The 260,544-nt window shown below is 62.8% G+C and overlaps 22 protein-coding genes and 5 long non-coding RNA genes across 41 annotated transcripts in view; 13 read left to right on the forward strand and 14 right to left on the reverse strand.

The window, feature by feature from the left end:
- Positions 1 to 2,822: 2,822 nt before the first annotated feature.
- On the forward strand, positions 2,823 to 21,163 carry LOC112993086 (uncharacterized). The gene is made up of 3 exons (XR_003261646.2): positions 2,823 to 3,170; positions 6,677 to 6,744; positions 10,571 to 21,163. It is a non-coding gene; the product is annotated as an uncharacterized LOC112993086 (long non-coding RNA).
- Positions 21,164 to 43,200: 22,037 nt separating this feature from the next.
- Positions 43,201 to 48,421, reverse strand: LOC112993082 (uncharacterized). The gene is made up of 2 exons (XR_010386372.1): positions 47,995 to 48,421; positions 43,201 to 47,454 (listed from the first exon to the last, which is right to left on the reverse strand). It is a non-coding gene; the product is annotated as an uncharacterized LOC112993082 (long non-coding RNA).
- Positions 48,422 to 52,560: 4,139 nt separating this feature from the next.
- Positions 52,561 to 55,824, reverse strand: LOC112993088 (uncharacterized). The gene is made up of 2 exons (XR_003261648.2): positions 55,761 to 55,824; positions 52,561 to 52,871 (listed from the first exon to the last, which is right to left on the reverse strand). It is a non-coding gene; the product is annotated as an uncharacterized LOC112993088 (long non-coding RNA).
- A 305-nt stretch (positions 55,825 to 56,129) lies between these two features.
- Positions 56,130 to 63,532, reverse strand: DHX34 (DExH-box helicase 34). The gene is made up of 17 exons (XM_064503134.1): positions 63,366 to 63,532; positions 62,110 to 62,970; positions 61,642 to 61,953; positions 61,229 to 61,489; positions 60,838 to 60,940; positions 60,529 to 60,746; positions 59,972 to 60,146; positions 59,662 to 59,855; positions 59,370 to 59,471; positions 58,934 to 59,170; positions 58,660 to 58,827; positions 58,405 to 58,516; positions 58,016 to 58,122; positions 57,666 to 57,923; positions 57,317 to 57,493; positions 57,090 to 57,213; positions 56,130 to 56,716 (listed from the first exon to the last, which is right to left on the reverse strand). The coding sequence occupies exons 2-17, from the start codon at positions 62,809 to 62,811 to the stop codon at positions 56,583 to 56,585; spliced, it is 3,384 nt and encodes a 1,127-aa protein (XP_064359204.1). The 5' UTR covers positions 62,812 to 62,970; positions 63,366 to 63,532; the 3' UTR covers positions 56,130 to 56,582.
- Positions 63,533 to 64,001: 469 nt separating this feature from the next.
- Positions 64,002 to 66,163, reverse strand: LOC112993083 (C5a anaphylatoxin chemotactic receptor 1-like). Its single transcript, XM_064502962.1, has 2 exons — positions 65,746 to 66,163; positions 64,002 to 65,026 (listed from the first exon to the last, which is right to left on the reverse strand). The coding sequence occupies exon 2, from the start codon at positions 65,016 to 65,018 to the stop codon at positions 64,002 to 64,004; it is 1,017 nt and encodes a 338-aa protein (XP_064359032.1). The 5' UTR covers positions 65,019 to 65,026; positions 65,746 to 66,163.
- A 1,035-nt stretch (positions 66,164 to 67,198) lies between these two features.
- Positions 67,199 to 72,439, reverse strand: LOC112993081 (C5a anaphylatoxin chemotactic receptor 1-like). The gene is made up of 3 exons (XM_064502996.1): positions 71,820 to 72,439; positions 70,878 to 71,367; positions 67,199 to 69,032 (listed from the first exon to the last, which is right to left on the reverse strand). Exon 3 carries the CDS (start codon positions 69,012 to 69,014, stop codon positions 67,962 to 67,964), a length of 1,053 nt encoding a protein of 350 aa, XP_064359066.1. The 5' UTR covers positions 69,015 to 69,032; positions 70,878 to 71,367; positions 71,820 to 72,439; the 3' UTR covers positions 67,199 to 67,961.
- A 494-nt stretch (positions 72,440 to 72,933) lies between these two features.
- On the reverse strand, positions 72,934 to 79,285 carry CCDC9 (coiled-coil domain containing 9). 4 transcript variants are annotated; one of them, XM_064502977.1, is made up of 14 exons: positions 79,179 to 79,285; positions 78,578 to 78,682; positions 77,912 to 78,040; positions 77,505 to 77,765; positions 77,197 to 77,280; positions 76,906 to 77,082; positions 76,456 to 76,643; positions 76,250 to 76,302; positions 76,008 to 76,119; positions 75,840 to 75,912; positions 75,323 to 75,725; positions 74,999 to 75,172; positions 74,780 to 74,853; positions 72,934 to 73,543 (listed from the first exon to the last, which is right to left on the reverse strand). In XM_064502977.1, the coding sequence occupies exons 1-14, from the start codon at positions 79,179 to 79,181 to the stop codon at positions 73,526 to 73,528; spliced, it is 1,854 nt and encodes a 617-aa protein (XP_064359047.1). In that variant the 5' UTR covers positions 79,182 to 79,285; the 3' UTR covers positions 72,934 to 73,525. The 4 variants fall into 4 exon arrangements, with proteins under 4 accessions (XP_064359047.1, XP_064359046.1, XP_064359045.1 ...); XM_064502976.1 differs by having other exon boundaries at positions 75,002 to 75,172; positions 77,894 to 78,040; XM_064502975.1 differs by having other exon boundaries at positions 77,894 to 78,040.
- Positions 79,286 to 84,915: 5,630 nt separating this feature from the next.
- Positions 84,916 to 88,660, forward strand: LOC135325216 (bcl-2-binding component 3-like). 2 transcript variants are annotated; one of them, XM_064503001.1, is made up of 4 exons: positions 84,916 to 85,178; positions 85,978 to 86,269; positions 86,936 to 87,114; positions 87,888 to 88,660. In XM_064503001.1, the coding sequence occupies exons 2-4, from the start codon at positions 85,993 to 85,995 to the stop codon at positions 88,005 to 88,007; spliced, it is 576 nt and encodes a 191-aa protein (XP_064359071.1). In that variant the 5' UTR covers positions 84,916 to 85,178; positions 85,978 to 85,992; the 3' UTR covers positions 88,008 to 88,660. The 2 variants fall into 2 exon arrangements, with proteins under 2 accessions (XP_064359071.1, XP_064359070.1); XM_064503000.1 differs by having other exon boundaries at positions 84,916 to 85,079.
- Positions 88,661 to 89,485: 825 nt separating this feature from the next.
- Positions 89,486 to 104,378, reverse strand: SAE1 (SUMO1 activating enzyme subunit 1). The gene is made up of 9 exons (XM_064502999.1): positions 104,218 to 104,378; positions 101,524 to 101,635; positions 99,754 to 99,927; positions 98,212 to 98,354; positions 97,693 to 97,792; positions 94,741 to 94,846; positions 92,730 to 92,874; positions 90,864 to 90,933; positions 89,486 to 89,742 (listed from the first exon to the last, which is right to left on the reverse strand). The coding sequence occupies exons 1-9, from the start codon at positions 104,316 to 104,318 to the stop codon at positions 89,650 to 89,652; spliced, it is 1,044 nt and encodes a 347-aa protein (XP_064359069.1). The 5' UTR covers positions 104,319 to 104,378; the 3' UTR covers positions 89,486 to 89,649.
- Positions 104,379 to 104,796: 418 nt separating this feature from the next.
- Positions 104,797 to 126,181, forward strand: ZC3H4 (zinc finger CCCH-type containing 4). The gene is made up of 14 exons (XM_064503002.1): positions 104,797 to 105,133; positions 115,430 to 115,649; positions 116,598 to 116,708; positions 117,186 to 117,408; positions 118,294 to 118,439; positions 118,607 to 118,703; positions 118,817 to 118,962; positions 119,362 to 119,475; positions 119,836 to 119,947; positions 120,382 to 120,491; positions 120,958 to 121,316; positions 122,124 to 122,524; positions 122,826 to 123,122; positions 123,856 to 126,181. Exons 1-14 carry the CDS (start codon positions 104,973 to 104,975, stop codon positions 125,328 to 125,330), a joined length of 3,972 nt encoding a protein of 1,323 aa, XP_064359072.1. The 5' UTR covers positions 104,797 to 104,972; the 3' UTR covers positions 125,331 to 126,181.
- A 3,049-nt stretch (positions 126,182 to 129,230) lies between these two features.
- LOC135325227 (cdc42 effector protein 2-like) lies at positions 129,231 to 133,102 on the forward strand. Its single transcript, XM_064503021.1, has 3 exons — positions 129,231 to 129,805; positions 131,035 to 131,064; positions 131,910 to 133,102. Exon 3 carries the CDS (start codon positions 131,988 to 131,990, stop codon positions 132,582 to 132,584), a length of 597 nt encoding a protein of 198 aa, XP_064359091.1. The 5' UTR covers positions 129,231 to 129,805; positions 131,035 to 131,064; positions 131,910 to 131,987; the 3' UTR covers positions 132,585 to 133,102.
- Positions 133,103 to 134,112: 1,010 nt separating this feature from the next.
- PPP1R14A (protein phosphatase 1 regulatory inhibitor subunit 14A) lies at positions 134,113 to 136,735 on the reverse strand. Of its 2 annotated transcripts, none has more exons than XM_064503015.1 (4): positions 136,461 to 136,733; positions 135,417 to 135,497; positions 134,940 to 134,972; positions 134,113 to 134,435 (listed from the first exon to the last, which is right to left on the reverse strand). In XM_064503015.1, the coding sequence occupies exons 1-4, from the start codon at positions 136,665 to 136,667 to the stop codon at positions 134,337 to 134,339; spliced, it is 420 nt and encodes a 139-aa protein (XP_064359085.1). In that variant the 5' UTR covers positions 136,668 to 136,733; the 3' UTR covers positions 134,113 to 134,336. The 2 variants fall into 2 exon arrangements, with proteins under 2 accessions (XP_064359085.1, XP_064359086.1); XM_064503016.1 differs by lacking the exon at positions 134,113 to 134,435 and adding an exon at positions 134,449 to 134,516 and having other exon boundaries at positions 136,461 to 136,735.
- Positions 136,736 to 138,839: 2,104 nt separating this feature from the next.
- On the forward strand, positions 138,840 to 148,711 carry LOC112994713 (putative Kunitz-type serine protease inhibitor). Its single transcript, XM_026119236.2, has 6 exons — positions 138,840 to 139,037; positions 144,099 to 144,269; positions 145,576 to 145,632; positions 146,342 to 146,512; positions 146,902 to 146,955; positions 147,254 to 148,711. Exons 1-6 carry the CDS (start codon positions 138,950 to 138,952, stop codon positions 147,418 to 147,420), a joined length of 708 nt encoding a protein of 235 aa, XP_025975021.1. The 5' UTR covers positions 138,840 to 138,949; the 3' UTR covers positions 147,421 to 148,711.
- On the reverse strand, positions 148,639 to 149,705 carry LOC135325233 (uncharacterized). The gene is made up of 2 exons (XR_010386373.1): positions 149,371 to 149,705; positions 148,639 to 149,128 (listed from the first exon to the last, which is right to left on the reverse strand). It is a non-coding gene; the product is annotated as an uncharacterized LOC135325233 (long non-coding RNA).
- An 810-nt stretch (positions 149,706 to 150,515) lies between these two features.
- Positions 150,516 to 151,676, forward strand: LOC112994711 (uncharacterized). Its single transcript, XR_003262007.2, has 3 exons — positions 150,516 to 150,822; positions 151,322 to 151,375; positions 151,454 to 151,676. It is a non-coding gene; the product is annotated as an uncharacterized LOC112994711 (long non-coding RNA).
- A 288-nt stretch (positions 151,677 to 151,964) lies between these two features.
- On the reverse strand, positions 151,965 to 155,173 carry YIF1B (Yip1 interacting factor homolog B, membrane trafficking protein). 2 transcript variants are annotated; one of them, XM_064503029.1, is made up of 8 exons: positions 155,050 to 155,173; positions 154,483 to 154,724; positions 154,299 to 154,403; positions 154,135 to 154,213; positions 153,529 to 153,586; positions 153,216 to 153,371; positions 153,014 to 153,107; positions 151,965 to 152,911 (listed from the first exon to the last, which is right to left on the reverse strand). In XM_064503029.1, exons 1-8 carry the CDS (start codon positions 155,075 to 155,077, stop codon positions 152,756 to 152,758), a joined length of 918 nt encoding a protein of 305 aa, XP_064359099.1. In that variant the 5' UTR covers positions 155,078 to 155,173; the 3' UTR covers positions 151,965 to 152,755. The 2 variants fall into 2 exon arrangements, with proteins under 2 accessions (XP_064359099.1, XP_064359098.1); XM_064503028.1 differs by having other exon boundaries at positions 155,041 to 155,173.
- A 1,577-nt stretch (positions 155,174 to 156,750) lies between these two features.
- Positions 156,751 to 158,804, forward strand: LOC135325232 (potassium channel subfamily K member 6-like). The gene is made up of 3 exons (XM_064503030.1): positions 156,751 to 156,997; positions 157,927 to 158,322; positions 158,424 to 158,804. The coding sequence occupies exons 1-3, from the start codon at positions 156,811 to 156,813 to the stop codon at positions 158,636 to 158,638; spliced, it is 798 nt and encodes a 265-aa protein (XP_064359100.1). The 5' UTR covers positions 156,751 to 156,810; the 3' UTR covers positions 158,639 to 158,804.
- Positions 158,805 to 158,806: 2 nt separating this feature from the next.
- On the reverse strand, positions 158,807 to 176,744 carry LTBP4 (latent transforming growth factor beta binding protein 4). Its single transcript, XM_064503027.1, has 32 exons — positions 176,256 to 176,744; positions 175,441 to 175,511; positions 174,567 to 174,759; positions 174,149 to 174,324; positions 169,299 to 169,514; positions 168,738 to 168,991; positions 168,411 to 168,513; positions 168,190 to 168,267; positions 167,933 to 168,055; positions 167,414 to 167,578; positions 166,923 to 167,069; positions 166,691 to 166,852; positions 166,335 to 166,466; positions 165,881 to 166,006; positions 165,669 to 165,788; positions 165,464 to 165,589; positions 165,044 to 165,169; positions 164,841 to 164,960; positions 164,653 to 164,778; positions 164,461 to 164,586; positions 164,096 to 164,218; positions 163,850 to 163,981; positions 163,366 to 163,494; positions 162,813 to 162,938; positions 162,363 to 162,725; positions 161,795 to 161,863; positions 161,564 to 161,692; positions 161,174 to 161,323; positions 160,749 to 160,901; positions 159,954 to 160,406; positions 159,730 to 159,879; positions 158,807 to 159,205 (listed from the first exon to the last, which is right to left on the reverse strand). Exons 1-32 carry the CDS (start codon positions 176,372 to 176,374, stop codon positions 159,051 to 159,053), a joined length of 4,941 nt encoding a protein of 1,646 aa, XP_064359097.1. The 5' UTR covers positions 176,375 to 176,744; the 3' UTR covers positions 158,807 to 159,050.
- Positions 176,745 to 182,840: 6,096 nt separating this feature from the next.
- SHKBP1 (SH3KBP1 binding protein 1) lies at positions 182,841 to 189,804 on the reverse strand. Its single transcript, XM_064503131.1, has 17 exons — positions 189,660 to 189,804; positions 188,678 to 188,731; positions 187,535 to 187,580; positions 187,235 to 187,367; positions 187,015 to 187,095; positions 186,680 to 186,850; positions 186,490 to 186,580; positions 186,184 to 186,374; positions 185,856 to 185,971; positions 185,688 to 185,775; positions 185,449 to 185,565; positions 185,184 to 185,354; positions 184,892 to 185,047; positions 184,650 to 184,746; positions 184,234 to 184,412; positions 184,015 to 184,147; positions 182,841 to 183,805 (listed from the first exon to the last, which is right to left on the reverse strand). The coding sequence occupies exons 1-17, from the start codon at positions 189,725 to 189,727 to the stop codon at positions 183,250 to 183,252; spliced, it is 2,448 nt and encodes an 815-aa protein (XP_064359201.1). The 5' UTR covers positions 189,728 to 189,804; the 3' UTR covers positions 182,841 to 183,249.
- Positions 189,805 to 190,563: 759 nt separating this feature from the next.
- SPTBN4 (spectrin beta, non-erythrocytic 4) lies at positions 190,564 to 212,183 on the reverse strand. The gene is made up of 36 exons (XM_064503130.1): positions 212,089 to 212,183; positions 209,288 to 209,448; positions 208,994 to 209,145; positions 208,616 to 208,789; positions 208,445 to 208,536; positions 208,242 to 208,322; positions 207,998 to 208,113; positions 207,426 to 207,538; positions 206,861 to 207,048; positions 206,603 to 206,720; positions 206,284 to 206,442; positions 205,886 to 206,188; positions 205,644 to 205,794; positions 204,640 to 205,510; positions 204,395 to 204,532; positions 203,494 to 204,250; positions 203,047 to 203,249; positions 202,178 to 202,268; positions 200,718 to 200,864; positions 199,147 to 199,410; positions 197,810 to 198,034; positions 197,150 to 197,239; positions 196,782 to 197,060; positions 196,578 to 196,708; positions 196,296 to 196,500; positions 195,368 to 195,745; positions 195,058 to 195,302; positions 194,822 to 194,960; positions 194,665 to 194,749; positions 194,182 to 194,378; positions 193,564 to 194,081; positions 193,254 to 193,329; positions 192,847 to 193,130; positions 191,881 to 192,054; positions 191,766 to 191,808; positions 190,564 to 191,700 (listed from the first exon to the last, which is right to left on the reverse strand). Exons 2-36 carry the CDS (start codon positions 209,433 to 209,435, stop codon positions 191,539 to 191,541), a joined length of 7,497 nt encoding a protein of 2,498 aa, XP_064359200.1. The 5' UTR covers positions 209,436 to 209,448; positions 212,089 to 212,183; the 3' UTR covers positions 190,564 to 191,538.
- A 653-nt stretch (positions 212,184 to 212,836) lies between these two features.
- Positions 212,837 to 216,281, forward strand: BLVRB (biliverdin reductase B). The gene is made up of 5 exons (XM_064502988.1): positions 212,837 to 213,037; positions 214,720 to 214,881; positions 215,589 to 215,678; positions 215,825 to 215,956; positions 216,052 to 216,281. The coding sequence occupies exons 1-5, from the start codon at positions 212,956 to 212,958 to the stop codon at positions 216,213 to 216,215; spliced, it is 630 nt and encodes a 209-aa protein (XP_064359058.1). The 5' UTR covers positions 212,837 to 212,955; the 3' UTR covers positions 216,216 to 216,281.
- A 1,265-nt stretch (positions 216,282 to 217,546) lies between these two features.
- SERTAD1 (SERTA domain containing 1) lies at positions 217,547 to 221,096 on the forward strand. Of its 2 annotated transcripts, none has more exons than XM_064503019.1 (2): positions 217,547 to 217,776; positions 219,505 to 221,096. In XM_064503019.1, the coding sequence occupies exon 2, from the start codon at positions 219,509 to 219,511 to the stop codon at positions 220,238 to 220,240; it is 732 nt and encodes a 243-aa protein (XP_064359089.1). In that variant the 5' UTR covers positions 217,547 to 217,776; positions 219,505 to 219,508; the 3' UTR covers positions 220,241 to 221,096. The 2 variants fall into 2 exon arrangements, with proteins under 2 accessions (XP_064359089.1, XP_064359090.1); XM_064503020.1 differs by lacking the exon at positions 217,547 to 217,776 and adding an exon at positions 218,864 to 218,974.
- Positions 221,097 to 225,174: 4,078 nt separating this feature from the next.
- Positions 225,175 to 232,447, forward strand: PRX (periaxin). Its single transcript, XM_064503003.1, has 7 exons — positions 225,175 to 225,996; positions 226,306 to 226,360; positions 226,947 to 227,023; positions 227,114 to 227,226; positions 227,302 to 227,461; positions 227,693 to 227,886; positions 228,352 to 232,447. The coding sequence occupies exons 4-7, from the start codon at positions 227,206 to 227,208 to the stop codon at positions 231,817 to 231,819; spliced, it is 3,843 nt and encodes a 1,280-aa protein (XP_064359073.1). The 5' UTR covers positions 225,175 to 225,996; positions 226,306 to 226,360; positions 226,947 to 227,023; positions 227,114 to 227,205; the 3' UTR covers positions 231,820 to 232,447.
- A 580-nt stretch (positions 232,448 to 233,027) lies between these two features.
- HIPK4 (homeodomain interacting protein kinase 4) lies at positions 233,028 to 235,253 on the forward strand. Its single transcript, XM_064502963.1, has 2 exons — positions 233,028 to 234,578; positions 235,086 to 235,253. The coding sequence occupies exons 1-2, from the start codon at positions 233,028 to 233,030 to the stop codon at positions 235,251 to 235,253; spliced, it is 1,719 nt and encodes a 572-aa protein (XP_064359033.1).
- A 522-nt stretch (positions 235,254 to 235,775) lies between these two features.
- PLD3 (phospholipase D family member 3) lies at positions 235,776 to 241,021 on the reverse strand. Of its 3 annotated transcripts, none has more exons than XM_064503121.1 (12): positions 240,343 to 241,021; positions 240,135 to 240,207; positions 239,808 to 239,873; positions 239,310 to 239,461; positions 238,934 to 239,117; positions 238,511 to 238,631; positions 238,269 to 238,396; positions 237,792 to 237,992; positions 237,525 to 237,664; positions 236,910 to 237,075; positions 236,636 to 236,735; positions 235,776 to 236,525 (listed from the first exon to the last, which is right to left on the reverse strand). In XM_064503121.1, exons 2-12 carry the CDS (start codon positions 240,159 to 240,161, stop codon positions 236,326 to 236,328), a joined length of 1,485 nt encoding a protein of 494 aa, XP_064359191.1. In that variant the 5' UTR covers positions 240,162 to 240,207; positions 240,343 to 241,021; the 3' UTR covers positions 235,776 to 236,325. The 3 variants fall into 3 exon arrangements, with proteins under 3 accessions (XP_064359191.1, XP_025975842.2, XP_064359192.1); XM_026120057.2 differs by having other exon boundaries at positions 240,333 to 240,924; XM_064503122.1 differs by having other exon boundaries at positions 240,780 to 240,896.
- A 626-nt stretch (positions 241,022 to 241,647) lies between these two features.
- Positions 241,648 to 250,723, forward strand: C34H19orf47 (chromosome 34 C19orf47 homolog). 4 transcript variants are annotated; one of them, XM_026120060.2, is made up of 10 exons: positions 241,648 to 241,798; positions 242,550 to 242,622; positions 243,325 to 243,412; positions 244,043 to 244,157; positions 244,533 to 244,614; positions 244,936 to 245,070; positions 245,484 to 245,630; positions 246,209 to 246,279; positions 247,579 to 247,995; positions 248,590 to 250,723. In XM_026120060.2, exons 2-10 carry the CDS (start codon positions 242,604 to 242,606, stop codon positions 248,605 to 248,607), a joined length of 1,092 nt encoding a protein of 363 aa, XP_025975845.1. In that variant the 5' UTR covers positions 241,648 to 241,798; positions 242,550 to 242,603; the 3' UTR covers positions 248,608 to 250,723. The 4 variants fall into 4 exon arrangements, with proteins under 4 accessions (XP_025975845.1, XP_025975846.1, XP_025975844.1 ...); XM_026120061.2 differs by having other exon boundaries at positions 249,500 to 250,723; XM_026120059.2 differs by having other exon boundaries at positions 247,579 to 250,723.
- A 460-nt stretch (positions 250,724 to 251,183) lies between these two features.
- Positions 251,184 to 260,544, forward strand: part of AKT2 (AKT serine/threonine kinase 2) — a 25,260-nt gene continuing 15,899 nt past the window's right edge. The window contains exons 1-2 of one of the 3 annotated variants that reach the window (XM_064503084.1): positions 251,184 to 251,429; positions 258,001 to 258,217. The gene's annotated coding sequence lies outside the window, so the exon portion shown is untranslated. Of the gene's footprint in view, positions 251,430 to 258,000; positions 258,218 to 259,036 lie in introns of those variants that run through there. The other 2 variants (XM_064503083.1, XM_064503085.1) reach the window with 2 other exon arrangements.

Below are 260,544 nucleotides of genomic sequence, written 5' to 3' on the forward strand. Positions count from 1 at the left end.
GTCTCTGCTTGTACACAACATGGGATGCTTGAGGTTGCCGAGCCTGGTTTGCTGCTGCCGTGGACAAGTCGGTCATGTGATCCTGTTAGTAGTGCCACAGCTTCGCAGACTTTACCGTTTTCTTTTCAAAAACCTCTACAAACACTCGATAATTGTGTGCGGGGGTTGGGGTTTTTTTGTTGGTTTTTTTTTTTTTTTTTTTTTTTTTTTGAGAGGTGCAAGCCTAGATTAATTGTGACCTGTGCAAATAAAAGGGTGATTGAAGAAAAGCTGCAAAAGGAGACAGCTGAAGGCAGCTTGACTCGGGGAGTGCAGAGGCAACAAAATGCATTTTCCTCCCAGTGGTTGTTTGAAGGCAATTGAAGATGCTGCAGGCTGCAGCCCAGAACAGCACAGTGAGGACACTTCATTGTACTGTGAGAACTCAAGAAGCACAGAAGGATTGCTTTATTTTTAAGATCTGTCTTTTCAGCTAAAAAACCCCTAGGAGTTGGGAACTGTGGGATGGATTGGCATGACCTGGGGGTTTTTTGGTGCAATAATTGCATACCTGACTTCAAAACCTCTTCTATCCTATTAGCCAACAAACTGGGCTCGTTAGAGATTGTGTTAGCCAATGGACTTGCTTCATACACATAAATGATGCAAAGCAGTGGTAGATCATGGTGTTGGAATGTAAACCTTAAAAATCTCCTAGGAATGTGACTCTAATTTGGAATAGCCTGTATGTAAGAGGTGGGAACTGTTTGTTCCTAACTTACTTGATCAAGGCCCCTTTCTGGAGACAGATTAGCACAGAAATGGCTCTAATAGTTCTAGACTGCTTTTGTTCTCTCTCCCTCTCCTCCACCTTTAAGGCCCTTGAGCCACTGTGTGGTCACCCTGCCCCTTACCCAGTCTGGGGCGCTGCTGACACTTCTCTTCCGCAAACGCAGGCAGCTTTTGTGGTGAGCACGTCCCGTTCTCTCGCAAGGGCACCGTCCGCCTTTGAGGTGACTGAGCTTTAAATATTGCTGGCCATTCCCAGCTGCAGCAGAGGCAAAATTGAAACATCTGTCTCGTGCTATTTGTTTTCCTTCTGTGGATGAATTGGTCAAATCATTCACGCTGTAGAATAACAAACAATGGAGAGCGGTAATGGCTCTGGCAGTGGTGATCGGCTGAAGTGGGCAGATACATCATGGGACTGCTGCCTGCCAGCACCCTCTCTTGGGAAGATCAATGAGGAGATGGTGAAAAACGTACCTACGTGCTACCCTGTAAAGCAGCATTAGTTTTTCTTCAATGTTTTATTATCTGTTAAAGAAATGGAAGTGGACTCCTGTGCATGCAGGCGTCGGTCCTGACCGCCGGTCAGGCTTCCCCAGCAGAGCAGTATGGTGTCTGCAGTCAACCCCAGCGCGTGGGGCTGGAGTCAGCTGCTGCGAGACGGAGGACGGGAGACGCGACACGTGGCGTGCCTCGATGCAGCTCCCGAGCTGCAGCCCACGTCCTGGCAGTCGTTTGCGGCGCCGTGGGGATGAGAGTCCTGGTGCAGCTCTGTCGCTTCGGAATCCGTCGCCAGTGGCAGCGAACCCTCTCGCTGGCAAACGGGGTTGTATCTTCCCATCCGGTAGCTGTAAGGCTAAAGTCAGCACTGCCTGTGCGCCGGGTAGCTCTTCCCTGGGCTGGATATCGCGTGTTTTCTCGGAACAAACCCTGCGCTTATGAGAGCAGGGGGCTGCCACAGAACGGCACCTGGAAAAACAAGACGGGGCAATGATGGGCCACAGGCCGTTTCCAGCAAGAAGTCTGTGCGTTTCCCTGCAGCCCCGGCGGCCCTGGGGAACGCTGCCTTCGCGTGAGGCACAGCTGATAGCGGGGAGCGCCGTCAGAAGCCCTCCCGGCCCCCAGGCCCGGAGCTGCTGCCACCGCCCTGCGTCCCTGGAGCAGCGGTGTCCAGCGCTGGTGGGACGGCAGCGGCAACCAAGGGCTCTCGGGAGCAGCAGCTCGCCTGTCGCGCTGCCGGGCGGCCCTGGAGCACGCACGAACCCCAGGGCTTTGATTCGTACCGTCAGGAAGCGTGTTAGGAAAGGAGATCCTACCTCTTGGCTTCAGAAGGAGTTTGCCTTGTGCCATGGTGCCGCTCGATAGCCTGGTAGATCTTCAGGCCTGCTTGTGCTGAGAGATGCAAGGAGAGAAAGCGCTGCCCAGAGAGTTTGCTGCTGAGATGAACAGGATGGAAGACAGCAGATGAAGAGGCAGTGCCTTCCTCCCCTCCCTGCGTGCTCTCCTGTTAATTGGTAACTCCTGCAAGAGCTAACGAGTGCGTGGACACTGCTGTCTTCCCCCTCATTCCTGTTTTGACAGGCGGACTCACACAAGGCAGAATTTTCTGGCTCAGTAGGTTTATTTAGCGGTCCTTATAGTATAGGATGGAAAGAGGAGTCCTCTCTGCGCTCCACGTTGTGTTGATGTGGTGCCCGGGTGCTTGACGGAGCTGGAGGACAGAGACTTACCGTCGTGGGTGACACCTGGTGCAGAAGGGTGCTGGAAAGCTGCGTAATACCGAGCCGGAACATGAAAGGCCCCGAAACATCGGATGACATTTGAAATGCTGAGATCAGGGGTTTAAACCTGTTCTCCAAATAATGCTGCTCGCACCACGTGGATCAAAGATGAAGTGTTGAGCGCCTGTTCCCCTGCCTGCGACCAGCAGCTCGCGCTGGGCTTGTCGGGATTTGAACTGTGCCCGAGGTCATCGAAAGGCGGTGCTTGTCCGCTGAAGAGCTCTGACTCTGCGACTTCAAAGGTAAGAGGCAAGCTCAGTTTGCGTTCCTAATTCGGTCAGCTAAACTGGGCTGAATTTGCACGCACGCCTTCATGTTGCCGCTCTCCCAGTGCCTGCAGGATCACTGGAGCTGCGGTGACGTCCTGGGAAGAGCTGCTGCGAATGCTTCGGAGGGTTTTCAGTCCAGTCATGCCAACTTAGTTGAGAAGGGCACTCTCCCCACCACTACCATGTCGGCAGCCAAACTTCTTCTCCTTTCTCCCTTCCATCCTCCTCCTGGGAAGTTTTCTCCTTGTTTTGAGGGCATAGCTGGCACATCCAAATGGCTCGGAGTTACGAAGGTGCCCTCTGCTTTCGCCGAGGGATGGGAGCTGAAGCGCAGGAAGGGGCTCGTGGAAAGGTACTCGGTTTCTCTGTGGGGTTTTCTGGACAAAAGCAGGTTTACTTGCACCGTGCAGCAGCTGTTCTGCTCCAAAGCTTGGATTTAGTGCAAACACACGTGTATTGAGCAGAAGCGTGGAGGGTTGCTGTGCAGCGCGTGGCAGGCTCTGGTGTGCTGCGTAAGTGCCATCCTCCTGCAGCTTCCCCTCCTGCCCGCGCAGTCCCCGGGAGGGTTCAAAACTGCAAACTTAAACTGCTTAAGGCTTAGCAAATTGCCTGTGCTTTCCTCAAAAGATCTCCTTTCTTCCCCCCTCATACTTAAGCCCTGTGATTGAAAAGCCTTTTTCTAGCCCCTACCCAGAACATATAAATAAACTTGGAACGGTGGATCAATCCAGTCGGGGCTGTGCAGCTGGCATGTTATTGTTGCTTTTAATTCTGATTAAACTTTAAAACAAGTGCCATTTGCACTTCACTGGGAATGTACTGTGAGTGGTTGTGGGTGCTCTTTTCCTCTCTACCTTTTCTAGTTTAAATATAGTTTAGTTAAAAGAAGGCAGGAAGTGTGTCATTTTCAGCTGTCTATATTTCTTCCACTTTTTAGTAATTTTCAGGAATTTACTTAAAAATACGGATGACTTAGGACCTTCGTAACTTCTATGGTGAAAGGACTGTTAAAAATACTGTGCTAGGCTGGGAATGAGGGGTTAGTTAAAAAGTCATATTGAAAATATTCTCTGAACGTTTTCCAGAAGTTCTTTGGGAAATCAGAGGGCTCCTTTAGTACCTTGAGGCGATTGCGGTCATTCACAGCAGTTCAGCGGAAGTCCAGGGCTGTGGAGGGCTGTTCGGGGTCGCCAGGCTCCCTCTGCGACGTGGTTTCTGTTGCCTGTATTGCTTTATCGTGACGGTCTCTTTCTCACTTTGCCAGTCGGTGCATCTAGTTTGTATTTTCCAGCGACTGGATCTTGTTCCACTTCTGTCCCCTTGACTACGACATACCTGCTGTCAGAATCTCCTGTCTCTCGGGTATGCATGTGTCCCTCCAGCTCTCCCATCTTCCCGAGAAGTGCGCTAGCAAGCCTGCAATATCTTTTTATTGCTTATTCCTGTGAAACCAGAGTTAATAACCAGAGCAATATGGTGAATGTCTGATTGTGCGCAGGTTTAAAACTGTAATTAAGCCATTCTTCAAGCTGTCCATCAAGCCTTCTCTGAATAAGAAGGGAAATTTTAATAGAATTATCTGTGTAATCTTGTTTCAGACTCTTCTTCCCCTCATGTTCTCCTGCTGTAGTTTTAATTTGATTGCATCTGCTGCATACTTTAAACTTGTGCATCACCCTATTTCAGAAATGCATTCTGAGGATAAAAATAGCCATTAATAGAGGCCAAGATAACAGAGGCAATTAGATCTTATTACGGACGAATTACTGCATAGAATTTTTTTTGTTTCTTTTAAATTAAAGCTGTCTTTAATTTAAAAATTAAGTCTCATCTCAAGCTGAAACATTGTGGAATTAATCTGTTGCCCAAGGGGATTTTGACATTTAACTCGCGATAGATGGTGCCTCTGCGAGACAGGCCGCATCCATGAGCTTCGTGTGCACCGACCGCCCCGCTCGGGCCACAGACTCCAATTTGCCGGGAAGCAGTGGCCTCGGATGCTCCCTCCCCTGCTGCTACGGGCCCTGGCATCACGCGTGGCAGCCGGCGGCACCTGCCCCGACGCGGCGTCCTTCCCGACTCGCAAGCCTGTGAACGGCCACGCGCAGCTCTGCTCTTGGGGTTCAAAGCCCTGTCCAGTGTCCCTGTGGATTTTTTCTAGGTTTTCATAGCAACTTTTTGCAGTTTGCATCTTGTCTTAATTTCCGCTGATGGTGGGCCTTGTGTTTCAGCAAGGAAAAAGCACTTTCTACCTCTTTCCTGCCTTCCTGAAAACCTCTGGAGTGTTTTTTCTAGCAGTCCCTTACTGCTGCAGCAGCTTCCCCCTCGCCCCTTTCCTTTCCTCCTGCAAAAGCCAAATGGGTTTTCCCTGTCACTCGTGTGATGCTGGTTTGCTGTCTGCCCTGGCGAAGCGTCTAGGATGCAGTTCCTGGGAAAGATGCTTGGGAAGTTTGTACAGTCTGAAGTGAAGCTGTTGCGGGGCACATCGAGGCACTTTCTCTGGCCCCGGTGACGGGAGAGAGCAGCACGGATCAGCGTCTCCGCTTGCTCTGCTGCTGAAATCAGAGGGAGCTCAGCTCCGCACAAATTAGCTGTCAGGGCTGGGAGCTGGCATACCGTCCTTCTTGCTGCTGTTGTCTCTGCCGACTGGATGGCATTGTTTCCTGGCCAAAAGGGTTTATCGTCAGCAAAGGCTTCCCTACGCATGGAAGTTAGCTGCAGCCTTCTGAGCCCAATTTTCCTCTCCATAGCTAGGGGCAGGGCCCAGAAGTTCTGGTGCTGGATATACGTGTCGTGTTTTGGTGATGCTGTGCATCTGCATGTGTCTGCATTGTGTTGCCCAGTCCGTGAACGTGACAAAGAGTATATCCGGAATAAGTAAGAGGTTAAAAGCGGGTATGAGCAGATCAGGGACTCAGGAACAGGTTTTCTTGGAGGAGTGAGGGTTTTGTGACTTGGATCTGTGTATAGTTCTCCTAAGCTGGCAGCAGCTCTCCCTGCGCACATGACTTTCCATTTCTGCTCGATGTTACAGTTGTCCTGTTCTCACCAGTTTTAAGTTTTCTGGGTCATTTGGTTTGATAATGCAAAACTTTGACCTGGCTGTAACAAGTTCACAGCAGTTGGGTTGTAATCTGAAAGATTTTTGCAGAACTGAAGCTAATGCTAAGTTTCAAACTGGCCTTTGGAAGCAAAAAGCAAAAGTGCTGTGAATTGCCCCAGGTGTTGCAGATGGGAGAGAAGGTAAAAACCATCTATGTGGGAAAACTTTCTGCATAAAAACACAAACACAAACACAAACACAAACACACAAACAAAATGGCCTGGAGGGTGCAATCAGTAACATGTTGAGAATTATGGCTGGGTAGGTGTTTAAGGGGGATAATCAGAGTCTCTGTAGAGGAGCCGAGTCTGTATAAACTTGGAAGTCGTTTTCCCTTAATGTGACATGCAACGCCTTTGGTTCCAAACCCTGTCCTCCCTGCTCTCCTTTTTGCCTTTTTCATCTAACTTCCTTTAATTTTTTTCTTGGAACACTGCTCTTTAAAAGTTAATCAAAAACGATTTACTGATTCAGTCACTTTTTTCCAGGCAGACCAGTATCATGAATTGCCCGTTTTAGGGAGGTGTTTTTTCCTTTTACTCGCCATATGTCCATCTCTCCTGCATAAACTCTTCTGTTACTGATTTTGGTGCCAAATTAGGATAATTAAGATGATGTTTCTGTATAAAAGGAGTTTTTCTTGTATTGTTGCCCATTCTAGGCTGTGTTTCAGGAGAATCTCTTCTTTATAGTCTGTTTCTTCAGTAGCAATACCAGCAAAGATTTATATCCAGTAATCTTTTATGTTTTTCCAGCTGTTCTGCCGTTTGCGGTGCTGTTCTGTCCTGCACAATGGAGCTGCGTTGTCACGTCCTTAGATCAGGTTTGTGCCTTTGTGTCTGTGGAATGATAAGCCCGGGCTCGGGGAGGCGGTTCACAAGCGTGCTGCTTTCACACTGGCCTTCCGGAGCTCTCAGATAGCCAGGAAATGAGACTTTAACCAAAGAGTATATACACTGTGTGCCACTGTCAGTGGGGCACAGAAGCAAAAGTTATATTCTTCTAATAGTTCGTGCCATTACTATGTCAATAAAGGGTTTTAAAATGTTGGCATTTGTTACCAATAGGCCACAGTTTTCAATATTTTCAACTATGAAATGCAGAGCGTTGAACATGGTTCTGCTTCAGAGAAGTCGGTTGCGGTAGATGCAGTTATGGCTCTGCCTCTGTGGCTTGTGGATGAGAAGCACAGGACAAGGAGCTGGCGTGCTGCAGCCCTCAGTCCTGCTGAGGGCCTTGATTTGCCCCTGCCCTCTTCCTCTGTCTGACTGTAGACTTTTTTTTGTTTTCCCTGGATTTTGGTCTTTTAAAAGCCTGTTGCTGGAGGAGGAGTCTGGAGAAATGTTCTGTGGGTGCTTCTCTGCAGCCGGCAGCCTGCGATGGCTTGGGCTGTCCCTTCCAGACTGACGGTGCCCTGAGCTTCAGCGGAGAGCTGGCAGAAGGACCGGTGGCCAGAAGTTTAGGATACATCTGCAGTGCTAAGAGGAGGAGCGGCTGTGATGTATACCAGCGCCCTGAACTAACCAAAGTGATGGGGACCCTCAGTGTTCGGCGCGGCTGCCACCACGGACAGACGTGTCCCTTGGGTTCGCAAGCCATGCCTTCGAGCGCCGTTCCCTCCTCGCGTCCTGGCAGCCCGGCCCTGCTCTGAGCTGCCGGTCGCCTTGTCGAGTTGCACAGTCGGTGCCAGTTTCCGCTACCCGAGGACCCCGTCTTTGGCCTTGCAGGGTGCCACCGGACCAGGCGTGAACTTGCTGTCCCTGTGCCACTGCTTGGAGACTCTTCTTGGCTCTTGCAGAGAAGCTCATGCTGTTTCCGGGGGGTCTAGTTTTGTATCTGGAAAAACTCAAAGTGTCCCAGGAACAGCTGGCAGAAGGTGAATTGCTTCTGGTAGGCTTTGTAGTAAAATACAACCGTGCTCAGTCTTTTCTCTGATAAGAGTCTTCAGACCTGGACTTCCCTGGGTGTCACCGCTGGGTAGCTTTCTGCAATTTGGGCTGTGCCAAGGAAGGCAGAAGAGAAAGGTTCCTCTGGGCAGTTTTAACATGCATGATTTATCATCTCTTTGAAATGAAAAGCCCAATTAATGGCTACAACGAAGGAAAAATGTCATATATTTCTAGCCCCTGATCCTCTAGAGGTAAAAGCTTCTTATCTGACAAAATATCAGCTGTGTATAAGCTAAATGGGTCATTGAATGTGTTGTAAGGTATTTAAAAGACCATTAAAGAAGAGGGGGTTGGGTAGAGGGGGAGGGAAGAAAAATAGTGTTGGAGGTAGGTGAGAAAAAACGAGAAATGAGTGCATCAGTCAGAGAATCTGCATCTCCCAGTGATGGGATCTGGCATTAGCAGCTGAACATATGTGCTGTGTTGCTTCTTCCAGCCTTTGAAAAGGTTGTCTCTAAAATGCACAGGCTGTCTGCTTGTGGAGAAAACAGCTGGGATGCTGAACCTGGTATCACGGAGGCACAATTCCCTGGAAGGCCAGCTGCCATTTCTCATCCTATGTTTAGGAGTTTTACATTTCTCTCCTCAAAGATAAAATTCTGTCTTTCCCTGGAGTTTTTTTTCCTGTGGGTTTCATAAGTCTCCTTCTTCCAAGAGAAGAAGAAAAACATCCTTTTGACTTCTCTCTAACAGCAGTAACCCACAGGGTGGGTTTTTAAATGATGTTTAACATGCCCACGGCTCACAGTTTAGGTATCTCAGGGAAACACCTGTATTCTGTTTACCTTTACTCCTTTTCGCAATGCATGTGGGTGTGAATCCCTTGTTCCTCGTGCAGACGCTGAGTCCATGCAAAGTGGAATGAGATCTTCCATGATTAGAAGAGCAGTAAAAAACTGATCTTTCTCTGTTGTGAATGAGTACACTGTGTGCATAACAACAGAGGACATTGACCCTATCCGCGTAACGGGGTGTTATGTGTGATTATCAGCTTTTTTGCCAGAAATAATCGATTTCAAGCTTGCAGAAGTGAAATGCAGAAGGAGTTTTAAACCAGCAGAATCGGGACCATAGCTTCTGCATTTCTAAAGCATGCGGTGCAGATTAAGAAAATGCTGTACTAGTGTGCTGGGGCTGCAGGTGTGCATTCCCAGAAGCTGTGTGCATGCTGTTTGGTGGCATAGATGCAGACTGGCATGTGTAGACGCATGCCTGTGCCTCGCTGGCACCCAGCGATTGGGATGGGTGTGCGTATGTTCATGCAGAGGTCAGCAGGCACGTGTCCTGGTGCGTGCCAGTTAGCTGCTGTGTGCATGAGAGGAGGCAGTCCGTGTATCCAAAGAGGCTGAGATGAATTTGTATATTCATGAAAGTACAAACTTTGCTTAATTTGGAGTTGAAACTTAAACTTCCTCTGGTTTGGGGGAGATCTTTGAATATTCTTCAAAAAGTCTCCTGAAACTCTGACTTTGTATCGTAGTGTGAAACTGGATAATTTCATGTGTTCTGTGACTTTTAGGTGAAAGCTTTGCTCTTGAGGCTATGCTGCTGTAAACGCCTGTGTCAGCTGAGTGTTGCCGGTTTGCACCGAGAATCTGAAACATAGGCAACAATAATGCCGCTGCATACTGCTGCGTTAGGCTGGTGCTGTTTGGTCATTGGCATTTATTTCTAATCACGAGTGCCTCTTTAAAAAGTTGATGCTCGGATCTCAGTGGGGGCAATAAGAGCTGAAAAACAGATGAGGAAGTTGAGAGTGCGAAGACCAGAGCCAGTTTTCAGACTCGGTACAAGGCCATACTCGTTAGCATGGGTTTCTTACACCCCATATAGTGTTCTGACAGCAAAGGGCGGGAGGTTGCACAAGTATTCCTGTACATGCTTGTGAACTACCTCAGCTTGTTTTCCTTTTGAATTTGCCAGAGAGAGTAGACTGAGATGTTGAAAAATTAACTGCACCAGCTTTGTGAATAAGTATGCAGAATCCTGTTCTGTAGCAACTAGCATAGGCTTCCTCTGCAAGTTTCTCTTGGGCTTTCAAAACAAGACTTTCAGAATCTTTAGAAATGCGTATATATTTTTATAGGAGAGCTGCTAGAAGAACTGCAAAACATTAAGTTGTTCGTCACTCCCAGGGCTGCTTCAGTCAACTTTCACGTTCCATTACTACGTACTCCGTTAATACGATGTTCTTGAGACATCACTGATATCTGTGAAAAGGTGCTGTCTCTGTGCAAAGGCTACCAAGTTAGAAAGTGAGCCTAACTGGAGTGGTGGGACCAGCTCGTAAAGTGCAGTGCATGTGAGGTACAACAGTGAGACTGCCGGTTCTCATGTGATGTTAGCCTGCTATTAGTCTTTGTGCAGAAATGACATTCCACCAGTGTGTGCTATCCATGCAAGAGGACACAGCCTGGCTCTCCTTATGCGTGAATGTAAAATGCTGCCTTTTCTGGTCTGCTGTACTGAACGCCAAAAGAGCAGATCCAGGAAACGTCAGAGCCACCTGCTTTTATCTGTTCATATTAGCAGATGGCAAAGTCAGAAGGGATCGTTATGGTTATCTAGTTCTACCTCCTGCAAACACGGGCTATAAAACTTGACCCAGCATTTCCTGTGGTGCTAGGGATTATGTAGTGGTTTTCTTTGATGACTTTTTATTAAAAATTTGCTTCTAAACTGTTTTCTTTCTTCTTGCAGAGCTAATTTTTTGCCCTGAGTAAGAGGACACCAATCTGTCATTCATCTGTTTCCAAGGCTTTGGCTAAACCATGAACTGCTTCAAAAGCGCCTGAAGAGTTTAGAAAGTCTGAAGTCTTCCCTTCAAGAACGAGTATCTCTTTTCAGAGTCACAGGATCTGATATTTGGAGGTGCTAGACAGGCTGCGAGACCAGAGTGGCAGGTGTCATTCATCCCTGAAGACTGACCTCCCCATTCCCTCATCTCTGAAAACGGGGCTTCCAAAAGTATCACTTCTCCAACGCAGGTCTCACCTGCAGCTCACACAGGCTCAATGGTTGCCCATCACCCGGACTGTGTCTACAGAGTAGATCTTTAAACATGTGAAAGATAGTTTGGTGCTTAACTCCCAGACTGACTCTTACTTGTCGTTTGTCTTTTCCCTTTAAATGTTTGGTTCAGTCTGCTGTTGCTCCAGAAAGGATCTGATGGATTCTTAGGAGAAGTGAAAGAGAGTGAGTAGAACGGATTAATTAGCTGTCAGAACTAGTTAACTGCCAGAAATAATGGAAAATACCGGCTTCCTCCAAACATCTAAATCTTTCTGTAAGATTCCCTTTAGTTAAGCATGTATTATTGCACTCATGAGTGCGGGAGTAAGTGGATGCAAATTCTCTGCCCAGGAGGTTAAACGGGATGATCCAGTAGTTGCTGCCAGCCTGACGAGCTAGTTGTCAGTCAGTTGCAAGGTTTTATGCTAGTGCCTGTCACCATAGCAGCCGGAGCACCCTGCGTACAAAATCAATAGTAATCGCAAAATCCCTGGTGGACTTGACACCTTGACACAGGTTTAGGAGCCTTGCGCTAGGCAAAAGCGTCTCTCCCGGGGTTCACTCTGAGTAACAGGTGTTTGTATTGCTGTTGCTCTTCTGCTTCAGTTACATGTGTTTTTTTCATCAGGCTTCCCATGCTGTCTTCAGAATCTGACTCTCCTTGTTTGCTGCACAGCTTATACTGTGACACTGAGGTTATTTGGTGGGTAATTGTGGCCGAATCCTCCACACGCAGATGCTCTTAACTGTGCAGTAAATATGGTTCGTGGCTCAGAGCTGATTGAAAGTCTTCAGCTCCTGCTGCCTTTGTACTGCTGCTGAGGTTTAGCGTTTACCTTTGACATCTAAAATTTACTCTTCCATCACCCTCGTTTACCTGCAGAGAGAGCACACCATGTGTGACAAGACTGGGCAGATGGTGACAGGTCAGAAGGCTTGCAGGTCGAAGCACTCGTCTTTGAACGTCTGTGCTGGCCCAAGACAGCTCAGTGAAGTACACCTTCCTTTGTAAAAACAACGTCCCCTCCTCAGAGGCGACGTTGCTTCCCTTTAGCCCAAGACGCTGATTCTTCTCTGCATCATCTCTGGCTATTTCTTGTCTGGAGAGAAGCACTCACTTGCAAAGATGTTTTGCAAGTGAGATGTGATGCTTTTTCAGTTAATGTGGATTTTATGTCACCTCGTGTGGTTGTAGAGAAGCAGGCTCAAGAAGCCATGACCTCATGTGGTGTCAGGGGATCAAATTGGTGCCGAAGCCCTGTCCTGGTGTTAGGGCACCTGGGTTCTGTTCCCAGCCGTGTCTCCAGGAGGAGGCTGAGGAGGCATTGCCACGTGGTTGCCCGTCCTTACGCTGCTCAAAGGCAGTGACTTGCTGTGACTGCAGGAGGCAGGGAGGTGGCGGGATGGGTGAACCTTCGCTCTGCCCTGGTCCAGCTGTTCTTAATGTCTTTCGGGTGTGATGTGCCCTTTTTCCAGGAGCGTTTATCTCTCAGATATATGCACTGTTCAGTTCAAAGCTGACAGGTAGAATTTACACTTCTAATACAGTTACACTGTAGATGCTATACATGCTTTTGTAGAAAAATCTGGTTGCCAAAGAAAAAACATTCTTTGCAGGACAGCAGTTAGCAATTAGAATAGTGAGTCTTGCAGTGTTTCTTGAGTACTTTTTTTTTACCAACTGTGTTGTTTGGCTATTGTGGCTTTTGTGGATAGAGCTACGTTGGTGATAGATCAAGAACTGGAGTGTTTTTACCTTATTTTAATAATGAAAACTTCCTGTGACCTTACCAGGTATTTTGTTAGCTTTTATGCCCGTCCTTTGTCTTTGATTAGCTGATTTACCAAATTTGATGCTTTCTTGTTTGCTCCCTGGAATTAAGTAGAGGGAGGGTTGCTTTCTTTAAAGTTATGTTTTTGGTCAGCGTTAACAAGGCTAGATGGAACGCCTCTTGCACAAAGCACTGCATTTTTTTTTTTGGAAACGTGCATTTGTCTGCTCCTTTACTTTTTGTCAAGTTGTTATTGTCAGCCCTGTTTCCACCTACTCTGATGTCTGATGCCAGTTTCTGCCTCGGGCTGCTCTTCGTCTAGCAGCCACACAGAGGGTCTGCTGCCCAGACAGCTGCTCCCCTGCTTATATCAGTGCTTCCATTTCCCCCTCTTCTCTACCCTCCAGCTCGTTTCTGGAGAGGACTGGCTCAGCAGAGGGGGACTCTGAGAACAGGGTTTGGCATCCCTTGCCCAGCATGGTGTGCTGTGGTTACCCCGTGCTGTCAAACATGCACGTTCTCCTTTTCAGCAGGGTTGAGCATTTGCTTTGCAACGTCTGCACGTGGAAGAAAGCAGGACAGCTATGTGGACAAGTAGTGCAAGTGGTTCATGAGGCGTGGAGGAAGAGGGAATCACCCTTGGGCTTCCACAGGAACTGTGCTTTAAATCAGTGCTTCTGAAAAAGCCCTGGAGCAGAGGAGCACGGTATTTACGGGCTCCTCTGGAGCATACTTCGCTGGGGTGTTCACAGGCTCATCTCACAGGAGCAACACCTTTTCGGGGCCTTCCCCATAAGTCCTGTTGACGTTCTGCCAAAGGGGCCAGCTCGGGACTCGCCGCTGTGTCGTGGCGGATCCTGACGATGTTTCTCCTCGTTTGGCAGCGGCAGCACGGGGCCCTTATGGCCCGTGCCACAGACAGGCTGTCTGGGCACAGCATGTTTGTAACAAGCTGTGGGTGCTCAGGGCTTTTCTTTCCCCGAATAGTTTTTCCTGAATAGTTGCATTTTTGGACACTGCTCAGAACTAGAAAAATTCCTTAAATTCATCCCCACTCTTAATCCAAATTAATTCGTGTGTGTAGACAAGTCCTCAGGCTACAGTCTTCTCCCTCCTTTTGCTCTCGCAGCTTCGTAGCATCTGGGCAGAGTTAATGAAACTGGACATCCCTGGTTTTTAAAAGCTCTGTTCTCAGGATTATGCTCTTCTATTGTCAAGTTAATAAAATGTTCCAGTTTTGATGTCCTTCCCTTGCTAAATTGTTTATGGGCGACTGTAAAAGCCTGCTCCCCCCCCCCTCCCCCCAGTCTCTTCATTTGCTTCCCTCCCCATTTCGTCTCCTCTTGTGAGATGACAGATGCACAGTGTCAAAGCCACAGAGCTGTTTAAAAAGATAATGGGTTTGGCAGAAAGGGGCAGAGCTGTAGCTTTTTAGCATGTAATTTTATGGACACAAGTGTGATAAAGAGAGCTGCAGTAATTTTTATGCTTGGGTTAAGTTCATGATTGAGCGGCCCTTATCAGAGTGGAGACATCTTGGCCCTTCAGTAAAGTTTAAAGGCTGTGACTTTTGGAAGGAAGAAATGGGGCTTTGGGGCCAAATTGAGATTCTTTAGAAAGGTGTGGTAGCAGGACTGGTACATTTACCCTGCTTTAATCCAGCAGGCTTGGATGACTGCAGCAGTCACAGGAGCTGCACATCGAGCTTAATAGGGTCTTAGAGACCCAAATGCAGCCATAGCTTGGCCTGTACCCAGAAATACTTGACACCTGCAAGAGCCACCAGCAGAGAGCATGAAACCCTGATACTGCTGGAACCACTGAGGTTTCCTGCTGAGCTCAGCATCACCAAGACTTCTAGGCTGGAGCCGCTGACAAAGCCAGATGCAGAGAAGAGGAGATGCATTAAAGGGATAGCTGCTCCCTCCACCCACCCCAGACACTTTCCTGGGGACTTCCAGGCATAGCTCGCGAGCAGTAAATTGTTCAGTGAACTCAAACTGCTCTCCATACGCCTGCAGCTGAAAACAGCCCGAACTGCCGCAGCAGCACAACCAGCCGCTCCAGAGTGGGATCCCAAGGGAGCAGGAATAGCTGCTAGAGCGGTAAAAAGGTAGAACCACCTTTATTGATTTGATTGCCCTTGAAAGGAGGACCCCCCCACACACACCCTCTTCCTTTTATTTAAAGGAAAGTGCTTGACGCTCTGCTTTCTGCTCTCTGGGGTAAAAGGGCTGGAATGTAGGAATCCTACATTTTAATGATCTTTTTCCCTTTATATTTGGCATTTGGAGGGTAACTTTTACTACAGAAGAAATTTAGAGGCTGCTCATGCAGTGTAGGCTGACAAATTCCCAGGTGATGTGTGACAGCTTCCAAGGAGCTTGCACAGTCTCCTCAGTGCTTCAGACAATGTTGATATTTCTAGAAGAGCCAGGGAATGATTTTTCTTTCATCTTCTCTAATTTTAAAACCTTTTTTGCTCTTAAAGAAAAAAGGGGCAGAAGACAATAAGCATCGTGCTTGTATGAGGACATATGCAACCTAGAGGAAACCAAGCCATCATCAGAGATGCACAGAGGCAGTACAAGGTAAAAGAGACCTGGCCCTGCAGAGGGGGGGACCTGGTGAACGCAGCAGGCTTGGGGTCCTCTGAGGTGTTTGCTCACCTGGAAGAACCTCGCTGTCCAAACTTGGGCTGTTTCTTTTCTGTGCGTTGTTTATTCCTCCACAGCTGCTTCCATTGTTCTAAATGCAGAAGTTACAATTTTTAGGAGAAGCATGTAGCAACCCCCTCTCACATCCAGCGCTCGGTAAAACTGGAAAGGAAAGGAGTTAAATTGCTCATTGGTCTTTAATGTGAAGCAGATTTCCAGTTTGTCTTCTGAAGATGTGAAATAAACAGGGTTAGATAAGCTGCAGAGGACATGGACAAGAGGCCGCAAATGACCATGTGGCAGAGGTAGCAGTGTCATATTTCACATAAGCAAGAGCTGCAGTTTAAGAAATCGGGGGGGGGGGGGTTGTTTGTTTCTTTGTTTGTGTCTTTCAAGATAAAAACAAACTGGCTGAGTGAATTATTGGCCTTCAGGGCGGGGAACGAAATATCGAATTGCGTTTTTGAAGCAGTGTTCAGCAGCAGCTTTGCTCTGCGCTCTCCTGGGCTGGAGTGAACGGAGGCATTCAGCTGCACTCTTGCTCTTGCCCGTGCAGTTCCGTGCAGGGGCTTGCTTTCCCGTTCCTGCACAGCACACACAAACCTGCACTGCTAGAGGCCCTACAGCAGCTGCAGGATGAGCCTGGGGCACTTCAAAATCATGTTGAGAAGCATTTGCCCCAGAGTAACCAACAGCTCCACAGTTGAGGGGACGAGGTGGCCACAAACCAAGTGATAGCTGCCGCTGAAATGCCTGTGTCTCGGGCCCACCAAAGCAAAGGGCAGAGGACTTGACTCCCAATTCCTAGGCACAAAACACTTCACTGGCTGGGATGTTGAGCACTTCTGGTAACAGATCCTGTCCTAAACAGGTGGTAACACTGGGGATAGTTTCCTGCAGCCTTTCAACATGAAGAGTTTTGCAGAATTGCAATTTGGGATTGCCGGCACTCGACACCACAGTTTGCAGAAATGACCAGGTGTATTGCTGCTTCTATGATACAAAATGAGCCTTTTTGATCTTCAAAAGAAAAAATAAAATCATGAAGGCCAAGACACCTGAAGAATCCAGGAATGCTCTGCTGTTCTGCACCACTCCCTTCCTGCTCTCTGAATTGAGACAGCAGTAACGACAGCTTCAGCAGCTGCAAGGGTCACCTTACGGTGTCTGTTTATACTGATGCGGACAAGCTTGGGCTGCCTGCTGTGCTCATGCTGGCTTGCAGGGAGAGGAGGCAGCCGTTCAATAGCAATCCATCAGTCACTGATGGGTGTCTGAGTGTGGAGGAGGTGGAGGAATCCACAATGAGAGCAAGGCAGGGGAAGTGCCCTAGAATTGGATTTCTGTAGCCGCGCGAGCCCTGCCTGAGCCCAGGGTGGAGCAGCAGTGGTGGCGAGATGAAAATTCTCAAATTCTGTGAGCAATCACAAATCAGCCATTCTCTGGGGTAGCATGACTAGCGGAGTGGTCTCTCTTAAGAGACCGCTGCAAGAGCTAGATGGTGAAATTCTGGCTCCAGGGTTTTGTTCCTCCATTTGAGGAGCAGCATGGCCCAGTGGTTGGAGCTGAGGCTGGTAGGTTTTGTAGGCAGCTTTTCGGAAGAGGAGGAGCACAGTGTCATTTGTGATGCTTGCGCTCTCTTCTCAGCTTTGTCACTGACATTTCACATTGCTGTTAAATCACATTTCAGAGTCTCATCATGAGACACCTGCAAGCTGTCTCGTCAGGGGCACAATCCCGGATTAGCATTTGAAAAGCTCCTTGGGAAGACTGGGCTAGAGATGGGCCAAGTGTTTGCTTTCTGTGGCTGGCCATGTGCAGCGGGGGGCTGCCGGGGTGCCGCAGCCCTCGAGAAGTGGCTGTGCGAGACTTCGTGAGCCCCAGGGCTGGGGTGCTGAAGGCAGGCGGGGGCAAAGCCCATCGCTTTGCTCCTTCACCTGCTGTTTGCGTAGGTAAAACCTGAGTGTTTTCAAAGCTCTTCTAATCAGCCGCGTAGGCTTGGGCTGCCCAGGACAAGACTCTTCATGTTTCTCAGAGGTGGAGGTTTTGTTGCAGCCTTGCTTGAAAGATCCAGTGGGCGATGGGGCCCCGGGGCCCTGGGGCTGCGGGCGGGCGGGCGAGGATCGCCTCACCCTGGCGAGCCGGAGCAGCAGTGGCTGTGTGTGTCCCGGTGTGGATGTGCTCTCGCTTGTTTAGTAAGCCGTTTGCTCTGACAGGCACTGAATGCTTTATTAATACAGTGTCATGTTTTTGAGGGGCAAGATCTTAGTTCAGCTGCAGCATGAACGTTCGAGTCCAGCTGTGGCTTGCTTTTTATCTGGCACATACTCAGTAATCCCTCCTGCTTCTTTGCAGAAGAGGGCCTCTGAGAACAAGAAGGGACTCATTCTCCATTTTCATGCATTTTAAATCCCCAAACAAACCTATTCCCAGTAAGGACAAGGACTCTGCTAATAGGTAATTAACCCAAAATACTTGCATCAAAGATATCTTGCATAATCTTGGAATAATTTGATGAAACTCAATCTATTCTGAGCGTGAGCATCCACCCCATTTTTGTTTGCTTGTAGTGTCTGCTTATGTGCTGCATTTGCTATTGCTTTTGTACCTTCCTCCCTCTCCAAGGCATCAACAAATGCATGAGGCCATATGTGCTTTTTTTTAAAAAGGAAACTGATTTTCTTGTCTGCACTTGGACATGTTGCCTTGGCTTTCACACTCACAGGAACTAGACTGATTTCAGAGATCAGATCAATATAATGTTAGATCCGTACAAGCTTTTGCATAGGGCTGAATTTGGAAGCTTTGGGGATTGGTTTGCAAAGTGACTGTTGTGCTAAATCATTCTGTGTATGCACGCGCACACAGTTTGTCATTCTGCGTGTGTGTTGCCTAGATCAAATCTTGTGGTTGCTTTACCAAGCGGACAGGGAGATGGGATGCGAAGGTATTTATGGCAGTATTATCCGGGTGCCTCTTGGATTGTAGGCAAAGAAAAATTGGAGCTGAGCACAAGTAAGTTGGAGGCAAAAAGTGAGGATCTAAAGCCTGGAAAAATATCCCTAGTGTTAGTGGATTCGGGGCGACTGTGCGGTCAGTTGGGTGGCTGTTCTTAGCTCAGAACGAGGTCCTGATGTACTCATTACATGTGCTCTGCATCTCTGGCTCTCCTCCTGCTTTCTTCCTTGTCAGAGGGGCTGGATTTCCTCTTCACAGGCTGCTTGGATCTAATGTATAAACCGCCTCTGTGCTTGCAGAAGGAGGAGCCTCTACCCCAGGGCGCATGTTGGCACATCGTCTTCTGTCTGCCCTAGGGTTGCCGGAGCCTCTCCTCCCTGCCCCCTCCAAGCAGATCCCGGCCTCCGGGGCCGCTCCGTGTCTGGATGCGGCTGTGCATCTTTCCAGGGGGGTGCTCAGCCCCTCTGCACTACTGCAGTGTATAAATGCTGAGAGCATTTGGCCTACATTGGCTTCTAATTGTCTTTTGTGTCTTTGGAAAGTAGACAGAAACCTAATGGAGGATTTTTCTTGGTGCAAGCCTTGAGTTTCGTTTGTGTCCTGCAAATATGGTTGTTTTAAAAAGGTAACCCTTCACAATCCTTTAATGGGTTCAGACCGGAGAAACCGCTAGCAGGCTGTGATGAATGCAGCTTGTTTGGTTTGCCTGTTGGTAAATGAAAAGGGGAAGGGCTGTCTCACACTGCAGGGAGAAGATTGCCTGGGCTTATCAGCGGAGATAATAGATTTGTACAAAGAACTTGGCAGCCTCGCTTCTGGCCTCGGCACAAGAATCCAGCAGTGACTCAGCCCTTCTAGCAGCGAGCTCCGAGGTCGCTTGCCGTCGCTCTGCTCCGAGCGCCGCGTCTTGCTTGCCTCGCAGAGCCTGCGCCTAGGAGAGGTGATCTCACAGCAATGGAGAAAATCCCCCTTTATTACCTGCCTCGGTGGGTCTCTGTCACGCTCCTACTTGGCTGCTGAAGAGGCATCTGCAGAACGAGTCTGAAGGAGACCTCAGCCTGGCTCATGTGTCTAATTGATGCCGCTGTGAAATTACAGCCCTGCGCGTTGTGAAAAATGCAGCGTGCCGCTGTGAAAGCGTACAGGGTGTTGTCAGTCTGGGCCCCAGCTTTGCCACAGCAAAGGAGGGAACGTAATTACCGGGCTGTAGCAGGGTCACGGTTGTGGCTGTGGGCTTGGACGGCTGCTGGCCTTGAACAGTGTCTTCAAACACCTGAGAGGCACGATGCAAAGAAAACAGTCAGGGCCCTGGGGAGCTTGGCAGATACTAGCCCTGGACCTGGGAGCTGGGCTCAGTAGGAAGAGAGAGGAAAAAATCTTATTAGAATTATTTCCAAGTCTGTTCTGATCAACTTTAAAATGTGTGAAGGGAGAGAAGCTGCTGCTGCCTGCCGTGCAGAAGCGGGACTGGCACTGCGCAAGCACACGCACTTCCCACGTGCTCTGCAGGGCTCGTGCGTGTCCCCGCTGCATAGCCAGGCTGCAAGCGGAGGGGACAGACAGGTCCGGTCCGCGTCCCTGCCTCCTGTCCCCGGTGCTTCCTTTCAGCTGTCGCTGGGTCTGGGGAAGGCAGCACTGGGGCTGAGGGCAGCCTGGGCCTGCCCCAACGCCGTGCTGGCTGCGAAGCGGCTTCCCTGGGTCAGGCCTCGCCATGCCACGGCCTGGGCAGAAGCGGGGAAAGGGGGACTTTGCGGCGCACGCTGCCGGAGGCGAAGGATGGTCGTGGTGCTGGGGGTGCTTTCCATCTCCCGGGTGCTGCCAGGCCACAGCTGTGCCGGCTTTTGTGCGATAGCAGCGGGCAGACAAATACCTTGGCACAGTTGATGGCTTACCTGGTTCTGGTGGAAATAGATGCTTTGGGGAGGTTGGTACCGGCTGTGGGTGACTCTCCTGCTCTTACTACTCCCAAGGTCAAATGAGGAGACAGCGGGACAAATTCCCGCTACCTCGTGGCCATCGCTGGGTGTTGCACTGCAGTGTGTCTGGCTGCGGTCTGGGCACCCGGGTGTCACCTCCGTGCTCCCTGGTGTTGGAGGGGGGCGTGGGGTGCTTGGGAGCAGCAGGGCCGCAAGGCTGTGGCTCTTCTGATCACTGAAGATGAGGATCTGCCAAATGAAAGGTCGAGGTAGAGCTCAGAAAACGAAGAGTTTTCTGCTGATTCTGTGGCTTGGTGTGAGGTGAAGCCCAACGGAGAGATGCTTCCTTGCACCCTGCGCGGTCATTTTTACCAGAGCTGGCAATGAACGGCACTCAGTTCAGCTTTACATACATTTTTCTGAGTAGGCAGCACAGAGGAATGAAGCTGAGACTATTCCTAGTCTTCCCTAAAATTCTGGAGTTGAGTTCACTGGTACAAAGTGGTTGCAGAGTAGTACTAAATCAAAATGAGCGTGTTTGGTGTTTGGTTTGCCGTGTACTAGATCACAGTATAAGCCACGCAGCAGAAGAGAGCTTCATCCACCTTTTACAGTACGTGGTGAAATGCGTCTCTTATTTCAGCGATGCTCAGCAGTTGCTTGACAGCCACATGCAAGAAGGAAGAATCTGCTGTAGTTGAGTGACATTTTGAGGAAATTTATATTGAGGGGGAAGTGAGAGTTCAAAGTGAATCAGAAATGAAATGGAAGTTTAAAGCTGTTGACACTGACATGCTTTGGCTAAGAAATGACTGCATTTAGGTTGCACCTATAAACCCTTCAGCAATTCGGTCAAGGAATTTGCAAACCAGCCCAGAGCTCTTGCTCTTTCTTGTCTCATTAAAAGAGAGTTGCATGATTGCTTTTTCCTTCTATGCCTCGCTCTGTGTAATAAACCTGTTCTCTGACTACTTAAAAGCCTGCGTGATTCTGTTGTCTTGGAGTCAGAATGACACTTTTAGCTCGGCATAGCCCTTTCAATTAAGTCAGCAGAGAAGAACTGAACAACAAGATAAACACAACTCTTTGTTTGATCAAGCTAGGCTCCTGCCTGCAACATAGCAGGCCAGTTCTGCTTGCGTGAGAGCAGAAGTAGCGGGCCGGGGCTGTTTGGCACGGGAGCTTGGCATCTCCTCCGTGCAGGAATGGGTGGCTGCTGTGTTGGTGGGGAGGGGAGCACAGTGTCTATTCTGCGGGCTGCGACCCCCCTCACATGGGCGTTTTCCAGGGTGTTCAGTCCAGCCTCTCTTCTCCGCAGGTCTGCCAGCAGAAGAGCTGATCTGGGCCAAATTCAGACTTTGGAGCCTTTTTTTCTCCCATCTCCTCTAAAGCCACCCTGGGTCGCATGGTGGTGAAAGCGGGGCTGACCCTGCACATCCTTTGCTTTCCTCCAGCACCGGTACCCAGCCACGCCGGGATGCTACTGCCCCGCGGGCTTCTCTTTCAGGAAGCAAATTACAGCGTATTTGTGCTATGGGCGTCACAGCATGGCGTGGAAAATCTCCCCTGGGCCCCTGAGGGATCGTAGCTGCTTTTCTTTTGCGGAGCTGATCATTTGTTCTTCGTCATTCTTTGTGGCCCCTTCTGCAGGTGACATTTATGTACTTGCACACATAATTACATCCACAGGTGAAAGTAGAAAAAATACCGAGCAGCTCCCGAAGCGGTAATGCTGTCTGAAGAGCGAAGGCTTCTGCGTGTGGAGGGTGGTGGCCTCACGGCGTTGTTGGGAGGTGGCGAAACTCTCGGAAGGAGGGATTTTTTCCTCCTGGCATTTTTGTACGCAGGGCAGGGCACTGCGGCTTGTTTTAATACGCTGCTGCAGCTATTACTTTATTAAAGCAGCTACTGACACATCGAGGAAGATTTGATCACAGTGAATTAAGGGAAGCATAGGCCTGTCTTCTAAGGCAGCAGAAATAAAATTTCTATTAATTTTGGTGTGAGAGAGGTTTTGCAAGAGCTGTGCCAAGTCCAATTATTCACCATCTCGAGCACTCAGCGCTTCGGCATATCAGTTATAAACATGTCAGCTCGCAGCGGGCAGGGGAGCTGTTGCATGTAAGGTGCTGTTTTGGAAGCCAGGTTGCCTCAGTTCTCGGGGCCTGGCTCTATCATTACAAGTCACTTAGGACTGGCCTTTTTCCCTGAGAGCTCAGCACCCCTGACTCTCATGCCAGCAGACGCGGTCTGTGTTTTTCTCCATGCTTATTCAGAGATGGGCACAGGCTGCGTCATTAACGGTTCTCTCTTGTGGTTGTTGCAGTATATTACTTCTCCTCCTGTGTCGTCTCCCCTGCTGTTGTCCAGTTTAAGCTTGGTTTGACCTTTTTGGCCCCAACACTTTAATCGGAGGTGGAGGGTGCCTGGACGTGGCTGCAGGGGGACGTGGCTCTGCTCTTGGCCCTGCTGCTTGCAGGTAGGGCGCATGGCGGGCAGCAGTACCAGGACCGCCGCTGTTCTGGCCTCCTCTGCACACATCATCTGGATGAAAAACAGATGTTCAAGAGGCCTTGCTCCTCTCCCCTCATTCATAAAAACTTGGGCCAGATCGGGCATGTTCAGCATTCGGTGTGAACCACAGAGGCCACCGTGATCCACCATTGATCTCTGGCCCAAAGGCACCTGTTAAAGATAAATTTCCCTACTGCTGTCAGCACAGTGTGCTCTGGCACAGCCCCGGGGTCTGTCCGGCCTCCCTTCGCATCCGCATGAGTTTCAGCCATCAGGGTCACCGTGGCAAAGGTGCTTTGCCCAGCACCAGCTCTGCAGAGGGCGGTTGCCCATGGAAGAGAGGGAGGACGAGCAGAGCTGGAAGAAGGAAGGTGGCCTCAGCAGGAGGGCAGGTCCCCGCCAGCGTCCTTCAGTTAGGGCCGTGCCTCCCCCAAGCCCGGGGAAGGGTTGCTGCTTTTCTTGGGGTTGTTGAATGAGCGCAGAAGGCAATGGCTCTGGGAAGCCAAACGGAGGATGGGTTGTATCTGTTAAACTGTCTTGCTGTTACGGGCTGTTCAAATGCCTGTATTGACAAATAGTCTTAAAACAGAAAATCTGCTGTTCTCGTCAGAATACAGGTCAGCCTAATTTCTGCAGTTTCGAAGATTCCCTCTCCCTCCTCCAGTAACACGTGCTCAGCACAGCGTGTCTTTTTTCCTTAAATTTTAACCTGATGTGATTCATTAGTCAAACAAACAAACAGTTTGAGGAACAATAACAGCAATCATGTAATCTCAAGGTTTGTATTTTTCGTTCCTAGCAATATTAAGAGATGTAAAAGTATATGACATGCAAAGAGAATGCTGACTATTAGATGACTTATTTAGTCAGCTCAAAGCGAAAGCAAATTAAACGGATCATCTAATCGGAGTGAATCTCCTGTACAGCACTCGCTTTTGTTCGAGCTCAGAGCTTTCTTTAACCCCTTCGGTGTCGTGGCTGACGACGAGCTGCCCCAGCTCTGGGGGCTGTCGCGAGGCTGCTGCTGCTCCTCGATGACAGTTACTGCCGGGGAGGCGGGTGCCGGCCTGGGAGGCTTCCAGGTGTGGTGGCACCCGCGCGAGGGAGGAGCTGGCTCGAGCATCCTCCCGGTGTCGGTGGCACGCGGGGGCCTCGGGATGCCCTGGGCCAGCAGGGGAGCGCAGCAGGGTCCTGCGGCCCCCGTGCCTCTCGCTCACTTTCGGGCATGTCCCGGGTCATGGCTGCTGCAGCTGGGCTGCGGCCACAGCTGGGTTTCCTCCTCGGCGCCAAGGGCTGCGTCTGTCCCCGGCCCCTGTGCGACAGGCCGCGGTCGGGCCTTGGGCACGGAGGTGGGTTCGGCTTCGCCGAGCTCCTGTAGCAGGAACGAATGGGGAGAAGCTTCCTCAGGACTTTGGGAGAAACTCAAATCTGTGGTCTGCAGGGGATGGCATTAATGACAGGGTAATTATGAGGATAAGCATGCGACGTAGCTGCAGATGATAGCTTTATTTGAAGCTGTCTTAGAGAAGCATTCTGCCCACATAACTTGCCGTATTCTGATGCACTTAGAGCAATAAAATATCTGGAGCGTTTCTGTTCCCTTGTGGGTTGTGTTTTCAAAATTGAGACAATACTAATATTTAAGGAAATAAATCTTGTATGTGGCAGAATTTTAATAAAATTTACTTGGACTTGAATTTGAATAGTGCAAAACGAGTTCTTTCATGGTACAGATACTCTCAGGGAGGGGAAACTGTAAATGTTATTCAGAAAAGCTTCATGCAGCAGTAGTAGAAATTGAGTTAGGTTACTCAGATGCTGGAGGGATCTCACTGGAAAAAAAGATGTGGTGGTTAATAAGAACAAGATCATGTTTTTTCCAGGTGGGGAAGCAGGTGTCTGCAATTGTTAGGTCTTGGCCTTTCCTGGGGTCCAGGTGTCCTCAGCAAGTCCACAGCGAGTGGGATGTTTGTGCTTCGAAGGCGCTGTCCCTGCAGCGGCGGCTGACGCCGGAGTCCCGTTGCACGGCGCAGAGGCGAGCGCGCAAGGCCGGTCCGCGGCAGAGGAGAGGCGGCTGCCAAGAAGAGCAGCGCCCTGCCCTGGAGATGTCCTGACCCAATTTGCGGGTAGAGCGTGTGCTCCCTTCTGTTCCTACAGATACTTTCACTCATGTAAATGCTGAGATGCAGCGGCATTCCCATGCTGCTCTGGCAGCGGGGAGTTCTGCGAGACGACTGCGTCCTTCCCCGACCCGCTCTGCTGCCCTCCAGACCTGCGATGTTTCTGCACACTCTGCTTGCGTGGAAACTTGTTAATCCTACCAGTGCAGCTCTGGTCACGTAGATGTGCAAGCAGCAATCTTGAGAGCCCTAATCTGATTGAGTTTGGTTGTGGGAGCAGGGTAAGTGCGGCTCTCGGAAATGTGAACTGGTCATGAATCAGCCTGGAGTATGTGCTTGTTTGGTCACCTAATAAAGGGAAATGCACTGGATAAGGGTAATTGATGATCTCTGGAAGAGGTGCTGTGTATCACAGCTCACTATTTCACAGGCCTGTGCTGCACAACTTGCATGTCTCAACTTTGGCAGGCCGTATTTCCTCTTCCGCATGGTCTGGTGTGGAAGGTGGTTAATGATGCCCTGTCTCCTTCTGCTAAACACAGCAATTCACCAGGTGTGAGGCAGCGCCGGGAGCTACAGCCCACATGTGGGGCTTGCGGTGCCCTTGGAATTTTTTCAGGCTGGAACTATGGGACACTCAGGTTTTGACTGCATCTGAGCAGGAAGGCTATTGGCGTACTTTTTCCACACAAGGTGAATTGCATTCATAAGCCTTCATCTTAAAAACCAATGGAGAATATGCAGTTGCTTCTGCATTGCCCTCCAGGCCTGAGCCCCTCACAAGCCTCCTGATGAGTCTTCTGCAAGGCCATGAGCAAATTAACGGTTGTCTCTTCTGTATATCCAAAGGTTTGCTTGGAAAAGGCCCTAAGGAATGATGTCTCACTTGCACCATCAGTACCTCTTACAGCTTACTCACATATTTTTATTCTTTGCTTGATTTCTGTTATGCAAACTTGGAAACTTTTCTCCCCTTCACTAGAGCCTAGAGACACCAGTGTTCATTTCTGCAGATTTGCAGTTAATTTTGCATGTTGGAGCAATGAAAAATGTATCTCTGTTCTTGGCAGCTTTGAGCCCAGACTTGTCTCCTCCTTTTACCTTTTTCCTTTCGTGATTATTATTCCGAGCAGCAGACTCTACAAAACTCTCGGTAGGGGAACATGCAGGGGGACGGTGGCACTGCGTGCAGCCGGCAGTGGTGACCATCAGGACAGTCTCGCCTCAGGGGTCGGGCTGGGCCGCGGGCTGGGTCCAGCTGGCCTGCTTGGGCTGTGGAGGGGAGGCGAAGCTGAAGAAGAGACCAGGACTTGGTCAGAGCAGTCCAAGGCTACGCATCTCAAAAGGAAGAAAAATGAGTCAAATGTCCTTGAATCCACGAGGCAACGTTTGCTGCCGTTAACCCGCTGGGCTGCCGCTGTGTGCAGTGAGAACGTTGCCTCCCTCCTGTGCCCAGAGGTGTCCAGAGCTGAATCGCATGTGCCTGTTCCCCCTCATCGCCGTCAAAGGATGTCGCTGCAGGTGCCACCAAGATCAGACCTCGCTGGGGCAAGCACGGTGTGTCGGCGCTGCCTGGCCGTGGGCACAGCTGGGCTCCGCGCTCTGGCTGGGGATGCTCAGAGCTCGCGACTGGTTCTTGGGTGAGGGTTACAGAGCAGGCTGAAACACAAGTCCTGTTTTAAGAGGCAGTGCAGTGGCTTGTCATCTCAGAGAAAAAAAATCTTGTAATTGAAATGTGCCATTTCAGAATTGAAATGTGCCATTCTCTGCTCAGAGAGGGGCAGGCACAGTTCCTCCTGTCTTGCTTCCTAAGCATTCAAGAGACGCTGTGCAGCCCAAATGCAGATCAAATAGCTCAAGCCTGTCAATCACATACGGCTGACAACAACAGACTGCAGAATAAATACCCAAGACATAAACCATCTCTCAGACCTGGCAATCAATAATAGTGGCACATTTCTGAGTCAGGCCGAGGCAGGCAATGTCACCAGGAGTTTGGGAGCAGTGCAGAGCAGGTCACATCTCTGCTCACAGAGCAGCTCCTGGTTGTGCTGGGTGCTGCGCACTGGCTGCAAGCAATGGGACGTGCACTGGAACGCTTGCAATTGTGAATGACCAGGGCCAAGAGAGGGAGAAATGATTTGTTCCACAAGTCTATCAGCAAAAAAGAACCCTGCACTCAGGCTGCCCAGAATTACTTTGCATCCTGCTGGACTCCCTTTCACTAGTCAAAGGTGGCCGAAAAAGCCCTTTATATCTGGCGAGAGCCAAATCAGAGTGCAGGAAGAGGGGTGTTGTGCAAAGGGCAGGTGGAGCAGCCCCTGGCTGGAACCACTGCGAAGACAATGGAGGGGAAACGGTGGCGGGGGAAGAGCAGAAACAGGAGCAGGGGTGACAGCAAATGCTATGGGCAAGGTAAGTTTGTTGTGGTGTGCAGCTGAGGCAGTGGTATCTGCGCAGCCCCAAAAACACATTTCATGCTCGAGAGCACCCTTGCCTAGACTGCAGTACTTTGGGTTACCCAACTGCAAAATTTCCTTCTGCTGCTGCTGAGTCTTGGGGTAAGGGGAGGAAAGTGTTGGCAAATTTCTGCTATTAGTATCTCTTCCAAACTTGTGCACTTTCCTGCTCTGATTCTTGAGGGTACAGCCAGGCTTAGCACATATCAAATCAGTATTAGCATCCCCGCGTGCTGTGCCGTGCCTGGGTTCAGGTGGGATCTGAGCTGCTCCTCTGCCAAGTCTCTGCTCTTGCCTCCGTTGGAGCACTCAGCGCCTTTGCAGGCGAAGCCCAGAGCTGTGTATTATGGCAGTTCAAGCAAAGTTCATGTGATAAGTGGGCTCCTTTCAGATAATGCATTAAGCAGATGGATTATAGGAAGGAGGGGAAACGAATAACTAAAAGCAGCTGGCACATCCACCAGCTGAAGTGTCAATTTGGTGTCGCTCCATCACCTAAAGAAATGCAGCACAGGCAGTAAATTAGTTTTCATAGCAGAACTTGGAGCAATCTCATTTTAGAGGGGGCCGGATGAGTTGCACGCACCTTCTTACCATCTCTGTGACATCCCCAGCCAGGAAAGCAGCAGCAAACTGCAGCTGGAAAAGTGCTGCCTGTGGGAAGCGCTGCTGCTGCTGCGTTCCTCCATGGAGGAGGCAAAGGGCTGGGCAGGGGCAGATTGGCACAGGCTGGTTTTCCTGGAGCTGCTCCCTGAAGAGCGGCTGCTGCGGAGCTGTGTCCCCCGCCGTGAAGGGGAGACGAGCGCGGGGCCAAGCATGCAGGGCAGGGCGGTCTGTCTGCTTCCCTTCCGTGCCGGCGGATGTGACATGGCTGTGAGCTGATGCCTGCCTGAGCGTGCTGCGCCTGGACGTGGTCATGCCGCAGTGGCATCCCCTAACAGTGCAGATGCAAAGCCCCCTCCTCGGGTGGCTGCTCAGCCCCATGACTCTCGTCTCACGGCTGGTCTTCGGCGAGCTCGGCCTTGCCCAGACGTGTTTCTCCAGGCCATGCGAGCGAGCGAGGTGGACTCAGGCCGGGGCACTCTGCATCCCGCAGTCATAGCGGTGCCGTTACCAGCTCTGCCGTGCGGGAGGCCGAGCTGGGCTGGAGGGCACGACTGGCAGGACAGGCCTTAATTCCAGAGGATGCTTCTCGCCTGAGAAAGTTTGCAGCCTAAACTGGCAAAAACTTTCACGTGTAATGGAGCCAAGCTGCCTGACGAGGCACTGCCACCTCGGCAGCCCGGCTGCTCAGCTCTGCCGGTCCTGCTGCTTCCCAAGGAGCCTTGCACACAGTGTTTTTGCCCTGTTTGGTCCCAGACTGTAGCCTGACTGGAGGAGTAACTTAAAACCAGCTTGTTTGTTCTTCCACGATCAAAATGAAAAATGTATGCAATGTTAGACTAGCTTTATTATTCATTAGCAGCATTAATTATTCAGTGGCACCCCTTGACTAGTCTCTGGTTGAAGATACTTGCAGCAGGAAGAGCTTTTCAAGACAAGTCAGCACAGTGTGATCTATTCCACAAGCAAGATGAGAAGGTGTTCAGGAGGGGACGCTGCGCGCCAAGGCAGCTCATGCAGAGTAGACCGACCTCGCGATTGTGGCCTGGGGCTCCTGGGAGCCGTGTTCGATTCCTGACTCTCCACAGGTCTCCAGGGACCTCCCGGAGTCCCTTGTGCCTCTGCTCCCCGCGACGGAGGAGGCAGCCGAGAGGCGTTCTGGGCTGCAGGGGGGCGAGCGAGCGGGGTCCTGGCCCCTGCCCCTCTTCCCAGGCTGCTTGCCGTGCTCTGGGTCTCGGGCCCGGCTCTCCGCCTTGCTTTGGGCGCTGGGAAAGCGGCAGCGGGGTGGGAGGCGCTCGGGCTCCTCTGCCCCCCTTTGCCGAGCCCCCTCCCAGCAGTCCTCTGCCCTGGGCGGCGGCGATCGGCCCCGAGGGCTGCAGGGAGCCCTCCCGAGCAGCGCTGGCCCTGCTCACCGTCCCTTTGCGGTGCCCTTGAGCCGTGCCAGGCGGGAAGCAAGGCGCGGAGAGCTCTGGACAACAAGTCTCTTTCCCCGGCTGTTGTTTGAGGCCGGGGCTGCAGCGAGGCCGCTGCTGTGGTTCCGGTGGCTGTGACCGCCGCTGAGCATGGGGGGCAGGCTGGGGGGGGCTCTGCGGGCGCAGGGACTGCACGGGGCCGGGAGGGCTGGTGCTCCAGCAGCTCTCCCCGGGCAGGTCTGCGGTGCCTGGGCGGATGCTGAGGACAGCAGAGGCTGAGGACAGCTGGCCGACAGCACGAGGCAGCATCCTCTTGCCTGTAGCCGTGGCTCGGGCTGCTTCAGCGCCAGGCGTTTCCGTACTTGCATCTACTTCACTTTTTTTTTAAATTCCCCTTTTCTCTTTAGCAGATGAGCTCCCCAGGGCTCTGCCCCTTGCTACAAGCCGAGCCTCGCTCCTGTTCCTGCTTTACTTCCGTGGAGCTTCATAAGGTGTTGAAACTGGCTCGTTGCCATCTGCCCTAAGTGGACACCACCACATCAGAAGTCTCTGTCCCTGCCTGTCCCCCGTCGCTGCAGCCGGAAGGGTGGCAGGTGCCTCCCCGAGCACAGCAGCGCTGGGGCCCCTCGCTCCCGCTCCCGCTCCCACTCCCGCTCGCCGTCCCTTCGCAGTACCCAGGAATGACCCTGCCCCTCGGGGCACCCACGGAGCCCTCACAGCTGGATGCAGCCGTCATCGCTTTGCTGTCAGGGGAAGGAGCTGCCAACCAGGGAGCTGTGGCCAAGTGCAGCGATGTTTATCTTCTACCTGGACGATAATCAGAACTCAACAGAAGGAAGCTCAGGCTCGTGAGGCTTAATGATCGTTCAGCGCAGAACTTGGAAGTAATTCTCCAGAGGAAGCATGAGCGATGGAAAGCTGGCACAATGCATACAATAAAGAGGAAGACAAATCCTGCCCTTATACCTTGCTGCAACAGAGCAGAGTCCTGCTCTACAAGGAAAATCCTTTAAAATTAATTTCAGGGGCGGGTGAGCAATGAATGCGATGCCGGCGACTGACTGGGTTTGTAGAACACAAGGAAGCTGTTCTCTGTTCTAGCAGTGCTTTGCAGTCTGTAAGACAAGAGGACAGTTGCTGGGAAGTAAGGTGGGGGTTACGGAGCCCGAGAGTCTTCTGTTCTTGGGAATAACATGGTGCGCTGAGCTCTGTCTGCGCAGGTGCAAGCCTGGTAAATAACAACTTGGTTAGGTCAATGCTGTTCCAATAATTTATATCCTTGGCTTGTTAGGAAGTTTGGGGCCACTATCTGAGGCCAGTACTTAAAGCTGTTCTTCTGCTATGGCAAAGGAATATTTCTGTAAAGAAAGGGGCAGACAGAAATCTGAGATGGGGTGTTTGCAGCATGGAAATCAAGCTACTCGTTTTACATGAGGGATCTTGGCTGCATTTGAGGAATTTGCCGGGGTGATTCTTCGAGGCATCTTGGTTCTTTTTTACGTGCAAACGTGCGGGAGGAGATTTTGCTTATCACTAGAGCACTTGTTAGTGCAGAACAACGGTCCTGTGCATGAAGCTCCTGTAGTGCAGCCCATAGCTGAGGTGCACGCAGCTTTAAGCAGGTGGTTGAGCTGCACAGAACCGAAATTTACCATTATTTACTGTTATTTGCCAATGTTTACCAACATTTACCAATGTTCACCGATATTTACCAATATTTACTGGTATTTAGTTAGAGCATCCTTCCTGCTCTCCCCCGCCCCGAGTTGTTGGCCTGGTCTCCCGTCCTTGCTCGCCCGGGGCGCTGCCCGTGGGGTGTCCCAGGACGATGTTGCACACTCCTGGTCTAGGCAGCCTCAGGACAAATCCCCGAGGGAATAAACAAGTTCCCCCTCGCCCAGGCAGCTTGGATCCCGTGCACGGTATGAACACCTGCGCGCGGCAGCCTGCACGGCGGGACGGACATTGCGCGGACCTGGAGAGCCATTCCTACCTCGCGTCCCCCAGGCTCTGCAAACAGCGGCGGCGACGGGCTGCAGGGCAAAGCAGTCGGCCACCACGGCGCGGCTGGGCTGGATCCCGGCTGTGCCTTGGCTTTTCACAGTGGATGCGCTTCCCAGTCTCCAGGAGCTCTCGAGAGCTGGAAGCGTTGTCCGGCGCGACCCTCCACGCACGCTGGCAGCCTCCAGAAGTCCAGGTTCGTTGCAATGAAATTTCTAATGTTCTTCCAATTATTTCTCCAAAACCCATTGCTTTAACTGATTCCCCCGGTGCCTTGACAAAATCACCCTTGTTAAGATGCAGCTGCCTCTCCAGGGGCTTTGCCCTGTTGCTGTGGTGTTGTGCTGATGTGTTTCAAACGCTGCGTGCGAGCGAGCGAGCGTCGCTGCTGGGCTGCAGCGTCGGGTGCCCCCAGGGAGAGAGGAGTTACCGGCTGTGAAGTCCAGCTTGCAGGCAGCATGATGGAGGAGGCGGGGAGCTTGTGCTTGTCCAGCAGGGCCTTGCCAGCAGCTCGGGCAACCGGTCTCTGCTCTGGGGCTTCTCCCCTCTCCTTGAAGAGGAGCAGCCTTTCTCAAGGTCAGTCAGAGACCCGGCTTCCCGGGATTGCTTTGCACAGTGCGAGCTCCCTGGGAGGGTTTTCTGAGGCTGGGCTCGCAAGTGCTGCTGCTGTGCAAATATTAAATAAGCAACTAGAAGGAGCTGAGCTTAGATGAACTGGCTGAAGGGAGGTTTCCCAGCCAAATCATCTGGAATAGGAGCAGTGTCTCTCCTCCTTTTGCATGAGCAGCCCTGGAAATTATCCAAGGACTTCCAGAGACTTCCCTTAAAATGTCCCTCTGATTTTGATTGTCTCTGATTTCTCCCCACCCTTTCCGGGGCACCCATCGCGTTGTGCTGATCTACTCCGGTCAGGGCAGTCGAGCGCAGGACCCCAAGGGCTCGCGCGTGCAGCGGAGGCAGGGCTGCAGCGTGCCACGGTGCAGCACGCTGCTCTCCAGCCACCGCTCCCCTCACCAGCCCGGCCGGAGGAATTAATGCATTGCCGGTTTGTGGAGCCCACTCGGTGACAGCAGGAAGGACGGCTTTTTCCCTTTTCCTTCTCTTGTTCAGTGCAGCTCAGCGCTGAGCTGAGCCGGGAGAGCCGATGGCAGGGGAGGTGGGGAGGGCTCGTGCAGCGCCCGGGGCCCCTCCACCCTGCGGAGCAAAGCGCTGCGTGTTGTGGCATTTTGCAGCTGGGTGTTTGGGTAGGTGCGTGTGTCCATGTGCCTGGCTCTTCTTCCACGCGTCTCTGTTCCAGTAGCTAAGAAAGACCAGCAGAGGGAGGGGCTGGGCCAGGCCGAGCCGGCGGGTGGGTTGCGTCCTGGGGACCCGTCTGGGGGGACCTTTCCGCGGCGGGAAGGGAGGACGCCCCGGGAGCGCCCTGCAGTCGCAGCGCTGGGCACGCACAGTGCTTGCCAGCGCTCCGTCCCGCCAGCCCCGATCCCCCCCGGTGCCCGCCAGCCGGGCTGCGGGCCCGCGCATCTGTACCCGGGTTGGCCCCGTGCCTGCTGTGCAAGGGAGGAAACCAAGCCCGGCCGACTGAGCCGCTCTCCTGCCCAAGTTCTTTATGGTGCAATTACCACACAGCAGCAGTACGTTGTACCAGTATAAATTGCAAGAGCCTGTCAATGCTGGGCACAAGCGCATTCCCTTCTTTAAAAGAATAAAAAGCAGGTTCGTAGTGGATAATTCACACATGTAATCCACTGCCGTCTTGCGGTTCTCACCGACACAGCCTTAGAGCTGTTCCCTTTCCTCTAATGCTGCCTTTTCCTGTCCCAGTGGTTTTATGGAAGCATCTTTCACCTGCAGTCACTGAATGCATAAGCAAGGGCAGGATGTTTCCTTCAAGATGCTTTTTTGGTTTGAAAGGGGGCGAGAGGAGGCTGAAGCTCTAGTTCTGGTAGAAAAATCCTGTTTGATGCCCAAGGTGATTGTCCCAAATATTTTGCAGTCTCCAGTGTGTGCCTGTGCCCACTGCTGCTCAGCTTTTCAGGGTGCATCCATGGTTTGCCTAAAAAGCTGCCAGATACCAGTCCCCTTTACAGATATTCCCGGTCACTGTCCTAGTCTCTGGCTTCAGAAGCACCAAGAGTTCATGGCGCACGAGGCTGCGGCCGGCAGCGGTGGCAGAGCTGTGTCCAGGGTCTCACACGGCGAGCGGGCGTGGGAGCCCCGCGCCACGGCGGTTCAGCGCCGAGCCTCCGGCGGCAGCGGCCAGGGCTGCCCCAGCTTCAGGGCTGCCCCTCGTCGTGCTCCCGATCCCTGCCGCCGCCCCGAGCGTTCGCTAAAGGTGCAGCGAGAAGAGGGGGATCGGGACGGCGCAGGCGGAGGCTGCAGGAGCTGCGCTCGCCCGCATGTGCTGGGAAATTGCTGTTTGAAAAAGTAAAAGTCACTTTTATTTTCTTTCAAGGCATTTTCAGCAGAAACATTCAGCAGCCTGCCCTTCAAACTGTCTGTATCTTTTCACGTTTTTTTGAGGCAGACTTAATGGAGCAGAGGATGCAAAACAATATTAACGGAGCATGATGCATGTTCAGTGCAGGTATAATGTGATGTGTGCAGAGCTAAATTGAATATTCCTTCCAAACAACAAACCTACTCACCAGGACTGCGGCAGAGAGGCGGGGGAGGGGGGAAAATGTGCACATATATATTTATATTTTTTATATATATATATATATTTTATATATATTTATTTTATATATATATATATATATATATATCTAATGAATAGGCTATTTAAATAAATTCCCTGCTGACCTGCAAATCCGTAGCCTCTCTGCAACCATTTCAACCGCTCTGTTACAATTTGCCATGGGATGGATTGTCTGCCACCATGCAGTGCTGGCCAATCCGTCCTCCTCTCACTCCTCCTAGGAAGCCGCAGACTTTCTGGTTTTGCATTGAAGTTCCATCTTAGAAGAGATCTGTTGAGAAATAAGAAATAAATTTAGAGCTTTGAGGGGTCATTTGTGTTTTCTAGGTGTTGAAGATATTAAACATTGGCACAAACTCCTAGAGGACATTGCAGTTTCCCTGTCTCACGTGCTTTTTCAGGAGAGATGTGCTTTTGCTAAATATGAGTTGGTGCTTTTACTACAGGAATAAACTGGATGTCGTTTTCCAGCCCGTGCAATACAGGAGCTTGGAACTGGGCTGGGGGAACAGAGGCTTCTGCTCCTATGAACGGACCCCACCAGCTTCTCCTGCGCTGGGGACAGGACTGTGGCTGTCGGTCCCGCGATGCGCTGCTCGTGCAAGGCCAGCCAAGCCTTGCAGCTCGGGGAGATTCACCCTTCTTCGAGGCTGCTCTGTCACACCAGCTCCATGCAAGTCCTCATTTGCATCGCACCTGCATGGTCCCCAAGGAAAACCCGTTGCAGGCAGGATCTGCAGTGTCTCCCCAGCACGTGTGGGGGATGGCGAGGCTGTTGCGCTTGCTCACCCTGCTTCCCCGTGTGGTTCATTGTCACAGATGGTGCGGAGCCAAAGAATAAATCCATTCAAAAGGGGATGAGATCAATTTGCAACAGATAGGTCCAGTGGCGGCTGTTAAACAAGATGTTCTGGCTGCAGCTTCTGACCTGGAAAGCCCGAAGCGTCCGGTTGCCAGAGGTGGGAAGTTACGTTCAGGAAGGAATCGCTTCCTCTGGCTGTTCCCTGGTCTCATACCCTTCGCCAAGCACATGCTGTCACCAGGGACAGACCCGGCCAGGTGAGCAGTCGCTCTGAGCCTCTGCGCTTACTGGGTTGAGTGATTTATGCACGTGTGGCTGTGCAATGAAGTACGGCTGTGCTGCACAGCCTTTGGAAAGAGCCTGTGCACTACAAAGATGCCTGCTAGCGTTCTGCCACGACAAGAAGCAGAAGGAAGACTTCCTCAGAAGGGAACGTGCACAGATCCATCACGAACGTCCCTCCCTGCCCGCTCCTGCTCCCAGGCTCACTTCTCTGAATATTCTTGTTTAACATACGTGGAGAGCAGTACAGGCATTTAATAAACCAAACTCCACCGAAATAAAGCCCCTCTTCACACCGATTCCTCCTCCTCCTCCTGGAATCAGCAACTGAGAGAATAAACTCTGCAGGAGACAGATGTTAGTCACTTTGCTCAGAAGCGCAGGCAGGGCAGCAGTAAACGGTAAGAAATTGCGCAGAACGCGGTAGCCAAGAGCACCGAGCGTTCCTCCTGCCCTTGGCACAAGCCTTCCACTGAACTCTCTTTGGGCAGGAAATTAAAAAATCCCAGCGAGTCACCTGCTTGTCCCATTACCAGGCACAGAAGGAATCCTTACTGAAAGCCACCGCAAGCTCTACTGATACAACCACCATGCAGCTGAATGGTGGTTTTAGTGCTTGGACAAGGAAGGTGGGCAATTACACCAGCATGAAATCCTCTCGCACATCCAGAGAGAAGAATTAACGGAGCAGCAGATTTGGGTCCAAGCCCAGCAAGAAGGGAGTGTTAACTGCAGAGGAGGAAGCTGCTGCAAGAGAGCTGGTTGCAACGCCTCTCAGCATTTGGCAGGAGGTACACTTTCCTGGCAGGTCTTTCTCTCTGTCCCAAGTTTATTTCTGACTTGAACATTATTTAATAGGTTGGAGAAGGCTTTTTAACCCTCCAGCTGCTGGTTCATCTGCCCCTTTGCTTGGCTATGAGTTTTAGTGCTCATTACATTACTTGGCAAGATCAGTTGTTGCAGCTGCATTATTTTACCTGGACAGAATCTGCAGTATTTAGCAAAAACAGCAGGTGCCAGTCTAGTTAAATGCTTCATCATATAATGTGAGTAATAATAATAATAATAGAAAAATCTCTTATGTGATGTAATTATGCAGAGAAAGGAGATTGTTTCTTCTGGGGATAATTGTCTTGAATCCCCTGCGTGGCCGCAGTTTTCACATCCTCAGGCGTGGCGTGTGATCCGCGGCAGGAGCGCTGGGCAGGCTGGGCTGTGCCGCCGGTGGTCTTGCTGCAGCTTGGCCGGGGCGTTTGCTGCTTTGGCACCAGTGTCGTGCATACTTGGGGACTGTAATTTAGAGGGAAGGGTGTAAATTAGCTTGGTAGAGAGTAGTGCTGTTGCCTTATCCTGATCTTCAGTTGTGCTCGTGCCGAATAAGCAGTGAAATTCTGTGGTCAAACTCAAGCCCGTTACTGGGGGGATTGGAAGGATGTGGCAGAACTTCCCAGATCCAGCTGCGGGGGCCAAAACCGCCATCTCCTGGGATCTTCCCCTGCGTCGTGGGACGCTGAGGGCACTGACGCGCCTCTCGCTTTAACTGCGCGAGATCAGTGGAGCTGTGCGCTCTCGCAGCGGCCCGCACGGGCCTCCAACGCGCGGGGCGCTCGGGAGAGCTGCCAGGTCGAGCGGGGTCTTTGAGCAAGGCCAGCGGGGCCTTTGGGGAGGAGCCGGCGTCGCGACGGGCTGCCCAACCGCCTGGCGGGGGGGGAGGCTGCTCTCCGCAGGCCATGGAGCGACGCGAGACGCCTGGTACCCGGCTTGCACAACTTCCAAAGACACAAACCGGAAAAGCCTCAGGGAGCGTTGTTAGCCAATAATTTACTTTAATTAAGTAGAATTTATTTTATTAATGTCAGTTAAACGTGTTTGAGTACTGTGCGTTGGCTGGGTGCCTTTGTGCAGCCGGCCCAGGCTCTGTACGTGCCGTGGCTTTGGTCGGATGTTTGTCAAGAGCTTCGGGCAGCGCCGATGTGACGTCGCGAGGACAGGCCGCTACGTTATAGCCCGCCCATAAATAGGTGGGTATTAATTGAGAGTTGCTGTCCAATTCCCCCTACTTTTATGATATGATGAGGCGTTAAATGGACAGGATGATACGAAATCACCCTGTTGAGGCGAATGACTTCACTTCCACTTTGGGCCGTGGCTCAGAAGCGACCGCTGGCTCCGGCCGGGGGCCGGGGCCGGGCCGGGCTGGGCAGCTCCCCTTGGCCCTTGCTCAGCAGCTCCCGCCGCCTCGCCCCGCTCACCCGCCGAGGGGCCCGCGCCCCCCTCCCTGCCCACGGGAGTGATTCTTTCCGTGCACTGAGATCTGCTGCAGCAGCAAAGGAGGCACTGAAACGCTGGCTTCGGTTCGCCTATCCCCGGTCGCCCGTCTGCCAGGGTCTGTCTTGCTGTGTGATGTTTCACTCTTTCACGCCAGACTGGGCCCCGTCTCCTCCTCCCGAGCGCAGGGCGGCCGAGGAGACCAGGGCTGGCGTGGAAATACGGAGGGAAGGGGATGCGAGGACTCCTGGGCCCTGTTTCCGTGGCGCAGGGCTTGGTGCCACCTCGGTGGCGGCGATGTTGAGGGCTGCAGCGGTTCCTCAGTGCTCGGACAGTGGCCTCGGGCATCCACCGCCTCCCCCTCCCTGCACCCTATCCATTTCAGGCTTTTCTAGCATCAAATTTGCAGCCCTGTGCTTTTGCCCTTACTTCAATATAGCCCAGTGTCAAGAAGGTTTCTGGGCTGTTGCTTTCGGGATGGATTTGGTACTGATTGTTTCCTCAAACTCACTTCTGCCCCAGCTGCTCTTGCATGCAAGCCGGGTTCACACTCACTTGCACCGCGTGGGAGCAGAATACTTGCCTCCGTTTTCTCAGGGAGATGTTCTGTGTTATTCTCCTATTAAATGCCTCATTGATCATTCTTTCTGTGTTACTCTGCTCAGCAGAGCTCATCACAGATGAGACAAATGCATCTTTTGGTTGATAGGGACTAGGCAGATAAAAACACGGTCACAAAATACATATAAAGCCAAAGCTCGCACAAACAGAACTGGTCGTTAACAAGCTACTTAGAACGAGGCAAATCAGGGATTACTGTATTAAATACAACAAGCAGAGTTGCTGAGCTGGAAAAGGGATTTTTAGCTCCTATAGATATGTCAAATCTCTTGCATTGTGTGTGACATTTATTTGGCTTCTGCCTCCTGTCCTCCCCAATGGCACCTGCACCTTATCCTTTGCAATGCAGCTCCGCAGCCTGGTCCCAGTGATGTCTCCGCACTGGCTGGGGGGTCCTGGCCTGCCCGGCCCCTGCCCATCACGTGAGCTGAGCTGCCCTCCTCTCATCCCAGCAACCCACTGCAGGAACCCAAAGTCCAGCCGGGAAAGATGAGAACTACTTCTGCTGCAGGAAACGTGCCAGAGGTAGGAACAGTGATGACAAATCACTTTCCCAGCCATTCATGCTAAAAATTGCCCTCCTGACTGCAGCACATTAGCAGAAATGCCCTGGTTAACGGGTCAGAGCATGGCTTCTGAGCCAGCTGGGAAGGAAGCGCAGAAGTGGATCCGAGAGGCTTGCGGATACAGCAAAGGCTTTGTGCAGCACCTGCAGCACGTGCATCAGCGAGGACAGTCAGTGCGCTCTTCTGGATGCACGTTAGCATTTCCAAGCTGTGAGGTCGGGGGGCTGTTACGGTCTGCCTTTCTGAGCACCATCACTCGCCAGCAATCTCACCCCACACAGGAGGCTGCTTTCCATTGCAGCCAACAGCTCACTTAAATCCCACACTTTGCAATGGGGCTAAATCAGAAGGAGAAGGAGGATGCCCAGGTTAGATTTACAAAATGATGAATTTACAGCTCCATCCAGCTGCCCCCAAACTGTTTCTCTTTTCCACTGTGACTTTTTCTAACTTTCATCCACCGGATTGCATCTGGCCTCATTTTGCCATGCTCAGGAGCTATTTCCCAGCCAGAGAGACATTCAAGAAGCTCAGAAGTTTCCTCTTGACCTCATCTTTCACAGTCAAATAATTTATATCCCTCTGTCCCTTGTAAAGTATTTATATCCCAGCCAAACCCATGACAGGTAGTCAGCAGGAAAATCAGAAGCAATAATTACTTAAGTCGAAGGCCTCTAAGTGACCAAATTCAGGTCCTGAGCCACAGATCAGCCACTGGTGACCTGTGAATGCTGATGGAGTTAAGAGAGAAGTTTAAGAAACAGTTGACCCCAGCTGGAATTGCAGCTGTAGCAAAGTAAGCAAGTAAGAAAAATCCTGTTCCAGCATCGCTGCAGTCTAATGTGCGAACCGTGATGTCGGGTTAGCTGGAGGATCCAGAGGCTTTGGTGACCTATTCCCAACAGCGTTTTCCTTAAGCTACCAGTGGAAGTGGCTTTGTATCAAGACACCAGGCTGTGAACAGGAATGGCTGCAAGAGACCCACATTCGCTTCTGCAGCTCTGCTGTTGCATGGCAATGTGCGGTGCAACAAGCGCTCTGGGTCTCCCTGGCTGCATTCCCGAGAACTGTCCCACACGATTCCACACGCTGCCTGCTCTGTCTCAGATTCTGCAAAGGCTCGGCCTCAGGAGTCAATCATAGCTAAATCCCTGGCAGTATTTTAAAAAAAAAGACTATCCCTGATTCCAGTTCGTTACTGGAATGAAAAAGGCATCATTGCCAGAGCTTAGCTGGAAGTGTTTTCTGTCTTCAGATCGATATATCACTGGAGGCTGACGCACGCTGTATCCAGAGAAGAAATTTCCACTTCTGTCTTCTCTGGCGTGGTGCAGCCACCCATCGTCTGCCGTTCCTCGGCATAAATCTCGGATTTCTGCTGAGCCGCTATTTCTACCCACTGCTGGGTCACTGGTATAATTGCAACCAGGCCGAGATTCCCCAACACGCATAACCTAAACGTCAGCCTGGCCGGAGAGAATTTCTGTTTAGTTTCCCTCGGCGTGAATCTTGCTGCCAGCTCTGAATCCATTAATAATTTTAATGCTGGATTCGGAGGGATGGAGGGAGAGCAGAGAAGATGGATTCCTGCTGATAAATCAGTGCTCAGGAGCAAAGGGCTCTCCAGAAACATTCCTCTGCAGACCAGGAGAGAAGCAAGATGTAATAGCGTTTGCTCACTTAGAGCTGAACAGCACACTGGAGAGCATCACTGCGTGGGGAAAAGCTGCTGTACCCTTATACCTGCTGTTAACTTATTTTTAATACCTACAGACCACAAGTTCCCATCCCCACTTGACCTTTCAAACAACTGTATTTAATTGCTCCTAAACAACATGAAATTGGTTTCAATTAGAGGCTAATGTGATTACCTAGGCCTCCATAAAAATAACAAAATTGCAAAGAACAAATGAAGTAATTCACCAGGGCTGAAGAAGGTAGTTGTGCCTTGATAATTGCCTGGTGTTAGCAATGCAGGGAGAAAAAACCCTCTCAGCTCCCCGTTGCTGGGAGGAAACACTCATTTGCTGAGCCTGGGCTGTGGGAAAATCTCCTCTGTGTGTTAATTACTGTGGAAAGTGCGAGTGGCGGCTGAACCTTGTGCGTCTCGGACTGGGTGCGTGCGGGCGCGCAGTCGCTCTGCTCCGGCCGAGAGCACGGCCCTGCGGCGCGGCCGGTCCTGGCAATCCCAAGGCCGGTGTGGGCAGGGCAGGGATGAGCCCAGCCACCCCGGTGCCCAGGGGCCTCTCCACGTCCCCCGTGTGCTAATGCCCGAGCGGGGCTCTGGCTGTGCCTTGCCTGGCGCTAGCAAATCTGCTGGTAATTGCAGTGCGCCGGGGAGGGGATAATCCTGCCGGAGCAGATGCTCAGCATCTCTGTGTTGCTGTGGGGAGGAGAGGGAAGGAAAAGGATTAGCCGTTTTAATGCGTTTAATCTTCGGGGATGTCGTCTCCCCTGCATCCTTCCCCACCAGCATTCAGCCCTGGGGCGCGCTGGCCTCAAGGGCAGCGCTGGTTTCAGCTCTGCCGCTCGCTCGGAAATTCAGACTAGAAAGGAAACGTACAGTTAATTAGCTGGGAGGGTAATTAGCCATTGGAACATACTGCCGAGGGATGTGGTAAATTCCTCATCGTGGGGAGTCTTTTACCATCAAGTTCTGGTGTATAAAAAAAGGAAAAACAGTTTCACGTAGAAAATTTGTGATGATGGAGTTCTCCCACCTGAGGTTGGAGCTGGGGCTGCACATGGGTTTGGGGCGAAGGGCCAGAAGTGTCCTTCAAAGGGGCTTCGCGACCAGGAAGGGGATGTCGCAGCCGGTAGCAGGAGGAGACCTGCGCGCCCCGTTGAACCTGCCGGGGAACTGGGCTCAGCAGAGCGCAGTTACCCACAAGGGGAAAAAATGTGAAGAATTAAAACAGAAGAAAAGGAGGAAAGGCGCTTTTGTGCTCCAGAGTCGAGGGTATTGGCATGATTCCCATGGCGTGGAATTTCAGTGCAGGTTTCATCAGCGTTATTAGCATTAAGTGTTATAAAGTCTGTGGGTGCCACACTGTGAAATTAGCATTTCAGTGGAATCAAATCACTGCCGTCCCCCAGCCCAGCTGCAAGGAGCAGAAACACTCATTTAACAATGTCATTTCAGCAGAGGTGAGCTAGCTCCATACACGGGCATAACTCTCGGAATTGGAAATTTATAGGCACACCATGCGTGACCTATTTAGCTCCCAGCGATATATTTTACAAATGCAGTGGCAGGGAGTGGGCGGGGGGGCCTCCCTCCTCGCCCAGGGTGCTGCGCTGAGATCTTCGGCACCGCTCACGTAGGTCTGCATGGGGGGGGGGGGGGGAAACCAAGGTGTGGTATTAACACCCGCACACCTTCGCGTTGCTCGTGGCTCGCTCCCGGCAGGCTCCGCGTGCGGCGGTTCCCAGCCTGGCTTTGGGCTGGCAGATCCTCTGGAGAAGTAGGGCACGCGCCCCTTCGCCCAGGCTGCGGCTGCTCCGCGGGCACTGGAGCCCCGGCCGCGGTTAACTGCCCTCCCTCGTGCGCTGGAGCTGCCGTTTCACTGTTAAGGGCAGGCTCAGGTACCGCTTGCTGGTTTTGAAAACTCTGGCGGAGCCTCAGTAACGAAAGGAGACACGCCAAAGAGCTGCTTGGAGGTGCAGATGTTACCTGTTCCCAGCCCTCACTGGGAAGTAAAGCTGCTGCTGTGCGGGCCCCTGTGTCAAGGTGTGGGGAAGCCTTGCTTTGCAGAGGCCCTGAGGTGCCCGGTATCTCGGATGCACTTAGGAGCTTTGTCCTGGTTATAGCTGAAATGTGGCTGCTGGGTTCAGGTGGGCTCTTTGCAGTCAGCGCATCGTCCTCGTTCCAGGTGGAAGTAGCAGAAGGGTGAGCTGTTTCCCCCCCCCCCCCCCCAGCCTCAGCAGGGCTCTGCTTGCCAGCTGGCATGGGCACAGCCTTCCCCTCCGCAAAGGTCCCTCCTCCGGGGGAGGAGGTGACAGCCAGGCCAGGATGAGTCAGACGGATGAGCAGCTCCTGCTTCTCCAGCCACCCTTTTGGTCTAAGCAGACCCGTTTTTCCCTGGCAGGGCTCCTGTGCCGGTGACATCCAAAACCTGTTGGGCTTGGAGGTGGGGGGGGGGGGTAGGAAGTTAAGAGCATCTCCTTGAGGGAGGAGATGCTGATAAATGAAGGAGAGGGAAGGTCTCGCCAGAGTGAACATATGAAGCGATGGATCTGTTTGGACATTTGTCACACTTGACCTGCCACTAGGCAGAGAGGAGGGAATTTGTATGTGAGCTGTGTGGGAACCCAGCTGGCAGCATTCATACCGAGTTGAGGAAGGACGACTCCAACCTCCTTGACGTTGCATTAAATAACATGCAGAGCAGCAGCAGCAGCGGTGCCGTTAAGTCTGCAAGGGCTGAACAGAAAGCTCCTTCCCAGCTGTCATCTGGTTCTTCTTGCACACGTCATCTTTCTGGGCATAGCATTTTTCAAATTAGGGTGTCCAGAGCATCAGTCCTCCCCAAACTGTATTTCAGGCTCATCTGTAAAACAAGCCTGTTTTCTGGGCGCTCTGAGAACTCACGAATTCATTATCGCTGCCCACAAGTACTGTAGGTTGGCCCACAACAAAACTGGGGCGAGCACATAAAAATCACAAAGCAAAAATTTCAGGTTCTCTTTATTTACCTTCCAGTGTGGGAAATTTTAATTGTCAGATTTTCAGCTTTTCTTCTCTAAACATGAAGATTAGTCTCTTACTATTGTTCTGTTTTTTCCTCAAAAGATGAAAGACAGGATTCCCCCAAACCATGTGGTTGTAGGAGCCGAAGGCGAGGATAATAGAAGTTGGCAACTGCATGTGTTGACATTCATCAGCTTAAATCTCTCCTGTTTGTGAGGCGCTGGAAAAACTGATCTCAGCCCCGGTGGAAGCAGTGCTCGGCTTCAGGCATGGCTTTCCGCCTGCAATGGGATAGCGCTAAAAGCGGGGCACGAGGCGGAAGCTCCGCCAGCGCAGCTTGGGGACGTCGGGGACGTGCCGTAACCCCTTGCAGCAGGGCTCGCGCAGTGGCGAAGGAGCTCAGTAGCGCACTGCAAACCTCCCTACATACGGAGCAGTTCATTGCACGTGCACGTGGCCTTGCTGCGCCGCACAGCGTGCAGGCATGGCCCGGACTGCGCGGGTCTCGCCCTCCGCTGCGCCCCTTCCTGGGCGCAGGGCAGAGCCTGCAGCCAGCCGGTGCCTCGCAGAGCGGCACCGCGGGTCTGTGGCTCTGCGGCGCCCAGCGCAGCCGCGCCAGGGTCGCGGCCGGACGCTGAGGTCACGGCCAACAAGGTCAAAATAAAGAGCGATGGGCTGTGGATGCTTTGTCCCTCGACATTGATCCCTGCAGCCCAGGGCTCCTGCTCTGTTTGATGACTCCAGTGCTTGCACTGATCCTCTGTTAAAGAATTCCTGCCCTCGTTTCCTCCCTCTTGCACAGAGCAAGGCTCTTCCCAGTGCTGGGGTAATGAACGCTCCCTTCCCGGCAATGGGCTGCTGCCGGTTCAAGGAGGAGCTGCCTCATGTGGCAACCCCAGCGCCTGGGAATGTCTCTCCTGCTCCCGCCCGGCTCACAGCCATCCCATCGGGGTGCCGTCGCTGCACAGAGCCATTTGCTTCGCCCAGGGGTGCTTCAGTCTGGGAGCAACATTGCATCGATTGGAGAGGGAGCTGGTGCGTTCAGCTCATTGTTTTAATCATTGCCAGCCATAAGATCTTTCTCTTTTGTGTACGGAAATCAATATTTTTGCTGCTCTCCCTCCCCCATGCTGGCATTAGCTTTTTCTGTCTAAACAATTGGACTTTGTTGACTCGGTATCTTCACGCTTTGTCATCTCCTCCTGAGCGGGGCTGGCGCAGCCTGTGCAGCTTTCCCGGGAACCTGCCGGTGATGCTAGAGAGGAGCTGAACGTTTTGCCCAGTGATTTCTGTCATGGCAAAGCTTGGGATGGTTCTCTGCTCCGTGTGAGAGGCTTTTCTCGCCTTTGGCTAGGTGATCTGCTCCTCGGTACCACGGCATGCCTGCCGGGTGCTTAGAGAGGAATGGGGAGACTTCAGGCGCGCACCCCCTTTGCTTTGTTGTTTAAATCTTTCAGGCCGCTGCTCCAATTTGGTCCCGCAAGACCCCCGGGAGGTCAGCACGAGCCGGGGTGGCTCAGCTGGCACCGGAGCGCTGCTGGGCTTCGGTCTGCCACTGACGGGCGACTTGGTTCGGAGGATGCAGCCGTGCTTTGGTCCGAGTGCTCTGCCCCACCAGCGTGCCAGGTCCCGGGGACGGGAGCCCTGCGTGCAGCTCCTGGCACCAAAAGCGCCGCGCCAGCAGGAGCCCAAAGGCCTTGCATCGTGCCGAAGGAGAGCGAGAGCGGTTCCGCCAGCCAATTTCAGGGCGGAAGCCTCTCTGCCCTGCTCCATCACCACTCTGGCCCCAGGGACTCTCCTCCCTGTCTGTCCTCACGAGCCTGCGGAGCGGCTGTAGGAGTGGAGTGTCAGCGGCGAGAGGGCGAAGGCAGAGCAAGGCAGGAGCTGAAGAAGTCCAGCTGAGGACCAGAGTTCGGAGTAGGGACAGTGGCGTTAGCCTGCAAAGCTCCCTTTGCTGGCGACAGGAATTTGGGGGCAAAGACCGTGCTGCCAAGGGTCAGCGAGGCCTGAGCAGCCTGGCGTCGATGCAGCTCTCAGTTTCATGCCTCCAGGAGCTCAGAACCGAGAGCTGCTGGGGACCTTCTTGCTGCTGAGGCACAACGCCCAGTTCTTGGTGCACATCCCTCGTGGAGCCTCCCCCAAGCACAGGGGTATTTTATCCTCCAAGGACAAGAATTACAAATGACAAACTCACAGAATTTGAATGTCACACCCGGTTGCACATCCCTTAATGGAGGAAGCAGGGAGTGAAAAAATAAAGGGCAGTGATTTAATATCGAATTGTTCTTTTTTCCTTTTTCTCTCTTTTTTCCCTTTTTCTTCCCCGCATTAAAGGGCTGACATTAGCCGCACCCTAAGTAAGTCGAGACTTCTAAAAAGCACTGGAGTTAAAAATGGCTTCATAATTTCCAGGTCATTTGTACTGCATTTCCTTTCCTGATCATTTATTCTACTTCGCTTGCTTAAAATATAATTCATTAAAAAGAAGGGATTCCAGGGTAATTTAATTTAGCAGAGGTCTAATGGAGAGCAAAAATATGTTTTCTCCCCACTGAAGTTCACCTGAGCCTGGCAGGGTTGGCAGAAGGGTTGCTCAAGGCCCTGGGTTCGAGTTTGTGCGTCGGCTTCTGTCTACATTAAAAATGTAAAAATGCAGAGCCGCTCCCCTGCTTCTGTGGGAAAGAGCAGGCACACAGGAGCCGCCGCGTGCTCAGCACAGCTGCGTGTTGCGTCAGTAGTGATTTCTTCTTCCTCAGAGTCTTGTCTCTCCGTTGGACAGATAACCATTCCCTTCTCTTTAGCACCTTGTATTTCAGGACCATCTCGGCGTTTGCTGACAGAGCAATCGATGAGCAGTTAGCTCACTGCTTCCATCTGGAGATTTAATTCCAGGTACCTGTGGATAGAAGGCATGCAATTAACAACTTCTCACGACTCATCCAAGGATGCAGCTTGCACATGAAGCCGTGCTGTCAGTTCACGCAGTGCCACAGGGCCAGGGAGAAATGGAGAATGACGTGACCGATTGCAAATGCAAGGCAGAGGGGGGCCATCAGAACGAAGCAAAACATTGCACCAAGCTCAGCCTTATTATTCATGGCAGACGCTGGAGCTGCCAAATGCAGGAAATTATTCAGCTCCGCTGGCTCTGCGCCTTGTTGACAGCATCTTCTGATTTTATCGTGAGGATGCTTCTGGACAGAGGCACGTCGTCTCCACCTCTTAGGCCCAGACAGCAGCACTGGCCGCTGCAGCTGGCAGGGCTCGGTGCTAATGTGCCTGTTGTGCCTAGAGCCGACGCTTTAGAGCCCGGCTTAGGGAGCGCGCAGGAGGTTGGAGCTGCCCCGGGGGGAGAAGAGCAGAGCTGGGAGAGCTCAGGGCTGGAGATGTGGCCTGGGACTCAGGGGTCTGGTGGAGCGATGAAGGGGAGGGGACCTGTGTCTGGCAGAGGGTCGGTGTCTATTTGAAGAACAGCGTTTCCCCTCCCGCTCGCCCGGTTTTTGCCCCAGCCTCTGCACAGACTCCCAGCGCCGTTCACAACGCGCTGCCTAGAGATGCGCTCGCGCCCCAGCCGCTGGCGAGGCAGAGCAAACGCAGCCCCCCGCCGTGGGTTTTCCGCCGGCGGTCTCCTGTGTCAGAGACTGAGTTCGGTCCCAGACGTGCGGGGGTTTGAAAGTGCTTTCTGTGCTGGAAATGCCAGAGCAGCGTGACAGGACTGGTGTAAAGAGGACCCCGTCCTTTCCTTGCAGGTCTTAGAGCCGCAGGGGGACGGTGAGGTGGCTTTGCAGATACGCAGAGGTGTTTTCCCTCGTCCGGAGGAGCCGCTCGGAGAAGCACGCAGAAGTGATCGTCTGAAGACTGAGAACGCGAGCGGTGAGGGCGAGTGCCACGGGAGGCTGGCGTCGTCCCCTCGGTAGCGAAGGAGAGAGGACCGCGGGGGCGGAAGGAGGCCAGAGGTCCTCGGCAAGGGAGGCAGCAGCAGGTGACCTGGCAGAGGGGCGGGCAGAGGGCTGTGCAGGGGAAGGGGGTGACCCGTCCGAGCAGCGGTGACCCCCGGGAGAGGGGAGGCGAGCGGAGGTGCTCCCCTCCCGCGCCTGCCCTGGTGGCACGGAAGACGCTGCGGTCCCTTTACCGCGCTCACCGCCCAAAGCAAGGAGGGAGGCGGCAGGCGGCTCGCTGTCCCTCTTCTACGGCGCGGGGACCCAAAGCGGCTTCCGCTGAACTGGATATGGGCTGAGACAGGAGGAACGAATCGAAGAATAAAATATAATGAGTAATGCAGCAGTCAGGAGTGAAAAGTAAATAGAAACAGCCTTAAAATCTAAAGGGGATCAGATGGAGAGAGAGATTTGGAAGCAGAGGAGCTGGAGCTCTCTGGGGGGGATGAGGGGAAGGTTTGGGAAAATAAATGTTTGCTGGCTGCTGAGGAAGAGAAACAAGACTAATTCAGCATCACATAATTGCGAACAGTTGGTAGCGGAGCACAGCACACGCTGCCAGCTCAAATGCAGAGTTACAGCGAACTAAATGGAAGCAGGGCCCTGAGGGCCCGGGGTGCACCGGCTCTTTAGGTGGGGAGATTTTCCCACCCTGGACCCGTACCCTGCAACCCATCACTCGCACCACCCGGGCACGGCAACAGCAACTTGTTGTCTGTGGCACTGGCCCAAATTCTGTGCTGCAGCACGTTTTCTATCCAAACGGGAATGTTCCTAATGAAAACATAGTGCTTTGTCTGCTGAAACAATATCTTAGCAATGTCAAATCTCCCACCTGCTCTGCTGAAATGGCGGCGTAACGTTTGGAAGCTCTTAGCAGTTGGAGCAGGGAAGCGTTAAGCGGGCGCAGCCGTTGCTGGAGGGTTTGAAGCAGAAATGGCGAAGTCCAGGCGCTAGCTGCCGCGGAAGGACTGAGCCCAGGCTGCCGCGAGCACCAGGGCTGCCGCGGGACGCAGGGCGAGTTCCCCGTCCCCGTGCGAGACGCTGCCCATTCCGGCGCGGGGACGTCCCCGCATGGCCCCACGGCTTCCTGGGGCTTCGGGCCCCAAGCACGGGGCAGGAGCGGGTCCGGTGGGTGGTTGCTGTCTGGGCCGCTGCCAAGCCTGGTTTTCTGCTGCGGAGGCAGCCGGCGGCTGGGCAAGGCTGCGAGGGACCAGGGGGGTCCCGGGGTCTCCGGTCAGGGCAGTGGCGGCTTCCTCCTCCCCCTCCCCCGGCTGCTGGGCATCGCGATTTCATGTCATCAGCAAGTCACCTTTTTTTTTTTTTTCCAGGAAAAAAGGTAATAAGAGTTATTGATTAATTAAAAAGTTAACCCAACATTTTTATTGCGTAAGATTTGAATTTGTGGTTTTCATTAGCAGAGCTCCAGCTGAATTAATCCTACTTCTTTATGGTCACAGCAGCCTTATTTAATTTTCTGTTATGTAAACTACTTTGCTCAAAGCTTATTTTAATAGCAATAAGGCAGTTCACTTTGAGATTGCATAAAAAGCAACAGCAGTATTGTACTTTCAGGAGCTTGGTCAGCAGGCAGAGACAGGGAGAGCTGGTTTATGCTCCCCAATGCTTGTCCATCTAGCCAATATATCATGGTCTCTAGCTAATATTTTACCATATTGTTTGCTGTATTCTGTGTGAAACAAAAATAATTGCAGAAATCTCTTAGATCACCACTCGGTTATCTTTAATTAGAAGCTGAGACAAAGATGCAGCATTTAAAAGCAGTGGTACAATTGGCAGCTATGTGGTGCTTTTTTTTTTTTTTTTTTTTTTTTTTTTTTTTTTGTAATGTCATTCTCTTTTTTCTCATCTCCAGACAGGAAAGTCTCTGTTTCACACCCAGATGAGGAATAAAGAAAAGTCCCTGTTCAGACTCCAGGAAGGGGGTGAGCTAAATGAGAACAGCAGAGAATTTTGAGAGATCCTTGGCAAACAAGTGTTTGCTAATTACACGCATTTCCAGGCCAGATTCCTGGGGCCGTCGGAGCTGTCCAGGCCTCAGAGGCACCAGCTCCTCCTTGCTCGGTACCGGGGCGCATTGCTGCTGGATCGCAGCCTGAGACCTCAGGGCCCCGTGCAAATAAACCTGCCCACGTGCGAGGACAGCCGAAGGCTTTGCTGCCTGGGATGTGCTCCAGACCCTCCGCGCTGGATGAGTAATACTGGCCGCCTGTTCACTTGTGCTCTCATGGGGATCGCTGCAGACTTTGCAGATCACAGATAATGTGATGCTTTAAATGAACTTGCCGTTCTGCTTGGGTCTCGGTCCTGCAGCCAGGCGATGGCTGGGAAGGGGCACAAGCATCGGAGTCCCAGACTGTCACTGGCCCCAGCAGACCAGGCAGCCAGCCCCATAAGCCATTTTTCACCAGTCTTCTCTTCCTGCGTTAAAAAATAATAATAATAACCCCTCCACACACGTTGCATGTTCCAGCAAAGGCGTTTGGGCTGGAGGAGGGCAGCCCCGTGCAGATGCTGAAACAGATGCTTTATGCACTGTTTATCATTTTGGTTTTTTAAGCAGCTTTCCCCTGGCAGTGGTTGCTGCCCTCTAAGCAAGCAGCCAAGCAACCTGCATGCGCCAGCAGTCACCTTTGGAAGGGAGATGATCCTGCAGGGAAGCCAGGGAGGCGGCGTGGTCACGGGGAGCAGAACTGAGGACGGGAAAGCGTCATGCAGGTGAACACCACGGTCATGTTTCTACGCTAGGCCGAAGCAGTACGTTAAGCTCTTTCCATCAGTATCTCCACGGGTTCTGCAGAGGCAGCGTGTGCCGCGTTTGCAGGGCTCGCGCTGGCAGCACGGATGCTCCCGCCGCCTCTCCAGGCGCAGATCGGCGGCTGCAGCCAACCGCGCGCCTGCCGGGGCCGAGTGGTCCCCGCCGCCCCCGGAGCAGCTGGGGCGTGGGGCCGCGGCACCCCGCGGCCGGGCCGGACGTGGCCACCGAGCCGAGAGCAGCCGAGCGCTGAGCCCGGAGGGCCGGGCGCTCAGGCCGGAGGGGAGGGAGGAGCGGCTCGTGGTCCGCTGCGTGCCAAGCACAACCGAACGGTACGAGGTGAGCAAATTAAGCTTCGTGGACAGGCAGGGTGTGAGTGGGAACGGAGGCTTTTCCGATGTCTCTACCAGACAGGAGGGAAAGCAGAGTAACTGCAGCAGGGGCAGCGCCTCGCTGCAGCCCAGCTCACTTGGAACACCGCCTTTTGTGCCAAGCAGCAAATTAAATGGTCATTTGGAAGAAAACTGCTATTGATCAAAAGCGCTGAAAAACAGAAGAGGCTGCGACACCGTCTGACCCTGGGGTATGCTCTGGGCATGAGCTGCCGGATGCTGGGCTGCTTCCCGCAAATACCGAGCTGCTCATTCTGGGGCAGCTTTCTGGGGGGGAGGAGGTGCGAAGGGCGGTGTGCCGCCGGCGACGTGGGGCCGCAGCCAGCCAGGAGCAGCGGAGCAGCCTCCCACGGAGCTGCCCCGGCTGGGGCCAAGTGCGGAAAACGGCACCCTGACAGCTCCCTGCCCGCTGGCCGCACGTCTCCGAGGGGAGATGCTGGGATGCAGTGGCGGGCCGCGGCCACCGAGCCTGCGGGGGTTTCTGAGGCAGCTGCTGATCTCCTTATGGCTGACAACAGAGGCAGCCGAAGGATCCCGGGAGAGGCCGGGGCCCCGGAGGCGCATGCTGGGGGTGCGAGGGCCGGGGTGCGCTGGCTTCCTCGAGGCTCAGGGTTCTCCGGCCCCGGCATCCTCCGGCTGCGCTGCTGACTCCCGCTGCTGCCCAACCAGCGGAGAAACTCAACTCTTCCAGTTAAAGGCGTCTGAAGTGTTTTCCTCCCAACATCAAATGCTTTGGGCAGCTGTTCGCTGAAGTGATGGCGTCAGCGGTGGCAGCAAATCAGCCAAACGTGGGTAATTACCCTGGATACCAACCCGGATAATGGTTATTTCTCCCAGCAGCAAGCATGGGGCAAGCGGGCACGTGCTGACCTGGGGCTCTCAGCAGCTGGAATGGGCAGCTCTCCCTGCCCGGAAAATCCTCCACGCTTTCCTCCAGATGCCTTTAGCTTCGTGGCCGGACAGCGGGGCCGCGGGAGGCTTAGCCGGGCCCTTCTCCCGCCTGGGCGACACGGAGCTGCAGCTGCTCCGAACACTGCCGCTTTGGCACGAGAGCCTGAATCGCGGCCTCGCAGCACGGCTAACACCGGCTCGCCGAGCAGAGCTGTTTCCCTTCCGAGGCCATTCTTGCTTCCACGAAAAGCTGAAGGCATCGCGGTGCGTATGAGCCGTTACTAGCTGCGTGCGGAGGGCTGCTGAGCGTGCCGCGTCCTTCCCGGCGGCTTGCGGCACCGCAGCGAGGGGCTCCCGCACGCCGGGGCTGGAGCTGCTGCCGGGGCCCCTGTGGCGCCCGGGCGGCCTTGAAATCCAGGACTCGGGGTCCCCATGCTGCGCTGCCGCCAGTCGCCGTGGTTTGTGAAACCCCCCCCTCCCCCCTGCAATGCACTGAATCCACCATCCAGCAAATCAGCTGCTTAATTAATTTCTGCAATGCTGAGCCACCACCAGGCGGGAATTACCTGAGCCCAAGCAGTAATTAACTGCAGATAAAACCAATCAAGAAGGGTTAGATGAACAGGAAGTAGCAAGGGTACAAGCTGGGGGGAGGATCAATTTAGAGGGGGAATGGGAGCAGAGAGGGCTGAGCTGCCTCCCTGGGTAGGGGGGCTCAGCCCAGGGCCCCCACCATGCCAGGCCCTTTGCTGTTTTGGCAGTGAAACAGGATGGGGGGGATTTGGGACGGTTTGCTTTCCCCCCATCTCTATTTATCGCCAGAAAAGTGGATCAAACCCTCGTGGTTCTCAGTTCTGCACAGTGAACTTTGCAATGAGCAAAACTGGAATCATGGTAAACTTTGCTGTGGGAACAGTTCATTACCCCAAAACTTGCACGTGGCTGCTTAAACCACAGCAGTGATTTTTTTTTTTTTTTTTTTTACCTGGCCCTGTGCTAGAATTTATGAAAAAGAAAGGGGGGGGGGGGGTAAAGGAAAAGTCAGAAAGGCCAGATCCTGCATGGGCTGAACCAGAGCAGCTCCACCACAGGCACCGCTACCAGGACCCACCTCACAGAAAGTTTATTTTAACAACCAGCGCAACTCTAGAAGAAGGCAGCTCAGAAACAGGGAATTATCTTGACAAACCAATGAAACAACTTAATAGCACATAATACATGTGCATATCGCCATCGCTGGCGAGTGACACAAGCAAACATTAATTGTGAAATGCTCATCAGTGGGTGAAATGTGAACCATCACAGCATTTAGTGGCAAATAAAATGTAACATGTCAAAGAGCTAAAAATGATGTCAAATTGCTTTAATTAATAGACGATTCCCACCCAGACGCTATGCTAATAACCCACTTGAATCTAATACAATGTGCTAGCTGATAATTAATGCTTTTAAGCAGAGTTTAGACATCTGACAAGTTGCAGTTGCATTTGCAGTCACAGTGTTGGGCTCGGCAGAGCGCGGGGGCACAAACCCCTCCGTCCGCGCCAGTCCCCAGGTGCCTTCAGCTGCAAAAAACATCGGGTTCAGCCGCCAAGGTGGCTCTTCTGCAGATTGGTTGAAAAGCTGTCTCTCATCCCATGCCTTTCCGCTAACCTAGAGGAAAACCAAATCGTGGTGGCCGTTTGCAGGCTCCCGGCATCCGCAGCAGCGTCTGCGAGCGAAGGGATCGTTATGGGGAGGGAGAGGAAAACGTGCAGTAGGCGTTGGAATGAAGCCAGCAACTCAGAAGTCGATGTTTTCCATTAGCTTTACGTTGCCACCCACCTGCGGCACTCCAGCACCCGCTGCGCCCTCCGTGCTGAGCCCTGCTTGGGAGAAAGCTGGGAAAAATCCGCTCCCGCCCTGAACGCAGGAACCTGCGGAGCCTCCCGGGGCGTCAGCCGGGATGGTGGCACCAAACGAGCATCGGGGTCAGCTGCCACCCCCAGCCCTGCGCCAGCCCCCGTCTGCACCGGGAGCCCCTGGACGGGCTGGATCCTGCCCTGGGAGCCCCTGGATGGGCCGGATCCTGCACCGGGAGCCCCTGGATGGGCCGGATCCTGCACCGGGAGCCCCTGGATGGCCTGGATCCTGCACCGGGAGCCACTGGACAGGCCGGATCCTGCACCGGGAGCCACTGGACAGGCCGGATCCTGCACCGGGAGCCCCTGGATGGGCTGGATCCTGCACTGGGAGCCCCTGGACAGGCCAGATCCTGCACCGGGAGCCCCTGGACGGGCCGGATCCTGCACCGGGAGCCCCTGGACAGGCCAGATCCTGCACCGGGAGCCCCTGGACGGGCCGGATCCTGCACCGGGAGCCCCTGGATGGGCCGGATCCTGCACCGGGAGCCCCTGGATGGGCTGGATCCTGCCCTGGGAGCCCCTGGATGGGCTGGATCCTGCCCTGGGAGCCCCTGGATGGGCTGGATCCCGCCCTGGGAGCCCCTGGATGGGCTGGATCCCGCCCTGGGAGCCCCTGGACGGGCCGGATCCTGCACTGGGAGCCCCTGGACGGGCCGGATCCTGCACCGGGAGCCCCTGGATGGGCCAGATCCTGCACCGGGAGCCCCTGGCAGCTGCAGCAACGGCTTTGCCCAGCCAAGCTCCCTCCCTAATGATCAATAATTCTCGGGGCTCCTTCGCATCTCAAAGCTGCCACCGACGGCTGTTGATGTTAGTCTAACAGCCAGGCAGAGCCCCGGGCCTGGTTCCTCCTCGGAGAAAAAGGCCCAGAGAGGAATTCGCTGGCCTGGGCACACGAGGACATCCGGGGACGCCCGGCGGACGTGGGGAGCTGCCATCCCGGGCACATTCAGCATCTCCTGCGCGGCGACAGCAGCTCCCCGCGGGATGCGGTGCCCGGTGCAGAGGTGCCCAGCACAGAGGTGCCCAGCACAGAGGTGCGGGGCCGGGCTCGCGGGGGGCCTCGTGCGCCTGCACCCACCTCCCGCCCCGCTTGGTTGTCACAGATGTTCAGAAAAAATTACAATCACGTTTTCAGAGTGTTAAAATTCAGGATTTAAAGTCACTTTCCATAAATCTCATTGACGAGGGCATATGGGCACCGGTTTACTCTAAGGTAACATTCATGCATATTTAATTAGGCTGCAGTAAATAATTCACTGCAATTGATTTTTTATTAATAAACTGTTGTGAGCCAGATTATCACGCCAGGGTTCAGAAACAGCTACATGACTGCACACTTTGGGGGGGGGAGGGGGGGGGAAGCTGTGCAACACCCGCATTTTAAAAGCTTTCATCTCTTTTTGCTCCATTTTGTTATAACATGTCATGTCATCCCTTTCAGAAAGGCAATTTTCATAAATCACTTATCACCTGTTATTAATATCGCATTTCCAGGTGTTTCCTGCATCCTGACATTTTCACAGGAGCTGGCGAAGCCCTGAGAAACACCACCTGCCCCAGCAGCCCTAATGCGGGCCCTTCAGATGCATTCGCCCAGGAACGCAGCAAGGAAACACAGGCTTTAAGAGGTGGGGAAAAAAAAAAAACCAAAAAAACCTTGACTAAATAGCACCTAAACACCAGCTTTCACCAGTGAACGATTCAGGTTTATGACATACAGCTGTCATAACTTTTTCAATTACAAGGCAAGTGATGATTGCGGGGAAAGGTGTCTCCATTCATTTTCTCCAACGAGCATGTTTCCCCTCTAATCGCTTTTCTTCAATTAGCAGATTGGGGAAATGGAAGAGAGAAGCGAGTGAGGGAGAAGGGGTTGATGGCCGCCTGCATGGCCGGAGCTGGCCGAGTGCAGAAACCCAACTCCTGCCAGCTCTGCGTCCGCTGGGCGCTCGGCCCCTCCTCGCCCCGGTGCCCGCCGTGGGCCAGGGCTGTGCCTGACGGACACCCAGGGCGTCAGAAAGCAGCTCGCCCCCTGACCACACGGTTACACCAGTAAGCGCAGAGCAAGCGGCAGGAACTATCAGTAATTAAAACTGCTCCTCTCCTATTAGTAGATTAGCAGCGTGGTGCTCACAAACGGCACTGGAGAAGAAAAGTTCCATCAAAGCACTAACTGCAGGAATTATTAATTAATTAGCATTTCTCTGAGCACCTCTAAGTCCTAATCTCCCAGCGTGTTGACCAGTTAATCCCCCAGATCGGTCACTGCGCCCATTACTGCTGCCAGCAGGACGCCCAGCTCCACGCTGGACCCCCCCTCGACCAGCTCTCCCCTGTTTTCCCATGCGGCGCTTGGCCACCCCAGCTCGGGCAGCCCCCAGGCACACTAACGGGCATAATTAGCACCAAGCACAGCCGGGCACCCCGCAGCGTGGGCATCCCGCAGCGTGGGCACCCCGCAGCGTGGGCACCCCGCAGGGGGTAGCTCTCCAGGCGGGGCCCCAACAGACCCTCTCCCACCCCAGCTGCGCTCTCCCTCCAGCACCCTGGTCCCTCCAGGCCTTGCGAGCTACTGTTGGAACAAAAATTCCCACGATTAACCCGTTTGTTCCGGGGGCCTGGCTCTGCGACTCACCCTGGCATGCTTCACTGCTAAGCGAGGAATTAGTAATTTGCAGGCTGCTTTCCGGCACCTCCTCGGAGATGAGGCAGGGATGGTGCTGCCTGCCAAGGCCTGACACGCTGAAAGCCCGGTATACGAGTGCCACACACCGGCCGTGCCGCGCTGTGCAGCATCGCAGGCAGATGATGTCCCCGAGACCCCTCCCGCCTCCCTGGGGTCCAGGCCCCGCTCCTCCTGCAGCCCCCAGCCCGGGCCAGGACGGCTCCTCAGCTCCGGCCACCTCCGCGGGCTGCAGTCCCCAGAAGGGCACCGGGCAGGCTGGCCCCTGGCACGGGAGTGAGTCCACCCCAGCATCCTGCCACACACACGCCAACACAGCACTGAGCTTCACCAAAAAGATATTTATTTTCACCTTTTAAGAAAAAAGGAATAAAACCAGGATCGCCCCCCCAAGAAGGATTACTGTCAACTCCGCCAACGAGGTGCAGGAGCCTCTAGACTGGTCCTGAAATACCACGTCCCGTTGGGGACCCAACCAGACACTGACAAACTCGCAGCAGAGTTAGCACTGCTGTGATGGGGCAGGGGGTCTTCAAGTGCGCCCCGGCCCACCCGCGCTCCGGCAGTAGGATCGCCAGCCAGGCACCCTGTGGGGCTGGTCTCCGCTCCATCCCAGAGATGGGGGGACTGAGGCATCCCGGGGCCCAGCTCCCACACTGTCTACACCAGCAGAGCCCACCGTCTTCCTCGCAGGGCTGGGGGCAGGGAGCCAGGCACGCACTCGCCGCGAGGCCCCGCTCCCCAGGAGCGCAGCCCCCTGCACAGAGCCCTGCGTCACTGGTGCTGCTTCTTGTGCCGGAGGATCTCTGTGGGGGTGAACACGAAGTCCTGCTGGCAAACGTTGCAGTGGTACAGTCTGTGCAGGGCTGTAGTTTTGGATGAGCTTTCAGCCGCTTCTTCCAGAGGGGCTGCAGGAGAAAACAGCATCACGCACAGAGCGGGCAGAGCCCCGGCCCTGCTGCAGGAGATACGTGGCACTCTCTGGCCCAGCAGCATGCTCTGGGGCAATCTGAACAAAACGAAGCGCATGCAAGACCTTTCTGCTTCCCAAATTGCCCCCAAATGCTCATTTCATGCCCTTCAGTGACACCTCAAGGGTCCCAAAGGCACGGGGCATGGCTGGAAACTGGCACAAGCTCAGCGGGGCTCACAACTGCCCTGTCCTTTGCCACCCATGGAGCGGAGATGGGGCTGCCCAGGCTCACCCAGAGACCGTGAGGGAAAGCCAGGCCAGTTCTCCCACCTCATCCCCTGCCACAGCCACAGCAGCTGGGGACTCACCCTCCGGGGGCCTGCACGTGCTCTCATGGCACATTCGCTCCAGGGGGGTGAAGGGCATGTGGAGGTCGCAGTGCGGGCAAGTCCAGAAGCTCCGCAGGCAGTCATTGTAGAGGTCTGTGTCGGTCTGTGGGAGAGGAGGGCAGGGCAGTGGGCCGCACAGCCTCAGGAGCTGCATAGCCCTGGGGACCGCCAGCCACAGATGCGGGGTGGGAGAGGGCTGCACTCACAGCCAGGCAGTTGTAGGTTAGGTAGTCCGTGACCTTGTGGCCGCCTTTCACCTCATCAGGCTTCATCTCGGTGCCCTGGAAGAGCCCCGGGAGCCGGGGGGCAGCAGCCACAGTCTGGGGCCCAATGTAGAGGGCCTGTTTCTCCAGCCCGGTCAGCTGGCGCAGGGTATACAGCACCTGCGGGAGAGCGTGGTGACTTGGAGGGATCAGGTCAGCTCCCTCAGTCTCCTTTCTCAGCCTTAAACTCAACAGCAATGCACTGAGATGGCAACGTCAAACCATCCCGGGCACGCTGTCCTCACGGCTCGCGTGCTCCTGGACCTAGCCGCCCCCGTCCCAGCTCTGTCACCTCTATCTGCAGGAACTCCAGCAGCCCCCGCGTCAGCACGGACACGTCCCGGGAGCTCAGCTGGCACCCTGGCTCCCTGCCCCGGCCTTCCAGCTGCTGGTTTAGGAGCTTTTCCCAGGCGGCACGAAGCTGCAGGGCTGCAGAGAGCAGCCGCAGGGCAGCCTCCGTGTCAGGGATGGTGAGCTCTAGCCAGCCGTCTGCCACCAGCCGCGCACAGTCTGCGCTCGTGTCCAGGGAGCGGGAGAAGAGCAGGAGAGCCTGGAGGAGCAAGCCACAGTCAGTCTGCGGAGGCAAAGGCGGAGGGAGAGCACAGGGAGAGAGCGGAGGCCAGTGAGGTGCCAAGCACCCACCTGTAGGGCTGGCACCCGTACGCAGTTCACCAGGTAAGGCTTGTTGGTCTCCAGCAGTGAGACAAAGGCAAGGAGCTGGTGGTGCCGGCTCAGCCCATCCTTGGCGTCTGCAAAGCAGTAAGAGACACCTTAGCTGGGCCCGGCACCGTTCCCCATCCCCAAAGACCTGGGTCTGCCTGGACAGCCCAAATCTCACAGCCTGAGGTGCTTTCATCCAGCAGTTGGCATAGAGAAAGCAGCACTGGCCCAGAAGCCAGGACGGAGCAGAGCCAGGGCTCGGGGCCTGGGGTTCGCTGCTTGCACACATGGCACACCTTACTCTGGGCCTGTCCAACAGCCACCCCCAGGGACGTGGTCTCCAGAGGGGACAGCAGCTTTTGTTCTCCCACCTTGAGTCCCCCCACGCTCCAAACCCTCCTTGGCCTGCAGCAGCTCCGGGCTTGTAGCGAAGACACAGGTTGGGTGAAGCACAACGCCCTGCTTGTTCTTGGTGTGGAAAATCTGCAGCAAGAGCAGAATCGGCATCAGAGGAGAGTGAGCAGCCCCTGCAGAGAGCACAGCCCACAAGACCCGATGATGTCTCCTACACTGTTTCCCCAGGGAGTGCAGAGCACGGTGGACGGGGACAGGGTGAGGACACCCACCTGATCAGAGTCCTTGCGGCTGCTGTTGAGCTGGTCGGGCACAGCCAGCTGGGGGTAAAGTCCCCTGCACAGCACCAGTTTGAGCAGAGCAAGCTGCGAGGACGACAGGACGGAGCTAGATGCAGCCTGGAGCTCATCCACATTGTGGCGAAGCTTGAACTTGACATCCTGCAGAGACAGAAAAGATCGCACATGCTTGGAATCCAGCTGTCTGGGCACCAACTGCCTCCCATGGGAGCGTGAGGCCAGCGACGGAGCAGGCACCACGGGTCACCTGAATATCGATGCTGCACTCCCCAAGCTTACGGGCACCACCTTCCTCCTCCTCGCTGGAGGAGCCGGCCGCTCCGACATGTAGCCGCAGCACCTTGCGTTTCCGACCTTCTGCCTCTGCGTGGCTCCGCCACAGCCGGTGCAGCTCCCGGCGCTCCCGGTGCCGGCTTTGTCGGCTGTAGCTGTCGCTGGGCTGGCTAGACGCTACCTCCAGCAGCTGGTGGTCTCGGAGCAGCTCCTGAGGGGAGGAAGGCAGTGCCAGTGAGGGTAGAAGGTTGCTGAGCCCCTGCGGTCTAGAGGTGGGCAGGTTTGGGACACGCAGTGCTCCTTGCATGCTTGGAGCAAATTCAGCTCGCCTCCACCCCAGCCCTTCTGTGAAGCATCCTCCTATCCCTCCCCAGACCGGACACGAACCCCCAGGCCTGGTCCCGCCCCACCTGAAACTGGCGCCGCAGGTTGGCAGCCTCATAAAGCCGATGCTCCTCCAGGCCTCGCCGCCGGCACCATTTCCGGGAACGGCCGCTCCGCTCGGATTTCACCTGCTCAGGATAGCACAGCTCAAGCCCTGGCAGGGACAAGCTGTCCCTCCTGCCGCTCCCTGCCCCCCACTTCAACCCCCCACCCTCACTCTGGCAAACTCCTCCACGGACTCAAACACACCCACCCCAAAGCAGAGGGATTTTCCCCCCAACCTGTCTCTTGCCTCCCCCCAGGCAGGTGGAGTCTTACCTGGACCCACTCGTTGAAGGCATTCAGCAGCGTCAGGGGGTCGCCGTGGGGGCTCTCAAGGGGCCGCCGGGCTGTGGCACAGTCGGGGTTGGCGTGGGCAGGACGCAAGAACAGGGACTGCACGCTCAGAGTGGCTGCCACGGTCAGCGTGGGCTCGGTCAGGCCAAAGAGCGCTCCCAGGACCAGCATCTTGCCTGCGCAGCGAGGGCAGGGGAGGCGGTGAGGGCAGGGGACCACCCGCTCCGCACACCCCTCTGCCATGCCCTCTGTGGCACCGCCACATCTGCTCCGGAGACCCAGGATCACTCACCAACCACCACGTCCACTGGCAGCTGTGCCAGCAGGTTCCCAATGGGCGTCAGGTCTTCAGCCTCATCCAGGGCTCCCTGGTCCCTCAGATACCGCACGGCAGTCTCCAAGCTGGACAACGGAGGGGGCTCCAGGAAGGGGAAAGTCCGGGGGTCACCCAGCCCCATGCTCTTTAGCTGGGAGAGAACCGTATTTAGCCTGACACCCCTTGCTCTCACTGGTCTGTCCAGCACAAATGGAAACAGAGCCCAGCGGCTTGTGCCACACTGATCTGAGCCCTGATCTCGGGGCCAGAGGCTTTGCAAGGACTCAACCAGGGGCTAATGCAAAGCAGAGACATGAGTTCACCTCATCTCCCTTCCCAGGGGGGCACAGAGAGCACAGGGGTCTGGGCTGCAGCCGCAAGGGCCGCATCATGCCCTGACACTCGAGTTGTAGCCTCGTTTCACACTTGGCTGCTCAGGCTTATCTCAGAGACAAGGTCTCCTAGAGCCTCTCCGCAGATCCTCACTCACCAGGCATAAGAAACCCAGCCAGGACAGAGGCAACTGCCCTTACCTGGAGCACTAGGGCATCAAGCGCTACCCGTTGAATCTCTGGCACAGGGTAGGGGGAAAAGGCATCATAGTCAGACTCAGCATAGAGTCGGTAGCAGACACCAGGGCCTGTCCTGCCGGCACGCCCCTTCCGCTGCTCAGCACTAGCTCGGCTGATCCAGAACTCCTGCAGTCGCTGCAGCTTGCCCTGAGGGTCATAGCTCATCTCCTTCACCTTCCCTGGAGGGGCAGGAGGGAGGCAGAAACTCAGGGCAGGGCACAAGGAACCACGCGACTTCCCATCCAGCAGAGAGGGGCACCGGGGCCTCACCAGAATCCAGCACGAAGCGCACGCCATCGATCGTCACCGAGGTCTCTGCGATGTTGGTAGAGAGGATGCACTTCCGGACACCCGGAGGGGGCACATCGAACACCTACGGAAGTGGAAAGAGCAGTCCTATATTGGTACCTCAGCATGTCTGCCCCCACGAGCCCACGCTGGGCCCCAGGTCTGCAAGGGCCAGAGCAGAGCTGTCTTTCACAGCAGTGGCTGCCTACAGAGGAGCATAAAGGAGGGGGTAAATACAGGCTGCCATTCGCTGCCTGTACCCGCTCCCAGCACCTGCAGTCAGGGTGCTGCCAGGACCGGGCCCAGGATTTTTGCCCTGTGATGCCAGACTAGCAGCATCCACTCAAACTCAGGGGCAGAGGCCTGTACCCACCTTGTCCTGCTCCATGACAGAGAGGGTACTGTGCAGGGGCAGCACAATCCAGCGCTGGGTGTGCGTGGCGTATGTCTGAGCCGCCTCCAGCACCGCTCCGATCTCAGCCACCCCGCTCAGGAACACCAGCAGGTCCCCACGCTCCTCCGGTGGGTACTTGTGGTCGATAGCTTGCAGCACCCGCAGGTACGGGCGGGGATCCAGGCGCTCTGATTTCCCGCTCGTTGCTGCCTCCTCCTTGGGGATGGGTTGGTAGATGACCTGCAGGAGCAGACACAGGGCACTGCGCTGAGCAGAGCTGAGAGGGAGCGCTGCCCTGAGGAGTTCAGGAACCTAGGGCTCTCTCCCGCCCCATGACTGGAGGTGCAACCCAGCCAGCACAGCACAGCTCCTCTCCTCCCCTCAGCTCTCACCGTGATGGGGAAGATCCTTCCCGGCACTTGCAGCACAGGGGCGCCACCGAAGTACCCTGAGAAGAGGCGGATGTTGATGGTAGCAGACATGAGCACCAGCTTAAGGTCTGGCCGAGTGGGGAGCAGTCGCCTCAGGACCCCCAGGAGGAAGTCGCTATGCAGGTGCCGCTCGTGAACCTCGTCTGCGATCAGTACGTGGTACCCCGGCAGCGTCGGCTCCCGCTGTACTTGCCGCAACAGCAGCCCTTCTGTCAGGAACACAATCTTCGTGGCAGGCGAGCGGGTGCTCTCAAAGCGGATCTGGTAGCCCACCTAGAGCAGGAAGAGGAGGAGCACGATGAGAAGACGACAGCAGTTGGCAATGGCTTTTGCCACTCTGCCAGTCACCATCACCCCCCTCAGCCAAGCACGGTGACCTGCCCGTGTGCAGGGCCCCAGCTACACTGCCCTCCCCCAGCTAGAGCTCACCTGGTCCCCATACTGGTGCAGGCTCTCGAAGCCCACGCGCTTGGCCAGCGAGATGCAGGCGATGCGGCGTGGCTGGGTACAGGCCACGTGGCTGTACCCAGCCGCCAGCAAGAACTGGGGCACCTGCGTGGATTTTCCGCATCCCGTGTCACCAGCCACCACCACCACTTGGTTCTGGGCCACCGCCCGCAGGAGCCGGTCCCGGTACTGCGCAATGGGCAGCGCCGCCCGCTCCCGGTGCAGCTTGGCCAGCTTGGCGAAGCTCTGCTTCTGGGTGAAGTCCAGGTAGTGCAGCAAGGCCATGCGAAATTCAGAGAGCTGCTCCCGGGGCGGGCCAGGGTCTGGCCGCCGGCCCCGCACCAGCCCCTCCATGTCAGCACTCAGCACCGACAGGTTGATGCGGTAGCGAGCGTCGTACTCTCGGGGCAGGTCGAGGAGCCGGGAGGCGGCGGGCGGCTCTGTCGGGCCACGGCTCGTGGCTGGCTCGCGCTCGTGCTCGCTCCTCCGGCTCTGGAAGCGCCGGAGCCGCTCGAAGAAGGCCCAGAAGTTGTGGCTGTCCTCAGAGCCTGCCCGGATGTAATCCTGCTCGCGGAAATACAGCTCCTCCAGCCGGCGCCGTGTCGTGGGGCAGTCCCAGTCCCACCGGGCCGGCGAGGGCTCCCGCCCTGGTCTGCTGGGCCTGCTCTCCTTCTCCGACGGCATCTCCCGGCCTCCGTGCGGCAGCCGGGGAGCTGCCAGCCCCTCGGACGGGCAGAAAGGAGCTGGGCGTCACGGAGCCGGTGTCCCGGCGCACATCTGGGCAGGGCTGAGCTGGAGCAGCCCCCGGCCCGAGCTGGGGGCCTGCGCCCGGCTCAGTGGGTCCTGAGGGCGGGGGGGCGGGGGGGTCAGGGAGCAGGGCATCCCACCGTGTCCTGGGCCATCCCTCCGCGCCGGAGACACCCCCACCCCACCGCGGCCTCAGGAGCCTTCTCCTGGCCCCAGCTGGGACCCTCGGGACCCCCGGGAAGGCCCTGCACCCCAGGGACCCCCCGCGCCCCGTCCCCAACCCCCGGGACCCCCCGCTCCCCGGGGCCCCCCACGCCCTGGGAACCCCCCCGCACCGCATCCCCGCTCCCCAGGGCCCATCGGCCCCCGGCCCGGCCCCCACCAGGGCCGGCGCACCTCGGGCCCTGCGCGCCGCGGCCTCGGCCTCGGCCACGCCGGGGCCCCACCGCTGTCCTCGCTGCGGCCCCGGGGCCGCCCCGGCCCGAACTCACCGTCCGGCGCGGCCCGGCGCGGCCCCGCTCCCGCGCACAGGCCGCGGCGCCAGGAAGCGCCGCCCGCCACCGCCAAGGGCCGCCCGGGAGCCGCCGCCGCCGCGCGGGGCCGCCACCTCCCCGGGCCCGGGCCCAGCACCGCCCCCGGGCCCAGCACCGCCCCCGGGCCTAGCACCGCCCCGGGCCTTGCCCCGGCCCCCCAGCCCCGCCCGGAACAGCAGGGACAGGGGGGCCGGGCCGTGTCCCCCGGCCCTGCCAGGGACGGCCGAGCCCCGCTGAGCCCCACCGTGTCCAAGTGTCCCCCACCGTGCCCCACGGAGGATGGCCGTGTCCCATCATGCCCCGCCATCCCCACTGTGCCCTGCCATGTCCCGCCAGCCCCACTGTGCCCCGCCGTGCCCCAGTGGGGACAGCTGCGTCCCACTGTGCCCTGTCGTCCCCGCTGTCCCTACGCCCTGCGGGGGACAGCCATATCCCACCGTGCCCCACCAGGGACAGCCGAGTCCCACCATCCCCGCTGTGCCCCTGCCCCAGGGATGGCTGCCCCCCGCCATCCCCTCCGCTCCGTTGGCGACAACACGGCAGCTCCCAGCAGAGCTTTATTAGAGCCCGGCGGTGCCACCAGCGCCTGCCCCGCTACAGCCCGGCCTCGGTGGCGGCGGTGCTGGCGGCAGTGGATGCCGGGGGGGAGGCCGGGGGGCCGGGGGCCCGGCACCCCCACGGGGCCCGGCGCAGCCCCGGCCCCACCAGCGCGTAGAGCAGCGGGTCGGCGGCGCTGTTGACGTAGGCCAGGGCCACGGCCAGGGGCTGGGCGGCCTGGGCGCGGGCATAGGCCGCTGTGCCAGGCCGGTGGGCCGCCAGCGCCAGCAGCACCGCGTGGTAGGGCAGCCAGCAGCCCACGAAGCAGCCCGCCATGGCCAGCGCCGCGGCCGTGGGCCGGGGCGGCCAGCGGCCAGCGCCACGCAGCCGGGCCAGCAGCAGCCCGCAGCAGGCCGCCATGGCAGCCGTCGGCAGCAGGAAGCCACAGAGCAAGCGCAGGGCGGCAGCGAGCAGCTCGGCGCGGCGCCCCGCCGCCCCGTAGTCCAGCACGCAGGTCTCCTTGTCGGAGAAGGCGTCGCGGCGCGTCGTCCGGAAGACGAAGGAGGGGATGGTGAGGAGTGCCGCCAGGCCCCAGGCGGCCGCGCAGACCCCCCGCGCCAGCCCCGGCGTCCGGTAGCGCTGGCACCAGCCGGGCCGCGTCACCAGGGCGCAGCGGTGGGCGCTGAGAGCCGTCAGCAGCAGGACGCTGGCGAACATGTTGAGGACGGTGAGGGAGGGCAGCAGCTTGCACGCGAAGCGGCCCAGTGGCCAGTGGTGGTCGCGGGCCAGCGGCAGGGCCAGGAAGGGCAGGGCCAGGCAGCAGAGCAGGTCGGCCAGAGCCAGGTGCAGGAAGCAGAGGACGCTCAGCTGGCGCCGTGGCTCGCTGGCAGCCGCCCAGATCACGGCAGTGTTGCCCGGTACGCCCAGCAAGAAAGCGAGGACGTACAGCACCAGCGCTGCCCCGTAGCTGGGCGGCAGCGTGGGCGGCATCGCGTGGGCACCCTCGAAGTCAGGGGCTGTGAAGTTGAGGTCGAAGTCGGTGTAGTCGTCGCTGTGCTCCCACGGGACCGTCATCCTCAGCCCTGCAAGACAAGAGCGGGCAAAATCCAGAGGCCTCCTCCGAGCAGGAAGTGCTCCCCCAGGGTGGACGAAGGGGAAAACTGACCCGTGCTGGCCCGGCCGGAGACAGGGTCCCTGGGGGAGCTGGAGGCCTCTGCCCCCTCCACCGCCTCCCCCCTCGCCCACTCCGCGGCTTGTCCTGCCGCGTTTCAGCCCCGGGGACAGAGCCTCTGTGGGGCAGCCGCCTTCAGAGGAGACCCATGCCTACTTCCTTGCTCCGGAGGAAGAGGAAGGCAGGGCTGAGGACGTCCACCCTCTCGGCCTATCAAAACAAATCTGGCCAAGAACTAAAAACAGTCAAGAGCAGCAACGCTTGACTCGGAGCAAAGAGAAAGGGAGCACTGCGAATTTCAGATTCAGAATGCCCAGATCTGGCAGCATTGCGGACGAACGCAGGCTGGAGAGGCCCGGGCTCTCCGTCGGGCCCGCGAGGCCGGCCAAGGCGCCATGATGCCGTTGGTGCCGGCTCGCCCTCTGCCCCTCCGCGGCGCCCCGCATCCCGCGTGGCAGCAGCGCCGGCCGCCCGTCCTGCCGCGAGGCATCGCTTCATCCCAAACACGGGGCTTGGCAAGCGCCTCTGCTGACCCCCACGAGGGTCCCGTCGGCCCCTTTCCACAGCCTGACGGGAGGACAGCCGCTCTGCTCTCCGGATCACCACCCGCTTCCCCCGCTTCGGCACCACCTCCAGACTCGCCGAGGGTCCACGCTGTCCCGCTGTCCAGGTCGCTGATGAAGATTTTGAGCAACGTCACCCGAGACGGGGCTCCCCAGCTCTCCTCTCCAGCCCTTCCTGAGGGTGGGCTGGACGTTTTGCTTTTCCGTAGGTGGTAGGAAGCGAGAGGGTCCCTCCAGCCCCGCCAAGGCCCACGGCGCTCAGCAAGAAGACAGTCTGCCACAGGGCACGTGTCCTCCTCTCCCTGCTGATTTTGATTTCCTCCTACCCTGGCGCGGGGAGGGGTTGTGCGGAGGGAGGTTGGCCCCCCCGCCGGCTGCTGTGCAGCCGCAGCATAACCTGTAGCCCTCCAAATGGCCAGGCATGAGCCGGAGCTCGTGAAACCTCTGCTCTTTCCCCACTCCAGGAGCTTGACCACAGGCCAGCTTTTGCCAGCCACTGCAACCGCTTTCCGGGACTGGGGGAAACTGTGGTGTTTACTGTGCCACGAGCAAACTAAAATCCACTACGACAGCAAAAAAAAACCTCCCTGTTTTGTCCTAGCCCTGGAGACCAGCTTCAAAATAAGCAGCTGAAAAGGAGAAGCAAGGGAGCAAGCCTTGCTCAAGGCTCTATATCACTGCACAGGTGCAGATCTCAGGGGCTGTCCCGCCCATGCTGGACTCCCATCCAATCCCCACAGTGCCAGGATCAGTCTGGTCTCAGGACCTGGCTTGTGGCAGAACCAGACAGGCCTGTTGTGCCAGGAAGGCTCTTCACCCAGCCAGCAGGCAGAGCGATCAAGGCAGGGTTCTGCTTCATGTGCTGCGCTGACCATAACCCAGAGGAAACCCTCATTTCTGGATATTGCTAAACTTCTGCTTGCAACATGCCCACAGTGATGAACTCGTGTGCTGGAAGTCGTGGCACAACCACTCCTTCCCCAGCCCTTACCGGGCTCGTGCACATCGGCGGCCGGGTCAGAAAGCCACGTGTGCGCAAGAACTGCTCTGGCGGTTCTCCGAGCAGGAGCCATCCAGGGCAGGGAGTGCCTCTCATTTACCCCTGGAAACTTCTAGCATGGTTTGCTTTTTTTTAAGGTGCTGAATGGCAAACTTACCTGTCACCAAGGTCTCTCTTGCAGCAGCCTGAGCTCACGATCCGAGGAAAGCACCGGCAAGGAAGGAGCAAGTTCCCCTGCCTGTTCCCAGGGAGGCTGCTATGCGCAGTGGACAGCTCTGCCAGCGCCGAGAGCCTTTGGCCAAACAGAGCTGTTTTCACAGATTGGGCAGGCACAGCCCCGTGCGCTGTGTCTCTCCCCACCCACACGCAACACACACATCCACACACTGAGTCACGCCTGGCCGTTTCACCCTGCAGCATCAGGCCAAAGAAATGAGACCCTTGACGAACGGGAGGTCTGCGTTAGCCACCCTACCAGCCGAGCAGGGCTGCAGTGGGAACGGGGCGCACACAGGCCACAGCAGGTTCAATATTTATTTGCAAAGTCGGACACATCCACGGTAACAAAGCACAGCTGAGCTAGGTGGAGCAACCGGGGCGAACAGCAGCAGGCCCCTTCCGATGGGATGGGCAGGGGATGGACCAAGCCCCCGTGTACTGGGGAGGACCTAAGCCTGCGGGAAGGCTGACTCCCGAGGCCCGGGAGTGCTGGAGGGCTCAAGGCAAGTTCAGCGCACGGAGTTCATCTCTGACCTCCCTGACCATAGGCCCTGGCCTGCCTGCAGGGCTGCGGGTCGGCAGGGTTTACCAGGCAGCACAGCCCTTACGGGGCTGAGAGGGGACCGGCCCAGAGCGCGGGGACCTGGAGACAGGGGACAGGGTCAAAGTTTGGCCTGTAGGAGAAATGGGAGAAGGGGATATTGCAGGAGCCTGCCGGAAAAAAATCTGCTCTAAGGAGTCTTTTTACTGCTGGGTGGGTTGCAGCCACAGAGAAAGCCACGAAGGGGCCCCTAGGCAGAGAGGAGCTGGGTATTTGGATGCACAAATTTGACAGCATGGGAGCTGCTTCAACCCTCCAGTTTCCCCAACCCACAAGCAAAGTAGCCAGGGCCCAGCAGGGAAGGAGGGCAAAAGATGCACCTCCTTTCCGCAGTGGCCACCCAGACCCCCAGGAGAGGGCTACCTCCCCCAACGAAATGGGTTCAGGAGGGCAGGTGGCAACGCTCCCCCGGAGCCGTCCCCAGCTGGTACCCTGGAGACATCTCAGCAGGAGTCATGCCGAGTCACACGTCGGTGCTGATGTTCTGGTCGTCCAGGGTAGACTTGGTCTTCATCCTGCTGTCCCCCGTGGTGCTGGGGGGGTCCTCGCTCAGCACGCTGCGCAGCACAGCTCTCCAGGAGCGCTGGAACTTGTCCTTGAAGTCCTGGCCCATGATGACGTAGATGATGGGGTTGAGGCAGCTGTTGATGTATGCTATGCCAGCGACAATGGGGTCAGCTTCCAAGGCACCCTTGAACAAGCTCGTGTGGGGAAGGGTGGAGGCCAGGATCAGCCCCACAATGTGGTAAGGCAGCCAACACACAAAAAAGCTGACAATCACTACGAGGATGAGCTTGATGGCTTTCTGAGAGCGGGCAAAGCGCTTGCTGTGGACACGGGCCAGCAGCAGGCTGTAGCAAGCCGTGATCACCACAAAGGGCACCAAGAAACCACAGAGGAAACGGAAGACAGCTGTGAAGAGCTCAGTGAGGCGCTGGTGATGCCCAACGGACGCATAGTCCAGCACGCAGGTCTCCTTGTCGGAGAAGACGTCAGAGCGCGTCGTCCGGAAGACGAAGGAGGGGACGGTGAGGAGTGCCGCCAGGCCCCAGGCGGCCGCGCAGACCCCCCGCGCCAGCCCCCGTGTCCGGTGGTTCTGGCACCACACGGGCCGCGTCACCAGGGCGCAGCGGTCCCCGCTGATGGCCGTCAGCAGCAGGACGCTGGCGAACATGTTGAGGATGGTGAGGGAGGGCAGCAGCTTGCAGGCAAAGTGGCCCAGTGGCCAGTGGTGGTCGCGGGCCAGGGGCAGGGCCAGGAAGGGCAGGGCCAGGCAGCAGAGCAGGTCGGCCACAGAGAGGTTGAGGAACCAGACACCATTCACTGTGCGCCTCATCTCAAAGCCAGTCACCCAGATGACGGCCCCGTTGCCCAGCACACCCAGGAGGAAGATGAGGGCGTACAGCACCAGAATTGCCCGGTAGCTGTGAGGGATTTCATATTCATAGAGCTCATCTATAGAATAGTCATCAAGGCCAGAATAATTGGAGGTATAATTGTACATTGAGAATTCCATTCTCCAATAGCTCCCGACCTGGAAACCAAATTCAGAGATCATCATCTTGTTCTCCATCCAAATGGACCTTTCCACCCTGAGCAGCACATCCACAACACCCTCAGCATGGAAACTGGACACACCAAGTACCCTGGGACAGCGGGTAGCAGCGTCGCGACAGCCTCAGGGCTGGGCAGGGCCAAGCTGCTGTCCTAACCGGAACAGGCACAGGCATTAAACAAGAAACTCTCTTCTTCAGAATTAAGCTGTGACAGAGAATAATCTACACTGGCCCCTGTGATGTTCTGCCACAGACTCTCGCTGGGGCCAGGACCTCCACAACAAGAGTGTGTGGCGTAAGAGCCCTGAAGCACTGGGGTTTCTGTCCTCCTGCAGCTCTCGCTCCTTCCTGGGAAACGGGGTTGAAAAAACACTTGTTCTTGTGCTATTATTCCCCTCCCCGATCACCAAGGAAATACGAACTTCCCCAGCTTTCTCTGTTTGTTCTTCATTGCATTTTGCAAGAACTCAGGTGGCGAAATGCTGGGGCGCTGCAGCTCTGCTGGGGCAGCTTTCCTGGGGGCTGCTGCGTCCTGCTGAGCATGCTGGCGCTGGGGATTTGCTCCCATTCTGATTCCCAGCCCTGAGCACGGGCAGGCTGACCCCACGCTGTTTGTAAGGGGAGCAGGGAACTGGATCGCAGTGAGGAAGGTGCAGTCTGCACCACCCAGCCCTGGGCCTCTACTGCTGCCTCCTGTGAGGTGGAGATGGGTTGAAACCACTCGAGCATCCCTCCCTCAGGAGAGGGAATGGGAAGGATTAACACTTTTCTGTGGAGGCAGAAGACACTTCGCGCTGTGACCACAGAGCTCTCTGCTTCAAAAGGAAGTAAAAAAGCTCTGCAAACACACAAGATTTCCCTTGCACTGGGAGTCACAAGTGCAAAGGGCTAGAGAGGGAGAGGATGAGTGTGCCACCTCCCTGGGGACCCAGAGCCAAGCTGCGACACACCAAAAGGAGAGGGCAGGAAGGAGCTGGAGCCAGTTTTGCCCAGAGACAGAGGAGGAACTTCTCACTGCCAGAAACATCACCCTAAGCGTCCACAGCGCAGTGGAAAACAGAACCTGAAGCAGCAGAAGAGGCCGGCATGGGGAAGGTCTAGAATTATCCTGTTACTTACTGAGTGATGCCTGTGCACCCACGGCAAGGAAGAGGGGCAGGGACCGGCCCTAGGCTTGAAGTGCCTCCAAGTATCAGTCCGCAGTTAAAGAGGGGCTACAGCAACCTCACTTAATGCTCTTGCCTCAGACTGCAGCAAAAGACACCGCTACAGTAGAAGGCACTGAGGACGCCTCTGTCCACACAGGCTCAAGCCACATTCTTGCAAGGATTTCCTGTTGATTGCATCCAGTTGCAACAGCCTGGTCATCAGAGGAAGCAGGCATGCCACTCTGCGCAGTCCTAGACACTGCGCACACCAAATCGTGGGGATTGCTGTGACAGCCCTTTCTCCCGTCTGGAAAAGAAGTGGCACGAGAGGGTAGATCCCAACTGGCCAAGGCTGAGCATAGGAGCTGGATGCAAGGGGAAAAGGGGGCTGTTAAAGCTGGAGTCTCTCACAGTCAGGTGGACAGACCTCACCTAAGGTCAGAACTCATCTAGCGGTGACCAGGGCCATCCCCACAGCACACAAGAACACATCCAAGCAGATGCTAAAGAAATCTCTGCTCCACCTATGAAGATATCTCTGAAAATTGAAGGGAGAACATCTCACACAGGGAAAAAACAAAAAACAAAAAAAAAAAACATGGGACAATCCAACCCAACCAAGCAGTGAAGAGAGTCCTGCCAGGAACCCATGCAGCTGATTTAGCAGATGCTCACCTGGTACAGAGAGTCCTCGCAGGCTGTGTCTGCCCTGCCAACAGTCCTAGAGTGCGAGGAAGGACGGGCTGAGCCAGCGCTGGGGTTTTATACAGCAGTGAACAGGAAGCAGCACTTGCATCTCGAGAAGGATTAGCAATGTCATCAGCTAAGAGAAGCTGAGCTGTCCACATAAAGGAAGGATATTGTTCGCAGAACAGGGCATCTGCAGGGGAACCAAGATGATCTGGGCTCAGTCCTGTGCTGCTTGGTTCCCACATCATAGACCTGCTGTCCTTCACCTGCGCCATTGTCGGGCTTTTATGTGTGCAAAGCAGGCATGAAACATGGTGGAGTGGAACAGCCATGCTGTGCTGGGGCGAGCAGCTGTGGGGGGTCATCCTGGCTAGCAGAAAGCTGCATCTCCAGCTGCAATGCGGAGGATCTTGGTACGCAAACACCTTCATTGCAGAGCTGGCAACAAGGAGCCCACAAAAGTGAAGGGTCAGGGCTAGAAAACAAGGAGAAGACGTGAGCCCCAGACCTGCACCTTGCATGAGTAGCAATGGGCTTATTCCAGCTTAGAGGTAATTCCCCACTGCCACAGCTGGGACCAGGAAGGCTCCAGGCACGAGCCTCTCCGGAGAAGACGCAGGGGCCGACTGGAGCACCCCAGGGCTTTGCATGGCACAGCTCAACCCACACCTATCCTATCCCCCACTGACCCTTTCCCCACCACCGACACCATGCCCTGGGGGACATCAAGGCCGCTAGACCTGGGTCAGCCCTGTTGGGCTGCTCTCCGCTTCGGGCCCTGCAGGGCAGCGGGAGCCGAGGTCTCTGAGCACCCTCTGCTGTTGGCGAGTGTCACACCGGAGCTCCAGCGCAGGGAGCCGACCACCCTCTCCAGCACAAACCCACAGCAACACCAGGCCGGGGGGCTGGCAAGAGCGAGTGCAGTACCTGGGGCTGGGATGACCGGGAAAAGGCTGTAGCGCTCCAGTCTTCCTTGGCTCCTTGGTCCGGGGCGAATCCCAGCACATGGAAATGCCGTTAGCATCCGAGGAGGAGGGCTGGGGAGGTTTCCCTCCGAGTCAGGTACATTTGGAGAAGAGGACGTCTCCCAGCACATCTTAGCTCAGAGCCTCCCTTGGCTGCTGCTTTGCCTCGGGTCTAGGCACGTTCTCCTGTCGCGCCTGGGACCTGCGGACTGCTCGGCTGCCCCGACCCCGCTGCGTCCCCACAGGGGCAGGATGTGACCAGCCCTCGCCTGCAGCACTTCAGCGAGAACGCCCTGCTGCCAGCAAGGCTCCCAGCCAGGCAGGGCTGCATCTTACCCAGGCATTCCTGCCCTCCTCCTTTCACCCCCAAACCTCCTCCAGAGCCCACCAGCCACTGCCAGGAGCAGCCCCCGAACAGGACAGGTTCCTCCCAACCCCCCTCACAGCCTCCTCGTAGGCTGGGAACTGCAGCCCGGAGGCAGCACCTGGCTCCCCACAGGGTTCCTCCATCCCCAGCCCCGTCCTCGCAGAGGCTGCAGCCCTGCCGGCTGCCCCGGAGAGCCCGGCTCCACGGCCCCGGGCCCTCAGCCTGCGCCAGCCGCGGAGCCATTGCAGAGCTGCAGGGCCAGGGAGGCAGCAGGGCCCTGCTCGGTGCCGTTCCCGGTGCTGCGGGGCGCCCAGACCAGCCCGTAGTAGACGACGAGGAGCAGCGCAGCCAGCGAGACGCACAGGAAATAGGCACAGACGGTGGCGACGCGCAGCCAGCGGGGGGGCGGCCGCCCACCGCCCAGCAGCAGCTTCCCCGCGCCCCGCAGACGCTCCCCGGCGTAGCTCGGCAGCACCAGCGCGCCAGGGCTGGGCCCTTCCTGCGGCTTCATGGCTCCAGCGCCGGGGCGCCTAGGCCTGTGCCGCCCCCCCGCCAGGCTCGGCCTCCCGCGCCGCCCCTGCAGCACCGCCCCTTGCTGTCACCAGGACCCCCCCCCCAGCCTGGGGCACGGGGAGAGGGGTCTCCCCCCGTTCAGCTGTGTGCTCCGGGAGAAGGGATCCCCCCAGCAGCAAGGGGACAGAGAGAGAGAGACGTTTTGGAGGTTTATTTTATAAAGACCCCGTTGTCGCTGATGCGGGATGAGATGGCCCCCACGGGACCAGCCCCCTGCAGCACCAAGGGTATGGGAAGGGGCAAAGGCCTCCTCCATGCCCTCCAGGGCTCTTACCCAGGGCTGAAGCAGCACCACCTGGGGCCTCTGTGGCAGGGAGGGGGCAGCTGTGGGGGGGGGGGGGAAGGGGAGGGGAGGTCGGGGCCGAAGCCCGGGAGCCTCTGCACACCCTCAGCTCACGCCCTGGCACAGACCCTCCCTGCACACACGGCCACCTCCGCACTACGTTACTACTACCAGCGTTCACTTTCGCAGGGCAGACACGGGTGCTGCTGCATGCGTCCCCCCCGTGCTGGGCTTGGCACACCTCCCCTTAGGTGCAGAACAGATCCAGGGACAGACACACACCCCCCCCACAGGCAAAGGAAGTCCAACCCCACCACAGCGCAGGTGGGTTATTCCCAAAATATGTTTCCCGCCAGCAGTGGAGGAGCTGCCCCGGCTCAGTCTCTAGAAAGCTGTAGGAGTCACAGCGGGAGCAACCCAGGTAACAGAGGGCCGCTCCAGCACGTCAGGGCGCTTTGCCATCCTGTCAAAGGAGAGAGAGAAGGCACGGTGAAGTCGGCTCCCAGGACACGCTCGCCCGGGGACTGCGCGTGCAAAGCTGGGCACCTGCGGCTAGCAGGATGGAAGCAACCCCGAGCATGCAGCCAGCTGTGCTCTGCCCACGCAATCAAAACCAGTGGCAGAGGCACCTGCAGCAGAGAAGCCCAGGAGAGGCCAGACCCTGCTCAGGGCTGTTCCCCACCCTCCTTCCAGACCCGCAGGAAACACCAGCATCAGGCAGAAGAGGTGCGCTTGGCAGCAGGCATAAACATAAGGGAACATACTTGTCCAGAAACAGCGTCCAGTTCCTCCCACTGCCCTTTCCCCAGCTGGCCCGTGGCACCCCCACAATGCCCAAGACGGAGGCAGCACAGCCCCCGTGCTGGTGCCCCACACTCAGCTCTGCTCCCTGCAGCAGGACTCTGTGCTCAGGGCCTGATCCTGCCCCAGGCTCTGGCAGGAAGCAGCAGGGCAGCCAGCAGGACAGGCCAACACGGGGTGAAGCCACGAGACAGGGCTGCGTCACAGTCCCAAGGCAGGGACAGCCCGGGCAGCGTTCACCCCCTTGTCCCCAGCTGCTGTCCTCCTCTCAGAACTGCCCCAGGTGGGAACGGTGGGCTATCTGGGGCCCACAGCATGCCATCTCCCACCCTTGGCTACAAGCTACAGGGAGAGACCAGTCCCTGGGCTGTTTTGGGAGGGAAGAGTTTAATACAGGACAGACAGACTTACAGACATTGCTAAGTGCCTCAGACTGCCCGGATCCCCCTGCCCACAGGGGCCACAGTTTCCCCACCAAAGCAGGCTCCCGGCTAGCACAGCAGAGCCAGCACTCACAACCCAAGTCCCCAACAGCCCCTGACATCTGGGGATGGCCTGGCTGAGAGCACAGGAAGCTCCTGGGATTTGAGAGCCAGGTTCTGACCCCGCTGCTGGGACTGCAGAGGGGACGGGAAGAGCTCAGAGCCCCAGCAAACTCCATGCAGCCTGTTCCCATTGCACAGAGATCCCGGGAGCAAGCACTGCAGCTCCAGGGTGATCGCAGGCCTGCGTGAGCGCAGGAGGCAGGCGAGTCAGTCTGCAGTGTGAGCATCAGAGCCGGCAAGCACCACCCAGAAGTGGGAAGGACAGACAGACAAGAGAGCACGAAGCCCAGAGGGTGCAGGAGTCAGTCCCATTAGTGGCCAGCTGGAGAGGGCGAGTTCTTACGGAAACGCACCCGCTCAAAGTCTGTGATTTCCACCGTGCCAGGAGCAGCCTCTGCATCTTGCTCATGGGGCAAAGCCTGGGGTCCTGGGGAGAGAGCAGAGAGGGGACTGAACCCCTGGGGAGGCAGCAGGCTCACAGGAGCCCTGCCTGGGCACTGGACCCCACAATCAGGCCAGCACCCAAAGCGGGGAGGCTCTCCCATCCCTGCAGAACCTTCCTCTACCCTCACCACCTTGTGTCTCATCCTCTGGGGCAGTTGGGGGGCTCCTGGCCACCTCTTCCAGCTTCTCTGAATCTCCCAAGGCCTCCTGCTCTGTGGCTGACCTTGCTTCCTCCTGCTGCAGGAGCTCTGCAGGGTTCTGCACCCCCCGGGGCGCCTCGGCCAGCTCCACGGAGCTCGGTGCTGAGGGAGAGACCAGGACTGGGCATGAGGGGGGCCCCGCTCAGCCCCTTCCCCTGTGCTGTCAACCCAGGGCCGAGCCCAGGTCAGGGCCGTGTGCCCCCAACCTGCAGAAGAGGGGGACCCCTCCTATCTCATCCCCCCCCCCCTTACCTGCAGTCTCTCCGGATGCCCCTCTCAACTGGGCTGGGGGGGCAGAGGGGCCTGGCGAGGGGCTGTCCCCCAGGCTGCTGCGGGGAGAGGCCAGGTCCATCTCCTCGCCCCAGTCCGAGACAGGCTGGTGGCCCTCCACGGGGGAGAAGGGGCTCAGGGACTTGCTTGCCCCCTCGCCAGGGCCGGGCACCACAGGGGGCATGCGCAGCCTGGGAGCCACGGCCTGCCCAGCCTTCAGGGGACGCTGGGCTTTGGGGGATGCGCTGGGGGGTGCTTCATCCTCGCCCGATGACCCAGGGCTGTCTTCCTCCTCCTCACTGACATCCTCCCACTGGTCCTCATCTTCCTCAGGGTTCAGGGAAGGCTGAGGCTCTGGGAAGGCTGCACTTGCCAGTTCATCCACCTGCCGACAGAGAAAGGACCATTTGAGGCAGAAAAAGGTGATGCGCCAAGGCCAGGGACCGCTGGACACAGCCTGTTGCTGGACCCCCATGGGCTCTGCTCCAGAGCATTTTACCTTCTGCCCCAGGCCTTCAACTCTTGCTGCTGCTGCCAGCGGCTCCTTCTCCTCCCAGCGGTTGTCATGCATACTGGAGAGGAGGAAGAGCATCAGTGCAAAAGCTTCACGGCAGCCCCCACCTGCCAAGCGCCCCAGCTCGCCAGAGAGCACCCCAGGCACCCCAACCTGTAAGACTTGGCCCCCGTTCCCTGGCTCCGTCCCTTTCTTCTCCGCTCTGTGCGATGCGGGGACAGGAACTCCCCGAAGGTAGGCGGCTTGGGCGGGCGCTTGTTCTCATCTGCAACAGGAGGGGAGACTTGCTGGAACACCGCTCGAGGCCTCGGGCCAGACTGGCGCCTTGCCCCGCTCAGCTGCCCAACACACGCCCTTGTCCTGCCCTGTGTCCCCCCAGGAAGCTACAAACTCACCCTGTCTGCTGCCCCCTTCCAGGCCTCGTGCTGCCACAGAGCCCTCCTTGAACCTAAGACAGACAGGGACAAGTGAGACAGAGAACACTACGTCTCCCAAGGGGTCTGAGCTCAGCCCAAACCAGCCTCTTCCCCCAGCTCAGCCCACAGGAGCCACCCCCCAGTCCAGCCCCCTGCAATGGGGGCAGTCCCCCTTCTCCACATACATCGTGTCTGTTTTCTCGGCATCCCACTCCCGGCGCCACTGGCCCGTGGGTTTGCGGTGACGCGCCAGGCGCTCCTGGTCTATCTGCTCCCGCTCCTTCTTCCAGCGCACATACTCCGCTCGCTCGCGGCCCGTCATGGACAGCGTCATGTCCAGCGTCCCCCCGGGCTTCGGGCCAGACCGGCGTCCCTGGGGGGAGACACAGGTCAACATGACAGGAGCCAGAAACCCCCACGAGGCCAAACCCTGCCCCAGCACCTCCAACCACGTCTGATACCCGCCCCAGGACCACCAATGCCTATAGGGAGGAGGAAGCAGACGCTTGAGGGACCCATAAACTTCCCTAGCTTCCCCCAAAGTTGCAGCTCTTCACAGCTCAAGACTCCTCTCTTTTCCACCACAAAAGCCCCATCCAGGGCAGCACCCCATCCTCTCCCTGCGAGGTACGTACAGGGCCCTGCCAGGCCTTCTCGCGCTCCATGCCCGTCTTGACCTTGTCGAAGTCTGCCCCTCCCCAGTTGCGGATGTGCCGCCTGCTCCCCTCCTTGCGGTCAGCGTCCTGGAAGGGGCCGCTGCGCCGCGGGTCATCCAGGAAGTTGCGCACTGGGTTCTTCTCATGCAGCCCGTCCTGAGCGAGGGGCAGAAGGGGACACCGTCACCTCGCATCCCCGAAGCCAGGAGAGCAGCATCTCCCCACGCACACCATCAGCCTCCTGCCCTGGCAGCGCCCGCCCTGGCTCACCCGCTGGTTTCGTTCGTACTCCGCGATCTTCTCCATCTCCTCGTTCATCTTCTCAATGTTCTGGCGCCTCCGCTCTTCCCACTCCTGGTGAGGGTGGGATGATGGGAGCACAGCCAGGAAAAACCAGTTCCTCCCAGGACACACAACACCCCGCACCACTCCCTGCCCAGGACTCACACATGGAGCTTTTAGCAGGGAAGACACCCTGCACCATCAGGGTATCTTCTTGTGCAGGTTCCCTCGCGACCCACGGTGAACCGCAGCTTCCCTCGTGACCCCACATGCACCACGCCAGCTCCAACACCCACCTTGGACTTCCTGTCGGGGCCAGCATCTCCCGCCGTTGCCAGACCGGCCGCCCCCTGGCCCCGTGACCGGCGGCCACGTCCGCCGCGCTCTCCCAGGGACGTGCCGTCCCCTCCAGTCCCTTCCCAGACAGGGTCACTGGGAGGCTCCACCCGCGGGGACCGGCTGGAGGGACGCAGGCCTGCACGCCCCGAGCCACGCGGAGCGCCGCTGCGGCCGGACTTGGCGCCAGGAGACTTCCTGTCGCTGACCACACGCCTCTCCTGGGGGAGAGAAGGGCAAGGCGCTGGGCTCAGCGACAGCTGCCCGCTGACGCCCGCCCTTCTCCCGACTCCCCCAGCCCACCCTGCCCCACGGACCATCTCTCCCAGCCCCGATCCCCCCCACTCACCCCAGGGGAGAGCATGACCTGGACAGTGATGGAGAGATCCTTGTCCACCCATTTCCGCTCAGGCTCGCCCTCGGTAGGCCGCACCCGGCGCAGAGCCGTCACCGCGATGCCCTCCTGCTCCGCTTTCTTCCGGTCCTCCTCGATCTCCTGCAGAGAGGACACAGGCATAAGCGGGGCCCCAGCTGGGACAGACCCCCATCTCCTCCAGGGACCCTCTTGGGCCTGCCCAGGCCTCCTCCACCACCTTGCCCCTCCCCACGCATTTGGGCAACGAGCAGAGTCCTGAGTTCACAGAGCACCACCTTCCCCCACAAGGAGGGGGGTCCCGGGCCCTGCAGGGAGTCTCTGCCCTGCAAATCTCTCAACAGGACGGATAATACCAGACACGGCCTTCTCAGCCCATCAGTTCCTGGGTCGTCGCCTTCCCCAGGGTTTAGGGGAGGCAAGGGACAGGAACCACCCCCTGCCAGGCCACCACCCTGCAAACCCAGTTACGTAAGAGGCCCAGTGCTAAGCCATAGCAAGGGATTAGGGGCTGTAAGTGCCTTAACGTGCTCTGCCTCCACGTAAGCAGGACACCAGAGGGGCACACGCAGCCCTGGCGTGGGATGGCGGAGGAGCACACGCTGCAGGCATGGGGCCCAGGCTGGTACCTGCCGGGTGCTCGGCCCCGACCCCCCGCACCTGGTAGCGCTTGATGAGGGCCTCGTTCTTCTTGCGCAGCGCCTCGATGCGCTTGTCTAGCTCCGCATCCTTCTCCTCCTTCGACTTCAGATCCAGTGTGGCCGACTGCAGGGAGGGCAGCAGGCTGAGCGAGGGCCCCCGGACCCAGACCCACAGCAAGGCTGGGACCCCCAACCCAGCCCCAGGACAGATACAGATGCGGACAGCCTCCCAGTGCTCCTCCCCCCAGGCCGGGACACCCCACCCCGGCCTGGGCCTCCCCCACAGCCAGACCTGCGCAGCGCAGCCCCCAGCCAGGCCTTAGGGCCCGAAACTGCCCCACAAGACCCCCCTGGCCAGGTCTGGACCCCAAACCCGGCCCCACACAGAGACCCCTAAACCCGGCCCTGGGAGCCCGGCCCGGCCCGGCCCAGAACGGGACGCCCAAGCCCGCCCCACAGGAACCCCCTGGCCGGGCCCGGCCCCCAAGCGCGGCCCGGGGGCCCCCAGGCTGGGCCCGGCCCCCGCCCGAGACCCCCAAGCACCGCCTTGACCCCGGCTCCGGCGCCGGACCGAGACACCCCCCCCCCACCCAAGCCGGCCCGGCCGCCCCCGCGCTCACCATCCCCGGGCCGGGCCGGGCTCGCGGCGGGGACCCAGGCGACCCGCCCCGCCCACTGCCGCGCGCGAGCGACTTCCGCTTCCGGCCCGCGCAGGGAGGGGACCTTAAAGGAGCCGCAGCCGCGGTGAGCGGCCCGGGGGTGGCGCGGCGCCTGGCGGCGCGGAGGAGCCACTGCAGGCGGCGCCGCTCCGGCAGGGCGGGACGGACGCGCGCGCCGCTGTGTCCCCCCCCATGTCCCCTATATGTCCCCCTCTATGTCCCTCTATACATCCCTCTGTATGTCACTCTATTCACTCTATATGTCCCTCTTTATGTCTGTGCACACGTCCCCCATATGTCTGCACATAAATCCCTCTATACGTCCTTCTATGTGTCCCTCTATACATCCATGCATATGTCCCCATATGTGTCCCCCATATGTCCCTCCATAATCCTCTATACATCTGCCCTTACATCCCTCTGTCTGTTCATCCGTACGTCCTTCTACGTGTCCCTGCCTCCTTCCATCCCTCTACATGTCTGTCCGTCCCTCTATATGTCTGTCCATCCATCTTTCCATCCATCTCTCCAGCTGTACGTCTGGCAGTCCACCCGTCTGCTCATCCATCCCTCTCCATCCGTCTCTCCATCCCTTTCCATCCTCCTTGTGCCTCTCCATCCTCATCCTCTGTCCCTCTGCCCACCTGTCTTTCCGTCCATCCCTCCCAGCCATCCCTCCCTCTGTCCGTCTCTCCTTCCTCCCTCCGTCCTTACATCCGACCCACCCCTGTGTTCCTGCACCCCTCCCTCGACTTTCCCAGCCTGTCCCCCCACCTCTCCATCCCTCCGTCTGCCTGCCTGTCCCTCCATCCCTCCCGCCATCCCTCCGTCTGTCCTTCCCTCCCTCTATCCCTCCATCACCCCGCCTGTCTGTCCCTCTGTCCCCCTCCCCACCGCCCTCGGCCCCGCCACGCTTGCGGCTGCTGCCGCTCCGGCCCTCTGTGCCCACGCTGCAGCGTGCGAGCACACCACACACGCGTGCTCCCGCACACGCATGTCGGCACCCGCCCGTCTGTGTTCACACGGGCGCAGCAGCTCGCACACGCGTGCCCTCGCACTCGCGGCCCGCGCTCACCTGTGCACGTGGGTGCTGCCGCCCGTGGGCGCAGCCGCGCTTTGCGTGTGCACCCCGGCTCACGCGCACGCACAGAGCATGCGCCTGCAAACACACGTGTGCACACCCCTGCAAGCACGCATGGGCATGCCGACCCTGTGCCGCGCGTCCCTGTGCCCCTGCTTCCCCCATCCCTGCATCCCGTGTCCCCGTGTCCCTGTGTCCCTGCGTCCCCATGTCCCTGGGCCCCTGCACCCCCGGGCCCCCATGTCCCCATCCCCCAGGGCCCCCACATCCCCGTGTCCCCACATGCCCATGTCCCCATATCCCTGTGCTCCAGTGCCACTGTGTCCCTGCGTCCCCATGTCCCTGTGTCCCTGTTTCCCAGGACCCTTGGGCCCCCTCTCCCCACATCTGCATGTTCCCATGTCCCTCCATCCCCGTGTCCCTGTGACCCCGTGTCCCTGGGTCCCCAGTGTCCCGCTGTCCCTGCCGCCCCATGTCCCCGTATCCCCAGGACCCCATGTCCCTGTGTCCCTGGGCCCCTGCACCCCCCTGCCCCATGTCCTGCTGTCCCCGCGTCCTCACGTCCCCGCGTCCCCACGCCATGGCCAGCGGTCCCCAGGGCCGGGCGGGGGGCGAGCGGGGGGCGAGCGGGGGCTGCCGGCGGTTCCCTGCCCGGCTGCTCCGCTGTTTCCATGGCAGCTCCTGGTCTGGCCGCGACGGCGGGCGGCGATTGGCTGCGCCCGCGCAGGGATGCAGGATGCAGGATGCAGGATGCGGCGGCAGCGGCAGCGGCGGCAGCATCCCGCGCTTTTGGGCACGGGAAGGGGGCGGCGGGCAGGAGCCCCCCAGCCTAGGCAGGGTGTAACCCAGGGGGGAAGTGGTGCGCAGCAGGCTGTACCCCAGGAGGGGTTGTGCGTGGCAGGGTGTACCCCAGGAGGGGTTGTGCATGGCTGGGTGTACCCCAGGAGGGGTTGCGCATGGCCGGGTGTACCCCGGGAGGGGTTGTGTGTGGCAGGGTGTACCCCGGGAGGGGTTGTGTGTGGCCGGGTGTACCCCGGGAGGGGTTGTGCGTGGCCAGGTGTACCCCGGGAGGGGTTGTGTGTGGCCGGGTGTACCCCAGGAGGGGTTGTGCCTGGCCGGGTGTACCCCAGGAGGGGTTGTGCCCAGGCCAGGGTGCACCCGGGCACAGCCGCGCTGCAGCCATGGGGCCCAGCTGGCACAGCCGTGGCTACACCCAACGCCAGCCCCGAACCGGCCCCGAACCAGCTGAAACAGCCCCAAAGCGGCGGTGGCGGCGGCGGCGGCAGCGCCGGGGCGAGTGGGGACCCCCGGCCTCCGTGGGGCCGCGCGGGCTCCTGGGTCCCGGCATGGCGGGGCACCGCCGCTGCAGCCCAGCAAGGGAGCGGCATATAGTTCTGCCTATAGGGGTACCTGTGCTTATACCTGCACCTATACTGGCACCCTTACCTACACCTAGAGCAGTACCTATAGTTATACCTGTACCTATGCTGGTACCTGTAGCAGTACCTATTCCTAGAGCGGGACATATAGCTGTACCTATAGCAGCGTGTATAGTGGTACCTGTAACAATATAGGTAGCAGCTCCTATGCATCTAGTGGTACCTATAACTAGAGTTGTACACATAGCAATACCTTTAGCAGTACCTATACCTATAGCTGTAGCTATAAGTATAATGGCACCTGTACTTATACCTACAGCAGTACCTATACCTCCACCTATAGCAGTACCTATAGCAGCACCTATAGCTCTACCCATAGTGGCATCTATAGCAGTACCTATAGTGGTATCCATAGTGGCACCTATAGCTGTACCCATAACTCTACCTGTAGTGGCACCTATAGTGGTACCTGTAATGGTACCTATAGCTCTACCTATAACAGCACTTATAGCAGCACCTATAGCTCTACCCATAGCGGCACCTATAGTGGAACCTATAACAGTATCCGTAACAGTACCTACAGCGGTACCTATAGCTCTACCCATCGTGGCACTTATAGCAGCACCGATAGCAGCACCTATATATGTACCTATAACGGCACCTATAGCGGCATCCCCATGTGTACCCATAGCTGTATCTATAGCGGCACCTATAGCGGCACCTCTACGCGTACCTACAGCGGTACCTATAGCTCTACCCGCAGCCGAGGCGGGGGCGGCGCTGGTCGCGCGCGCTCCGCTGGATACAGCGCTGCCGCTTGGCGCCGATTGGCTGCGGCCGGCGCGGCCCCAGCCAATGGGAGAGCGGCGGCGGCGGCGGCGACGGCGGCCGGGGGTAGCCGGGGGCGGGGCCGGGGGTGACCGCGGGGGCACCGGGCCCGGGGGTCAGGGGTCAGGGGTCAGGGCGGGGGGTGATGCGGGGTCGCGAACGGGGTGCGGGAGGGGGCAGATGCGGCAGAAACGGGGCCGGGGGGGGGGCAAGGGGGCGGTGGGCAGAAATGGGGCGATGGGGCAGGGAGGGCCCGGACGCCTGGGTCCCCGGGGCCAGGCCAGGCAGGAGCCCCGGGAGGAGCTGCCCCGGCCCCCCCGGCCCCCCCGCCGGGGGCGGCAGGGCTGACGCAGCGGGGTTTTCCGGGGCGATGATCTCAGGGGTGACCTCATCGCGGGCTTTGGGGCTGCGGAGGTGGTGAGGTGGTGGCGGGTTTGGGGGTGACGTCACAGCCCCGCATGCGCTGCCGTCCCGTCCCCCCAACGCCGCGCCGAGGGCGCCCGCCGTGCCGGTGCGGATGCGCCGCTGGGGGCTGCCGCAGCACCCTGAGGCCTGGCACAGCTCATCACACGGGGGCGATGCCCTGCACACCTGGGGGAGGCATGGCCGTCCCCATCCACCCCAGCCCTGCACGCAGCGGGGAGCTGCTGAATGGACCCTGCTGTCACTGGCCAAACTCACCACGACCCCCTGCACTGCCCATGCAGCGAGTTTGCTGGGCCTCAGCCCCCGCAGGGCCCAGGCACCACGGAGCCTGGGCTCGCGAGTGCTGGCTCCCGGCTGGCAGCAGCGGGGGGGGGCACGCGGCCTCCACCCCGGGCAGGAACTTCCCTTCTGGCCCCATGATGGGAAATCCCTGGCCCAGGGCCACAGGACCCCCAGGGCCGTGGGACCCCCAGGGCCGCGGGACCCCCTGGGCGGCACCGGGGCCAACCTGGCCTGGTCCAGGGCTGTGCGCCCGCCGTGGGGCAGCTGGAGCCAGGTCCTGCGTCCCCCAGGGGCTGCGGGGCGGGGGCAGCCAGCCCCGGGAGCTGCCGTGGGTCAGGGCTGGGGAGGCCCCACATTGGGGGCCCCGTTCAGGGAGGCCCCGGGGCACGACGTGGGGAAGGACCTGAGTGTGGGGACCTGGTCTGGGGCAGCCCCATGGTGCAGGGGTGCAAGAGGGACGTGTGCGGGGGACCCAGTTTTGGGGGGAACTGGAGTGCAGGGAGGCCCCGGGGATGGGGATGGGGTTGGGAGAGGGACCCACTCCAGGGACCTGGTTCCGGGACGGACGTGACGGCCCGCGATGGCCCCGGTTGAGGGTCCCGTTGGGGACAGGGCTTCGGGGTGGCCCTGGCTGTGGGTCCCATTTCAGGGCCCGGCTTGGGGTCCCAGTTGTGGGTCCTGGTGGTGGGTCCCGGCCCCGGTGCTGGGTCCCCGCGGTGGGTCCCGGCCCCTGCGGTGGTCCCCGCGGTGGGTCCCGGCCCCGGTGCTGGGTCCCGGCCCCCGCGGTGGGTCCCCGCGGTGGGTCCCGGCCCCGGCGCTGGGCCCGGTCGCGGTGCCGGCCGCGGCCCGGCCCGCCCCGCTGGGCGGCGGCGGCGGCGGCGGCGCCTGGTTGGCCCGGCCGCTGTTACCGGGGCGCGGGCGGCAGCGCCAAAACCTTCCCCTGGAAACGGCGGCCGCGGCCCCGCCCCGCCCGCGCCGCCCGCCGCCGCCTGAGTGGCTGCGCCGCCGCCGCCGGCCCCCGCGGGGCGGGGCCCCCCCGGCCCGGCCCGGCCCGCCCCCCCCGGCGCGGCGCCCGGGGCCCTCGCTGCCCCCCGCCCGGCCCAGACGCTCTGCGGCCCCGGAGCTGCCCGTGCTGCCCCCCGCCTGCGGGCGCCCTGCGACGCGCCCCCCCCTGCAGCACCCCCAGACCCCCACGTGCCCCCGTGCAGCACTCCAGGCACCCTGCACCCCCAGACCCACATGTGCCCCCGTGCAGCACCCCCAGACCCACGTGCCCCCCCGTGCAGCACCCCCAGACCCACATGTGCCCCCGTGCAGCACCCCAGGCACCCTGCACCCCCAGACCCCCACGTGCCCCCCCATGCAACGCGCACCCCCCAGACCCTGCAGCCCCAGACCTGCCTGCACCCCCGATGCACCCTGCCCCCCCCGAGCTCTGTGCACCCCCAATGGACCCCCCAAGGGCCCTGCACCGCAGACCCCCAGGCGCCCCTAGGCAGCATGCCCCCCCATGTGACAGGCCCCCCCAATGCCCCCCATGCAAGCTGCCCCCCGTGCAGCATGCGCCCCCAGTGCAGCACCCCGCACACACCTCAGACCCCATGCACGCTGCCCCCATGCAGCAGGCGCCCCCCCGCCCTGCACCCCCCGATGCACCCGGGACCCCCCCGGGGATCCCCGGCCGCCGCACAAGCCCGAACTTGTCCGGGGCGGGGCGAGGTGGGGCGGTGACGTCACGGGGCGGGGCCCTGCCGAGAGCGGTGCCGCGGCGCGCGCTGCCAGAACCGAGCGCGAGCCGGTGCCGAGCGCAGCGCCCGCCCCGCGCCCGCCCCGGACCCGCCGCCCCGCACGGTTCATGCAGCTGCAGTAAGCACGACCCGACCCGACGGGACGGTGACGGGGCCGGTGGGATGCGTGCCGTGCCGTGCCGTGCCGTGGGACGGCGTGCCCCGTGGGGCAGCGGGGGTGAATGCAACAGAGGGACCCGCGCCGTGGGGCGGGAGGGAGAGTGAGCGGAGGGGTGCGCGCAGTGGGGCAGCAGGAGGGGGGCATGCACCGGGGGCTGCATGCGCGGGGGGAACGGGGTGCTCGATGGGGCAGGAGCAGTGCGTGCACGGGGGGCATCGTGATGTGGGGCAGGACCGCTGCGCGTACAGGAGGGACCGTGCTGTGGAGCAGGAGCGGTGCATGCACAGGGCGGACCGTGCTGTGGGGCAGAAGCCGTGTCTGCACGGGTCGGGCAGTGTTGTGGGGCAGGAGCGGTGCATGCACGGGATCGGATCGTGCTGTGGGGCAGGAGCGGTGCATGCACGGCGGGGGTCGTGCTGTGGGGCAGGAGCGGTGCATGCACGGGATCGGGTCACGCTGTGGGGCGGGAGCGGTGCATGCTCGGGATCGGGTCACGCTGTGGGGCGGGAGCGGTGCGTGCACGGCGGGGATCGTGCTGCGGGGCAGGATGGGTGCATGCAGCAGTGGGGTGCAGCAGCGGGGCGGGAGCGGTGCATGCAGGGGAGGGGGGCACCGTGCTGCGGGGCAGGCCGGGGGGCCGTGCCCGGGCATGCCGGGGGGGGGGGGGGGGGGGGGGGGCCGGGGCCGCCGCTGCCCGCCGCGGTGCCCCGGGGCCGCCCGGTTTGTTTACAAACAGCGCCCGCCGCCAGGGCGCCCCCTGGCGGGCGCGGCGGGGCGCAGCAGGGGACTGCGCCGGGGGGGGTGTCCCCCGGCCCGGCCCCCCCCCCCCCCGACCGGCCCCCGCTTGGCCCCGCAGAGCCCCCCGGGCGCGATGGCCAGACCGCTGCGGGAGGGGAGCCGCGCCGAGCCGCCAGCCGCCCTGCCGGGACACCCTGCCTGCCGGGGGGGGCCGCTGGCGCTGCCGGCCCCCCTCTGCCGGGGCCCCCTCGCCGCCGCGCCCCGGCTGAGCTGCGCCTGCCCCGGGGCCCCCCCCGCCGCCGCCGCCGCCGCCTTCGCCCTCTACCGCTGCGCCCCGGGGCGCCGGGACACCCCTGCCGCCAGAGCCCCTGCCGGAGCTGGAGCCGGAGCCGGAGCTGCCGGAGCCCGTGGTGAGTGAGCCACCCCGGCGGGATGCGCTGGGCCGCACGCAGGCGCGAGGCTCATCCCCGTCCTCGCCCCCGTCCCCGCAACGGGCGCGGAGTCTGGCCGGGACAACGTCCAGCACCGGCCTCGCGCCCCGGCACGGAGGCTCCCGCGCTCCGGCAGCCAGCGCCGTCCCGGCCGCCCCGTGCCGTCGAGCCGCCCTCGTGCTCGCGTAAACGCCGCTGCCGCCGCCGCGGCGGATGCACCACCCGCGCCGCGTGCCGGCAGCCTCCTGCCTCAGCCGGGGCCCCCGCACGCTCGCGGCAGACAGGAAGGCGGCTGGCGGGCAGCGCGCGAGGCTGGCGGGGCGCGCGCCCGCGCCGGCAAGCCGGGGCACGTCCCACCCACCGGCGGCGGCAGCAGCCCCGGTGCCGGGAGCGCGGCGTGGGCCGGATGCCCCCGCCGTCCCCCCCGGCCGCGGCGGCACGGCGGTGGGAATTGTTCTCGGCTTTCCTGTTGACGAGCCCTGGTGCCTGGCTCTGCCGGGCGCCGCATCCTGCCCCGGCCCCGGCGGGCCCCGCGCCAGCGCGGGCAGCGGGGCCGGCCGAGCCCCCGCCGGGGTCCGTGCCCCTGGCCCCCCCGCAGCCGCCGGCGCCCGGGCCGGCTCTGACCTCGCCGCTCCCGCTCCGCAGGGGAGTTTCAGGCCACAGAGGACGACGGGCTGGAGGGGGAGGACCTGCCCGCGGAGCCGACCCGAGAGGCGGCCGTGCCCAACGGCCACGTGCCCGGGGAGCCCCCGAGCCTGGAGCAGGAGCTGGGAGCCCGCCTGCGCAGCCTGGGCGACGCCTTCCAGCGGGCCCACGAGCAGCAGGTGAGCCCGGGCGGGAGGGCGGCCGCGACGCGCCGGCAGGGCAGGGCAGGGGCTCGGCCCCCGCCGTGGGGATGCCGGGGCGGGGGGGCTCCAAGGGAGACCCACGGGTCTGCCCCTCTTCCTCCCTCTCCTTCCTCCACACCCCGGCAAGTCCTGGTTTCTGCCCCCAGCCGCCTCCCCGCTGCTGGCCAGGGCGGGAGCCCGGGAGTCCCGGCTCTGCCCGCAGCCGCCCTCGCGCGCCCTGGCCTCGGCCGCGGGGCCCGGCATCCCGTGACCCCCGCGCTCTCCGCGCCACCCCCAGGCGCGCGGCCGGGCGGCGGCGGCGGCTCCCTCCCCCTGCGGAGCAGCCGGCTTGTTTGCATGGGGCCGCGGAGCCCCGGGCGGGCGGGCGCGAGCCAGCCAGCCGCTGACTCACAGCCTATAAATAGCGCCGCGTATATAAGGCTGGGCGCGAGCGCGAGCGCTCGGTGCGAGGGCGGGCGGCGGGGAGCTGGGGTGGGAGCAGCCCTGCGCCTTCCAGCGCCCCGCAGCCGGGGCCCCCCCGCCTCCGAAAATTGCAGCGCCGCCTCGCCGGCCCCGGCGCCCCTGGCACGCGCCTGCCGCCAGCTGCGGGCAGGGCCAGCGCGCGGGCAGGCGGCAGCAGCCCCGGCGGAGCCCGCCGCCAGCCTCGGCGGCCGGAACGCCCGGGTTCCCCTCCCCGCGCCGGGGAGGAGCGGAGCCGGTCTCCTCTCCGCGGTGCCGCAGCGCTGACCCGTCCCGCTCTGTCCCGGCAGCACCAGGAGCACCGGCGCCGCGGTGCCTTCTGGGGTCACGTCTACCACTTCGTGTCGCAGCTGCTGGGGGCCCTCTACAACCTGCAGGGAGACGCGCTGCCCGCGCAGGAGCCCAACTAAGCTGCGCGCCGAGCTGCTGCGGGACACGTGCCTGCCGGGGTCAACCCGCCCTGTGCAGACCGGAGCAAAAATGTAGCGCAGCCAGAGGCCCCTCGGCGACCCAAAACTGCCTGGTGCTGTAACTCCTGCAGGGCCTCGTTTTTGCTGCATCCCCCCTCCCCGTGCTGGGCACTTTCTATTTATTTATTTATTGTTCTGCTGCAGAGGGCGGGTTGGGAGCCCTAGGCAGGGGACGCGCGAGGCAGCCGCGAGCAGGCACAGGCTGTGGTGCCGGGGGCCGCAGCTGGTACCACGTGCCGGGGGCTGCGAGCGCTATTCCTGCGACTGCAGTTGCTGCTGCCCGGCTCTGCCCCGCGTGGCTCTGCCTGGGATTCCCCTTCCCCGGCCTGCCCAGCCCTGGGGGGGGGGCGTGGGGTACTGCCGCCGCTGCTCCTGGACACAGCAGCAGCGCGGGGGGGGCTGTAGCACTTTGTACATACTGTATGTTGGATCTGTACATAGATGGGGAGGTGTGGGGAACTGTACATTATATATACTGGGCAGCACTGTGTACATAGGGGAAGGAGGGGAAACTGTACATTTGGGAACACACCTGCTGTACATGATCAGTTACTTTTTTTGTACGTTTCTTTTCAATAAAATGAATTTAAGCAGATGGTAGTCCTCTGTTGCCCCTGGGGGTGGGTGGAAGATGCTCGGGCTGCCACGGCAGCGGTATCAAGAACCGAAAGCCCCGGGGCTCTCCGCCGCAGCGCTGAGGATACTCGCAGCACCAAACGCGCAGGGACACGGCCACAGCAGAGCTTCACTTCCCCCTGCGATACGGGGCAGGGTGTTCTGCTCCCAGGGAAGCAGTTTCTCCCTACCCCAGTCCCTGGCAGAGGGGGGCAGCCCCAGTACGGTCCTCTCCCTGGAGGAAGCCAAGTCTTGAATTTGGCTATTCTCCTCGGGCCTGGAGTCAAACTTGGGCTCGAGGCTGGGCCCCTCCCTGCTAAGTGGTACTTAGCAGAACTATTTTAACACTAATTACTTCCCAAAGCTATAGATAGGAGCAGTAGGCTGGTGCCCTCTGCATCTCCCCACGTGTCCCTGGGGCTTCCCCAGTGGGTGCTCTCGTGGTACCCACGGCCAGGAACGTGCTGCCAGGTGAGCTGTGCTGCCCAGGAGACCAGTTAGGGCCCCAGTCCTGCAAACGGGGAACTGCGGTCCCCAAGGACTCCTTGCCCTTGCCAGTCCAGGCCTTGGGTTGGCTCAGCCTCGGCTGGATAAACCAGGCTGGGCTCAGACTTTTTCCTACCCGTGTGCAAATGGCACCCAGCTCAGAGAGCAATGGGTCACCTCTAGCCCCAGAGCCTGGAATAAACCACCTTGGAAATAAGATTTTATTAAACAACTCCAAAACCATACAGAACAAGTCAGATGACCGCCATGCCCCTCTCCCCCCAGATTTGGCCTAAGGAAACTGTTAGCGCAGCTCTGGGAGGGAGTCACTGTCCTGTCCCCTTCAGAGCTCTCCCTGCAGCAGGATGCACACTGCCTGGTTCGGGGATAAAACCAGCAGCGAAGACTGGGAAGTGCTTGAGCCTGATGCTGACCTGGACTGTGGGGCTCCCAGGGCACCAGATCAGGGGCAGCCCTGGGCTCACTTGGGGCCCAGGCACTCGACAATCCCATTCCCTTTGATGCCGTCGAAGAAGAAGAAGTTGTTGTGGGGTGGGTCCCGCTGGGACAGGGCCTGTGGGAAGAAGAAGAGTTGGTTACTAGAGCAATCGGACCTGTCCATGAAAAGAAACCTGGTCCAGCACCGCAGCCAGGCCTGCAAGTCCCTCACACTTCATCTGCCAGGTGACACAGAAGCCCAAACCCCCCCAAGCACTGCTGCGTGCCAATGCAAGACAAGGGCCACAAGTTATTTCAGAGAAACCTCAGCCACAAAGGGAACTGGGGGGCCTGGCTGGGAGGTGGCACCTCCTCACACAGCAAGCACGGCCTGCAGTTCAAAGCAGGTGCCCCAGGGGCCACCAGCATCGTGACAAGCCATGCTGGGGGCTTTCTGCTCACGGAAAGCCCAGGGTACACCAGGGTCTGGGAGCCAGGTCTGTGCCAGTTGAGGGAGGGAAGCGCCGTTCCCTGCCAGGAGAAGGGTGCGGCTACGCTGGAGAGACATTTAAGAGCCTGCCAGCCAATTAAGGTTTTTATCAGCCTGGAGCAGAGGGCCTGGGATTCTGGAGACAGAGCCCAGCTCCCCTCTGCAGTGCTCCCCACCCTCCCCGGCAGGCACATCCCCAAACCCGTGTCACCGCAAAACAGGCACCTGCTGCTGCACGGGGCAAGCAGGATCCCTGGCCCCCGGCAGCGATACAGGAAGCCAAGCCTGCGCTCTCAGCACTCCTCAAGCCACTTCAGAGCGTGGCAGCTGAGGATGCTGGGCAGAAGGAAGCGGTGCAAGGTGAGGGCAAAGGACATTGTGCTTCCAACAAAGCGGTGCCAGACAGGGATTCCAGACACACCCAGCAACGGGAATCCACGGGGCTGCGTGAGCCTCGCCATCAGAAATGGGACCCTGGCCCACGGCTGTGCCAGCGGTGGGGAGAGAGTCAAGACCAGGACCGCGGAGCCTCCACCCGGCCCCTCCGCTGGCAAGGCTGCGAGGCAGGCGCTTCCCAGAGAACGGGCCCGTGGGGAGCAACGGAGCAGAAGGAAGAGCGCGTGCTGACCTGAGCCTTCCCCAAGTGCTGTGGCTGGCTGGCCCCACCACCCCACTGCAGCCCAGGAAGGACCTGGGAGAGCGCAGACCCCCCACCTCGCACAGCCTCTTCCACCCTGACAGGCGTCGCCTCCCCAGAAAGCTGCTACCTTGACAACCTCCTGCCCCAGGACTCCTCCGACCACCGCACACACAGGAGACATTTCAGAGAAGCAATAGCTGGAAGGAATAAAGGCAGAGTCAACAACCAGAGTCTGGATGCCAAGGCTGTTCCAACTTCCCAGATAGGAGGAAACACCAGCCACAGGTGTGACTTCTAGCTCCTTGCAAAGCAGGACAAGCACCAAGAGAAGCTTCTTGGTCTAACTGAGCAGGTCCCAGAGACTGAGGTTTCTCAGCAAGAAGGCCAGAATGCAAGGGGGGCCCCAGGACTCAGATTTCTGCCCCAAGTCCAGCCCCTGGGACCGATGCTACAACCATCACTCTTCTACAGGGTCAGGCAGAGACTGGGACCCTCGGGCAGAGGCTGGCAGAGCAGGTGCACCTTGCTGCAAGATGCTAGCGAGAAGACAGAGTCCGAGACTCTGGGGATGATGGGGACAGAGAGGGGCCGGGAAGCCAGCTGGACCGAGCCGGGCACCCTGCCGAGCTGGACTCGGGGAGGGACGCACCGAGGCTGCTTCCGCCCCGAGCTCTCATTAGACACACATGCATCCCATCCCAGCCCCCTGCATGCTTCATGCGACCCTGCTAAAAATAGCGCCCTTGAAATGTCTGCCGTGTGCCCAGGGCGCATTCTCGCCATTCCTGATGGCACGCAGCGGCCCGTGGGGTTGACATGCAACTCCCAGACGTAGGGCAGCCGGGCGGCGTGTGGCAACATGCAGGCGGGGACCGGGAGTTCCCAGCCACGGTGAATGCGTGTGGGCGAGAGGGACCCTCCCAGGCCCTGCACCAAGGGGCACAGAGTCACCAGAGCCTGCAAACACCCCTGTGCTGACACCACTTCCCAGTGTCACAACGAGGACACGGGGCTCCCTGCCCCAGGGCTGCCGCGACAGCCACGAGAGGGGCAGCTAGGACAGGGCCTTCCCTACTCCAGGGCACCCGCATCGTGGTCCCACGACCCCATGGAGCTGTCTGTGATTGGGCCCAGCCCATATGTAGCTGCTCAGGGTCCCGCAGTCAGTCTGGCATCTGGCCCTCGTTCAAGACAGTCTGACAGGAGTAGCAGGGACAGCGTCACGCACTGTCTGCTTTTGGCCCACAGGACGGCACCAAGGCCTTGGGAAAGGAGGTGGACCTCCTCCAGCAAGCCATTAATCCCTGCTGGGGTGTGACGCCCTGGCCTGTACAGTGAGGTGGAACCGGCAGCACGCAAGATGACCCAGAGCAAAGGCAAGGACGTACAGCCCTCACACGCAGGCAGCGCAGCCAGACAGCTCAGGTCGCCGGCGATGCTGAACCTTGGTGCTCAGCAGGATTCGCAGTGAGCGGGGGAGGATCAGGGCACGGTGCCAGGCCAGGGTCTCGAGAGAGGAGCATCCTGCACACCCGCCTGGGAGAGGAGCCGTGCCTCCCACACAGTGGGAGAGCGCTGAAGTCTGCCTCACAAGGAGGATGAGCTTGCTCTCCCTTCTGACGCCCCGAGGGCCCCCGCCAGGAGAAGCTGCACCATCAGGACTTTCCTTTGGGGACATCAGTCCGGTGAGGCCCGGGCATGAGAAAGCCCAGCTCCTTTTGAGGGCCACATCCTTAAGAGTAGACTGCCATCCTCCCACGGGATGCCTAGTGCTCTCTTCTGAAAGGTCTGTGGTGAACCAGGTACCAGACAAGGAACTGAAAACTGCCTGAGCTCCTACACCATTGAGAACAGCTCCTGGCAAGCCACTCGGAAGGAACGATCCCAACCACCCTCAGAGTTAGCGGCTGGTGATGTGCCAGGGACACGATCACTTGCCACCAGCCACACTAGGCCGGGCTGTCCTCATCCCACACTGCTACGCTCAACATACCTGATGAAATCATCTGGCAGAAGGTCCATGCTGACGCCCAGCGAGTCCAGCACGTCACTGCGGATCTGCAGCAGCAGCTTGGAGTCCTCGGCGTAGCTTTGGGGCAAAGGATCTCGGCCTTTATCTGTCCGGAATTTCAGCAGCACTGGGAGAGGAAGACAGTGTCACAGCTCTGACCCACATGAGCACAGTTAGTCACCCTAAGGAAAAGCACCCATCCCAATTTCTCTGATTGGGTTTCCAGCCAGTAATTCTACTGGACTGCTGTCACCATCCCAAGCCCTGCTCCCCTTGGGGGACAGGATTCCCTGGGGAACAAAGTCTCCAGTCATGGTCATGCCAAGCAATTCCTCGCACCACAGCAATCCAGGGCGGCTCAGATCAGGTCAGACGGGGAATGCTGCTGACACGCTGGCCTGCCTGCTAACTGTGATAACAGCCTCACCCCGCAGACAGGAAAAGCCCTGGGTTTGCACATTTCTGTGGAGCAGCAGGTAATGAGGCTGAAGAGACAGGTTAGGTCCCAAGATACATCTTCCAAGCCCCAGCAGATCTAGGGGGAGAGTGGTGTTTATCTGGGCCCTGTGCCCGCTGCTGGCTCCACACATCCGGGTGAGGAGTGGGGAGGCTGGCGCTCTGCAGATGCCTGCCTGACCACATCTGAGGGGATGCGAGGGGGCTGCTGGGAGAGCTGCCAAGAAGCCCCGTGCGCTTGCCATGAGCTAGGGAAAAGCAAACAGGAGCAGCAACTTCATGTCTTTCTTTTAGGAGCATCAGCACTTCTCAGTTGGCTGCAGGTCAAAAGCAGAGGACACCTCCTACACAGAGCCAGCACCTTGGGAGAGCAGCAGGGACCATGGAGATGGCTGAAAGCCCAGTTAAAGGGACTTTGACTAAAAAATAAGTCAGACAGCTGATTAGCTTCCACAGCCGAGCCGGAGGGCAGCTTCGGAGCCCGCTGCCCCATTCTGGGCTGTCACGCCGAAACAGCTGTCCAAGCCACAGAACGGCACGCCAGCTTTCCCCAAAGGGTCAGAACAGTCGCACATTCACTTGCCCGTGCTCTGAGCTGGAAGCTACCTTAATGCAGCGTTCTGCCCACCTAACAGAGAAAACTCATGTAGCCAGCATGAGTCCGTGAAGTGCACTCCAAACCTTCCCCACGTGGGGAGGAGACAGGCTCTGAAACACTCGGGATAGCTCACTGAGGCCTGACTTTCCACAGACATCTTGGCAGGAGACACCCACAACCCAAACAGAGCCTAGCAAGCTAGCAGAGGGGCCAAGAGCTTGTGGCAAGAAAGGGAGATGAGTCTGAGCCCTGAAGGGCACAGCCCTGGTTCCCCCCAACACAGCGCTCTTGTTAACCCATCCCTCCTTTTCCCCTCATGTGAGGGACTCGCCATGTCCCCTGCGCTCAGGGGAAAGCAGGGCTACGACTAACCTGGGAGCCAGCAAACCTCACCGGAAACCCTGCTTCACCGAGGCTGCAGCCTGTTCAAGCCCTGCCACCGGAGCAGAGCGTGCTGGAGGGAGAGGGCAGCAAGTAAACCGCATGATGGGGCCGAGCTGTGCCCTCGGGGCTGGTGGGGCACTTCCGTTCCAGGGAGAAGGCTGTTTCCAGTCGCCCAGGTATTTTTAGCTCACTGCAGTTATGGTAAACTCGCAATAACCTCAAAGCCAACAAATCAAAGCTAGCTCTTGCCACAGGAAGCATCTCGTGCTCACTCGCTGAACGGAGCTTGGCACTTCCCAGGCAGATTTTAGCACTGATGGGGGGTGTCCACCTGGTCTTGCAACTAGCTGACATCAGACAAAGATGACAGCATGAAAAGGTCCCGATCCTGGCAGAGAGAGGCAGTCCTGCCAAATGCACAGATCTGCGTAGAATCCACAGCTTTGCAAGGGGGAACAGAACTCTGCATCCCAGGATAGGGAAAGGAGACACAGGGAAGAGAGGAGCCTCCTCAAGGAGCAGGAACCACACACTAGTGAGCAGGTCACTGCTTACCTTGGAGCAGGAAGTAATCCGGAGTGGTGCGTTTCAGCGCTGCCTTTGCCTTCTCACTGTTCCAGTCCACGGCCAGGGCCTCCTTAAGCTGGCAGAAAACCACCCGCTGCAAGGGGAGAGTGAGTGCATCTGTGGGGGGGGCTAACAGAGAGGAGCCCTCTCAACCTCTGCCAAAAGCCCAGAGAAAAGCCCTGGGCAGCTTTCCAGTCAGTGTGTCCTCCCCTGTCAAGGCAACCCTGCGCAGTGGGGCCAGACTGGACCCAAATTGCTCAGGCTACTCCTATTTCCACAGCCCTCATAAATCTCACAAGAATGTGTCTCTTCTGGCACAGCCTGCTCTGCCCAGGGGTCCCCTCCAGCACCCACCAGCTGCTATTCTTCGGCTTGCTCCTACAGGCCTGCTTTTGCTTCCCCGCTCCTGCCCCGCGACTCCCCGTCCGCCCAGTGCAGGACCTGTCCCACGCGTCAGTGCCTAGGCCGGCAGCCCCCTCTCCCCAGCACTGGTGGATTCAGCGCTGCAGACCCCACGGGATGTGCCGTCGGGCGCAGGGGGCTGCTGCTGCACCGGGCCAGGAAACCATGTGGTGGGGCTGTTGAGTGGCAGAACCGGTTTCGGTGCTCCATTCGGTGGTGCCACAGCCCAGGCTTGACAGCACAAGGGTCTCTTTGAGATGAGGTCAGTAAATTAAATGCTGGTGAGCAGCAATGCAAGGGCTGAGAACAAAGGCTGCATTCTTCTCCCCTTTGTCAGCACTAGGGCATGACATGCTGCTGCTTGTTTGTGTTGGCCTGTCAGTGTCTGGCCAGTGGGGCAGGCCAGCTCTCGCGTGCGTCCCCTGTTCAACTCAGCAACTGGACAGCAGGCCTGCCGAGCAAGGCTATGCCTCATGCCCCGTATGGAGATGAGCACAGGAGTCAGGTCACGAGCTGCTCTGCAGCAGCGAGAGCACATGCCTCCCCATGGAAAGATAATCAGCTTTTTCATGTAGCTTCTGCCAGAGGGCAGGAGGGAGACAGAAGGAGACCAAGACTACCCAACTCTTCGTGCATTTGCACAGCACACTGTCCTCCGCATCCATCCATCCATCACACAAAGCCCTAGAACCACATCTCTGCAAAGCTCCTGGGTTGCAGCCCAACAGGAGAACGTTTCAGTGACTCATTCTCCTATTTAAAACATTTTAAGGTAATGATAACCAGTCCTCAGAGTCTTAACCAGCCTTTAGCTTAGCGCATGATGGAGTTTACAAAGCATTCTATGTTGGCCTAACTCCAGCATCTTTAGAAGCACCAGTTGCAATCCTCAGAGGCACTAAACAAAGAAGGGAGAACCTAAACTATGGTTTGAAACTCTCACTGACACAAACTCTGTCCTGCTTGGAGGGCCCGCTCTTGGAAGTCACTGATCAGACCACGAACAGACCAGAGAAAGGCTTAGCAGAGCCCACTCTGCAACCCAGAGCCCAGGCCTCTTCTTTGCACGCAGCATTAACCCCAGTTGTTGTGTTCCACCTCACTGCTCCCATCACGTCGACCTACACACATCCCTAACTCAATCAGCAGGAATCTGTGGACCTTGTCTCCCAGCAGGGATCTATCAGATCGTCCTCATATTCCAAATGCCAGACTACCACAGCACACCACAGGCTCAAAGGCACTCAGGAGGTGCAGGAAGTGGCAATGCTCCACGAGACTTTCAGTTCCATACTCCACAGAGCTTGTTCAAGGCACTGGCATCTCAGAAACTATCTGCAGGAATTTGCTCTATCTTAAACCTGAGCCCGTAATGCTCGGAATTGCAACCCCAATTGTGGGAGGGTGACAGCTGGCTTGAACGGCATCTGGGGAATATTCCCATACCTTCCAATCCAGTCCAGCGTGGGGGGAAGCTGCACTGAACACCCTGTAACTGACGGGGCAAGAGAAAGGGACACAAAAGGCCATTAATCTGCTGGCTCAGCTTGCATTCTCCTCATAGCCAGATAAAGTAGAGGGGATTTCCACTCCGGGGCCAGCGAGCACTTACTGCTCTGTTAAACTTCCAGCTGCGAGACCAAAACAATGCCCAGGCCGGAGGCATTTGAATGTGAAAGGCTTTGCTTTGGAGCAGATTCCCCTGAAGACATGGAAACCCTTCACACCCAGGCCACAAGTCACACTTACAAGGGAGCTCAGCTATCACTTGACAGCAGCAACAATGCAGCTTTTATGGCCTCTCCATTTGGGTGCAAAGACCTTGCTGACACACAAAAGCTGGAGCCTCTAGTTAAGGCTATTTCGACTCCCCTTCCCCCACAAAGGCAGTTACACCAGTATAAAGGTGCTTTATACCAGTACAGCCACAACCCTAGAGGAAAGAAAACAGCCCTTACTGAGGTGAGAGCACTCAAACCAACAGTGGTGCCATCAGCGTCCATAAGTGTCCACATTCAACGTAGCTCCAGAGTCCCGAGATGCTGCTGAGTAAGCTGAACCTCACACGCACACACAATAACTATATTTGCATGAAAATATCACAGTAGCTAAAACCACCCCCCCAAACTCCAAGATGATCCTAAAAGATGAGCACCAGGCCTCCACAAAGCGCCATGAATTTATCACCTGCCAGCAAGGACTAAACAGCAATGCTGAGTAAAGATCCCACTCACGACATACTTGAAACTCACCTGGAATATTTGAAAAGCCTCCAGCTCTCCGTCCTATCCATCATGAAGAGGCTGAAAATAGCCTATTCTGCAGCTGAACTACCAGAATAACCCTTCTGTTCTCCCCAGGCCAAACCTGCATGCCCCAAAGTCTTCTTTCCACTTCCTAAACCATCTCCTTGCTTTTGCCTCAGGGGACACAAGATACAGGCATGTGACACACCACTCTAGCATACGGCTATCTGCAGGCATAAAGCTTCCCTGTGCGTTGGGCCTCACAGCTCTCTACAGGGACTCTTCCACGTACCTTTTTCACCATGGTTGTCTCTGACGAATCAAGCTTGGCTTTCTTGGTGTCCGGCCCATCTTCCACTCCTGGGCTGACTTTGGTGACCTTGGTTTTCTCTCTGCAGAAAGGGGAGGAAAAATTTATCAGAGCTGCTCTCTGGCAGGGAGGAGGCCAAGATCTGTACTCTTTCTGCTGCTCGGTTGCAAAGGGCAGAGTTAGCAGATGCTTAGTGTCTTTCAGTGCAGTCTGCAAGATTTAATGCCTGCAGAGCCCAGAAGCAGGCAGCTTCCTCAATGGGGCAAAGGCTACTGCAGGCAAAACACAAGCCCAGCAGAGAAGTTTTGTGCAAACAGACTGGCTCACAGCAGGAATGGTGTGACAACCCAGACACCCGTAGCTCCGGACACACCTTTTCCGGTGCACGGCACTGGCTATGCCACGCACACCGATGCCCATCACAGACCTCCTATGACCCTTCTGCAGACCCGGTTCTCCTCTTACCACCTGCCCAGTCTAGGCCCCGAAACCTGGACTCACTCCACAAACTCGTGCTCCCCCAGGTTGGCAAACATATAGCCATGGTAACCGAAGACATCGCCAGTGAAGAACTTGATGCTATTCTTGTGGCAAATCTGGTCAATCTTCACCATAACATCCCGGGAGCAGCACGTTAGGCAGACCTGCAGGCACAGAGTCATTCTTCTTAGCAGAAGTTGAATGTTTACCAACCTGCACCCCCTCCCTCCTTAGGTGAGCCCCTGTGGGGTTATTATTCCATGCTGGGGTGTGAAATCTTCCCTCCCTTCCTGGACAGTTGGGAAGGTTTCAGGTAGAATTGTCATTTCTTTCACAGTGGGACACTGAACAGTGCTCAGAGCAATTATCAATTTTCCTTCCTGTCACACTAAATTCTGATGAAAACGCTCGGTAATTCCAAGAGCCTCCTCTCCAGGGATAATTAGGAGGTTAGGGTAGCAGAATCAAGTTTCTGGACAAAACAGGATGGTTCCTGCAGGCAAGAATTTGGCAACAAAGCTGAATGCAGACATTTTCCATTTAACTGAAATTCAGGGCTTGTCCCATCTAGAAACTGAGCAGGGTACACACCCTCGAACAGCTTCCTATAGGGGCCCACTATTACAAAATAGTCAGAGCTTTATGTCCCACTTAACAGCCACGTTTGCTGTAAGCACAATCCCTTACATTCCCCCCCCACCCCCCCATCTCCCAGTGTCAGGGCTGACACCCTGCAGTCAATCAGAGAAGACAGGAACAGGCAGTTGATTCACATGAGCTGCGAGACCTGGATATGCTCCTCGCTCTCCTAAGACAGTCCGCTTTCTTCCTTTCAGAGCGGCTGCCTGATTTTCACAATCCAACATGAGCACAGAGAGCAGAATTGGGAAAACATGCACACTGCAGTTACCAGAACTACTATCACATCACACCCAGAAAGCTGTCAGCAGGCAGCCACTGTCTGATGCAACCTACAGAGACCAGAAGGGGAACAGATGCCATTTATGAACAGTCAGCCAGACCAACCTGTAACTGCAGCATCACAACTCGTGCTGAGAGCAGCTGAACATGCACACACTAAGCAAGCCACTCTGCAGCAGCTCAACTACGTAAGGCTCAAGAATACACAGCCCAATATTTTGCTCTCAAAACTCTGAGCCAATATGACCACTCTTGTCTGGAACAAAAAGAGCAATTAGCAAGGTATTGTCCCAAGGTATTATCTGACTGCTCTGGAATTCTTTTTTCTATTCCCTCACCATTTAGTCTCTCTTCTCCCAACAACGTTGTACCAGTTCAAAGCTTTTTTCCAAGTCCAACACATCAACACAAACTACCACGAAGAAACATTTTCACAGATGTAAATGTGCCTTGGTGACTCAGCGTGCAACTGAATTGTAGCCAGTTTTAAACTGACACAGGTGCATCTATACCAGCATTTGTACCACTTCAGTCAAATCAGTTCAAGACAACTTAAGTCCAACCAATGCAACTTAACTGTAGGTAAGTCAACAAATACTAAGTCCCTCTTCCTCCAGTCTTTCTCTCCCCCATGGCACTTACTGCATCGAACTGGGTGAAGAACTCTTCTGGCTTGTTCTCTACGCTCTCAGGGTCAGCCTTCACATCCACCATGGGATTGAGATTCTGCGCCCGTTCCAAAGATGCTTCGGCTCTATTGCGGCCCGAGGAACCCACAGGGATCAGGAACTGAGCTCTAGTGTCCTCTTGAGAAACCTGAAATAGGAGAAAATGAAGAGAGATGAGTCTTCCCTGTGCTGTTAACTGTTCCCAGAATCACCCAGGGCAGCAACACCAACAGGAGAGTTACAGCAGATACATCGTAAATGGGAACTCACACATCTGAAAGGGGACAGCTAACTGGTGCTGTCCTCACAGCGAGAGTATTAAAAGGCTCAGAGAAAAGTTGAGAGTCTCATTAGGAGGAAGGATCCAGGGACAGGACCACTGCCTTCTCCAGGCAGGAAGGGCAGGTTTGAGGTGTTTCAGATAGTATCTACTGGAATGGTACTATTGCAGAGCGACTGCTTGGGTCCCTTTTTCCATGTTCTCCCTTCGTAACCCTTCAATTGCACTAAGTACTCATCTCTGCTTCAAGAACAACAGAGATCTCCATGTCCCCTTTTCAGAGGAAGAGGCAGGACAGGCAGCAGGCAGCACCCCCACATTTTTGCACTCCTTTGCTCCTTTGCTCCCGGGCCGATTTTCAGAGCTTGCAGATCACTTCGCCCGCTCCCGAGCTCGGAGCTCCCTCTTGCGCCCACGGAGACGCCAAGCTACCGGAGCGGGCGCCGCGGCTGCAGCAGTGCCGCACTGCGACCTCGCGGCTGCGCGTGCAGGAGAAACGGAGACTCCCGCGCGACCCTCCGGCTCTGCCTGGCCCTGGAGCAGCCAGCGCTGCCACAAGCTCGCGCCAGAAACGCTGTGCACACAGAATCCCTCAAAGAGTCATCCCTCAAACCCTGCTGCAGGCTCCCTGAGCACCTTACATGTCCCTGCCTGTGCCTCTTCCAAATGCATAAGAAGGTTTCGTATGCTGTGCGGCACCTACGAATTTCAGCCGTGCCTAGGCCTCCCGTCTCCTGTGACAGCAGTGCGAGCTGGGCACAAGGCTCCAGACCAGGAGTGGAAATCTGCTGCACGACTGACGCAGACAGACTAAACGCTCAACCACAGACTGCTTGGAGGCCCGGCTTTCACGCAACTTGAGGCAAGAGCGGAGCCCTAGCTGCTTTCCACACACTGTTACACTCTGTTAAACACCTGCAAAGCCCTAGATAAACACAGAAAGGGGCTGTTCAGACCAAGATAGAGGGGAGAGGCCCGGGTGGGGACCTGCTAGAGAAAGGCCACGCACCCCAGAAATAAGCATGAGACTTTGAGAGCAGGCTTCTCAGATCAGGGTACACAGCCACATGCGTGCAGGCAAGGACATCCAAAAGATAGCAGGGGAGGAACTGGGGAGGCTGCGGTTCAGCCCGCAGCTTGACAGAGGGCAGATGAGGGCAGTCTGCTTATGTCTCTCTCAAATTTAGCTCCACGGCTGTCACAAGGAGACACACCAACTGAAAGTGTACGGGTATGGGATTTCTCTCAACAGACACTACATGCCTCCCCCAAAAAGACACACACACCCCCCACAACAAAACACCTACTCCAGAAAGCAGACAGTGAGTCCTCAAACACAGACACCCCACCCGCTCCACAGAGCTACCAGGCCCCAGCAGACTTTGGGAGCTCTGCTAACCGTCCCCTCACCCCGCGCCAACCAGCACTGCAGCCGCAAGGAAGAGAGAAGCTGGAAGCTCCCACCTGCTGATGGTCCAGCATGGTCAGGCCTTTGACACCTGCCAGGATGAGATTCTTTGCCACTTCTGCTCCAAGGCCTTTCATCCCCACCAGCAACACCCGGGAAGCTCGTAACCTGCAGTGGAAACACTTGGTCAGTGTTAACGGCTTCGCTGGAGCACCATGTTCCCAGGGGAAGGGGAATCAAGCACAGCACTCAGACAGAACACAGCAAGGCAATACATATGTATCGGTGACCAAAGAGGAAAGCCGTGCTAGCAAAGTAGCATCCCCACCACCGGAGATGGCACTACAGCCTCTGAAATCACTATCACCTCCCAGATGGGAAAATGTAACTAAGGAGGCAGATGTGAATGCTGGGCATTCACAGAAGCCTTGGATAGTGCGGAAAGTCGAGCCACAGACAGATATTCACTTGGCCTAGGCAGAACAGGAGAAGCCCAGGACCATTACAGGAGAGCCAAACAGGTCTGGTAGGACCTGAAAGTTTCACAGCAGCATCAGGGAAAAGAGCAGAGGCAAATTTAACCATGATACCTGATACGGAAGAAAAGGAAGAGAGACAGGAGCTATTGGGAGTCAGTAATTTAGATAATTCACAGAAAAGAGACCATTTGCAGTGAAAGAGAGAGCAAAATCAGTATTTACTGGTAAAGCCTTGTACCTCTTTTCAGGGAACAAGGGGTGGACTCACAGGTTCACTGCAACACCACAGTCTGAGGTTCCTAACACCAAATCCTAACAGTCCACCTCAGGCCTGGACCTCAACCTCACTCACTGAAGGTGCACTGGGTTACACAGCAACTGATTTGGATATATATATAATTAATGGAATAATATAATTAATGGAAATTATTTCTTTGCAAATATTTATTATGAGACCAAGTTATGTATGTAATTTCTAAGTTTTCAGAATACCTGAATGCTGTGCTTCCCTTGCTTTTTAAAATCAATTTAAATATTTTTTTCTTATAATTCTTTTGATTGACTAGGCTGTATTGTTTTTCTAACAAAATCAAGTTTATTCAGACTACCTTAATAAGTAATCATCCAGACCGTTAAACAGAGTGGCTCTATCATGTAGGTCAGTTAAGTCAGGAGGTCACTGATGGGCACTTTTTGGCCTTACGGTCTATTTCCATGCTTGTTTTCACTCTGCATCTAGCAGCACCATTACATTTGTGCCCATATTTCTGGTTTACTCCATCTTCTCCCAAACACACACTATTGCTACTTTCAAGGTAACATCTAAGAAATTTAAAGCTGGCAGAAACCTGGGAAGGCTGCAGAAAAGGACTGCAAAGATAACATGAAAGCTGAAGCGGCCTTACAGAGAAGATACAGGCTGAACAAGAGGCTCTTTAGCAGAGAAAGAGCCAGAAACCAGCAGGTGGAAGCAGATGCTTGGCAATCCCAGCTGGGAATGAACGAGAAGACTTTTACAATAGACGCTAAGTAGTGGAACAGACTCTTGCAGATATGGTCATTATTTTCGTTATCTTCAACCCAAGGAGCCAAAATTTTCACCAAATGTGCATTATCGCCGGGCTCAAGTTTGGGTAAGATTTTCCAGCCTGAACCGTGCAGGAGGTCAGAGAGTGCAACCCTGAGGATCTAGGGACACACCAAGGCGTACAGCTTACAGCTCTCACCTGCCTGCTGCACAGTGACTGCATGGGGCTGGAGAACCAAGCAGCCTCCCAGGCAGCTGCTAGCCAGGGCTCCCGCGCCTCTGTCAGCACCGCCCCAGCTGCGGGATGTGCGCACAGGCAGGGCAACTGTCCCAGGGTTTCCAGAGAGGACGTTTAAAACTTCTCACGGGGTATAGGCAGCAGCACAAAGACCGACATCTCATGCCGGACCACCGCAGGGTTTCTCCTGCCCCTCTGCCGCCATCTCCCTGAGCACCTCTTCCCGCTTCTCCACCCTATACCCCACCCTACCACCCCCTGCAATGCCAGCCACTGCCCCCCAGCCCAGCCACTTCCTTCCTGGGGTCCTCATTTCTTGGGTACCCCAAGCCTCAGCTCCCATCTTCTGCTGTCCCAACCCCATCTTCTCCTTCTTCAGCTCTCCAGAGCCCCGAGACCTCCAGAGACCTTACAGACCTCCACAGGCCCCTATAGACTTCGTGTGCCTACATACCCACCACCAGCTACACAGACCTTTCTCAAGCCCCTATAAGCCTCCTGCAGATCCCCCACAGTAGCTGCGGCCGCTGCATAAGCCCCTACAGGCCCCTCACATTCCATAGGGCCCCCCCAAACCTATACAGGGCCTCCCTAAGCCCATACAGGCCCCTACCAAACACTGTAAGGACCGCTTAACCCATACAGGCCCCCCCAAGCCACTAGAGGGCCCCCCCAAAACACCGTAGAGCCCCTCACAAACCCATACAGGGCCCCCCTAAACACTGTAGAGTCCCCAGATCCCTACAGAGCCCCGACAAACTGATGCAGCCCCCCCCCAATTTCCCAGGGGGCCTCCCAAAATGCCGCAGGGCCCTCAGGCACATAGAGGGCCTCCAAAACGCTGTAGGCCCCCCAGACCGTTCAGAGCCCCCCCCAAACCACCACAGCCCCCCCCCAAGAGCCGTCGCCCCCCCAACACCTCCCAACCCAGCCCACACGGGCCCTGTGCAGGGCCCGCCCCCCGCAGCCCCCCCGTCAGGCCCCTTCAGCCCCCCGCCCCGCTGACCGCTTCTGGGCCTCGAGCCCCCAGAGCCGGATCTGCCGGTCATACTGCGCCGCCTCCTCCTCGCTGATGCCGCCGGGGCCGCCCTCCTCCTTCTCCACCATCCCGCCGCCGCCTCACGGCCGCCGCGCCGCGACGGCGCCCCCTGGCGACCCGCGCGGGCGCCGCGCGGCGCCCCTCACCGCGGCGCGACGGGGGGAGAGGCCGCCCCCGCGCCGAGCGGCCCCCGCCGCCCCGCCCCCCCGCGCCCCGCCGGAGGGCCGCCCCGGGGGCTTCTCCCGCCGCAGCGACCTCCGAGAGCGAGGGCGGCCGTCGCGCTCAGCCCCGACACCGCCTCTTGCGCACTCTCTCGCGCAGCTACCCCCCCCTCCCACCGCGGCGTACTTGGTTTTGCCCCACCTCTTCGGCACTTTCCGACGCCGCTCGGAAAGTTCCGTCTCCTCCCGCTCCCCCTCGGCGCCTCGGCTCGGCCCCTTCCGCCATCCTTCGGCAACCTCCGGCTGCTTCCGCGTCAGGCCGTGCGTGCCCCAGCGAGGGGGGAGAGGGGCAGGGCGTTCGGCGGCGCTCGGGCCTTTCCGGCGGCGCTCGGGCCTTTCCGGCGGCCGTGTGGGGCGCTGCCTCGGCGCGGCTGCGTGCCGGCGGGCGCCATTTTGTGTGCCTTCCCGTGGAGTGCGGGGCAGGCGGAAAGCCGGGCCGTGCCGACCCCCGCTCTGTACAGTGACTGTGCCCCGTGTGCTCCCCCCTCTCCCCCCCCGCCCATGGCCGTGGAGAGCCCGAGTGTCCCCCCCGCCGCCGCCGCCTCCCCCCCCAGCCCGCACTCCACCCCCCCATCTCCGTCCTGCCACCACCACGACAGCGGCAGCTGCAGCCTCCCCCGGCCGCCGCCGCCGCTCCAACTCCACCACGGCCCGGACGAAAGGTCCAGTAACCGCCTCTCCCGAGAGCCTCTCTGTCTGTCTGTGTCTGTCTGTCCGGCTCGCCGGACCAGGTTTGGGGGGGGCGGGCAGGGACGGGCCGCGGGCGACCGGGAGGAGGTGGGGGGCCAGCCGGGGCGGGGGGGGTCCTCGGGGCCCGAGAGCCGCCGGCCCGGGCGGGGGGACAGGGCCTGAGGTGAGCGGGGGAGCCAGGGCTTAGAGGGGTGCAGGCCCGAGGCGGGCAGGGGGGTAGGCCCGGCTGGGGGGCGCAGGGCTGGGGGCGAGAGTGTCCAGGAGCGCTCGGGGGGTCCCCAGGGCCCGGGCCGGGCGGGCTGCGAGGAGGAGGAGGAGAGGGGCGAGAGCGAGGGCTGGGGACAGGCAGCGAGTTGGGGGGGGGGCGCACAGCCTGGGAACAGCCGGGGCACTTGGGGGGGGTGGCAGGGCCGGGGAACAGCCGGGGGTCTGGGCGGGGGGGGGAAGGGCCTGGGAACAGCGAAGGGGCCGGGGGGGAGAGGAGCTGGGAAGAGCCAGGGGGCTTGGGGGGGGGGTGGCGGGTCTGGGAAGAGCCAGGAGGGCGGGGGGAGGGGGCCGGGGCTGGGAAGAGCCAGGGGAAGGGGTCCACGGAGGGGCCCGGCGGGGGCGCAGGGCCAGGGGGGCCGAGCAGGGCCGGGGGGGGCCGAGCAGGGCCAGGGAGGGCAGCGCAGGGCCGGGGGGCCGAGCAGGGCCGGGGGGGCCCAGGCAGCACAGGCCGGGAGCAGGGAGCAGGCTGGGGACAGCAGGCCCCGCCGGGGGGCTGTGGGCCAGGGCAGGGGCCGGTGCGGGGAGCCTGGGCTCGGGCGTAGGGGAGTCTGCAAGGGGCTGGGGAGAGAGGTCCCCGCTTGCCGGGCAGGGCCAGGGCAAGGCTTTCTGGGGTCCTTAATGAGGTCTTTAGTGACGTTATTCTCCTGGGCAGCGCTGGCCTCATTAATGTCCCCTTTGTCTTCAGCTGCTTCTTAAAATTTCCTGGCTACGCTGGGGCGTTAGGGAGTGCGGCCTGGGCAGAAGGGCGTTGGGGTTGTGATGTGGAGCTTCCTAGGCACTGGCATGGTATGGGATGTGTTGAGTAGTGATACCCTTGTTTGCCCTCCCTCGTCCCCTTTATATAGAAAGACTCACTTCCACAGCTGGAATCTCAAGTGGTCCCATTATGTCAAGGTATTGAAAAGTTTAAAATCCCCCAGGAAACCCCCTTTCCTCTTTACCTCAGAGATGTATGTAAAGCACCTTCTCCTTCCTCCCAAAACATAACTTCAGCTCTTTCCTTTATTAGACTTTATTAGCACTTTTTATTGGAACCCTATAGCCAGAAAGTATTGTGTAGTGCACAAAAATAAACAGCTTAATCATGTATATTTGTCTGAAAAAAAAGAGAGATTTGCTCCCTTCCCACTCCCCTGGAGGGCAGGTGTGCAGTACAGAGAGCTGCTTTTATACATTAGCATGCCTTTGTCTCTAAGGAGTTTTGTTTTTTCTATGATGCAGGGTTGGGTTGGTAAGTATTCTCTTTTATTGAATAATTAAATTATACCTTTTCCTTTCTTCCCCCCCCCCCCCCACCAAAAAAAGTCCTGAGATCATCCTTAGGATACCTTTCGTGTAAGGAATGAGTTAATACAATGTGTGTACAAACCAAGCAGAATTCTACCCCTTTGTAATGACTTGACTAATAGAGTTGTGCACCCTGCCAGTGTGAGTGTTTAAAAAAAAAGTCACAAAAGCACACAATTTACTCCAAAATATGTCTGTTGTGACGTTTCCTGGTGAAGTAGCACTGAGATACCTCAGTAAAAGTCATACCACTCTGACCCTTGGTGCCATCTAGACATAGACTGTGGATCCATTACTTTGTCTGCAAACTCCATCCTCATTCCATTACGTTGACAGTAAACAGGCTACCCCTGGGTGCAGGTCTGCCCATAAAACAGAAAAGTTGTTAAAAAGTTTTGTTAACAAACTCAGAAGTGTGTAAAAAAAAAAAAAAAAAAAAGGTGGCAAAGAAAGCACTGTTTCCCAAATGTCATCACACATTTTTCCCCCATCCCCATGTACAGTCTCATGTTTGATAATTAGAAAAGTTTAAGCAGGACAAATAGCAACGTACAGTGTAAGCACCCAGTTTGTAAGAATCTCTCTAGCGGCCTAGATTTTCTTCTTTCTTTTCGTTATTCCTTTGTTAATCAGGTATGTTATGAAAAGTTCTTACAAGTTTGTTCCTCACGATACTTTACATGATTCAAAATATAAGTAAGAACACCATGCACAGTGGTTGGTATTTTCTCCCCTCACCAGATTATTTTTGACTCTTAGGTTATTCTTTCATGTAGAGCAAAAACATACACTTTTGCCCTGGAGTATTTCATCCAGTTTACATTTTCACGGGTGGAAGAAGCAATGTTAGTTTCCTGTAAGCACACAGATACGGTTGTGTGAATTTGTGCTGTTTTGTTTCCTTCTTGTTTTTAATGTAGTCACTAAAAAAAAAGTGTATACATCTGCTTAAAGCTTTGATTGTGAAATAATGCAAGCACTCGTTATAGACAATTAGTAGAGGACTTTTTGTTACAAATTTTATTGTATTTCAGAGAGGGGTTTTCATGCTGCAGTAAACAAAATAATATCCAATGATATATTTTATGCCCTTTTGTTACTATTTTAAGTGTTTATAGTGAGACCTTTCTCTCTTATGATCCACCTTCTACAGCTTGACTTTGCCATGAAGTCATAAAGCTTGAAAATTTTTTTCCTTTGATCAAAGGTCCACCATCAGAGCTTGAAAATATTAGTGACCTGGCCAAAATGTTTTTAGCTCTGGTAGTTCAGAAAGAGTGGGACCTCACAGCATGGATTTTTCCCTAATGTATTCAGTTAGTAACTCTTCTGCTAAACCTCTAAATTGTTTTACTAAATGTACATACATGTTATGCTTTATACTTCCATTCTTGATCCCAACAAAATCCCGAATGGTTTTTGACTGTCAGCTGCTGACTAATGTCATAAGCAATTTTTATCCATGTCAAGATGAGTTGGAAAGGACAGATGAAATAGAAAAAAAGTAGGCTGTTGGAAAATTGTAGGTTAATTTTCTGCTTTTTGAGGGAATGTAGTATAACTGTATGAAAGAACCAGAAACTGCTCTAATGTCAGAAGTGCTAAGGGATTATACGACCAAGTTTAGAGGAATGGCTGAGCGATTTTGTAAAGCGAATATACATTTTTTTATATAGTTAAATATTAGCAGTAGGAGTCAAATCTGTAAATTTGGTTGGGGTTTCTTTTTCTAGTGTCTCACTTCTCTTGGCCCATTTTTAGTTGGGCAGAACCATTTTTAGTGCTCCAGATTTGCTAGAGATTACCTTTTTAATCCTGCAAAAATATAAGCATGTATATAACATTAGTACTGTGATCAGTTCCATGGAGATGGGAACAACTTTTGGTAGTAAAGTTAAGCACATGCCAAACGTTTTTCAGGAACAGTTTCTAAATGTGTAGTTGTTCAGCTGCTGTCGGAAGATCCAGAGACTTCAGTGCAGGGATTCTCACCTGTGCTGGGCCAGGTATTGCCACTGCCTTGCTCCCCGGTAGCCAGGCTTTGTCGTGCTGGTTAAAGAATGGCTAAAGCAAACCCCAGACTGAGTGTCTTTTTCAGTACCTTTGACATATCCCATTGCAGTGACGCCAGCCTTGCGATGGCAGTGAAAAGGACATCACAACTCAGCCTTACGATTTCACTGAAGGATCCAATAGTAGGAATGGGAAGGAGCCTAACAAAAATGACATTAATAATTAGCAGTTGAGTCAAGCACATTCCCAAATAAATCTTGAGTTGTGATTAAATAAGTGCTTGAAAGTTTCCCTTAGTATAAATGTCTCTCAAAAACACAGGCTTTAGGGGCATAAAAGTAGAATTTGCCTAGATTGCAGACTAGGAGTGTCCACGCCAGAAGTGATTTCAGGTTTAAGTGGCCTAGAAGGATGTCTCTCAAAGCTTCCTTTCTAGTGAATTGACAGAACATATTTGTTATACATGTCCCATAATGAAAAAACACTGAGTAGAAGATAGCTTTAAAAAAGGCTGATAAATTGTAATGACTTCTGCCCCCATCAGAACAGTTTGCATGTGACACAGCATGCCTCTTTCTGGAGGCCTTGCTGCCTTCAAGGTGATCATTCTTTTATTTCTTGGTTGATGTGTTTTCCCTGATTTCTGCTTGAAATAAAATTTGAGATGGGCACACTCATGGAGCAAAGAAGAGGTTCAGCTTAGTTCCAGTTCCTTTGGGATTATTCTGGAATGTGTCAGTGTTTCGGTGAAAGAAGAGAGAGATCTCTGGACAATTTTTCTGTAAGGGAGGCTTATGGACTGTGCACATGTGCTGCTTCGGTAGAACATGTTCTGGCTTAGCAATAGGAAGTTAGTGGGGGAGTAAAGTTCTGGTATCTGCAAATGCTAAACCATTTTTGAAGCATTAAATGTGTGATTAATAACCTTTAGCTAGAAGTGTAGGTTACTTTGAAAATCCTAGCCGTGTGTGTTCCAATGAGGAGGGCCTCTGAAAGCATTAAAATCAGGGAATAAGTTAAGACGATATATCTGTGTGAAAGAGCCACGCTCCCCCCTAAAGCAACACCATATCCCTGTCTTTTTGTACGTGCTACAAAACTGGGAAGGGATCCGTTTTTAAACCTTGTTCTGAAATAGGTTATAGCATAATTGGAGAGTTGCTCTCAACTGGAGTGATCTATTCTCACAAAAAAACTCCATTCCCCACTCCAGTGAACTGCTCATTCAGTTGGTTTCTTGTTAATTTTTAGCTTTCACCTGGTTTTACTAATCTTAGATTTTAATTTGTCATGTGATCTTCTTTTCTCCCCCATGGGGTGTGCTGGCAAATATATCAGATCATTCATAGAAAAAAGCAACTTCTTTATAAGCTCTCTTGTTTGTTCTCTGCTTGAGGCAGATGATGTTTATCCTAAAGATATGAACATGGGTTGTACAGCCTAGTTCATGTCAAGTGTTTTGCTGAAAATCATGTATGATTAGAAGTTAACGTTTGATTATCATGAGATTAGATCTTGCAGATTTTCAGTCCAGTGACTTCCTGAACATTTGCATTTATAGTTTATTTTCAAAGCCTTCCCACTCCATTGCTCCGAAAAGAAGCATTTGCACCACATATTTTGCATTCCTTTAAGTCAAGGGAGCTACCGTGCAGCCCTTTCCCTGTGTACATTAACCCTCAGTTTTGTCATCTGTGGATCCACTCCGCCAAAATAGATCACACCGTACAGAAGATTTCATGGCTAGCTGCACCTGTTGTGCAAGTAGCTGTTGTACAAAGGAAGGTTTTTTGTGGCAGACCGGCAAGTCAGATATTAGTCACCGTCCCAACTCTGCTCCCCAGTGACAAGCACTGTGCACAATTTTTTATAGTGGTATTGTATAGAAGTTGCTCTTAGGTACGTGTCTGTAGCGCACAAGTATATAGAGCAGTTGAGGTCATACAAAGCTCTTTCTTTTCCTCATAATGATAAAACCACTTGTATTCGTCTGAGGTTGGGAGCTTAAGGTCTGTTATTTTTGATCCAGTTTACTTTAGGTACAATAAGAAAGGAACAACATCTTTATCAGGATTAATAGAGTATATCGTTATAACTGTCAGTTACATCCATAGTACAGAATTCATCTGAGAACATATAGTTCTCATTTGTTGCTTTTGTGTGCTTATTTCCAAATTTAAGAGTATTAGCTATATAAAGTGACATTGGTTCTTTTAAACAATAGCAGAAATGCTGCAATTTATTACAACATGTTGATCTCTACCCTTTTCCCTGTAGTTTGGAAAAATGTGCACGCTGTCAGACTCTCCTGCAGTACAGTGACTGGAAAAGGCTTTTCTTCCGGCAGGCGCTGTGCGATGGTGATTTCGGGTGCTGTGGACGACAGCTCGTGGCGTCAGGTCTGCTGCGGGCGGCAGTAGCTGGTGGCGCTGCGTCATGTCATTGCTGTGGCCGTGACGCCACAGCCGTCGCCCCGTAGCCGAAGCTGGTTCTTGTGCTAAGCCGTGGACGTGTGCGGTGCTGGAGACCACCCTAAATATAGAAAGTGGGCAGGAACAATAGGAAAGTACGGGATGAGCCCAGGCTTAGCTGAGGATTTTCCCACAGTCACTGTTCTTTGCAAAAGCGCTCGTTACTTATCCACCGCAGCCTCTCTGCTGTGTTACCGCAGTGACTGTAAGTGTGAGCTGTCCTCGGAAAATGACGAGACCTCGTCACTTTGTAGTTACTTCTGGGCTTTATTCACGTGTTAGAAATCATTCTGTCATTTTCAGATGTTCTTTAGTCATCAGTTTCTGTATTTCGAATTACCTTATTTTCTGTTTTGTTTTGTTTAGAAACAAAAGCCAAACTCAGTAGTTAAATAATACCTGCTGTGGTACCTACTGCCTAAAGTTTGCAAAGCACTTTCCAGGCATTGAGTGAGTCAAGCATTACAGTCTCTCTCTGAGGTTCGTATAATCATTTCTGCCCCAAATCTACTGAGATCCAGCAGGGCTGGAGTTAAACTACAGGAGATTGTATTGCCCCTCCTAAGATACAGCTTGATATCTAAGGATTTGTGTAAAAAATGATTTCTCAGACTCTTGGTTTTATTCCTTAGATGACCTGTGTATTGGTTAAATAACTAGAATTCATCTGTTAAAAATCTCAACAATCCTTTTTATAGTTTGGCTTCATCCCATATCTTGGTGTTTTTCAGGTAATACAGCAGCCACAAATTTTTACGCTGTGTTTCGGTAGCCTTGTTCACTTCTGTAACCACAGTGAATTTAACACTATTTTGAACCAAGAATAGGTTATGACACAGCTCCAGGGTCATAGTTTCCTATAAACTTTACATCAGATCATGGTAAAAGTGTGTGTGCATACTATCAGAAATGATGTGTAGTTCTCACTATGGGGAATTGCGATTAAGGTGTTAGCAGCGTGGTATTGACAGGAGCATTTGTTCCTCTTTGAAGTCAGTGGGGAAGGTAGGAAGTTAAGAGCAACCTTGCCATACCCAGTTGGCAGGGACTTCTGGGAGAGAGTAAATGATGCTGATTTGAACAGAGCAATGCCAAAGGGAATATCCGTTTTTCCAAAGAGAATATTGTGCATTCCAAGACATATGTTGTGAATGAAACTACCAGGCCACAGCAGGCTTTTATAATATCAGCTCATCAGCAGCTCGGCGTCGCAGTGTCAGTGCTACAGGTAGCAGCCTGGCCTCCCTGCTTGTTCTTTCCCCCCCAGTTTGGCCTGGTAGAAGCTTTCTCGTACTGGTCCCGTACCTCACGGGGTGAAACTGCGCTAAGCACCCTAAACCGTATCCCCGGCTGTTTGAGATCAGGACAGCGCCTTCGGCTTGTACCTGAGCTGTGCTGATTTACCCTAGCTGAAGATCGCCCCCCTCCAGGTCTATAACTTCACTTTTTCACGTATCTTCAGGCAGTGCACTGTGTTGAGTTTTCCTGTTATTTGTATACAGAATATCGAGTCCCGGGAAATCCAGTCCCTTTGGCTATTTCTTAAAGCGCATTTTTCCTACATCGTTCTCCTGTCTGAGTACACATTGCTCAAGTAGGTTTTTTTTGTTACTTCTTTGAAGAGTGATGTAAAAAGTTTAAACATTTCCTTTGCTTTGAGACTGCCATTTTAAATGAGCTTCAAAACCATGCACTTTCTGTTCCAGGACTGATTTGTCACGTCCTGGGAGCCTGTCCAGGGACCAGGTGTAAGGTTCAGCAGTGTTTTGGTTCGCTGTGGCTGCAGTGAACCCTTGACTAATAGGTTGTTGGAAAAGGGGTCTAAAAACCTGGTGGTATTTCTAGTTTAAGATATATTTATTTTGAAGTGGCCGACGTACTTGTTTTACGGACAAAGGAGAGAGGCTTTGAAAGGACATAATGCAGGCGTTTAAATTCCTTTTCATAAGCTTTTTGTGCAGGGTTTTTTTTACTGCCACTCAGCTTTGTGTGGAGTGTGAGTTGCTCAAACCTTTTTCCAAGTACTCTTAGCTTACTGAGTATGAATGCGAGAAGGATGCTGAGCTCCTCTGAGGGCTAGCCAGAAGCCATTTCTACTGATACTTGCTTTTAAAAATTTTGTATACACCCTGGAATTATGTTTCAGGTTTAAGCAGTTAATGAGCAACACTTCACTGAGCTTGATTTGGAGTTAGTCTGTTATTAAAATGTTGCAATTGCAAATCAAAACAAGCAAGGGACTTTGAATCAGGATAAGGATGGATGTCCGGAGCAGAGTGCAAGGCCAGGTGTTTGCTCTCCAGGATGCCGGAGATGATGAAACAGGGCTTCCTGGTGATTTTTAAAGCTCACTTTGGTAGGTTCTTGTATGTATGTGTGTGCATTTGGGGTAATCGTTCAGTTTTTTCTTTCTTACGTAACCTGAGGTTATCAACAGGTCTGCTTATTTATGTAATACAGCTATTTCTAGGGCCATCAGGCGTTCTCGAGAGGCTCCTCTGTGTTGTTTGTAAAATCCTTTTCAGTCTCCGGACCTCCCTGAGAGCTACCAAGTGACTGAAGCTCCTTCTCACAGCGTAGCTGGTTTCTCCATGGACAGGCGGTGTGCTGCTGTCGTCGCTGCGCCCAACGTAGTGCTAAAAAGGGAACTTTACAGTGTCCAAGTCAGTCTGCCTTAATGTCTTGCCATAGCCGAAAAAATCACAGGAACGCGTGTCAAAGATCATTGTCCTGTATGTTCTGCCTTCCTAAATTGTTGTTTGTGAAAGGCAGTGACATATATAAACGTGTGTGTGTGTGTATTTTTGATTATAGTTTAGCTTAAATGAGAAGGGAGGAGGAGACCCCGGGAGACGTTGGAGACTGACAGTTCTTTAGCCTAAGTTCTGTGTCCTGTAGAGCACCGAACACAATTTGGTTGCTATGTGACACAGGGAGGAAAGATCCCTGCAAAGAGCAAACACGCTGTGTCAACAAGCTAGTGCTGTGTGTGATCTATGGGTGTTTACCGCGCCAGGAGCAGCTCTTCGCGGCGGCCCTGCATCCCCTACAGCCTGCAGCCAACCCGAACTGGCGCTAGCGGCGGGCTCGGCCTTGGGAAGCGCCCCGGGAGCTTCGGTTTTGGTGCAGAGTGCTGCTGTGGCACATGAGAAAAATACTGATCTTAAGATTATAGCATGCGTGTTGGTCTCTCAGCTCAGATGAATTTCCATCTGCTCTTCTGTCTCCACTTTTGTTTTGAACAAATCATACAACAACAAATTTGAGCAATCCACTCAGGACTTGTTGGGAGAGATGGAGAGGGATAGCCCTACAGGAAATCTGCAAGGATGCAGGGAGATGACTGGATCCTTACTGTAGTACAAATTTAATCTACTATGAGGTTGTAAAAAGTTTTTATTAACCCAAATCTGGGTAATTTTTAATTGAATTTAATTGAATGTGGCTGGGGAATCCTCCGAGGAAATTGCAAATTTGTTTTATCACCTCCACTAACCACAATTATATGTGAATGCTAGCATGAAGTAGAGAACATGAAAGAAACTGGGCACAAGTTTCTAGATTTGGCTCATCATCATCATTTGGCATGTGATACTGCAAAACAAATTACTTTTTCTTAAAACAGTCTTAATTTCAAATGCAATCTCAAACTTATTTCCTCTTAAACAAAACTACAGGTAATTTTAAAAGAAAGGAAGCATTTAAAACATTTCTGTCAGTACTAGTGCTGTATTAAATACTTAAAAGAACTAGTGTTTCTTGATTGGCTGTATTTCATGCAGAAATTGAGATGGACACAGGGAAATGGATTTTCAGCAGTAATTTACTGGAGTTCTTGTCTTCTGGAGGAATGATTGTTTTATTAAGATACTAATTTCAGTTGTTCGAGTGAATTAATGATAATTTTATCCTAAAGTTGAGTGCTGTAATTTTTGGATTCATTGTGTTGTTTGTGAGAGACACTTTGCTCTTTTTAACTCTGGATTCAACGACAGCTTTGGTAGAAAAGCAGAGGTACTTCTCTACTTTTTGTGACTCCAGACCGAGAGACAGCTTGAATAGATTCAGTGGCCCAGATGAATAGAGTCAGTTTTTGCAGTCAGATATTCAGAACCGAGGTACTCAGAATTTGTGTCCTCTTGGAAGCAGAGCCAAACGCCTGGCTGGCTGGTGAGCGTAGTAAGCAGTTTTTGGACAAGGGAAATGTAAATTTGCCTGTCTGCTTTATAGGGAGGATGGAGAACTGGAAGAAGGGGAGCTGGAGGACGATGGAGGAGAAGAGGCCCAGAATGCCTCTGAATCTCACGAGAGGGGTCGGAAGGAGAAAGGCGAAAAGCATCATAGTGATTCAGATGATGAGAAGGCCCATCGACGGATGAAGCGCAAACGTAGAAAAGAGAGAGAGAAAGAGAAAAGGAGAGCCAAAAAGAAAAGGAAATCCAAACACAAGGTGAGCCATTTGGTGCTTCTGCCTCCCAGGTCCTCTCATCCAGGCCGGGGATCCTAACGCAGGTCTTCCAGGATACCTCACAGCATGCTTCCTCTGCCATCAGGTGTCTTCAGGGAATTCACTGTCTGACGTTACTATGGGCAGTCTGAGGCTCTTCCCCTAACACTAATAGTAAGGTGTGAGTGCTTGCAGGCTTTCTGCAGGCTTCTTGAGGTTCAGCTCCCTAACGCCTTCCGCCCCTCAGGACCGGTGAGCATAGCGCTGGGGCACTGAGGTTTGTAGGTAGCATAAAAATATTACCGTACTCTCCTCTCTGAGTATATGCTCACCTTCTGGAGAACATACTAGTTGAAATACTGCAGATTCAGCCATCTGCATGAGATCTTTACCTCCTTAATATAGTTCATAAAATTACTATGTTCCATATACAAGCCAACATGAGCATGCAATGTAAAAGAGACAGAGCAGCAGAGGATGAGTGTAAACCAAGAGCAGAAACAGGGGATGACATGCCTTCTCTGAATGCGGAGTGGGAAGAAAACAGTTTTTTTGATTCGGGAAATTACTTTGTGAGCATATTTACCTCAAAAGAGATTACAGACTACCAGATTTGCAAAATCAAGGGTGTTTATTACTAAAGTCCTAAGAATTTCTGGATTACAAAAGGTATATCATACTTGCATTCTTTAGAGACTGATTAAATAGTCTGATAACAGGCTTCCCGTTTCTATGGATTTTACAGTGGAACATGTAGTACCCTGGAGCCTTTTGTATTATAAATGTTAAATTTGGAGAACACCGTGAAGATTTTTCTTAAACAAAATTTGAGTTACCTAAAAAAATCGAGACTTACTTGTGTCGTATATAAAAGCCAGAGGCCTGGCAACAGTGTTAGAGTTATATCTAGCCTGTAATAAAATTGCACAGCATGTTTTCCTTGCCTTGCAGCGCCATGCCTCTTCCAGTGAAGACTTCTCTGATTACAGTGAGGACTCAGACTTCAGCCCTAATGAAAAGGGACACAGAAAATATAGGGAATACAGCCCTCCCTACCCTTCTGTAAGTACCTGCCAGCATACAGGGAAGGGGAAGCTGCTCTCTGACGCTGGGTCAGAAGCGTTGCAAGCTTTGAACACAGGTGCCTGTCTAGCTCCATCTAGGGGCCAGAGGCCACTCTCCTGGTCTGGCTTTGGCTCTAGTCATTTATCCCTTTCACTTTTCACCTACTGGTTACTGGGTTCTTTATGATTCTCCAAAATTAAATCATGATATTAGGCTCCTTATTATTTGCTGGTCAAAATTAAATAGCCCCTTCCAAATGAAGAGACAGGGGAAAGCGGAAGGAAATGACCCAGTAAAATAAACGAGCAAACAAAAACTTGCAGGGTTCTACAGGTCTGGGGATAAGGCCTTCAGTTCAGCAGTTCACTGGCTGGTCAAGAGAGATGGGGCATATTCCAGGGACCTGCTGTTCTTCAGATACATTCAGCTGGAATGGTTGTTCCTTCATTACTAATCTATCTGCCTTTTCTGAAGTCCCACCAGCAGTACCCATCCTCTCACAGTGCTCCCTTGCAAAAGAAGAGCTACTCTAAAATGGAGAGCAAGAATTATGGCATGTATGAGGACTATGAGAATGAGGAGTATGGTCAATATGAGGGGGAAGAGGATGAAGACATGGGGAAAGAAGATTATGATGACTTTGCGAAAGAGCTAAACCAATACCGGAGAGCAAAGGAGGGTTCTCACAGGGGGCGAGGTATGGCTCATTTTGCAGGTGCGCTTTCTTCACTGTCTCTCTTACAGGCTTTACTTGCAGGGTATTTTTTTGTTAGCTTAGTGAAGGCCCTGCTCATGCAGTTAAGGTTCATGCAGGTTAACTGCCATGCCTGCATGAAGCCCTGACTGTGGAGCATCAGCTGCAATCGTCAGGGCCTAAATCAATCGTTGGTGTTATTTTGTGACAGAGGGGAGTACATTTTCATGTTTTCCACTGCAAGGGGAAAGTTCAGATCCCTCTGGCTAATTTATGTTTTAAATTAACAGTATTCCTCCTAATGTAGATAGTTTTAAAAACACGTAAATTGTTAAAAATGAATAAAGTAAAGCAAAACCTTTATCTGAAAGGAAAATGGAGTTGACTTTGTAAAGTCAAATATCATCACATCTGGAATACACAGAATTACATCTGATTTGTTAAGAGTCTCACATAACTGTGCAGCAGCTGACCTGTGGTCACAGTATCGTTTTTTTAAAAAAGGTTATCTTTTGGCCTCTTAAGAATCCATTGTTTTAGGATATTAGAAACTGATTCACATAACATCAAGTACCTCCAGGAACTGGTAATCCTGTACTGAAATGTTAGTTACTGTTTTTCTTCCTAGTTTGGCACATTGTTGTGTTTCTTTAATGTATTTGAGGGATACATAGTTCTGACCCAGTCTCCCAGTAAGGACGATGTCACAAGCAATAGCTTAGATAGTCATTGCTGTAAAGAGATCTGACTGACCACAGAATATGGGAGAAACTAGGGCCTTATTCTGAGATATGGTACTTGCTCTGAATAGAGCTCATTGTGATCACTTTGGTTAATGTACACCGCAGTCCAACAGCACAAAGCTGACCTAATCTGTGTCCTCTCCAGGTGGACGTGGCCGAGGGAGAGGGTACCGAGGGCGAGGTGGCAGAGGCGGAATGAGAGGAGGTCGCGGCATGGGCCGAGGGGGCCGTGGGAGAGGCAGAGGCGACCATCCAGAGGAAGAAGAGGAAATGTATGATGAAGAGATGGAAGTAAGTACAGTTACTGAACTGCTGTTGACTTTCCAACCTGCTCTCAGAGAACCATTAAGGTGGAGGCAAGAGAATATTCTCTTTCATGGTTAGGAAGTTTGTGTTTGAGGGGGAATGGGCTGTGCTTCATCCTACTCACTAAATGCACTAATCCTTCTGGATTGCAGTACTGCGACAATGAGGAGCCCATGGGTGATGAAGAGTATGACGACTACTCAAAAGAGTTGAACCAGTACCGCAGGAGTAAGGAGAGTCGAGGGCGAGGTGAGCGGGATAGCGAGCTGTGCTGGACAGCCAGCCCAGGTCCCTGCCTTGTGTTCTCTCACAGCTCATGTTTTACCTAAGGGGCAAATCACAAACGTTGGCATATATTTCAGGTATGAATCGAGGGCGTGGTCGTGGTCCCAGAGGAAGAGGAAACAAAGGAATGGGCAGGGGACGAGGAAGAGGTGGAAACAGAAGTGGAATGGGGAAAGGTGGTGGAATGAATGAGGATGACGATTACTACGAAGAGGACATGGGAGTAAGCAGCTCTTGCTTGTTTTCTAATAGCTTGCTGTAGTGCTGCATGAGCCCCTTTCCCCCGTTCCCCTCTGCAACTCCAGTCAGGCTTCTAAGAAAGCCTTCACAGGAACAAAAAACCCCACATCTTCCCCAGGATACGTGACAGTTGTCCCATCTGAACAGGCTGAATATTTTGGATTCTGGTCAGCTGACTGGGAAGCCATTCACCTAGTTGTGTTCCAGAGCCTGCTAGGCTGAGAACATTAGTCTTTGTCTCACTTTTTCGTACAAGCCCTCAGTGTGCTCCCTCTCTCTCAGAAATGGATGCACAGGAAGTACTTATTTTTGTCCAAAGCTGTTAGATCTGCTTCTGTGTATTTTGCATTCTTTGTCAACTAACATATTGTGATTCCAATAGGATGGAGGAGGTGGCGGAAATTACAGGCGGAATGACCATGATAAACCCCACCAGCAGTCAGATAAGAAAGGGAAAGTGATCTGCAAATACTTTGTGGAAGGCAGGTGTACCTGGGTAAGGGAATAATTAAAATTAATCTGAGCTTTCCTGTTACATATTTATGCAAATATCTCTGTACATATGCAGGACTGTCCTTGTCCTAAAGTGCAGTATTCGTGAGAGGTGGGCACCATGTGGGTGGGAGGAGAGATGCAGTGAGTGCAAGGAAACCTACACGTATACATGGCAGTCCGAAAGTCGTTTGCTTTCTTCCTGTTTCCATTGAATGGACAGGCACAGTATTATGTGGTCCAGGTTTAAATGATTTCAGAGAAGAATTCATATCTATGAGGAGTATTTTATAAAAGTGCCTGTCCCCCTTAGTATGTGCTTTGCTGGGCCGTGCTAACACAGTGTTTTGTTATTTCTGAACAGGGTGAGCACTGCAATTTCAGTCATGACATTGAACTACCAAAGAAACGGGAACTGTGCAAGTTCTACATCACTGGCTACTGTGCCAGGGCTGAAAACTGCCCTTACATGCATGATATCCTTTTTTATCATTTCATCATGCCAGGTTTAAATCAGTCTTGTTTACTCTGTGTTGTAGTAGATGCATATAGTGGGTCAGAGGAGAAAAAATGGCCAAAAGAGTGTGTTCCCGCGGCAAACTGCCTTCAGCCTAAACACCTGCACAGCATTCATTCCTGGGTAGCATGTCCTCCGCTTACTGGCTGGGGGTGCCTGAAGCTACAGCCAGGGCTGCAGAAGGCCCTCTCACTTCCTTTTCAGTCTCAGCTTTCCTGTTTAAGGTACAAGGTTTGTAGCTGTTGCAGATACAGAAAAACATGTCAGACTATGCCTGCAGTATGGAGTGGTCAGAAGTTAACAATGTGTAGTTGAAAAAAATCAGCCTCTCTGGCCGTTGAAGGAAATTGGAGTAATTGCCCGTTGGTATTTATTCTCCTTAACACCTGATACGTGACTTTCCTTGTAAGCTGTTCCACACCACTGGCAACTGTATCAATGGGGATGACTGCATGTTTTCCCATGAGCCGCTCACAGATGAAACGCGGGAGCTTCTGGACAAGGTACAGAGAAGTGTTAATGCAGGTTCATTGACTCTCTTGTCTTCACTGTCTTTGCTGCCTGTTCAGGAGTCGCCAGTGGAGGGGAAGAGCGTATTAACACATAGCGGTGATTGCAATTAAATGCTGAAAAGCCTTTCCATATTAGTCCTTAATTCAAGGGATAGTAAAAATATACAGTGAAAACAGTCCTGGACTTGCAGAGAATTGCCCTACACACAACCTGATAAAAGTCTCTTGGTAGCTTTTCTTATATTTCTGGTATGGAAGCAGTTGTCTAGGTCCTGCAAACAGAAAGAAAGGGAGGGCGTGCAAAAGGCTTGCTGTATGAAGGCTTGCTGTATGTGGGCTGTGCTCAGCCGAGCAGCTCTGTCTTGGTCACAGAGAGGGGATCCTGTGCTGTGTTTTCTGGAGTGCGGTGTTCTGCAGGCAGCTCTGTGGATCTGCTCTCACTCCCTTATCTTCTCAGATGCTGGCAGATGATGCAGAAGCAGGTGCAGAGGATGAGAAAGAAGTTGAAGAGCTAAAGAAGCAGGGCATTAATCCACTCCCCAAACCCCCACCTGGGGTGGGCTTGCTGCCCACACCCCCTCGCCCTCCTGGACCACCAGCTCCAACTTCTCCAAATGGCAGGCCTATCCCTGGAGGCCCACCACCGCCTCCGCCACCACCACTTCCACCGCCAGGGCCGCAGATGCCGCCGCCAATGCATGAGCCTCTCTCACCGCAGCAGCTGCAGCAGCAGCAGGACATGTACAAGAAGATCCCCTCTCTGTTTGAGATCGTAGTACGACCTACAGGGCAGCTGGCAGAGAAGCTGGGTGTGAGGTAAGTGTCATGATCCAGTCAGACCAGTTGCAGGTGCCTGGCAGAATAATGTTGGGCAACTGGGAGAGAGACAGGGATTGGAGGTGTTTGTGGGGGGTTTCATTTTGCTTTCCTTCATAGCAGGTAGTCATTTGTCATTGCCTTCGCTCTGTGAGAAAGACAGAGACACTCTAGAGATGTAAACTATTCCTCACTGTTTCTCTCCGAAAGGAGCAAGCTATCCTAAGCCATGGCTTAGTTTGTATTTTAATGTCAGGAATATATTGGAGGCCCTTATTTAGAGCTGTGGGAATAGTAGCACAGATCCCAAGCAGCACCTCATGATAGGGTGTAGACAAAGAGACTGGGAACCCAAAGGTCTGTTTCCTGCCTGCTGACCCCTTACTGGAGATTTGTCATGGTCAGAATAGCATGAATTTCCCCCTTGTCTTTCCTGAAGTACAGCCTGGAAAGGGCTGACTCAGTCTCCGTTTGAGGTCATCCCATCTTCCTGTCCTGGTACAGGAGGAGCTCTGCCCTAGCACCATGATGCAGCCAGTGAAGGTGGGCACTGCAGGAGCTGGACTTGTTGCAGCTGTTTTGTGCCAGTGTTTAGAAGGATGGTGCAGAATCTGGCTGTCCTGAAACATTAGGGAACTAGCTGTGAGGCCGAGAACTGAAGAACACAGACAGCGGGTGGAAAGGAGGTTTTCTTCCATGTTGGGTCCAGTGCAGGTGCTGCTGTTCTGAGCCCTAGGAGTACAGAATCCATTCCTCTAGAAACAGAGCATGCATGTTGAAGTTGCATTTCTCTCTGTTCTCTTTCAGGCATCCAGGTCCACCTCCTCCCAGGTTCCCTGGGCCAGGAGGACCCCCTGGGCCAATGCCTGGACCCATGCACCCGGACATGCACCCCGACATGCACCCGGACATGCACCCTGACATGCACCCCGACATGCACCCAGATATGCACCCCGACATGCATCCAGACATGCACCCTGATATGCACCCAGACATGCATCCGGACATGCACCCGGACATGCCAATGGGCCCTGGGATGAATCCTGGGCCTCCGATGGGTCCTGGTCCCCCAATGATGCCTTATGGTCCAGATGATTCCCCACATTCTGGAATGATGCCACCTGTCCCACCTGCACAAGGCTTTTACGATAATTTCTACCCACCACAAGAGGGTCTGGACATGGATCATGGCATGATGGGAGACCCAGGTAACTACCGAGGATCTGTCTCAAACCGCTCTCATGTGCCTTTCTAGACATGCCATATCAGGGAGAGGCTGTTTGAACTCAGTTTGCTTTCTGAATGCCTGGGTGCAGCAGCAGGTCGAAAAGGGCTGAAAGGGGGATAGAGGAGGATGGAGTTATATGTTCTTCCGTGCTGGTGGCTTGGGGCACGTGGTTGCTGATTGCAGGGACAGGTTTTGCACTGAAAAATGACAGTCTGTGATAGACTAGTTTCATTTTGAAGTCTTTTTCTGTTGCATTTACAAAGTTTGGTTGTTTTTCACAGCTGTACGAGATGCGCTTTTAACGTACGATGATCTTTCCATGGCAGAAGATTATGGTGGTTATGAGGATATGGAAGGGCCTCCAGGAGAGCATATGTTCCCTGACCCCTCCTTAGATCATGATGCCTTGTGTGAAGGAGGGCCATCTGGATTACGGAAACCATCAGGCAACATCCCTGACTTCATGCCATCTGCACAAAGAGCGCTTTACTTGAGAATCCAGCAGAAACAGCAGGAGGAGGAAGAGAGGGCTCGGAGACTAGCTGAGAGCAATAAGCAGGAACGAGAAAATGAGGAAGGCAAGTATCAAAATGCAATGTCTTTTATTTAGAGTAGTGTACGTGGGGAAGATATCTTGGATCTGCTTTAACTTCTACCCAGTCTGAGCCTCTCCTCACCTGCTCTAAGGCTTTTGCCGTTCAGGACCCATCAGCAGCATTCAAAGCCGTCTCTATGGCTCAGGCCAGTGCTGGCTTTGGTGCTTTTACAAGTGACAGAACTTAAACCATACATGTGGTGTAGAGACTGTGATCTCAGCAAAAGAAGTGGCCAACTGAGAGGGAGGTAGAGGGAAGCATCTTACTGGGTGTCAGAGAAACTGTTTAAGGAACAAAAGGCACTGAATGCTTATAAAAAAATCCCCAGAATCAAAAGAACGTGTAGCTGATACAAACGAAGAGAAGCAGGTCGGCTGAAGAAATGGGAACAGTTGGCCAGAAGGTCCATGAGATAGGTTTGCTGGCTTAATTGTGGTGAAATTTGAGTCTGTTTCAAAGAGGAAGAAGAGGAAGAGAGGGATGCTTACAGCCCTCTGTTGATTTTGAGTACAAAAACTAGACCAGGGAGGCTGAGGCTATTACGCACAGAGCTGGAAACACAGAGACAATTCAGAATTTCAGCAGCATGAGTTGAGAGTGCTGTGAGGGACACGGGACACATTTTGGGTTCTTCTCATAGGCCTAATGGATTGCACCAGGAGGTGCTTTACTTACATGTCTCTTATGAGCTGCTTTCTCTTCTCCCTCCTCCCAGGTGACACTGGTAATTGGTATTCCAGTGATGAAGATGATGGTGGAAGTAGTGTCACCTCCATACTGAAAACCCTAAGGCAGCAAAGCTCCAGCAGACCTCATGCCCAACCCTCCCATGGAGAAATTGGGCTGTCGTCAGGTGTGAGTGACCCTCGCCTGCAGAAGGCCCAGGCAGGAGGGGGTGGTCGTCCTGCCGATCCTCGTCTGCGGGATCCCAGGCTTTCACGAAATGCAGATGTTTCTGGCCCATCCATCTCCGGGGATTCAGGACCCACTGACCCAAGACTTGCACGACACATTCCCTCCTCCACCCCAAAGCCGGAAGCTCCTCATTCCAGCACTGCTGGCGGTCAAAAGGCTGCCTTGGTTCCTGATGAGGAGGAAGGGGAAAGGGCACTAAGGGACAAACCAGTCAATATCCCCTTAGATGCACTGCCAGGCCATGCTCTAAGGGATCCCCGGTCCCAGTTGCAGCAGTTCAGCCACATAAAAAAAGACGTAGTCCTAAATAAGCCGAACTTTGCCCGAATGGTCCTGTGGAGCCCAGAGGATCTGATTCCACTGCCAATCCCAAAGCAAGAATTCGTTCCTGTCCCAGCTGCTCTCCAGTCCATGCCTGCCCTTGATCCACGTCTTAACAGGCCCCAAACGACTGGTCTTTCAGATCCCAGGCAGAGGGGGGGAGCCGCGCAGGGGGAGTCTGGGTCTGGCAGCAGTCTCCCCGACTTTGAGCTGTTGTCAAGAATATTAAAAACTGTGAATGCGGCTGGCAGCCCATCTTCCAGCCAGAGTGACAAGCCAAGCGACCCTCGGATGCGGAAAGCACCGGCTGACCCCAGGTTACAGAAGTCCTCAGAAACAGGGGCGTCTAGAGCCCCCAAACCTGCGGAGTCAGCTCAGCCTGCAGCTGCCTCTGCCGGCAGCGGTGAGGCTGCCCCAGCCATCGCTCCCTACGACCCCAGGCTGCTCACAGCTGGTGGGCTGAGCAAAGGCAGCGGCCAAAGCAGCGTGCTTAGTGCCATCAGCCTGTATGACCCCCGGACTCCAAGCGCAGGCAGCAAGGCCGCAGAGTCTCCCAGCGAAGGCAGCACGTCCTCGAAAGGCTCAGACTCCAGCAAAAGCACCAGCAAGGCCAAGGAACCTCTCTTTGTGCGGCGGTCCGCGCTGGATCAGCCCGAGTCTGAGAAGGCGAGCACTGAATCTGCCACAGACAGATACAATAGCTATAACAGGCCTCGTCCCAAAGCCGCTGCCGCTTCCTCCTCTGCCCCTGCCCAGGAGACGGCTCCCCAGCCGGGGGTGCACAACCTCCCCGTGCCCTCTGTCTACGGCATGGTTAAGCAGACCACGAAGTCTGGGTCGGGCAGTCCCTTTGCGGGGAACAGCCCTGCTCAGGACAGTGAGCAGCAAGATGCCGGCTCTCTGAAAGATGTCTTTAAGGGCTTTGACCCGACAGCCTCGCCGTTCTGCCAGTAGTATTAAAGGACTGACCTTGCGTCCATGCATTGAATAGCAGCGCACAGTGTTGGTAATTTTTTTTTTTAATTCCATTAGCGCTCACTTTAGCCATATAACATGTATATAAATCTTTCTGGTTCTGGTCAGTGCTGTAACTATATAGAGAGTTTCCAAGATGCGTTTTAAAAGAAAAATCAAAGTCTCCTTGTGCAGTAATAACCAGCATTTTGTTTCAGACCCAATAGTTTGTTTTAGAGCTTTCTTTTGAAAAGTGATTGAAATCATCCTGGGAAAATAATGAAATACCTGAAATCTCCTTGGGAAGTTGTAGCTGTCCTGTCACACCAGCCACCTTGTCCTCTTCTTGTACAGTAGGTTGTGTTTAAAACCTGACTTCTCCCCCTCCAAAATTGCTATATGATATACTCAGGAGAAGGGTAACGACAGACTGGATGGCAGAGAAATGTGGTTCATATTTGTTGCTTTAACAGATTAAAGCTGTGAGCCATTCGGATCAGTAGAAGATGTGTTAATTTCTAAAACAGAATGAACTAAAGTATTTGTATCATAGTCTTTTTTAAAATTCTACTGTGGTGAGCAGAATAACCATGGAAAAAGAACCATGTGAGATTGCTTTTGTAATTGCGGGGAGGGGGTGTTTTTGTTTTGCTTTTTTATTTTGAGTAAATATTTTTATGCCATTTCCTGGAGGTTGTATGGTTACATGACAACTCAACTGAGCCTGGAATAGGGCTTAAAATCCCAAGAGCTTCCACGGATGGTCATGGAATATTTACATCCCAAAAAGTTATGCAGTCTACCAAAAAAAACTTTGTATTATTGAAATTAAATTATTAATCTCAATCAGATTTCACTTGTATGTATTTTGCCTATGGAGGGCTTTTCCACCAACGCAGTAGGGCTTTCGGTGCATTTCCCCCAGAGAAATTGTTGCTCTTCCTGTCTTTGCCGAAGGTCGGTGAGCAAACCCTGCACGCGAGATGTCCGTGCAGGTCCTGCACAGCCAGATCGGAAAGGGAGATTAACTCTATTCTTGGGTAGAAAATCAGTGTTAGGTTCTGCATGTCCCCTGTGATTCATTCTCTGCATAAACAGACACTTGCACATGGAAGATAAACTGCATTTACAGTGTTTTCAGGAAAGAAACAGCTAAAAGTGAAGTAGCGCTAGCAGATAGGTGGCTGGGATTTTCAAAATGGGAACCGAGTATTAGAGAAACCACGGTTGTAGAAATGGTATTTGAAAGGAGGAAGATCTGGGGACAGGTTCTTTCTGTGGCAGCGGGGTCATTGCCAAGTCATCACAGTATTTGGGGTAAAAGGTTACTACAGCTTAGCAGACTCCTGTGTCCTCCTGCGTATCTCTAGGTGCTTTGCTGGACCTTGGAGAAGCCGCGTCTGCTTACAGACCAAAACCGTGGTCCTCAGGGTTCCCGCTCTTTGAAAAGCCCAGTGTACCGAAGTACCAGAAAAGGCAAAACATCCTGTTCTTTTGGATGATAAAATAGCACTTCTCTCAGTCCCTTCCCATCCTCGAAGCGTCCCTGACATCCAGATCTGTGCTTCCTCCTGGTTTCTGCCCGTAACCGCGCACGAACGCTGGGCGCCCGCTCGCAAGCGCTGGGCTGCCGAGCCTGTGGGAAACACGTTCTCTGGTGTTTGAGCCCAAAGACGTTTTACACAGTCTTTACGGCACAAGCTACACCAAGGGAAGCTGAAATACTTTGCACCCTTGTAGCAATTCATCAAAATGAACAGGCCCTTCCAGTATACGCAGCCAGCGTGCAGTATTGTCAGCTTCTGCGAAATTAATGGACTAAGAAGAAACACAGCTTTGACAGAAGTTGAGCTCTGTTTTTCCAAGCGTTTCCCCGTCCGGCGTGTGCTCATCGAGGTAAATCCCGGTGGCAGCGAAGAGGCACCACGAGATGGGAGCGGTGTTTCCCGCAGCCGGCTCCGGTGCGGGGTCGCTGGCCCAGCCGGGCGCTCCGGCACCGCTCTCTGCCTCTCCGGATCGGCCTCTTCCCTTGCGCTCCTGGTTTCCCTGCGGAGCCTCGCTCCTCTTTCTCCACCTCGTCTGCCGCAGCAGCTTGTCCTCGGGCCACCGTCCTGTGTTGTGAATAGCGTAAAGGCAGGAGAAGCTTTCTCAGTTTGCCATCTACCATTATTCAATCTGCTTTAGGATGAATTGTCTGCCTAGGGAATAACTTTTGTAATAAAGACCGGTCAGTTTTGCTGTAAGCGTTACACTTTGTTTGGAAAAGGTCTTAAGATACTTGGTGTTGCTTGGTTTTGATGAATGTAATCATAGCATCAGGAATGCCAAAATTGGGTGTTAAAATCTGGAAGTCCAGACTCTGGAGTTCTGTTGCGTTTGCCTTGCCATGCAAGCGCTGTTAATTAACTTGCCCTGTTTCCTGTCAGCACTACTCATTCTGCGTCTTGCTGCACCCTGCTTTAATTGGAAGCAGAAGTTTGTATCAAACGAGTTTAAAACCGGTGTCCGAGCCCTCCTGGAGCCCAGCGGGCGCCACCAGGCCGGGCCGGCCTCGGGGATCCGCGTGCGCCCCTCAGGGATTTCGTCTCTGGAAATCTCAGCTCATGTCTCTCCCGGACACGGTTTAACGACTGGCGCGGCAGCTGGTGGGGGAGCTGGCGACCGCTGACATCCCGGTGCTTTCGCTTGGTTCAGTCTCCGCGTTTTGACAGCGGGAGTCATTGCTCTGGAGTCCGGTGGGTATAAATGTAACAAAAAAGGGGAGGAGAGAAATAAATCACCTGTGACGTTTTCTGCCATGTGAGATTGCTTTTATTGAGGAGCTGTAAATTCAGTGGCATTTGTACAATAACCTGAACTTTTTGTAAAATAATTTTTTTTAGAAAAGACTATTGAACCCTGTAGGAATAAGTGACAGCACTCCACTGACTGTAGCCACCGTGAAATAAAATCACCAGTCTTTAATCCATTAATATTTTTCCATCTGCCAGAGCTTTAAAAAAAAAGAATAATGCTCTAACTGAGATTGTAATAAATTGTAAATACTATTTCAGAGTTGAGGTTGTTGATGCAAATATGTATATACTGTATTGGTATTTTTACAATGACTGTTCCGTTGCATGGCTTTGTGTTTTTCCTTTCCCCATCTTTTTTTGTATCACACGTTTGTCTTCCAAAAATGCCATCTATATTTCTGCTGTGAGCGCTTTAATCTTCTATAATTGTATTACTGCCATTAAAGGATGCAATTATTTTAAAAGTCGCTGGTCTGTTCGGCTTGGGTATGAATGTAGTGGTTGTTTCCCGCCTGTTAGAGAATTGCGGTGACTGAAAGTAGCTATAATGTTTTGTTTTCCCATGTTGTTAGCCAAGGACGGGAACACTGTCTTCCCCCCCCCCCCCCCAGATGTTGCCCCTTGGGCAGATGTTGCCGCCGCCACTGGCCTGGGAGCAGCCGCGTGCTCTGCCGCGACCCGGCCCCAGTCGCGGCCCCAGTCGCAGCCCCAGCTGCGCGGCGGCGTGGGGCCACCGGCCCGCGGACCCCGAGCGCTCCGCACCCTGCGGCTGCGGCGCCCCGGGTGGGAGCGGGTCCGGAGCGGGGGCCGCGGTGCTGGGCCGCCTCCTCCCCGCCTGGATGCCCCGGAGCCGCCGAGGGGCTGGTGTGTGCCAGGACCAGGGTCTTCGCTGACGATCTCATCAGACTAATCGACCCGCTGTAGGAGCTACTGCAGCCCCTCCCGCCCCCCCGCCCCGGAGAGGGGGAGGTGCTATATAAAGCTGCTCATCCTCTTAGGGGGAAAATGGGTCAGGAACGTAAGGAAGCTCAGGGCCGGGGGCGGATTAGAGCCCCAGCACGCAGCAGCCGCGCGCGGCAGCGCTGCTCTTGCGGGGCATCGGGGACGCCGGCGCCGGGAATGCCGGGGGCCGGGACAGGGCTGGGAGCCCTGGGAGCTCGGGGAGGGGGATTGGGCTCCTGGGAGGAGACGGGGGGATTCGGTGGAGCTGCGGTTTCGTTTCCCGACACGTTTCCGCTCGCACGAACTGGCGGAGCTGGGAAACGCGGGAGCCCCGTCTCCCGGCAGCGCGGCCGGGCTGGGGAAGGAGAACCCCCGCCGCACGCCGAACCCCGCGCGGCCCCGCGCCCGCAGACACGCGGGCAGGGACACGTGTGCGCGCAGCCGTGCCCGGGGGTCTGCACGCACGTGTCCGCGTCTCCCGAAACCCTTGGCCGGGGCACCCCCGCGCCGCAGGTGCCGCGGGTCCGGGGGGGCTCCCTCGGGGACGCCGCGGAGCTCTGCGGCCCCCCCCGCACCCCGCGGCCGTCCCGGCGCCGCCCCGCGAGGGGAGCGCGGGCCGGGGCAGCCCGGCACTGGCGTAGCTGGGCTGCGGGTCCACGTCACGCAGTGCCGAGCCCTCCCCTCGCCCGGCCGCGCAGCCCCGCGCCGCCGAGCCCGGCACCCCGCTCCGCATCGCAGGCAAGTACCGGCCCCCGCCCGCCCCACGGGCCCTGCGCGCCCCACGGCGGCCCTGCACGTGGGACCACCGGCAGCCTGCCAGCAGCCCCTGCGGGGCACATGCGTGTGCCGTGGGCATCCGGCCCCGGTGCTGCGTGTGGGGTGTGCAGGGTGCACGCGTGGGAGCATATGTGCGTGTGGGGTGTGCAGGGTGCCCGCGTGGGAGCATGCTCCTGCATGTGGGGTGTGCAGGGTGCACGTGTGGGAGCATGTGTGCGTGTGGGGTGCGCAGGGTGCCCGCGTGGGAGCATGCTCCTGCATGTGGGGTGTGCAGGGTGCACGCATGTGTGCATGTGGGGTGTGCAGGGTGCACGTGTGGGAGCATGTGTGCGTGTGGGGTGTGCAGGGTGCCCGTGTGGGAGCATGTTCCTGCATGTGGGGTGTGCAGGGTGCACGTGTGGGAGCATGTGTGCATGTGGGGTGCGCAGGGTGCACGCGTGGGAGCGTGGGGGGGGGTGCGCAGGGTGCACACATGGGAGTGGTGTGTGTGCGGAGTTCACAGGGCGCACGTGGGGGTGTGCGGGGTGCACCCATAGCGACGTGTTCCTGTGTGGGGGGTGTGCAGGGCACACGCGTGGCAGTGGGTGCTGCACCCGTTGCACTGGAGTAGAGGCGGCTCGGGGGGGGGGTCCTCTGCCGGGGGCCTCCAGCATCCCGCCCCGCTGTGGGTGGCTGCAGGCTCCCAGGGGTGAGGCCCCCGCCGGGCGCCCCATCCCGGCAGCCGTCGCCTGCAGCCTCCCCTCTGCCCCGGCCACCTGCCCTGGGGCCCAATTGGCTTAGGTGGGGGCAGGCGACGCGCTGCCCGCAGGCACCTGGCCTGGCTATTCCTGGACGGGAACACGGGGCGGAAGCCGGAGCTTCGCCCTCAGGCTGCTGGCACTGGCTGTTGCATAACGCCCCGGGGCTGCGCGCCGGGTGCCGACAGAGCAGCCCCGAGGCGGCCGGCGAGCACCAGCCGAGGTGCCTTTGGGTGCTGGTGGGTGCCTTTGGGTGCTGGTGGGTGCCCAGTCCTGGGGGCTCCCCGGAGACGGGGTCGGTGGGATGGGCAGAGCCGGGGCCCTGGGGCCAGGACCAGCCAGATCTGTGTCCAGCCCCAGCAGGGAGAGCCTGAACATTGCTCCCGTCCCCTCTGGCTCCGCCGGGGCCGGGTACTTCCTCTCGCTAATCTGCTCCACTCCTTCCATTCCCAGCAGGAAACCGAGGCCGTGGGGCCATTTATGGTAAGAAAAAAAGATAATTAGGAATGGAGTGAGTGCCAGCAGGATGGGAGGGCGCGGGGTCGCGTCCCTGGCGGGGTGCGTGCACAAACACAAATGTGCACGGACACGGGTGTGCACATGCGCCTTCGGGCACAGCCACGTGTGTGTGTGCGCGTGGGGGGGTTTGAGCACTGCCCCGGCCGTGGGCAATGCGGGTGCAGCCGGCGTGGCCGGGACCGAGGGCTGGGACCCCTGACCAGGAAGCACAGGGATCCGGGGTGCAGGGGGTGTCGCATGCTGGGGGTCTCGCGTGCGGGAATCTGGCTGCACGGGGTATCGCGTGCAGGGGGTCTGGGGTGCACGGGGGTCTTGTGGGCATGCAGTCTGGTGTGTGGGGGTGCTCGTGTGCAGGGGACCTGGGGTGCATGAAGTCTCATGTGCAGGAGATAGGGCTCGCCTAGTGTCTTGCATGCAAGGGATCTTGTGTGCATGGGATCCACCATGCCTGAGGTTTCGTGGGGGGGGGGATCTGGGGTGCATGGGTCCTGTGTGCATGGGATCTGGCTGCATGGGGTCTTGCATGTGGGAGATCCAGGTTGCCTTGGGTACCACGTGCAGGACCTGGGGTGCACGGGGTCTCGTGTGCATGGGATCTGGGGTGCACGGGGTCTCGTGTGGGGGGATCTGGCTTGCCTAGGGTCTTGTGTGCGGGATTTGGAGTGCACAGGGTCTTGCGTGCATGGACTCTAGCTTGCACAAGGTCTTGCGTGTGGGATCTGGGGTGCATGGGGTCCCGTGCGTGGGATCTGGGGCTCGCAGGGTCTGGCGCGCGCGCCCTGCCCCACGTGCTACTGCTCCCCTCGCAGGGCCTCGCCACGGCCATGCCGCCCAGGCGCCGGGAGCTGCCGGGGCCGGACGCGGGGCCCCGCCGACGCTGACCCGCCATGCCAGCCAAGCCGCCCGCCTGCCCGGAGACCTCGCCGCCGCGCCGGGGCCGCCGGCCGCGCCGTCGCGCCGCGCTCTCGGGCGAGATGATCAGCCCGCCGCTGGGCGACTTCCGGCACAGCGCGCACATCGGGCCGGCCGGCGCCGGGGACATGTTCGGGGAGCTCTCCTTCCTGCAGGGCCGCTACGACCTGCTGCCCGGGCCGGGCGGCTGGCAGGCGGCTGCGGGGGCCGCGGGGCGCTGCCCGCCGCTGCTGAGGAGCACCGTGTCGCTGCCCGTCTTCGGGGCGGCCCCGGCCCCGGCGCCCCCCAAGCCGCCCCGGCTGCACCTGGAGGAGCCGGCGGGCGGGCTGCGGGGCGCCGGGGCGGCGAGCGGCACACGGGGGCTCTGCCTGGCCGGGCTGCCCTGCTCCGTCTCCTTCCCCGGGCCCCCGGCCCAGGGCCCCGGCTCCCCAGAGCGGCCCCCGGCCCCCAGCAGCCCCCTGCCCCGCTCCGAGTCCCTGCTGGGCTTCGACCTGGACCTGGGGCCCTCCATCCTCGACGACGTGCTGCGCATCATGGATGGCTACAAGCTGCCCGCTGCCGAGGCCCTATAGCCTGGCCGTAGGGAGCGCGCGGCACGTGCGGCTCCAGCCGGGGGACCTCGGGGACCGTCCGGGGCGGCCCCCTGCTACGGCCGGTGGAGGTTGGGGTGTGCGTGTGTGCCCTGCGTGTGTGCGTGCCCCTCCATGCCCATGCATGCACCCGCGCACATGCATTCATGCACAAACCTGTGCACGCACCCACGCACGTGTGCATTCATGCGCGTACATGTGTGTGCACCCACTGACACACGCGTGCACCCAGGCAGGGGCGCGACCACGCTGCCCGGCTGTGGCTCTTGCCACACAGCCCTGGCCGCCCCAGGGATTTCCTCTGCCTGGTGGGGACCTGGGACCCTTTGCCGTCCGGGCATTTGGGCTCTTCTAAGGGAAGCGGGCCGAGCCCCTGGGCACGCCGCTGCTCCCGGCCTCGCGCCGAACCCCCTTGCCCTGTGAGCACCTCCCCACGGGGCACAGGGGTGGCTTGGCCTCATCCTGCCTCCGGCAGCAGCAATAAATCCGTTTCACAGCCAGCGCCCGCCTGTGGCGTCGGAGCCCCCGGGGGTGCAGGCAGCGAGCAGGGCTGTGGGGGTCCCTCGGCTGGGGGGGGGGGCTCCCCATGCAGACACCTCCCAGTGCCCTCCCGTGGGGCGTGGGGTCCCTGCTCGGGCTCAGCCCCGTCCCTGGGGCGGCTGCGCAGTGCCGTGAGCCCCCCCGCGTCGCCTGCCGTGCCGTGGGAACGCGGGCGGGGGGGGGCATTTCCTGTCCAGATGTTCCTGACATCTGGATTCCTCTATAAACAGGCACCGGGGGGGGGGCAGGCCGGGCAGTGGCTGTCCATCAAGGGCTGAGACCGGGGCAACTCAGGGCCGCGGTGGCTGGCCCGGCCGCGCACACAAGGCTGTGCAGCGCCCGGCGCGGGCTGGCACCGCCGCACAAAGGCGATGGGACGGGGAGGTGGTGCCATGGGGACGGGCGCGGCGGAGCTCCCGGCTGAACCCCCCCCCCCCCCGCCCTTCCCCGGGTCAGCTGCCCTCGCCGGGGGGTGCCGGATGGCGCCGGGCTTGAGGGGACACGAGGCGAGAAGCCATCAGGCTCGGGGGGGGGGGGGGCGGGAGTGGGGTGCAATGCCCCAGTGCAAGGGGGGGGGGAATGTGGGGAGCAACGCCCTGGTGCACGATGCCGTCGGGGCGCGATGCCCTGGTGCGAGGGGGGCCGGAGGGGCTGGGGCTGGGGCTGGCACGGCTGGCTCATCCCGCGGCTGCTGGAGGGAAAGGCTGGCACGGAGGGAAAGGCCGGAGCGAAGTCGGCGGTCGCTGCCGGGGCCGCGGCGGCTCTTGCCTAAATAAGGAGCCGGCGCTGGCGGCAGTGGGGGCCTGGCCTGGCCCTGGCGCCCCGAGCCCGGTCTGCGCACGTGGCCGGGGCTGCGGCTGCACTGGCGCCGGGAGGGCGCGCGAGGCCGCCCGGTCCCACAGCCCCGGCGCAGTGGGGGGACCCTGCAGAGCCGCCCCCCCCACCTCGGCCCCCAGACGCAGCCCAGCCGGGGGGTGCAGCAAGGCTTTATTACAGCGCCGGGCGCCCGGCAGGGGCAGCAGCTCGCGGAGATTTACAAGGGGCCGGGGGGGGCCCGGCGGGTTTAAATACTGTACAGCGGGCCAGGCCGGGGCTCGGCTGCCCAGCCCGGCCGGATGGGGCTGCGGGCGGCCCCAGGGAGGGCCCAGCGCGGCCGCTCCGGGTCCGGCGGCAGCCGGGCCCCCTCGGGCCAGGTCAGGGCTGCGGCGGGAGGGGGTCCTCAGGGCTGGGCCGCTGCAGGACCTGCTGCTTCTGCAGCCCCTTGAGCTGGTCGAGCAGCTCCCGCACGAAGTCCTGCGCAGGGGGAACGAGGGGCTCAGCACTGCGCCGGGTCCCGCCACACACGATCCCTCCCTACGCCCATCGCCGGGGCGTCTGGGCAGGGGGACGAGGGGCTCAGCACCATGCCAGACCCCGCTCGCCCCCTCCCCACGTGTGATCCCCCCCACACCCATTACCACGGCATCTGCGTGGGGGGAATGAGGGGCTCAGCGCTGTGCCGGGCCCCGCCGTCCCCCCTACACACGATCCCCCCATCCCACGCCCATCACCGCGGCGTCGGGGCGGGCCCCGCGGTGCCACAGCCCCCAGCGCGGCCGCGATAAGCACGGGGGCCGGGGAGGCGGCGGCCCCCCCCGCGCCCCGGAGGAAGCGGAGGCGAATGCTTTTGCCTTTTAAAGGCCGGCTGGCAGCGGCCGGGGCCTGGGAGCGGCGCCGCGGCGGCCGCCGGCGGGGCCCCCCCGCCCGGGCCGTCCCCCCCCCCGGAACCCCCCCCGGCCGCGCCGCGGTTTCTCTCACCTCCGTGTCGTTGTCGCACGACCTCAGGATGCCCTGGGGGGAGAGGGGAGGCGACGGGAGCTGAGCCAGCCCCGGGGGAGCCCCACATCCCGGGGGGGGGGTCCGTTTCCAGGCGGTCCCCGTGTCCTGGGGTGTCCCCCTCGGGGGGGGGTCCCCGTGCCCCAGCGAGTCCCCATCCCCGGGGGGGGGAGGCCTCACCCCGAGGGGTCCCCGTGCCCCTGGGGGATCCATTACCAGGGTCCCCACACACTGGGGGGTCCCCAATGCCCACTGCCTGGGGGGAGCCTCACCCCAGGGGCTCCCAGTGCCCTGGGGGTGCCCACACCCGGGGGAACCCCACACTCGGGGGGGTCCCTGCATCCGGGGGGTCCCAGCACCCCAGGAGGGTCCCCACGCCTGGGGCGTTCCCGCACTCCAGGGGGTCCCATGCCGCTGGGGGGGTCCCCGTGCCCCGGGGGTCCCCGTCCCGCCGCCCACCTGCAGCTTCTGGGCTCTCTCCTCGTCCGTGTCCAGCTCCAGGAGCTCGTCGATGTTCACCTCGTCCGGCATCTCCGCCTCCTGCGGGGGGGCGGCGGGGCTGGGTCCCCCCGAGGTGCCCCCACGTCCCCCGGGCTCCCGCCGTGTCCCCAACCCCTCTGCGCGCCCCGAGTCCCCTCCCGGCCCCCGAAGTGTCCCCCGACCCCTCCAAGAGCCCGACGCGTCCCCGTCCCCGACGTGTCCCCTGTGTGTCGCGGGTCCCCCCGTGCTCCCGCCGGGTCCCCGACCGCTCCGCGCGCCCGGAGCATCCCCGCGCTCCCGCGGGGCCCGCAGACATCTGCCGCGGCCCATCTGCCGGGGCCGGGGCCGGGGTCGCGCGGGCGGCGGGGCCGCGGCGGGGCCTCCGGGGCGACCCCACGCTCCCCCTCGGGCTCCGCCCGCCGGCCCCCCCCCCCGGGCCGCGCTCTCCCCCCGGGACCCCCCCGGGGCCGCTCCCCGCTCGCTCCTTTCATGGAGAGGTTTCGGCCACAGCGAATTTCCCATTTTCGCTGGCTCCAGGCGCTGCCTGCGGCGGGGACGGGGCGGCCCGGGGACCCCCGCGACGCGGCCCCGAGACGGATCCCCCCGCGCCGCCCCCCCCCCCGGCTGGGCCAGCGCCTGCACCGGGGGTCCCCGCGCCTCCCGGCCCCGGAGCGCTGGATCCGGCCCCGGCGGCCCCGGCGGGGGGAGGGCTGGATGGGACCGCCCCCCTCTCCCCGGCACCGGGACGTCCCCGGGGACGCCTGGGCCCCTCTGCCGCGGGGCTGCGGCCGGTGCCCGGGGGGGGGGGGGGTCTCCAGCCGGTGCCGGCGCCCCAGGCGCTCTCCAGCCGGTGCCGGTGCCGGTGCCGGTGCCCCGGGGATGCTCCGCAGCGGGCCGCGGCCCCGGGCCGCGCTGTCCCGCCGGGGTCGGTGCCGGTGCCGGTGCCGGTGCGGGCGCGGTGCAGCCGGGGCACGGCCGCGCGCCCCCTCCCTCCGCCGGCTCCGGCGGCGGGTCCGCACCTACCCGCCCGCGGTAGAGCTCCTCGAGGCGCCCGTCGATCCACTGCTCGGTGTCGAGGCGCCGCTGCAGCTCCCGCCGGTTGTACTTGACGGTGACCCGCGCCTGGCGCCGCTGGAGCCCGGGGCTGCGCGCGGGCTGCGGCCGCCGGGGCCCCGGGGAGCGCCCGGGCGACCCCCGCCCCAGCCGCCGCCCCACGCGGTTCGCCGCCATCGCTAGGGCCGCGCCGCCGCGGGCGCCGCCGCCTATAGCGGGGGGGCGGGGCCAGGCGGGGCGGGGCCGTGAGGGGGCGGGGCCAGGCGAGACCAGGCTGTACAGGACTACACCGGGGGTGGGGCCAGGCGGGGCGGGGCCGTGAGGGGGCGGGGCCAGGCGAGACCAGGCTGTACAGGACTACACCGGGGGTGGGGCCAGGCGGGGCGGGGCCGTGAGGGGGCGGGGCCAGGCGAGACCAGGCTGTACAGGACTACACCGGGGGTGGGGCCAGGCGGGGCGGGGCCGTGAGGGGGCGGGGCCAGGCGAGACCAGACTGTACAGGACTACACCGGGGGCGGGGCCAGGCGGGGCGGGGCCGTGAGGGGGCGGGGCCAGGCGAGACCAGGCTGTACAGGACTACACCGGGGGTGGGGCCAGGCGGGGCAGGCTATACCAGGACTGCACTGGGGGCGGGGCTAATGGGGGTGGGGCCACACCAGGGGGTGGGGCCATGCTGGGTGAGGCAGGTCTCGCTATGCTGGGACTAAACTGGGGGGTGGGGCCAGGAGGGGCGGGGCCGTGAGGGGGCGGGGCCAGGCGAGACCAGGCTGTACAGGACTACACCGGGGGTGGGGCCAGGCGGGGCGGGGCCGTGAGGGGGCGGGGCCAGGCGAGACCAGGCTGTACAGGACTACACCGGGGGTGGGGCCAGGCGGGGCGGGGCCGTGAGGGGGCGGGGCCAGGCGAGACCAGGCTGTACAGGACTACACCGGGGGTGGGGCCAGGCGGGGCGGGGCCGTGAGGGGGCGGGGCCAGGCGAGACCAGGCTGTACAGGACTACACCGGGGGTGGGGCCAGGCGGGGCAGGCTATACCAGGACTGCACTGGGGGCGGGGCTAATGGGGGTGGGGCCACACCAGGGGGTGGGGCCATGCTGGGTGAGGCAGGTCTCGCTATGCTGGGACTAAACTGGGGGGTGGGGCCAGGAGGGGCGGGGCCGTGAGGGGGCGGGGCCAGGCGAGACCAGGCTGTACAGGACTACACCGGGGGTGGGGCCAGGCGGGGCGGGGCCGTGAGGGGGCGGGGCCAGGCGAGACCAGACTGTACAGGACTACACCGGGGGTGGGGCCAGGTGGGGCGGGGCCGTGAGGGGGCGGGGCCAGGCGAGACCAGGCTGTACAGGACTACACCGGGGGTGGGGCCAGGCGGGGCGGGGCCGTGAGGGGGCGGGGCCAGGCGAGACCAGGCTGTACAGGACTACACTGGGGGTGGGGCTAGGAGGGGCGGGGCCGTGCCAGGGGCGGGGCCTCACTGTCCTGGGACGATATTGGGGTGGGGCTGTGCTGGGGTGGAGCCTCGCAGGGCTGTAGCGAATCTGGGAGGGGCTACACCAGGGTGGGACCACGTTCTATGGGGGGGGCGGTACAAGGGTGGGGCCTATTGGGCGGGGCTCCACCAGTTATACCAGGAACAGACATGCTGGGAGGTGGGGCTATACTGGGGCATGCTGGGGCAGGGCCATGTTATACTGGGGTGGGGTGGGGCACACCGGGAAGGGTGGGGCAAGGTGGGGCGTGGCCTCGCTATGCCGGGACCAGCCCAGGGAGGGGTGTGGGGGGATCACTGTCTCCTGGCCTTACACCCTATAGGTCCCTGCCCCCTATGGTGCCCTATAGTGCCTAAGTCCCCTATAGCACTCTATAGTGCCTCACTCCCTCTGTCCCCTATAGCATCCTGCAGTGCCCTATAGCACCCCAAAGCTCCCTGTTCTTAATGGACACCTATAGCGCCCTATAGCACCCCATAGCTCTCCATCCCCTAAGGCCACCTACAGCACCCCAGAGCATCCCGTGGCTCCCCACCTTTAATGGCCGCCTATAGTGCTCTTCAGTGCCCCACAGCCCCCCACGGCCCCTATACCTCCCCACAGCGCCCCACAGCGCCCCACAGCGCCCTATAGAGCCCTACGGCTCCCTATAGCACCTTCTGGCTCTCTGGCGCCCTCTGGCGGCCCCGTCCCCGAAGGGGCGTGGCCTCGTGCACTGCATCGTCACATACAAACGAAGGGGCGGGGCGCCGTCGGCACTTGGGGCGGGGGCGGGGCGCTCCGATTGGCCGGGGGCGGTCACAGGGCGGGGCTCCCCCCCGTGGGGCAGGGCCGGGGGGCGTGGCCCACCTGCGTGACGCGAGGCGGGGCGGCGCGGGGATTGGCGGCGGGCAGGGCGCACCTGTGTGACGCGGAGGGCGGGGCGCACCTGTGTGACGCGACGCGGCGCGGCGCAGGGAGGTGGCGGGCGGCCATGGCTCCTCGGCGGCTCCTCCCGCTGCTGCTGGCGGTAGCTGCGGCCGCCGCGCTCGGCCCCGAGCCGGGGGTGCTCCGCGTGCCCGGTAACGGCTGGCGGCCGCGGCGCCGGGGGGTCTGGGAAGCGCTTGGGGGAGTCTGAAGCGTCTGGCGCTGGGTCTTCGTGGGGCGATTGCCGGGGGGGGGGGTCTGTGGGGACCATGGCTTTGGGGGGGCCCTGGGCCCCTCTTGGGGGGGTCTGAGGAGCTCTAAGGCCCCCTTGGGGAGGTCTAGGGGGCCCTGGGCCCCTCTTGGAGGGGGCCGGGGAGCTCTCAGGCCCCCTTGGGGGGCTCTGAGGGGTTCCAGCCTGTGTCTCCACTTGGGGCGATGGCCTTGGGAGGGGATCTGTTGGGGCCATGGCTTTAAGGGGGTGCTGAGGAGTCTCAGCCTGGGGCTCTGTGGGGTGATGGTGGTGGGGGTTTTATGGGGGCTGTGGACCCAGGGGGACATGCAGGTGTTTGGGGAGCTCCGTGTGATCAGGCTTGTGTGATAGGTGAGGAGGGCTTGGGGCTGCTGAGAGGGGAAGGGGACGGGGGTCAGGGCACACAGAGGGTGGTTTTGGTGGCTGGGGGGTATGGGGCTCTCGTGACAGTGTGCCTGGCTGGGTTGGGGGTCCTGCGGGGGGGATTTTGTGGAGGTGGGTGCGAGGCAGGGCGGAGACAGCTGGCGGGGGCAAGCTGGTGCTCAGCAGTGGAGAGAGCCGTGGTGCTGCACTGAGTGGGGGGCTTCCAGGCCCAGGGAGGGCCTGGGGCAGTGGGAGCCTCTGGCTGGGTTTCTGCCTTGCTTCCTGCTGACCAAAAATGGGAGGCCCAGCAGCACATGTGAGAGCGTGTCTGCATCTGCGGCCGGGGAGCACTCTTCTTCCTCTCTGGGAAGAGTTTCTGTTCTTTCTTTGTTGCTTTTAAACTTGCCTAGTTTGTTCCCCATTTGGGAAAGAGGGGTAGGAAAAGCTGCTTTTGAGTCATGCTGGTGTCTTTGATAAAGCTGACGGGGTAGAAGGTGGGGGTTGACACCCAGAGGCCGCAGCACAGTTGCTCTGTGAGGCTGCAGGCTTCCTCAGACCAGCGAGGCAGCCAGGGCAGCCTCACGCGGGGCCGTTTGACTGAGAGTCTGGCAGGGTGTGAGCGGGGGCACGGGACCGGGACGGATCAGGTCTGAGCCACCTGCGCAGCCCCGATGCACTCGTTCGTTCTGTTGGGTGGCTTTGGAGAGGCAGGAGGTCCAGAGCGACACTGCGCGCGTGAGTCATGGTGTCTGCTGAAGTCTGCATCTCGGACATTCCCTTCTCCAGCACGCCTGTCCCCGAGCACGAGCCCTCGGCGCGGCAACCTTTCCCCCTCACGGCTGTGCAAATACTTTGTGCCATGCTCTCCAGGGTGTCTTGTAATGGAGGGGGATTACTGATTGCAAGTGCTACCTCTGCCGCGGGGCAGGCAGAGGATTGTTTCACCTGTCCTGCTCCCGCGAGCATGCGAGGGGGCAGCCTGGGCCTCGGGGCGTCTTCCTTCCTCCCAGCGACGCTGCTCTGATCCGGCTTCCTGGCGAGGGCGCAGCACCTGCTGGTTCGGCAGATATTAAGTGCCAGTTTCCCTAGGAAGGGGCTCAGCTCAGGCTCTCGGCCTGGCCTGGTGTCTTGGCTTGTGAATCTATTCTTGTCTGATGGAAAAAGAGTAAATTTATCTGAGAGATTTGGTGCATAAAGTGTAAGGTTGCTAGTGATTTTTCTGGCAGCTGCAGTTAAAATAGGGGCTAGGCTCTGCAGGCTTGGAGGTGTGAGCTGGTGGCTGCGGTGGTGATAGGGCTGTTGCGTAGCTGCATGAGGCCGTGGGTGATATTCGTGTGGAAAAGGACTCCAGTGCCCTGGGACGTGGAGCAGCTCTCGGCTCAGCTCCACAGTGTTCACATGTGGAGAATTTGCTCCTGAGCACTTCAGGCACAATTAGTGGTGGCTGTTTTGTCAAGCTCAGAGGTCACCTTGACCTCTCAGGACCTGGTCTGGGAATGCCCATGCTCCTCCGCGCCCGCGTTTCTGGACTTTGATTTGGGGTAATTCATTGCCACGGTTTCGGTATGCTCGGCCTCGCTTGCTCATCGAACCCTGTGCAACGCGCTGCCGTCCTGCCACGGGGGCATGCTGCGTCCTCCCTGCAGGCAGCTGATAGCACGCTCGGTCCCGCCTTATCAGCAGTGCAGCGTGGCCCCGGGGGTGGTGGGGGCCTCCGGAAAGGAGCAGAAATACAGAGTGTACTGGGGGGGGACGAGGGACAGGGGTGATCTGTGCCACCCTCCAGCGAGGGCCTTGCCTTGGGGGAACGGGCTGGAGACACTGCCGAGGGCAGGCGCCCGCTGCTCTGCCTGTGGCAGAGTCTGGCCCGGGATTAACCCTATTCCCAGCTCCCTGTCCCATGGGAGAAACCAGCCCGGAGAGCAGCTGGGGCCTTGAGGGACGGGCGCTCGGTTGGTCAGTGCCCTCGGATCTCTCTCTGCAGTAGTAAACAGGAAGCAACTTGCACTTTTAAACTGGGCTGGGTTTGTTAGAGGCTCCTGGGTCCTCGGAGCTCGTCCCTGTCTGGAGCAGGGGACGTTCCCCAAGCCCAGGGGCTCCCAGGGCGCTCGCTCAGCAGTGCCTGCGGGGCGGCTGTGCTGCGGCCCCGAGCAGCCCCTGCGCTCTCCCTCTATAAGCTCACCGTCTGGGATTGCAGAGGAGAACGTGCTGCAAACTGGATCCAAGACAAACAAAAGTGTGAAACTCGCCCCATTGCTTCCGCGTGGTGTTGTGCCAGTTTGCCAAGGCGGGCTGTGAGTCAGAACCCCTTCTCAGACAGCAATTACTCACCTGCCAGCACCTCCCTGCTCTGACCTGCCAGTTCCCCTCTCCCAGGCCGCTGGAGCCTGACAATAGATGTTTGAAGACGAGGAACTGGAGGATGCGGGCCCCAGCCCTGTAACTTGAGCCCCTTGCAATAAGGAATTGTCCTGTTCTGCTTGTGTCTAGTGGGGGAAGGAGGCCTGCGATGAGGCTCGCAGCAGCTCCATAACGCCTGTGCTTCCAGGCCCCACGCGGTGACAGCAGTGGGTTGTCAGTGACCCCACGAGCCCCGCTCGCCGGAGGGTCTGGGGGGGGATCCGCAGCCCAGGCAGCCGGCCTGGCCCACGGGGGATTGGCAGCAGGCTGCGCGGCGCCCGGCCGTGCGGAGCCTGTCCGACCTGTTCTGGGCGAGCTGTTTGCCAAGGTGCCTGAGTCACCGGGGAGTGTGTCCTGTGTCCTGCCCCAGCTGGAAAGGCTGGTGCTGGGGATGTGTGCACGCAGGGAGGGCACGTGGGAGCCCCGCTTCCTCCGCGGCCCCGCGGGGGGGACGGCGGGAGGGCCCCGCGGCTCCGCTGCCCTCCTACCATTCATGCTCCACAATAGCTGCGAGCCGGCTGAGCTCATGTTCTCCGACTTCCCCGGGCGCTGCTGGCTGGAGCCGAAGTGTGCTCGCCAGATGTTTGGTCCCGGGGATGCGACGCCGTACGGAGCTTTGTTCTGGCAGGGGAGCCGCTTTCCTCTGCAGCCCCGCTGACTGTTGGGGGACTTGGCCTGCTTCAGTGAAGAAGCTAGGTGGAGATGTTGAGCTTCTCTGCTGTGCTTCTAAAAGAGCAGTTTGCACAGAGGAGGGCAAACAGATTTGGCTTTTCCGCCTCTTTCAAAGCCAGAAACACATCTTTTTTTAATGTGTTGCATCACTTTTAAGTTGGGAAATCGGGTCCCATCCGGATAACGTTCCTGGAGTGCTGCACCTGGAGCATCTGTAACCACGAAACACAGCGGAGGCAGCGGGCCCGGGGCAGCTGGGTCCCACCAGCTCTTTGTGCCGAGCAGGTTGTGGTGGGCACCAAGCAGGCGTGTGGAGGGTTGGTCCTGCTGTTCAGGGGTGGTGGTGGGGAACACAGAGCAGAGAGAGCCCCCAGAACCTCCCCGCGGCTCCCTGTGCAGCTTATGGCTGCTCTAAACCTGGGAAGGAGAAACCTCCCGGCCTGGCCGGGTGTGATCCTGCTGCCCTTCCCCTGCTGTGACCCATTTGCTCTTCCTGCCCTGCAATCCTGCTCGGGGCAGTGCCGCTCCTCGGCCTGCGCCGTCCAGCGCGTGTCCGGGTAACACGGGGCTGCGCGCGGACGTGGGCACTCGGCCCCTTCATCTTCCAGGCATCTGTGAGCTCGTGGAGCTGGCGGACGGGGGAGTTTCGCAACGCCACTCCACGGGGGATTTCAGTAAACAGGCCCGGCTTTGTCTAAGCTGGAAGTTTCTGGCTCTTTGGTTTATTGTTGTCTCGGAGTGCCCTTGGCTTCTGCAGACTTAAGGTGGACTTCCTTTCGCTCTGCCCCTGGAGGAGGGGTGTGTCGGTGCTCGAGTCTTGCTTGACTTTCAGCCGAGTGGCAGTGGCAGAGAAGCGGGGAGCAGGGAGCCACCTGTGTGGCGTCTAACTGGGAGAACTGGTCGTGATCTTGAGCCTTGGCTTGTAGGACTGTGATGGCTCTCTGGGTTCCTGTGCTGCAGTGAAAGGGGGGTTCTGCCTGCGTGGGCACCCGTACGATACTTGGGGCTCATGGCCCAGTCCCTACGCTAGTCTGGGCCTTTGAGTTAGTCTGGATGCCATCTGGGAGCACAGTCGGCTTTCTCGTTCTGCCTTTAGCCTTTCAGAAGGGGTCCTTGAGGAGGCCTGGCTGTGAAGCCATAAATGCCTTCCTGGCAGCCTTCCCCCTTTCCAGTCATGTCCTGGCTCTCCTGAGCTCCAAGCACAGAGTGTTTTCCTGGAGCCTTTAGACAAATCTGTGCTGGCTGGAGCATTGTGTCCAGAGCGAGAACCAGGAAGGTCTGGGGTGTGCGTGCGTTCCCTCCAGAAACGGAGCAGGGGAAGTACTCTATAAATAACCGTTCCTCGGGTGTCACAAAGCTCTTCATGGGGTCCCTGCAAGTGCGTGCAGGGATGCTGAGCTGTCTGTGGCTGGTGCAGAAACTCCAGCTGGTCGTCTAGCATCGTGCTTCCCCCGGCTCGTGTCAAGGGGGGTTGGCGTCGATTCAGTAGTGTTGCGGTTGGTCACTGACAGCCTTTTTCTCCTCTCCTCAGAGCACTGCCTGCTGCCCAAGGTGGTTGGGAGATGCCGGGCTTCCATGCCACGGTGGTGGTTTAACGCCACCAGCGGCTTGTGTCAAAGCTTCGTCTTTGGTGGCTGCAACGCCAACCTCAACAACTTCTTGACGGAGCAACAGTGCCAGGCGAGCTGCGCCCGGAGCGGGGGTGAGGCTGCAGGCCGGGCGCTGTGTGGGCTGGGGCTGGGGGAACGCGCTGCCTTTGCAAGCTGAGGTGGTCCGTGGGGCGTGTGAAGAGCCCAGGGAGTTCGCGTGCTGCGTGGCGGCCAAGCTGCTATCGCCACAGGGCTGGAGCACGTAATGGTAGCCGCAGTCGGGCCCCAGGGGGAGGGGAGTTGCCTTTGCTGCGTGCCTGGGTGCCCAGGTTTGGGGTTAGAACAGCCTGTTTTGGTCAGAGCTGAAAGGTGGTCCCGCTTGTGCCATCCTCCTCGAGCTTTGCCAGCCTCCCTTCAGGTTGGGCTGGGTAGGAAATTCAGGAGAGAGCAAAGAGCAGCGGGAGCAGACACAGGATGCAATCTCCAGCTTGCCAGTAAGAGGCTCAAGGCCGCAGTGTAAAGTGTGGATTGACTTTGCATCAAGCAGCGCCTTTACCTTTGGCTTCGTGTCCCTTTGGTCAGGTTCTCCTCAGCTTCCTGCAAGCTTTTGACGTGACCAATGTGATGGGAATGATACGGGGGTTCTGCTCTCATGTTGCCCCCAAAAAGCCCGGTGTCAGGACCCCCAGGTCTTCCAGTAACTGCTGCAGAGCAGCCAGAGGTCATCCCAGTGCGGGGTTTGCCTGTCTTGCACCAGTCCGACGTGTGCGTGTGGCTTCCAGGAGAGAGAGACTCCAATAAGATCCGGCAGCCCAGCAGAGAAGTGGCGGGCCAGGATGCAGACAGTGTGTGGGCTGGCTGGGACTGTCCCCAGGGAGTGACCCCGAGTGCTTTGCCCCTGTAGCTGTGGGCCATCGGGAAGAGCGCAGGGTGCTGCTGTTCCTGCCTGGCTCTCCTGGGGGAGGAGCAGCCCGGTGACCTTCCAGGGAACCAGGAAATCCTCGCAGCGGGAGCCCGAGGTGTGCCGCAAACCTGCTCAGCTGCTCGCTGCCGTCTGCTGCTCCGTAGCGGGGCCTGCGTTCCCTGCTTGGGTTCGGGACCGGGCCCTGGGGTGCGGGCCGTGGACGTGTCCTCCCCTGCCAGCAGCTGCTCCGTCCTGCTGGGGGGAGAGCCCGTAGTCTCAGTCTCTCTGCTCTCCGCTTCAGGGCCCTCACAGCTCTCCCGGCTGCAGCACTGTGCTGCTGCGACTCCCGCCTGCGCTGCCCAGAGAAGTCCCTGCACGCCCCGTGCAGAAGTGATCCTCAGCTGAACTGTCCTCTGCTGGGAATCGGCTCGGGATGGTTTCCGAATGAGTCTGGCTCTGTGTGTTTGACCCACAACAGTCTTGTCTGACCTGCAGTTTCTGTTTGTTTCCCTCAGTTGCGAACAAGCCTGGACATCCTGCTGAGGAAGCCAACGACTCCTTCAGCTATGAAGGTTAGGTCTCGCAGTGTTCTTCTGAGGCCTTCAATAGACATCCCTCTTTCCCTGGACTGGGCCGTGAGGCCAGATGCGGGCTGTGGGAGTGCTGCAAAGCAGATGCCAAGTTCCTTTCATCCCCCACCTTGTACGCTGTGACTAACAGAGGCTGGACACAGCCACCATGGGGTGTAGTCACGGTGCTTCTGAAAGGGAAGTGCTTGTGTTACGGAGTGACCCAGCTGCTGGCTGAGAGATGTCCCCTTGGGGAAAGAGGGGATACGAGAGATGGTGACGTCCCCTTGGGGAAAGAGGGGATACGAGAGACGCGTTTGAGTGAGGTGGGAGTTTTTCTGTGGGTAAACACATGCTCTGTGGTGTTCCGCCTTTGCAAAGCTGTAGAGCCTTCCTCGCTTCTGCTGTGGTGCTCGGAGAAGGTTCAGCCCCTCCCCTGTCATGCTGAGGGGCAAAGGCAGAAGTGGGCCCTGTGTAATGCCCTCTTGCCAGGATGTCTTCAGCTTGCGGCTGTGCAGCTCAGCCATTCAGCTTGTGCCTTGGCCAAGCTGGTTAATCTTTGTGGCTGTAAGTCCCGAGTCTCCTGGTGTTCAGAGGGGTGTTGGGAAATGCCCCGTTGCTCTGGGAGGAGCAGAACTGCCCTGTGGTGGGTCTGTGCCCACTGCGAGTGTATGAATTGTCTGTCTCCCTCCTCCTACCCGTCTCTCCGCAGAGTTCTGCATGGTCCCCCAGGTGACCGGCCCGTGCCGTGCCTCGTTCTCCCGGTGGTACTACAGCCCAGCCAACCGCACCTGCAAGCAGTTCATCTATGGGGGCTGCCAGGGCAACAAGAACAACTACCAGAAGGAAGAGCAGTGCATGCGTCGCTGCAGCCCGGAGCCAGGTGAGACGCAGAGATCCCTCCTCGGGCTGGCTGGTCTCCAGCGGGCTGGATGGGACCTGGGCAGCGGGATGTGCATCCCTTGGGCTGTTCTGGCTCTCATCATTCGCCCTAGTCTCTTTCTCAAGCAGAGCCTTGAGCAAGTCTGTTAATAACACATAAATCGGGGCTTTTTGAAGATATCCCCAGCAGCACAAACCCAGCTGCGCTTGGATGCCCAGTTGGAAACAAGGGCATGCTCAAAGCCCGTTTTCTCATTGCTCATGTGCCTGTGCTGGGTCTGCCATGCTTACGGGGGGAGAAGACGGGTCTGAACTAGGACGGGAGGGGCACAGAAGCCTCTCCCATGCCTGCCTGTAATGGTCATCTCACTCCTGTTCCCTTCCTTTCAGGAAAAACTGGCAGCACTGGTCCAGATTTCCATTCTCACCTCCTCTCCACCAAAAGTGAGTGTCATCCAGCCCCCAGCAGTTACCCTGCGCCCCTCATCCTGGCACCCCAGGGCTCCCCAGGCCTGCAAGCAACCCGTTGGCCAGTGTTGGGCCAGGGAACATGGTCCAGGGAGAGGAGCTGGGGCAAGGCCCTGGGGTGGAGAGCGCTGTTGGCCACAGGTTGCTGCCTGCAGCCACGTGCCTGTTTCAGGCTGTGGGGACGAGCGTTGCCTCTCCTGTGCTCTCCTGGGCCCCGCAAGGCCTCCTCTGGGGCATTCCGGGCTCTGTAACCTCGCCTTGCTTTCCCCTCCAGATGTGGCTCTCGCGGTGCTGCTGGCCGTCCTGGCAGCCGTCCTGCTGGGCTACATGATCGATGTCTCTGTCAAGATGTGCAGGAAGAGCCCGGAGCTGACAGCAGGCACAGCCTGGAGCCGCCTGGATGACAAGGAATACCTGATGAGCAATGCTTACACGCTCTGAAGGCTGCTCGCTCCACAGCCCCCTACGGCTTGGGCCCCGAGCTCACGCTGAGCTGGGCCTGGGCATGTATATAATAGAGAATGGCCCCTGTGTCTGTCTCCAGAGAGGGTGAATTCGACCCTCGCACGCTGGGCTGCTAGCTGTAAACCTCCTGGGCTGGGTAGAGCCGTTTCTGAGGTGCATTTCAGGCACCTGGGCTCTGACTTCACTCTTTTTTTCTTCTTCTTTTTCTTTTTTTTTGAGGGGGCATTTTTTTTTTAATCATTTTGTAACTAAATGATTGTTGTAAATCAATAGTGGAAGTCATGGGCACCTTGGATGGTGCCAGCAACCCCCTCCTGCCCCAGCACTCCAGGCTCTGCCTCAGCCCCTACACCCAAGTGCCTGCTCGAGGGGTCCCCCGTGGTGTCCCCTGCACCCGCTGTGCAGTGCAGCGGGCTGGGCGCTGGTTCAGTCTGGCTTCCCTGACGTGTGGGTTTACCTGCTGCCCAAGCTTGCCAGCACCCAAAGGTGGCGGAGACCCTGCAGCTCCCAGCATGTGGGTGTGCAGAAGCCCCTGTGCCCGGGCTGGGGGTGTCGTGGTGTCCGATGCGGGCATGCCCACGGCTAGAAACACCAGCATGGCTCTGCAGAGGCCTGCGAGCGCAGGAACCAGCTGGACCTGGTCTCCCCTCTGTCACAGCAGCTCCTGCCCGGTTCCCAGCCATCCCTGTGGCCTTACACGTGTTCAGACCCATCTCTGAGCGCTGCTCAGGGCTGCAGCTGGCCTCGCAGGTGCCTGGGGGGCAGATGGGCCGTGGCGTTCCCCACCCTGGGGCGGCCGTGGAGCAGCTGCAAAGCTGGCTCGGCTCGGCGGGTCTGCAGGGCCCTGGCCCCTGGAAAAGGCTGTGACTTGCCCTCCTCTCCCACCCGTCAGGTTTCCTCCAGCTGCTCCGAGCTGGGCACAAGCCCTGGGCAGCCCCCCAGCTGCTTCGCTGGGGTGGGGATGGGTACCCCTTTCCGGCTCAGCCGTGGGGCTGCCCCTGCTCCCACCGCTGCATCCTGCCCCCCCCGAGCCTGGCGCAGCCCCCAGGGACTTGCGCTGGCCCCACTCTCCCCGCACGACGCCCCAGGCTGAGCCTCTGGGGCCTGCAGCAGTCCCTCCTCTGCTTTCTCTCAGGGGTGCTTCATCTGGGGTATTTGTGACTATTATTGATGTGTCTAATCTGTCTGGTCTAGTTTTTAATTTTTTTTTTTTTTTTTTTTTACACATTAGAGGAATTTCTCTGAATAAAGGGAGATGTGAACCACCTTCCTCAGCAGGTTTGGCTTCCTTGGGCTGCCAGGAGCTGCGTGGCCGGGGGAACCCAAATGTAACCCCCAGCCCTGGGGGAGCGAGAGGCACCAGTGCATGCACGTGAAGCGCTCTATTTGCTCAGGTTCTCCCCTGCCCTGCTGCTGCCTGGATCAGGCCCTTAGTCCCAACGCTCAGGTCTCCAGGCTCCCGCGGGCGTCCTCGCGCTGGGCTCGGGGTGGCAGAGGCTGCCCCGCTCGTCCTGGGCTGCGCTGGGGCAGCCGGGCACCATGGGCTCGCAGCTGCCCCGGGACCCTTGGGGCCTCGCTGCCTCCGGCTGCCGGTCCTCGGTCTGTCGGGGGGAGGCCGCGCCGGGCGGCAACGGCTCAGCTGGCGAAGACGTAGAGCGCGTGTCCAGGATCGGCGAGGAGCACCCTGGACCGGGAGGAGAGCGGCTGTGAGCAGCGCCCGGCCACGTCGTCGTGGGGGCCGTGATTAGCACGGGGCTGGGCGTCATCCCAGAGCCGCTGTCCCTGCCGTGGCAGCCGGGACCTGCTGGCTCAGTGAGAGGGGGGTGAGGGACCCTCCCTGCCCCGGGTGCTCCCGAGTGCTGGTTTTGGGGGGATGAGTGGGTCCCTGCCCCCCCGCCTCATCTCCCCCCCCCCCCCAAACCTCACCGCTCGCCCCAGTGGTAAAATGCCTGGTCCTGGTAGAAGTTGCACAGGAAGAGCCACACGCTGATGGTCTCCATCCAGAAGATGACAAAGAGGAACCAGACGGAGGAGAGGAGGAAGAGCTCACAGGCCATCTTGGGGGGGGGGGGGGGGGGGGGGGCCTGCAAGGTGTGTGTGGGGGTCAGGACCAGGGCAGGGCTGCTTTGGGGCTGTATCAGGCCTCTTTTGTGTGTGTGGGGGGGTCCCTCTGGGCTGGCTCCAGCCCCATGTAAGTGGGGTCAGCACTGCCCCCCATCACACTGTCCCCCAATACTCCCCACTGCACTGCCCCCATAATGCATGCCCCCCCCAACACCCCTCCCATTGCACACCCCCCCCCCCCAACAACACCCCCCCCATTTCACTACACCCAATACATTGCACTGCTCCCATGCACTGCCCCCCCCCAAGCACTGGCCCCCATTACACCCCCTCCTTTGAGCTGCCTCCAGTACAGGCCCACCCCAAAATTCACCAGTGCGCTGGCCCAGTACATGACCACCTCCCATGTCACTGCCCCCAATGCCCCCCCATTACACTGCCCCCACTTAACTCCCCCATTGAAGTGTCTCCGTGCGCTGCCCCCCCCAATACATGCCCTCCCCCCAGTGCTCCCCATTGCATTGCCCCCAATATACCTTTCCACTCAGTGCAAGTCCCCTCCCAAAACATGACCCGCCCCATCATTGCCCTCTAGTATTTCGCATTGCACCCACATGCACCCCCCCCCCGCTTACACCTACCCACTCCTTACAGTGCCCCCGCCATTGCAGTGCCCCCCCCCAAACGTGCCCCCCCAGCAATATTCCCATGCACCGTCCCTCATAACCACCAAGTGCCCTGCACCCCATTGCATTGCCCCCATGCACTGCCCCCCCCAATAACCCCCCCCATACTGACACCCCCCCCCCCCGACACCATCTCACCGCTCCGCTGCACCGCGACCGCCCTTCCCCGCCGGGCCCCAGCGCCGCCCGGCCGCCTGGGCCCGCTTTTCTTTTTCCTTTTTCTTTTTTTTCTTTCTTTTTTTTGGGGGAGGGGGCGGGCTAAGCCTGGGCTCTGCGCGGGGCCCGGCCGGGAGAAGGGGCGGGGCGGGGCTGGTCCTGGGTGCCCCGGCAGGGTAGCGGGGGGCGGGGCGAGGAGCCCGGACGCCTGGGTCCTTTGCACGCCGCGGCGAGAGCTGCGGGGGTGTGTGTGTGTGTGGGGGGGGTTCCAGGGCTGCCGGAGCGGGGTGCCCGGCCGAGACCCTCCCCGCCCCGGCGCCACCCGGCCCGGCGCCACCCGGCGCCGCCCAGGGCAAGGTCCCCCGTCCGCGGCCATAAATACAGCGAGCGGCTGGGATCCGGGATCCCTGGAGCATCTGCAGCCATGGACGGGGCCAAGCACCACCACGGGGACCACGGCAAGAAGCACAAGGTAAGGGGCGGGGGGGGGGGATCCCCCACGGCCCAGGGACCCGACAGTCCTCCCCCCCCCCCCACCAATTCCCTGGATCCTACAGGCTGGGGACCCCCCCCCATGCCCCCCCCCGGGACACAATGGCTCAAGGACTCCAATACTCCGGGATGCCCATAGCACCAGGGAACCCCACGACCAGGGACTCCCGTGGGGCCCCCACCCAGGGCCCCGAGGTCCAGTGAGTGACCCAACAACACCAGGATCCCCACGGCCCCCTGGGCCCCACAGCCCTGGGACCCCACGGCCCAGGGATCCGATGTCTCCAGGGGGATCCTGTGGCCTGGGCGGGGGCTTGGTGGCACTGTCTACCCCATGGCACTGGGACCCCCCAGCCCTGGACCCTCCCCCAGCCCTGGGGACCCTGCCAGCAGCCCGTAGCTTTGGCCCCAGGGCCCCCACAGCCCCGGGCACTGGGCACCCCACAGCTCTCACCCCCAGGACCCCACTCTCTCCCCAGGACGGACACTCCTCCGACTCCAGCTCCAGCTCCAGCTCCAGCGATGGGGAGAAGGTAAGCGCAGACCCCCTCTGCCATCGGGGCACAGCCCGTCCCCCCATCCACCCATCCTCCCTTCTGCTCTCCCTGCAGCACCACGGTCCGGGCCACGAGCACAAGAAGAAGGAGAAACTGCACAAGAAACCCAAGGACAAGAAAAAGGAAAAGAAAGGCCACTGAGCGGGGCCAGGGCCCAGCAGCACTGCTGGGTGCAACGGGGCAGCGACGGGGCAGGGGCTGCCCCGAGGCAGGGCCCAGCATCCACCCGTGGCAGCACCACCCCGTTCTACCTGCTAATAAAGAGCTCCAACCCTGACTCCGCCCGTTGCGTGTGCCATGGGAGGACCGAGACCCTGACCCGAGTCCACAGGCCCGGGGGAACGCCCCAGGCAGCGCCTGACTCACGGGCAGGGCCCGCGCGTGGGGGGAGATGCCCCACAGGGCAGCAGAGAGCACGGAGCAGGGTCAGACCCTGGGAGCCGCAGGCGCACGAGGATGCAGGTGAGCTGGGGGCGGCCACAGCAGGAAAAGCCCCGTCTGGTCTTGGGCCCTGAGGGGGGCCGATGCGACCCCCACGGTGGACTGAGCAGAGCCACACGCCCGGCACCGTCTCCACTTTATTGACTGGTTGTTGCTATAGGCGAGGGGGGCCGCGTGCCAGGACCGCGGCTCTCCGGCTGGGGGACCACAGCACCTCACGGCCCCTCAGCCAAGGTAACACGGAGCAAAGAACCACACAGCACCCGGGGATCACCCAGCACCGGCCTGGGTACAGGAGAGACGGGGCGGGGGGGCCTCAGCACCTCCCCGAAGCCTGCAGGGTTCAGGGCACAGCAGATTTGATGCAGCATCAGAAGGAAACAACCCCAACCCTGTCTCCAGGCGCCTGGTCCTGGGCTGCGGTGCCTGGTGAACCCCTGCCCCAGCCGATAGCTACGTGCCTCCACCTGGGGCACTCGCCTGCTCTCCGGGGCTCTTCACGGAGCGTCTGCGAGATACACCACAAAAACAGGTGCTGCCCAGCTTGGGAGCCCCATCCCTGCCCGCAGCCCAGCCCCGCTCCCCCGGAGCTGCTGCAGTCACTCCTGCCGCTCCAGCTTCCAGAGACGAGTCGCTCATTTGTTTCCATGCTCCAAGGGGGCTCCCGCCCCCTCAGCCCCCATGCTAGGGGGGTGCCGATTCCTCCCTCCCACCCCCTGGTGCACTAACCCCACAGTATCTCGTTACCAGAGGGCCCCACTGCAGTGCCAGAGCCAGGCGGCACGCGGCCCTCCTGCAGCCCCCCCATGCAGAGACACTGCACAGCCGACACACACCGAGGTCCCCAGGCAGCGTCTATTTAAGCAGGGGGGTGGGAGCGCTCCCCGGGCGGGCGGCGGGGCTGGGGACACCCCATCACCTGATGAGGTGGTAGGTGAGCCAGTACATGAAGAGCGGCTGCACAGCAGCGATGGCCATGGTGAGGTACATGCGCAGCTGGTTCTTGGCCCCCCGCACCAGCACCCCCTCCGCAGCCGCCTCCGACAGGATCTTCAGCCGCAGCGTCTTGATCTGGGGGGAGCAGAGAGAGAGGTGTCGGGCCCTGCTAGCAGAAGTGAGGCCCGAAACCCCCAGTGCAGGACAGCTACCCCGCGCTGCCTGCCTGTCCCTTACCATAAAGACAAAGATGCTAATACAGCACCAGCCCAACACCACGTAGTAGCCGGTCTTCCCAAAGAGCAGCCCGGACACGAGGCCCACAATCATCCTGCCAACAGCAAAAAACAGTAAGCGGGAGCAGGGCCGCGTGCCAGGCGCGCAGGAGCAGCCAGCTTGGCCGCAACCGCCGGGCTCCCCGTCGCTGCTGGGCACTCACCCCACGTATTTGTAGCCAGAGAAGGCGATGAGGTCGATGGTGGTGAGGTCGGTGTTCACTGTGACCAGGTAGAGGCTCAGCAGGATTGCCAGCACCTCCACGATCAGCCAGGCCAGGGCGGAGCTGGCCTGCAAGCCCAGGCTGTCAGGGGAGAACCTGGCGGCACAGAAGGGAGAGACCTGTTCCCTGCGCCTCTAGCCAGGCGAGGCCCGCGAACCTCGAGAGGTCCCTGCCGCCACCAGCGCCAAAGTGGCCCCTCTGCGCAAATCAGCCCTCGACGGAGGAGCTGCTGGCTGTCATGCACTGTCCTCACCTGTTCTGCGTGCCCAGCGCCAACCCGGCCACCAGAACGTACGTGATGAAGGCCATGACTGGGAAGGCAAGAGATAGGAACGAGAGCCGTCAGTGCACGTGGCCCGGAGACCCTGCGCCTCCCCCACCGCGGAGCTGCCAGCACTGAGCCTGCCACACTCATCACGCCGACGCTGGAGGGCACCGAAGGGCTGGGGCTGAGCTAAACTTGGCCCTTTAAAGGTCTCAGCTGTAACGTAAACAACGTGGAACAGGCAGACTGTGCTCACGTTGGCGCTGTGGGAAGTGCTGGGCTGGCTACGCTTGCTCTGGAGAGGTAAGGACAATATACAGGGGACGCAAAGGGAGAGCACGGCCATCTCCTTCTCTCTCCTCCCTTTGCCGCAGGCAGCATCTCCAGGTCCCTGGGTAGCATCTGTGTTCAGGACAGAGGCCGGCTCCCACCGAAGCCGAGCACCCACCGTCCCACCAGACTTGGGGTGGCCCCAGCACCCCCAAACAGTGCCGAGCTTTGACACACGCAGCCTCGCACTGAGGCGGAGGTGGGCTGGGCAGGAGCTGCCGGCCTGCACGGAGCAGTGGGGCCACCCCACAGGGAAGGACGTACCTGGGATGTAGAGATCTGGCGCGTTGACGTCAAACCGGGGGGCCACGGGGGCATCCTGCTGGTACCGCACCTGCCAGTCCTGTGGGGACAGCACCGTTAGGGTGTCGGGGCCAGCCGGCCACTGCCACACAGGCACCAGCCCGGCCCGGCCACCCCCCTCTCACCTGGTGCATGAAGGGAAAGACGAGGAGCCCCAGCTTCCTGCCCACGTAAACGGTGTCCACGGCGAAGTAGTATTTCAGCCGCCCCACGGGGACGAGGCGGTCGATCTGTGGGGAGGGAGAAGCCGTGAGGGACCCGTCACCAGCACGGGACCCCTCCCGGCGTCCCCCTCCCGGTGCCACTCACGTTGCGATCCACGATGTCGCGGCCCTGGCTGGCCAGGCTGGTGCCGTAGGCCACAGCCAGGCTGGACACCGGCTCACCCAGGAAGGAGGCCGGCGGCAGGTACCGGGAGGCGGCGGGGGGCGGCACCCCGTAGCCCCGGCCCGGGGGGGCCCCGCCGCCGCCAGCCGCGCTGGTGTCGTCGAAGAGGGGGTGCGGGTCGGCCATGCGCGGCGGGGCGGCAACCGGCACCCGGCGCTTGGGGGCTGCGGGGAGAGCGAGCGTGAGGCCCGCGGGACCGGCACCGCGCAACAGGTCGCCCCCAGCCCAAGTCCCTCGCGGGCCCGCGGGCCCGGCCCCGCCCCCAGCCCCAGTACCGGCCCGCTCACACCGGTCCCCCCATCTCCCGGGCCCGGTACCCCCGGCCCCAGGCTCAAGGCCAGGCCTCCGCCCCAGCCCCAGCCCCGGTCCCGGTCCAAAACCCGGCTCCGACCCCCCGGCCCGGCCCAGTCCCCCCGGTCCGGTCCCGGTCCCCACCCCGGCCGCCCCTAGCCCCTATCTCGGCCCCGTCCTCGTCCCCACCGCGCTCACGGTGCCGCGATGCCCCGTCAGACTCCATCCCGCCGCCGCCGCCGCCGCCGCCGCCGCTGCTGCGCTTCCGCTGCCCTGGCGGCCCCGCCCCATCGCGGGCCTCACGTGCCGCCGCCCCGCCGCGCCGATTGGCCGCCGGCCGCCGCACCCCAGCGCGCCGCGCCGGAAGTCGTTGGCTCGGGGGGCCCTCCCCCTCCTCGCGCACAGCTCCGCCGCCGTCGCCTGGCGCGGTCAGGTGACCGGAAGCGTTCGCGTCACGTGTGAGCGGCGAAGCCAGGCTGGCTTGCCCGTCCCCAAGATGGCGGCGCCTGCCCGGTTGGCGGGGCCCGCCTCGACGGCCCCCGTGTCCCGGCGCCCGCAGGGGAGGGGGGCGGCAGAGCGGGGCCGGGTGTCCCCGGGACCGCCGGCGTTTCGGGCGGCTCGGAGCAGCGCTGAGCGGGCGGGAGGCCCGGCGGGGCCGGCGCGGCTCAGCCCTCTCCCGGCGCCTGCGATGATGATCCGTGGGACAAGCCCGCGGCGGCGGCGGTCGGGGCGCGCGGAGCCCCCGTCGGCGACGCCCCCCGCCGTTATCTCTTCGCGGGCGGTTTCCGACGGAAAGGGGCCGCTGGGGCGCGGCCTGGCGCCCGCCGCAGCGCCGTGGGGCTCCGTCCACCCCGTCCGACCGCGGGGCGGCAGGAAGGAAGCGGCGCCCTGTGACGGGGCCGGCACTGTGGGGCCTTGCGGCGTGTGACCGGTCCTGTGACAGGCGCGGGCTGCGGGCGGCAGCGGGGTGTGCGGGGGGGACAGGGCTGTCACACGGCACCACCGCGTGTCTGCACCCGGCCAGGCCAGGCCTGGCCCCCCCAAGCCGGCCCCACGGCGACGGGGGTCTGGCAGGACTGTCGTCCACCGTGCCTTGCTCCAGTGCCCGTCACCCTGCTGCGTCCTGCACCCCATCACCCGGTGCCGTCACCCCAGCCGTGTCCTGGTGCCCGTCACCCTGCTGTGTCCTGCACCCCATCACCTGGTGCCGTCACCCCAGCCGTGTCCTGGTGCCTGTCACCTGCATGTATCCTGCACCCCATCACCCGGTGCCGCCACCCCAGCCGTGTCCTGCACCCATTCACCCGGTGCCCATCACCCTAGCCATGTCCTGGTGCCTGTCACCTGGCTGTGTCCTGCACCCCGTCACCACTGCCTGTCACCTGGCTGTGCCCCACACCATCACCTGGTGCCCGTCACCCTGCTGTGTCCTGCACCCTGTCACCCAGTGCTGTCACCCCAGCCGTGTCCTGGTGCCTGTCACCCCGGCTGTATCCTGCACCCTGTCACCCGCTGTCCGTCACCCCGGCTGTATCCTGCACCCTGTCACTCAGTGTCTCTCACCCCGGCTGTATCCTGCAGCCCGTCACCCGCTGTCTGTCACCCCGGCTGTATCCTGCAGCCTGTCACTCAGTGTCTCTCACCCCGGCTGTATCCTGCACCCCGTCACCCGCTGTCCGTCACCCCGGCTGTATCCTGCACCCTGTCACTCAGTGTCTCTCACCCCGGCTGTATCCCGCACCCCGTCACCCACTGTCCGTCACCCCGGCTGTATCCTGCAGCCCGTCACCCGCTGTCCGTCACCCCGCCCTGTCCCACACCCGGTGCCCCCGTCGCCGGGGGGGCGGGGAGGGGCGGGCGGCCCTGCCGGGACGCCTGGGTCTCGGCGGCGCGGGCAGGGCGCAGCGCCGCCCCGGGCCGGAGGCGGCGGTGAGGGGCGGCGCGGGCCGGGCCGGGGCCATGGGGCGCGGCGCGGCGCTGGCGCTGCTGGCGGCCGCCTACGCGGGGCTGCTGCTGCTGGGCGCCGTGGGGCTGCGGGCGCTGGAGCGGCCCCGCCGCCCCTCCGGACCCTCGGCGCCGCCGAACGCCTCCGACTGGGACCTGGCCTCCGCCTTCCTCTTCGCCACCACCCTGCTCACCACCGTGGGTAAGGCCGGGCCCCCATGTGCACCGGGACCCCCATGTGCACCGGGACCCCCGTGCAAACCGGGACCCCCGTGCAAACCGGGGCCACCTTGTGCACCGGGACCCCACGTGCACCGGGACCCCTCGTGCAATCCAGGAGCCCCAGTGAGAACTGCGACCCCCCCCATGCAAACTGGGGCCGCTGTGTGCACTGGGACCCCACGTGCACCGGGACCCCTCGTGCAATCCAGGAGCCCCAGTGAGAACTGCGACCCCCCCCGTGCAAACTGGGGCCGCTGTGTGCACCAGGACCCCTGTGAGAACTGGGCTCCCCGTGCAAACTGGGACCCCTGTGCAAACTGGGACCCCCCCCCCAATACAAACCAGGAGCCCCATGTGCACCAGGACCCCCGTGCAACCCGGGACCCCTGTGCAAACCGGGACCCCCGTGCAAACAGGGTCCCCGTGGCCCCCGGCCCACTGTGCACCCCGGGACCGGCTGCACACCCCGGGGAGCCACTGCGTGCACCGGGGAGTCCAGGACCCTCCGCGCGCCCTGGGAACCACTGGGCACCCCCGGGAAGGTCCCTGTTCCCCAGGACCCCCCCCCGTGCACCCAGGGACCCCCGAGGAGGGCAAGGCCTTGCGGGGGGGCAGCTGCGAGCCAGGCGGGCGGGTGTTTAGCGAGGGCCCCTCTGAGCACGCAGACTCCTCTCGCCCCGAGGGGCTGCCCGGCTGCTGGCTTCCTCCCGCAGGAAATCCTCCGCGCGGGGCTGCCCGCGGCAGCGGGGCCGGGCGACGGCGGGGCCCTGCCGGGGGGCTCGCTCGGAGCCGCCGCCACAGCCCGCTGCTCCCGCCGGCCCGCAGCCGCTCGGGGCCGTGGGGCTGGAGCGGGGGCCGCGGCCGCCCCCGGCGCGCTGCCCGCCCTGGCCACCCCCTCGTCTCCCGCAGGCTACGGCTACGCGGCCCCGCGCACGGACGGCGGCAAGGTCTTCTGCGCGGTCTACGCGGCGCTGGGCGTCCCCGTCACCATGCTGGTGCTGACGGCGGCGGCGCGGCGGCTCATGGGCCCCGTCACCGAGCGGCCCCTGCGGTACCTGCAGGCGCGGGGCGGCTTCTCGCGCCGCGGGGCCGCCCGGGCCCACCTGGCCCTGCTGCTGGCGGCGGTGCTGGCGCTGTTCCTGCTGCTGCCGGCCGCCGCCTTCCGCGCCCTCGAGGGCTCCTGGAGCTACCTGGACGCCCTCTACTTCTGCACCATCTCCCTGTCCACCATCGGCCTGGGCGACCTCGTGCCGGGCGAGCGGCCCGGCCAGCGGCTGCGGGAGCTCTACAAGGTCGCCGTCGCCGGTGAGCGGCGTGGGAAGGTGTGGGGGGGCCCGGACGCCTGGGCCCGCGGTGCAGGGTGCTGGCGCGGGGGTCCTGACGCGCTCTCCTCCCGCTGCCCGCAGCCTACCTGCTCCTGGGGCTGACGGCCGTGCTGCTGCTGGCGCAGACCTTCCAGCGCGTGGCCGAGCTGCACGGCCTCCCCGCTGCGCTCCTGCCGCCGGCCGAGCCCCCCGAGGAGGCCGAGCGGCTCCTGAGCGGCGAGGCGCCCGTGCTGGAGCCCCGGGCCGAGGAGCCGCCCGCCGCCGCCCGCCGCGGCTACACCGCCATCAACCGATAGCACCGCGGACGCCGCGGGCTCCCGTCCTCCCTGCCCGCCGCGACGGGGCGGGGGGGCAGCGCAGACGCCGGCGGGGGCCGAAACCCGCGTTCCGCCGCGGGCTGGCCGCCGGGCAGCTCGTCCGGGGCGCGGGAGGGGGCACGTGGCAATAAACACCGGGCCGCAGCGTCGTTTTATAGAAAACCTTTATTCTGTGAAAGCGGGGCGGTCGGGGGCTTGGGGCGGCGGGGGGGCCCCCAGCCCCGGGGTGCTCTCCGCGGCCCCGCGGGGGGCGGGACAGGCCCCCTCCCTGGCCGGCAAGCGGAGAGCCGGGGGTCCCGGCGCCCCCCGCGGCGTCTGTACATCCAAGCCCCGCTCCTATATACACACAATAAATACAGGCCCCGGGGGGGGGGGGGGGGGCGCGGGGCCCTCAGGCGCGGGGGCGCGCGGGCACGCAGCGGAGCGGCGGCTGCGCCAGGACGTAGCCGCGGGGGCAGAGGCAGCGGAAGGAGCCCTCGGTGTTGAGGCAGCGCCCGTTGAGACACAGCGTGGGGGAGCCGGCGGCCTCGGCGCACTCGTTGACGTCTGCGGGGCAGAGCGAGGGTCGCGGCGGCGCGGGGACGGGGAGGGGGCCTGGCGCGCACGGTGCACGGTGCATGGCCCGGGGTGCACGGCGCATGGCCCGGGGTGCCCGGTGCCCCGCACGGGCGCGGGGGCTGCAGGCTTGCAGCAGGGCGTGTGGGGAGCTGCACGCAAGGGGATTTGCAAGGGAGGTGCCGCCACGGGGACGGGGACGCCCAGGACGGGGATGCCATGGTGACAGTACGGAGCGGGCAGTGGGCGTGCAGGGGTGGCCAGGCCAGTGGCGCAGGGGACTGGAGCGTGGGGACGGGGGGGGCTGGTGTGCACAGGGCGGCGTGCCCAGGACCGTGAGCACGGGAGGGGGCCGGCGTGCAAGGGGAGGGGGCTGTGCGCAGGGACCGCGGGGCTGCGTGTGCAGGGGATGAGCGCGCAGGGCTGTGCACACGGGAGGGGACCCGTGTGCAGGGGAGGGGACCCGTGCGCCCAGGCAGCGCGCCGAGGCCGCGTGCCCGCGCCGGGGCTCTCACCGACGCAGGCCAGCCGGGCCGTGTCCAGCCGGTAGCCCTGGTCGCAGTCGCAGGTGTAGCCCTCGGGCACGCGAACGCAGCGCCCGTTCTCGCAGCCGCTGAGCACCCCGCACTCCTCCGCCTGCAGCCCCTCGAACTGCTCGTAGCGGTCTGCAAAGGCGAGTTGAGCGGAGGGACGTCGCCGCCGCCGCCGCCCCCGCGTCCCCGCGTCCCCCGGCACTCACCGTCCTCGCTGGCCCGGCCGGGGCGCTCGGGGAAGGTGCCGGCGTCGTGGGGCTGGTAGGGCCAGGGGGGGCCCGGCTGGGGGTCCTCGGGCTCGTAGTGGGGGCCGGTGGGGGGGCTGCGCGGGCGGTAGGAGCGGGGGGCGCCGGGGCGGCGGTAGGGCCCGCGGGGCTCCTCGAAGTCCTCGAAGTCGGTGGCCTCGTAGCGGGGGGGGGTGTAGAGGGGGCCCCCCCGGGGGTCGTAGCCCCCCGCGGCCCCCAGCCCGTAGGGGTCGTAGTCGGGGCGCAGCCCCGGGGGGGGCGCGCGCGGCGCCGTGCCCGCGAAGAGCTCGGGGCCGTAGGGCAGCCCGTAGGGCGGCGCGAACTCGGGGCCGTACTCGTAGGACGAGCCCAGCCCCGGGCGCACGGGGCCGTAGCTGGGGGGGCGCAGCACGTTGCAGAGGAACTCGAAGTCGTCTGTGGGGAGGGGGGAGAGGTTCCGGCTGGGGACCCCAGGCCACCCGGCTGGGGGGATGAAGGGGGTCCCCCACTGCCAGGGGCCCTGTGTTGCCCGGGGGGCCGGGAGTGCAAAGGGTCCCCATGGCCCAGGGGCTGCCAAGGGGTCCCCAGGTCATGCAGGGGGCTGCAGGGATGCAGGGTTCCCGCTGCCCAGGGGCTGTGGGAATGCAAAGGGTCCCCCATTGCCGAGGGTCCACGGGGATGCCGGGGGTCCCTGCAATGCTCGGGGTCCGTGGGGATGCAAAGCGTCCCCCTTGCCCAGGGGATGCGGGGGTCCCCGCGCTGCCCGGGGGGCCGCACCTGAGTCGCGGGCCGGGCAGAGGGCGCAGTCCATGCCCCAGGCCTCGCCGTAGAGGCAGCAGCACTCGGTGTAGGTGACCTGCCGGTCGAGCCGGGGCCGCCCGCACACCAGGTCGGGACCCACCTCCTGCCAGCACACGGCCTGGTTGGCGTCTGCGGGGAGAGAGGCACCGTCGGGCGCCGGCGGGGGCTGCTGCCGCGGGTTGGCCCCGCGCTGCACCGCACCGTGCCGTGCCATGCTGCACCGTGCTGTGCTGCACCGTGCTGTGCCGTGCTGCACCGCACCGCGCCGTGCTGCACCGTGTTGTGCTGCACCATGCTGTGCCATGCTGCACCGCACCGCGCCGTGCCGTGCTGCACCGTGCCGTGCTGCATCATGCCGCACCGCACCGCACCGTGCACGCCACGGGGGCCCGGACCCTCACCCAGTGCCTGGCTGTCGTTGCTGACGCAGCGCCGCTGGGAGCCGTCCAGCACCAGGGGGGGGTCGCAGGAGCAGTAGTAGGAGCCGATGGTGTTGGTGCAGCTGCCCCCAACGCAGGGCTCGGCCTCCTCGTCCAGGCACTCGTCGTTATCTGCGCCGGCAGCCGCGGGGTCAGGGGCAGGTGCGGGGGGGGGGTCAGAGTCAGGGGGTCAAGGGCAGGGACTAGGGGTCAAGGGCACAGGCTCAAGGGCACAGGCTGGGGCAAGGGATTAGGGTCAGGGGCATGGGCTGGGGGTCAAGGGCACGGACAGGGGCAGGGGTTCAGGTCAGGGGCAGGGGGTTGGGGGGCAGGGGCAGGGGCAGGGTGGGGGTCGGGGTGCAGACGGCTCACCGATGCACTGCAGATGCTCCTGCTCGTAGTAGTAGCCGCTGGGGCAGTAGCAGCTGAAGCTGGCGGCGGCGTTGACGCACATCCCTCCCTTGCAGAGCTGTGGCCCGAAGAGCGCGCACTCGTCCACGTCTGCGGGCGCACGGGGCGGTCAGGGGGCCCCGGCGATCGGGGGGGTCCGGTGGTCGGGGGGCCCCGACGTCCTGCCTCCCCCCCGCCGCAGGCAGCACTCACCTGCGGGCGAGCCCTGGGGACCGGAGGAGGTTTGTCCCGTCCCGTGGGGGCAGATGGTGCGGTATTCCCCTGGGCGGAGAGACGGGTCAGCGCTGCCAAGGCTCCGTGCATGCCGGGACCTCCCCGGCAGCTGGCCGGCACGATACCAGCCGTGCCCAGTGCTGCGTGCGTCGTCCCCTGCCCATGCACCCGTCCGTGCGCCTCGTCCCCTGTGCACCTTGTCCTGGCCCCCTGCACCCCATCCCCTGCCTACGCATCGCATCCCCTTGTCCCAGCCCCGTGCACCTCATCCCCAGCCCATGCACCTTGTCCCGGCCCTGTGCACCCCATGCCCTGCTCGTGCACCCCGTTCCAGGCCTGCACACCCCACCCCCTGCTCCTGTACCCCCTCGCAGCCCCGCACACCCCATACCCTCCCCAGGCACCCCATCCCAGCCCCCCGCACCCGGTCCCCGGCACCGGCCCCTGCACCCTGTCCTCTGCCTGTGCATCTCGACGAGCAAGCCGGGCAGGCGGGAGCAGGTCCACGCCGAGGGATGGGACCCGCGGGGCAGCCGTGGGGCTGTACCTGTGCCGGGGGCCGGGCAGGGCTGCGCGGGGCACTGGTGGCCCCAGCTCCAGCCCACGCTGCAGCAGCACTGCTGCTGGGTGACGTTGGGGGCCAGCACCCCGCACGCCTTGCTGAAGCAGGTGGCGGCACCGGCCCGGGGCCGCGCTGGGGGCCGGGGTGCCACGGTGGCGGGCAGTGCCACGACCACGCCGGGGCCGGCACCGAGAGCCGGGCGGCCGGCGCCGGGCGGCCGGGTGCAGCGTCCCGTCATGGGGTCGAACTCGTCCCGGCTGTCGGGGCAGAGGCAGAGGAAGGAGCCCTCGACGTTCTCGCAGAGCTCGGCCCCGCAGACGCCCACCAGCGTCTCGCACTCGTTCACATCTGGGGGGGCGGCGGGACATGGGGTGTCGGGGCGCAGCTGGCTCCTGGCCCCGAGCCCCCGACCCCCCCGGCCCCCCGTCGCCCTACCCTGGCAGTGGCGGCCGTCGCGGGCGGTCTCGTAGCCCTGGTCGCAAACGCACTGGAAGGAGCCAGGCAGGTTGTGGCAGACGGCGTGGTCCCCGCACAGCGTCCCGTTGGCACACTCGTCCACGTCTGCAAGGCCCGCGGCACCGCTGGCTTCGGCTCCCAGGGGCGCCCGCCCACGACCCCGGCACGGCCCCCCATGCCCCACGGCATCCCTGCCCCTCTGCACCCCCATGCCATGGTGCATCCCCTAGCACGGACCAGCTGTGCCCCACAGCGTGGTCCTCCCTGCCCCTCTGAGCATCCCGGCATGGTGCATCTGCCTCCCCTAGCATGGCCCTGCTGTGCCCCATGGCATGGTCCCCCTTCTCCTCTGCATCCCACAGTCCCTCTGCACCCCGGCATGGTGCACCTGCATCCCCTAGCACGGACCTACTGCACCCCATAGCATGGTCCCTCTGCGCCCCACGGCATCTTCCCCCTGCCCCTCTGCATCCTGCGGCCCCCTGTGCCCCCTGGCACGTCCCCCGGCTCTGTCCCGGTGCCTGGCACCCACCAACGCAGTCCCCGCCGGCGCCGGCCTGGTATCCCGGCTGGCAGTCGGCGACGCAGCGGTAGGAGCCGGGGATGTTCTCGCAGCGCTGGGCCCCGCAGGCAGCCCCGTACTCCTGGCACTCGTCCACGTCTGCGGGAGAGAGGAGACACCCTGGGCACGGCTGGGGCACGGGCAGGCTGGGGAGACCCGGGACCCACAGCCCCCGAGCAGCCCCGTCCCGGTCCTGATCCCCATCCTGGTCCCCATGCCTATCCCGGTCCCCATGCCCCTCTGGATCCCGGCCCCAGTCCCTATGCTCATCCTGCTCCCCATCCTGGTCCCCATCCCGGTCCCTAAGCCCTTCTCGGTCCCTATCCTGGTCACCAGCCCATCCCAGTTCCCACACCCCTCCAGGTCCCCGTTCCAGTCCCTGTACCTGTCCCTGTACCTGTCCCGGTCCTGGTCCCCATCCCTGTCCCAGTCCTGGTCCCCGCCCTGCACTCACCGACGCAGTCCCCGCCGGCGCCGGCCTGGTATCCCGGCTGGCAGTCGGCGACGCAGCGGTAGGAGCCGGGGATGTTCTCGCAGCGCTGGGCCCCGCACAGCACGGTCCCGTACTCCTGGCACTCGTCCACGTCTGCGGGACACAGCACCCTCGCAGGGAGCCCGGCCGAGCCCCGGGCAGCCCCGGGCATGGGGCACCCGCCCCTCCCCAGCCCCACCGCAGGGCAGGGCAGCCCCAGCCCCTCACCCTGGCACAGGGCCTTGTCGGCGTCGGTGCGGAAACCCGCCGGGCAGTAGCAGTCAAAGGAGCCGTCGGTGTTGGCACAGCGGCCCCCCTCGCAGACGCCCCCGCGCTGGCACTCGTCCACGTCTGCAAGAGATGGGGGGGGGGGGGGATGAAAGGGGCCCCATGTCTGTACCTGCTGGTGGCCCTGTCTGCCTCCATCCTCATCCTCATCCCTCATCCCTTATCCACATCCCCATCCCTCATCCACATCCTTCATCCTCATCCCCCCCCCCCAGCACCCACCAGCCTGCAGACAGCCCTGGCCCCAGCCCTGGCAGCACCGTGGCCTTGGGCCCGGACGCCTGGGCCCCAGAGGGGGGACGCACCGGTGCAGGCAGTGCCATCGGCAGTGGTGCCGTAGCCCTGGGCGCAGAGGCAGGTGTAGGAGCCCTCGGTGTTGAGGCACTCGCCGTGGGGGAAGCAGAAGTCGCCCTCCAGGCACTCGTTGACGTCTGCGGGCGCAGGGGGCCGTCAGGGCGGGCGGCGGCGCGGGGGGTCCCGGGGGCCGCCCCGCTCACCTGCGCAGGGCCCGCCGGCCCCGCCGGCCCGGTACCCGCGCCGGCACTCGCAGCCGAAGGAGCCGTCGGTGTTGCTGCAGCGGCCGTGGGGGCCGCAGGGCGAGCCCGCCGCGCACTCGTCCACGTCTGCGGGCAGAGGGTTAGGAGGGCCGCGGGCGCGGGGCCCGGGGGCCGTGGGGCGACCCTACCTGCGCAGCGCCCGTTGCGGAGCTGGTAGCCCTCGCGGCACGGCCGGCACTGGAAGGAGCCGGGTGTGTTCACGCACTCCTGGCCCGGGCAGGCCAGGTGGTTCTCGCACTCGTCGATGTCTGCGCGGCATGGAGCGGGGTGAGCCGCGGCACGGCCAGCCCGCGGCACGGTCACCGCCCCGCGCGCCCCAGCCCCGGCTCACCCTGGCACTGGGTCTCCTGCGCGTTCACCTGGAAGCCCGCCGGGCAGGAGCAGCTGTAGCTGCCGGGCGAGTTCTCGCAGCGCCCGTAGGCGCAGGGCCGGGGGCTCTGCTGGCACTCGTCCACGTCTGCGGGCAGAGAGCAAACGGCACCGGGGAGAACGGCCTTGTCCCCGGGGCCTTGTGCATGCACAGACACGGGCACGCACAGACACACGTGCATGCACACGCACCAATGCATACGTGACCATGGACACACATGCATGCACACGCACCGGTGCACGTGTGCCCACGGACGTGCACGCACACGCAGCGACACGTGCATGCCCACAGATGCCCGTGCACGCCTGCTCCCCGCCCACGGACACGGGCGCTGCCATCCCGCTGCCCCCGCGGCCGCCCGCGGGCCCCGTCCCCTCTTACCGACGCACTGGGTGCCGTCGGGGCCGGGCTGGTAGCCGCGGGGGCAGGCGCAGCGGTAGCTGCCGGGCGCGTTCTCGCAGCGCCCGGGCGCGCAGGGCCGGGGGCTCTGGGCGCACTCGTCGATGTCTGCGGGCAGAGGGGCTCCGTGACCACCCTGCCCCACTGCCCCACGGCGCGCGCAGCCCCCGGCCCCCTCCCGCGGCACCTGTGCAGCCGGTGCCCGGGGGGCCGAGCTGGTAGCCGGCAGGGCAGACGCAGCGGTAGGAGCCGGGGGTGTTCTCGCAGCGGCCGCCGGCGCAGGGCTGCTGGGTGCATTCGTCCACATCTGCACGGACAAGGGGAGATTCAGCCCCAGAGGTTCCCCCCCGGTCCCAGGCACCCGGGCAGGCCGGGCCCAGCCCCCCCGGCCCCGCTGACCCTGGCAGTCGGTGCCAGCCGCGTCGGCGCGGTACCCGGAGGCGCAGACACAGCGGTAGCTGCCCACCAAGTTCTCGCAGCGGCCGTTGGGGCAGGGACGGGGGCTCCGCCGGCACTCGTCCACGTCTGGGGGCACAGACAGACGAGCGCACGGACAGACAGATGGGTGCACGGACAGATGGACAGACAGGTGCACGGACAGATGGGTGCAAAGGAGAGATGGATGGGTGCACAGACAGATGGGTGCATGGACAAACAGATGGGTGGATGGAGAGATGGTACAAAGGAGATATGGGTACAAAGGAGAGATGGGCAGGTAGAGACAGACAGATGGACAAGGGCCCCGGTCCCTTCTGCCCCAGGGACCTGTGTGCACAGACACGTGCACCCACCAGGAAGGGACCCCGGCCCCTTGCCAGCTCTCCTCCCCCTCCCCAGCCCCGGCAGCCCTCACCGATGCAGTGGGTGCCCTGGGTGCTCAGCCAGAAGCCGGGGTGGCAGAGGCAGGTGTAGCCGCCCTGGCGGGGAACGCAGCGCCCCGGGCCGCAGATCTGGGGGTTTCGCTCACACACGGTGCTGCCGGGCACTGCAAACGGAGGGCGGCGGGGAGGCGCGTGCACGTGCACAACGGCGCACGTGTGCAACAGCGCGGGTGCTCCCTCGCACGTGTGCATCGGTGCATGCACGCAACCTTGCATGGGTGCTCCCTCGCACGTGTGCACCTGCGCGCACATGTGCAACCCCGCACCAGGAGGAGGAAACAACACTCCACGTGCAACCTCGCAGCCCCCCACGCCGTCCTCGCCCTACCTGGGACTGGCACCTCGCGGGGGGCTGGCGTGGGGACGGGCCGAACGGGCCCCGGCGTGGGCCGAGGAACGACGAAGACCTCGGGGATGGGCGGGGGCCGCGTGGGGGGCAGCCGGCCGGGGCGCCGCTCCTCCGGCCCCGGCGGGGGTCCACGCCAGCGGGCTGTGGGCGAGAGGAGCGGGGTGAGGGCAGCCCCGGGGGGCGGGCGGGGGGGTGGCGGGGGGATGCTCACGGGTGGCCGGTGGAGCCGCGGTGGGGCCACGGGGGCGGCCGACGGGGACGCGGGGCAGGTCGTGGCCCAGGTAACGGGTGTTGTACCGCAGGTCAGAGGCCGAGTAGTGGTAGCCGGGTCCCGCCGGGCAGATCTCCTTGAACCCCTCTGCGGGCGGGAGGCAGCGTTGGGGACGGGGACAGGGACGGGGGTGCCCTCCCCAGCCGCTCTGCACAATGTGAGCCCAGGAAAGAGCCCAGGCGGCCCGGCTCCGCTCCCCCCTTGCAACCCGATGCCAGAGCCAGTCCCTTCCCCAATGCTGCAAGAAGCATCCCAGGTCTGCTCCCCCCTTGCAACCAGATGCCAGACCCTGGTCCCCTCCCCAAAACCGCACGGGAGCCCAGGTGTCCTGGCTCCCAAACACCCACCCAAACGGGCACCTGGGCCCCTCAGTCCCTTAAGGGTGGACCCAGGCGTCCGGGCAGTGTTGTGGCCGGGGCGGGGGGTCTCACCGGAGCCGAAGGGGGGGCAGCGCTCGCAGCCGTGCCCCCAGGCCTTGCCCACGCGGCTGCAGCAGCAGATCTGCTTGGTGATGTTGCGCAGGGTGGGCAGGGCACACTGCCCGTCCCGCAGCACGCGGTAGCAGGGGCCCTTGGCCTCCGAGATCACCTGGTGCGCTGGGGGCGGCCGGGGAGACACGGGCACAGGGTGAGCCCCCAGCACCCACCCCGGCCCCCCGGCGCGCCGAGGGGTGCACGGAGCAGCGCCGAGGGGATGCCACCTCGTGCCCATGCCCGTCCCCATCCCCATGTCCATCCCCATCCCCATGTCCATCCCTGTGCCCGTCCCTGTTCCTGTCCCCATGCCCATCCCTGCGCCCACCCCCATGCCCATGCCTGTCCCCATCTCCATGCCTGTCCCTCTGCCTGTGCCCATCCCCATGCTGTCCCCATGCCTGTCCCCATGCCCGTCCCCATGCCCATGCCCATCCCCGTGCCCATCCCGTCCCCGTGCCCGTGCCAGGCGCTCACAGATGCAGCTGCTGCGGGACGAGTCGAGGATGTAGCCCGAGTGGCAGAGGCAGGCGAAGCTCCCCCGCGTGTTGGTGCACAGCCCGTTCTGGCAGAAGCTCCCGTCCCGGCACTCGTCCACGTCTGCGGGCGCGCGCGGGGCCGTCAGGGCGGCCGGACCCCCCAGCAGGACCCCCGGACGCTGGCCCAGCGCTGTGGGCACACGGCGGGGGGGTCCGGCTGGCCCCCGCCCCGCGTCCCCTCCCAGCGCCACTCACCCACGCAGGAGCCGTTGGAGCGCTGGAAGCCCTTGGGGCACGGGGCGTCCTGCTGCCCCAGCGCCGGCAGGTTGGCTGCTGCGGGGAGAGCAGCGGTCAGCGCAGCGGTCAGAGCTGGCGCCTTCCCACGCGCCCCGGCAGCTGCCAGGCCGCCCAGCCCGCTGCCCACCACCCCCGGGTCCCTGCGGCTGCAAACGCCCCCGTCCCCGCGCTGTCCTCACCCGTCTCCACGTCACAGGGCTGGCACTCGTGGACGCCCCAGGCCACGCCGGCCCCGCGGCAGCAGATCTCCTGGGTCCGCAGGCCTGGCAGGGGCAAGCTGCACTGCACGGCAGGGAGACGGCGTCAGTCGGAGCGGGGGAGCTCCGAAACCCCCCCGTCCCGTGCATGGACCGGGGGGGATGCAGGGAGGTTGCACCGAGGGGCAGCTGCAGCGTGCACCTTCGCAGCACCCGCGCACCCTCCTGCTGCATCCCAGCACCCCGCCGCCTCCTCGCACACGCGCTGCTGCGTCCGTGCCCTTGCACGCGGGCTGGCGCACGGGTTACCTCTCCGTCGCGGAGCTGCCGGAAGCAGTATCCGTAGCCGGCGCTCTCGCCGTAGCCGGGCACGTGGGGGCTGCTCTGGGCCAGGACGCTGTAGAGGGCCGAGCGGGGGCCCGGCAGGGTGTTGGGGGCCGGCAGGGCGTTGGGGGCCGCGGCCTCCTCCTCGGCGCCGGGGCCGCGGACCCGTTCCACCTGGTGGATGGTGACCGAGGCCTCGGGCGGGTGCTGCACGTGGATGCTCACCATGGACAGGGCACCTGCGGGAGCGAGGCGGGTGGGGAGCGGGCGCCGGGGGCCCGGAGGTGTCCCCAGACCCCCCTCGGCCCTGCTGGGCCCCCCAGTCCCCTCCAGTGCCCCCACAGCCCCCCAGAGCTCCCCGGTATCCCCTTCCAGCCCTCCAGTAGCCTCATGACCTCCTCCAGCCCCCCAGGACCTCTGTAGCCCCCATAGCCCACCAGTAGCCCTCCCGCAGACCCCCAGCACCCCCATAGCCCCCCAGCACCCCCTTCCAGCCCCCCGGTTCCCCTATAGCCCCCCTTCCAGCCCCCCCGGAGGGGGTCTCACCATCCCGCTCCTCCCGGTGGTTGGCCAGCGGCAGGGTGTACACGGACTTGGTGAGGGGCTGGGGCTCCCCCGGGGGGGGCCCGGGCTGGGGGGGCCCCGCGCGCTGCGTGCGGTTGGCGGGGATGTGGCAGAACTTGCCGGTGAAGTCGGGGGGGCAGAGGCAGGTGTCCCGCTGGGCGCAGACCCCCCCGTTGCGGCACATCAGCGGGCAGAGGACTGCAAGGCAGAGCGGGGCTGGGAGGGCAGCGGGGCCCGGACCCTCCCCGAGATGCGAGACCCCCCCGAGGGCCCGGACCCCCAGCACACGCCTCCGGCCATCGCCAGCATCCAGGCCCCGCTGCATCCCACCCCCCCCACTAACGGGGACGGGGGGGTCTGCTCCCCGCAGCCCCCAGCCCCGCGCGTGGGAACCGGGATGTCCTGGGACCCCCCACGCGGGAGCGGGACAGCCCGTCCGGGTACCCGCGCGTGGGAGCCCCGCGGGACGGGCTGCCCGGGGAGGGCCCGGGGGGGGCTTGCTGCGCCCCCCCCACGGGACACGGCCCCTCGCCCCGCGCCGCCGCCGCCGCAGCAGCAGCTGAGAGCAGCTGGGAAGGGGGCGGACGGCGGCCCAAGGGGGAGGGACGCCGGGACGCCTGGGTCCTCTCCCAGCCGCAGCACCCAGGGGCCCCGCGGCGGAGGGCACGGACCTGCCGCGGGGGCTTGGCAGGGCGGGTGGGGCTGCAAAGCCGCCCGCCCGCCCCCCCGGGCCCGGCCCGACGGGCGGCCCCGGCCGCGGGGAGCGGGGAGCGGGGGCGGCGCGCCCCGGGTGGCCGCGGCTGCCCCGGGCCCGGCGGCCGGAAAGGCTCGTTTCCTGCCGGCGGGGCCGGGACCCCCCCGGGGCCGGGACCCCCCCGGGCGCCGGCGGCGGGGCCGGGCTGGGCTCAGCCGCGGCGCCCCGAGGGGCGAGCCGAGGCGCGAGGGGCCGCGGCGGCCCGGCCGGGCGAGCCCAGGCGTCCGAGCAGGTGGCTCGGCTCCAGCGTCTGCGACGCGCAGCGCGGAGCTTGGGGCCCTTGTTTATTTTCCGAATTCCCGGCGTTCGCCCCCGGAGGAAGCCTGGGCGGGCCCCGCTGCGGAGGTGGGAGCGGAGGGGGTGCGCGCTCCGCCGGGGCGATGAGCTCATGCGGCGGCGTGGGTGGGACGCGGCCCCCCGGGAGCGGCCGGCCGCCGCCCCGCCTTCCCGGTGCCTCCCGTCGAGGGGCGGCTGCTCCCGAGCGCTGCCCCCCCCGGCGCCCCGACGGCTCCCCGCGAGCCCCCGGGGGCCGGAGCGGGGGGAGCCCGGGTGCCCCGGTTCCTCCCCCCGCGGGCCGGGTGCGGAGCGGGTCCCGGCCGCCCGGGTTCCCCTCGGGAGGGAGCCGCAGGCGCAGGTGGGGGCGGTCCCCCCCCACGGACGGGACCTGCCGGGTCCCCAGCGCTGGGCCTGGCCCCGGGGAAAGGGGGGGGGGTCCGGGTGCACCAGCACTTGCAGGTGTTTGGGCCCGGCCCGGGGTGAGCCCCCCCTCCCCGGGGTGCCCGGGGCCCTGGGACGCCCCTCACCGGGGCGCCCGGGCTGGGGGAGCCCTGCAGGGCCCCAGCGGGCGCCTGCGGCTGCCCTGCACCTCGGCGCGGGCGGAGCTGGGCTGGCACCGGGGCAGGTGGGCGGGAGCCGTGCGGCCCCGGTGTCCCCAGAGTCCTGTGCGCCCCGGAGCCCCCCCACGCACCCCCGAGCCCCCCCCCATGCACCCCCGGCATGCCAGAGCTGTGCGTGCGGACCCCTGCGTGCCCCGGAGTCCCGGAGCGTGCCGCAGCCCCCCGTGCAGCCCCCCGTGCAGCCCGGCATGCCGCAGCCCCTCCGTGCGCCCCGGAGTGCCGGAGTGCCCCCCCCCACCCTGGAGTCCCCTCGCACGCTGGAGCTGGGCACCCCGGAGCCCCGCATCCCCCCCGCGCCCTCGGCGAGCTGGTGCCCCCCATGCACCCCGGAGCCCCCCTTGCACCCCCGGTGTGCTGGAACCGGGCACCCCGGAGCACCGCCTCCCCTGTGCACTCCCGGCAGCCGGAGCCCCCCGTGCACCCCGTACCGCCCCCCCCCCGTGTGCCCCGGAGCCCCCCACGCACCCTCGGCGTGCCAGAGCTGGGCACCCCGGAGCCCCGCATCCCCCGGGCACCCCCGGCGAGCTGGAGCGCCCCATGCACCCGGAGTCCCCGGGCCCGTCGGAGCCCCCCGAGCACCCGCGGAGCCCCGCATCCCCCGGGCACCCCCGGCCCGCCGGAGCCCCCCGAGCACCCCCGGCGCGTCGGAGCCGGGCGCCCCGGAGCCCCGCAACCCCCGCGCCCCCCGGTGCACCCCGCGGCCCCCGGTGCACCCCGCCCCGGCACTCACAGAGGCGGAAGCCGGCGCGGCCGGCGCGGTCGCCGCTCTCCAGGGCCGTGGCGTTGCCCCGCTCGCAGTGGTTGGCGCAGCGGCGCCCGGCGCAGCGGAGCTGGCAGACGGCGGGCGTGAAGAGCACGCGGAGCCGCTCGGCGGCGGCGGCGGCGGGGCCGGGGGCGGCGGCGGGGCCGGGGCCGGGGGGGCCCGGCAGCAGCGCCAGGGCGGCGGCGAGCAGCAGCGCGGGGGCCATGCCCGGCGGCTCCGCTCGGCTCCGCGCGCCCCGCGGCTCTGGGACGCGGCTCCGCGCCGCGCCGGGCCCCGCGCCAACAACAACGTGTGGCGGGGCCGCGGCCGCCGCGCCTGGGGCTGGGGCTCCCGCCGCGCCGCGCCGCCCCCGGCCCGGCCCGGAACGGCCCGGAATGGAACGGAGCCCGCCGACACCCGGCCCGGCCCGGCCCGGCCCGGAATGGAACCGTCCCGCCGACACCCGGCCCGGCCCGGAACGGCCCGGAATGGAACCGTCCCGCCGACACCCGGCCCGGCCCGGAATGGAACGGTCCCGCCGACACCCGGCCCGGCCCGGCTCGGAACCGCCCGGCCCGGCCCGGCCCCGCCGACCCCCCCCTCGGGCGGCACCTCCCTGCGGGCACGACCCGAACGGCACCTCGGACAGGGGGGACACGGGGCTCTCAGAGGCGGACACCGGACAGGGACCTCACCCGGGACACGGCCCGGGCGGCACCGCGGACAGGACCTTGCCGGGGACGCGGGGCTCTCGGATGGGGACACCAGACAGGGAGCTCGCTGGGGACACGGGGCTCTCAGACGGGGACACCGGGTGGGGACCCCATCAGAGACATGGCCCGGGCAGGACCTTGCCAGGGACAGGGGACCCCTGGATAGGGACACCAGACAGGGATCTTGCCAGGGCCATGGCCCGGATGGACGACGGGACTCTGGGACAAGTACACCAGACAGGGAGCTGCCGGGGACACGGCCCAGACAGGACTGTGGGACGGGGACACTGGACAGGACCTCGCTGGGGACAAGACCCAGACAGGGGCCCCAGACGGGACCTCGCTGGGGACATAGGACTCTTGGATGAGGACCTCGCCAGACACGCTGCCCTGGAAGGGACCTCGCTGGGGACATAGGACTCTTGGATGAGGACCTCGCCAGACACGCTGCCCTGGAAGGGACCTCGCTGGGGACACGGCCTCGCACAGCGACCCTGGACAGGGACCTCTCCGAGGACATGGGACTCCCAGACAGGGACCTCCCTGGGGATGTGGCCCAAGACTAGGACTCCCGGACAGGGACCTCTCCAGGGACATGGTCCCTAGGCAGGGAACATCACTGGGGACATAGGACTCTTGGACAGGGACTTTGATGGGGACATAGCCCCCAGACAAGGACCTTACTGGGGACATGGCACCCCCAGAAAGGGACCTCACCAGGGACATGTGTCCCCCCAGACAGGAGTCTCACTGGGGACACAGCACCGCAGGACAGGGACCCCCGAACAGGAACCTCACCAGGGACAAAGCCCCCCCCAGACGGGGACCTTGCCCCGGACAAGCCGCAGCACAGACCTCACTGGGGACACGACACCGCCAGTCCTCAGCAGCCCCGACACAGACCACCCTGGGGAGCAGAGTGTCCCCAGACACAGACCTCCCCGGGGCCCCTGGACCTCGCTGGGGACCTGGACCCCAGCAGCCACCGACACGGGCCTCGCTGGGGACACAGCACCCCGGATGGGGACCTTGCTGGGGACACAGGACACCCAGACAGGAGACGGACAGACCGACCGACCGGGCCCCCGGCACCCCCCCGCACCCCGGGGCTGCACGAACAGCCGCTGACGTCACCACCCCGGCAGCCAGGACGCCTGGGCCCGCTCCCAGTGCGGGGAGCACCAGAGGGTGCAGCGGCTGGAGCACGAGAGGGGCCGGGAGCCAGGACGCCGGGGCTCCTCCACGGGGTCCCGCCAAGGGGGCCGGGCCTGGGGGTCTCCCTGCAGAGCCGCAGCCACCTGGCCTGGACCGAGGGGGGGGCCCCAGGCCCCCGCCACAGCAAAGCCCAACGGGCGCCTTCCAGAGAGGCCCCAGAGCCGACAGCCGTGAGGCCACGGTGATGGGCATCAGGCCACCCAGGCTGGGGGGGGCTGCTAGGGACCTCCTTCCTGCCCCCCCCCAGACTGCAGTGGGGAAGGAGGGAGGTTTGGGGGGGGGCAGCCTGCCCGGCCCCCCTTCAGGGCCCCCAGCCCCCCGTGGTCGCCTCCCCCCCAACTAGGGGCTGACGTCAGCTGGAAAATCCTTGTCAGCCTCCACAGAGCGGAGCCGGCTGGGCCCCCCCGGCCGCAGCCCCCCACCCCTGCCCACCCCCCCGGGGTCCCCCCACGCGCAGCCCCCTTCCTGGTGTCCCATCCCCCCCAGGCCGGGGGTGTGCAGACCCCCCTTACCGGGCGTGTGGGGCTGGTGCTGGCGGCGGGGCGGGCGCGCGGTGGGGGTCTGCCCCCGGGGGGGGGCCCGTCCCCGTCCCTGTCCCCCGTGGGTCTCCAGGTGCCTGGCCAGCAGCGAGCTCATCTTGTCGGCGGGGCGCGCACGGCGGCGCAGCACCGACCGCAGCTCCGAGAGCCTGGGGGGGGCCGGGGGTCACCGCGCTGGACCCCCCCCACCCCACAGAGGGCCCAGGCATCTGGGCTCCTGCTCTATCCCTCCGCCCCACTGCAGAGGGCCCAGGCGTCCGGGCTCTCACTCCAGCCCCCGCTTCTCCCAGCCCGGGGAGGGACCCGGCAGGGTGTTAGACAGAGCCCCCCAGCAGCCCCGCACCCGGGGGGGGGCCCCTGCTTTGCCCACCCCCCCATGTGCCCCACTCACGTCAGTGGCTGCCAGCGCAGCGAGGCGGGGGGCCGGGGGGCTGCCGGGGTGGGGGGCGGCCCCGGGGTGGGGGGCTCCCCGCGGCCCCCCGGGGCGGCTCTCTGGCAGCGGGGGCTGGTGGGGCCCGGGCGGCAGCGGCAGCGGGGGGGCGCCTGGCACGGCCCCCCCCCCCGGCACAGCGGGGTGCAGATGGCTGCGGGGGGACGGGTGAGGGGCTGAGACTCCCCGGCCAGCCCCACGCCCCCCTCCATGCCTTAGCAGCGACCCCCATAGGGGACCCCCTGCCCCATAGGAGACCCCCATGGGGAGCTCGTATCCCATAGGGGAACGCCCGTACCCCTAGGAAAGCCCACGCTCCGTAGGGGACCCCATACCCATGGGAAACCCCACAGGGGAACCCTGCACCCCATAGGGGACACTCATCGGGGACCCCACATGCGTAGGGGACCCCCACACCCCACAGGGGACCCCACGTCCCACAGGGGACCCCACACCCCAAGGGGACCCTCGTGAGCAGCTCACGTCCCATAGGGCACCTCCTACACCCCATAGGGACCCCACGGTCCATGGGAAACCCCGCGCCCCATAGGGGACCCCCGTGCCCCAGTGGGGGCCCCCACGCTCCATAGGGGAACGCCTGCACCCATAGGGGACCCCACACCCCATAGGAAGCCGCGCCCCCCCAGGGGACCCCCCCACCGGCCCGTGGGTGGGGAGCTGCTGCCATCTAGAGCCCGTATTGGGAACGGCGGCCCCGGCCCCACAACCCCCCGGTCCCCCGGCTCCCCCCAGCCCCATAGCTCCCCCCGGTCCCCCGGCTCCCCCCAGCCCCATAGATCCCCCCGGCCCCACGGCCCCCGTGCCCCCCCCGTACCTTTGCTGCAGGGGCGGGCGGGGGGGGCCGGGCTCCAGCCGGGGCAGCAGGACTCCCCGCACAGGCTGGGGCTGGGGGGGGGCGGCAGTGAGGGGGGGCCCGGCCACATCCCCCCCCCCGAGAGAGGGGACCCCCGGGGGGGCTGGATCTTGCCGAGGCCGGACGTCTCACTTCGCCAACCGCTCCCTCCCCCAAGTGGGGAAGGGACCCAGGCGTCCGGGCCCCCGGCCCCCCCCGGCCCCCTCCCTCTGGGTCCCCCGCGCTGCAGCCGCCAGGAGGGAAACTGAGGCCGGCGGGGCCCGGGGGACCCGGCGGGGGCGGCGCAGGAAGCGCGGCCCCCCCGGCCCCTCCGCCGCACTTTTTCCAGGAGCCGCTTCAGGCGGCGGCGGCGGCTGCCAGCCCCCCCGGGCCCCCCCGCCCCATCCCCCAGCCGCATGGAAAAGCCATCACGGCCCGCGGCGGCCCGGGCAGCGCGGGGGCCCCGGGCGGGGGCGACGCCCCCCGGCAGGGCCGGCCCGGCCCCCCCGCGCCCCCCCCCGCACCTGTCAGCGCCGGGAGGGGGCACCGCGCCGGGCCGCCCCCGCCCCACCGCCGGGGGGGCTGCCGCGGGGCCGGGACGCCTGGGCCCCCCGCCGCCGGGGGGAGCGTGGGGCGCCCGGACGCCTGGGCCCCCCCCGGGGGTCGGGGAGGGGAGCGGGGAGGGGAGGGGAGGGGGTAAGGGGTCCCGGACGCCTGGGTCCCCCGGAGGTCAGGGAGGGGAGGGGAGGGGAGGGGGGAAGGGGTCCCGGACGCCTGGGCCCCGCGGGCGGACTCACCCCGCGGGCGCGGGCTCTCGCCGCCCCGTCTGCGCCGGGCCCGGGCCGCGCTGCCCCCGCGCCCCCAGCGCCAGGAGGGTCCCCAGGAGGCAGAGGGCGCCCGGCGGGGGGGGCCGCATCGCGCGCCGGGGGGGCTCAGCGCATCCCCGCAGGGGCGCTCGGGGCTCGGGGCGCTCACGGCGGGGAGGGGGGGGCACCGGGGGGACACGGGGCTCGGGGGAGCTCACGGAGGGGGGGGGCTCGGAGGAGGGGTCCGGGGGGTGCACGGGGCTCGGGGGCGGGGGGCTCACCGGAATGGGGAGCTCACGGGGGAGTGGACGGGCTTGGGGGGGGAGGGCGCGGGGCTGGGAGGGGTCACGGCGGGGGTCCGGGGGTGCCCGGGGCTCGGGGGGGGGGTGCTCGGAGCTCCCGGCGGGGGAGCCGGGGGGGCGCCCGGGGCTGCGCGGGGCTCACGGCGGAGGGGTCCGGGGGGCTCGCGGCGGGTCCCGGCCGAGCGCGCTGCTCTCCGGCGGGGCAGGGGCGAGCGGCGGAGCCAGGCCCGGCCCCCAGCCCGCCCCGCCCGCAGCCAACGGCCGGGACCGGGGCGGGGCCCCCGCGCAGGTGCCCGGGACCGGGACCGGGACCGGGACCCCCCCCCCCGGGGCGCCCCTGCCCGCCGCCCCGGCCGGGGGGGGCCCCGCTGCCGCCTGCACCCGGGGCCGCTGCACGTGGAGGGCCCAGGCGTCCGGGCAGGCAGCGGCCACTTGTTGGAGCCCGCCAGCCCCCCCCCCCCCCCCGCCTCCCCGAGAGGAGCCCGGGCGTCCGGGGGCCTCGCCCGCTCCACCCCCGCCGCTCCCACCTGCCGCCGGGGCGGGGGCGTCGGGGGCCGCTCCCCCCGGCCCCGGGCGGACGGACGGGCGGGCGGGCGGGCGGACGGCGGAGCCCCCCCGCAGACACTCACGGGCCGCTCGGGAGATGTTTCACCGTGGATCTTTCACCCCCCGTGGCGTATAAAACCGCACAAGTACAACATGGTCGGTACAAAAGCCCCCCCGCGCCCCCCCCCGCGAGTCTCTGGGCGCCCCGGCCGCGGGGGGGCCGGCGCCGGGCGCCGGGGGCGGCGGCCCCCCCCCCCCTTGTGCTTTGGCGGCGGCGGCCGCGCTAGATGGTGGTGTAGACGTAGACGAAGACGATGACCAGGAGGTTGAGCACGGTGCCCACGATGCCCAGCACGGCCAGGACCCGCTCCTCCCGGTCCGCCCGGCGCTCCCGCCCGGGCGCCTCGCCCGCCGCCCCCGGCACCATCTTCACGTGCAGCTTCTCGACCCGCAGCTTGAGATCCACCTGCTGCGGGCGGCGGCCGGCTCGCGGCTGCGGGGGGGCTCTGCGGCCCGGCCCCCCCCGGGACCGCCCGGGACCCCCGAGCCGGGGCGGCATCCCCCGGGACCCCCCCGGCACCCTCCCGGGACCCCCGAGCCGGGACGGGACCCCCCCGGCACCCCCCCAGCACCCTCCCGGGGCCCCCGAGCCAGGACGGGACCCCCCCGGGGCCCCCGAGCTGGGACGAGACCCGCCCGGGACCCCCGAGCCGGGACGGGACCCCCTGCGGCCCCGGGACCCCCCCGGGATCCCTCCCGGGACCCCCAAGCTCGGACGGGACTCCCGAGCCCAACCGGGACCCCCTGAGCCCCCGGGACCCCCGAGCCCAACCGGGACCTCTGCAGCCCCGGGACCCCCTGAGCTCCCCCGAGCCCGACCGGGACCCGCGAACCCAACGGGGACCCTCGAGCCGGGACGGGACCCCGCACCCCCGGGATACCCGAGCCCGCCAGGGTCCCCCACAGCCCCGGGACACCGCCGAGGCCCCCGAGCCTGAGTGGGACCCCCGAGCCGGGCCGGGCCCCCGTGGGACCCCCCGACCCCGACCGAGACCCCCAGGCCGGGCCGGGCCCCCTGCGCCCCCCTGCAGCCCCGGGCCCCCGAGCCGGGCCGGGCCGGGCCACCCGGGCAGCAGCACCGCAGAACCGCCCCCCCCTTCTGCTGGCGTCACCGGGCCCCTCTGACATCAGCACGACGTAAGCAGGGCTCCCCCCCTCCGGCCTTGCCCTCCCCCTCGCTGCGGACTCACAGCTCCCCCCCCCCATTCGGAGGGCCCAGGCGTCCGGGGCTCCTAGCCCTCCCCCCCCAAGGGACCGCACTGCCAGGCCCCACGGGGTGGGGGGGGGGTCCGGCCAGGCCAGGCCCCGGGGGGGGGGGGCGCGGGGGGGCCCTCCGCGATGAGGCCGGTCCGCACTCACCACACACTGCATCAGGGCCGGGAGGCGAGTCCCATGGGGGCCCGGCGAGTCACGGCTGCGTCCGGGCCGGCCGCGGGCTGCGGGCGGGAGCAGGCGTTGGGGACCCCGGGACCCCGCACGGGCCCTCGCCCCCGCGGCCCGGGCGGGGGGTGCAAGGACACGGCACCAGCGCGTGGGAGCAAAGCAAAGCGGGGACACACGTGCCGCCATGCGTGTGCCGGGCAGCGCCTGGCAGGGGTGCGACGGGGGTGCCGTGGAAGCGTGCGCGTGCACATCGGGGACACGCGTGCGCTGCAAGGTGGTGCCTGCACCATCCCCAAGAGAGGGGCGTGCAGGACGCGTGTGCCCAGCCGTGTACATGCAATCACGTGTGTGCACGCATGTGGACATGCCACCTGTGTGCCTGACGTGGGCAGGTGTGTGAACATGCTATGTGTATGGGCGCTTACATGCAACGTGTGTCTATGCTATGGTTTGTGCATGCATGTGCATGCCGTGTGTCAGCACATCTGTGTTTGCACGCAGTGTGTGCACATGTCATACTGTGTCTGCGTGTGTGTGTGTGGGTGTGTGTGTGTGCAGGCATGCAATACTCTGCATGCAACGTGTATGCATGTATTGCGCCCTGAGTGTGCCCGCTCTGTGCACACCATGTTCGTGCGTGCTCTGTGTGTGCATGCACACCATGTGCACACATGTGACGCTATGTGTGTGTGCTGCGAATGCGCATGTGATGCTGGTGCATGCTGCGCACACGTGTGATGCTGTGTGTACATGCCATGTATACCTGCCATGTGCACACACGTGTGCAAGCCCTGCACGCAGGCTGTGTCTATATGTCATGTGCACGCATGTGTATGCTGCGTGCACACATGATGCTGCGCATGCATGCCGCAAGCATGTGCGATGCTGTGTGCATGCTCTGCGCACACACGTGCGAGGTTGCATGACATGCCGTGTGCACCCACTGTGTGCACAAGTGCGTGCAAGCCCTGCGTGCATGCTGCGTGTGCACGTGCTGTGTGTGCACGTGTGATGCTGTGTGTCTATGCCATGAGCACACGTGTGAGGCAGCATGTGCATGCCGTGCACACCCACCACGTGTACGTGTGCAAGCCCTGCGTGCATGCTACGTGTGCATGTGTGCCGTGTGCATGCCGTGAGCACATGCGTGATGCTGCGCGTGCATGCCATGAGCACACGTGTGCCACTGCACGTGCATGCCGTGGGCACACGTGTGCCGCTGTGTGTGCATGCTGTGGGCACGTGTGCTGCTGCATGTGCATGCCATGAGCACATGTGTGCTGCTGCGTGTGCATGCCATGAGCACACGTGTGATGCTGCGCGTGCATGCCATGAGCACACGTGTGATGCTGCGTGTGCATGCCATGAGCACACGTGTGACGCTGCGCGTGCATGCCAAGAGCACACGGGTGATGCTGTGTGTGCATGCCGTGGGCACACGCGTGCTGCTGTGTGTGCATGCCGTGGGCACACGTGTGCCGCTCCGTATGCATGCCGTGGGCACACGCGTGATGCTGTGCGTGCATGCCATAAGCACACGCGTGACGCTGCGTGTGCATGCCGTGGGCACACGCGTGCTGCTGTGTGTGCATGCCATAAGCACACGCGTGACGCTGCGTGTGCATGCCGTGGGCACACGCGTGCCGCCGCGCGTGCATGCCGCCCGCACCCGCCGTGCGCACCCGCGTGCGCGAGCCCTGCGTGCATGCCGCGTGCCCACGCGTGTGCGTGTGCAGGCCGTGTGCATGCCGCGCGTACCTGCCGTGCGCGGCGGTGCAGCAGCCGCGGCCCGCGCCCCGCGTCCCTGCCCGGCGCCCGGCGCCCCCCGCCCGGCCGCTCCCCGCGCCGCCCCGCCTCGCCCCGCGCCCCCCCGCGCCGCCGGGCCGCCGCGCTCTGGAAGCGCCTAGAAGGAGCGCGGGGCCCCGCCGCGCCGACCCCGCCGCGGCCGCCCCGAGCCCCGCAGCCCGGCGCCGCGGCCCGGCAGAGACCTCTGGGCGCGGGCGCCGCTCGCCTCGCGCGCCGGGATGCTCCGCCGCGGCCGGGCCCCCCCCGCCCCCCCGCCGCCGCCGCAGCGGCCCCGCCGTTGCTACGCGACCGCCTCCGGGAGCAGCGGCCGGCGCCGGCGCAGGTCCGGGGGGGCCCCGCCGCGGGGGCCGGGCCGGGCCGGGGGCGGTGCGGGGCGGGCTGGGGGCTGCGGGGGGGCTCAGCTATGGGGGGAGCGGGGCGGGGGGCAGCTGGGGGGCTGGGATACGGGGCGCGGCGATGCGGGCTCGGCTGGGATACGGGGGGGTCGGGGGGGCTCAGCGATGCGGGGCTCGGCTGGGAGGGGCTGGGCTATGGGGGGCTCATGTATAAGGGCCTGCGACGTGGGGAGGCACGGGGGTGGGCTATGGGGGTGGGCTATGGGGGTCTGGGCTACAGGGGGGCTTAAGGAGGCTGAGCGATGCAGGGCTTCGCTATAGGGGGTCTTGGATATGGGGAGCTGGGCTGGGCGGCTCAGGGGGCTGAGCAATGTGGGGCTCAGCTATGGGGAGACCTGGGCTATGGGGGGCTGGGCTGTGGGCCCTGGGCTTTAGGGGGGGCAGCTAAAAGGGGCCAGGCTATGGGGAGGCATAGGGGTCTTGGCTATAGGGGGGCTCAAGGGGCTGAGTAATGTGGGGCTCAGCTATAGGGGGTCTGTGCTATGGGGGGCTGGAGGGGCTTAGCAATGCGGGGCTCAGCTATGGGGGGGTCTGGGATAGGGGGAGGCACAGGAGCAGGGGCCGTGGGGGTCTGGGTTATAGAGGGGCTCAGCAGGCTAAGCAGTGTGGGGCTCAGTTATGGGGTGCCTGGGCTGTGGGGGGGGTCTGGACTGTGGGGATCTGATGTAGGGGGGACCAGGCTATGGGGGATGTGGGGGGCTGAGCAACGCAGGGCTTGACTATAGAGAGGCTGGGCTATGGGGGGGGGCCGAGCACTGCAGGGCTGGGCTATGGGGCAATATGGGGCCGAGCAATGGGGGGTCAGCAATGGGGTCTGGGCTGTGGGGGGCACAGGAAGGCTGAGCTGTGGGGCTGAGCAGTGGGGCCGAGCAGTGGGGCCATGGGGGGATCAGCAACGGGGAGAGGCGGGATGGGGGCACAGAGGGGGGCTGAGTCACGGGGGGCAGCGATGGGGGGCTGAGATGGGGGGCATGGGGAGGCCTGGGGTGGGGAATGTGGGGGGCTGAGCTGGGGGAGGCTGAGCTATGGGGGGATGGAGATGGGGGGCAGAGGGGTGAGTCATGGGGGGCAAGAGGGAGCGGGGAGGCAGGTGCCCCCCATGCTGCGCTGTCACAGCGGGCTCCGGCGGGGAGCCGTGGGGCAGATCCGGTGCTGGTCCCAGCGGCTCCAGCACGGTGGGGGCCATCGCCACTCGGCCCCCCTTGATTTTACAGGTACCAACAGCCGGGCCCCGGCTGCCACCGACACCGGAGCCGGAAGCAGAGCCCGGAGCCGCCGACCCGCCGGAGCCGCCGCCCCCGCGCTGGGAAGAGGTGTCCGGCTGCCGGCGCCCACCGGCCTTGCGGGGGCCCAGGCGTCCGGCTCCCGGGCCCTCCTCTCAAGGACGTGGCCCGCTGCCGCGTTATCCGGGATTACATAACGGCAGCGCCGGCAGGGAGGGGCCGGATCCGGCTCTGGCTCGGCTCCGTCCACCTCCGCGCCCGTAGGTGCAGGCAGGGGCCGGGGGCAGCTCCCGGGACGGGAGCTCAGACCCAGGGACGCGGCCCCCGGGTGCGGGCAGTGCACAGCGCGGCCGGGCGCGGGGACCCCGGCCACGTGCAGGGGAGCGATGGGCGTCGGGCCAGGCCCCACCGGCCCGTTCCCGCGACGCGCGCGCGAGCACCCGGCAGCCGGCTCCAGGCCTCGCACCGGCGCGTCGCGCTGCCCCACGTGCAGGCGAGGTCCGGAAACGCCGAGCGGGACCCGGCTGGCCGCACGCGGCTGGGTCCCGCTCTCCTCCCTGCGCCGGGGAGGCGGCGACGGATCCCAAACACCCGCCAGGGGAAGGGGGGGCACGAGCCGAGGCTCTGCACCGTCGCAGCGGGTGGGGGCTGCTGCAAGGGGGGATCTCGCACACCCCAGCGCTGCGCGTGAACAGGCAGCAGGGCGCATGCAGCAACCGGGGCGGTGCCGGCACCTGCAGCGCTACCGGACGAACGCTGCCCCTCCGCCCCTGCCCACCTTGGGGGCCGAACGCACCCGGGACCCTCCCTGCTGCTGCCCCACGCGCTGCTGAAACCGGCCGCCAAGAAACACGCGGGGAGGCAGATAGGAAACGGGATGTATACACGAGGAACCCTGAAATTCCCGCGGGCAGCGGTGCCCGGGCCCCAGAGGGACCAGCTTATTGCTAAGTGTGCTTTGGCATAGGGGGGGGCAGAGCCCCTTTGCCCCCCCAGGGCCCTGCAGAGCCCGGAGGGCAGGGGCCTGGACCGGGACGCGGCAGTGATGAGGCCCAGTAACCCCGGAGCGAGGGCTCTGCCCGTTAACAGCTCTCCGCCCCGGAGAAGGGGGAAGAACCGCAGTCCTTGCCTGTCCCCGAGTCCCCAAGTCTGCAGATGGGGAGCACCAAGCCCCGGCAAGGGGGGTGGAGGGCAGGGGACCCTCGCGTCACCCCCCTCCTGCAGCAAGGCCGGCGCGGCCACCAGAGGCGGGAGCCGGGTCCTCCCCTCCTCAGAAGGACGTCTCGTTGAGCCGGGACTTGGGGGTCGCCAGCGGGACGATGGGGAGGCCGTCGCCGGCGGCGGGAGGACTGGCGGGGGGCGGCCCAGGCAGGGCGGGGGGCAGAGTCCTGGCGGCAGGCGTGGGGCTGGCGCCGGGGGGCCGGCGCGGGGGGGCCCCGGGAGGACGCAGAACCTTGCCTTTGCCCCCGGGCCGGGCGGCCTCGAGCTCCCCGGCGTGGCTGAACCTCCTGCTCTCCAGCTGGCCCAGCTCGCTGGAGCGGGCGAGCTCCTGGCATCTCTCCACGAAGCTGCCCCCGCCCCGGGGCCCGGGGAGGCTGCGGGGGTCCCCGTCGGGGCCTGCCGCCCCCGCTGACCGCCGGCAGCAGGGCTCTGGGGCGGAGGGGGGGCCGTCGCCGCAGGGCAGGGAGCTCTGGCTGGCTGAGAGCGCTGGGAACACGGCGAGGGTCTCGCGAAGCTTGGGCGGAGGCAGACTCACGTGGGAAGGGCCCGGCAGCACCCCCCGGCCCAGCTTCTCCCGGGTCCCTTCGCTCCCCTGCGACTGGAGGCTGCAGAGAAGAGAGAGGGAAGCGTGAGAGGGGCACGACGGGTCTCAGACGGTTACGAAGGTGCTGGTGGAAGTGCTGTGCCCCAAAGCAGGGGCAGGACAGGGCCAACCTTGGTGGATCCCAGGGCCGGGAGCAATCGCGGGGCCGGGAGCAGGCGGCTCTTCCCGCCCTGAAAGCCCACCCGCCGCAGGGCCCAGGCTGGTCCGTACCTGGTGATGGAGGCCCGGGGGGTGCTGGAGTGGGCGAAGGAGCCAGCAGGGCTTAGGTCTGGGGTCCGGGTCAAGGCCAGATCGCACTGTTCCAGCTGCTGCAGCAGCTCCTCTTCCGTCAGGCCCCCGGCTTCTGAAAACAGAGCAAGGCACAGTGAGGACACGGCAGGAGGGCAACAGGGGATGGGGTGTGGGGGGGATCCTGGCTGTCCCAGGTACCTGGCGGCTTTCCCAACATCTCCATGGCGGTGGTGAGATCCCACATTTGGATGCTGCCGTTGGCGTGGCCCGTGAAGAGGTAGCGGCGGGGGCGGGAGCCGATGCGGCTCGAGCCTTCGCACTCGTGCACCATGAAGGCCGTGATGGCCGTGCCGTCCACGGAGCGCACCTCGCAGATCCTGCGGGCACAGCTCGGCTCAGCCCGCGCCGCGGCCAGGCGCCAGGAGAGGAGCAGCATCCGGCAATAGTGAAAGCCCGGGCACCCGGGTCCTCCCCCAGGTCTCGGAGGGGTGGAAAGGGGGCAGGTCTGGGCCCGCTTCTCTCTCCAGACTGATGCTCAGGGGAGAAGCCAGCACGGGCTGTAGCGACCTTAGGGGACCCCGAGGCAACTGCCCCTCTGGCCCTGCTCTCCTCACCTCTTGCCTGTGGACGAAAGCCGCACGAAGACCTGGCAAGCATCTGGCACCACTTTCTGGATGAAAACCTGCTGGTCGTCGCGCTCTCCAAAGGGCCCTGCCAGCACAGCTCCCGTCAGCACCCACCCCACGAGCCCAGGGCAGCCGGGTGCAGCAGCCGGGCGCTGCCCCCACCCAGCTGGGGAGTAGGTCCCTTGCGGAGGGGTCGGGGCAGGGACTGGGACCGGGACCGGGACCCCTACCAATGTCGGTGCCAGCGCTGCAGCCCGCGTGGCCGTCGATATCCTCCAGGGAGAGGATTTTGAAGGAGGCCAGCGGGGTAGAGCCGGGCTGCGTGGAGATCATCCCGCGGAACCGGGTCACCGTCCAGGTACGCACGTGGTTGTTATCGGCACAGACTGGAAGGAGGCAGGAGGGGAAAAAGGGGTCAGCAGAGGGGCTGCTCTCTGCTTCATTCTGTCCCCTCACTCGTGACCCACAGCTCCCTGCTGGCTCCCCACGAGCTTCCCATCTCCAAGTTCTCCCAGCACCTACCAGAGATGAGGTGCTTCTCCGATAGCATAATCTTGGTGACGGGGCTCCGGTGCACTGTGAAGGTCTGGAAGAGCTGGGGGCCAGAGCCCACAGTCTCGGGGTGCTGCACAATGACCCGCACAACCCCTGAGCTGGTGCCATAGGCAATCTCGATCCAGTTCCCGCTGTCACCTGCGGAAACAAAGGATGGGGGCTACACTGGCAGCACACAGAGCGGGGACAAGGAGCTCCCTGGGCAGGGCTAGGTGCGATGGGGAACCCTTACTGCTCTTGGGCGTGAGGTAGACGCTGAGGGCCGTCACAGCATCTTCGGAGGGGTCACGGTACAGCTCTGTAACCAGCAGGTCATTGTCCTTCATGCGCAGTGGAAACTTTTGCACGTCTGGGAAAAGAAGGGACTTTGTCACTCTGTGCCGTCTCAGCCAGTCCTTCCTGACGCAGGCGGTTGGGAGCTGGGGCCAGGCAGAGCTCGAGCTGTGCCCGCAGGCCCTCTCTGGCACTCACCCACGTAGTAGATGGAGCCGTTGTTACAACCAAGGAGCAGGAAGGTGCCGGCTGCATCGTAGCTGTTGATGGGGACGACATCCTGAATCTGCAGGAGGGCAGAGAGCAGGGAGCCGAGACATAGCACAGCGCTGGCTCGGACCCTCCCGCGGGGCCTCCCGCGCTCACCTGCCAGTGCTTGGTGACGGCGTTCCAGACGCCGATCTTGCCCGTGTGGCTGGTGGCAATGAGCTGGTTCCCCACAAAGAAGAGGGCCTCCACGGGGACTCCCAGAACGAAGACACCTGGGGGGGAGAAGAGCCGTGAGGTGGCTGGTGGAGGGACAAGGGGACCAGGGAGATGAATCTCGCATCCCAGCTCTCAACTGAGCCTTTAAGGGACAGTAAGCACCTAAATCTGCAGGCTTAGCGGAACGAGAATGAGTCCTGGTTGAGGTGAGGTCTATGAAGGCTGAGAGAACCGAATGGGGCTGTCCAGCAGCCCCTGTGTCGCTCACCGATCTCGCTGCCGTTGCCATCGGCCTGCAGTGCCCAGAGGATGATCTCACTACAGGATGCCACTGCCACCATCTTGTCGTGGTCGCCCAAGGACCCGCCAAGCACCTTGGCGTTCAGGGCCACGCGCTCGATCACCCAGTCCAGCCGCGGGCTGGAGAACACTTGCTGCCAGCCCGACGTTTCCTTCATCCTGGAGCAAGGGGGAAAGCAGGGCTGATGGCTGAACCAGCACCGCGCTGGGGGGACACAGGACCAGGGACAGGCAGGGAGATAAAGGGGGTGAAGAACTTTGGTCCCACGTTTACCTGTAGCAGACGAGGAACTGGGCGTAAGCCACGGCGATCCAGTTGTGGTGCCCACAGACGATCCGGACCATGCCTGGGTCGCTAGCCATGCCTGGTGCAGAGAGATGGACAGGGCATGAGCGCGTGCTGCGGAGCCAGAGAGAACTAGGCATTCTGGCTCCCAGCGCCCTTCCCCGGCGCCCGTCCGTACCTGCGGCCACGGCTCGGTCTTCCAGCAGGCGCCCGAGCAGCCCGGCGTTGCCCAGGTTGGGCGGCATCGTGTTGCTGCGGCGTACAGGGGCTCGGTCGACCGTGCTCTGCAGGCGAGCGGCAATCTGCGGCCCTGCAACGCTGTGGCGGTTGCGCCGCTTGGCCGGGAACACTGCAGGCGGTCACAGGGCGATGCTGAGGCCTCTGGCGATCCCCTTCCCCAGGAAACCCACCGAGAGGGGCCAGCCACCCCCGCCGCTTCCTTGGGGGCTCTCAGCCCCCTCTCCCCACCACGGGGACGTGCTATCCCCCCCTCCACGCGCGGCTCAGCCCTACCTGGGGGCGGCAGGTACCCGTTGAAGAGGACGCTCCCGCAGGACGACCGGTCCAACTCCTCCCGCAGCTGCAGGCGTCGAACTGGGGGCAGGGTAGAGGCAGAGCCGTGAGCTCCTGCCGCCCCAGCCCTCCTCCCCCCCCAGAGCCCCCCACCGCAGGGAGCTGCCCCGGCCCGGACACCCGCCACGCATCAGCGGAGAACCCCACCAAGAGCTCTCACCCAGCGACGTGATGCCGTAAAACTCGGCCTCGTGCAGCAGCAGCGAGATGCTGACGCCCCGGGGGTCGAGCTCCTTGGTCCGCAGGAAGTTGAGAATTGGGGCGAAGACAGTGGGGTCCCGGTCGATGAAGATCTGGGAGGAAGAGAGCAGGTTGCCAAGGGGAAACTCCTGCTGTAACCCGGCAGGCCCCCCCAGGGCACGCCGATCTCCAGGAGCTGGGTGCCGCTGGGCTCCCCCAGCACCCCGCTACATCCCGCCGCGGATTTGACCTGCCAACAGCAGGCAAACGGAGAACTCACCGCTCCCGTCTCATCCTTGAGGGTGGAGATGCGCCCGCTCAGGAGGCTGCGGGTTGAACAGGGGGGACAGGGGGTTTGTGCAGAGCTCAGCCACTCCCCCGCTGAGCTCGGGGCCCCGCGGTGCCCAGTACTGCACGAAAGCTGGGAGAGGCTCACTCGCACCGGGCACCGCACGGCCCCGCAGAGGGACAGTCCCTGCTGCAGTGGCCGCTCTCGTCGGGCACAGAGGGAGGGTTCATCACCTCTCTGCAGCTTGGGCTTCCCTCAACCACCCCCCGGCCCAGAAAACAGCAGTGTGTGCATGTGCTGGCAGGCTCAGCAGACCTCTCGGAGCCTCTAACAGCACCTGCGGGGGACTGGAGACATGCCAGAAAACATATCCTGTCCTTGTGTCTGAGTCTTGGCCCCAGCCCAGGTAGGAGGCTACTCTCCGCTCGCCCCGGGGCGGCTTTACCCAAGCAAAACCCAAAGGCGATGCATCAGACCAGCCACAAGCACTCTGGAAAGCTCAGTCCCTGGAGGAAGAAGGAGCAGGACCTGACTAATCACAGCCATTTACGGCAGCCCCCAGCAGCAGGGGAGCAGGGGGAGCTGGGGGGGAAGCCCCGAGACAGCAGCAGTCACAAACACTTGCTCCGAGCAGGTAACGTTCTTCCGCTTGTGCCATTTGAGCCAGGAGGGTTTGTCTCCCGGCAGCCAGGAACCAACTGAACCCATTTATTGGGATCAGTCCCCACCAGGAGCGATCGGCTAGCACGTGCCAAGCACTGGGACATGAACACGCACGCCCGTGTCCAGGCCATGTTGTGGGGACAATGTGTGACGGGAAAAGCCAAGACTCCTTTGTGCCCTTCTCCTAACGCTAACCCATGGCCGTCCTCAGGCACCTCCATTCCCCCACCACTGGGGCCAGTGCGGGAATATTAACTAGCAAGATGGGGCTAAATATCACCAAAAGAAGCGTCCGGGGAGTTTCTAGCTCCCCTAAAACACTCTGCAGAGGAGATTTCCAAGCCACTGCCCCAGTCCATGCCATGTAGCCGGGCTGTGCGAGCCCAGGCCCTGGGACCACCCTGAGGCTAACGAGCCGGTGCCCTGCGGGGTGTCCGAGCTGACGGGGAGCGGGGGGTCCAGCTGCATCACCTGGAGAAGAACGAGTCCGAGATCCAGGTCAGCGTCTGCCGGGACGTGCTGAACCTGTGGGCAAGGGCGCAGGTCAGAGCGAGCCCAGAAGCTTGGGGGGGGGGGTCCAGAAAGACCCCCGGGGGGGCACTGGAAAGGCTAGAGGGGTCTGGGGAGACCTAAGGAGGCCTGAACGTGTCCTGGGCAGTGGGGGAGACCCAAAGAAGCTGGGATAAGCCAAGGGTGGCCAGGGGGAACTGGAGAGACCCAGGGAGACCTGGACTAGGCCAGGGACACCTAGGGAGACACAGGAGGGACCTGAGGGGGCTGGGGAGACCCAGTAGGGTCCTGCGGGGGGTCAGGGGAGACACGGATCAGGGCAGGGGAGACCTGAGGGGCGACCCAGGAGACCCAGGGAACTCGGGCTGCGCCATGGAAGGCCCCGCACAGGTCTGAGGAGAGCCGGGAAGGCCCTGGGGGCTTGGGGCAGTCTGCGGAGACCCAGGAGTGGTCTGGGAGGGCCTGAGGGGGGTCCAGGCTATCCCGAAGTGGTCTGGGGAGGACTGGGGGGGCCCTGGGGGAATCGGGGGGGCGGCAGGCTTCCCCACGGAGATCGGGGAGGAGGTCTGGGGGGGTCTGGGGGGGTTCTGGGAAGCCCTGGGAGACCCGGCGGGGGCCTGCCGTCTCCCGGAGAGCGGTTGGGGGGCTTAGGAGACCCGGGCGGGGGGTGCGGGAGACCAGAGGGGTCTGGGGAGCCCTGGGAGACCCGGGGAAGGGGTGTCATGGAGGCCTAGGAGGGCCCGGGGGGTCGGAGGGGGGGGAGCATTGGGGAGGGGACCCGGGGGGGGGTCCGGGCTGTCCCGCAGGGGGGCCTGGGGGGGGCCGTGAGAGCCGGGGGGGCCGGAGAGGCCTGGGGGAACCGGGGAAGGGACAAGGGAGGATGCGGGGGGGGAGGCCGGGGGCAGGGGAGGACCGGGAGGGCCCCGGCGCCGCGCGCACGCGCCTCTTGCCGCCCACGTTGAGCTGCACGACCTCCCCGCCGGGCCGCGCCGCCCCGCCCGGCGCCGCCATGGCCGCCCGCCGCCCCACGGCGCCGCTTCCGCCCGCTTCCGCGCCGCGCCACCGCCCCGCCCCGCCATTGGCTCGCCCGAACCGCCCGCCCGCTCCTCCGCGCCGCGACTGGCCTCGCCCCGCCGCGGGACCGCCCCTTCCCCCCGTCCCTCCTCGTCCCCAGCCGCTATTGGCCACGTGGAGCGGGAAGCCCGCCCCCTCCTCATTGCTGCGCGGGCATTGGCTAATCGCGGCCGAGCACGCCCTCTTGTGAGCGTCCTTTGGCGCGCTCACCTCCCTGTTGGGAGGGGCCCGCCTCCCACCCCGTGTCCATCAGGGCCACACCTACACGACCATTGGCTGAACGCCATGCCAGTCAGAGGGGGAGGCTGGGCTTTTCCTTTCCCAACTCTGCCCCTTCTTAAAGGGGCAAGGACATTTGGGGGGGGGAACAGTGCTGGTGGGGTACGAGTCCGGGGGGGGTCCAGGGGTGCACCACGCGCCCCCCATCCCTCAGAGCTACCCAGCGCCCCAGGAGCCCCCCAGCCATGGACCACCCCCAACCCATGGACCCCCCCATGGATCCCTCCATGGGACCCCCAAGTCCATGGCCCCCCTTATGCCCCCCCAGTAGACCTCCCCATGACCCTCCCCAGCCCCATGGCCCCCCCCCAGCACCCCAGGACCCCCCCAGGGCTCCCCAGGACCCCCAGGTTCCCTTCCAGGCCCATATCCCCCCCCCGGGACCCCCAGCCCCCCCAGCCCCCCCACCTCCCCCCGTACGGCTCCGGGGTGGCTGGGTCGGCAGCCGGGACGGGCCCGTCCGCTCCTTTATTGGGGCGCGGGGTGCCGTGGGGTGCAGCGAGGGGGTTTATTACATTTATACAGTCACAGCGCGGCGCTCGCCCGGCGCCAGCCCAGAGGCCCGGGGGGGGGACCCGGGGGGCACGTGCTCGGGGTGTGGGGGGGCGTGAGGCTTTTTTTTTTTTTGGTTATTTTCCTGGTTTTTGTTAAAATCTTTACAAATAGAAACTCTGTCCCCAAAGCGCGGTCTCCGGGGATGCGGGCGGCGAGGCGGGAGGAGGCGGGAGCCGGCCTCAGGCAGCGGGGGCCCACGGGGGGCCGGGGCAGCATGGGGGGGGGTGAGCCGTCGCCATGGGCCGGGGCGCCGGGACATGGGGGCCGAACAGGACCCTGGGGCAAATGACCCCCCCAGTGCCAAAGGGGACCCTGGTGCCAGATGACCCCCCAGTGCCCAAGGGGACCCTGGGGGCAAGCGGGACCCCAGTGCCCAAGGGGACCCCAGTGCCAAATGACCCCCCAGTGCCAAAGGGGACCCTGGTGCCAAAGGGGACCCCTGGGTCAAGCAGGACCCCGGTGCCAAATGACCCCCCCAGTGCCAAGGGGGACCCTGGGGCAAGCGGGACCCCAGTGCCAAGGGGACCCCGGTGCCAAATGACCCCCCCCACCCAGTGCCAAAGGGGACCCCAGTGCCAAATGACCCCCCCGGGACCAAAGGGGACCCCTGTGCCGAGCGGGTCCCTGAGCCGAGGGGACCCCGGTGCTGGGGGTGGGGGTCTCGGGGCGACCACGTCCGCGCTGCAGCGGCTCTATGGCTTGTGCACGGTGATGCCGGGGGGGGGGGCCGAGCCCTGCGGGGGGGGGGTCGGGACGAGGCCGGGGGGGCCGCGGGGAGGAGGCAGCGGCAGCCTGGGGGGGCGGCACCGGCCCCCCCCGCTGCACCGGCCCCCTCCGGAGCCCGGCACAGCCCCGTCCCCCGGGGCTGGGGGCGCACCGTGGCCCCCCCCGCCCCGGCCCGGCGGCCCGCGGGGTCACTTGCGGCGCGCGGAGGTGCTGGCGCGGCGGTCGGCCTCGCGCCGGGGGAGGCCCTCGTCGGTGGAGGAGGTGGTGAGCAGGGCCTGGCTCCAGCGGGCGATGTCGGCGTGCTCCTGCGCGCAGGCGCCCAGCGCGCCCAGCCAGCTCCGCATGTCCTCCTGCGGGGCCGGCACGCGTCACCCCGGCCCCCCCGCTGCCCCCCGGCCCCCCGGCCCCGCCGTACCTCGTCCTTGGCCTGCAGCAGGAACTCGCTGCCGTCGCCGGTCCTGCGGGACGGAGCCCGGCGTCAGCGTCAGCGGCGCCCGTCCCCCCCGCGCCCCCCCCGCGCCCCGGCCCACCTCAGCTTGAAGACGTTCTTCTTCTTCTTGTAGTCGCTGGCCACCTCGCTGGCGGCGTTGAGCAGGCTGAGCAGCGGCTCGCCGCCGTGCGTGCTGCCCGACGCCGGCCCCTTCGCGTCCTTGTAGAAGCCCAGGTCGCCCTTGCTCAGCACGCAGTAGAGGTTCACCCAGGACCTGCCGGGCCACGAGCGGGGCTGCGGCACCCGGCCGGCGCGCCGGTCTCCCAGCCCGGGGCACCCTCTGCGGCGCGGACCCTCCTGCCCCGGGTGCACCCGCTCCCTTGCACGGCTCCCTGAGACCTGGGGCACCCTCTCCCTTGCACAGACCATCCCGAGCTTGGGATCCCTGCGCTGCATGGACCCCCCAAGCCCTGGTGCACTCTCCTGTGCATGCACCCCTCCAAACCCGAGGGATCTCCCTTGCACGGATCCCTGAGATCTGATGCACCCTCTCCCTTGCATGGATCCCCGAGACCCGGTGCGTCCTCTCCCTTGCACAGAGCACCCCGAGCTCGGGTGCACCCAGCACCATATGGACTCCATGGAGCCCTGGTGCACCCTCCCTTGCGTGGACCTCTTCACACCCGATTGCACCCTCTCCCTTGCATGGATCCCCAAGACCTCGTGCACCCTCTCCATCACAGAGACCACCCAAGCCCAAGTGCACCCTCGCCAATGCATGGACCCCCCCCCCTCCAAGCCGGGGTGCACCCTCTCCCTTGCACAGATCCCGAGACCTGGTGCACCCTCTCCCTTGCATGGACACCTCCCAACCCAAATGAACCCCCTCCCTCGCACAGATCCCCCCAGGCGCACTGTCTCCATCACACGGACCCCCCCCAGGCCCTGGTGAACCCACTGCTGCGCGGACCCCCCCACCCCTCGAGCCCAGGTTCCTCCGGAGCGGTTCGGACCCCGCCGGCCCCGGTGCACCGGTGCTGCCCCCCGGCCGCCCGCCCCCGCTCACCTGTTGGACGCCTTCTTGTTGGGCCCGTCGAGCTCGTGCTTGCGGAAGAGGAAGCCCTCGTGCTGCACCGTGTGGGTGGGGGGCGGCGGCGGCGGGGCGCTGCTCTGCGCCGGGGCCGACCGCGACCGCCGCGCCTCCCCCGGCGCCTGGCCGGGCTCCTTGGGCCGCGGGCGCCGCCGCGGCTTGGGCCGGTCGCGGGCGCGGGGCCGGTCGGGACGCGGCATCCTCTCCGGCAGCATGTCGATGCCGTTGGGCAGGCGGCCGGGCGATTCCCGCTCCCGGGGCTGCGGGGACGGTGCCAGGTTGGGATGAGCGCCGGCTCTCCCAGCCGGAACGGGGACGGTGCCGGGACGGCACGGGACGCGTCCCCAGCCACCCGCCTCGGAGGGGCCGCGGAGGGGACTCACCAGGGCCGGCGCCGGGACGGGGCCGGTCGACTCCTTCTCCTGCAGCTGCTCCACGATGTCGGCCAGCGTGGCCTTGCTGCCGGCGGAGACGGGGTGTCAGGGCGAGCCGGCCTGGGGCTGCCCCGGGCTCCGGGATAGGGAGCCGACCTGGCGCCCGTCCTGCAGGGACCCAGCACCCATCCCGGACAGACCCTGCACCCGTCCCGGACAGACCCTGTACCCACCCCGGTCGGACCCAGCACCCATCCCGAATGGAGCCAGCACCCATCCCGGCCGGAGCGGCCCCCCGCGCCAGCTGAGCCAGCCTCACCCGCCCGCCTTGCCGTCGTGGCGCGGTGCCTCCTGCTCGCTGGACTCCTGCCGCTCCAGCCGGCGCTCCCGGCGCTCCCGCCGCCTCTCCAGCAGCCCCTCGCCGCGGCCCGGCCTGGCCTCCCCGGCCTCCGCCGCCACCTCCGCCACCGCCTCCACCTTGGCCGGTGCCAGTGCCGGTGCCGGTGCCGGTGCCGGTGGGGCCGGTGTGGCAGCCGGGGGCTCCGGGGCCGTGCCGCCATCCCCGGGCAGCGCCGGGGCGACGCGGTCCAGCCGGGGCTGCAGCCGCTCGGGCCGCAGCTCGTGGCGCACGTAGGCGACGCGGGGCTCGGGGCGGCCGTCCAGCCGGGCGCGCAGCAGGTCCGGCCGCTCAGCCCTCGGCTCGGGGCGCTCGGGCAGCGCCGGCCGCGGCAGCGGGGCCGCCCGCCAGCCCCCCTCCCCGGAGGGGTCCCCGAAGACCTTGCGGCCCAGCAGCGGCGTCGGCGGCTGCTTGCTCTGCTCCGCCTTCAGCTTCTCAATCTGCGGGAGCCAGGACCGGCGCGCCCGGATGAGCGGGGGATGCCGCAGCCCAGGACGCCTGGGCCCCGCGTGCATCCCGGGATGCCCCGGCGCCCCGTACCGTGGTGAGGCGCCGCAGGGAGCTGAATCGCTCCTCCCAGGCGGCGGCTGCCTTGCGGAAAGCCTCGTGCCGCCGGATGAGCTGCTCCACCTCGTCCACGCTGTTGCCCAGCTCCTGGCTCTTGAGCAGCGGCTCCTGGGCCGTGAGCCAGGCGTCGGCCACCACGGCCTCCTGGGCGAACTGGTGCACCTCCAGCACTGCGGGAGACACGGCGCCGGCGCCCGGGGCGTCAGGGTCCCCCCTCCGTGGGCGCCCCGGGATGGGGATGCAGCCCCCCCTTCCCAGGGATGGTGCTGAACCAGGGTGTCAGGGTCCCCCCATCCGCGGGGATGCCAGGATGGGGATGCATCCCCTGAGAGCATCTCCTCCTGCGGACGGTGCCGGCTGTCCTGAGCCCCCGCGGCGGGGAGGACCCCGGTGTCCTGGCTCCTGGCCCGGCCCTCCTGGACGCGCCATGTCCCCCCCCGGCGCCACCGGACTCACTCTGCTGCAGCCATTCCCAGTGCTTGTCCCACTTCTCCGTCATCTCCTTCTTCTTCGCCACCAGCTTCTCCACGTGGGCTTTGATCTGTGGGCGGGGAGGGAGGCGGGGTGAGCGGGACCCACCCCGGCGCCCCGTCCCCGTCCCCATCCCCGTCACCTCGTCGGCCGCGGGGCTCTTCGAGAGCACCAGGGTCTTGCCCAGCTCCAGGCAGGCGGCGATGCTCTTGCCGCGGGCTTCGATCTCGCTCTTGAGGCCCTGGTGGTAGTTCATGAGCACCTCCACGGAGGAGACGTCCCTGGAGCGGGAGGGAGGCTGTGACGCCGGACGGGGCGGCCGCGCGCCGGGGTCCGGCCACCAGGTCCACCCGGCTCCGCCCGGCTCCGCCCGCCCACCTGGGCTTCTCGCCGGTGCCGATCTGGCAGATGACGCCGTCCATCCAGGAGACGAGGTCGCGCACGGTGCCGGCGAAGCGGATCTTGTCGGCGGCGGTGGCCACGTGGAGGCGGCACTCCTCGCAGGAGGCCAGCAGCTCCTTCCAGGCGCGCAGCACCTCCTGCTCCCGCGCCGCGATGGCCTCGGCGTTCTCCCCGGCGTACACCGTCCGCAGCTGCGCCGCCCCCTCCTGCAGCTGCCGCACCTGGGGGGCCGCCGGCGTCACTGCCGCCCCCGCCGCCCCGCCGCCCCCGCCGCCGCCATCCTCACCTGCGACACCAGCACCTCCACGTCGTGCTCGAAGGCGCCGAGCAGGCGCTGCAAGGTGCCGGCCGAGGTCTTGGCCTCGCGGGCCGCCAGCTCGGGCAGCCGCTGCCGCTTCTCCTCGATCTGCGACAGCACGTCCTTGCAGTCGTTGAAGAACTTGTGCAGCTCGTGGGAGGCCGCCAGCATCTGCGCCCGCGTCTCCATCAGCTCCAGCAGGTCGGCCCAGGCCTCGTTCACGCCGTCCTTCCACTCGGCGATGGTGGCCGCGTCCGCGTGCCCGTAGTCGATCAGCTCGTCCACCATCTGGTTCACGGCCGAGATCCGCTCGTTCCCGATGCTGCCGGTCTCGCTGGCGAACTCCATGAACTTCTCCTGCAGCAGCTGGGGCGGGCGGGGGACGGGGTGAGCACAGCACGGACGGACGGACGGATGGATGGATGGGCCGGCACGGGAGCACCGGGGCAGCACGCAGCCAGTGGGGCCGGGAGCCCCCACGGTGCAGGGCAGGGCAGAGGCAGGTCCCGCAGCACGGTGCAGGGCACGGATGGTGCCCGGAGCACATTGCACGGAGCAGGGACGGTGCCGGAGCCCACGGCACAGGGCACGGGCAGTGCCCGGAGCCCGGGGCACCGTTCCCAGGGCCCACGGCAGGGCAGGGAGCAGGGATGGTACCCAGAGCCCATGGTGCAAGCTGCAGACAGCACCCAAAGCCAGCGGGTGCAGGACAGGGACAGCACCCAAAGCCCACGGCCCACAGCACGGAGCAGGGACCGTGCCCAGAGCCCACGGCGCAGGGTGCAGACAGCACCCAAAGCCAACGGGTGCAGGACATGGACAGCACCCAAAGCCCACGGCCCACAGCACGGAGCAGGGACCGTGCCCAGAGCCCACGGCGCAGGGCGCGGACGGTGCCGCGCGGCCGCCCGCTCACCGTGACGTGCTCGAAGTCCTGCCCCAGCTCCGGGGAGCCGGCCACCACCTCCTTCTCGGCGATCCAGTGCTCCAGCTCGTCCACCTCGCGGCTGAGCTGGTAGAGCCAGTACTGCTGCTCCAGCTTGGCCTTGCGCTCCTCCACCAGGTCCTTCAGAGACACGTACAGCCGGTCAACCTGCGACTGCCGCCTGCTGACCTGTTCGCTGGGCAAGGACACAGCGCCCGGTGAGCGCGGGGGGGCCCCGGCACCGGGCCCGGGGGGCGGGGGGCGGCCGCCCACCTCTCGGGGTGCCCCAGCTCCAGCAGCGCCCGGCACTGCCGGGAGAGCTGGGCGATGGTCTCCTCGTAGTTCTCCACCGTCTGCTCCGCCATCAGGTGCTTCTTGAGGAGGTGCAGGGTGCTCTGCTCGTCCTGGGGGGCGCAGCGGGGTGAGGCGCCGGCAGGGCCCCCGCCGCCCCCGGGGCCGCCCCGGGGCCGCCCCCACCTTGCCCTTCTCCTCGCTCATCAGCAGCAGCTCCTGCTCGCCCAGCCAGGACTCCACCTCGGCCACGTCGAAGTAGTACTGCTCCAGGCGGTACGCGGCGTCCAGCGCCTGCTGCCGCCGCTCCGCCTGCTCCTGCAGCTGGGCCCAGGCGCCCGCCAGCCGCTCGCGCAGCCGCCGCGCCGCCTCCGCCTCGGGGCTCTTGAGGGCGGCCAGGGCGCCCGCCCGCTCCAGCACCTCGTCCACGCGGGGCCGGTGCACCTGCAGCTCCCGGCGCAGGGCCTGGGCGCGGGGGGGGTGAGCCCGGCGCCGGGACGCCCCCCCCCCCCCCCATGGGGCCCAGGCGTCCGGGCGCCCGCCCCGCGGCTCACCTGGTTCTTCTTGATGAACTGCTGCACCGTCTGCAGGTTGCTGCCGTGCTCCTGCAGGGCGGCCAGGGGCAGCCGGTCCTGGACCCAGATCTGGGGGCAGAGTGGGCATCCCGGTGACGCGGGACGGGACGGGATGGGGATGGGATGGGAAGGGACGGGATGGCATGAGATGGGATGGGAATAGATGGGTGGGATGGGGCAGGACGGCATGGGATCAGACGGGACAGGATAGGATGGGATGGGATGGGACAGGACAGGACAAGATGGGATGGCATGGCATGGCATGGCATGGGGCAGCATGGGATGGGATGGCACCTGATGAGACGTGATGGGATGGGACAGGATGGGATGGGAAGGGACGGGATGGGATGGGATGGGAAGGGACGGAATGGCATGGGACAGGATGTCATGAGATGGGATGGGATGGGATGGGTTAGGATGCCATGGGATCAGACAGGATGGGAAGGGATGGTATAGGACGGGATGGAATAGGACAGGACAGGACAAGACAGGATGGCATGGGATGGGATGACATTGGACAGCACGGGATGGGATGGCACCTGATGGGACAGGACGGGACGGGATGGGACGGGATGGGACAGGCCGGGCTGGGCCGGGCCGGGCCGAGGCGGGAGGGCGCGCGGTCCCCTCCCCACGCACCAGCTCGTCCTCCAGGTCGTGGCTGACTTGGTGCACCTCCTTGGAGGCCAGCAGGATCCTCCGCCGCTCCTTGAGCGGCTCGATGAGGCGGACGATGCGGGTGCCCACGGCGCTCTGCTGCTCGTCCACCGCCTCCCTGCCAGCGGCCTCGCGGGGCAGCGCGGCCGCCTGCGCCTGCAGCTCGCCCACCTCCTTGTACCACTCCTCCACCTGCGTCTCCATGCTCTGCGGGCACGGGGGGCTCAGCGCGGGGCCGGGGACGGCGGGACCCCCGGCACAGCCGCGCCACCCCCACCGCCCCCCAGCTCGGTCCCTGCGGAGGCGCCCGGGAGCAGCCGAGCGGCCGCGGGGACGGGGACGGGGACGGGGACAGGGGCTCTGCCGCCGCGGAGGGCAGCGGAACCGCTCGCCAAACCGGAGCGCCGAGAGCGGGAGCACCGGGACCCCCCGCGGCTCCCCGAGCCCCGAGCAGGGTGGGAGGAGCGAGAGGCCGAGGAGAGGAGGAAGGAGGGATGCGAAGGGAGGGGGTTAAACATGAAGGACAAACCCCGGCGGAGCCCGGGGCGCCGCTGCCCCGGGCGATGTGAACCGGACTAGGCGGGGGGGGAGAGTGGGCTGCTCTGATCTGGCGCATGCTGTCAGGGAGGCAAAACGGAGAGGTCGGTGGGGAAGGGGCCGCCAACCCTGCCCTCCTGCGCCCGCGGGGCTGAGACCCTGCACTCTCGTGACACGCGGCCCAGATGCGCCTGGTGCCCCTGGGCTGCCCTGGCGCCTCCCCCGGCCACGCGGGGTGAGGAGAGACCCTGGAGCCCCGGCCGGGAGCAGGCCCGGACCGGCGCTCCGGAGCGCCTGGCTCTCCCCCTGCCCGGTGCCGGCAGCTCCGGTTCGCTCCGCGCAGGCTCCGAGATGACTCAGCACGGAGCCGCGGCTGCAGCGATGCTGAGCCACGGCTGGAAGCGATGCTGAGCCACCGGTGCAGCAACGCCGAACTGCGGCTGCAGCGATGCCGACCCGCAGCTGCAAGCAAAGCTGAACCGTGGGTGCAAGCGATGCCGAACTGCGGCTGCAGCGATGCTGAGCCACGGCTGCAAGCAAAGCCGAACCGTGGGTGCAAGCGATGCCGAACCGCGGGTGCAAGCGATGCCACGGCCGCAAGCAATGCGGAACGGTGCAGCCAGGGCCCCCCAGGGCGGTGCACGTTGCCCCCGCGCCGGGGCCTCGGGGATGCTGCTCCCGGCCCTGCGGCAGCCTCCCTGCCCCACGGCGGAGCAGAGCCCTCAGTGCCCGCGGCCTGCCGAGGTGGGGGGGCCCAGGCGTCCGGCTCCCCCCAGCCCTACCTGCAGCTTCTTCAGCTGGTTGCTGACGCTGGCCAGGTCGGGGCCGGTGCCCACCGCTTGCAGCTGGTCCTCCAGGCGCAGCAGGCGCTTGTCCAGCTCCGCATAGCTCTGCACCAGCTGGTCGGCCTTGTTGGCCTCGAAGAGCTGCCGGGCCCGGGCCTGGGTCGTGCTCTCCAGCTCCAGCCAGCACTGCCGGATCTCGTTCAGCTTCTTCTGCACGGAGCCGGCCAGCTCCGGCTTGTCCTGCATCAGCTGCTGCCCCTCCTGCGGGCAGAGGCGGTGAGGGCCGGGGACGCCGGGGGACGGGGCGGCAGAGGTGCCCGTGCAGCCCCCGCGCGGTGCCCAGACTTGCAAAGGGGCAGCAGGGCCCGTGGGGCAAAGCGGCCGCTGCAGCCGCATCCCCCTGCCCTCGGCTCCTTCCTGGGGCCGGTGCTGGCTCTGAGCCGCCCCAGGGGCATTTGCAGCCTCCCAGGGCCTGTGTGCTGTGCCGGGGCGGAGGGAGGGTTTGGGGGCGCCGCAGGGACACCGCGAGAGCACAAGAGTTAAAACCCGCAAGGGCGGCAAAGTGGCAGCGGCGCAGAGATGCACCAAGGGGCTGCAAGCGGGTGCATGCACCGGCACGGAGGGGCGACGGGGGAGCTCGGACATGCAGCTCCAGGGCCATCGCCGCCCGCGTGTGCTGTCCAGGCCGGGGATACGGGGGGGACGGCATGCACGGTGGGTCGGGAGGTGGGCGCGCGCCTCCCCGGCGAGGGGCCACATTCACTGGGACGCGACGGTCTCGCCAGGGAGCCGGACCCCGCTCTGCATCGCCCCCAGCCCCAGCCCCAGCTCACGAGCATCGTCGGTCCGGCGGCGCTGGCTGCCCCGCACCAGGCCTCCCCGGAGCCGCGGGCTGCCGCGGCCAGCTCCCTCCTGGAGCAGCAGCAGCTATTTTGGGCTCCGCTCACCCATGCGAGAGCAAACGTGCTGCCGGAGCCGCACGCGCGCAGATTGGCTGCGGGCGCCAGAACATGCCTGCTGCATGCGGCCGGCACGCGTGTGCGGGGGGGGGCACATGTGCCACGCGTGACGGGCACCGGCGCCGCGCGCGGGGGCTGGGGCATTTCGGATCGCCGGGGGCGGAGGCTCCCAGCCCACCACCCCGGGGGGCCAAAGCCCGCGCTGGCGCAGCAGGGGCGCGCGGCAGCCGGCCTGCGCCGACGCTGCCCTCCGCGCGCAGATGTCAAAGTCACCCGCAGAAACGCAGGATCCGCCGCAAAACCCGCGGGGCCGCATCCCGCCGGGCCCGGGGGTGCCGGCGCCGGCCGCCCCCGCGCAGCCCCGGTCCCCGCCGCGGCGCCGGCGCCCCCGGACCCCCCAGCCCCGGTCGCCGCCGCGGTGCCCCCGCAGCCCCGGTGCCCGGCGCGGTGCCCGCGCCCCCGACCCCCCCCAGCCCCGGCCCCCGCAGCCCCGGACCCAGCGCCGCGCCCGGCAGCGGGGCCCCGGCGTGCGGGAGCGCGGCCGCCCGGCGAGCAAACGGTTAAGGCGGCGGCCGCCCGGCGCCGCATCCCCCCGCGACCCCCCTTTACCTTCTCGATCTTCTGCAGCCACTCTTTATTCTGCGCCAGCTCGGCCATGAACGCCTGGTGCTTGAGCCAGCGCTGGTGCGGCCGCTGGCCGGGGTCTCGCGACGCGTCCCGCGCCATCAGCACCTTCTCGCCGATCCAGCCATCCAGCTGCGGGGCGCGGAGCGGCGCTCAGCCCCCCGCGCGGGCGGCCGCGGCCCGGCGCCCACCCCCGTGGCCCCGCGGCGGCGGCGGCGCGGCTGCGGCAGCCCCTGCGGCAGCGGCGCCGGGCGGCAGCGCGGAGGCCGGAGCCGGCGCCCGCCGCCTGCGCCGGCGCCGGGGACGCGCAGCCCTTGGCAGCCGCCGGCCGCGGCCGCCCCGGTGCCGCAGCGGGCCGCGCCGGGCCGGGGAAGCGGCGCTGCGGCAGGCGGGGAGGGGACCGGCCCCGCGCGGGGCCCCCCCGGCCGCCCGAGGAGGACGCGGGGGCGCCCCCGGCACCGGCCCTGGGGACGCTCGGCCCCCCCCCCCCCCCCCCCGCGGCTGAGCCCCGAGCGCTGACCCCCCTCCCCGGGCAGACCCTCCCCGGGATGCTCTCCGCACCCCGAAATGGACTGGAGCTGCCGGACCCACGGGGCGGGGGGGCAAACGGCAGCCAGGCTGCTGAAGGGCACCCAAGGAGGATGTGGGGCACCCCAGGCCCGGGGATGCTCTGGGTAGTGCGACCCCCCCCAGGCTGAGCCCCGAGCACTGCCCCCCCAGCCCTGGGCAGACCCTCCCCGGGATGCTCTCCGCACCCCGAAATGGACTGGAGCTGCCGGACCCACGGGGCGGAGGGGCAAACGGCAGCCAGGCTGCTGAAGGGCACCCAAGGAGGATGTGGGGCACCCCCAGGCCCGGGGATGCTCTGGGTAGCGCAACCGCCCCAGGCTGAGCCCCGAGCACTGCCCCCTCCCCCGGGCAGACCCTCCCCGGGATGCTCTCCGCACCCTGAAATGGACTGGAGCTGCTGGGCCCACGGGGGGGCAAACGGCTGCCAAAGGGCACCCAAGGAGGATGTGGGGCACCCCAGGCCCGGGGATGCTCTGGGTAGTGTGACCCCCCCCCAGGCTGAGCCCCGAGCCCTGCTCCCAGGCAGACCCTCCCCGGGATGCTCTCCGCACCCCAAAATGGCCCAGAGGCGCCAGACCCTGGGGGTGCCCCACATGGGGCGATGGAGGGAGGCAAACGGCCCCCCCCAGTCCAGTGGGGCTGTGTCTGCAGCCCAAGCAGCCAAGTGGCTCTGGGGGGCAAATCCCCGGGGCCCACAGGCCTGGCTGGGGACGCAATCCTCCCTGCGCCCGCCACCCACCCTGCACCCGTGCCGCCGAGCCCCACCGGTTCCCCAGGGTGCCAGGTGCCCCGTCCCGCCAGCCCGCAGCGGGGGCAGCCGCCCTCCTCGCTGCAGCCGTCCCGGGGCGGGGGCCGGGGCCGGGGCCGGGCCCTACCTCGTGGCAGTCCTGCAGGAACTGCTGCAGCTCCAGGTGGTCGTTGAGCCGTTGCATCCACTCCTGAGCCAGCTGGTAGTTGTGGTGGCTCCTGCGGGAAGCGGAGAGCCCGGCTCAGCGCCGGCCGTCCCGACGCCGCGCGGCCCCCGACCCCGCCGGGAGCGGGCGCCGCGGGAGCTGCCCGGCCGGCCGGAGCGCGGGAGCACAGCCAAGGCAGGGCACGCCGCTGCCCCAGGGACTTCCCTGCTGCTCTGCAGTGTTTTTGCCGGTGCTCCGCGAGGCTTTGGCCGAGCTAAGGCCAGGAGCGGCTCCAGGACCAGCCCGGCTGCGAGCCAGCGGCTCCCAGGGGACGGGGCGGGAGGACTTGCCCGCGGCTCCAGTGGCGCCTTGGGGGTCTCCAGCTCCCGTTGGCGCCCGGGATCCCCCCGGGAAAAGCCACGGGCAGGATCTCAGGGAAGTGGAAAAGCACCAGGGAATATTTCCCTCCGGCCCCCAAGCCCCGGCTGGACACAGCGGGTTGCAGGAGAGGTTTTGCCCCTGCCCAGGTCAGCGCTGCCATCCCGGCGGCTGTGCAGGGTGCAGATGGCGATCAGAGGGAAACTGAGGCACAGAGCGGTGCCCCCGGATGAGCTGGGCCCGGCACAGCCACGGAGGAGCCACAGCAAATTGCCAAATCCATGCCAAAGCACGTGCTAACGGCGGCGGCCGCTTCCCTTCCAGGGGATCGTGGGGATGGAGGGGAGAAATCGCATGGACTTGCACCAGCGCCAGCGGCCCATCCTCCTCCCGGAGCTGGGGCGGCAGCGGAGCATCCCGGTCGCCGCAGGGACGGATGTGGGGCAGGACGGGGCCCCGGGCCCAGCACCTACTTGGCGCGGAGGGCCTCCATCCTCTCGGCCACCCGGTCGCTGTAGAGGTTGCCCTGCCGCTGCAGGCTCTCGCCCGCTTGCAGCGCCAGCTGGATCTTCTGCAGGTTGAGGTCCATGGTGGTGGTGAAGTCCTTGTGCTTCTTGATGGCGTTGCCCACCGCTTCCACGGTGTCGGGGAGCTCGGCGTGGGCCAGGGTGGACTCCTGGAGGGGGAGGGATGGAGCTCAGGCTGGGAGAGGCTGGGGGGGCTTGGGGGTCCCGGCAGGGGCCCAGAACATGCGCATCCGTCCTCGAATGCCACCCGCACCCGGCGCAATGACCGCGATTCGCGAAGCCCCCAGGAGCCGCGGTCAGGGCAGACGGGATGCTGCCGCCTCGGAGACGCGGGGCCGGAGGGGGGACGCTGGGGCGTGCGCGGCGGCGGGGCCGCGCCGGGGCCGGCATTACCTGGTTGTACAGGCAGGCCTCGCACTGCTTGACGTCCCTGAGGAAGAGGTGGAAGACGTGCGACTGGACCAGCACCTCCCGGCGCGTCTCCCAGGTCTGCAGCAGCTTGTTCCAGCCGGCGTCCAGCTTCTGCAGCCACTGCTGGAGCGAGAGGTAGGGGATCTCCGTCTCCTCCAGCGCCAGCAGGTCGCTGACGGCCTGGATCTTGGCGTAGTCCTCCTCGTAGCCGTTGATCTCCTCCTTGAGGGCCGCGTGCTGGCTCAGCAGCCGCTCGGCGTCGGCCAGGCTGCCGGGCACCTCCTCGGCGGCCGCGGCCGCCTGCGTCTTCACCAGCCAGGTGAGGAAGTTGTCCAGGTCCTGGATGAACTGCTGCAAGCGGCCGGCCACGGTGAGCGAGTCCTCGCAGCCCTGCAGCGCCTGCTTCAGCGCCTCCCACTCCTCGCTGATCTGCTCGAAGGGCAGCAGGATCTCCAGGGCCCGCGCCGGGTGGGCGGCCGCCAGCGCCTCGCCCTCCTGCTGCAGCTCCACCAGCCGCGGCTCCAGCACCACCAGGGCCGCCTCCATGGTGGAGAGGCGCCGCTGCAAGGCCAGCACGCCGCCCAGGTCGCTGCCGCCCGACTGCGTCGCCTCGATGGCTTTCCGCTTCTCCCGCACTTGCGCCTTGATCTCGCCGCACTCCAGCAGGTAGTTCTGGATCTTGAGGACGGCGTCCAGCTGCCCCTTCTTGCACTCCACCAGCTCCACCACCCGGTTCCACCTGCGGACGGACGGGGACGGCGCTGGGACGTGCCGGCATGGCTCCCCGCGCCGGGGACGGGTCCAGCTCGGTCGCAGCCGCCCTCAGCCCCTGGCACCCGTGGGGACGTCCCGCGTGGTTCCCGGTGGCCGGGAGCGGCGGTACCTGCTGTTGAGGTGGTCCTGGCAGGAGCGGACCTCCTCCGCGCTGGGGTGGCCCCCATCCACCAGCTGCTGCACCACTTGGTTCACATCCAGGATCCGGCCCATGACGCTGTTCATCTCCTGGTCCAGGCTCTCGAACCTGGGCACAGCGGGGAGGGCACGTGAGGCGCCGGCGGGGCGGCCGGGGGGTGCCTGAGGTGGAGCGGGACGCAGGCGTCCGTCCCTGTCCCCGTCCCCTCCCCGCACCTGTGCTGCACCACCTCGACGTCGTCCAGCTCCTCCGGCACCTCCATCTTCTCCAGCCACTGCTCCTTCTCGTCGATCCAGACCTCGCAGGCGTGCACCTCGCTGAACATGCGGTAGACGGCCAGGGCGTCCTGCAGCCACTGCTGCCGCAGCACGGCCACCTCGGCCACCTCCCCGTAGAGCTGCTCCACCTCCACGATGCGGATCTGCACGTCGACGCCCTGCCGGTGCTCGGGCGCCAGCAGCGCCAGCTGCTTGCGGAGGGCCAGCACGGCCGCCCGGTGCTTCTCCACCTCCTCCACCACGGCCCGGTGCTTCCGCAGCAGCGCCTGGGTGGAGTAGTCGTCGTGGCCGAAGTCGTCGCTGGACACGATGCGGTAGGTGTCCTGCAGCCAGGCCACCAGGTCGTCCGTCTCGGTGCTGAACTGGAAGAAGTTGAGGGCCTCCTGCAGCCGCTGCTGGTGCAGCCCCGTCACCTCCTCCAGCTTCTTCCACCGCAGCCGCACTTCCCGGATCTTCTCCTGGATCCCGCCGGGGCTGAAGCGCTTCTTGGCCAGGATCTGCTCCCCCCGCTTCATGGTCTGGTGCAGCAGCGCCCGCCGGCTGCCCAGCTCGCCCAGCATCGTCTTGTGCTTGCTGGTCAGCGTCAGCACGCTGCTCAGGTCCCGGCCACACGTCTTGGCGGCCAGGATCTGCTCCTTCTCGCGGATCCACGCCTCGGCCTCCTCCATCTCCTGGAAGAAGGCCCAGAGCTGCCGGGAGTCCTCCAGCTCCTTGCGCCTCTTGCCCGCCAGCTCTCCCAGCTCCTCCAGGCATGTCTGGACGTGGTTCACCCGGTTGCAGATGATCTGGGGGTCGCAGGGCTGGTAGCCTGGGCCGGGGGAACCAGCTCTTAGCGGGGAGGGTCCGCAGTGCCCTGAAGCCCCCTTCGACCCTTCCTGCGCCCCCCGGCCGCGCCAGGGCCCTCGTGGCCAGCTGGCCCCGGCCACGGTGCCCCACGTTACCCTCCAGCTCCGAGAACTTGAGGGCGGCAGCGTTGAGTGCCTGCACCCGCTCGGTCTGGGCGGAGATGTCGGCCTCCAGCAGCCCGTGCTTCTGCAGCAGGTCCTCCACCTCCAGCAGGTGCTTCCCGAAATCCTTGGAGACCAGCAGCACCTGGGGAAGCGGGTGTGGAGGTCGGGTCCGGAGCTGCCTGGCGCTGCCAGGGACCCCCCCGTCGTCCTGGTGGGACCCTGCGTGCCCCTACCTGCATCTCCTCCATCCAGTCGATCATGTAGACCATCTCCTGGAAGATCTTCTGGAGGGCCAGGTTCTGCTCGAGGCGAGCCCGGCGGGCGCCGACCAGCTCGGTCAGCAGCCCCCACTGCCGCAGGATGTTGTCCTTCTGGGCGCTGATGCGCTTGGTGTCGTAGTAGCCCTCGGACTCCATCTCCAGGGCCAGCTCCACCACCACCTGGATGCGCTCCTGGTAGGAGGAGATGTCAGCCTCGATGGCCTCGTGCTTCTTCATGGCGGCCTCCACCGCTGGCAGGTCGTAGCCGAAGTTGTCCTGGGGATGGGGGAGACGGTGGTGTTGGGCAGGAGGGACGGAGGGGGGAGCCCGGGAGTCCTGAACCCCAGGCAGGTCCCCTGCCCCCGGCCCACCTGTGACACCAGGCGCTGGTTCTCGTTCAGCCACGTTTCCCGCATCGCGGCCTTGTGGTCGAAGCGCTGGGCCAGGAGCTCCAGCTTCTCCTGCCGGATGAGCTCGTTGCGCAGGGACACTTCCCGCTCGTGCTCGGCCTTCTCCAGGCAGGTCCAGGCCTGTGGGGTGAGAGCGGGGCTCGGAGAGGGGCCCCCAGCCCCCCTGCCCCACGGGGCCTCCACCCCATCCCGCTGAGGCCCGACCAGCTCGGTTCCCTGCAGCATTCCCAAGGCGGCGAGGGACGCGGCCGCTGGCCCCCGGCCCTGCTCCCCGCGGCACCTTGTTGATGTCGGAGATGCTCTTCCCCTCGCTGGGCACGTAGAGCTTGCGGTTGTTGGCCCGCAGCTTGCTCTGGATGGTGAAGAGCAGCACCTCCAGGTTCCCCTTCTCCTGGAACCTGTGGGACCAGAGCCCCGGTCATCACCGGCCCCGGCCCCGGCCCCGGCCCCCGCGGGTGCCCCCCAACCCGGCCCCGAGCCACCGTTGCCCGGAGGTGCCGGGGCCGCGCCGTGCTCCGCGCCGGCCGTGCCCGCTCACTTGACGGGTTTCTCCAGGGTGCAGAAGGCGGTGAAGGCTTGGAGCTGCTGCTGGACCCCGGCCAGGGAGTTGGCGAACTTCTGGTTGCTGATGATGGTGATGGTGTGCTGGATCCACGCCAGCAGCTCGGCCGCCAGCGCCTCGTAGCGCTCGACGATGGCTTCGATCTCCATGGCCTGGTCCAGCACCTGGGGGGGCGGCGCGGGCACGGCTCGGGGGGCAGCCCCCGCCCCACGGCTCGGGGGGCATCCCACAGCCCCCCAGCAAGCCCCCATGCTGCAGGTGCCCCAGGGTGGGCACCGCTCGGCGCCCTCCCTCGCGCCCCCCCGCCCCACGTCCCCGCTGCACGCGGGGCATCGCTGCCTCGAGGCCGACGGGCGCCAGGAGCCAGCCGAGCCGACAGGCTTGAAATAGCAGCGGTCCGGGGGGATCCGGCTGCGGCGGGAAGGATGGAGCGGGGCAGGGGCTGGGCTCTGCGGGGTGGGCAGGCCCCACCTGCCCCACGGCCCCTCCGGAGGGGCCCACGGCCCCGCGGCGCTGGACGAAGGGCCGGGCGCTCGCCCACCTTTCCGATGCGCTTCCCCTCCACGGCCAGCGCCTTCATCTTGGAGAAGTAGTGGTAGAAGGACACCACGTAGGTGATGATGGACTTCTCATCGGGGTCCTCCATGTTCACGTCTGCCGGGCGGCAACGCTTCAGACCCCGAGCCCCCAGCTCCAGCCGGGCCCCCAAAGCACCCCAAAATCTGCTTTTCCGCCAGCCCCGGGGCCGGCACGGCTGCTCGCGGGAGCATGCACTGCTCGGGGCCAGGACAGCAGCTCCTGGAGAGCGAAAGCCCCTCGCCCCGGAGCGGGGCAGGAGTGGGCTCGAGCCGGCATCAGAAAACCGCAAGGGCGCTTTGAGCTGCAAAACGCACTGCTGGGGGCTCGGGGGCCGGGGGGGAAATTCCCCTCCCGGGGGCCCAGATGTTTCCTGCAGCAAAAGCACCGCGGCGCGATCAGCCCTGGTCAGGGCGAGCGATGGGACCAGGCGGTGGGATGAGTTAAACGGGATCAGGAGAGGGGTGAGCATTGGGGCCCCGGCGTCCGGGCGCACGGAGAGCCCTGGGGCACGGGGACACCCCGCCGCGTCCCTACCCTCGGGGTCCAGCAGCTTGCTGAGCCCCAGCTGCTGCTCGGCCGTGTTGAAGGCTTGCTGCAGGTTGTAGGTGGCGTTGGACTTGGTCAGCTTGTGGAAGTCGATGAGGTCTGGCCTGCAAGTGGGACGCGGCGGCGCCTGACGGGGCCGTCTCCGGCACTGGGCTTGGGGCCATCGGCCCCCCCAGACCGGCGAGGCTGGGGAGGGACCCCTCCGCCCCCATCCCGCCGCCCCGTGCCGGACCTGTGCTTGTGGATGAGCGCGTTGAAGGCCAGCCCGTCCCTCCAGCTGGTGGTGAAGTTTTGGATGTTCACCTCCGGGTACCTGCGGGGAGACGGGGGTCACCGGGGCGGCCGGCTCCCGGGGACGCGGAGCGCCGGGATGGGGCCGACCCTCCCGGCACGTGGGGCGAGCGCCGCCGGCACCGGCACCGGCACCCCGCTCACCCCGCCGTCTTCATCTGGCACCAGAGCAGCAGCGCGTCCTTGGCCGAGCGCGTCTCCCGGTTGTCCTCGGTCTTGATTTTGATCACCTGGATCTGGGGAAAGCGGAGAGGCACTGCCGCACGGCAGTCCCCGCGGCCTGGCCCCGCGCCGCCTCCCCGCCGGCGCCGCTACCTGAAAGCGGAGGATGACGGTCCAGATGAGGCCCAGGGTGAGGCGGTGGTTGCCGTCCACGATGTCGTGGGAGCCCACGTTCTCCAGGTGCACCCGCTGCTCCTTGAGGAACTGCAGCGCCTTGTCCACGTTCTCCAGGGAGTGGATCCGCATCCGGCCCCGCGTCGGCTTGGGCTGCCGGCGACACCGGGAAGCTGCGGCCCCGAGAGCCCTGCGAGCCCCCCTGGCGCACGGGGAGGCAGGAGACCCCGGTGCCCCCTGACCCCGCTCTGCCCGGAGCGTCCCCGCTCCCTCGGGGCTGGTGCCGCGAGCCCGGGGTGGACGCGGGCGGCAGCACCCATCGCTCTCCCGGCGGGGCGCGACGGGACGGCCGCTTACCAGCTGCTCCCCCGAGAGCACCTCCAGGAGCCGGGTGAGCACGTAGCCGTCCCGCAGGTCCGCGTAGAGGTCGGTGATGCGGCAGGACACGCGGGCCAGGTGCGAGTTCACCCACTTGGTGAAGGTTTTCTTCTGCACGGCGTCCCGCTCGTCTGCGGGGCAAGGCAGCGGCTCAGCCCCGGCCCCGGGGCGAGCGGAGGGCCCAGGAGTCCGGGCTCCCGGCCCCCGCCGCGCGCTGCCCCACGACCCTCCCTCCGGGCCGGGGCTGGAGAAGGCAGGCGGAGCCGGACGCACCGGCCAGGGCCTTGATGCGGGAGCACTCGAAGAGCTTGGCGGTGGCGGCACCGTCGTCCCAGCCCCGGGGGTCGGGGCTCTCCCAGGCGCTGTTGTTGTTCTGCTGCTGCACGTCCATGTTGTCCAGCTCGGCCGCCACGGCCGCCATGGGGACACGCGGGCTGAGGGCACAGCAGCCGTCGGCACCGCGCCGCCGGCACCGCGAGCGCACGGCGACGCCGGAGACAAAGCGGCGCAACCCGACCCGCGCCGAGGTGCCTCCGCGCGCCGAGGGGCCTCGCCGGGGGTGCAAGTGCCCGGCTCCAAACACCCTCCCGCACCTCGGCTCCCCCCGGCAGGAGAGAGCCGGGAGTTGTGCGAGTGGGTGTTTGCACGGACCGGGGCAAGGTGCACGTTCGGCCCCAGGCCTTGCGTGCACGAGGGGCTCGCGTCTCACTTGCTCCCGGCTCTGCTCACGACGGCGGCTCAGGCTGTTCTGAACCGCTCCGGCAGGCAAGCGAGGGTCCCCGTGAGCCGGAGCACGTGTGCACACGGGCACGCACACGCGTGTGCAGGGAGGAGCTGGGCGCTCCGGAGCCACTCGCCCGCTTTGCCCGTCCCCAGCGCCCCGTCCGCGGGGCTGCATGGCTCCAGCACGGCTCGGCCACGATGTCCCCCGGGACCGCCGGCCCCACACCAGCAACCCCAGCCCGGCCACGGGGCCACGGGAGCCGTTCGGCTCACGCTGCAAGGCCGGGAGGCAGGATGCCCCTGCCCCGCGGAGCGACGCTCAGAGCAGAGGCCTGCTCCCATCATCAGAGCTGGATCCAGCCTGCTCAACCCAGTCCCCGTGCCGGAGGGGAAATGCACCTTTGCAGCGGGCTGCATCAGTCAAGGAGACGCAGGCTCAGCCCGTGGCCGGCGCAGCGACGGCCCGATGCAGGTGAGCGCTTGCTGGTGCAGGGGACAGCGGGGCTGGGCCCTGCAGCCTTCCTGGCTGTGCGACCCCCTCCAGGACCCGGCAGAAAGGAGGGGGGATGAAACGCCCTCCCGAAGGTCCCCCTTGCCCAACCTGTGCCCACACCAGCAGCCTCGTGCCGTGCTCAAGCGCAGCATCTCGGGGCTGCGACAGCCCCTCTGGCTGCAAGGACGTGCCGGGGCTGTGGGATCTGGGGCAGCATGCACGGCCGCAGGACTGAATTCAGGTTTGCACAACGGTGCATTTGTCACGGCCAAGCCTGCCGAGTTACACGCCCCAGAGACACTCCGACCCCGAGCGCAGCGGAGGGAGGGGAGGAGCTGCCCCACGGACACCCCGTAGGGAGAGAGCCCAGGCGTCCTGGCAGCCGGGCTCAGTGCGGGCCCTCCTGCTGCAGAAACCTTTCCTTCCTGAGCAACAATGCCTCTTCCAGGCCTTAGCAAAGCCTCGACCACGGGAGCGAGAGCCAAAGAGCCCGAAATACCATGGACAGGGCAGGACGGACGGCAGGACGCAGCACCGTGCTGTGCCCTCGCCCAGGGTGTCTGCGTGGGGCATCCCGGGGAATCCCTCTGCCCCCCCGGGCAGGGATGAGCCCCACGGAGAGAGGACCGTGGTCCCCCCGGGCCCCAGGGATTAACCCTTGGGAGGCTGCAGGCATCCATCCCACACGCCGGCAACGCAGGTTCACGGAGGCCCCACCTGCACACGCCAGCTGCACACGTGTGCACCCACTCTCCCGAACACTTGTTTGCTCATCCCCCACCCCAAAAACACCCACGGTGGGGGAGAAGGTGGTGCACGGCGGGATGAGGGACAGGGGGAACCGCAGGTCTCGGCTTGGGGTCCGCAGGACCCCTGGGCTTCGCAGCCATCTCCACCCAGTGCCGCTGGTTCTGCTGCAGCCCCGTGAGCTGGGGGCAGCCCTGAGACTCCCTCCATGTCCTGCCCCAACAGCATCCCTGGTAGCCCCCCGGGGCACCCCCTGAAGCCCCCAGGGCACCCCCTGAAGCCCCCTGGGCACCCCCTGCAGCCTCCTGGGGCTTCCCCTGCAGCCCCCCAGAGCATCCCTTGTGACAACCCCCCCAGAGCATCCCCCAAAGCCCACCATGCATCCCATGCACCCCCCCAGAGACCCCCCAGCAGTCTTCCTTGGGTGTCCCCTGCAATGCCCCAGAGCATCTCCTGCACCCCCATGCAACCCCCCCCGAGCATTCCCTGCAGCCCCCCAAGCACCCCATGCAGGACCTCAAGAGCATCCCATGCAGCCTCCTGCCCCGAGCATCCCCTACAACCCCCCCAGAGCATCCCTGGCAGCCCCATGCAGCCCCCCCCCGAGCATCCCATGTCACCTGCCCTGAGCATCCACAGCAGCCCCCCAAGCATCCTATGCACCCCCCGAGCATCCCCTCCAGCTCCCCAGAGCATCCCGTGCAATAACCCCCCCAGAACATCCCATGCAATCCCCCCCCGAGCATCACATGCAGCCCCCCCCGAGCATCCCCTACAGCTCCCCAGAGCATCCCGTGCAGCCCCCCCCGAGCATCCCCCGCCGCCCCCCGGAGCAGCAGCGTCCGTCCCTCCCGGCGGTCACCTTGAGGGACCCCGCGGCCGCCCGGGGCCTGCTCCCCGCCGCACCGGGGCTGCTGCGGCCGCGCGCTCGGGCCCCCCCGGCCGCAGGGCTCGGCCGGGCGCGGCACCGGGAGGGCGCCGGGAGCGGCCCCCGCCGGCACGTCCGCGCCCGCCGCCCGGGACCCCGGAGCGGGGGGGGCCCGAGGGCGCGGCGGGGGGGCCGGGGCCGCATCCCGGCGGGGGCGGGGCGGGGGCCGGGGCCGGGACTCACCGTGCCGGCGGGCGCGGCGCGCTGCGCTGCGCTGCCGGGGCCGCCGCGGCGCCGCCCGGGCCCGGCTGGCTCTGCGCACCGGAGCGCGCCGCGGCTCGGCCCCGCCGCCGCCCCGGCAGCCAATCCCGCCGCCGCGCCGGGCCCCCTCCCGCCGCCGCGCAGGACGCCGGGGGTCGGCGCTGCCGCCGCCCCGCCGCCGCCGGGGCTGCGCCGGGCCCCCAGCCCCGAGCCGGCCGCCGCCGCGGGCTCCCCAGCGGGGACGCGCCCGGGCGGCAAGGCGGCGGCTCGGCGGCCCCCCCGCTGCAAACCGGGGCTGGGGGCTGCCGCCCCGGGCTCGGCTCGCCCGGAGCGGGGATGCATGGCCGGGGATGCTCGTACCGGCGTGCACGCGCCGGGCTGCCCGCACCGGGAGTGCTCGGGCCGGGATGCAAACCCCGGGGGGGCCCGTGCCTGGGCTGCCAGGACCGGGGTGCATTTACCGGGGGTGCCCGGACCGGGGTGCACGTCCCGGGGGTGCAAATCCCGGGGGTGCCTTTACCAGCCGCGCACGCACCGGGCGTGAAGGCACCGCGCTGCGCGCACCGGGGCCGCGTTTCCCGGCGGCGCAAACCGCGGGCTGCAGCTGCGGGCTGCGCGCACCGCGCTGCCGGCGCTCGGCGGCCCCGGGCTCGGCGGCTCCCCCGCGCGGGGCGCAGCCCGCGGCCCCGGCGCTGCGGGGCCGGGCGCGGAGAGGGGCCGGTCCGCCGGCGCCCGGCCCCGTGGGTGGAGCGAAGCGGAGGCCCCGCTCCGGTGGCAGCGGGGCGGTGGCGCAGCCCGGCCGGCGGGGAGGCAGCGCCCGGGGCCGCTCTGCTCCGCTCCGCTGCCACCATGGCCACCTGCAAGAACATCGCCATCTTCGGTGCCACCGGCATGACCGGGCTGGCCACGCTGGCGCAGGCGCTGGACGCGGGTAAGGGGGCCCGGCGGAGACCCCGGGCCCGGGCTGCGCCCCGATCCCCCTCCCGAAACCTCCCCCCGCCGCCCGCCAAGGCCCCGCTGCAGCTGCTGCAGCGCCGGCGGGTTCGGCGACGGGGGGTCCCGGGCGGGCCCAGCTCTGCCCCCGGCTCCCGCGGGCACGACGGTCCCTGCCTCCGGAGCCGGGCACCGCGGGAGCCCCCGGGGCACGCCGGGGGTCTGCGCCCGTGCCCAGGCCCTGCCGCCCTCCCGCGCGTCGCACGCGCGGCCTCTTGGCCGGGAGCCGCGGGCGGGCGGCAGGTGGGAGCCCGCGATAAGGGCGGCTGCTGCTATCGGGCTGGGCAGGGCCCTTGGCGGGGCCGCGCTCCGCTCTGCCCTCGCCGGCCCCTCCCGGCCGGCCCTGCCGGGGCCCGAGCCGGGGCGGAGGAGCCCCTCGCTCGGTCCCCCAGGCCCTGCACGGGGCGGGTGTGCCGAGTTTCCTGCCTCTGCCGGGCTCAGCCGCTGCCCCTCGCAGCCTGGCGTTACCAGTGCACTTAACCGGGTCCCCGGCTCCGGGTGCCGCAGGTTGGTCCGTGGGAACCGCGAGCCTCTGAGGCCTGGCCTGGAGCCGGGCAAAGCCGAGAGCTCATTTGGGACAGACAGAGCCCGTTGGGCACAGACAGAGCCGGTTGGGGACAGACAGAGGCCATTGGGGACAGACAGACCCCGTCCGGAGCAGGCAGCGCCCCGGACACCTGCCTGGCCAAGGACCGTCCCAGAAAGCCTCGCGGCAGCCCCGCACGGCCCCTTTTCCCAAAGACGACGCTCAGCTCCGTGAAGGAGTTGAGGCCTGGGAAACTCAGCCCAGTCCCGGCGCGGCTGCTGCCCGCGGGACGCCGACCCCGCCGGCACGGCTCTGCCCCGCGTCCGGACCCCAAGTGCTTCCCTGCGGGACGGGGACGGGCTCGGACCCGCTCTCCTCTGCCCCGCGGCGGCCGCGTTTCGGCGTCCCCCCCCGGGACACGTGGACGAGGGCTCGGGGCCCCGTGCCCTGAGCGCAGGTGGAAGCGCCTGGCGAGGCGCCGGCCCGAGGACTCGTGGACCCCGGGCTGCGTGCCAGGACGCCTGGGCCCTCCTCCCCGCCCGGCCCGTGACCGGGCACGTGAGCCGGGGTGAAGCGCTTCCCCTCCGGGCGCCTGGTTTCCCCCGGCGAGGGGGAGGATGGGGAAGTGCCGGTGCGGGGCCCGGTGCTCCGCGGTGCCCGCGGGCTGGATCGGTGCTGAGTCATGCCGGGGAGAGCTGACTCATCATCACGTGGGCCGCGCCGAGGAGCCGGACACAGCCGTGGACAACCGGCCTGGCCCGCCAGACCCTGCCTTGTCCCAGCCTCGTCCCCTCCAGCGGCACGGTTTGGGGGTGCAGGACCCCCCCTTCCCAGCACCCTGCCTTGTCCCAGCCTCGTCCCCTCCAGCGGCACGGTTTGGGGGTGCAGGGCCCCCCCTTCCCAGCACCCTGCCTTGTCCCAGCCTCGTCCCCTCCAGCGGCATGGTTTGGGGTGCAGGACCCCCCCTCCCCAGCACCCTGCCTTGTCCCAGCCTCGTCCCCTCCAGCGGCTCGGTTTGGGGTGCAGGGCCCCCCCCGGGGGAGCCCAGGCGTCCGGGCTGCTGGCCGCTCGCCCACGCGCTCCCTCGTGCGCAGGGTACAACGTGACGGTGCTGGTGCGGGACCCGGCGCGGCTGCCCCCCGAGCACCGCCCGGCCCGCGTGGTGGTGGGCGACGTGCTCAACCCCGCCGACGTGGACAAGGCGGTGCAGGGCCAGGACGCCGTCATCGTCATCCTGGGCACCCGCAACGACCTCAGTAGGGCACCGCGCCTGGGGGCACCCGCCGACCCCGGGGGGCCCCGTGACCCCCTCACCCTGCGGCCCCCTCACCCCGGGGAGCCCCGCATTCCTCTCACCCTGGGGGACCTGTGACCCTGGGGACCCTGTGACCCTGGGGACCCTGCATTCCTGTCACCCTGGGGGACCCTGCACCCTGTGACCCTGTCACCCTGGGGACCCTGCAAACCTGTCTCCCCAGGGGACCCTGCACCTAGTGACCCCATTGCCCTGAGGACCCTGCGCCCCATCACCCAGGGGGACCCCATGACTCTGGGGACCCTGCACCATGTCACCCTGGGGACCCTGCACCCCTGTCCCCCCCAGGGGACCCTACACCCAGTGACCCCATTGCCCTGGGGTACCTTGCACCCTGTCACCTTGGGGAACCCTGCACCCTCTGACCCCATCACCCCATGGGGACCCTGCACACTGTCACCCTGGGGGACCCTGCAAACCTGTGACTCCACTGCCCTGGGGGACCCTGTCACCCTTGGGGACCCCCCACCCTGTGACCCCACCGCCCCATGGGACCCGGCACCTTGCAATCCCACCGCCCCATGGGCCACCCCCCCGTGACCCCCCCACCCCGGGGGGAGCTGAGCACCTCCCGACCCCCCCGCACCGCACCGTCCCCGCTCTGAGCCCCGGCCGGGGCCCCCCGCGCCCCCCGCTCTCCGCTCCCAGGCCCCACCACCATGATGTCCGAGGGCACCAGGAACATCGTGGCGGCCATGAAGGCCCACGGCATCAGGAAGGTGGTCGTGTGCCTGTCGGGTAAGGACGCCGGGAGCGTCCCCAAGCCGGGGCAAGGAGCCCAGGCGTCCGGGCCCCCTGCTCCTCGGCGACGCTCTGGAGACCGGGGCGGTGGGAGCCGGACGCCTGGGTCCTCGCCAGGGCGCTGAGCCCCCCCTCGCCCGCAGCCTTCCTCATGTGGGACCCGCAGAAGGTGCCCCCCAGGCTGCAGCCGGTGACGGAGGACCACATCCGCATGCACCGTATCCTGCAGGAGTCCGGGCTCGACTGCGTCTCCGTGATGCCGCCGCACATCGCCGGTGCGTTGGGGGGGGGGGGGGGGCACCGGGGCAGGGGGGCCGGGCGATGCGGGGGACGCTCGGGGGCTCGAGCCGGCTGCCTTCTCCCGCCGCAGACGACCAGCCGCTGACGGGGGACTACACGGTGATGGTGAACACGTCCGGCGGCTCCCGCGTCATCTCCAAGCACGACCTCGGCCACTTCTTCCTGCAGTGCCTGGCCACCTCCGAGTACGACGGCAAGAACGTCTACCTCTCCCGGCACTACCCCAAGGTCTAGGGCGGCCGCGGGGCCCGCCGCCCCCCGTCCCCGCCGGCGCCAGTAAAGAGTCGCTATTTTTCCCAGCGCGAGCCCGGCCTGACCCTCTGTCGACGCGGCGCCGCGGGAGCGGGTCGGGGCCGCAGCCGTGCCCGGGGCTGGAGGCGGCCCCGCTGCCCCCCCGTAGCCCCCGGCGTTCTCCCTCGTTGCCCCCCGGAGCGGGCGTCCCCGCGGAGCCCCTCGGCCCCGGCGTGTGCCGGGCACCGCGGGCGCGCGCTCCCGCCCGTGAGTCACCGACACGGCGCCGGCCCGGCAGAACGGGTCCGGCCTGTCGGAGCGGTGCGGGAAGATGCCCCGGTGCCGGGGCCAGGGCCGGGGCTGGGGCCGTCCCTCCTCTCCAGCCTCCCGCGGCCGGGCGAGCGGCACCGTGTCCGCCGGCCCCGCGTCGCTGCGTTTCGCACCGCGGCGCTGGGACCCGCCTGCCGCCGACCCTTGGACGCGCCGGGGCGGTTTGCAGCCGCGGCCGCCGGGGCAGAGAGAACCCGGCGCGGCGCCGGGGGGATGAAAGGCGGCAGGCGCACGCGGGAGCCTGGGAGCGGTGCGGGCGTGCACCCGCGGCCGGGCACGCGTCCCGCGGAGGTCACGTCCTTCACCGCCCTGCGCCCGGCCCCGCTCCGGGCCGCCGGCCGGGCTGCGTCCGTGCGCCAGGTGCCGGCACCGGGGCTCCCCGGAAACCAGCTGGGTGCAGGGTGCGAGGCGCGGAGCCGAGCGGGGCCCCGGCGGGCGCAGCGGGAGCGGGGCCCGGGACCCCGCCGGTCAGGGCTCCGACTCGCGGTTTCGCTTCTGAGGGGAAGCGACGCTGTTTCGTTTTCCTCCAAGTCATCTGGGATCTCGGCTTTCCCCCGGCTCCCGCAGGCTGCGGCACTGCCCGCACGGCTGCGCTGCCTCCCGAGGGGCCGGGGACGGGGCGCGGGCCGGGAGGGCTCCCGCGGGGCAGGAAAGGGGCGCGGGGCCGGGTGGGCTCCTGCCGTCCACGAAGAGGCTACGTGGATGCACCGGGGCCACGGGATAGGCCAGGTGCAGCTGCCTCCTGCTGCTGCTTCGCGGCGGGAACGGCCGGCTGCAGGGGCCGGTGCCCGGGCCGGGGGCGGCGGGGCTGAGAGCGGGCCCGGCCCCCGCCCGCCCCGGCCGAGCACCCGCAAACTCATCGCACGCGGGCGCCCGCGCCGCCGCCGCCCCCGGGCCGAGTCGCTCACGTCCGCCCTCCGTATGCAGATGAGGCCCTCGCGCCGCAGCCAATCAGGCGCGAGCCCGGCCGGACCTCCCCCGCCCCGACCGCTTCCGCCCCGCTCTTCTCGTATTCAGATGAGCCTCCCTTCCTCCCCCGCTGATTGGCAGCGCGGCCGCCGGCCCCGCCCCGGCAGCCCTCGGGGCGGGGCCTGCTCCGGGCGGGCAGATGTAGCAATTCTCGGGTGGCCGAGTCGGCTGGCGGAGACGGCGAGGGGAGGGGGCGGGGGATGCCGGCTCCTGATTGGCTGCGCGCCGCGTTCCAGACCCCGCTGATTGGCCCCTGAGGAGCCGGGTATGTAAATGAGGGTCCCCGGGGGTCCCCGCGCGCCGGGCCCGGGGCGCGCGTCGCCCGGGGGGGCCCGGCGGGCGGCGGAGGGTCCGGCCATGGGCGCCCGGCCGCGGTGACTCACCGGGGAAGGGGCGGAGGCTCCGGGCCGCCGCCGCTGCGTGACTCACCCGCCCCCACGGCTGCCTCTGCCCGCGGGACGGGGGGGCACCGGGGGCCGCGCGCCCCGCTGCGGCGGGGCCGGGCTTCCCCGCGCCGTGGGGCGGGAGCGGCGGGGGGCGCCCGGGCTGGCGGGGGGCGCGGGGCGCTGTGCACGCGGGGCGCCCGCCGTTTGCAAGGGGAGGGTCCCCGGTCGGCAGGAGGGGTCCCGCGGTTGCCGGGGGAATCCCCGGTTGCGAACGGGGGGGGGCTTTCCCTGGCGCGTGCGAGGGTCCCCGGTTTGCCCGGGGGGGTCCCGGGCTGCCCGAGAGGGGATCCCCGGTGTGCAGGGGGGTGTCTCCGGTTTGCCCCAGGGGTCCCGGGCTGCAGGGGGGAATCCCCGGGTTGCAGGGCAGGGGTTCCCCCGTTTGCTTGGGGGTTGCTCCCGGTTGGCTGTCGGGATCCCTGGTCTGCACCGGGGGGGGGGGGGAGTCCCCAGGTTGCAGGGCAGGGGTCCCCGGTTGCTCCCGCGCTCCCCAGTCTGCATGGAGGTTGTCCCCAGTTTGCCCTAGGGGTGCCCAGTTCTGGTGAGGGGGAACCCCCAGGCTGCACGCAGGGGGTCCCCGGTCTGCACGGGGGGGGGTTCCCCAGTTTGCAGGACCGTCCCTGTTTCCCGGGGCATTCCCAGTTTGCGGGGGGGGCGCGAGGCAGGGGGTGCCCAGCCGGCCCCAGGGCGAGGGCAGCGGGTGCCGCGCTCCCCCCAGGCACTTGGTGGGGGGGGCAGGAGTGCAGGCACCGTCCTGCGGACGCCCCCCCTGCGCCGGGGGAGCTTTCGGGGGGTGGCAGCGCCCCGGGGGGCTGCAGCAGGGCCCTTGGGGGCTCTCTGGCCGGGGGCAGCCTGGGGGGCGTCCCCATCCCGAAGGGGCGCGGGGCCGGCGGCAGGATGCCTGCGGAGCCGATGCCGCGGTGACGGTCACCCCCGGGGCCGCGGCAGGACCCCGGGGCCGTGGGAGCGCAGCCGCGTCCCCTCGCCGGCCGGCGGCTCCCTCCCGTCCCTGGGCAGCAGGTTCGCGTTTTCCGGGGGGTCCTGGGGCAGGAGGGTGCGGGGGGGGGACGGGGCAGGGGAGGCTGGGGCGTCCCCGTCCAGGGGTCCCCGGGCCTCCACAGAGAGGGGGCACCCCGAGCCCTCCCCGCAGTGGGCCCAGGCGTCCTGGCCCTTTGGGGCTGGCACCCCGGCTTTGCAGAGCCCCAAACGGGGCTCGTTTGGGCCGGGGTGCAGGGGACGTGGGGGGCCCTCCCGGGCCGGGCTCCCGGGGGTGCACGGGGACGGAGCCGGGCCAGGACGCCTGGGCCCGCTCCCCGCTGCAGGCAGCGCTGCCGAAACGGCTCGTAGTGACTAACGCGCTCGGAGGGGGTGGTGTCACCAAGACAACTGCCTTGACGTGCCGCGCAAAGTGCCGTTCCCGCAGCCCCCCCGCCGCAAACACCTCGTCCCGCCGGGGGCCGCCACCCCGGCGATGCCGCCCCGCTGCGGACCCCCCCCGGGGCCCCGGCGTCCGGGCCGGCCACGCTCACCCCCGCCCCTCGCTCCCGCAGACCCATGCTGGCCAAGGGCGTGAAGCGGAAGCACGGCGAGATGGAGGCCGGCGAGGCGGCGGCGGCGCCCGCCGCGGGGGGGTCCCCGGCCCCCGCCGCCCCCTCCGACTCCCTCTTCAACATCTCCATGCTGAAGCTGCACCAGAGCCTGCGGCACGTGGAGCCCAACCTGCGCTACCTCGTGCTGGTGGCCAACACCCTGCGGCGCATCCAGGACCAGATGCCGGCGGAGGCCGAGGCGCCGCCGCCGCCCCCCGGCCGCCCCCCCGCCGCCCCCGAGCCCCCGGCCGGCCCCGGCGCCGCCGGCTGCCCGGACCGCAGGGGCCGCCCGGCGCCCGAGGACGAGCTGCTGCTCTCCAGCTGGGACGCTTCCCTCTGCGCCTCCCTCCCGGGCGCCCCGGAGGGCGCCGAGCCGCCGGGCCCCGCGCGGCCCCAGGACGCGGCGCCGCCGGACGGGGAGCCGGGGGGGCGGCCGGACGCCCCGCGGCCCCCGCACCCCTTCTTCGGCTCCCTGGAGCTGCTGGGCTCCACCGGCTCGCTGCTGGAGGACAGCCTGGAGGACATCTTCGAGGACATCGACACCTCCATGTACGACTGCGACGTCTGGTCCCCCACCAGCCTGGCCGGCTTCAAGGCCTTCTCGGGGGCGGACGAGGAGGGCGAGGACGGGGGCCGGCTGGACATGAACGACTTGGACTACCTGATGGACGTGCTGGTGGGCACCCACGCGCTCTGAGGGCCCCGCTGCCCCCGGCGCCGAGCCGGGCCGCCTTTTAACTTATTCTGGACTCGGCCGGGGACCGCGCGGCGCGGGGGCCGCCGGCCCGGCCAGCGCGCGCCGGGACGATGCACCGTGCGGAGCCGGGCTCGGGTCCTGCCTCCTCCCCCCGGGGGGCCGGGACCCCCGGCTGCAGCCCCGGGATGCTGGGGAGGGGCTGGGGGCTGCTGCACGCGGTGCTGGGCTCCGTGCAGTGCCGGGCTGATCCATGTGGTGCCGGGCTGCTCCGTGCAGTGCTGGGCTGCTGCACGCGGTGCTGGGCTCCATGCAGTGCCAGGCGGCTCCGTGCAGTGCCGGCTGTGCCGTGCAGTGCTGGGCTGCTGCACGCGGTGCTGGGCTGCTCCGTGCGGTGCTGGGCTGCTGCACGTGGTGCTGGGCTGCTCCGTGCAGTGCCAGGCGGCTCCGTGCAGTGCCGGCTGTGCCGTGCAGTGCCAGGCTGCTGCACGTGGTGCTGGGCTCCGTGCAGTGCCGGGCTGCTCCATGCAGTGCCGGGCTGCTGCACGCGGTGCTGGGCTCCGTGCAGTGCCGGGCTGCTCCGTGCAGTGCCGGGCTGCTCCGCGCGGTGCCGGGCTCCTCGTGGGCGCGGGGCTGCAGGAGCTGCCGGTGACACCAGAACCGGGGACGGTTAAAGCAGGCGGGCTCGGGGGGCACCGTTGCCCCTGCCCGGGGCAGTGAGTTCAGGACCTGCAGCTGCCTCGGGGACCCCACAGGGACTCGGTGGGGCTCGGTGCTGGGACGGCATCTCCAGAGCTCCGGGCGTGCTGCTGCGACTGTGCACTGCTTGGAAACGAGGATAATATATACCTGAACCGCGCCGGGCTGCTCCTGTGTCTGTGCGCCGCCGCGGCGTCCCCGCGTCCTGGTCCGCAGCTGCGTCCGGATGCGGGATGCGGGGACATGCGCGGGATGCGGGGACATGCCATCGCACAGCCCGATCCCAGACCCGCAGCGCCGTCCGATCCCTGCGTGGGGGATGCTGCCCCCGGACGCCTGGGCCCCCTGCCCGCGGGGGACGCCACGGCGGGGGACGCGGCTCCGGGGCGCCGCGGGCTCGGCCCCGGCTCGGCGACAGCGGGACGGGAAGTGATTCAGGCCGGCGGCAGCCCGCGGAGCCGAGCCCGGCTTCCTGGCGCTGAGTCAGCCGCCCCGCCGCCGCTCTGCCCGGCCGCCCCACGGCCGCCCCACAGCTGCCCCACGGCCCCTGGGGAGGCTGCGCCATGGGGAGCCGGCCATGGGGCAGAGTCCGGCCCCGGCTCGGCAGCCTGCCAGCACCGGGCTCTGCACCGGCGGCTTTCGCACCGCTCCAGCCGAGCGTGGGAACGGGAAGGGGAAGGCGGAAACCGGCCCCGGAGGCCGCGGCGTCGCCCGGGCCGGGCTGGTTCGCGGGGGGCGGCGAGGGGCGGCCGTGGGCCCCGGGCCCGGTGCCGGCAGCCGCGGCGCGGCCGGGGAGGAAGTGACACAGCCCCGAGGAATGATGGCGCCGCGGCCGCACGGCGCCCGCCCGTGCCCGGAGCCGCCGGAGAGGCTCCCGCGCTGCCGCTCGGGCTCCCCACGGCCTGCGGGACCCCCTGTGCCCAGCCCTGCTTGGGGGGCAGGACCCCCGGGTGTCCACCCCTGCGTGGGGTCATGCAGGACCCCTGGGCACAGCCCCATTTGGGGGTGCAGGACCCCAATGTCTCAGCCCCATTTGGGGCCATGCAGGACCCCCATGTGCTCAGCCCCATTGCGGGGTGCAGGACCCCCATGTGCTCAGCCCCATTTGGGGCCATGCAGGACCCCTGGGTGCCCAGCCCCATTTGGTGGTGCAGGACCCCCATGTCTCAGCCCCATTTGGGGGTGCAGGACCCCCGGGCACAGCCCCATTGGGGGGTGCAGGACCCCCAGGTGCCCAGCAGACCCCATCGGGGCTCCCCAGCGGGGATGGGGACGTGTCCCCGCTGGCCACCCCCGGGGCCTCCCAGGGCTCAGCTGCTGACGGGGATGCAATTAGCAGAGGAGGTGATTAGCAGCAGGTGCAGTGGGGTGGGAGGGGCGGGGGGGGAAGAGGCTGTGGGTGGGTGCTGGGGTCTCGGTGTGGGGTTGGCGGGTGCATTGAGGGCCGGGTGGGAGCTGCTCCGGGCAGGTCGGTGCGCGGCTCAGCCGGGGGCACGGGGGGGTCCCGCGTGCGGCGGAGGCCCGGTGCCAGCTCCCCGCCGGTGCGCGCTCCCGCGGGCTGGGCGCCGGGCCGGCTGCGCCCGCGCCCGCTCCCAAATTCCCTGGCCAGCCCACGCGCCGCCGCGGCGCCCGGGATGAATCGCCGCTTTCTCTGGGGCTCAAGGGCCCTGTGTCCGCGGGGCCGAGCACGAGCCCTCGCGCCCAGACGCCTGCCTCCCAGACGTGTTTTTGTGCTCGCCTTGCGCCTTTCCCCGGTTCCCCCCGTTCGCGGGAATGGCAGAGTAATCACATTTCCAGGCTGCCGGGGACCCAGGCGTCCCGGCCCAAGAGCCCGAGCGGGTGCAACGGGCCCAGGCGTCCGGGCTCCCGCGCTCCCCTCCTTCCCCGGCTGCGCTGGCCCCTGCGTTTCGCGCCGGGCTGGCTGGTCCCGGGGGTCCCGCGAGGGTCCCGGGGCTGCTCCAAGCTCCACAGGGCTCCTGGCACGCCTCGCTCCGGGAGGGGCCCGCGCCCGGCTGTCTCCCGGGCAGGATGTCCTGTGTTTACAGCGCTGCGGCCGCGGCCCTTCCCAGGGCTCGACCTCTCCCTCCGGACCCGGCACCGGGCTACCTGGGCCGGGCCGGGCTTCCCGCGGCCGCGGCACTGAATTAGCTGCTCCGCTCCCGCCTCGCCGGGGCGTCCGGCAGCATCCGGCAGCGTCCGGGCCCGGAGCAGGCAGGAGCGCGAGGCACGCGCGGTCGCTGCAGGGAGGCTCCGGTCTGCAGCCCCGCGGGAAACGTCTGGGGGACAATTCCTGCACCGCTGCAAGGGGCTGGGGCAGCCGGGCTCGGGCTGGGGATGCGACCGAGCCCCGTGCGTGGGGGCACAAATGAGTCCCGTGCACGGGGGTGTGGATGGGCCCCACAGAGAGGGGACACGAGCGAGCCCCGTGCATGCAGACCAAAGCAAGCCCAGTGCCCGGGGCTGCAGTTGAGCCTGGTGCAGGGGGCTGCTGCCTCGCACGGCTGCTGTGCAAGAGCAAAACCCATGCGGCACCACCAGGGCCGTGGCACAGCTCCGCTCTGTGCAGCGCCGTGCGCGCGGGGCCAGGCTCAGCGCTGGAGCGGGCGAGGTGAGGTGACCAGGGCCGCCGGGGCGGTCGGTGGCGGAGCAGGGAGCTCCGCTCCAGTTCCCCCCACCGCAGCCCAGTCCAGCCCAGCTCCCCCTGCCTCACGCGAGTCCTCTGCAGCCCTGTGGGTGCTGGGACGAGGAGGCGGCTCCTGCACCCCACATGTCCCCCGCCGCAGCGCTGGGGGCTCAGTGCCAAGGCTTCGGCACGCAACGATGTGCAGGGATGTTTCCCGACCCCAGCTCGCCATGCACCCCTGCCCGGGACTGCTTCTGATCCCAGCTCGCCGTGCACCCCTGCCCACTCGCCGTGCGCCCTGCCGGGGCTGCTCCCGATCCCGGCTCGCCGGGCACGAGCTGGAGCGCGGCTGGGCCGGGAGACGCCTGCTTTGCAGGCCCGGGGGGGCCGTCTCCAGCCCCGGCTGTTGGCGCTCGGCGGTTTCTCCCTGGCAGCGAGCCGGTGCCGCGGCCCGGCCTCCTCCTGCCCGCCCAGTTCCCGCGTGGCGAGCGGCTCTTGACGGGGCGCCAGGCCGGCCGGCGTGCTGCCAGGCCCGGCCGCGACACCCTCCCGCACGCGGGTCCCGCGCGCGCCCAGCCGGCGCCGTGGCCAATGGCCGGGGAGCGCCTGCCCCCCGCGGCGCGGGGCTAGCGGCCCCCTGCCCGCTCCCCGGCCCCTTTTCCCCCCCAGCCCTCCCCGCCGGGCCGCTGGACTGGGCTGGGGCACGGCGCAGAGCGGAGCGCGGCTCGCACGGAGGTAAGGACCTGGCACGGGGGGGTCCCCGCACGCCGGCCTCCTCCCGCAGCGCGATGGGTTCGGGGCCAGACCCTCGCGAGGACGCGGCGCTGGGGGCAGATGTGCACCCGTGCACTCGGCTGCATTGCAAAGTGCGAAGGCAGGTGCCAGCGGTGCTGGGCTGCACCACGCACCACGCACCACGCATGCAGCAGGGTTGCAGGCTGCAAAGGCCGGTGCTGGGTTGCACCATGCACCCGGCGGGATGGCAAAGTGCGAAGGCAGATGCCCGCACCCGGGGTGGCGGCAGGCCTGGGGCGAGGGTCCGCCGGCCCTGCCCCGGTCCCCGTCTGCTCTGCTGCGTCCAGCCCCTCGCCGAGCAGGACTCTGCTCCGCCGCGTCCTGTGCCTGGCGCTCGGCCCCGTGCCGGGCAGGTTTGGTGCTTCTGCTGCCTCCGCTGCCAGAAATCAAAATCTTGTGCCAGCTCCATAAATAACCTGGGAGCTGGCTTGGGCATAGCTTGGACCAGCGATTTCCAGGGAAATGGAGCCCGGGCTGGGACCCCACGGGGCTGGCACCTCCGCTCGGGTGGGAATGCCCCGGGGTCCGCCAGCGCCGCATCCGTGGCAGAGCTGGGAGCGCTGGGACGATGGGGACAGAGGGGTCCCAGCCGGCTCCATCCCAACCCCCTGCAGCTTGTGGCCCCCTGAGCAGGTGCCCAGGCGCGGCAGGAATCCCCTCGTCCCTCCGTCAGGCCGCAGCAGCCGGCCTCTCCTGTCCTCCGCCCTGGCCCATCACCGTGGCCTCAGGCCGCCTGGCAAAACCGCCCTTGTCCCTGAGTGCCTGGCTGCGGCCTCCCTCCAGGCAGGCTGCAGGCAGCTTTGGGCCATTCCCAGGAAAATTCCGGGTGACGTTTTAATTTTCACTGAAATAGCCAGGCTTTTTGCAAATAATAATAAAAAAAACAGTTGCAGCTTGGGATGAAGTTTTTCCAGTGCGCTGGGAGGAAAAGGATTGATTGGAGGCAAATGGGGAGATTTCCAAGAAAATCGGGACATTCTGTTCTCGTTCCCTCCCGGGGGCCCTGCGGCGACGTGCATCCCCCCGGCGCTGCCGCCGCGGGGTCCAGGGCCGCTCCGTGCGCGCCGGAGAGGGGCTACGACCCCCCGGCCCCGCGCCACCCCCGTCCGGCGGGTTTTGTGCTGAGACTCCGAAATGCTCCGCATTCCCCGGCCCCGGCCCGGCGGGGGGGGCGCGGGGAGCCGGACAAGGTGCTCCTTGTGCCGCCGGCGCGTGGGAGGCGCCGCCGGAGCCGGGCGGGCTCGGAGCGGACCCGGACCCCGTGCCGGGCTGGGGGCGGCCGGCGGGTCCGACCCACGCGGTGGCCGTGGGCCGCGGCTCGGCGCTGGGGAATGGCAGCAATGCCGGCGCGGGGCGTTTCCCCCCCCCCCGGCTCGGGAATGCCAGATATGAGCCGCTGACCTTTACGGCACCGGCCCCGCTCGCCCGGCGTGGGAAGGAAATGCCACCCTGCCCCGGGAGCGAAAGGGCTGGGAGAGCCCGGACGCCTGGGTCCCTCCTAGCAGGGGAGGTTCGAGCGCAGGGGCCAGGACGCCTGGGCCCCCCCCTTGGAGGCGAGGCGGGGAGGGGGAAGCCTCTGCTCTGGGAAAAACACTTCCCCTCCAGCGCTCCGGAGCTGTTCCCGGCAGGAAGGAGCTCGGAGGTTATTTTGGGCCTCGTCGGTTCCTGCCGGAGGGGTTTTGGGGACGTGGGGGCCGAGCTCGGAGGAGGGAAGCGCCCCCCGTCCCGGCCGCGGGAAGGGCTGGGACGGGGTCTCGGGGGGCTTTGCCACCCGCGCAGCCCCCCGACGTCCGCGGCAGCCGTGCCCGGAGCACCCGGCGCTGCGGGTCGGCTCGGGACGCCGGCACGGCAATGAGCCCTCGGCGCCCGGCCGTGCCGCCGCGTCCCGCTGCCGGGGCTGCCCGGGCCGCGCCGGGGGCTCACGTGCTCCCCCCGCTCTCCCCCTGTGCAGCCGCGGGGCAGGGACGCAGCGGAGCCATGGTCTGCTCGCAGGAGGCCGGCGCCCGGTGAGTCCAGGCTGCCCGGCCCGGGGAGCGGTGCAGGGCCAGGGAGGATGGAGGGAGCCGGGGAGGATGGAGGGAGCCGGGTACTGGGGAGGATGGAGGGAGCTGGGTACCGGGGAGGATGGAGGGAGCTGGGGAGGATGGAGGGAGCTGGGGAGGATGGAGGGAGCCGGGTACCGGGGAGGATGGAGGGTGCCAGGGAGGATGGGGGGTCTGTCCCAGGGAGGATGGAGGGAGCCGGGAGGATGGAGGGTGCCGGGTACTGGGGAGGATGGAGGGTGCCGGGGAGGACGGGGTCTGCCCCAGGGAGGATTGAGGGTGCTGGGGAGGACGGGGTCTGCCCCAGGGAGGACGGGGTCTGCCCCAGGGAGGATGCCAGGCACCAGGGAGGACAGGGGTCTGCCCCGGGGAGGATGGGGGTCTGCCTGGGGAGGATGCCCTGCCCCGGGAAGGACGGGGGTCTGCCTGGGGAGGATGCCCTGCGCTCGGGAGGTTTCCGCCCCAGGCAGGCCAGGGTCCGTCCCACCCAGCTGCGCTCTGGGGGTCTCGGGGCACCGCTGACCCCAGCCTCGCGCCCCATCCTCCGCAGGAGACGCAGCTGAAGGTGCCGTCGCGGTCGGCGTCAGCCCGCGGCCGCCTGAGGAAGCCAGCGACGGGGGCAGAGCTGTGAGCCGGGGCCGGGGCGAGGGGGGACGCGGGCCGGTCCCCATCGCCAGGCATGTCTGTCACCTGCCCCGTCGCCTTCTCCCACCGCAGGTGCCGGCGGGGACGCTCCATGCGGAGCTGAAGCGGCCGCAGCCGAGGGAAGGCGCCAGGCGGCCGAGCCGGGACCCGCGACCGGGGGCAGGATGGAGCCCGGCGGGGCCAAGGTGAGGGCTGCGCCGCAGCGTGCTCGGCGCGGGGTTGGGGCCGGGGCCGGTCCCACGGCACGCTCTGCCCCGCAGGAGCACGTCGCCGCACCGGAGCTGGTGGAGATCGTGGTGGAGACGGCGGCCGAGGCCGGGGTGACGGGCATCAGCCTGGCCGGCGGCGGGAAGGAGGGCATCTACGTCTCCGACGTGCAGCGCGACTCCAGCGCCGCCAAGGCCCTGCGCCTCCGCGAAGGTGGGCGCGGGGACGGCGCGGGGGGCGCGGGCGGGAGGCCAGGGGCCCCGACGGCAGCACCAAAAGTCTTTGCAGGCTTCCAAAGTCTGTGCAAGCTCTGCAGGGCCCCAAGGTCTTTGCAAGCTCCTGCTGGCCACTGCCTCCACCAGTGCCTCCCAGTGCACGGGGACCCCAGTCCCGGAGGCTCCCGGCGCCCTCCCGGCACCTCCCCTCACCGCCGCGTCCCCGCAGGCGACCAGCTGCTCAGTGCCAGGGTCTTCTTCGAGAACGTGCGCTACGAGGACGCGGTGCGGCTGCTGCAGTGCGCCGAGGCCTGCAAGGTCTCCTTCTGCCTCAAGCGCACCGTGCCCAGCACCGACGCCGCCGTCCCCCCCGGGGCAGCCAGCTCCGAGGCGAAGGGGCCCAAGGCGAAGGTGGCCCGGCTGGTAGGTGCCGACCCGCTCAGCCCTCGGGGAGGGGGGGCCCTCGGTCTCTGCTGGGTTCATTTCCACCTGAGCTGCTTTCTCGGTGATTCGCCGCAAAGATGCAGCTGGTGCCGTCCCCAGCGGGTCCCGTCCCTGCCCCAGCGGTGCCGGGCGGGGAAGTGGGGGGCTCGCGGGTCCGTCCCGGGCAGGGGCTGAGGGTTGGGGCACTGCCAGGGATGCGGGTGCCGTGAGTGGTGCCGTGGCACCGGGTGGCCTCAGGCTGCCCACGGCCCGCCGGTGCCCGGAGGCTGCACGTGGGGTGGAGGCTGCACGTGGGGTGGAGGCTGCACGTGGGGTGGAGGTGGCACAAGGGGAGGAGGTGCCACAAGGGGAGGAGGTGCCACAAGGGGAGGAGGTGGCACGTGGAGAGGAGGTGGTACAAAGGGAGGAGGTTGCACGGCACATGCATTTCTCCTTCCCACCCAGAACATCAAGAGCCTGACGCCCTTGAAGAAGAAGGCGGCGGCGAAAGCCCCGGCAGCGGCGGCGGCAGTGCCGGGGGTGAAGCCGGACGCGGGGCCCGTGGACGTGGAGTTCTCCCTGCCCAAGCTCTCCAGGCTGGTGAGGGGCTGGAGCACGGCAGCGGCGGCAGCGGGTGCAGCCGCCCCGGCCCCCCCAGGGCCCCCGGAGGCGGTGGCTGCGGCGGTGGCTGAGGCCAAGCGGACGCGGCTGGCCTTCTCCCGGCTGACGGTGAGGGAGGCGGTGGCCGGGAAAGCGGCAGTGCTGGAGGTGGAGGAGCCCCGGGCGAAGCTGGAGGTGGCCCTGCCCCGGGGCGGCATGGAGCCCGCGGCTCCCAAATCGCCCCCGGCTTTGGGCAAGGAGGAGCCCGGCGCCGAGGCGGAGGCCAAGTTCAGGGCTCCCCGCGTGGAGCTGGACGTGCCGCTGCCCAGCCTCGGGGCGCCGGCGGCCCTCCCGGCCGTGGACGTGGCAGTGCCCAAGGTGGACGTGGGGCTGAGCCTGCCCGGCGCGGCACCCCCGGCTGTGCCGGCACCGCCGGAGCCAGGGCTGCGGGCTCCGGCGCTGGAGATCGCGGTGCAGCCGCTGGCCCTGGAGCTGCAGCTCCCCGCGGCGCGGCGCGAGCCGGAGCCGGCGCCGGAGCCGGCCGCCCGGGAGGCTCCCGGCATCACCGCCAAGGTGCCCAAAATCGCCCTGCCCAAGCTGGGGGGCAAAGCCGGGCAGGGGGAGGCGGCCGGCGCCCTCCCGGCGCCCGAGGCGGACACGGCGGCCGGGGAGAGCCCCAAGGCCAGAGGGCCCAGGGTGAAGCTGCCGAGCCTGGGCATCTCCCTGCCGGCGGCACCGGCGCCCGCGGCACGGGCCAAGCTCCCGGCCGTGAAGGTGCCCTCCATCGACATCGCGGTGCCCAGCGCCGCCGTGGAGCTGGCGCCCGCCGAGCCGCTGCCGCCGCCGCCGCCAGCCCCAGAGCCGGGCAAGTTCGCCGTTCCCAAGCTGGACCTCAGCGTGCCGGGGGCGAAGGCGCTGGAGCTGCCCAGGGGCGCCGTGCCGAAGCCGGAGCTGGGCATCGCCGTGGAGCAGCCGCGGCTGGAGGTGAAGCTGCCGGCGGCCAGGGCGGACGGCGGGGGCCCGGAGCCAGAGCCGGCCCCGGCCAGGCTGAGCTTCCCGGTGGTGCCGGTGCCGGCGCTGGACATCGCGGTGCCCGCGGTGGCCGTGGGCCTGGAGCTGCCAGCGGCGCGGGCCGTGGCGGCACAGGAGCCGGCCCCGCCGGCGGCGGCTGAGGGTCCAGCGGGTGCCGAGGGGCCGGGCCTGGGCGCCGTGGTGGCCAGGATCCCCAAGGTGGACATCGCCGTGGGGCGGGCGAAGCCGGAGGCAGCGGCGGCGGAGCCGGACGCGGCGGCCGCGGTGGAGAGGGGCCTGCGGAGACTCAGCCTGGAGCTGGAGGTGCCGGCGGCGGCGGCGCGCGACGCCAAGGCCAAGCCGCCCAAGTTCGCCCTGCCGCGGTTCGGCGCGGCGGGGCCGAAGGCGAGGAGGAGCGCGGAGGGGGAGCCGGCGGCGCCGAGCCCCGAGGGCGGCGCTGGGGCGGCGAAGCTGCGGGTGCCCAAGCTCTCGCTGCCGCGGCTCGGCGGCAAGGACAAGGAGGGCGAGGCCGCGGCGGAGGCCGGCGGCGCCGAGGCCCCGGCCAGGAAGGCCAAATTCAAGATGCCGACGTTCGGGGTGGCCCGGCGGGAAGCGGAGGAGCCCGGCCCGGTGCCGCCGGAGGGGACGGAAGGCACTGCCGGCTGCCTCCCGGCTCCGGAGGGGGGAATTCGGCTGCCGCAGGTGGAGCTGCCGGGGCTGGGGGCCGGGGGCCGGGCGGCGGTGGGGCCGGGGGGTGACGGCGGGGACGCCCGGGTCCCCCGGGTGCCCTCCCTCGGCGTGGCGGTCCCGGCGGTGGAGCTGGACATCGGCCTGCCACGGGCCGGCGCGGCCGAGGACGCCGGCGCCGCCGCCGAGAGCCGCCGGAAAATGCCGCGGGTGGAGCTGAGCCTGGAGGGGCGGCGGGAGCGGAGGGGCTCGGCGGAGCCGGCCGGTGCCCCCGGCAGCCCCCGGCTGCGGCTGCCCTGGCTGGACATCGCCCTGCCCCGGACGCGGCTCTCCGACACGGAGCTGCTGCCGGCGGCGGCGCCCGGCGGCGCCTCCCGGACGCCCTGGCTGGGGCTGCCCGGCTTCCCCAAGGGGAAGGCGCCGGCGCCGGAGCCGGGGTGGGGGGACGCGGCCGGGCGGCGCGGCGGGATGAAGCTGCCGCGCTTCGGCGGGTCGAGCCCCGACGTCCGCGGCGCCGCGGTCCCGGACGCCGCCGGCACCGGCAGCAGGGCACCGTCGCTGCCCGCCGGCTTCGCCGCGGCGCCGGAGCCGCCCGGCCCCGAGGGCCGGTTCTGGCTGAAGGTGCCGGCGCTGGGGCTGGGCAAGGCCGGGGCCGGGGCGGAGGCCGAGACGCGGCCGCTGTGCCCGCCGGCGCCCAGCCGCCCGCCCCGCGTCGCCATCCCCGACGTGGGCTTCTCGGCCGAGGGGCGGCCGGGCCGCGGTGAGGAGCCGGGGCGGGAGGCGGGAGGCTTCGAGGCCGGGCTGAAGATGCCGAAAATCAGGCTGCCGGCGGGGGCCGAGGCGGAGGGGCGGCGGCCGGCGCTGAAGGTGCCCGAGCTGGAGCTGGCGGCCCCCGGGGAGGGCTCCGGCGGCGGCGGGGGGCCGCCCGGGGCCGAGGCCGAGGCCGGGAAGCGGGGCCGGGTGAAGCTGCCGCGCTTCGGCATCGCCCTGCCGCGCGGCGCCCCGGAGGGCGGCGAGGAGGCGAGGGCGAGGATGGCCGGCGTGAGGAAGGCCGTGCTGGAGCTGGTGCGGCCCAAGGGCAGGGGGGCCGAGGGCACCGCGGGGCTGCTCGAGGGCGACGGCGCCGACAGCAAGGGGGGGGCGGCCGAGCCCGGCGCGGGGGCCGAGGTCGACGGGGAGCCGGGGGCGGCGGGGGCGGGCGTGCGGCGGCGGCGGCTGCCCCAGGTGGGCTTCTCGGCGGGCGCCGAGCCCCCCGGGGCGCAGCCCGGCACGGCGGCGCGGGCCGCGGCGCGTCTGCCCCGCCTGGAGCTGGCGGCGCCGGCCCGGCCCGCGGCGCCCGACCCCGAGCTCAGCCGGCGCCTGGTGAAGCCGGAGGAGCCGGAGCCGGAGCCGCCGCGCGCCGGCACCCTGGCCGCCCTCCGCAGCCTCCGGGCGCCGCGGCTCGCCCTGGGCGGTGGGCGGCGGCGGGACGGGGCGGCCGTGGTGGCCTCCGCCGCCCGCACCGAGCTGGCCGGGCTGGAGGGGGCCGGCGCCGCCGAGCCCCCCCCGGCCCCCGCCGGGTTCCGGCTGCCCAAGCTGGCGCTGAGCCCCCCGGCCCGCGCCGCCCCGGCGGACGCCGCCGCCGCCGCCACGTAGAGGGGTGCAGAGACCGCCGCGCTCGGTGCACGCGCCGATACCGGCCTCGGGCTGCCCCGGGCCCGCTTTCCGGCGAGGATAATGTGAATAGAGCATCGAGCTACGCTTACCATGACGGTTTTTACCACTCGTCGTCTGCACCCGCTGCTCGCCGCCGGCTCTGCCGCACGGCGGGTCGGTGCGCGGTGCAAGGGTCGCCTCCGGTTTCCTGCCGCTGCTTTAACCCCTCCGAGTTTCTAGTTCTGTTGTTCTGCAGCCAGCTGTCCATTTTATTTCCCCCCCTTGTTTTCTAAACGCCGGGAGCTGGCAACTAACAGTCCTCGCCGCGCTCCCCCGGCCCCCGTGCCATCGCTCCCGCCGCGATTTTGGAGGAAAACCCTGTCCCAGGTGTGGGGTTTCCTGCACACCCGGAGCTCGTGCTCCCGTTAACCCCACGGACGCGGCTCCTAACAGCTCGCCTTAACTCTCCACGCCGGGGAAGATGCTCAGAGCCGGTTGCTCCCCCCTTTTATTTTCCAGATAAAAGCCATTAATCTGGGTGTCCCCCGCGGCTCGGATGCTGCCTGCGCCTTCGTCCCCAGCCCCTGCCCCGTTCTTGGTCCCGCTGGAATAAACATTAACCTGAGAACAGCCCCGGCCCCGCGTGGTCTGTGGGCTGGGAGCGGGTGGCCGCGGCGGGACGGGGTCCCCGGGGCTTTCTGTGCCCAGCGCTTCATCCCGGTGCGGGGTGAGATTTTGTTCTCCTCCTGCGGGAGCGGGAATGCCGGGCTCTCGCGAGTCCCTCCGGAGCATGAGCTGGGAAAGCTGCTGGCAGGAGCAGGACAAGCGCTGGAGCCGGGCGAGGGGTCGACAGCGGCCCTCGGTCCCGGCCTTCGCCAGCCTCGGCACTGCACGAGGCCCGGAGATGGGGACGTGTGGCGGTGGCCGCACGATCCCGGCTCCCGGCTGCGCCGCACTTGCCCTCGCTCCTCTTCCAGCAGACGCATTTTAATCGGGCGATTTGCACCCGCCTGGAGCGAGCCGGCTGCCCGGGCGCCATGGCCGCGTCCCTGGCGATGCCGGAACCAGCCGCTGTTGGGTCGCCGGCCGGTTCCGGGGTGGCGGCAGTCCCGGTCCCACCGCGCGGGGAGGCAGCAGCCCTTCGCCGGGAGCCAGGGCCGCCTCCGATTTCTGCGCGGGCGGGAGGGAGGGAGCCGCTACCGCCGGCCATGGTCACGCTGGAGTCGGGCACCGACTGCTACGACGTGGTCGACACGCTGGGGAAAGGCACCTTCGGGGAGGTGGCCAAGAGCTGGCGGAGGAGCACGGGGGAGATGGTGGCCATCAAGATCCTGAAGAACGACGGGCACCAGAGCCGGATCATCAAGAACGAGCTGAAGCTGCTGCAGGCGATGGGGGCGGTGGACGCGGAGGAGTCGCACATCGTCCGCTTCCTCGAGTCCTTCCACGACGGCGCCAAGTGCTACCTGGTCTTCGAGCTCCTGGAGCAAAACCTCTTCGACTTCCAGAAGGAGAACAACTTCTCCCCGCTGCCCGTCAGGCACATCCGCACCATCACGGCGCAGGTGCTCAAGGCGCTGGCCAAGCTCAAGGAGCTCTCCATCATCCACGCCGACCTGAAGCCGGAGAACATCATGCTGGTGGACCACGCGCGGTACCCGTTCCGGGTGAAGGTCATCGACTTCGGCTCGGCCAGCATCTTCAGCGAGGTGCGCTACATCAAGGACCCCTACATCCAGTCCCGCTTCTACCGGGCGCCCGAGATCCTGCTGGGGCTGCCCTTCTGCGAGAAGGTGGACGTCTGGTCGCTGGGCTGCGTCATGGCCGAGCTGCACCTGGGCTGGCCGCTCTACCCCGGCGGCAGCGAGTACGACCAGGTGCGCTACATCTGCGAGACGCAGGGGCTGCCGCGGGGCGGGCTGCTGCACGCCGCCCGCAAGGCGCACCGCTTCTTCCGCCGGGCGCCGCGCCCCGACGCCGCCAGCCCCTGGCAGCTGAAGCCCCTGGCCGAGCACCTGGCCGAGACCCGGGAGAAGCCCGTGGAGCGGCGCAAGTACGTCCTCGCCTCGCTGGACCAGATGGAGACGGTGAGCGGCCCCCGGATGATCTGCCCCGACGGCGAGGCCATGGCCGAGCGCTGCGACCTCCGCGGCATGGTGGAGCTCGTCAAGCGCATGCTGACCTGGGACTCGCACGAGCGCATCGCGCCCGGCGCCGCCCTGAAGCACCCCTTCGTCTCCCTGCAGCAGCTCAAGGCGAGCTTCGAGCCCACCCGCTACTACCGGCTCTGCCAGCAGGGCTTGCAAGCGGCCTGCAAGGACGCCGGCGCGGCCGAGGCTTTCCCCGCCGGGGAGGAAGGCGCCGTCCTCCCGCCGCCGCAGGAGGAGCCGGCGCGGCCCGGCACGGCCGGCCGCTGCAGCGTGCAGCGAGCCATCGCCCAGATGGACGACCTCAGCCTGGCCGAGGCGGCGCCGGGCGACGAGAACCGGTGCGGCGCCGGCCAGCCCGCGCCGCCGGCCCCGGCCCCCATCCCCACCCGCTACGGCGGCTGGCACAGGGCCGCCCGGCACCGCCGGCACCCGCGGCGCCCCAAGCCCGACCCCGTCCTGGGCAACCTCATCGTGCTGGGGCCGCGGTCCCCCGGCGGCGGTGGCGGCCGGGAGCGCCAGGGGCAGCGGGGCCTTGCCGGTGGCACGGTGTTCGGCGGCACCGAGGAGCAGAGCCCGCCCGGGAGACCTCCGCCCTCGCCCCACGCCAAGGTACTGGGTGCCCCACGGGGAGGCAGCTTGCACTGACCCCGGGTGCTCCGGGTCCCCTGGGTGCTCCGGGTCCCCCACGTGCTCCAGGTCCCTGGGTGGTCCAAGTCCCCTGGGTGCTGGGGGTCACCCCAGGTGCTCTGCATCCCTGGGTGCTCGGGGTCACTGGTGCTTCGGGTCCTCAGGTGCTCCTGGTCCCTCCCCCAGGTGCTCTGCGTCCCCCAGTGCTCTGCATCCCTGGGTGCTCTGGGTCCCTGGGTGCTCTTGCCCCGGGTGCTCTCAGTCCCTGGGTGCCCAGGTGCTCTGGCTCGCTGGTGCTCAGGGTCACTGACGCTCCCGGTCCGCGGGTGCTCCAGGTCCCCACCAAGACCCAGAGCACGGGCCGTGGCAGCCTCCCCGACGGGCTCCCTGCGGGTCCCCGTTCAGCCGCTTCCCTGGGCCCCCGGGGCCGTGGGGCGTCCCTGAGCCCCAGCTGCGCCGCTCACCGCTCCCTGCTTTTCTCGCCCGCAGAGAGCCCTGGCCGAGTGGTGCGTGCCCGAGCCCCAGCGGCCCGTCGCCGGCGCGTGGCTGGGCCCCGAGGACTGGCTGCGGGAGCGGGGCTCGGAGCGTCCCGCCGGGCTCCACCACGCGCAGGGCCGGCACCTGCGCTACCTGCAGCACGTGGCCGGCCACCGCTGAGCCGCCGCGGGGGCCCCTCCAGCAAGCGCCCGGGAGCCGAGCGATTGGAGCCTGCACCGGCCTCCCTGCTTGAAAGACCTTCCTCTTCCTCACCCGCGCGCACCCCCCGCTGCTCCCTGGCCCCCGAGCTGGGCTCCGGGGTCACCCAGGCGGGCAAACCCGCTCGCGCTGGCGGGGGAGAGCGCGGCGGCGGGCGCACGGACGAGGTGTGCCGGCTGCTCCGGGCGCTGGCCTTTTCCAGTGCCGCCAATAAACGGTTTGCCGATGGCCCAGCATGTCGTGTGCCTCCTCGCCGGGTGGGAGCCGGGACCGTGGGGCGTCCCGCAGCGCCTGGAGGCAGCACTGCGCCCCGCGGGAGGGCTGGGCAGGGTGGGGGGCCCGTGGTCCGTTCCCGGCGCCGGAGAGCAGCTCGGGACGCGTTTAGTCCGGGACCAGGCGCTCTCCGGCGGGACGAGCCCGTGGCACGTGGTCGGTGCGTGCACCCGGCGTGGGGCGGCGCGGCGGACCCGGACGCTGCACCGCTTACGAGACCCACCATTTAATTCTAACTCGTGAACTAAGAGCTACGTATGCAAACGTCCAGAAAATCTGTTCTGTACCCACAAGGAAAGCGCTCCAAATCGGAGAGTGACACGTGGCGCCGTCCTGCACAGAACGGGGCAGCCGGACCCCGTGGAGCTGTGACCGGCACCTCCGCCGCCAGCACCCCGCTGCGAGGCTTTAACCATCGCCCCGGTGGGTCCTCGTGAGTCTGCGCGTCCACACGCGGCTCTCGAATCCCCCCTGCAGAACTAGCGCTCGCTGCACGGATAAAGCACGTCGACCCGTGCTAGCGGCCGGCCCCCAGCTGCGAAACCCCTGCGGTGCGTGTGGATGATTAAAGTTTGTCCCGGAACAGAGGGAACGATGTATTTGATGGAGGGAAAGCAGCTCTCGCCTGCTCGGCGGTGGGAAGGGACACAGTGTCCTGCATCCCCGACGCCGCCGGGACTCGGCGCCTCTGCGGCGCTGGTGGAGACCGAAGACGAGCCGGGGGTCTGGGCCGTGCCCGGCCGCGGGACGGCACCGGCGCCTAGTGGAAGCTGCACATGCGCTGCCACCGCTCCACGTCGCCGATGTCCGCGCTGTACTGGGAGCTCCAGTCCCGCTCGAACACCGCCTGCAGCTGCCCCCGGAGGGTGGCCGTCCCGCCGGCGCCGCCCCCCGTCTCGTTCACAACCAGGGCCGATCCCGCCGTCCGGACAAAGTAGTCCCCCGACCAGTTGGATGTCCCTGCGGAGAGAACCGGGGGGAAGAGCCACCAGCAGCGGGTTTATTTAGGGGGACGCGACGCCGCGCGCCGGGTACCGCGTGCCGGGTGCTGCCCGCCGGTCCGTACTCACCGATGTAGGCCACCTTCTCCGTGACCATGTACTTGTTGTGGTTCACCCGGGCGTAGGGGATCTTGGCCTGGGCCGCGCTTGCCGGCACCACGAAGAGTCTCTGCAGGATGGAACGAGGCCATCAGCCACGAGGATGGGCTCCAACCTGCCCAGGGCGAGCAGAGGGGCCGGGACGGCTCCTGCCCCGCTCGGGGGCTCGGTCCCCGGCTCGGGGGAGCGCGGACGAGGCGGCTGTGCCGTCCCAGCCCCGCGGGCGCCGTGGCGCGGTACCCACCACCTCCATGCTGTAGTGTGTCTTGTTGTCGGCGACGGCGGCCAGGGACTTGAGGAAGGGGAACATCGCGGCCTTGCTGTGCCGCCAGCAGCCCACCAGCAGCCGGACCTGCACCTTGCGCTCGTAGACCGCTTTCCGGAGGTGGTTATCAATCACTGGCCAAAACCTGGGGAGAGAAACCGCCCTGCCTCATCCGCTCGGGATGCTGGAAAGCGGCTGGTTGGAGGGGATCGTGCAGCTGCTAAAACAGCGGTTTTGCCTGTCGGGTTTGGAAGAGCAGGCTGGCCTGGAGCGCGGGGCACAGCAGGGACCAAGCCCGCTCGCAGGGCTGCTGTGGGGCTCGGGAGCACCGACCCGCGGGCGCCGCGCTCCCCCTCGGGGGCTGCAGGCAGAGGGTCGGGCTTGGAGTTAGGGGCGCAGTTAGCATCGGGATTAGGGTCAGGGTCAGAGTTAGCCTCAGGATTAGGGTTAGGCCAGGGTGCAGGTTAGCATTAGGAGCAGGGTTAGCATCGGGATTAGGCTTAGGGTCATGTTCAGAGTTAGGGTCAGAGTTAGCACCAGGATTAGGGTTAGGGTCATGTTCAGAGTTAGGGTCAGAGTTAGCATCGGCCGTACCTCTGGGGGTGCGAGAACTCCATGGTGGGCTGGTAGCTCATCACCGCGATGTGCACAAACTCCTCGGCACCGTCGATGACGCTGAGGAGGGCGCGGAGGTCCTCGGTCCGCCCCGGGGCGCAGAGGGCTGGCGGGGCGCTCTGCGGGACGGCACGGGGGGTTACGCACCCCGCCAGGGCCCCGGCTCCGCGGCTGGTGCCCGAATCCTCCGCAGCACCGGCGCGGGAGGCAGGGAGCCGCGCGGGGAGCCGGTGTGCCGGGGCTCACCGAGAAGTAGACGCCGGCTCCCGTCTCGTTGAGCGTCAGCTCCAGCGGCGTCTCCATGTTGAAGGCGGTGGAGTAGTTGGCCGGCCACGGCACCGGGATGGAGGCGTTGGGAAGACCCAGCGCCCAGTAGGCTTCGAACACCTTGCTCAGGTCCTGGGCCAGGCAGCTGCAGTTGTAGACGGCTATGCCCAGCTCCTTCACCTGCGGCGAGCGGGACGGCGGCTCCGTCACGGCGCCGGACACGGCAGGTTGGCGCGACTGACCCTGTCCCCGCTTTGGGGGCGTTTGTCCCTGCGGCGGGATCTGGCAGCAGCTGTGACGGGGGGTCTGTGCTGCCTCTCCGGGGAAGCGGCCAAGGTGCTCAGGGGAGCAGGGCTGTTTCCCGCTTCCTGGGCGCGTTTCATGGCTGCGGTCCGGCCCCGCAGCACCCTCCCCGAGCCGGGGCCCGGCGCGCTAGATGGGCGCCCTTGCGCTCACCTGGGTCAGGGACCGCCAGTCCATGTTGGCGCTGCCGATGTAGAGGTGGGTGCCGTCGGCGACCCAGAGCTTGGTGTGCAGCACGCCGCTGGTGAGCCGGGGCATGTCGACCGCCCGCACCGCAGCCCCTGCGCGGCCAGAGAACGGAGGAGATCGCCCGTGCTGGCCGCATCCCCCCGGCTTTGGGGTGCCCCCGGCTTTCCCCCCTGTGCCGGTGCCATGACGGCCCCCCTGTTGCTCACCGCTCTGCGCCAGCGCCTGGAGATCGTGCAGGGGCGACTTGGAGGACGGGATGTTGACTGCGACTCTCACGGAGATGCCGCTCTGGGGTAACTTCAGCAGTTCCTCCATGATTTGCTCACCCTGGTCGGAAAGCAAAAGAAAGAGGAAGTGGTTAAAAGCCCCAGGGATGTTCGAAAACAGGGTCTGCCACTCGAGATAGGCACGCACGAAGAGCCAGGGCCGGGTGCCAGCCTTCTGCCTTGCTCACAGGCGTTTGTATGTGATATATCAATATATCAGGGGAGGCTGCGCAGGCTGGGCTGGCGCAGGGCTGGCCGGCGTCATGCAGATCGCTGCGTCGCTGGTGAGAGCTTGGCCGGCCGAGCCCTGCCCTGGGGCCAGCTCCGGCCAAGAGGACGCTGTGAGGCGGCGCCGGTCTGCACCTGGGCGGCGGAGGGCTCCTGCGTGTGCGTGTCCTCGTTGGTCATGGTCCAGTAGAAGGCTGCGATGTCCAGGCTGTGCTCGGTGCTCCCGATGAGGCTCATCCACGTGTCGAACGTAGATGGGTTCACGGGCCCGTTACCGCCGTACGTCATCCCCTCGGGGATGCTCTCGACGAGCACGATCCTAGCAAAGAAAGCACGGACCGCAGCTCAATGCAGCGATAGCTCGGTGCAACGATAGCTGGATGCAACGAGCGGTCGCAGCCCTGTTCCCGAGCCACAGCACACAGCACAGAGCCTCGCCAGGGCTCGTCTCAGCCCCGGGACACCCAGGGTGCCGGGGAAGCGCAGGAGAGCCGGCGCTCGTCTCGCTCACCGGCACGGGTCGCTGCAGGGGCCGCCTGCGCCGCGGGCATCGCCTCTGCCTCCCGGAGGGGCCGAACCAGACCATGCGTTGAAGAGGTGGAGGAAGAGCAGGCAGGAGACGATGGTGACGAGGATGCCAGCCAGCAGCACACAGCGGGAATACTGGACAGAGGGGTGTCGGCGTGCAGAGAAGAAAAAATTGCCTTTATTGGATTTAAACCCACCTCCCACTGGCCGAGAGCCCCCTTGTTCTTGCACTGGGGGATCTGGTGGACGACGGCTCTGTGCTCCCACCCTTTGCAGGGGGAAGCTCTCATGAGAGGCTCCATGTGCCAGGGAGAGTGGCCGGGGAGGAGGACAGCCCTGAACCCGGCTGGCAGCGAATTCAGCCTCGGCTCGGGGCAACTGGTAGTTGCACAACCGCTCCCACAACCGGAGCATGCCTAGGATGAGCGCGGCCGACGCGTGGCACCGCGATTTCCCGGCCCGGTGCCTTGGGGGGATTTACCTTCTGCATGAACTGGCCGGGCTGGTGGGGCGCTGGCGGCTCCTCCGGCTTCTCCAGCGGGTCCAGCTGCGGAGGGGACAGAGCAGGTCGGGGGGCCAAGCTGGCCCAGGGGATCCCGGACCCCATTCCTGGCCGGGCGCCACTGACTGTGGGTTTTGCCTGGTGTTTGCAAATCCCACAAAGAGCCGCCAACAGTCCCTGGCCAAAACTGCCGCCTGTTTCCTCCTGCAACCCCCCAGCAGGGTCTGCCCAGGGCGGGGGGCTGCGGGATGCCCCGGCCCGGCAGGGAACGGGTGCGGAGACGTGGGCTCGACGCACGCGCCGTACCTGCTCATAGGCCACGAACGGCTTCATCGTCACCGGAGACGGGAGCCAAGCGCCGGGCGCTGGCGCAGCACGCCTGGGAGAGAAAGCAAACACGTTTTTTTCCTGCAGCGCCGGCAAGTGACGCGCGTGGGCTCGCGACACCCCGGTGCCGGCACGGCGCCGTATTGATCCCACGCCCGCGGCGTCGCCTGGGCTGACCTTGCACAACCTCACGCTTGCCGGGGAGCGCGAGGCTGGAGGTTTCCACCCCGCGTTCGGCTCTCCTGCCAGGAGCTCGTCCCGTCCGTCCGTCCGTCTGTCCGCGGCTCCCGGACTCTGCCCCGGGACGCTGCCTGGCCGGCGCCGTGCGGGCAACGCGTTGCACAAGCGCCTGACTCACGGGGCTGCCGCGCTCACGTGCCCCTGCCAATTTTGATGACTCCGGGAGTGTGGGGAGGGGAAATTTTCTTGCAACAGCGAGTGCAGCTTGCTGGGGAAACACCCAGACCAGCCTCCCGCTCCCTCCCCGCTCGGGCTCGGGGCGGCCGTGTCGGGCCCGGGCAGCGATACGGCCTCGCGCACGGCTCCCTCCGCGTCCCCAGGAGCGGCGTCGCTCCCGCGGGGGTGGCCGCCCGCTGCGGGGGGGCTGGCGGCTCCGGCGCCTACCGGCCCCGCGGAGCCCTCGCTGGGTCCCCCGGGGCCTCAGGGACCGGGGAGGAGGCTCGGCGGCTGCTTCTCCTCCCGGAGGTGGAGCCTGGTTTCCGGCAGTGCCGCGGTCGGACACAGGGCCGCGGCCGTGGATGCGGGAATGGCCGCGCGGGCGGGATCCTCCGGCTGCTCCGGAGCCGGGGGGACCCCAAAACCCGTCCCGTCCCCGTCCGCTCCCGTGGGCAGCAGGGCCGGGTCCAGGATGAGGGTCAGGGCTGTGTTTTGGGCTGGGTTTGGCGGAGGGCTGGGCTCAGGGTTTGCCTAGGGCCGGGTTAGGGCCGGGGTGACCGCGCTCTGCCGGTCTGGGGCTGCCCCCTTCCCCGCACCAGGGTCTGGGCTGCGTTTAGGGCCAGGGACACGGCTGGGATCAGGGCCGTGTTTTGGGTCAGGACCATGTTTAGGACCATTTTAGGGTCAGGATTATGCTTAAGAACATGTTTAAGGTCAGGACTATGTTTAGGACCATGTTTTTAGGGTCAGGATTATGTTTAGGGCCATGTTTAGGGTCAGGACCATGTTTAGGACCATGTTTTTAGGGTCAGGATCGTGTTTAGGACCAGGGACACATTGAGGGCCGTGTTTCAGGCCAGGGCCCTGTTTCGGGCCCTGTTTTGGACCAGGGACACGCTCAGGCCCTGTCTCAGGCCTGTTTCGGGCTGCGGCCCTGTTTCGGGGCCCCGTTTCCAGGGCGCTCACTCCCCGCCCGGCTCCTGCCCGGGAACCCGGCGACCGCGGAGGGCGGGGGGGGCTATTTCCGGAGCCGCCATCGGGGGCGCGCGCGGTCCGCCAGCGCTCTATGGTTCTCCCTGCCTTTCTACCCCTCCACTGCCGCCTAGAGGGGCCTCTGCGCCGGCGCGAGGCTGGCGGCGGGCTGGGCTGGCCGGCGAGCCACTTCCGGCACTCCGTGGCTAGTCCTTCCGGTTGGGCCTGCCCCGGCGGCTGGAGGAGCGGCGATGGGGCGCGGCGGGAGCCGAGAGGTGACCGGGGGGGGGGGGAGGGTTGTGGGGCAGGAGGAGGGGGCAGTATGGAGAGGGGAGCGGTGTGGGGCAGGAGGAGGTGGCAATAAGGGGAGGGGAGGGTTGTGGGGCAGGAGGAGGTGGCAATAAGGGGAGGGGAGGGTTGTGGGGCAGGAGGAGGGGGCTGTAGGGAGAGGGAAGGGTTGTGGGGCAGGAGGAGGGGGCCGTAGAGGACAAAAGGGGATGTGGGGCAGGGAGGGGGCAGCAGGGCAGGGGAAGGGGAGTGGGACTACGCAGGGAGGAGGCGGCTGCACTGAGCTGGCAGGTTCGGGGCGGGTGTGGAGATGGGGCAGGGAAGGGGCTGGGGGTGAGAGCAGCCCCCGGGGCAGCATGGAGCACTGGGGCCTTCGAGGGAACCTGCGGGATCCAAGGAGCCACGAGCGGAGCTGGGGCGCTGCGCCTCAGTCCCGGGCCTCCAGATGTGTTGTGGGGGCAGGAGGAACAGGGGGCTGCCACAAACCAGGGTCTCCACGAGGCTGCGGTTGTTTCTCTTTAGAGGAGCTGTAGCCCTCCGTGAACAGCAGTGATTGAATGCGGAGGGGGGTAGGAGAGCGGTGACTGACGGTTGTCCGTTCCTGCGTCAGAGGGGTTGTGCTGCGAGGTCCTGAGACTTTCCGATGGGCTATTCTTGCTGCATGAAGCCCAGGACTGGCATTTTGCCGATGTCACTCCTGAAGCGCAGTTGCCTTTATAATGTGTTACTTCATTGCAGGCTTTTTTCGGAAGTGAGACCTAGACCCTTGTGGGTCTTTCTGGATTTTCCATAATGGTGTCAGTTACTATGGGTGAGTCTGAAGGGGAGATATTTTAATCTCTGTGAATGTGGCCCTGCCCCGCCCCTTTTACGTGTGAGTGGAAGTCCTAGTAAAATGATAACTATGGTGTAAAGACACTCAAAGAGCAAATTTTCATCTGTAAGACGATCTTTTTCCCCCTGTGATCATAGCAGCACTTTTGCTCCTGGTGCGCGAGCGATCAGGTTAATCAGCCTTGTTTTAGACATGTGACAGCAGCTGCAAATGTTTGGAATGAGCTTCTGGGAGTGTGTGTGCCAAACCACAAAAAAAGGATAGCAGAGAGATATGATGAGCACAACTGAAACTCCCAGAGCCTGGGAAATCCACAAATAAAGCTGTGACTGCATCGCAGGACCTCTGTGTGCTCAGGGCCTGCTGTGGGTCTCCTGAAAACTGCGCTGGGTCCTACAGAGTTTGTGCTTTGACTTTGAATTTCTTTCTGGTCTCACACGCTGCTAGTGCTACAGTTTGGCCTCACCAGCCACAAATCCGGTGCTGCTCTGGCGGAGGTTTTTCTCCTGCCTGTGTTCCGGGTTGCTGAGAAAGCAGCCCCGCTCGCCTGTGCCTGTGGGCAGGAAGGGCCTGTCCAGGGCGGCCAGCCGTGCCAAACCTTTGCCCGTTCAGAGGGCTTTGCGGCAGGCTGCTGTTGACATCCTCTGATTGTTTTTCTCCGTCTGTTGCATTTTTCAGCTACATCAGAATGGATTCAGTTTTTCAAGGAAGCTGGGATTCCTCCAGGCCCTGCCGTCAACTACGCAGTTACGTTTGTAGATAACAGGTGAGATCTTGAGCAGGCAACACTTTCCCTTTGCTTTGGAATAGTAAATAACGGGATGTTCTCACTGGAGTGAACCGAGGCGCTGCATGTCCCTCTGCAGAGCAGGAGGTTCCTCTGTGGTGGGGAGACGAGCCCTACTTTAAATTGGTCTATAGGGATCCAGGCCCTGATCCTGCAGCCCCATGGAGGTGACAGCTTCTTTTCAGTGACAGCTTCCCGCTGGGAAGCTGCGGGATGCCCTGCCAGTCCCTTGGCAGCATTCACTGATCAGGCAGCGAGGTGACGCAGAGTACTTCTAGCTTATGAGTTCCAGCACTCAAATTCCTGGGCTTTTTGGCTATTATGGATCCCCTGATGAGGGGAGGGAGAGGGTTAACCCAAGCGTCCTGGCCTCTTTCCAGTCTGCTTAGTTAGTTAGGTTAATTATGAATCTGGTCCGAGTTTCCTTTTCATTATCAGCACTGTTTCTTTCTGTAACAGCTACTGCATTCTATCCCAGGTTGGGGATATGATCCTACAGCTTGCTCGAGGCTTAATTAATTTGAGCTCCTATAATGTAGGGAATTAGAGTATGTGCAGGGAATTGTCCCCTGCTGCTGAGCCACTTGCTACATTACTTCTTCTCTGCAGAATCCAGAAGAACATGCTGATGGACCTGAACAAAGAGATCATGAACGAGCTGGGCATTACGATAGTGGGGGACATCATTGCGATCCTCAAACACGCCAAGGTCGTTTACAGACAGGTATGGCGTGCTCTCAGGCAGCGCTGGCCTGGGCATCGCTTGTATTCGTTTGGGCAGCGCCGCTCCCTTCCTGGGAGGAGAAGGGGGTGCAGCTTTGGAGTGTGCTAGAGAGAATAGATTGCTTGTGGGCCAAAAAATAAGTTAAAATTGCCTTTTTGGTGGACAGACTGATGGGATGTTCACTCTAAGTGTGGAGATGGCATCATAGTCTCGTGGTGCGCTGCAGTGGAGAGCCATCCTGATCAGCAGCCACAGTGGCCCTTAACTGAGCCCACCCAACTCACCTTGCTTCTGAGTTTTGCCTGCAGGCTGCCAGCAGCAACGAGGATCCTTGTTTTCTCCTGCTAAAGGGGAAATCTGTGTTGTTTTCTGTAGGAGATGTGCAAGGCAGCTACTGAATCGATATGCCCCAGCCCACCGAGCGTGCAGGCCGAACTGCGCCGGAACGCCAACAGCGGTGAGTGGGGGCTGGCCGGAGGTTGCGGAGGGTTTCTGGGGAGTGAAATCCATTGCCCGATAAATACAAACTAGATGTATTCTTTTACACACGGCTCGGTATAATTGATGGCTGCCTTCCATGGGATCAGGGCGTTGCTCAGGGAAGAGCTGATCCGTTCCATTACGTGACAGATGGATGCTCTCTCCTTGTTGCGCTGACCATAGCCACTGTAGGTTTAAGACGCTGGTAGGAAGAACGAGAGCCCTGCTGTTAATATATCTGTGGGCCTGGTACACGGTACGTCCTGATCTTCCTCAACTCACTGTCCTTGCCCTTCAGCTGCTACCCGTATGATTGCTAACAGCTTGAGCAGAGACTCACCACCTGCTACCCCTGTCCGAAGGCCTGATACCAGCACATCCAAAATCTCTGTCACTGTATCCAACAAACTTGCCGCAAAAAATACAAAAGCAGGTATGGATGGGAATGTTTCCCAGCAGGAATGGTGGGAAACATTTGCCGTGCTGTGTGGGGCAGCTCTTGCTTTTTCCTTTTATTCTGAATTGAAATTTTGCTGTGGGCATTTAATAGCTGCCGCCTTTCAGCTTGGATCTAGCTGCATTGTCACGACCTGATTCCTGTTCCCTTGTTCATGCTCACGAGTAGTTCGAGGCGAAGGGGGGAGCCTCAAGAGCCCCAGTGCTGCAGGGTAGCTGTTGGCATCAGAGCAGTCGGTAGCAGAGTTTTCTCAAGCCCGGGGTAGTGCCCTAGTGCTGCCCCCTCGGCAGTGTAAAGCCCTTTTCGCATGTAATTCTTGGAGCGATGAGAATTGCCACCTCAAAGCTAATAGCAGTTGGTGTCAGCTCTGTCTGTCTTTTGCCTTTGAGGTTTGTGTGACACAGCGGACGAGAGTCCAACGGTCCCGGTTAAGCGCCGCCGAGTCACAGCAGAAATGGAGGGGAAGTACATCATCAACATGCCAAAGGGCACCACTCCTAGGACTAAGAAAATCCTGGAGCAGCAGGCAGCCAAAGGTACCAGCAATGTGTTCATGGTGCGCTGAGCTCTTCAAAAACCAGTTACCCAGTGGGTGTTTCTGATCTTGTTGTCTCTTTTGGAAAGCTATTCCAGAAACTCACAGTTCTGACTGTCACTAGGAAAGACAGGATGAGCAGTACTTCCCTCGCCTCACCTGCTCTCTGTCCCCATGACCTAGCCTAGCATTACAAACTAGGTGCTGAAGCTCGATTGCGTTGGGATATTTGATTCCAGATAGCTGTTGAGTGGAAGTTGTATATTTTGAACATGTATTAAGTCACTATGACCAATAGAAGTTGCAATCATTTCTGTTTAAGGGTTGCTTGTGAAAAAGAGACAAGAAGAGATAGCTGGGTTTGGGTGGGAGGAACAGCTTTACCATCCGTTGGAGACTTATTCAACATTACAGCGGCCATTGTTTGGTTTTGCTGGGTGCCCTGATCACGCCTCTTCAATATGGTCCTGCAAGCCCCTGATATTGGCCGCGTTACCCTGCGTAGCTTTTGTACAGCCTCCTCTAGCTTCCTTTTCTAGGGAAGTCTCAAAGACATGATTGTTTTCTTGAAAACGACAGGTCTCCAGAGGACATCTGTGTTTGATCGTCTGGGAGCTGAGACAAAAGCTGACACGACTACAGGAGGCAAGGTGAGCGAAGTGCTCTTTCTGCCTTCAGCTGCGACTCGGCCGTTGCCAGTGTTTTGGTGGGCAAGTGCACTGCTGTGCTGCTAACCCCGCTGAAGCTGCTAGGACTAGGGTGGAAGGGAGATGTCACTCAGCCTCACGACATAGCACAATGCTTTGTGTCACAGCTGTCTGTATCCCGTGTTTGGGGTGCTGAGTGCTGGATAAGGGCCACGCTGTCATTCATTATAGCTGTGCTGTATTTGCAGAGCTCCCTTATCCCAGTGTCGTGAGATTCGAAGGTGAGGGTCCCCTTCCCTAGACTTGTTCAGGGTTGACAGTCTCATCCTGGCTTCTGAAAGGCTGAAGGTCCTTATCAGCCAGACCCAAAGGACTTGTGATCCAGCAAAAAAACCCTGTGCCTCAGGCTCGCGTGCAGAAAATCAGACTGCCAGTATAGTGGCCTCACTAAATAGACTGGACCTGAGTTGCAGTTGCTGATGTTCAAATTGCTAAATTAGTGGATATAATTATCATCATTCGTTCACTGATTTGACCAGAGGGCACTGAACTGGCTGTTGAATTAGAAGGGCCTGGTGGGGCGGAGAGTGGTGCTAGGTGTAGGTGCTCGGGAAGATCACCCTGGGGTTGCCTTTGTTCTGCCTGTTCGAAGGAAGAGGAATGGAGTCTTGGGGACCGAGAACCTAGTACTTCTCACAGAAAAATTAGCTCAAACCTAGAGAAAACTTAAAATGACGGGGACATGCTGTGGGAAAGCACTGGTGTGGGATGGAGGAAGCTTGAGTTTCACCAGTGGCTCCTGACCCCTGGGTGACTTCAGCAAATCATTTCCCTGTCTGTGCTTCTGTTCTGATCCCTTTAATATAGGATATGATATATTGTTCCCTTTTCTGGAGGCAAAAAGTTCAGCAAGGAAGTTTTGGGGTGTACTTTGCTACAGCTTGCAGAGTCAGCCCCTAAATAAAAGTGTGAGGAAACGTTATTTTAAAAGCCACAGATATTTGTGATATAGGAGTAATCCCTGTTGCATCCCAGGCAGCAGTTTTCCTCAGCAGGTCTCAAAACGCTTTGCAGGTGAGGTTACGTTCCTTATTCCCTTTCCACAGCAGGGGAAGTGGGGAGCGAAGGGAAGTGGAGACAATTCAGACATCCCCAAAATGACAGAGCTGGGAGAAGGACCTTGGGTGTTCGTGTCCTGCTCCCGTGTCTGCCCGCTCCCTTGGCAAACCCCAGTCCTCCGCTCCTGCCCTTCTGTTTGCCCTGTTTCCCAGTGACACTGACGATCCCTTTGTTGCTTCCCAGCCCACAGGGGTGTTCAGCCGACTGGGTGACACGTTGGAGGTGGATGGGGACAAAGCAGTGGAGAGTGACGACGACTGCTCTGTCCTGCAGTACGCCGGTGTCCTGAAGAAGCTCTCCAAGCCCACGCACAAGGAAAGTGCCAAGCCGGTAGTGACCATCAAAGCAAAAGCCACTAGCTCAGAGGCCAAACCAGCTGCCACCGCCATCCGGCGGCTCGGCAACAGGAGTGCCACCAGTGTCCGCCTAGCAGCAAAAGAACGCAAGCTGGAGCCGGCAGCATCCAAAGTCAGCGTCATCCAGAGACTGGGCAAGGCCTCTTTGCCAGCGGAGGCCCAGGACAGCAGCATCACCAGCACGAAGAGTAAAACGGAGCCCGAGTTCAGGGTCACCATAAAGAGGACTTGGGGGAGCGCGAAGGTAAGCAGCACCAGCGAAACCCCTAGCGCTCAGATGGACAATACAGGCACTGTTAGCGTCTTTAAAAGACTGGGAAAGAAGGCAGACTGACACGTGGACAGGGTATTGCAGGCTCCTCTCTCCAGTGGCTAGTGCTTGAACCACTCCGTTTTTTACATGTTGTTACCACTCTACACACATCCAGTGCCCTCCTGATGGATGTCCACTGTTACCCCCGTTTTTTTCCTTTGTAGCAGAGGTCAGGGCTTCTCGTCCCAGTTTTGTTCCGATCCTGGCTAATCCCTTACCATTAAATGCAAAGGAAGAAGAAAACCTTCCTGCGAATTTGGCTGCCTCTGTGTGCGATGAGCTGGGGTTCTCGTGTCTGCCAGATGTTCTCTGCCAGCACCGACCCCTCCCCACCAGGCTAACGGTTCTCTTTGATCCTCTGTGCCGGCAGCGGGTGCGAGGCCAAGTCAGGGGGCAGCATGGCAGCTCGGGCTCTCCGGATGAGCAGAGGGTTGCAAACTCCAGGGCTGTCGGTCTTGTACCCTCACCAGTTCACTGACAGCATTTTTTTTCTATCTTTCTGTTTTTTGTTTTTCTCCTCTGCAGGTTCTTTCCTGTATCTAGGAAGTAGGACCTGGAGGACTCCGTAAAGAGATATTACGGAGTTGGGGCCTGGTGCTGGGACTCTCGATTTTGAGGGTTTCAGAGCAGCCTCTAAAACCAAAATACAAAGGCTTCAGAAAACTGCTCAGGCACTTGTTTGATTGTTCAAAATTCAAGAGTTGTGTTAATCTAAGAGAGACATTAGGTTTCTTCACTGCTGCTGTCCATACTTCCGTGCTCGCATTTCTAGCACCTGCACTGGCTTGATCTCACCTGCCTCTTCCCACTTTGAAACCTAAAATCACCACCCTTGGATTTACAACTGTTACCAAAATTGTTTCCCACAAGTTTGTTGTGTGGAAACAGCTGCAGCAACACTGATCCTCACCTCTGTCTGGGCAGTTCCCAGGTCTACCAGGCATGTACTAAAAACTGCATATCCTGGCTGCCAGGGTTTATGACCAATTCCAGAAATACTGTTTAGTGGATGGAAGAGGAAAGGAGCATTTTGTGTGGTCTTCCGTGAGCCTTTTCTCTAAATGTTTAAAGTAATGCAACACTCTCCAACATTAGCTTTCTGCTGAGAGCAGCGGGAACTGTTGTGTCCTGCAGCGGCCAGGTCTGAGGAAAATGGAGTTTCTTAGAGCAAAAGGCATAACTTCCCTGTAAAGCTCTGCTTGTATTGCACACCGTCGCTGGGAGAACAGGTTGAGGTCCTCCGTGGTGTGACAATACGCACATCGTGTGTGCTGTGCCCGCCTGCTAAACCTTCGCGGCCAGCCACCAGGCAGGGCACCGGCCAGGGGCTCCGAGGGGGCTGCACGCGTCCGGCTGTTCTGGCGTAATCGTTTCTTCATTTAGCTGGAGCTTCTTCCGCTCCTGTTCTGAATGCCCTTTTTTTTTTCCTCTCCAGAAGGCTTGTTTTCCCTAGTCTGTGGGTGTCATCGTGCGAGGGGGACGGGACTGGCAGCGCGGGGAGTGCTGTGCGTGGAGGACGCCCTCGAGAGCCGCAGAGCAGTCGGTGTCTCGGCTGTTGGTGTCCTCTTTGCGAGAGGGACTTTCCTCCGCCCACACGGGGATAATAAAAACAAGAACGAAAGACCACTGAGCTGATGATTTCACAGCGCGGAGGTCTCAGCTAAGGTCTGTGTCTTCAGCGCGCTCCTATTCGGTGACTTGTAAGTGCGGTTAAGCGCCAGGCTTGAACATCGGCCCTGTGCAGCCTGCGGGCTCGGGATATGCCTCTTTTTTTCTCCCTTTTAGATCTCTCTGAGATGCTCAGGTAAAAAGCCTTTCTGCAGAAGGGGCCCCGCACGAGCAGTTCTCGGTCACCTTTGCCAGGTTTCTCCGTGATGAAGACGAGGGTGGCTGCGCTGGGGGCAGACCCTGGGGCGGTCAGCTCTGCCACGGCCGCGTGAGCCTGGGCTGCAGCTGTGCCGTTTCAGGTCTCACTTTTTACTGCAGAAAAAACACTGGTTATGTTCCCGGCTTTTCTTATTTTATCAGCATATTTATTAAGACAAAAAATGAGGTTTAACGTCTCTGAGTGTAAGCCTCTTAAGTAGGTTGCTAATTCTTGTTTGTTTTTGTTTGCTGTGGGTTTATTGCATCACCTTTAGCTTTCTTGATTTTATAACCCGGTTTCATATGACTGCCTGTTTGGGCATTTTTGTTTGAAGTGCGTCGACCTTCTTTGTATAACACCATTGTTAAAGGTACTTAACACGGTTCCTAGGTTTTAATATTTGTTAATTCACGAGTGTTTGAATGTGTGTTGGTTAGAGGAAGAAAAACCTAAGAAAAATGATTTTGTCTAGCGTTTTATCGGCTGTTCCTCAGTGGGTGGGATGAGGGGAAAGGGATCCTGTGAAAGGATGACTTTCCCTCAAATGACAAAATAGGAAGCTTGGTGTGATATATTTTTGAAGGTTTTCTTTGTTTTTGGGGGGGGGGGGGAGCCGAGTGTCTTTAGTTCTCCAGATTCCTAAACTAAAGAATTGTTTTTCTTTAAGAAAGAGAAAGAAATGTGCACACGAGTGGGATTTTGTAACTGGCGGTGGGGAGGCGGCAGAGGCTCGAGTGACGTTCTCGCGGCACGTGGATTCGGAGTGCTTTTGCAATAAAACATAAAAACGCCTTTCTGGGCTCTTCCCTCCCTCTGTCCAGGAATCCCCTGGGAGCTCGTCGCCCCTGGACGGCTGCCGGAGGTAAAGGGACCCGACGGCGGGTCACCGTCGCTCGCGGGCTGCTGCGGGAGCTGAGGCCGCCTCAGCTCGCTGCATGCCAGGACGCCTGGGTCCGTGGTGCGGGAGCCGGGGGGGTCGGGGCCCTCGTGGGGGGCCCTCGGGGCCTCTCCTCTGCCCCCCTCCCTCCTCGGCCAGGCACGACCGGATCTGTGCAATAGACATTATGCAAATGTATGCAAATGAGGCACGGCGGAAGTGGGCGGGGCCTTTGCCGCCCTGGGTGCGGACGTGGGCGACTGGATGGCAGCGGCGCAGGCGCACTGAGGCCACGCGCCGCTCTCCCCGGCGCAGGCGCGCTGGGGCCACGCGCAGCCCTTCCCGGCGCAGGCGCGCTGCCCGCAGCCGCCGGGGGGCGCGTGCGCAGTCAGCGTCGCCGCGCAGCGCGTGCGCAGTGCGGCCTCGGGAGGCGAGTGGGGTCCTTCCCTCTGCGTCCCCCTTGCCCCCCCCGCCCGTCTCCGCTTCCTGCGTGCGTGGGCCCGGAGGGGGCGGGGTTTCCGGGAGCGCGGGCGCCGTCGGGCCTGATAAGGCGGAGCGGGGGGCCCCGCCGGGACCGGGATGAGCAACGGCAGCCGACCGGGTCTGCGGCGTCCATGACAGGTGAGGAGCCGGCACCGCTTCCCCCACTCCCCCCGCCGCGCGCAGTGGAGCCGCCCGCCCCCCGCTGGGCGCCGCGGGGACCGCACCACCCGCGCCCCCCGGGAGGGGTGTGGGGGCGGAGCTCCCCCGCGCTGCGGAGTGGGCCCGCTCGGCTCCTGAGGGGCGCCGCGGGGAGCGGGGCGCGGACCTCCCCCCCCAGCCCGGCCCGGAATGGGCCCGCCCGCCTCTGGCGGGGGGAAGAGGGATGCTGTGGAGAGCGAACCACCCGCCGCGGGGGGGGGCGGAGTCTGCGGACCTGAACTGGGGGAGAGGGGGCGACCGCGGGGGCTCTGCCACGGGGCTGGATTTGGGGGGGGCTTTTAGGCTTGGGGGGCTGTCTGGGGGCTCCGCCATGAGAGCGGTTAGGTTGGAGGGGGTCTCGCAGGCTGGGGGGCTCTGCCATGGCGGTTGGCTTTGGGGGGGGTCTTGCAGGTTGGAGAGGCTGTTTGGGGGCCTTTGGCATGGGGGAGGCGGGATTGGGGGGGCCTTGAAGGCTGGGGGGCTTCACCATGGGGTTGGCGTTGGACGGGGCAATTTTGGGAGACTCAGCCATGGGCTGCAGGCTTGGGGGAGGCTCCTTGCAGACATGTGGGGCTGGGTTGGGGGGCTTGCAGTCTTGGGGGGGCTCTTGTCTTAGAGGCAACTGGTTTGGGGGGGTCTTTGCAGGCTGGGGGGGCTTTGCCGTGAAGGAGATTGGACTGGGGGGCTCTTTGCAGGCTTGGGGGGCTGTTAGGGGACTCTGTCATATGGGGTCAGGTTGGGGGGCTCCTTGCAGGCTTGGGGAGGGGCAGTTGGGGGGCTCTGTCATGGGGGGGGACTAGGTTTGGGGGTTTGTAGCCTGGGGGGGGGTCTCTGCCATGGGGGGGGCCTGGCCTGGGGGGCTGTGCCGGGGCGTCGGGCTCCCTCCCCATCCGGGGAGGAGCGGTACTGTCCGACCCTCCTCTTCCCAGCGCTGGTACCGCTTCCTCTGGCGGGAGGCACCGTCCCGTCCCCGAGGTGCCGAGGGCCCGGGGCCGCTTCCCTCTCTCTAGGCAGCCCCGAAGCAGGAACGTGTGAGGGTTTCGTCTCCATTTAAACGCGGTAACAGCCTCTGCTTGGAGCAGCAGAGCTCCTGGAGCAGGGCCTGGCGGGCGCCTGACCCCCCTCGCCCTGCGACAAAGCCGCCCCTGCCTTTCCTTTCGCACTGCGGGAGGAAGGTGCGCGTGCTGCAGTTACTTCTCCCGTCGCTCCGCGCTTTGCTCCTCGAGGACCGGGCCGGGGCAGCGCCGTTTCTAGGGGAGCGCTGCACTTCTGGTGTGGTCTGGCACCTTGACGCTTTTGGAGAAGTGGCCTTTCTGCTGCTCATAGCTTCTTTGAAAGCGTTTGCTCCTCGCCATTCATCCACAGGACAGGATGTGCGCTGTGGCAGTTAGAGATGCAAATCTTTAAAGCTAGTCTTTGGCTTTGTTTTCAATTGGTATAAAGTGTTGTTAAGCGCTTAAACGCACCCAAACTGCGCAAGTTCTGTATTTTTATCTCTGTGCTCTGGTGTATGCCTGGAAACCACTCTTGTGGCTTCTATCTTGTGATCAGAATCCCTCGATTGCAAATATGGTTTTGTGTCAGTGGAGCAAAGCCATATAATAAACTGTGGCCCTTGCTAAAAATAGCCAAGTATAATGGTCAGGGCTTTGAAAACGCACTTATGTGCTGGCTTGCAAGTGGGTTCGGATGTAGGAGCAGGCATTCGACGGCCTCCGCTCGTTCCGGCTTCTCGTTTCTGCTGGGGGCTGCAGGCACATGCAGTCCCATCAGCGGGGTTGTATCGGGAATCGCAGCTCGTCACGCGCTCGTGGGGATGGCGAGGGTGCTGAAATGGGACTTTCCTGGGGTTTAGGAGATGAGAGGCAGAGTAAACAGTGAAGTTTTGCACTTCAGGCTGTTGGAAATTCCTGAACCATGATTCTTTCACTATCATAATTACCTTAAAATACAAGAAAACAGTGACAGGTTGTTTGTTTGTTTGTTTGCTTGTTTTTTAAATCAACAGTGCTTTTCATATTGTATTAGAGCTGTTGAAGGAGGCCTCTTCTCTTTAGGTGCTGAATATTCTTGGTATAAGCTTCAAATCCGTTTCGGAGGAGCTCATGGCCAGCTTCATACCACAAGCCTTGTCTCTGGGTTCAAGAGCCTCAGCTTGGCCAGATGCAGTAACTGCATAAAAGTATAACCAAGGGTCAGTTGTAAGTAATTGGGGGCCTTTACTTTTAATTTTTTTTTTCTTCTCCTTCATGAGCTTGTCGCATAACCCTGAGTCAAGCATCCTTATTTTCTCATTTTACGAGCAGGTATGAACTCCACCGTGGGGGGGGTGCCCAGCTCCCTGAGACCCTTTTGAAAGTGCACAGTGATTATGGCACTTAATAGCCCATCAGTTGGGGACTGTATGAGAAACTAAAACCTCGGACAAAGAGTTTAACAGGGAAAAATAACTGTAAAATATAAATGAAACAGTTTCTTCTGCACTTGGGACAGGGAATGCATTCAAGGTCGAATCTCTGCATTTCTCAGAGAAACGTGCGCTCCTTGTGCAGTGTGGAGGAAATCGTGGTTGATTTAAGTCCAAAGCACGCCATGAGGCTTTGCCGTAGGAACAGTGCGGGAGCATTCAAAGACCAGGGAATGAGTGGGAAAATAGATGCTTCATGTAAGCTGCGTGGTGTCGGCTGTTGGATCTCTTCGAGGTACCTGCTGCTCTCCGCTGTGTCCCTGCGGTCCTCAACGCGGCGTGCGCGCTGTGCGCTCCGGCTGAGCAAGCGGGTTGTTGGTGCCCATTTGTGCCAGCGTTGCCTTTCCGAAGGGATGCGAACGATGGCACCTGCTCGCGTGGTACCAGCGCTACCTGTGGTCACCTCTCGGTGGGACAGCCGCCCCAGCGCTACCCCGTCCCTCCTGCCCTCGACGTGACCGAGAAATAAGCTTTAGACAAACGTGCAGGGGCTTGCGGTAACTGCAGCAGATCCGAAATAATGGGTTTAGCTGCGCAATCCTCCTTCGAGCACTTCAGTCCTCGTTCTGCCCTTCCCGTTTCAGCGCAGCGCTGCAGCCGCTTCGTGTCTCAGCTGGGGTTTGGTGGAGGGGATGGGGTATTTTTGCTGTAGAGCCGCAGTTTGAGGCGATGGGAGGGTGTGGGACAGAGGTGGCAGCGGTTACGCTGCGCCGTGCTCTGGCCAGGACCGTGACCCACGGCAAATGCTGGAACGCGGGAGCTGTCGACACCGATCAGCCCTCGGTTCGTCAGCTCTAATGTTCGGCCCCGCCACGGTGGAGCAGGTGGCTGGTGGGGGCTCGTCGGCCGCCCAGCTTGGTGCCTCGCCTCTGCTGTTGAACAGGGGGAGGGAGAAGCCCTGATTCTTCCTAGTTTGGGGGCTGCGTCCGTGTCCGGAGTGCACGTGGGGGAGATCAGGTAGGGATCTTCTGCGTCCTCGTGGCAGCTTGTGAAATCTCCAGCTCTGGGATGGCCAGAAAGCTCCGGGTCCCAGCACCCGGCCCTCGAGTCTTCCAGTTGTTGGGAAAATCCCAAATCTGGGCTGTGAATCTGCACATCTGGGAATGTCCAGGTTTGGAGGTAAAGAGCGATACTCAGAGCTTGCTGGAAACAACACGTTTGCCTTGCTCTGATGCTTAATTCAAAGGTTCAGCCTACAGCGGCCTCCGCGTGCCACCGGCTCAGCCTACTCGGGCGCAATGGGAGCGTAGTTATCTGATAGACATCAGCGCTGAAAGAGGCAGGCAGCATTTAAGTTCCTGAAAAGCTGGCTTGGAAACGCACTGGCCCTGTAATGTGGCCAGTAAGAAATGACACATCTTCTGACTTGTCCCGGGCTGGATATTTTGCACATCAGTAATAAAGGTTAGGCAGGCTGCTGCAGTGTGTCACTTCCTGGCCCTGTTTACCTGGGCTAGGTGTTTTTAATCGACTGCTCGGCGATGGTGGTTGGGAATACATTCGGCTGGACTTGATGTGTGTCCTCGATGCAGTGGACAGCACAAAGCGTTAACTGGCACCTGTAGGGCAGCTCTTGTCTGCGTGCCATGAACAACGTAAATGTAATAGCATCCTCGTTTGGGAGGGCAGGATCTTCCCCTTGAAGGTGGGAAGCCAAGGCAGGGACTGGGCTGGGACTTGCGCTGCAAAGCTGGAAGTCCATTCCTGGGTCGTGCAGCCGTCGCCCTCAGTCTCGGGAGCGCGGAGGATGGCAGATTCGAGACTAACGGGAACTCTGGTTCTCCTTGTGTGGTGCTTTATCTCGGCCACACTTCCCCTTTCTAAAATAATACCGTGTGTTTAGCACCAAAGTGTTTGCATAGACGATTGGATTGAGGGCTCTCTGCTGGTAAACAGCGTCCTGCCAGAGCACGTGGTCCCTCTCCTCTGCAGCCAGAAATCCCTGGATGTTTGTGGCATTTAAAATTTGCCTTTTCAGCACCAAACGCACAATGGGCCGTGTTGAAACATGGGGATCGCTGCAGACAGCAGATGTGGTGGCTGCACCTCGTTGCACTCTGTTGTCTCTGCTCGCAGATTCGAGCCCTGCCCCAGCCTTGGCGTTGACCGTTCGCGTCGGCTCCGTCCCGCCGCTGCGGACAGTCCTGCTCTGCGCTTGTGCCTCGGTGGTGGTGCGGTCGTGACTTGGAGTTGGAGACAGGAGATCTCTTTGGCCTCGTTTCTGTGACCGGGCTGTCCTGTGCCGTTCCAGCCACGGTTTGCAGGGGCAGGACGGCGGCAGGTCAGCCCTTGCGTGGAGCTCCGGGGAGGAACCAATGCTCAAACCCCGGTTGCTGCTGTCCAGGCTCCGGACCGCTGTTTTAAATCACTGATGGACGCATTTGTGCCAGGAGGGCCGTGCACTGGGGCAGCCGCGATGTGTGTGCAGGGTCTCCTGCAGAGAGCTGGGAGTAACACCTGTAGAGTTGGTCATACCCAATTTCAGGCTTGCGCTTGAAACCCCTTAGCTTGGTTATTACTTATGCCCTCTTCAAGCAGGGCCTGGTTCTCCCTGCCTCTTCCTTCTGCAGCGATTACCGTGCACCTGAGGACACTTTCTCGGCACATCCCTTCAGCTGGCGCAGTGGTGGGATGGATTCGAGCAGGGGCACGTTGCTTTCAGCGATGTCTTTGTCTCCCAAAGCTAGTCGTGATGATTGAGCTCTGCTTCGTGATGGGGAGAGGGGCTGCCCCACCCCGTTCTCCTTTGAAGCTGTCATTAACGATCACGTTGAATGTCATTGCTGTGGTGATGCTCAGGTAAGCCATCAGTCATGGTGTCTGAAAGTTGTTAATGCAACTTTTCTTCTCCAAGGAGTTCGAAGGCAAATCTACCCAGTGTGCCTTGTTTCTTCCTCCTTTTACCAGTTGGTTTCAGTGTGTGCTTCTAGCGTGGAAAGAATTCTAAGTTTTAGCACTGAACTGCCTGCAGATTTCCAATTTAGGGGACTCGGTGCCTGTTTTTGTGCTACTTGGCACTTGTGCTTTGGCCCATTTCATGGGAGCTGTGTCTTAGAGCTGTGTGTCACATCAAACGTGCAGAAATCGGGTCTGTCGAGGTATCTGCAGCTCTGAAACACCAGCGAGAAGCAGACTTCTTGCAGTGCCTCTCGGACAGTTGCTTCAACCGGGAGACGTCGGTTCCTTGGGGTGTAGGTTGGCAGCGAGGTCCCTCCGCCTCGCTCTAGGGACGCGTGCGTCTGTCGTGCTGTGTGCCCGCAGGATCCGCCCGGCAGGGCTCGCGGGTGTTGCTCTAACAGGTAAAGAGAAGCCCGGAGTGAGCTGCATGGTGCCTTTTTCAGAGTAATTCCAGTAAATTAAATTGGTATTGAATAGCGTGAAGGAGCCCAGCCTGGAGGCAGATCAAAGCGGGAGGAGCGGTGCGTTCTGCTCGGTAGCTGCAGATAGGCTGTTTTCCACAGCCGTGAGTCACGGTGACCAGGCACCTCCGTACCAGGCGTCTCCCGACGCAGGTGGATGCAAGGCTCTTGCGTACCGGAGAGCCTGGAAGCTGAGAGCAAACAGCTCTGCGTCGCGCTGTCGGCCAGGCACACGCGAGTTTTTCCTCTCGGCGCAAACCTCCTTTTCGCGTGCTGATGTTGCAGCCGTTTGGCCAACGGCCGTGCGCGACGCTGCGGCGGCGCAGGATGTGGTGGCCGTGACGGAGCGTGCGGCGTTGGGGCTGGCTGGGCGCAGTTCCTCGCCGCATCGAGGGGCCGGGCCGAGGCTTGCAGCCTCGCTAGCCTTCTCCAGCCTTGCAGGACGCTTGTGTGCGTATGTGCATCTCGGCTTGTTTTTCCCCGGCCCTCTTTGCCCTTGCGTGCCCTGGTGTCCCAGCAGGCCAAAGAACTGGTAAATAGGTGCATTTTATTGCCTTCATGGAGAGTAAAATAAACTCCCGCTTGCACTGCGCAAGGAACAGCAGAAGAGGTTGCCGGGAGAGGGATGTCGGATATCGGACAATCCATTGGAATCACTTCTGCTTTATTAAACCTCTTGTTGTAGTAACTGCCAAGCCGCAGCGAGGAAGAGCTGAATCCGCCCATAAACACGCTCCCGACGGCCTGTCTGGTGCCCGCAGGGAGGAGCAGGGCCGTTTCCCGGGGCCCCGGGAGCAGCAGCCTTGCAGGGATCCGCGCCGGGCGCTGGCGAAACGCCGTCGAGAGCTCTCCTCTGTGGCCGGGAGACACCTCGAACCGGGAGCGACTGCGCGAGCCCCTTGGTGAGACCTTTACGTGTCTGAGAGCCAGAGCACGCCTGCCCGGTGCTTCGGGGTGCCACGGGGAGCAGGGCTAGTTCTGGGAAAGGAGGTGACCCAGCTTCAAAGATCTCCGCGCGGAGCTGGTGCTCGGCCGCTTCCTTTGCTTCTGCAGCCCCGTGCTGCGGGCCGCACGGGAGCTGCACCTAACTAGGCCGTTTCCACCCCAAACCCCGCTGGACTGGGGAGCGTGTCCCACTGGTGAGCTCGCTGCCTCCCATCTGCAGCACGTCCTGACGTGTGAACAGCTTTCACGTGCGCTTAGCCGAGTCCCCGGCTGGTCGACCGAGCGCTCTGCTGCCCCGCGCCGCGCTGATCCGAGCCCGGGGGAGGCCGCGAGGACCAGGCTCGGGGCTGCCTTCGCCCCAGCTGCCGGCTGAAAAAGGCGTTTTGGGCTTGCAGCCCTTTAGGGGAAGGGGTGGCGGTGGCACCGGCCGCCGGAGAGCATGCCCGGCCGGGCAGCCTCCGCTGCGCGAGGACTTTGCCCGGCTGCTCCGTGTTTTTGGTGCCTTCCTGAAGGAGAGGCCTCTTTTTGTAGGACAAAGCATTACCGCTTTGTGCTTGACAGTTCTTTTTTTTTTTTCTTTTTTTTTTTTAAGTCCTGTAGGTTAAGTGAATGTATTGACTTTGCAGGCCTTCAGCTAGGAAGCTGCGCTGCAGAGGAGAAATTGAATTCCTCGTCATCTGGAAGCAGCCGGGCTTCAGGCAGCAACAGCCGGTGAAGCTCTCTGACCTGGGTCTACACCACCGGAGCAGGTCGTTGTTGAAGGCATTTTTCAGCCTCAACTGCTGAGTTTATTTCCATGGCGACCGAGTTTCTTACCAGAGCCTGCAGGCAGTTTGGTGATTTATCCGTGGCAATTTTTTTGCAAGGCAGAAGTCGCCTGTAAATGCTGCTGCATTTTGGGGCATATTATATGGGTTCAGCGCCTCGCGCAAGACCTGCAAGGCGGCGTGCTCGCTTAGAGCCGAAACAGCGAGCAGAGGCGGGAGGAGGAGAGGGTCCATCACCTGCGCTTCGCCAAGCCGCGCGCTGCAGCTCTGCCACCGAGGCTTCTGCTGAAGCTTCCCTGCTCCGTTTTAACTCCGGGAGCCGTTTCACTTGTGACGGACACGTTTTTGCTGGGTGCTTGGCCAGGGCTGTCCTGTACCGTTAAATTCGGAGTGTCTTTCTGTTCTAGGTGGGGGGGTGTTTGGTGCGTGGTGGCATGGCTGAGCCTGGATAACGTGAGATGCGTACTGTTGGCCTTTGGATGGTTTCCAGGAGATTGGAGACGGGTTTTGTGCTGCAGTATGAGCTGACGCTGTTGTGACCCTAAAATACTGCGGACTCAGGAGACTACCTGTCAAATCGCTCCCTTGCGCCACTGTTTTTAGTAACCTTTAATGTGATTTTAAAGCCTATCTTGTGATCTGGTTTGTGGCGTGTCCGTTAGCAATAGTTCTGGTCTGGATCCCCAAATCCTTGTGGGATGCTGATTGCATTCGGTCTCACCCTCTGCCTCTTCAGGACAGCGCAGAAATTAATTCCAGCCACTTTCTGTGCCGCCTCTTCCAGAAAAGATGTCATCAGCCTCGGTCGCACATGCACGAAGGGAGCGATGCCTCTCGCTTGAAAACATCTTGTGCCACCCTGGCCTTTTCCATGCTTCTCTCTTGCAGCGATGTTTTTGTTTTGTTTCCCTTTTAATTACGCAGGCGAGCTGTTTGCCAGAGCCCCTGTCCGGGAGGGGACCTGTCCAGGGACCAGCTCGGCCGGGCGCTCGAGAGCTGGAGAAACGGTGGCTTGTTCCCATCTGAAAATCAATAGTCCAGTCCTGGCCGGGCGGCTCGCTGCTGGCCGACTCCTCGCTGTCGCGGGCTCCCGGCTCAGGGTTTTGGCCGTTTTGACGTGGCAGTAGCTCCGGGGTTTTTTTCAAAGCTTGGCCGAGGCTGGCGGTTGTTTGGCTGCTTCCCCCCATTTCCAGGCGCCGGAGGGTGCGGGCTGGCGGGTGCCCGAGGACGCGGAGCCGCTCGGCGTTTGGTGCTCGGTGCGGCTGCCCGGCCGGGGAGAGGCTTACAAAACCCCCGCGGGAATTTTGGGTGCGTGGGGCTTGTGCAGCCGTGCCTGGCGTTAGGTGGGGTCGGACCCGCTCGCGGGATTGGGCCGCAGAAACCGCTGCGCGTCAACGCTCTCCGTGGGCTCGCTGTGCGCGCGAGCACGGGCGCAAGCCCTGGGCTTCGACACAGAGGCTTGTTAGTGATCAGTCTGAGACCGCAAACTCCTTGGGGAGGGAGCCTTAAACGGCTTC

Source organism: Dromaius novaehollandiae, chromosome 34 (assembly GCF_036370855.1).
Source record: "Dromaius novaehollandiae isolate bDroNov1 chromosome 34, bDroNov1.hap1, whole genome shotgun sequence".
NCBI lineage: Eukaryota > Metazoa > Chordata > Aves > Casuariiformes > Dromaiidae > Dromaius > Dromaius novaehollandiae.

Coding starts and splice junctions, on each gene's coding strand:
- PRX (XM_064503003.1), top strand. CDS start 227,206: ATGGAGCCCGGCGGGGCCAAG. Junction 227,227..227,301: donor TGGAGCCCGGCGGGGCCAAG/GTGAGGGCTGCG, acceptor TCTGCCCCGCAG/GAGCACGTCGCCGCACCGGA. Junction 227,462..227,692: donor GGCCCTGCGCCTCCGCGAAG/GTGGGCGCGGGG, acceptor GCGTCCCCGCAG/GCGACCAGCTGCTCAGTGCC.
- ZC3H4 (XM_064503002.1), top strand. CDS start 104,973: ATGGCCGTGGAGAGCCCGAGTGTCCCCCCCGCCGCCGCCGCCTCCCCC. Junction 122,525..122,825: donor TGGCATGATGGGAGACCCAG/GTAACTACCGAG, acceptor TGTTTTTCACAG/CTGTACGAGATGCGCTTTTA. Junction 123,123..123,855: donor GGAACGAGAAAATGAGGAAG/GCAAGTATCAAA, acceptor CCCTCCTCCCAG/GTGACACTGGTAATTGGTAT.
- DHX34 (XM_064503134.1), bottom strand. CDS start 62,811: ATGCCGTCGGAGAAGGAGAGCAGGCCCAGCAGACCAGGGCGGGAGCCC. Junction 59,472..59,661: donor CCTTCAACGAGTGGGTCCAG/GTAAGACTCCAC, acceptor TATCCTGAGCAG/GTGAAATCCGAGCGGAGCGG. Junction 57,214..57,316: donor TAACCTACAACTGCCTGGCT/GTGAGTGCAGCC, acceptor CCTCTCCCACAG/ACCGACACAGACCTCTACAA.
- LOC135325216 (XM_064503001.1), top strand. CDS start 85,993: ATGGCCAGACCGCTGCGGGAGGGGAGCCGCGCCGAGCCGCCAGCCGCC. Junction 86,270..86,935: donor CGGAGCTGCCGGAGCCCGTG/GTGAGTGAGCCA, acceptor CCCGCTCCGCAG/GGGAGTTTCAGGCCACAGAG. Junction 87,115..87,887: donor AGCGGGCCCACGAGCAGCAG/GTGAGCCCGGGC, acceptor CTGTCCCGGCAG/CACCAGGAGCACCGGCGCCG.
- PPP1R14A (XM_064503015.1), bottom strand. CDS start 136,667: ATGGCGGCGAACCGCGTGGGGCGGCGGCTGGGGCGGGGGTCGCCCGGG. Junction 134,973..135,416: donor AGAGAGCCCAGAAGCTGCAG/GTGGGCGGCGGG, acceptor CTCTCCCCCCAG/GGCATCCTGAGGTCGTGCGA. Junction 134,436..134,939: donor CGTGCGACAACGACACGGAG/GTGAGAGAAACC, acceptor CCCCCTGCGCAG/GACTTCGTGCGGGAGCTGCT.
- PLD3 (XM_064503121.1), bottom strand. CDS start 240,161: ATGAAGCCGTTCGTGGCCTATGAGCAG. Junction 238,632..238,933: donor AGGAGCCCTCCGCCGCCCAG/GTGCAGACCGGC, acceptor CTTTCCGACCAG/GGTGAGCAAATCATGGAGGA. Junction 238,397..238,510: donor CCAGGCGCTGGCGCAGAGCG/GTGAGCAACAGG, acceptor CTGGCCGCGCAG/GGGCTGCGGTGCGGGCGGTC.
- SPTBN4 (XM_064503130.1), bottom strand. CDS start 209,435: ATGGCGGCCGTGGCGGCCGAGCTGGACAACATGGACGTGCAGCAGCAG. Junction 208,323..208,444: donor TGCCAGATGAAGACGGCGGG/GTGAGCGGGGTG, acceptor GTCTCCCCGCAG/GTACCCGGAGGTGAACATCC. Junction 204,533..204,639: donor GTCGAGGTGGTGCAGCACAG/GTGCGGGGAGGG, acceptor CGCTGTGCCCAG/GTTCGAGAGCCTGGACCAGG.
- HIPK4 (XM_064502963.1), top strand. CDS start 233,028: ATGGTCACGCTGGAGTCGGGCACCGACTGCTACGACGTGGTCGACACG. Junction 234,579..235,085: donor CGCCCTCGCCCCACGCCAAG/GTACTGGGTGCC, acceptor TCTCGCCCGCAG/AGAGCCCTGGCCGAGTGGTG.
- CCDC9 (XM_064502975.1), bottom strand. Junction 78,041..78,577: donor CCCTCATCAAGCGCTACCAG/GTGCGGGGGGTC, acceptor TCCTCTCTGCAG/GAGATCGAGGAGGACCGGAA. Junction 74,854..74,998: donor AGAGGATGAGACACAAGGTG/GTGAGGGTAGAG, acceptor CTCTCTCCCCAG/GACCCCAGGCTTTGCCCCAT.
- C34H19orf47 (XM_026120059.2), top strand. Junction 243,413..244,042: donor GTTACGTTTGTAGATAACAG/GTGAGATCTTGA, acceptor TCTTCTCTGCAG/AATCCAGAAGAACATGCTGA. Junction 246,280..247,578: donor ACACGACTACAGGAGGCAAG/GTGAGCGAAGTG, acceptor GTTGCTTCCCAG/CCCACAGGGGTGTTCAGCCG.
- LOC112993081 (XM_064502996.1), bottom strand. CDS start 69,014: ATGGAATTCTCAATGTACAATTATACCTCCAATTATTCTGGCCTTGAT.
- BLVRB (XM_064502988.1), top strand. CDS start 212,956: ATGGCCACCTGCAAGAACATCGCCATCTTCGGTGCCACCGGCATGACC. Junction 213,038..214,719: donor GGCGCAGGCGCTGGACGCGG/GTAAGGGGGCCC, acceptor CCTCGTGCGCAG/GGTACAACGTGACGGTGCTG. Junction 214,882..215,588: donor GGGCACCCGCAACGACCTCA/GTAGGGCACCGC, acceptor CTCCGCTCCCAG/GCCCCACCACCATGATGTCC.
- LOC112993083 (XM_064502962.1), bottom strand. CDS start 65,018: ATGACGGTCCCGTGGGAGCACAGCGACGACTACACCGACTTCGACCTC.
- LOC135325227 (XM_064503021.1), top strand. CDS start 131,988: ATGCCAGCCAAGCCGCCCGCCTGCCCGGAGACCTCGCCGCCGCGCCGG.
- SHKBP1 (XM_064503131.1), bottom strand. CDS start 189,727: ATGGCGGCGCCGGGCGGGGCGGCGCGGCCCGGCGGGGAGGTCGTGCAG. Junction 186,581..186,679: donor AGACCGAGCCGTGGCCGCAG/GTACGGACGGGC, acceptor TCTCTGCACCAG/GCATGGCTAGCGACCCAGGC. Junction 184,148..184,233: donor GATGTTGGGAAAGCCGCCAG/GTACCTGGGACA, acceptor CTCTGTTTTCAG/AAGCCGGGGGCCTGACGGAA.
- LOC135325232 (XM_064503030.1), top strand. CDS start 156,811: ATGGGGCGCGGCGCGGCGCTGGCGCTGCTGGCGGCCGCCTACGCGGGG. Junction 156,998..157,926: donor CACCCTGCTCACCACCGTGG/GTAAGGCCGGGC, acceptor CGTCTCCCGCAG/GCTACGGCTACGCGGCCCCG. Junction 158,323..158,423: donor CTACAAGGTCGCCGTCGCCG/GTGAGCGGCGTG, acceptor CGCTGCCCGCAG/CCTACCTGCTCCTGGGGCTG.
- LOC112994713 (XM_026119236.2), top strand. CDS start 138,950: ATGGCTCCTCGGCGGCTCCTCCCGCTGCTGCTGGCGGTAGCTGCGGCC. Junction 139,038..144,098: donor GGGGGTGCTCCGCGTGCCCG/GTAACGGCTGGC, acceptor TCCTCTCCTCAG/AGCACTGCCTGCTGCCCAAG. Junction 144,270..145,575: donor GAGCTGCGCCCGGAGCGGGG/GTGAGGCTGCAG, acceptor TGTTTCCCTCAG/TTGCGAACAAGCCTGGACAT.
- SERTAD1 (XM_064503019.1), top strand. CDS start 219,509: ATGCTGGCCAAGGGCGTGAAGCGGAAGCACGGCGAGATGGAGGCCGGC.
- SAE1 (XM_064502999.1), bottom strand. CDS start 104,318: ATGGTGGAGAAGGAGGAGGGCGGCCCCGGCGGCATCAGCGAGGAGGAG. Junction 94,847..97,692: donor AGACAACCATGGTGAAAAAG/GTACGTGGAAGA, acceptor CTCCCCTTGCAG/CGGGTGGTTTTCTGCCAGCT. Junction 89,743..90,863: donor TGGGGCAGGAGGTTGTCAAG/GTAGCAGCTTTC, acceptor TTCTTCCCACAG/GCCCTGTCCCAGCGGGACCC.
- YIF1B (XM_064503028.1), bottom strand. CDS start 155,077: ATGGAGTCTGACGGGGCATCGCGGCACCGTGAGCGCG. Junction 153,587..154,134: donor GCCAGATCTCTACATCCCAG/GTACGTCCTTCC, acceptor TTGCCTTCCCAG/TCATGGCCTTCATCACGTAC. Junction 153,108..153,215: donor TCTGGCTACAAATACGTGGG/GTGAGTGCCCAG, acceptor TGCTGTTGGCAG/GATGATTGTGGGCCTCGTGT.
- LTBP4 (XM_064503027.1), bottom strand. CDS start 176,374: ATGCGGCCCCCCCCGCCGGGCGCCCTCTGCCTCCTGGGGACCCTCCTG. Junction 168,992..169,298: donor CCACCGGGAGGAGCGGGATG/GTGAGACCCCCT, acceptor TCGCTCCCGCAG/GTGCCCTGTCCATGGTGAGC. Junction 164,587..164,652: donor GGCCGGCGGGCCCTGCGCAG/GTGAGCGGGGCG, acceptor CTGCGCCCGCAG/ACGTCAACGAGTGCCTGGAG.